The sequence below is a fragment of the Mustela erminea genome, chromosome X (assembly GCF_009829155.1).
Source record: "Mustela erminea isolate mMusErm1 chromosome X, mMusErm1.Pri, whole genome shotgun sequence".
Classification (NCBI taxonomy): Eukaryota; Metazoa; Chordata; class Mammalia; order Carnivora; family Mustelidae; genus Mustela; species Mustela erminea.
The window spans coordinates 82,965,265-83,207,846 of record NC_045635.1 but is presented as its reverse complement, the minus strand read 5'-3'; the positions used below and the strand labels follow the sequence as shown (position 1 = coordinate 83,207,846).

Genomic DNA, 242,582 nt, shown 5'->3' with positions numbered 1-242,582 from the left:
GCAAATGAGGAACATTTCAGCAATCAGTCATTTAATGTAAGAACTAATAAAATTTGTTGTCTGTATCTAAAGCTCTATCTTTTTTTTAAAGATTTTAGTCATTTGTGAGAGGCAGAGGGAGAAGAAAAGTAGGACTTGATCCCAGGACCCGGGGATCACAACCTAAGCCAAAGGCAGACACTTAACAGACTGAGCCACTCAGGTGCCTCTGAAGCAATATCTTTAAAAAAAATCACTCAGTGCTGTGAATTGTGTAATAAGGCTGGTGATTCACAGACCTGTACCCTTGAAGCAAATAATACATTATATGTTAATTTAAAAAAAGAAAGAAAAAACTAAAGGCAAAGCCTGCCTATACAATGTAATTATGGTACTTTCTTTTATACATAAATACATAGAAGGAACAATTAGGATATAGCAAGCCAAGATTCAGATGTACTGATCAGGAACTCTAGAGGAACAAAAGGGCCAACAGAATTTTGAGATGTATCTGCAATATATTGATACTAGCTCTGCTTTGCTGAGGATATGCATACTATTTGCCACATATTATTTTACATGGGTCATCTTTTTAAAAATTACAACTCTATGAGATGGGAACTATTATTACCATACCCACTTATTGATAGAGAGCTGAGGCTCAAGAGAAATTAACTTAATTCAAGGTTACAAAGCTAATAAATTAAAGGGATGGTATTTGAATCCATGCAGTTTGACCCCAGAACTAAATGGTCTGAACTATGATGCTAAACTAACTCCTAAACTTCCTACCTAACGATAGGAAGTAAGGCTTTTTTAAAAGGTAGGGCCAGAGTGACTGGAACATTTCATTCTAAAGATAGCATGGTATAGTGGAGAGAAAATAGGTTTGAGAGTTAGGTAGAACTGGGTTCAAATCCTGAATCTACCTGCCAACATTTGTGTGACCTTAGGGAAGTCACTTAACCTCTGATCTTCAGTGTCTTCATAAAATTGAAATGGTATTGCCCACCTACCAGGGTTGAAAGATGAGATCACAATGTAAAGCACTTGGCACACTCCAGATGTTTAAACGGTAGCTCTTTATTACTATTTTTCAGAACTGAGCATCTTTGATAACCCTGGCAAAGTCATTATCTGGGAGAACAAGAGAAAAGAAGTCAATGAAGTTGACTAATTGAAGTGGCAGAGCTAATGGAGTGTATGATATTAAGAATTTTGAGTTTTATCTCACACTGAGAAACTATTGGAGGATTTTAAACAGTGGAGTAATATGATATTTGTGCTTTTTTAATGACAGCAGTACTATATGCATGTTTTAAAACTTAAAACAGTATAGAATTGTTTGAAATGAATGAAAGTTCTCCCCTTACTGTCATGTATGTATTTAGATCACTTTAGCAGCTAGACGGTAGCTGGATTAAGGCAGAATAGTAGTAAGAGTATTTCACTCATTCAGGCAAGAGACTGGAGGATTGGATTTAAATAGTGCAAGTGGGGACATATTAAGAATATGGGGGAGCTGTGAGAGAAATCTGGAGTAACATGGAGTAAAACAGATAGGAAAGGAGGCAGGGTATAGAATAATGTGCCAATGAGAGGTACCTTGAGGTTCAAAGGGCAGCAAAGTTGAGTAGGGAGAGAGGATGGTAGTTAACTAATCACGTTGAACAGGCTGCAGAAGGGAAGGCAGACAAATGGCCATCCCCATTCTATAGTTCCAGTGTCTGGGTAACCCCTGAAAGTGTTTCTTGACATCTTCCAATTTAAGGAACATAAGCATACCCCTAATGTTGGAAATACTTAAATACAATGTTCTATAAACTTTTTAAAAAATATTTTATTTATTTGAGAGAGAGAGAGCATGAGCTGGGGCGAGGGGAGGGGCAAAGGGAGAGGGAGAAGCAGATTCCCCACTGAGCAGGGAGCCTGACGTCGGGGCTCTATCCCAGGACCCTGAGATCATGGCCTGTGCGGACCTGAGCTAATGGCAGTTGCTTAACCTACTGAGCTACATGGGCTCCTCTAGTGTTCTATAAACTTTTAACAGGGAAGCCGAGAAACAAGCCATGAAAAAGTAAGATAAAATCCCACTTGGGTTTTAACACTGTACTTTGGTAAAGAAGGGAGACAGGAGTAGAATGACAAAAAGGAAAAAGAAGGAAACAAGAGTCAGGGACTCAGCAATACTTGTTGAGCTGTACTTGAGACCTATAGTCACTTCCTTAAAGGCTTAAGCCATTTTCTATATGATATAACTCACTTGGGTACTAAACCAGTGTTGTTCAAATTAAAAATCTAATGTCATGATATTACTAGTTGTACCTTGTCATGAAAAAGGAAACATTATCAACACTGTCTAGTTCTTTTAATTTTCTTTTTTTCCTTTTTGTCTAGTTCTTTTTATTTATCATTGTGAGGCAGGTTACACCACCAGGTCGAAAGAACTGATCCCCATTTTTCAAGCACTTTCTTCTTTTTTCTTCTCTCAGGCAGGTCCCAGAGATGCTTTCTTTTCCTCTTAAAGCTGCCAATACTTCAGGAGTCTTCTTCCTATCAGATTAAATATTATTCCCAATTCAGCCCATTCTTCCTATTCAAGACAAACACATAGGCCCTCAACATGTCAAGGGTTTTGTTTTAATCACTCTGGGGAGATAGACATGGGGACAAAATACGGAATAAATATGGGGAAATTGCAGAGGTTATGGAATTTTAGAAACTTCTAATGGTCAGCTGATTCACATTCCCTTCCTTACTGATATAGTGATTATTAAGATCCCCTTTGTCTTTATTCTTGAGTGAGTTTTCATCAAGCTTCCCCACTTCACACAAAACTCAGAAGCCATAAAATAAAAGGTTTTTAATTTTGTCTACATAACAAAAATTCTGAACAGCAAAAACTTCTATAAGCAAAGTTAAAAGAGAAACAAACAGGAAGCAAATATTTGAAACTTTTCTACAAAGGACTAATTTCCTTATTATATAAAGGGTCCCTATAAATCAATAATAAAAGACCATTCAATAGAAAAATGGACAAAGGGTATAAAGAGACAATTCAAAGAAATGGAAATACATGTGGCTCTTGAACATGTGAAAAGATGTTTATATTTAAGAGAAATTTAAAAACATACACTGAGAAGCAGAGTAGCACAGCGGAAGCGTGCTGGGCCCATAAAAACCTACACTGAGATATCATCTCTTACCTGTTAGACTGGAAAAACAAAAGCCTGATAACATGTGGCCAGAGTAAGCAAAACAGTTGTCCTTACATTACTGGTGGAGGTGTAAATTGGTACCATCTCCATGGACAACAGTTAAATAGTATCTACCAAATTATATATGTACAGATCTATTCCAGAAATCTGACTTCTAGGAATTCATCCCATAGATATATTCACATGTTCACAATGACAAAGTTACTCACTGCGGCATTATAACAGGAGACTGGAAACAACCCAATTGCCTCTCATTGAGATACTGATTAAATAATGTTCCTACAATGAGATACTTAACTATGCAGCTATAAAAATGGATGAAGAATGCCTTGACATACCAATATGACTTGAGCTCCAATACATAGTTAAATTAAAAGAGCAAGATACAAGACACAATGTGCTACCATTTGTGTAAAAGGAGATTAAAATATATGTACACATTTGCTTGAATAAGCATAAATTATCTCTTGAAGGATATTGTTAAACAATATCCTTGTTGTTTGCCTCCTAGGAGAGGGGCTAGGTAGTTAGAAGGTAAGGATGGGAGGAGACTTTACATTTTTTCTGTATGCCTTTTGAATTTTGAATCATGTGAATGTATTACCTATTCAAAAAATAAATATTATTTTAAAAATAAAATTTCTCCCACTTCAGAACTCTGAGCTCTGTACTAAAATGTGGGGAGGTATGGTGGAAACCACTTCCAGGAATAAAAGCTCTGTATTTCCACTGCAATATTTTAAGATGCCCACTAGTCACAAATGGATTATTTATATACCTAAGGATCTCAAGCAAGTGTGGGATAAGGGTGGGATGAATAAGGCACTCACTGTGTGCACAGAATTTAAGGGGATACAAAAAGAAAACCTCCCTAAACTAGACAATTCAGTATTTGTCATTTAAAATTAATGCAAAAATCCATGATGAACAGAAATCAAAATTTTCAATAAGGACAGGATCAACAAAAGTCCCATACTGAGCCATACTGGAGCCTGAGGCAAAAGGAAAAATGTGGGCCCCATATACATGTTTTTATGTATTCCCGAATGGTTAATTTTTTCCAGAACATTAAAGCAGTTGAAAAATTGAAACGTAGATACATTAAAGCTTACAGCATTAAGGTTCAATATTCTATTTACACCAATACCAGAATTTATTAAGGTTTACTTTCCTGGCCGAAATGGAAGAAAACTCATCAATAATATTTTTGTTAAAACCAATAATATTTTCATTAAGTGTTTTCTTAGGCCTAATAAGAATACGTAGAGTTTGGGGGAAGTGCTAGTAATCTGGTGCAATTGAAATGCAAGGTATATACTGGAGACTCTCGAGATAAGAATCGTGAGGTAGACATAGACTATTTAGTTATGCTATGCTAAGGAGTTTGCATTTTATTTTGAGAGTGATGGGGAGCATCTAAAATATTTTAAGCATATGTTTCAGGAAGAGGACAATCACAACAGTGCCAAGGACAGAAGGACAAGACTAGAGGAGGAGACCGGATAGCTTTTTAAGGTAGAAAGGCAATTCTGAGGTAGATAGGCTGGGTTTTGATGACTAAGAGGGGAGAAATGAGGATGACCAACCATTCAAGTTTCACCCATTCACAACTTATTCTGTATCCATATTATATTATACATTCATTCTTGAAATATGTGAAAGGAGGTAAATTATTCTCTTTTTCCTAAAAGGCACGCCAAACAGCTTTTACCTTTGTAACAGAGCTCACCAAAAAACTGGAGAGTCATTCATCTGATCAATTTTCTCATACTAAAAATGACCTATCGGGGGCGCCTGGGTGGCTCAGTGGATTAAGCCGCTGCCTTCAGCTCAGGTCATGATCTCAGGGTCCTGGGATCAAGTCCCGCATCAGGCTCTCTGCTCGGCAGGGAGCCAGCTTCCCTCTCTCTCTCTCTCTCTCTGCCTGCCTGTCTACTTGTGATCTCTCTCTGTCAAATAAATAAATAAAATCTTTAAAAAAAATGACCCATCCATAATATATGCATATGTGCATATGTGAGATGTATCCTCCCCACCTTCACTATGGTCCTCGGCAAGAAACTGGCAAGAAATCTGGTATTCTGCCAAATATACCAAGATTTAGGTAAAAAGAATAATAAAAGAGGCAGTAGACCTCAGGTAACTGATAGGTTGACAGTTTTGTTTCCTTTTTAGGCAAGCAAAAATAATTTAAAGTGGAGTAGGGCAGGAAAAAAATCCGTTTACATTCTTCCGTGAAAGGGGGATGGCCTCCTCAGTGAAAGATCAACTTCTAAGACAGTGCTGCTTGCCATCCTAAGATTATTTTCCTTCAAAAATAATCTTTCATGTCCATTTCTAGTAATGTGGTGAAAGTAACCTGAAAGTCTGTCCATACTGTAAAACATGGAGGAATACAGAATAGAATATAGTGTCCTTTCAGAAATATAGCTGGGTGTGCAAGTAAGTAAAGGAAGTCACTAGAGGTCCAAACACAAAGTGGAAAACCTCAAACCAGAGCATTTAGCAGGATTTAGCTGTTTTAATGATGCGATGCAGGTGGCTTAGATTTTGAAGACTAGGCAGAGGCAGGAAACAGCCTTGAGCCTAAAAGTAAGACAGGGATTGGAACTAAGACTCCTGTAGAAAGTTGAAACTTTCAGGGACTACCCCTATGATAAGAGCGAACTAGATTAAATTCCACTCACCAGTATAGGGCAGAAAGCCTCATACCTGGGAAGGCAGTAAAAAGGTCACCCTGTAAGAATTGGTAATCTCAAGCCTGCTTTCACATGGGTTTGGGATTTAAAACATCCTGCAAGGTCCAAGAATACCCCCACGTCAAAAAATTAGTAGAAAGTGTTTCCTAGCTGTTGATACCCCTTGAAATACCTGGCAGAAGCAACCTAAAACAGCTCTAATCAGACGAATCTTCCACAAGATCCCCACAGGTAAAACCACACTGAACATGATTTATAATAAAAATATTACAGAACACATGAAGCAATACCCCGCCAGCAGCCAATGCCTGAAGACACAATAGCAGAATTGGACTCCAAATTTTCAGGTAACTCTTCAGTATTAGAATCATTGAACACTAGAACTCTGTGTAAAATGATTACAGACATAATTGAAAACATGAGAAAAGGACACTTAAAAAAAAAAGACCAAATAATTTTTTTCATCAGTAGAAAGGATCTCATTTCAATCTATCAGCTGTTAAAACAACATTTGTTGATTTCTGCTTTTTTCACTATCCTTTTCTCCCCAGCAGAAGAAGATGAACATAAGCTGAGAGAACCAAAGTGGTGTGTCTGAGTTCCTTCTTCTGGGGTTCCCCAACCGGCTAGCACCACGAACAGTGTTCTTTGTCCTGTTGCTGGGCATGTACCTGACCGTATGCTGGGGAACCTGCATCATCCTGCTCATCAGGCTAGATTCTGGCCTCCACACCCCTATGTACTTCCTCAGCCTCTTGGCTTCACTGAACAAAACAAAACAAAAAACAGAAAACAAGCAAATAAACACAAAACAGAAAACAAAACACAAAACACACCAAAGACCAAATTAAAAAAAAAAAAATAATTCTAGAACTGTGGGGCATCTGGGTGGCTCAGTCGGTTAAGTGTCTGCCTTTGGCTCAGGTCACGATCCTGAAGACCCAAGATTGAGTCCAAGCGGGGAGCCTGCATCTCTCTCTGCCCCTCACCCCACTCGCTCTCTCTCAAATAAATAAATAAAATATTAAAAAAAAAACCCAAACCTATGTTCTTGATCATTAGGCTACATTCTTCTTTGATATATTTGAATGGCTTCAGAGTATGTACAGATCATAAAGCTCACCACCATATTCCCCAAATGTTGCACATTTAGACCTTTTCCACTTACTTCCTATCACAGATAACCCAGTAAAGAACATATTTGACCATAAAACACTGTGTGCAAGTTAGATAGACCCTTTAAGGTAGTTACTTTGAAGGGGACTTACTAAGTCAAAACGTATGAACATTTTAAAGCTCTTATATGCTGGTAAGCTCCTTTCCAGAAAGGTCAAAATCATTTACATACCTTTGGTACTGTATGAGAGAAAGGTTGAACATTTCTTCTCACATACTTACCACTTATCTATATGCTTTTGCTCATGTTTCTTTAAAGATGTTCATCTTTCTAATTTGTTTGCATGTTATATATGTTATATATGTTATATGTGTATACATGTTACATATAATATTTTGACATATATTAACCTTCACATATAGTTTTATACATATTGGTCAGTGTCTTCACACACACACACGTATATGTATATTCTTTTTTTTGTAATTCTCATGTACTTTTATATTGAAGTACAGTTGATACACAATGTTACATTCGTTTCAGGTGTACAACAAAGTGATTCCACAAGTCTAGGTAAGTCTACATACTGTGCTATGCTCCCCACAAGTGTAGCTACCATCTGTTACCTTTCAACACTATTAAAATATGATTGGCTGTATTTCCTGTGCTGTATCTTTTATCCCCATGACTTATTTATTCCATAACTGGGAGCCTGTACTTCCCATTCCCCTTCACCCATTTTGCCTATGCTCCCCACCCCTGTGCCACTAGCAACCACCAGTTTGTATTTATATCATATATATAGTTTAACCATCTTTTTATTTTAGAATAGCTTTAGAGTTCAAGAAGTTGTGAATGGGACACCTAGCTAGCTTGCTTAATTGGTGGAGCATGTGACTCTTGATCTCTGGGTAATGAGTTTGAGCCCCATGCTGGGTATAGAGATTACTTAAAATAAAATCTTTCAAAAAAAGAAAAATGGTGACGATTGTACCAATAAGTTTTATATGCCCCACACTCAGTTTCTGCTGTCAACAGCTTACATTAGTGTGGTACATTTGTCACAATGAATGAACCAATATTGATACATTATTATTAACTGAAGTCCATATTTTATTCACATTTCCCTATTTTTCACCTATTGTCTTTTTTGGTTCCAAATCTCATCCACGATACCACAATACATTTAGTTGTCATGTATCCTTTGATTCCTTTGGCTGTGGCTGTTTTAGTCTATCATATATTTTTGCAAATTTTTTTACCTTCTATTTATAATCTGCTTTTCTCACTTATGTGTGCTGTTTTCTGATGTGTACAAGAATTAAATTCTATACATAGAATATATATATTAAATTCAAGTATTTTCAACATTTCTTATATATTCAACATTTTCTTCTGTGATATCTTCTGCTGTCTTTATACTTAGAAAGTTCTTCCTTATACCCAAATGAGGGAAATGTTTACCTACATAATTTCTTACTGTTTCACATTTTCACTTTTTATTTTTATATCTAACTCACCAATCCATCTGGAGTTTATTTTGGTATATGTTATGAAGCAGGAGCCTAATTCATTTTTTCCAAATAGCTGCCATTTCTCTGAAACCCTCTCTTACAAAATTCTTCTTTTCTTAAGATTTTATTTATTTGAGAGAGACCTCGGGATCATGACCTGAGCTGAAGACAGACGCTTAACCAACTGAGCCACCTAGGCACCCCCAAACCCTTCCTTTTCCCACTGATTTGTGATTCCCTCTTATTTATTAAGGTTTGATTTTAGGATTTTCTTTTCCACTGTTAGGATGACCAACCATTCTAGTGTGTTCAGAAGTGTCTCAGTTTTAGCACTGAGAGTTTTGTGTCCTGGGCAACCCATCACTTCCAGGCCAACTGGGGTGTTTGGTTGCCCTATCAACTGCCTATTCTTGTGCCATTGCCATACTATCTTATTGTTACTTTAGAATACATCTCAATGTCTAGTTGAGCAAGTACCTATCACTGTTCTCTCCAAAAACTGGCTGTTTCCTCTCCTAGATGAAATTCAGAATATTTTACCCAATTCCAAAATAAAAATCCTATTGGGCTTGCATTACAATTGTAAATATTTTTGAGACCATATTTTTTGCAATATTGAGACTTCCCCTCACGCAACATGGCATACTTCTTTCAAGTCTTCTCTTGTGTTTCTCATTAAAGATTCAAAGTTCTTTCCGTATAGGCCCTTACATATATTTTATTCCTAAGTAATCTAAAATTTTACACTGCTGGGTGCCTGGGTGGCTCAGTTGGCTAAGGGTCTGCCTTCAGATCAGGTTATGATCCAGAAGTCCTGAAATTGAGCTCCAGATCGAGCCCTGCATCGGGCTCCCTGCTCAACAGGGAGTCTGCTTCTCCTTCTACCCTTCACCCTGCTCGTGCTCTCTCTCTTAATAAATAAATAAAACCTTTAAATGAAGAAAAATGTTCAAAATTTTACACTGTTATAGGACATGGCATCTTTTTCCCGTATTTTGTAAATAATTAAAAATATTTTCACATATATCCACACAATTTTACCTAAGTGAATAAATGTGAATATATGGGTACCATATTTATTAACTACAACATTTTTTCTTTTCTTTTTCTTTTTTAAATCATGTTCAGTTAGCTAACATATACAGTCTTTTTTTTTCTTTTCTTCTCTCTCTTCCCTCCTTCCTTCCTTCCTTCCTTCCTTTCTTTCTTCATTTTTAGCTTGGCTACCCCAACTCTTCTCCATTTCTACCCCTGTCATACATATTAACAACTTAATATTTATCTTTCTATTTCCCCCATACTTAGATAAGGATAGACAGATACATAGATAGACAGACAGACAGATATGCTTTTGATCATAGATTATTTTAAAAAATGGGATCATATTATATGCATCTTCAACATTTTTTATATTGCCAGATTGCTTACCATGACTATGATACTAAATATTTTTTATCATCAATGTGTAAGAATACCTGTATGGAAAAAAATATTCTTCCTCCTGTGCTTCTCTATTACTCTCACAGTACTACCATGCAATACTTCTGACACCAGATGGGTGTCATACAATTCAGTTTGGTTCTAACACTACCTAGAGTTGGCATCAGATCCCACAAGTTAAGGGCTCATTCCCACAAGACTGCCCCACTTCAGATACCAGTTCAAAGTCCCAGGTTGTCACCTGTACTCCTTTAAAAAAATTAACATATAATGCTATATGTTTTAGGGGTACAGGTCTCCAATTCATCAGTCTCATATAATACCCAGTGCTCACTACAACACATACCCTCCCCAATGTCCATCACCTTGTTACCCCATCCTCAACACCCCCTCCCCTCCAGCAACCCTCAGTTTGTTTCCTGAGATTAAGAGTTTCTTACGGTTTATCTCTCTCTCTGGTTTCATCTTGTTTCATTTTATCCTCTCTTCCCCTGTGATCCTCTGCCATATCTCTCAAATTCCACATATCAGTGAGATCATAAGATTGTTGTCCTTCTCTGACTGATTTTGTTTAACACAATACCCTCTAGTTCCATCCATGTCATTGCAAATGGCAAGATTTCATTTTTTGATGGCCACATAATATCCCTGTGTGTGTGTGTGTGTATCACATCTTCTTTTTTTTAGTGGCCATATTTTTTTTTAACATATAATGTATTATTTGCCCCAGGGGTACAGGTCTGTGAATCGTCAGGCTTACACACTTCACAGCACTCACCATAGCAATACTCTCCCCAATGTCCATAATCCAACCACACTCTCTCATACCCCCTTCCCCCCAGCAACCTTCAGTTTGTTTTGACATCTTCTTTATCCATTCATCTGTCGATGGACCTGGGCTCTTTCCGTAGTTTGGTTATTGTGAACAATGCTGCTATAAACATTGGGGTGCATGTCACCTGTACTTCTAACTGACCAGCTATAAGTTAGGGTTCCCATGACCCCTTCTTTGGTTTGGTAATTGTGAACATTGCTGCTATAAACATTGGGGTGCATGTCACCTGTACTTCTAACTGACCAGCTATAAGTTAGGGTTCCCATGACCCCTTCTTTGGTTTGGTAATTTGTTAGAATGGCTTATGAAATTCAGGGAAACACTTAATTAGGTTTAATGGTTTATTATAAAAGATATAATAAATGCAGTGACTGAGCAGCTAGATGAAGAGAAATAGGGCAAAGTTCAGAAGGGTCCTGAACACAGGAGCTTTCGGCCCTATTGAGTTGGGATGTGCCACCCCCCAAATATGTAAATGTGTTCACAAACCCAGAAGCTGTCTAAGCCCTATATGATTGGGATTTTTATGGAGGCTTTATTACATAGGATGATGGATTATTAATTCTGTTTCCATCTCCTTTCCCCTTCCTGGAGGATTGGGGGCTGAGACAAAAGTTCCAAGCTTATAATCATGGCCTGGTTTTTCTGATGGCTAGTTTCCTGAATGACTCCTGAAGTCATTAAAGAGTCCATGAAGCGTTGCCTTGTTAGACTAAACGACAGCCTTATTACCCAGGAAATTCCTAGGGATTTAGGAGCTCTGTATCAGGAACTAAGGTTAAAAACCAAATATTTGGGGGGAATGGTACTGATGCTCTTATCACTTAGGCAACTGCAAGGGTTTTAGGAGCTTTGTGCCAGGAATTGGGGGCAGAGGTCAACATATGTTTTCTTTTATTTCACAATACCCTTTCCCCACATAGCCAGTCTTAAACCACCCAAATTTCCGTCATAAGAGATTTTCTGGGTAAAATATGGTACATTGGAACAACAGAAGTCCATACAGCTGTAAAAATAAATAAGAAAGCTTTCTATATGCTGCTCTAGTGTGATCTCCAGTATATACCGTTAAGTGAAAGAACAGAGTGCAGAGCAGTATTACAGTATGCTAACTTTTATGAAATAAAGGGGAAAATAAAAACATATAACTATTTGTTTTCAAAAACAAACAATGAAAGTATAAACTAAGAGTTAATAAAAATTGTTACCTCTAAGAAGGAACAGGCTGTTGGCAGTAAGGGATGAAGGCTAGACTTCTCTGAATGTGTCTTTCATAGTTTTGACTCTGAAATCATGTAAATTTTTTCATGATTATAACAAAAATGTAACCAAAGTTCCCTAAAAGTTGAAAACAGGACAAAACAAAAATGCAAAAAATAACTCTAAATATGTATTAGTTGCTGGCAGAACTACCCAGAGAATTATTTCAGTTTTCTTTAAAGCACAGTAATATGACTAACGTGATGGGCTATAGTCCAAAGACAAAAAGAATCACACAGAAATATTGAATTAATCCAATAATCATATTGTTAGCAACAATACTGGAATTGTTATTTTAAAACTATTAGATATTTAGAATAACAAAGTAAATAATTATGTTAATATCACTAGCAACCGAGATTTCAGCACAAGAGAAAAGAGATACAATTATAAAATCAAAGAAGTTGAATACAAATTCTATAATCTTAATTTTGAACTGGAAATATCAGAATGAACTAATTTATTTTTCTTCTTTAAAAATACTTTTAATGCTTACATAGTTGAATAGTTCTATCTCTTCTTTTATATAGTGTATCGATATACAATCATTATTAGAAAGATACCCTCTGCTCCTGCCCTGTACCCCCAATCTGCCAGACTCTGCATGTGTACCATTTTACTTCTATATTAAGTATTGAGACATCTGGAATTTATTTTTTGAAATTGTGTAAGAATCCATTCTTATTTTCTTTGAAATGGATAGCCAATTGTTCCAGTTTCAATTATTAAATAATCTATCCTTTTCCCATTGAACTATTGACTTGGTCATACATTAACTTTTTATATATCTTGGAGTCTCATTCTGGATTTGTTATTCTGCGGCACTGATTAGTCTAATCTTGTATTACTATTAGACTGATTGGATCACACTGGCTTAATAGCATTTCCTAACACCTACGAAGGAAAACCCTCACTAAGTGTTCTTATTTTTTACTTTTCTTGGCTACGCATTACATCCAATTCCCTTGACAAAAAAATCTTGCTGGGATTCTAATCAGAATTACATTACATTTATATATTAATTCTGGAAGAATCAACATTTTTATGACATTAAGTCTCCCCATTTGAGAACACTGAATGTGCCTTTTCATGGGTTCATGAGATTGTTTCATATTTATAAAATATTTGTAATGAGATTTTACAGTTTTCTTCAAATAAGTCCTGTGTGTTTATGTTTAATTGTATTCCAAAATATTCTATAAGTTCTTTAAAAATTTTTTTACCATCTTTATTGAGGCATACTTGACAAGTGAAATTTGTATATATTTAAAGTGTACAAGATTATGTTTTTATATGTATACATTGTGAAACTATTATCACAGTCAAGCTAATTGATATATATGTCACTTCACATAGTTTAGTTTTGTGTGTGTCTGTGTATCTGTGTGGTGAGAACACTTAAGATTAAATCCCTTAGTAAATTTTGGACAGAACAAACCACAAATAAAGGAAGAGAAGAGACTGAAATGAGGGAGCAGAAGACATAACTAACTTTTCTAATTAGTCTAATCTTGTATTACTTATAGAATATTTTGGAAGAAAGGATAAGAGAAATCCCCAGAAACAATGACAAAACAAGTAATAAAATGGAACTCAATATCATATCTACTGATAATTACTCTATGTAGAAATGGACTAAATGCCCCAATGAAAGGACACAGGGTGTCAGAATGGATGAAAAAAGACACATCTGTGTGCTGCCTACAAGAGACTCATTTTAGACCTAAAGACACCTGCAGATTGAAAGTGAGGGGTGGAGAGATATTTATCATACAAATGGCTATCAAAAGAAAGCCAGAGTAGCAATACTTGTATCAGACAAACTAGACTTTAAAAAAAAGACTGTAACAAGAGACAAAGAAGGATAATACATCATAATAAAGGGGACAATCCAACAAGAAGATATAGCAATTGTAAATATTTATACACTCAACATGGGAGCAACCAAATACATAAAACAATAACAAACATAAATGATCTAATTCATCTCCTACAATAATAGGGGAATTTAACACCCCCACTTACATCAATAGAGAGATCACCTAAACAGAAAATCAACAAGGAAACAATGGCTTTGAATGATACACTGGACCAGATGGAGGTAACAAATATATTCAGAATATTCCATCCTAAAATATCAGAATACACATTCTTTTTAAATGCATATGGTACATTCTCCAGAATACATCTCATATTAGGTCACAAATCAGACCTCAACAAATACAAAAGAAGTGAAACCATACCATGCTCCTTTTCTGACTACAGTGCAATGAAACTGGAAGTCAAACACAAGAAAGCATTTTGAAAGACCATCAATATATGGAGGTTAAACAACATGCTACTAAACAATGAATGGGTCAACCAGGAAATCAAAGAAGAAATTTAAAAATACATGGAAACAAAGGAAAATGAAAACACAACTCAAAACCTTTGCAGCAAAAGTGGTCCTAAGAGGGAAGTATATAGCAATACAGGCTTACCTTAAGAAGCAAGAAAAATCTCAAATAGCCTATCCTTACTCCTAAAGGAGTTAGAAAAAGAATAATAAGAAAAACCTAATGTCAGCAGAAGGAAGAAAATAATGATTAGAGCAGAAATGATATAGAAACTAAGAAATAATAGAACAAAACAATGAAACCAGAAGCTGGCTATTTGGAAAAATTAATAAAATTGATAAACCTCTAGCCAGACTTATCAAGAAGAGGGAAAAGACCCAAATAAATAAAATCACAAATGAGAGAAGAGAAATAACAATCAACACCATGGAAATACAAACAATTATAAGAGAATATTATGAAAAACTAGATACCAACAAATTGGACAACATGGAAGAAATGGATAGATTCCTGGAAACATATAAATCACCAGAACTGAAACAGGAAGAAATATAAAACTTGAACAGACTGATAACCAGCAAAGAAACTGAATCAGTAATAATAATTTAAAAAAACCCTCCCAACAAACAAAAGTCCATGGTCAAATGGCTTTGTAGGTGAATTCTACCCATTTAAAGAAACATTAATATCTATTCTCAAACTATTCCAAACAACAGAAAAGGAAGGAAAACTTCCAAATTCATTCTATGAGGCCAGCATTACCCTGATACCAAAACCAGATAAAGACTCCACTAAAATAGAGTGGAGGATATAGGCCAATATCCTTGATGAATATGGATGCAAAAATTTTCAATAAAATACTAATAAACCAAGGGTCTCCTGGGTGGCTCAGTCTGTTAAACATCTGCCTTCAGCTTGGGTCATGAGCTCAGGGTCCTGAGATTAAGCCCCATGTGGAGCTCCCTACTCGGCAGGGAGCCTCCTTCTCTCCCTCTCATTCCCTCTTCCTCTCCCTGCTGCTCGGCTGCTTGTGTGCTTGCTCTCTCTCTCTGTCAAATAAATACACACAAAATCTTTTTTTAAAAATACTAACAAACCAAATCCAACAATACATTTAAAAAATCATTCACCACAATCAAAAGGGAATTATTCCTAGTTTACAAGGGTAGTTCAGTATTCACGAATCAATCAACGTGATACATCACATCAATAAAACAAAGGGTAAGAAATATATGATTATCTCAATATAAGCCAAAAAACCATTTGACAAAGTACAACATCCAAAAAAAAAACCACCCTCAACAAAGTAGTTTTAGAGGAAACATATGTCAATATAATAAAGACCATATATGAAAAGCCCACAGCTAATATCCTCCATGGGGGAAAACTGAGAGCTTTTCCTTTACAGTCAGAAACAAGACAGGGATATCCACCCTCACCACTTTTACTCCGGTACTGGAGTACACTTTTACATGGTACTGGAAGTCCTTGCCACAGCAATCAGACAACACAAAGAAATAAAATGCATCCAAATCAGGATGGAAGAAGTAAAACTTTCACTATTTGCAGATGACATGATATTATATACAGAAAACCCTAAAGACTCCACCAAAAAACTACTAGAATTGATAAATGAATTCAGTAGTTGCAAGATACAAAAGCAATGTACAGAAATATGTTGCATTTCTATACACCAACAATGAAGCAGCAGAAAGAGAAATTAAGGAATCAGTCCCATTTATACTTGCACCAAAAATGGTAAAATGTGTAGGAATAAACCTAACCAAAGAAGTGAAAACCTTTTAAAAGTATAAAACACTAATGAAAGAAACTGAAGATGACACAAAGAAATGAAAAGACATTTCATGCTTATGGATTGGAAGAAAAAATATTGCTAAAATGTCTCTACTACCCAGGGAGGAGCAAGATGGTGGAGGAATAGGAAACCTAAATTTCATCTGGTCCCAGGAATTCAGCTAGATAGCTATCAGACCATTCTGAACACTGACAAACTCAACAGGAGATGGAAGAGAAGAGCAGCAATTCTAAGAACAGAAAAGTGACCACTTTCTGGAAGGTAGTACGTGAGGAGAACTGAATCTGAGGCGATATATATGGGAAGATAGACGGGGGGTGGGAGCTCCTGGCAAGTGGTAGAGCAGCGCAGCACAAAATCAGAACTTTTAGAAGTCTGCTCCACTGAGGGACGTCACTCAAGAGGCTAAGCTGCGGGTGGAGCCTGCACTGGTACAGTGTGGTCTCATGAACTGCAGGGTCACAAAAAGACCAGGGGTGTCTTGAATGTGGCAGAGCTCCCAGATATTGGAGCAGGGAAGCCGGCTGCAGAGACAGAGCTGAGGAGTGGACTCTCAGCTCGGAATTACCTTAAACAGTGATCCGAGGCTCTGTCGGGCCACTGCTCTTCAAGCAGGGACCCAACAAGTGGCAAAGCAGGGACCCCACAAGTGGCAGATCGGGGGCACCCCCCTTCCTCCACTGGGAAGAGTGGCATGGAAGCGCACTGCAGGAATCTGCTGGGTTTGGAGACTCCAAACAGGGCCATGCACCAGAGATAGAAACACTCAGTCACAGGCTGGGTGAGCTCGGAGTGCAGCCGGAGACCAGGGAGATGGGAAGGACTGACTGCTTTTCTTTGAGGGCGCACTGAGGAGTGGGGTCCTGAGCTCTCAGCTCCTCTGGGCCAGAGATTGGGAGGCTGCCATCTTCATTCACATCTTCCAAAGCTGTACAGAAAGCGTTCAGGGAACAAAAGCTCCTGAGAACAAACCCAAGCAGATTGTTTACCCTGGCCCCTGGCAAGGGCAGTACAATTCCCCCTCAGGCAAAGACATTTGAGAATCACTGCAAAAGACCCCTCCCTCAGAAGTTCAGCAAGAACATCCAACCAAACCAAGTCCATTGATCAATGAGAACAGTGGAACTCCAGAGCTAGGGGAACGCAATACAGTTTTCATGGCTCTTTTCCCATGATACTTTAGTTTTTCAAAGTTAAATTTTTAAAATTTTCATTATTTTTTCTTTTTCTATTTTTCTTTTTTTAGAAAATTTTTCCTCTTTCCTGTTTTAACCTATTTTTTAAAAAAAGATTTTATTTATTTATTTGACAGACAGAGAGCACAAGTAGGCAGAGAGGCACACAGAGAGAGAAGAAGGGAAGCAGGCTCCCTGCTGAGCAGAGAGTCTGATGCAGGGCTTGATCCCAGGACCCTGGGATCATGACCTGAGCCAAAGGCAGAGGCTTTAACCCACGGAGCCACCCAGGCACCCCTATTTTAACCTATTATAACTATTTTATCTTTTCAATACATTTTTTATAATCCTTTTTAGGGGCATCTGGGTGGCTCAGTTTGTTGAACATCTGCCTTCGCCTCAGATCATGATCCTTGGGTCCTGGGATCGAGTCCTGAATCTGGCTCTCTGCTCAGCAGGGCACCTGTTTCTCCCTCTACCTCTGCCTGCTGTTCTACCTACTTGTGTTCTCTCTCTTTGGCAAATAAATGAAATCTTTAAAAAAAATAAAAATCCTTTTTAATTTTCATTTTTATACTCACATTCTATCCTTTCATTATATTTAACCTTATTTTTTTGTATACATATAAGTTTTTCTTCCTTTAAAATTTTGGGATAGAGTTTCTTCTAATAGACCAAAATATACTCTAAATCTAGCACATGGCTTTGTTCAAGTCTCCAGCCTGATCACATTCTCTCCTTATTTTTTCTTTTTTCAACTAGCTTATTATCAATTCCTTTTTTAAATTTTTTAAAAATTTCTTTTCAGCATAACAGTATTCATTGTTATTGCACCATTATCAATTCCTTTTAAAAAATCTTTTTAAATTTTCATCTTTATAGTCATATTCCATCCTTTCACATCATGTTCACCCATGTATGTATGTATGTATACACACACACACATGCACACACACATGTTTTTCTTTCTTTAGAATTTTGGGAGGCAGTTTCTTTTAGAAGACCAAAATATAACCAAAATCAAGTGTGTGCCTCTGTTCTATTTACCAGCCCGATCATTTTTCTCTCTTTTTTTCTTTCTTCTCCTCCCAGTTACAGGTTTCTTCTGATTTGATTAGTGTATATTTTTCTGGGGTCAGTGTTACTCTTTTAGCATTTTGTTCTCTCATTCATTTATTCTTCTCTGGACAAAATGACAAGGTGGAAAAACTCACCACAAAAAAAGATAAAGAGGCAGTACCAACTGCTGGGGACCTAATCAATATGCACATTAGTAAGATGTCAGAACTAGAGTTCAGAATGACAATTATAAAGATGCTAGTTGGGCTTGAAAGAAGCATGAAAGATAATAGAGAATTCCTTTCTGCAGAAATAAATGAACTAAAATACAACCAAGTTGAAAAAAAAAAGCTATTAATGAGGTGTACTAAAAAATGGAGGTTCTTAGGCTGGGATAAATGGGGCAGAAGAGAGAATTATTGATATAGAAGACCAAATCATGGAGAATAAAGAAACTAAAAAAAGAGAGATAAACAAGTACTGGATCATGAGGAAAGAATTTGAGAGATAAGTGATACCATAAGATGAAACAATATTAGAATAACTGAGATCCCAGAAGAAGAAGGGGGGGGCAGAAGGTATATTGGAGAAAATTATAGTGGAGAACTTCCTTAATTTGGGGAAGGAAACAAGCATCAAAATCTAAGATGCAGAGACCTCCCCTCAAAGTAAATAAAAATAGGTCAACACCCCATAATCTGATACTAAAACTTGAGAGTCTTAGAGACAAAGAGAAAATCCTGAAAGCAACTCGGAACAAGAGGTCTGTAACCTACAATGGTAGCAATATTAGATTGGTAGCAGACCTATCCACAGAGACCTGGCAGGCCAGAAAGGACTGCCAAGATATATTCAGAGCACTAAATGAGAAAAATATGCAGCCAAGAATACTATATCTAGCTAGGCTGTCATTGAAAATAGAAGGAGAAATAAAAAGCTTCCAGGACAAACAAATACTAAAAGAATTTGCAAACACCAAAACAGCCCCACAGGAAATATTGAAAGGGGTCCTCGAAATAAAGAGAGAGCCTAAAAGTAGTACACCAGAAAGAAACAGAGACAATATATGGTAACAGTCCCCTTACAGGCAATACAATGGCACTAAATTCATATCTTTCAATAACTGCCTTCAATGTAAATGGGCTAAATGCCCCAATCAAAAGACACAGAATATCAGAATGGATTAAAAAAAAAAAGATCTATCGATATACTGTCTGCAAGAAACTCACTTTAGACCCAAAGATGCCTCCAGATTTAAAGTGAGTGGGTAGAAATCAATTTATCATGCTAATGGATATCAAAAGAAAGCTGGGGTGGCAATCCTTATATCAGACAAATTAGATTTTAAGACAAAGACTATAATAAGAGATGAGGATGGACACTATATCATACTTAAAGGGTCTGTCCAACAAGAAGATCTAATAATTTTTAATATTTATGCCCTTAACATGGGAGCAGCCAACTATATAAACCAATTAATAACAAAATCAAAGAAACACATTGATGATAATACAATAATAGTAGGGGACCATAAAACCCCCCTCACTGAAATGGACAGATCATCTAAGAAAATGATCAACAAGAAAATAAAGGTTTTAAATGACAAAATGGACCAGACGGACATCACAGATATATTCAGAACATTCCATTCCAAAGCAACAGAATTCATATTCTTCTCTGGTGTACATGGAACATTCTCCATAATAACCACATACTGGGTGATAAATCAGGTCTCAGCTGGTACCAAAGGATTGAGATCATTTCTGTATATTTTCAGACCACAACACTTTGAAACTAGAACTCAAAGAGGAAAGTTGGAAAGAACTCAAATACATGGAGGGTAAAGACCAGCTTACTTGAGAATGAATGGGTCAACCAGGAAATTAAAGAATTTTTAAAAATTCGTGGAAACAAATGAAAATGAAAACACAACTATTCAAAATCTTTGGGATGCAAAAAAGGTGGTCCTGAGTGGAAAGTATATAGCAATGTAAGTCTTTCTCCAGAAACAAGAAAGGTCTCCAATACCCAACCTAACCCTATACCCAAAGGAGCTGGAGAAAGAAGAGCAAATAAAGCCTAAACCCAAATAAAGCCTAAGCCAGAAGAGAAATAATAAAGATCAGAGCAGAAACCAATGAAATGGAAACCAAAAAGATCAATAGAACAGATCAATGAAACTAGGACATGGTTCTTTGAAAGATTAAGTAAGTTTGTTAAACCCTTGGCAAGACTTATCAAAAAGGAAAGAGAAAGGACCCAAATAAAATAATAAATAAAAGAGGAGAGATCACAACCAACACCAAAGAAATACAATTATAAGAACATATTATGAGCAACTATACACCAGAAAATTTGACAATCTGGAAGACATGGATGCATTCCTAGAGACATATAAACTACCAAAACTGAACCAGGAAGAAATAGAAAACCTCAACAGACCCATAACCAGTAAGGAGATTGAAGCAGTCATCAAAAATCTCCCAATAAATAAGAGCCCAGGGCCAGACGGCTTCCCAGGGGAATTCCACCAAGGATTTTAAAAAGAATTAATTCCTGTTCTCCTGAAACTGCTCCAAAAAATAGAAATGGAAGGAAAACTTCGAAATTCATTTTATGAGGGCCAGCATTATCTTAATCTCAAAACCAGACAAAGACAAAGGAGAATGATCTCAAAACCAGACAAAGACAAAGGAGAATTATAGACCAATATCCCTGATGAACACGGATGCAAAAATTTTCACCATAATATTAGCCAATAGGATAAACAGTACATTAAAAAGGATTATTCACCACGACTAAGTGGGATTTATTCTTAGGCTGTAAGTTTGGTTCAACATCCACAAATCAGTCAATGAGATACAATACATTAATAAAAGAAAGAACAAGAACCATATGATACTCTCAATAGATGCTTAAAAAGTATTTGACAAAGTACAGTATCCTTTCTTGACCAAAACTCTTCACAGTGTAGGGATAGAGGGTAAATACCTCAATATCATAAAAGGCAGCTGTGAAAAACTCACAGCAAATATCATTCTCAATGGGGAAAAACTGACAGCTTTTCCCCTAAGGTCAAGAACATGGCAGGGCTGTCCACTATCACCACTGCTAGTCAACATAGTACTAGAAGTCCTAGCCTCAGGAATCAGACAATAAAAAGAAATAAAAGGCACTTGAATGGGCAATGAAGAAGTCAAACTCTCACTCTTTGCAGATGATATGATACCTTTTTTTTAAAGATTTTATTCATTTGAGAGAGATTACAAGTAGGCAGAGAGGCAGGCAGAGAGAGAGAGGAGGAAGTAGGCTCCCTGCCAAGCAGAGAGCCCGATGCGGGGTCTCGATCCCAGGACCCTGGGATCATGACCTGAGCCGAAGGCAGAGGCTTTAACCCACTGAGCCACCCAGGCGCCCCTGATATGATATTTTTAATGGAAAACCTAAAAGACTCCACTCCCAAACTGCTAGATTCATACAGGAATTCAGTAAAGCGTCAGGATATAAAACCAATGCACAGAATTCAGTTGTATTTTTATACACCAACAGCAAAACAGAAGAAAGAGAAATTAAGAAGTCGATCCCATTTACAATTGCACCTAATACCATAAGACACCTAGGAATAAATCTAACCAAAGAGGAAAAGAATCTGTACTCAGAAAACTATAGAATACTCATGAAAGAAGTTGAGAAGACACAAAGAAATGGAAAACCTTTCCATGCTCATGGATTGGAAGAACAAATATTTTTTTAAAGATTTTTTAAAATTTCATTTATTTGACAGAGAGAGAGACAATGAGAGAGGGAACACAGCAGCAGGAGAGGGAGATGGAGAAGCAGACTCCCCACAGAGCAAGGAATCCAATACGGGGCTTAATCCCAGGACTCTGGGATCACCACCTGAGCCGAAGGCAGACGCTTAACAACTGAGCCATCCAGGCTCCCCTGGAAGAACAAATATTGTGAAAAGGTCTATGCTACCTACCACTTTTTTCCAAAGAAATGGAACAAATAATCCTAAAATTTATATGGAAGCAGAAAAGACCTTGAATAGCCAGAGGAATGTTGAAAAAGAAAACCAAAGTTAGCAGCATCACAATTCCAGACTTTGAACTCTATTACAAAGCTGTAATCATCAAGACAGTATGATATTGGCACCAAAACAGACATAGATCAGTGGAACAGAATAGAGTGCCCAGAAATGGACCCTCAACTCTATGGTCAACTAATCTTTGACAAGACAGGATAGAATGTCCAATGGAAAAAAGACAGTCTCCTCAACAAACGGTTTTGGGAAAATTGGACAGCCACATGCAGAAGAATGAAACTGGACCATTCCCTTACACCACATGCAAAAATAAACCAAAATGGATGAACGACCTCAATGTGAGACAGGAATCCCTCAAAATCCTTGAGGAGAACAAAGGCAGCAAAGTCTTCAACCTCAGAAGCAGCAAGTTCTTCCTAGAAACATTGCCAAAAGCAATGGATGCAAGGGCAAAAATGAACTATTGAGACTTCATCTAGATAAAAAGTTTTTGCACAACAAAGGAAACAGTCAACAAAACCAAAAGACAACCGAAAGAATGGGAGATATTTGCAAATGATATATCAGATAAAGGATTATTATCCAAAATCTACAACGAACTTATCAAACTCAACACCCAAAGAACAAATAATCCAATCATGAAATGGACAGAAGACATGAACAGACATTTCTACAAAGAAGACATCCAAATGGCCAACAGACACATGCAAAAGTGCTCAACATCACTTGGTATCAGGGAAATACAAATCAAAATCACAGTGAAATACCACCTCACACCAGTCAGAGTGGCTAAAATTAACAAGTCAGAAAAGACAGGTGTTGGCGAGGCTGTGGAGAAAGGGGAACCCTCCTACACAATTGGTGGGAATGCAAGCTGGTGCAGCCACTCTGAAAAACTGTATGGAGTTTCCTCAAAAAGTTGAAAATAGAGCTACCCTACAACCCAGCAATCGCACTGCTGGGTATTTACCCTAAAGATACAAATGTAGTGATTTGAAGGGGCACGTGCACCAGAATCTTTATACCAGCAATGTCCACAATAGCCAAACTGTGGAAAGAGCCTAGATGTCCCTCAAAAATGAATGGATAAAGAAGATGTGATATAGGGACGCCAGGGCAGCTCAGCTGGTTAAGCAACTACCTTCCAACTCAGGTCATGATTCCAGGGTCCTGAGATCAAGCCCGGCATCAGGTTCCCTGCTCAATGGGGAACCTGCTTCTCCTTCTGCCTCTGCTGCTCCTACTTCTTCTGCTCTCTCACTTGCACTCTCTCTCTATCTCAAATAAATAAATAAGATATTTTTTAAAGGAGATATGGTGTGTGGGGCGCCTGGGTGTCTCAGTGGTTAAAGCCTCTGCTTTCGGCTCAGGTCATGGTCCAAGGGATCCCTGGGATCCAGCCCCGCATCGGGCTCTCTGCTCAGCAGGAGGCCTGCTTCTCTTCCTCTCTCTCTGCCTGACTCTCTGCCTACTTGTGATCTCTGTCTGTCAAATAAATAAATAAATAAAATCTTAAAAAAAAAAAAAGGAGATATGGTGTGTACACACACACCACACACACACACACCCCACACACACACACACACACACACACACACACAGGAATACTATGCAGCCATCAAAAATTATATCTTGCCATTTGCAAAGACATGGATGGAACTAGAGGATATTATGCTAAGTGAATTAAGTCAATCAGAGAAAGACAATTATCATATGATCTCACTGATATGAGGAATTTGAGAAACAAGGCAGAGGATCACAGGGGAAGGGAGGGAAAAATGAAACAAGATGAAACCAGAGAGGGAGACAAACCATAAGAGCCTTAATCTTGGGAAACAAACTGAGGGTTGCTGCAGGGGAGGGAGGTGAGAGGGGTGTGGTGGCTGGGGGATGGACATTAGGGAGGGTATGTGCTATGGTGAGTGCTGTGAATTGTGTAAGACTGATGAATCAGACCCGTACCCCTGAAACAAATAATACATTATATGTTATTTAAAAAAGAAAAAAAATGTCTATATTACCCAAAGCAATCTACACATTTAATACAATCCCTATCAAAATACCAACAGCATTTTTCATAGAGCTAGAACGAATAATCCTAAAGTTTGTATGGAACCACAAAAGACTCCAAATGGCCAAAGTAACCTTGAAAAAGTAAAGCAAAACTAGAGGCATCAAAATTCTGGACTTAAGTTATATTACAAAACTTTAGTGATCAAAACAGTATGGTCCTGGGGCGCCTGGGTGGCTCAGTGGATTAAGCCGCTGCCTTCGGCTCAGGTCATGATCTCAGTGTCCTGGGATCGAGCCCCGCATCGGGCTCTTTGCTCAGCGGGAGCCTGCTTCTCTCTCTCTCTCTGCCTGACTCTCCGCCTACTTGTGATTTCTCTCTCTGTCAAATAAATAAATAAAATCTTTAAAAAAAAAAACAGTATGGTCCTGGAACAAAAACAGATACATAGATTAGTGGAACAGAATAGAAAACCCAGAAAATAACCCACAACTAAAAGGTCAATTAGACTTTTACAAAGCAGGAAAGACTATCCAATGGGAAAAAGACAGTATCTTTCACAAATGGTGTTGGGAGAACTAGACAGCAACATGCAAAAGAATGAACCTGGGCCACTTTCCTACATCATACAAAAAAAAAAAAAAATAAAGTCAAAATGTATTAAAAAGGGTCTCCTGGGTGGCTCAGTTGGTTAAGCCGCTGCCTTCAGCTCAGGTCATGATCTCAGGGTCCTGTGATCAAGTCCCGCATCGGGCTCTCTTCTTGGCAGGGTGTCTGCTTCCCCCTCTCTCTCTGTCTGCCTCTCTGCCTACTTGTGATCTCTGTCTGTCAAATAAATAAATAAAATCTTTTTAAAAAATGGATTAAAGACCTAAATGTGAGACCTAAACCATAAAAATCCTAGAGGAGATCATAGGCAGTAATGTCTTTGAATTTGGCTGTAGCAAGTTCTTTCTGGATATGCCTCCTGAAGAAAGAGAAACAAAAGCAAGAATAAACTATTGGGATTCTGTCACAATAACAAGCCTCTGCACCGCAAATGAAGCAATCAACAAAACTAAATGGCAACCTGTGGAATGGGAGAATACATTTGCAAATGACATACCTGATGAAGTGTTAGTATCCAAAATCTATATGAGCTTATAAAAGTCAAATAATCAACACCCTAACAAACAATTAATCTGATTAAAAATGGGCAGAAAACATGAATTGACAATTTCCCAAAGAAGACAAACAGACATGAAAAGATGCTCAACATCATATATAATAAGGAAAATACAAATCAAAACTATCTCCTTATACTTATCCGAATGTCAAAAATCAACAACACAAGAAACAGGTGTTGGTGAGGATGTGGGGAAAGGGGAACCCTCTTGCACTGTTGGTGGGAATGCAAAGTGGTGCAGCCACTCTGGAAAAGAGTGTGGAGCTTCCACAAAAAGTTAAAAATGGAGCTATCCTATGATCCAGAAATTGCACTACTGGGTTTCACCTAAGGAATACAAAAATTCTAATTCAAAGGTATACGCGTGCCCCAGGATGTTTATAGCAGCCTTATCTACAATAGCCAAACTACAGAAACAGCCCAAGTACCCACTGACTGATGAATGAATAAGGAAGATGTGTTACACACACATACTCTCACGCACACAGAAACAAACACACACTGGAATATTACTTGCCCATCAAAAAGAATAAAATCTTGCCATTTGCAATGACATCGATGGAGCTGAGAGCATTATGCTAAGTGAAATAAGTCAGCCAGAGAAAGACAAATACCATGTGATTTCACTCATATGTGGAATTTAAGAAACAAAACAAATGAGCAAAGGGGAAAAAGTGAGGCATATCAAGAAACAGACTCCTTTTTTTAAAAAAAAAGATTTTATTTGTTTTTTTGACAGAGAGAGATCATAAATAGGCAGAGAGGCAGGCAGAGAGACAAGGGGATGCAGGCTCCCTGCTGAGCAATTTTGTTGAATCAAATACTGTACAAAATAAGGAAGGCAGAAAATGGGGCCTAGAAATACAGCATTCTTATTTTTGTAACAACTTCTTTTTTTAAAGACTTTATTCATTTATTTGACAGCAATCACAAGTAGGCAGAGAGAGAGAGGGAAGCAGGCTCCCCGCTGAGTAGAGAGCCCAATGTGGGGCTCGATCCCAGGACCCTGAGATCATGACCTGAGCCAAAGGTAGAGGCTTAACCCACTGAGCCACCCAGGTGCCCCAAGAAACAGACTCTTAACTGTAGAAAATAAACTCATGGCTATCAGAGGGAAGGTGGGGGGAGAATGGGTGAACTAGGTGATGGGGATCAAGAAATGCACTTGTTGTGATGAACACGAGGTGATGTATGGAATTGTTGAATCTCTATATTGCACACCTGAAACTAAAATTATACTATATAGTAACTAACTGGAATTTGCATAAAAACTTAAATAAATCTCTTAGTCAATTTCAAGAACACAATACAGTATTACTAACTATAGTCACCACGCTAGACATGAGATCTCCAGAACATATTCATCCTACATTAATAAACCTCTGAACTCTTTTACCAGCATCTCTGCATTTATCCCACATCCTCTCCCCAGACCCTGGGAGCCACAATTCTACTCTCTGTTTTTATGAGCTTGACTTTTTAGATTCCACATATAGGTAAAATCATGCAGTATATGTATTCATTTGTTTGGCTTAGGGGTTCTTTGTTTCTGTTATAGTAACTGTGATATTTTCTCATTTCCATTTCTAGGTATGTATAGCTATGGTATAGAAAATTGCTTATTGTTGTGTATTGATCTTGAATCCAAATTATTTTATTAATTATAGAGTTTTTGTTACTGACGTCTTGGGTTTGCTATGTATATAAGTATACATTAGCCCAAAAAAAAGATCATTTAATCTCATCTTTCACTGTATATACACAGATTTTCTTATCTTATTTCATTCTCTAGAACAGCACTGTCTAGAGTATTTTCTGTGAGGATGGAAATATTCTAAAGCTGTGCTGTCTAATACAGTAGCATCCAGACATATTAACTACGGAGCACTTTAAATGTGCCTACTGAGACTGAAGAACTACATTGAAAATTTTAAGTTTAATTAATTTAAATGTAGATAACCACATGTGACTATTAGCTCTCATATTGAACAGTAAAAGCATAAAATATCTAAAATAATGTTGAATAATAACAATAGTAGGAATATCTATATAGTTCCTGATTTTTTTAAAAAAGATTTATTTATTTTAGAGAAAGAGAGAAAACAAGTCAGGGGAGAGACAAAGGGAAAGAATCTCAAGCAGACTCCCCACTGAGTGCAGAGCCCCATGTGAGGCTTAGTCTCATGACCCATGAAATCGTGACTTCAGACAAGACCAAGAGTCAGACGCTTAACTGACTGAGCCACCAAGGTGCCCCTGTATAGTTCCTGCTTTTAAACAAAATGCTTTGTCTTTTGCTACTTAGGATACTCTTCGTTGTTGGTTTTTGGTTTAAAAAAAAAAAGACTCTTTTTAAAAAATAAATATTTTATTTATTTATGTGACTGGGAGAAAGAGAGCATACAAGCAGGGGGAGCAGCAGACCACCCACCAATCAGGGAGTCCTATGTGGGACTCAATTCTGGAACCTTAGGATCATGACCTGAGTGGAAGGCAGGTGCTTAAATGATTGCGCCACCCAAGCTCCCAGTAAAAAAGACTCTTATTATTTATGTTTTTTCTATTCCTCTTTTACTTTTATTAGGAATTCTTGCAGAATTTTATCAAATTCCTTTTCACTATGAATGTGATCATAAGGTTTTCTCATTTAATTTGGTGGTATTATGGATTATGGTGATAGATTTTCTTATATCTAACCACCCATATTACCAGAATAAATCACATTTGGTCATAGTTTAACCTGAAAAAATTTTGAAGTGATTTTTAACTAGAAATTATGTTTTATTTTCTTCAGTCAGTATCTGGATCTTTCAGCTTTTCCACCATCTGTGACAAGTAGAATTCTGCTCCCCCTGGGCATAGATCACTATTACTATAGAGCCCAGAACACTTTGGATGCAGACCATCCCTTCATGCATAGTCAATTATTCATTCAAAAAGTAGGAAGATAAAATTGAACTAGAGTGAAACAGATAAAAAGTAAATAAACCAGATAAAGGCTAGGCAATTCTTGGAAAAAATTCTTGGTAGAAATGACCAAAGCCACTATAATTTCCTTATACCATATAGATTTTTTTCTAGTATTTTGATAGGAATAAAAATGACTGATAGGAATAAAAATGGTCCTAGGAACAAAGTATGAAACATCAAAGGGCATGTAAGACAGATAAATTAACTTAAGAAATGTTACTGTAGAATTAACAATTTCAGCAATGTTATAGTTGGAGGGCTTTATATAAGGGCAAATATATGTTGAAATATATAGTATTTTCCAAACACTCTAAAATTTAAAATTTCTCCTAAATAAAGAGATAAGGATAATAAAAGACCATCTTTGGCAGAAGTAAAATACTATCAGAACTAATTTGGGAGTATAAAAATTAAAAATAAGAATGAGAAAGGTGGAGTAAAAATTATGATGATGCTAACAGAAGTCCCAGGTAAAGCACTTTAATTCTGCTTACATGACTAATATACTCAGTGTGCACCAGGACAAAGGCACAGGCTACAAAATTGGTAGCTTTTCCAATTCCCATTGCAAGGGAGACAAAGTTCATGACTAAGTGAGGGAATATGACTATAAACAAAACTTGGCTTATCTGTACTAATTTTTACATACACTATACTTCTTCAAGTGAAGTCCAGCCCATGTAAAGAATCAAAAGCTCTTATACATACACTTGTGCTATATAAACTCTTAACATCTACAAAATTCCAGTTTAGTGCTTTGTTTTTTCCCCAATTAAATAAATCCCACAGTGGCTATAAAATAAGATAGTTCTTACTGATGCTCTCGTAGTTATCATTATTCCAGTGAGCCGAGATTGATAGTTTTTTTTAGGTTGATAATTTCTAACATGTTATGACCCACCAATCAAAGTATCTGCAAATATGTGCAAGTGGCTAGTAAATGAGGAGAAAATACATCATGTATTCCGGAGGAATGAGTAGTAGATAAGCATTTAATTTTGACTTCACTATGATTAAGAAAGCTCTGCTTCTGCCAGAAGAGAAGACCAAAAAGGCAGGATTTTATTGAAAGGTTCACAGTCTCAATTTCTAGAGTCTGACATCAACATTATCCTTATCTCTTTCTATTATTTGTTCCCAGAATGCTCCCTCATTTGGAGACCTTTTCTGGGGAAGTTGTTTACCCATAGTGTAGGCCTTAAACAGTGAGACTCAACTATGTCAAGTCAGTGAGAGCTGAAGTTAAATTTGCTTTTGACTTAGATACAGAAACCCAACTTACATGGATCTGAGTGTAGGACAGAGATAGAAATAGACTCTTGAGATAATTTTTTTATTATAGAAAAGTAAGTTATGTTTATGTGACTATTTCTGTGTATATGAGTATACAGGTAATTATGGAAGGAAATGAGAATTTACTGAAAATACCTGAGAAAAAGAGAAATCCTGAATAACTGTTAGCTTATTCTAAACCTGACTGTGATCTCTGAAAAAAATTCTTTTTTTAAATATGAACATTGGATTAAATAATTCCAAAAGGTTATAAACTGAAGAATACCTACTGAATATTAGTTCAACCCACCAGAGCCATTCCTTCAGGTATGTATGACCACCATGACCTAAAGAAAGGCTGAAAAATTCTTAACTATCAATTCTAGAACACTGTAATATAATAAAGTAATACTGCAACTGTTTTTATTTTTCCTCAGGTGAAAAGACAATTGAAAAATGTAACCGTTCTTCATGAGAATTAGTAAGGAGCTTTGATGTTTTCCTATCACATTCACGAAACTTCTTTTATTCCATTTATGAAACAAGATATTTACCTCTTTTTGAAAAGCTTGATTTTCTTCTGATTATAAAATTAACGTGCATGTTAACCACAAAGAAACAGGAAAATACAGACAAGTAAAAGGAAGAAAATGTGCTAATGGAAAGAAAGCAAGAGGGAGAGAAGAAAAGCTAAATAACATTTTTATTTTTATTTTTGATTATTTTTTAAAAGTTCATTTATTTTTAAGTAATCTCTACACCCAGCCTGGGACTTGAACTCACAACCCCAAGATCAAGAGTTGCATGATCTTCTGACTGAGCCAGCCAGGTGCCCCGAAATAATATTTTTTTTTAAATGTAGAGATTGCTCTAATAGAAGTGCAGCTGGTCATTTTAATAAGTCCTATCTTCTTTCAGACAGAGCTTCCTACAATGAAAATGCTGGGGCTGAAAACCAACACTAAGCCAGTATAGAAGTCAGAGTGGCCAGACATTGCTTCCTTTCAGTAATTATTCTTTGGTGGTATAAAATACTGGGATGGGCAATTTGTCCAGATACAAAAAATTCCTGTGTTTGAGTGACATCAGCAAAAATGACAGAGTAGGAAACGCCAAAATCCTTCTGTTCACAAACGCAGGAAACAAACTGGCAAACACTCTCAAAATTAGCTTTATAAGAACTCTGGAAGATAATAACAAATTTACAGCAACTATGCTTGTTGAGTGACATCACCAAAAATTGCAAACTAGGGAATTCCAGGGTTCCATCTCTCCACAAAACAACTAATTAGATGATAAAAACTGTCACCTTTTGCAGAACTCTGGAATCCGGTGAAAACCTTAAAAAAAGCAGAGAAAGCTTACTTGAAAAGAAGTGGTTATGTTAAAATAAAAGAGTGCAGTGGTGTTTCTGATCACCTGCCTAGCAACTTCCCACTCCCCAGGTCCCCAGCAGCCAAGAAGATGACATCCTGCATGTACTTCTGGCAGAAGTTGATACCACCAGAGGGAGCAATATAGGCTTTATTCCCAAAGGTTGTGACTGGGTGTTTCTTTCTTTCTTTTTTTTTTTTTCCCAAAGATTTTATTTATTTATTTGACAGACAGAGATCACAAGTAGGCAGAGAGGCAGGCAGAGAGAGAGGAGGAAGCAGGCTCCCCACTGAGCTGAGAGCCCGATGTGGGGCTCGATCCCAGAACCCTGGGATCATGACCTGAGCCAAAGGCAGATGCTTTAACCCACTGAGCCACCCAGGCGCCCCATGACTGGGTGTTTCAACCAGACTAGTGGCTCCCTCAATGGCTGGTGTAAGGGTTTGCCTTTATTTCACCTGACTTAGAACATTCCCAGGGCTTCCTGGGTAGCTTTTGCTAAAAGCGCTTAAAGGCAGAAGTATTGTCTGGAGCAGCCTGGGAAAGGGATAATAATCAAGACAACTGGGGCACCTGGGCGGCTCAGTCACTAAGGGTATGACTTCGGCCCAGGTCATGATCCCAGGGTCCTGGAATCAAGTGCCATATCAGGCTCCCTGCTCGGCGGGAAGCCTTGCTTCTCCCTCTCCTACTACTCCCTGCTTGTATTCCCTCTCTCGCTGTGTATCTCTCTGTCAAAGAAATGAATAAAATCTTTTAAAAAAATAATCAGGACAGGGGTGCCTGGGTGGCTCAGCAGGTTAGGTCTTTGCCTTCGGCTCAGGTCATGATCCCAGGGTCCTGGGATCTAGCCCCACATCGGGCTCTGCTCAGCGGGGAGCCTGCCTCCTCCTCTCTCTCTGCCTGCCTCTCTGCCTACTTGTGATCTCTCTGTCAAATAAATGGATATAATCTTTAAAAAAAATAATCAGGACTACCAATAGATAGGCTGAAAAGCCTGAGATAGAAAAGGCTATGAAAGGAAGTATGTGGGAGAATAAAGAGTTTTTAACATCTCTCGTGTTGGGAAATTGAGAAGCCACATGCATGCCCAGAGCTGCACACATGCTCAGAAAAGGCCTGAGAAGTCCTAAGCTTTCACTTCTGGCTGATCTTCAGGATTTGTGTGAGAAGAACTGAAGACTAACATAGAATTGTAAATGAATTTGGCTAAGCATTGAGAGTCCCCCAACATACAGCCAGTCTGCAAAATTTGGGAGAGTATTTTTTCCTTTCTCTTTTTCCTCTTCTGTTTTTCTTTTCTTGACTCCAGACATTTAAGGAAATTCTATCAAAACACTGATAAAACACATGATAAAAACTGTCACCTTTTGCAGAACTCTGGAATCCGGTGAAAACCTTAAAAAAAGCAGAGAAATTGAATACAAGCTAATTGAATTGTAAGCTAATTGAATACAAGCTTCATTGGCCATATTCTAGAACAGAGAATTTACAAAAATAAATTAGACTATTAAACAAACAAACAACAACCACCTACACCAAGAAGCAAAAAAAGACCTTAGGGAGTGGGGAGAATAATATTTCAAGGGCTGCCATATAATAATATTTAGAACATCCAGTTTTCAACAAAACTTGCAAGGCATGCGAAGAAAACAGAAAGTATGACCCATTCACAGGTAAAAACAAATTAATAGAAACTTCCTGAAGAATCTCCCTGAAGAAATATTGGATTTACTAGACAAAGACTTTAGATCAATGGTCTTAAATATGTCTAAAGAGCTAAAGGAAGCCAAGAGCAAAGAATTATAGGAAACTAGTAGAACAATGTCAAATGGAATTGAGATTATCAATAAAGAGATAGAAATTATAAAAAGAACCCAAAAAATTCTGGAGTTGAAAAGTACAATAAGTGAAATGAAAAATTTCCTAGAAAATACAAACCAAAACCAAAATGAGAGACCACCTCACACCTCTTAGAATGGCTAAAATTAACAAGTCAGGAAGTGACAGATGTTGGCAAAGGTATGGAGAAAGGGAAACCCTCTTACACTGTTGGTGGAAATGAAAGCTGGTACAGCCACTCTGGAAAACAGTACAGAGGTTCCTAAAAAAGTTGAAAGTAGAGCTACCCTATGACCCAGCAATTGCACTACTGGGCATTTACCCCAAAGATTCAAATGTAGTGATCCAAAGGGCCACCTTCACCCCAGTGCTTGTAGCTACAATGTCCAAATAGCCAAACTATAGGAAGAGCCTAGATGTCCACTGACAGATGAATAGATAAAGAAGATGTGGTATATATATATATATATATATATATATATATATATATATATTAATTAACATATATAATTTGCCTCAGGGGTACAGGTCTGTGAATCATCAGTCTTACAAAATTCACAGCACTCACCATAGTACATCGCTTCCCCAATATCCATAACCCAGCCACCCTATCCCTCCCCCCCACCCCCCAGCAACCCTCAGTTTCACACAATGGAATATTGTGCAGCCATCACAAAGATGAAATCTTGCCATTTACAAGGGCATGGATAGAACTGGAAAGTATTATGCTAAGTGAAATAAATCAGAGAAAGACAATTATCATATACTCTCACTCATATGTGGAATTAAAGAAACAAAACAGAGGATCACAAGAGAAGAGAGGAAAAAATAAAATAAGACAAAATCAGGGAGACAAAGGGACCATAAGGGACTCTTAATCATAAGAAACAAACTGAGGGGGAGCCTGGGTGGCTCAGTGGGTTAAAGCCTCTGCCTTCAGCTCAGGTCATGATCCCAGGGTCTTGGGATCAAGCCCCGCATCGGGCTCTCTGCTTGGCATGGAGCCTGCCTCCCCCGTTCTCTGTGCCTGCCTTCTGCCTACTTGTGATTTCTGTCTGTCAAATAAATAAATAAAATCTTAAAAAAAAAAAGAAACAAATTGAGGGTTGCTGGAGGAGAAGGGGGTGGGGAGATGGGGTACCTGGGTGATGGGCATTAAGGAGGGCATGTGATGTAATGTGCACTGGGTATTATATAAGACTGATGAATCACTGACCTCTACCTCTGAAACCAATAATACATTATATGTTAATTAATTAAATTTAAATTAAAAAATAAAACTTTAAATTTAAAAAAATTAATAAAAAAGAAAAAAGAAAGTTTGAGCAAGATTTAGGAAAGAAGAAAGAGTCGGTGAAATTGGAGATAGATCAATCCAGATTATCCACGCTCAGGAGAAGGAAGAAAAAGAATGAAGAAAAATTAATAGGGCCTAAGAAACTGGTGTGACACTATCAAACATATCATCATATACATAATGAAATTTCTAGAGGGAGAGAGGAGAGAAAGGGGGGGAATAAAGAATATTTGAAGAAATTATAGCTGATAACTTCCCAGATTTGATGAAGTACATGAATCTACAGGCCAAGAAGCAATGGGTCACATATTCAAAGTGCTGGAAAAGAATTCTGTATCTATCAAACTACACTTCAGAAATTAAGTGGAAATTAAGACATTCCTAGATAAATAAAAAACCGACTTGTTACTAGTAGACCTGCCCTACAAGAAATGCTACAGAGTCCTTCAGGATGAAATGAAGGAACATTAGACAGTAACTCAAAGCCATATGATCAAATAATGAACAAAGCAAAGGTAGGTACAGAAGGAAATGCAAAAGCCAGTATTATCATATTTTGGTTTGTAACTCCTCTTTTCATCTTGAACAGTGTTTAAAAGACACATAATAATTGTAACTTTATGTTTTTGAGCACACTATATATAAAAGTATAATTTGTGACATTAAGAACATAAAGGGTAGGACAGAGCAATAAATAGAAATAGAATTCTTTATGCAATTGAAGTCAAGTCAGTATCAATTAAAATTAGATTTTTATAACGTTAGGATGTTATATGTATTCCCCAAGGTAAGCACTAAGAAAATATCTATAGAATATAGGGGTGCCTGGATGGCTCAGTGGGTTAAAGCCTCTACCTTTGGCTCGGGTCATGATTCCAGGGTCCTGGGATCGAGTCCCGCAGAGTCCTGCATCGGGCTCTCTGCTCAGCAGGGAGCCGGCTTCCCTTCCTCTCTCTGCCTGCCTCTGTGCCTACTTGTGATCTCTGCCTGTCAAATAAATAAATAAATAAAAATCTTTTAAAAATTCTTTAAAAAAAAGAAAAGAAAATATCTATAGAATATATGCACAAAAGGAAATGAGAATGGAACCAAAAAGAGTTACTACAAAAAATGAAGTAAACACAAAAGAAAATCAGGGACAAAAAAACCTTTAAGCTATGTAGAAAACAAGTAGCAAAATGTCAGAAGTCCTTCCTTATTAGAAGTTACTTTAAATGCAAATGGATTAAATTATTCAGTCAAAAAGGCAGAAAGATTGGAAGAATAAATAACTATTGGACCAAAGCAGAAATCACAAGGAAAATTAGAAAATAACTTGAGACAAATGAAAATGAAAACACAACATAATAAAACTTAAGGGATGTAGCAGAAGCAGTGCTAAGAGGTAAAGTTTCAGCTAAAAACACTTACATTAAGAAACATTTTAGGGGCGCCTGAATGGCTCAATGGGTTAAAGCCTCTGCCTTCAGCTCAGGCCATGATCCCAGGGTCCTGGGATCAAGCCCCGCATTGGGCTCTCTGCTCAGCGGGAAGCCTGTTTCCTCCTCTCTCTCTGCCTGCCTCTTTGCCTACTTGTGATTTCTCTGTCAAATAAATAAATAAAATCTTAAAAAAAAAAAAAGACCTTAAGTCCCCTTTAAAAAAAAAAAAGAAAGAAACATTTTAGGGGCTCTGGCATGGCTCAGTGGGTTAAAGCCTCTGCCTTTGGCTCAGGTCATGATCCTGGGGTCCTGGGATCTAGCCCTGCATTGGGCTTTCTTCTCAGCAGGGAGCCTGCTTCCCGCACCACGCCTCCCGCCTCTCTGCCTACTTGTGATCTCTGTCTGTCAAATAATAAATAAAAATCTTAAAAAAAAGAAACACTTTTAAAGATTTTATTTATTTATTTGACAGAGAGAGAGATCACAAGCAGGCAGAGAGGCAGGCAGAGAGAGAGAGAGGAGGGGAAGCAGACTCCCTGCTGAGCATAGAGCCCAATGCAGGGCTTGATCCCAGGACCCTGGGATCATGACCTGAGCTGAAGGCAGAGGCTTAACCCACTGAGCCACCCAGGCACCCCCAAAAAAGAAACATTTTAAATCAACAACCTTACTTTACACTTTAAGGAATAAGAAAAAGAAGAACAAACTGAACCTAAAGCTAAGAGAAGGAAGGAAATAATAAAGATTAGAACAGAGATAAATAAAATAGAGAATAGAAATAGAGAAAATCAATGAAACCAAAGGTAGATTCTTTGAAAATAACAACAAAATTGAAAAATCTTTAGGTAGACTAAGACAAAAAAAGAGAAGACTTAAATTAATAACATCAGAAAGAAGCTGGGGACATTACTGTCGATTTTACAGAAATAAAAATGATTATAAGAGAATGCTATTGACAATTGTATATCAGCAAGTAGGACAGCCTAGATGAAATGGAAAATTTTCCTAGAAACACACAGCTGCTGAAACTGAATTATAAAGAAATAGAAAATTTCAACAGAATTATTACCAATAAGGAGATTAAGTCAGTATCAAAAACCTCCCAACAAGAAAAACTCAGAATCAGACGGCCTCACTGATTATTTCTACCAAACATTAAACATATTAATTCCTACATTTCTCAACCTATTCCAAAATATATGAGGAGAAAATACTTTCCAACTCATTGTATGAGTAAGTGAAAGAATCCAGATACAAAAGGACAAATATTATATGATTCTACTTATATGAAGTATCTAGAATAGGCAAACTCATAAAAACAGAAAGTGGAGCAGAAGTTACCAGGGGCTGCAGGGTGCAGACAATGGGGGAATAACTGTACATCTAATTGTGTAGGGGAAATCTTTGTGAACATCCACACAGTCAAGGGACCTGGGATTAAATTACATATTGGCTCCACCATTTACTGCATGTGTGACATGGGTCAAGTTAATTAACCTTTCCAAATCTCAGTTTACTTATCTGGGGAAAAAAAACCCTCAGAATCATAGTCACACCAAACTTACAGAGCAATTGTGAAGGTTAAATGAAATAATACATACAAAGTGCTTAGTAAAGAGTTTAGCATCTAATGAGTGCTCAGTGAATGTTAGCTATTATTAACCTTAGAATGGTTTGGACATGTAAATCAGTACATTTCTGTTGAAGGAATACATGCAACTGCATATTTGCTACAATGATGAAACTGATCAAAGTCATAGTTGGGGGAAAAGATGGGGTCCAGGAGAACTGATTAGAAAGACAGCAACATGACAGAACAGAGCCTGGAAATATATTCTATATGTATTCGACAATATGATAATACGTGTATGACAGATTTTTATCTGTACATCATGCTACTTCTTGGATCAGCTCTCTTCCAGCAAGAGAAACCACAATTTTCATGCTCTTTTCCTTCTTGCACATTTCATCCCCTTCTTCCTTAAGGAAAATTTACATATATGTATGCATGTATCTTAAGGGTAATTTTTGCTTCCTTCCACGAAACTCTTATCATATTTTAAGAATCTAATAAATATTTAAAATCAAGTCTGGCATGTGAAATTTTCAACTAACATTTGTTGGATGATTGAATTTATACGTGAGGAGTTACTATGTTCCCTTCCTCTATCTAAAGGGATGTTCCCCATAACAATACTGTCAGAGTATTTTTATTTATCTATTATTTATATCTGACTCTCTTTTAATATTTTTAAAGTGATCTCTATACCCATGTGCAGCCTGAACTCAGGACTCCCAGGGTTCTGGGATCGAGCCCCACATCAGGCTCTCTGCTCGACGGAGAGCCTGCTTCCTCCTCTCTCTCTCTGCCTATCTCCTCTGCTTACTTGTAATCTGTCTGTCAAATAAATAAATAAAAATCTTAAAAAAAAAAAGAGTCACACACTCTACTGACAGAGCCAGCCAGGCACCTCTCTGATTCTCTCTCTCTTTTAAAAACATTTTATTTATTTATTTGACAGAGAAAGAGAGTACAACCAGGGGGAGCTTGTGGCAGAGCAAAAGGCAGAGGGAGAGGGAGAAGCACGCTCCCCATGGAGAGGGGAGCCCTACATGGGACTATCTATCCCAGGCCCCCGGAATCATGGCCTCAGCCCAAGGCAGCCACTTAACTGACTGAGTCACCCAGGTGCCCCTCTGATTCTTTTTAAAAAAGTTTTGAGGGGTGCCTGGCTGGCTCAGTCAGTCTACCTCTGCCAAGGTAGACTCTTGATATCAGGATCTTGAGTTTGAACCCCAAACTCAAGTGTAGAGATTGCTTTAAAAAAATAATAATACGGGGTGCCTGGGTGGCTCAGTGGGTTAAGCCTCTGCCTTCAGCTCAGGTCATAGTCTCAGGGTCCTGGGATAGAGTCCTGCATTGGGCTCTCTGCTGGGCAGGGAGCCTGCTTCCTCCTCTCTCTCTCTCTCTCTCTGTCTGTCTGTCTGCCTCTCTGCCTACTTGTGATCTCTCTCTGTCAAATAAATAAAATCCTTTTTAAAAAAATAATAAAAGTTTTTAGCAGCTTTCAGTGTTACTGCACAAGGTAAAAATAATTAGGGGATTCATAGAGAATATGGTTATTTAAGATAACAGAAAGATCGGCATATGCCAATAAAGTTCATAGTTGTTGGAGGTTAAGTTTGTAAAATTGGTTCTGAGTTTTCTAGCAGCTATCACAAGGAAAGTTAATGACATAATTCACATTAGCTATATGGTTCAAAACAGTTACTCGGCTATTTTAGTTACCAAAAAAGGAATTTTTCCTTTGAATTATTATTTTTTTAGATTTTATTTATTTACTTGAAGGGGGGAGGGGTGACAGAGAGTGCGCACAAGCAGGGAAAGCAGCAGGCAAATGGAGAAGCTGACTCCATACTGGGCAGGAGCCCTAGGTGGCGCTGGATTACAGGACGCCAGGATCATGACCTGAGGTAACTGTCTACCCTGTTGAACCACCCAGGCGTCCCCTTCCTTTGACCTATTAAAGAACTATTTTGTGATATAAATGCCTTCAAGAATATACTACACTACATGAAAAATGAGTTTCATAGGTCTATTTTGTATTTCAACCCTCGATATAAAGATCAATATATGGAGGGATTCCAAAAGGGACCAAAACAATTTTGTCTAGGTCTGAAACTCTGATAATTTGCCTTCACTGAGTGAAAATCTTACCCAGAAGAAATGACTGTACAATAATCAGTCCTCCGAAAATGTTTATCCGGTTAAGTTTAGATATGTATTAGGAAGTAGAGATTTCATCACTATCATCTTTAACAGGCATCAGCAATGTCTCTTTATATTATCCCTATGTCTTTAAGGAGGATACCTTTGACATCATGTTATGAAAGTTCTGGAACCTTCAAGGTCACATGACTAAAAAGGAAGCCATTTTACAACCTCAAGGAGTAGACCATGGAGCACCCTGAGGGACAGCCTCCAGATCTGTTAGAAAATGATTCAACACCAACAGTTTCAACATCGGAAGCAACCGGCTCAAAAGATCCCCAAATTTCTGTCGACAACGAGGATGAAACCGTTGGCTACCCGGGCGCCGAAAATGACAGCTACCAAGTCACCCAAACTGCTGCCGACCATGTCACCAAAGCTGATGCCGATAGCGGCACCCAGGCTGGCGCCACAGCGCCTCAGGAAAACTTACCAGAAGGCAAAGGTAAGTGGCCTAATTTTTTTTTTTTCCCCTCACAGGTTAAGGTTATTTTGGGGGAGAAAACTGCTAGAAGTTTATTTGAACGGAGACTCCCTTTAGGATAAATAAGCTGTGTTGCTTGTATCCCAGTCTGAAAGAGGTACAAAGGTGACTCTCTTGAGGAGAAGAGAACAGCTAATTATGTTAGAGTAGTTTGGGCGCGGATTCTAGTTATTTAACGGTTTTGCACGGCGACGTTTATTTGTCACCAGGCGAGGTCGTCTCACCGAGGAACAAACTGGTCCAACCTAAGGGCTTTGAGGAGCAACCGAATGAACCGCCCCCTTTACAAATATCACAGTGTACTGCTAAGACTGCCCCGGCCGCCCCGAAGGTCGCCCCCTCGTAAAATGAATTTGTTTGGAAGCTTTGCTCAGCAAGGTCCCCGCCACGCTCAGCGCCTTTCAAGCCTCCTTGCCCAGGCACGCGCGTGAACTGGAGGCCACCCGCGGGTTCAGTCGGCCCTGGCCAGGAGGCGTGGCTAGGCTGGGAAGGGCGGTGCGCGCGTCTCCTACCTGTCGCCACGCGGCCGGTCCGCAGCCCGCCTCCATGCCCGCTGCCCGTGAGCCCACTAATGCCCTCGCCGGAACCCGCCCCCAACCCCACCCAGAGAATAGAGGCTGGCTCCCCCCGCGCTGCCTTTCCCGTCCTGGCGCGAGTCGGCGGAGCACCGGGTGAGTCGCGGCCGTCAGAGGGTTCCCGCGCAAGGTCAGCGCCTAGCTCCCACGCGCCGCCCTTCCCTCCCCAACCCGCCTGGACCGCGAAGCGCGAAGGCTGGGGACCCTGGGCCCCGCGGGAGGTTTTCCAGGGAACTTGGATCAGAACCTAGGATCTGGACTCTTCCTTGGAAGCGGAGTGCCCCTGAGATAAGGATGGAGTGGTCATTGGTTTCAAACTGCTGCCAGAGGCTGTGAACTTGAGAAAATACCCATTGAGGCTTGTGCTGATTTGTGCTGCCTGGAGCATGCTGTTAGGCACACTCCAGTTAGCTGTAATTCTAATTCCAATTCTGATTGCGCTGTAACGAGATGGAGCTGGGAGTGAATGGTGGAGAGCGCTGCTGTTAGTTTAATTACTTATCAGAGTGCTAGTCTGAAAAAAAAAATGGATGCCTTTTCTTAAATACGATACACCCGGTTCCTTGCGTAAATGAAGGTAAAAGGTAACAAATTTTACAACTAATTAAAAGTCATTTCAGCTAGGGTTGTCCACCTTCTCTGAAATAGTTTTGGCTTTTTTGTTTTTTGTTTTTTTTTTTAAGATTTGTGTATTCGACAGAGAGAGACACAGTGAGAGAGGGAACACAAGCAGGGGGACTAGGAGAGGATGAAACAGGCTTTTAGCGGAGCTGGGAGCCCAGCATGGGGCTCGATCCTAGGATTCTGGGATCATGGCCCAAGCTAAAGGCAGGCGCCTAACGACTGAGCCACCCAGGCGCCCCTGAAATGGTTTTGATTCTTACATTCTTTATTTCTTAAGAGAGGATTTGCTGAAAGGCATTGAAATGAACAAAATGCCCTAGTCTTAGTTCTGAGAAATGCAAAAGTTACTTTTGATCTGATAAAATCTTGCTTAGCAGCTAGTTCTTCAAATAATCTGTATTTCTTTTTTTTTATTTTTTTAAATTTTTATTTATTTATTTGACAGAGAGAGATCACAAGTAGGCAGAGAGGCAGGCAGAGAGAGAGGAGGAAGCAGGCTCCCCACTGAGCAGAGAGCTCGATGCGGGGCTCGATCCCAGGACTCTGGGATCATGACATGAGCCTAAGGCAGAGGCTTAACCCACTGAGCCACTCAGGCGCCCCCAAATAATCTGTATTTCTGCCCCCAACCTGGTATTTGCTACTTTTCATTCTGTTAGGCAGTGTGCCCAGCTCCAAGAATTTTATTTAATTTATTTTAATTAATTTTTTCCATATGTTCACATTCAGTTTCTGTATCTGTGTGTATACACACACACACACATACATATATATGTATGTGTGTGTGTGTGTGTGTGTATATATATATATATATATATATATATATATATCTTTATATAAGTAGGAAAAGAAGAATTGACTATGGCAAATAATCTCTCTCTCATTTTGGGTGTCTCCTTTTCCACTGCTGACATCTCTTGCTTTCTATGCCTTTCTGGTAGTTTCTGAAGTCAGTTTCTGAAGGACTGGTTAATGATTTCACCATAATATGGTCTTAGGCTCACTTGCATGTGTTTTAAAAAATGGTTCCAATGCTTTTAAGTGAGATTCAAATGGTTTACAGAGTATTAGGAGCTGCACTTAACTGGAGATTTTACTCTTAAGGTGTAAGATTTTATAACTTGGTGTATAGGTTAATGTCCTTAGAGCATAGGAAGACCTTGTCAGGTTTCACATATGTATATTGCTTTCTTTCCACCTTTTGAGAAAAATTTCCTTAGAAGTCCTTAGAGCCCTAAAACCCAGCATGAAAGCCACTTACAGCTATATCCCAAATAGATGGAAAGTTAAATTAAAAATAAAGATGAATGGTGATGAGATTATTTACTTTACAGGAGGTTTTTTGTTTTTTTGTTGTTGTTGTTTTTTTGTTGTTTTTTAAATAAAGGGTTCCATTTTAGGATTCCTTTAAATTACTTTTAGGGGTATTTCAAGTAAGTGGTGGTTGTGAGGATTAAATGAAATAATAGACCTAATACAGTGAAGTACCTGGCATATAGAATGTACATAGTAAATGTTACTAATGAATTGGTTAATTGGGTTTTCTGATCTTTCATATTAGCCTCAAGAAAGTGTCTATTCCATGGACTTAAGTGTACTCATATAGATGGCCTAGCCATAAGTACTGGACTCCTAACTTTTTTCCAAGATAGCTCAGAGCTGTTGATGCTGACTTTAGAGTTGTAAAAGCTATCTGTTCTCCCATGGGCTTAATTTCTACCAATCCGTTAAAGTGAATGAAATGTTAAAAATTATGCCATTCATCATAGAACATTTCCGCCCATGGTTTTGGTTGATTTTGGCCTTTGGTTGGCCCTCTTCCCTGTGGAGACATGTAATTTGCTTCAGTAGCCCCCACTGAGTTGATGAATTGTGGTCTTTTACCTAACAGTCTAAGGATATCATTAAGAAGACAAAATCATGTTTCATAACAACTGTTACTTCATTTCTTATCATGTAATTTGGGCTTTCCTTGGAAAGTCTGCATATATTGAGGGGGAGATGAGGTGCCTTTTAGAAATAATCAAGTTATGTCAAGTAAGATACTTCAGAGCTGTGCACACATCATTCCAGTGAGGGTTATGGGCAAGATCTTGTATAATGTAACCAGTGCTACCAGAAGTGGTCAGCAGAGCGAGCAAGACGAGTTTTTGGTCACTTTCTGTCGATTTTGTTTTTGCTTTCATGAACTCAAAAACAAAGAGATGAGTAAAAGCCAGGATGAACCTCCTCACGAACTTGAGAACCAGTTTATATTGCGTCTGCCTCTGGTAAGAAACCCTTTTATCTCAGACCAAATATCCTCAGTGCATATGTATTAGCTCTGCTTGGGTTCTGTGGCATTTCTATTTAAGGTATGCTATAAAAACTAAGAACATTTGTCTCCCAGGAATCACGTTCTATTCAACAGTCCTATCTAGTGTGTACTCTTTTAGCAGAATTTCTTTCATCCTGTACATGCTGCCTATCACGTGGGCTGATTTCCTGGCAAACGGCTGTGACAGTGAGGGATTCAGTCACTTACCAGAGGTGCTAACAGCCTGTTCACTGGACAGCAGAGATAAGACTTTTTAAATCCTTTCTGTCACCTCCAAAGGGGCAGTGAGGGGGACCATCACTATTTCCTCAAATTCATCAGCATGCCAGGCTGTTGAAGCTCATCTTAACATTGTGTTACGGTCTCTTCTACCTTTAATATCTGCATTCAAGTAGTAGTTAGTCTAAGCAAGCTATATTAAAGACGGGTTTCAGAAAGGTATTTTCCCAGTTAGGTCTACCTAATACACACAGTAAACTGAAGCTTAAGCCTTTCCTTAGCAACTACAGCTGCAGGGCGGGAATGTAGAGCTAGAAGAACTGTAGCTGCTAAGAAACAACACTGAGACTAGAGTCAGCCTCATCCTAACTTTCCTTACACAGTGCACGGTATGCCATGGTGCATGGCATTGTTCTTAACATTTGGGAGGTTTAAGGTTTTATTTAAGGGAGCACTGTCTGTGACACATCTCCATTAGTTGCCAAGCAGACTATTCATCCTTCTGATTTTTCAACCTCCCTTCTTTTTAGGAACATGCATCTGCTGTCAGGAAGATACTACATTCTAGAAGTGTTGCCATGAAGAATAAACTCAAAATTGACTTATCTTGTAAGTAGTTAATATCCATTTGCCATACATTGAACAGTAATTTATTCGGAGATTGCTATGTGCCAGGCACTATACTAGATACTAAGGATATGACAAAGAGCAGAATATGGTCTCTGCCTTGATAGACTCTAAGAAGTCTTAAGAAGACTTAAGTCACTTTCATAGCTTCTTATTGAGGAAAGGAAGTAGAAATTATGTAATTTGAGGTAATCATTATAGTGTATATAAGGAAAAACATGGGGGTCAACTATGAGATTTGTATACTGCTGTTTGTCTCCTACATACAGGCTTTGTGATTTCTGACTGTCCAAGGGAATGACAAATGAATACTGTTCTTTGTTTATAAAAATCACATATCTTTCTCTGTGTTAAATATTTACTAGGTGTTTTAAATACAGAGAAGTATTTAAAAGTATTTAAAAGTATTATAAAAGTAAAAAAAAGTAAAGTAAAAGAGTTTTTTAAAAGTAAAAAATTATAGACTATTTAAATGGTCTATAATACCATCACTCAGGTAGTCCTTATTAACATTTTTAAACAGGTAATACAAGTTCATGGTTAGAAAATTCATATAAAACAGAAGAGTTCAAAAAATAAAGTGAACCTCTCCCTTGCAATACCCCAATGATAATGCCAAAGATCACTAATAATAATTGTTTCTCCTTGTAGTTCCTTACAGACAAAATTTTTATGCACAAAACAAACATTTAAATCATCTGTATCTTTAAAGTTACTTTATTTATTTTTTAAAGATTTAATTTATTTGACAGACCGAGACAGAGAGAGAGGGAACACAGGCAGGGTGAGTCCAAGAGGGAGAAGTAGGGTCTTCTGCTGGACAGGGAGCCTGATGCAGAGCTTGATCCCAGGATCCTGGGATCATGACCTGAGCCAAAGGCAAATGCTTAATGACTGAGCCACCCAGGCACCCCTAAAGTTAAAGAAATAAAGACACAAAAAGAATCTATCCTACATCATTCTGCATTTTTCTTTTTCACTTACTATTAGAAGATTTCACTTGAATCTTCTTGTGTTAAAGGACATTCATATTTGAGACATCTGTGCAGGAATCAGGGTTGTCAACATTTGAATATATGTATTCCTACTATATATGGATATTGTGTAGGATAATATCTTTGTGAAGGTAAGTAGAGATTATAACTTCAGATTTACTAGGACCATTCTGGGATCAACCCTTCCTTCACTTGACCCTTTGAAAATACCCATGTGTGATGACATAACCAAGTGCTTCTAATAGTGTCAAAATGAATGGGTTTGAATGGAGTTTGCCTTTCAGGAGGAGACTGAGAACGCTTACCACTTCATCCGCATTTAGTTCACAGGGATTAGGAAAAAAAAAAACTTACCTATTTTTGATCAAGTAGCATAAACATCTACCCTGCCTTCTTTGCTCTGGGAAGTTACTAATTACATATGCAATTCTAGCATGATGATAGTAGGTTTTGCTGAAAGACTAGTCTGTCCCAGGTAAGTCTTCATTACTGAAACTCTAGGAAGCTTAAGAATGCATTGGGAAGATGTCAACTTTAATTTTTCCTACCTCTCTTCAGCTGATGGACGTCATGCAGTTGTTGATGTAGAAGATGTCTCACTAGCTGCAAAGGTGGTTGATTTGCCATGTGTTATTGGAAGTCTGAAAACTCTTGATAAAAAAACTTTTTATAAAACAGCAGATATTTCTCAGGTATGGATGAGTTTTCCTCATCTACTAGCTCTTACATCCTTCAAGGAATCCCTTTCTCCCTACTTTTCTCTTTCTTTCAGTTCTTCTTCCCACTTGGTGAATGGCTGCTTATCGTTTCTAATTCCAGCTCAATTGCACAGAAATACAATGTCATGGTGTTTGGTGTTTGATCCATAATTTTTGACTACTTAATTTTATCCAGATAGCTTTTAGCTAATAAAGGTTTATGTTTGCCATTTATAATGATTTTCATCTGAAAAAAAAAACGAGGGTCTGGGATCTTCTGAACTTTCTGCTAAAGCAAGATGCTGTGAAATCTGTAGATTTATGTTTGTTCTTTTTCATTATCTTAACTGTTGATTTCTTGTTTGTCTTCTAAATCAAACTGCTAAAATATATTTGTTTGGAACACATTTCCTCTGCAGTGGTAAGCCTTTGAGCTAAAACAAACAAATAAAAACAAAAACAAAACCCAGAATCTATATACAAAGCTGTGGAGACAGAGAGAATGAATATGGATGTATATTAATGCTTGGTTTTCTGGAATTGCCAAGTAACATTCTCCTTATTTCTATGCGCCCGGATTTCTGGTAGTAAAGATGATCACAATTAATAACTAACACAAGATTTGGGGCCATAGTCAACTTCTTTATCTTTGTTAAATGTAGATGCTTGTGTGCACTGCTGATGGTGATCTCCAGTCTTCTCCAGAAGAACCAGTTACCTCTACTGATCTTAAAGTAATCAGGAAAAATGAAAAAGAGAGACAGAAAAAATATGTCTGGAAGCATGGCAGTAAGTCACTATCCCCTTGCTCATTCTGGATGACTACATTTATCTGCTGAATCCTAATTACTTGTGAGCCAGGGACCTGTTACCACACTTAGGTGTTTGGTTTGTGAGGCATCTAGACACTCTTAAAGGAACAGGTCATGTCATGAGCCAGTAGCTTATAGCATGACCTTTCTCTTTATCAAATTCAGATAGATGTGTGACTACAGTCCTATATACATTTCACCATGTTGAATTTATTTTAGTTACTCCACCACTTAAGAATGTCAGAAAGAAAAGGTTCCGCAAAACAACAAAAAAGGTTAGTTGCATGCTACTTCTGTGTCTACTGGGTGCATTGGAAGAGGATTATGAGTGGGGAGGAAAGGGACACAGTCAGTTGGGGATTAATTTGTTCATTCCTTTATAGGTTCAATAAAGTTTTACTGTGAGATAAATGCCAGGCACTGTGTGGTACCAACTGTGATTCTATAGTGCACAAAAACCAGACCCGATCGTTTAGGGATCTGGATGTGCCATGAATTTGAAACTCCTGCTAATGCTTTCAGTTTTCAGTTGCAGGATCTAGTTTTAAAAGAACTGAGAATTGATACCTGTTGTTATATTCCTAACCTTACCTCAGACTTGGAGAACCTTGGACAAGCTACAGGATTATTGTGGCTTGGCTTTTTCTTTTTTCTTTTTTAAGATTTTATATTTATTTGACAGAGATCACAAGTAGGCAGAGAGGCAGGCAGGGGCGGGGGAAGCAGGCTCCCCACTGAGCAGAGAGCCCGATGTGGGGCTCAATCCCAGAACCCTGGGATCATGACCCGAGCCGAAGGCAGAGGCTTTAACCCACTTGAGCCACCCAGGTGCCCCAGCTTTTTCTTTTTTCAATTAACTTTAAATTTTGAAATAATTGTAGGTTCACATGCAGGTGAAAGAAATAAAAGAGAGATACCCTGTGCTCTTTATCCAGTTTTCATCATTGTAACTCTTTGCAAAACTACAGTACATTATCACAAACAGGAAATTGATATTATATGATTCACCAATCTTATTCAGATTTCTCCAGTTTTACCTGTACGTGTGTGTGTGTGTGTTTAGTTCTGTGCAGTTTTATCCCATGTATATGATCAAATATCCGCCTACAAGTCAAAATACTATGCAGTTCCATTACCACAAGGATCCCTCATCTTGCCCCTTTAAAAAAAATTTAAAGATTTATTTACTTATTTTAGAGAGAATGAATGAATGGGAGAAGAGGCAGAGGGAGAGAATCTTCAAGCAGACTCCCCACTGACTGTGGAGCCAGATGCAGGGCTTGATCTCATGACCCTGAGATCACAACCTGAGCTGAAACCAAGAGTCACACTCTCAACCAACTGAGCCACCTAGGTGCCCCACCGCCCTTTTATAGTCACACTCATCTCCCTCCTGCCCTACTCCCTCAGTCTCTAACCCCTGGCAATCACGGTTATGTTTTCCATCTCTTTAATGTAGTCATTTTCAGAATGTCATATAGATGGACTCATACAATGAGTAACATTTAATACCAGCTTTCCCCCACACTAAACATTACTCCATTAAGATCCATGCAAGTCGTTGCATGTATCAATAGTTCGTTCCTGTCATTGCTGAGTAGTATTCCATCATATGGTTGTACCACAGCTTGTTAAACTATTCACTCATTGTCAGACATCTGCGTTGTTTTCAGTTTTTTACTATTCTAAATAAAGCCGCAAGCAGGTTTTCGTGTGAACCTAAGTATTGGTATCCTTGCAATAAATGCCCAAGAGTGCAGTCGCTGGGTCCTGTGGTACTTAAATGTTTTGTATTGTTTTGTTTTCAGAAGGGGGAGGGGCAGAGGGAGAGGGAGAATCTTTTTTTTTTTTTCAAGAGTTATTGATTAGAGAGAGAGAACACATGCGGGTGGAGAGAAGAGGAGCAGAGGGAGAGGGAGAGACTCAAGCATGCTCCTCACTGAGCGTGGAGCCTGAAGCTGGACTCAGTCCCCCAACCCATGAGATCACAACCTGAGCCGAAACCAAGAGTCAGATGCTTAACCGACTGAGCTACCCAGATGCCCCTTGAATGTTTAGTTTTCTAAGAAACTACCATATGGTTTCCAAAGTGGCTTTAACATTGTAATTCCCACCAGCAGTATACTTGTGATCCAGTTACTCTACAGTCTAACCAGAATTAGATGTTTGTCACTATTTTTTATTTTAGCCATTCTGATAGATGTGTAGTGATCTCATTGTGCTATGAATTTGCATTTCTCTGATGGCTAATGGTGTCAGACACCTTCACATATGTTTTTTTGCCACCCATATATTTCACTTCATTGAAATGATTGTTCATGTCTTTTACCCATTTTCTAAATGGATTTTTTATTATTGAGTTTTAAAAGTTCTTTTAATATTCCAAATACTAGCATTTTGTCAGATATGTAGAAATTTGAAAATATGTTCTCCTATTCTGTAGTTTGTCTCTTCATCTTACCCACAGGGTCTTTCAAAGAGCAAAAGTTTTTTGTTTGGTTGAGTCCAAAGTATTAATTTTTCCTTTTAAGGATTGTCCCTTTGTGTCAAGTTTAAGTACTCTTTGCCTAGCCCAGATCCTGAAGATGTTCTCCTATTTTCTCTTTTCTAAAGTTTTACATTTTACATTTAAGCCTGCAATCCATTTTTGACCTAATTTTTGAAGACTTTTTAATAATTTATTTGAGAGAGGTAGCAAGTGAGAGAGTTTGAGAAAATGAGTAGGGGGAGGGACAGAGAGAGAGAGAAGCAGACTCCCCACTGAGCAGGAGCCCTAGATCATGACCTGAGCTGAAGGCAGGTGCTTACCCGGCTGAGCCACCCAGACACCCCTAGTTCAATGTTCATTTTTTTTTCCTTGCATCTTGCATGTTCAGTTGCTCCTGCACCATTTGTTAAAAAGTCTATCCTTCTTCCACTGTATTGCTTTTATAACATGTCAGAATCCCTTGAGCATATTTGTATGTGTCTGTTTCTGGGTTCCCTATTCTGTTCCATTGATCTGTATGTTGATCCTTCTACTGATATCACAGTGTAGCTATGTAAGTCTTGAGGTCAAGAAGATTGTTCTTTTTTTTCATTGTCAAGATTGTTTTAGCCATTCCAGAGCCTTTACCTTTCCACATAAATTTTAGAGTATGTTTGAAGTTTAGAAAACGTTTTCTGGGTCCACAGAAAATTTTGTTGGAATTTTTGTAGGAATTGCATTAACCCTATATATAGATCAATTTGGGGAGAATTGACAACTTTATTGAGTTGAATATCTTAGTCTATGAACACAGTTGCCTTGGCTTTTCTACTATCAGTCAACAGCATTTTTTGAGTGCCTACTAAATGAATGTAAAACTAAGTTAATTATTTTAGAATTCTTTAAGCTTTAGTGAAGTACAACAATCGTAATATAACTTCGTTGTTTATTGTGTTTTATTTCGTAGCTCACCGATTTCAAACAAATTGAAGAAATCAGCTTTCCTGAGGTAGAACAATCATAATATAACTTTATTGTTTACCCTTAGTGTGTTTTATTTCATTGCTTATTACTTTCAAGCAAATCAAAGAAATCATAAAGGTTACTTTTAAGCCAGACTTCTCATCTCTAACTTCTACTGCCATGCACAGAGACTGAATTTGATTCACTTAAAAATGGATTCATGTGTGATAACTCCTAGAGGAAAAGATAAAATTTGACTAGTGACTGTGTATTCTAATCTGTTTTTTTGTTCTGGTACTTACTTTAAAACCCATTTCTTGGAAGCCAGGGCTCACTTTTACCAGCAGTTGTTTGCAATTGCTTCTTCCCTTTCAAAGTTCTAATTTCTATTTGTGGCATGATGAATTGGTTGCTGTGGAGATAATTGTCTAAAATTGGATTTAAGGGAGAACATGTAGCTAAGACCCAGTTTTTATAGGAAGATCTTTAATAATAAAGATGTGGAGAAGTGAACTCTGGGAATTTGGATCTCTAGACCAAATCACTTCTAAATAACAAATAAGGAATTGTAGTTCTTTGCTAATATGTGTCAGAGAAAATAGTTAATAAATGAGACCTAAGGGTTGTGCTTCTGAGAGAGGTCTTTAACACAGAGTTGCAGCTTGAAAAAGTTAAATGTCTCAAGTAATTTTTTGGGGGGGTGGATAAGCTTACTATACAAAAACCTAGATGCTAGTCAAAGATTCCTTTGTAAATAGCATGATTTAATGTTGAAATTTGATTGCATGCATATTAAAGAAGCCTAATTATTTGAATTCATTTGTATGTAGGAAAAGAGCATTCCTGCAAAACACAGGGTGTTAAACGACCTTACTGGTATCCCCCCATCCCCCACTTTGGTTCAGTACATTGAATCTCCTGATGTGGAAAAGGAAGTGAAAAGACTCTTGTGTTCAGATGCTGAAGCTGTCAGTGCTCGTATCCTTTTATACTAAATCTTTTTTTCTGTGTAGTCTCTTCCACCCCATATGCACTTGCTTACAAGCCCTTATTTCTGGTATTTGTGTGCACATTTTCATGTGTAGAACTTAAGGTTTTGGAAATGTTACTTCCTAGCTAGGAACAGTAAATTCACGTGATAGAAATGTATTTACTTGTGTAACTCAGTATAAGGTACTTCTTCATACTAGGAATACAGATACAAATGGCCTGAAGTTGGACTAAATTAAGTAGCATTTTCAGCCAGAGAGCCTCTTCCCTTTCAATTGTGCCTACTTCTTTCTTTCTGCTTGTTCCCTAACTGATCCAACTTTCAGGATGGGAAGTCATTGCTGAAGGTGAAACCAAGGAAATAGAGAGTCAGGGCTCTATCCAAGGCTTTGCACTATCCCCAGGAATGAGTGACTATAAGCAGGATCATATCTCATCAGGTATGTTTATAAAGGCAAAACAAGAACTTCGGAGAGGACAGTTGTTGACTGTGTGAAAGGACAGTTTCCAGAGACTAACAGGCCAATCACAGAAAAAGGAGGCCTTTTCCTTTCTTCCTCTTATTGGTCCCTCAGCACTTTAGGGGTTTTAGATTGGTGTTCTTTTTTTTTTAAGATTTTATTTATTTATTTGACAGAGATCACAAGTAGGCAGAGAGGCAGGTAGAGAGAGAGGGGGAAGCAGGCTCCCTGCTGAGCAGAGAACCCAATGTGGGTTCCATCCCAGGACCCTGGGATCATGACCTGAGCCGAAGGCAGAGGCTTTAACCCACTGAGCCACCCAGGCACCCTTAGATCGGTGTTCTAATCTCCCATCCATCCCTGGTATTCTAAATGCCTTGATCATTGAATACATGAAAGAATGTTAGTGTTTTGCATTTCCCATCATTGTTCTAGGAAGGGAATGATCTTCCTTTGATAAAATTATTAAAGTCTTTGGTTGTCTGGTGAATTTGAGGGGAGGGAGTATAATTACAGTTAGACTGGGAGTCATTTGAAGATTCATACACTTTCATCTTCCTCTTCCTTAAAACCAGTAGGATATGGTATGCTTCGGGAGGTGTTCAGTGATTCTAGCAGTGATGATGATGATGATGATGATGACGACGATGATGATGAGGAGGACGACGACGAGGATGACGACAATAAGGAGGATGAGGAAGAGGATGAGGAGGATGAGGATGAAGAGGATGACTATGATGATGAGTACAAAATTGAGGAAGAGGATGAAGATTATTATGAAGAGGATCTGGAAAGGGAGCTACAGGCCAAGTTCTTTGCATCTGGCCAGTATGAGGCAAAGGAAGGAGCCAGTTCAATAGGTAAGCTATAGAAGAAAAACCAAAGGGGTGGGACAGAGTGGGCAGCAGTGCTGAAGATGGACTATAAATACATGTTAGATGCAAGGCTGGGTTTGAGAAGTTATTGCTGAGATATGTAGTGGAGTTTTCGTTGATTTTGATCTCGGTCCACTAGTTTAGGCTATGTTTAGTTAAAATTTCTGTCTATCTCTGTTAGTTATGGATATTCAGAAGCAGATTCATTACATGGAGAAAAAGCTCCAAGAGATTCGATACAAAGCACAAAGACAGAGGAATCTCATAATGAAAGTGGAAAACCTGGCGCTCAAGGTAAATTCCTGTTGGCTGGGATAAAGATATCTTGATATCTTACTTTCGAAAACCCATTGTGTTTCTATTCATGTTGTCTCTATGCAGCATTCTTATTCATTTGCATACCTAAACAACCTCCTCAAAACCCCTAAGAGAATATAACCGTATTCCTTTTACCTGAGTAGTTTTGATCATCTCGCATAAGCAGTTTTGGGAGGAGACCAGGAAACTTAAGATAGTAATTACCAATACTGAACAGCTGTCATGTGAAAGGCATAACTATTTTCCATGTATCATCTCATTTCATCCTCACATTCCTGAAACACAGGCACTGTCACTAGTCCTATTTTATAGATAAGGAATTGAAAATCCAAAGAGGTTAAGTAACTTGCCAGGGACCACAATAAGTATAAGACATAGATTGAATCCCATTGTTTGTACCAAAATGTATTCATTGCAGTGAAAGAAAATTAACTAAATTCATATTTAAATGTTACGATGCATGCCTGAACAAGAATAAATATCTTGCTTTATTTTTGTTAATACACATTTCAACCAAAGGAAAATGTATGTTTAGGCCTTGTTTGCATCTTTTTTATACTGAGGAAAATTCTGAAGCATCTGGAAAATTCCTTGCCAGATTTCATTTTCTGGAGAGCTGTAGTCATCAAAATGGAGCGGTGTGACATAGAACTATACCTATTTAGAGTGTTGTCCTTTAGAATAACCAAGTGAGATGATACATGTGGACATGCTTTGGAAGATACAGCTGTATGGTATTATTATGATGTTGTATGAAGTACTAGCTAGGAATAGTAATATTCTGTCCTAGTGCAGGGAACTCAATGAGTCAGCATCAAATTCCAAGCCAGCTTTTTAAATAGTTCACCATAGTAAAAAGATTTGTGCTAAAACTAGAAAAAGTTAACATGAAGGCATTCTAACCATTTATTTTATGGCAAGAAAAAAAAAGTACTGTGGGTAGGGTTATAAAAGCAAATCAGATGGCTTTGTAGTTAGGGGGTACAGTTTTTTTTTTACTCTAAATCCTTTAAAGAGAGTATTCTTATGTTATAACTGACAGTTTTCTTATCAAATTATTTGCCAAACTCTTTGTGTCACTTGGTTCTCTTTTCCCTTGAGACTCAGCATTCATCATTTATGCAATTTGTTTTCCAGAATCATTTACAGTCTGTGCTGGAGCAGCTTACATTACAGGAAATGCAAAAAAATGAGCAGGTGGGTGTGTTTTCCAATCAACGAGGAAACATTTGCTACAAAGACTCCCCCACCCTACCCCCAGTGTCATTCTGGCTGTTCCTGTCACAGGAGTAGTAATGGCCAAATCTTCTAAATGAGAGGTAGCAGGCTGGAGCAAGGTTTTTGTGAAAATTCACTCATTCAATAGATATCAAATGCCTGTTAAGTGAAAAGCATAAGATGTACAAACAGTGTTGAATAAGACACTTCTTGTCCTCGTGGAGATGACTGTCTAACATGGAAGACTGGTAGTGAAAAAATTAGCATACAAATCTAAAAGTACAAATTGTGAAGAAATGCTGTGAAGGAGAAAAAAAAATCCATGGTGATATTTGAATAAAAAGAGTAGTGCTTTAAACAGAATTAAATTAAAATGATTGGCCTTTCTGAGGAAGCAATATTTCCTCTTTGACTTATAGGATAAGTCCAGGTGAAGAGGGACTGGAGAGCCTCTTGGGTGGGTCCCACATGGGAATATGCCAGGTCCCACATTGGTTAAGAACTTGGCCTCTTGGGCGCCTGGGTGGCTCAGTGGGTTAAGCCGCTGCCTTCAGCTCAGGTCATGATCTCAGGGTCCTGGGATCGAGTCCCGCATCGAGCTCTCTGCTCAGCGGGGAGCCTGCTTCCTCCTCTCTCTCTCTGCCTGCCTCTCTGCCTACTTGTGATCTCTCTCTGTCAAATAAATAAATAAAATCTTAAAAAAAAAAAAGAACTTGGCCTCTTGGAGGACTTCTGGAGTATTTAAACCAAGGAAGAGAGTGACTTAACATAAGGTTGCAGAAGTAGGCAGAGGCCATAGCGTATGGTCCCTTGCAGGCCACAGGAAGGAGGATGGGTTTTCATATTAAGTGCAGTGGGAAACCCATGACGAGTTTTGAGCGGCATGGTCACATTTACACTTGATCCTAGCCAAAAGGCCGAGAAGCAATAGGAGGGTCACATTTAATTCAAATTTTTTAAAAGATCACTCTGATTATTATTGGGAGAATGGATTATAGGGGGGCAGGAGTTGAAGCAGGGAGGCCACTTTAGGAGGTTGTTTGGCGGTTTCATTAGAGGTAATGACAACTTTCATCACCCCAGAAAGAAACCTATACTCATTAGCAGTCACTCCCCATTTCTTCTGGATTCTTCCCACCTGCCAAACCTAGGCAACCATGGAAGTACTTTGTGCTTATTTTATCTAAAAGGAAATAATATGTGGTCTTTTGTATCTGCTTCTTTCACTTAGCATAAGGCTTTCAAATTTAATCCATGCTGTGGCATGTATCAGTAGTTTATTCCATTTTGTGGGTGGATAATATTCCAATATTCCATGGTGTGTGTGTGTGTGTGTGTGTGTGTGTGTGTGTGTGTGTGTGTGTCCATACCATACATGCCATGTTTTGTTTATCCATTCATCCATCGATGGACATTTGGGTGGTTTCCCCTTTTTAGCTATCATGAATAATGTTGTCACAAACATTCATATATGAGAGAATGTATTTTAAAAATAGAGTTGATGGGAGTTGGGTCAATTAGTGGGTGTTGAAGGAAGTGTTAAGGGTGCATGCCAGACTTCTAACTTGAACAACTGTATTTAAAACCACAAGAGAGGGGCACCTGGATGGCTCAGTCGTTAAGCATCTGCCTTTGGCTCAGGTCATGATCCCAGGGTCCTGGGATTGAGCCCTGCATCAGGCTCCCTGTTCAGCGGGAAGCCTGCTTCTCTCTCTCCCACTCCCCCTGCTTGTGTTTCCTCTCTCGCTGTATCTCTCTCTGTCAAATAATAAATAAAATCTTTTAAATAAATAAATAAAGCCACAAGAGAGTCATCAGAGTGAAAAGAAAAGAGAGTAATGTGGGAGTGAGGGTCAAGTAGCTGTACAGGAAATGTATGTTGACTTAAGCCCTAAAAAATTGAGGATAACAGTTATAAAGGAACTGGAGGTCATATGTTGATGCGCTTAACATGGCGCTGTTAAGGTAGAGACAGCATCCCTCATCCCCGTTCCCCATACCAGCAAGGCGAGGGGAATTCTTCCGTATATTTCCTTCCCCTCAGCAGATCACTTAACCAAACACTGCTTATAAACAAACAACCATGTGAAAAATTAGTGCCAAGTTGCTTTAGCACTCACCAAACATCTTTGTTTTCATCCATGTAAATAGTATTGGAGAAGTGCTCTTTTCAACACAGAAATGTAGCCATAAACTTGATTCACTCATAGTCCTTTATGTTAGCTCGTTTTGTCAGTGTAGATGGGTGCCTGCCTTAATCTAGGCTCTGCAGGGAGCTACAAAATGCTTACAACCCAGTCTCTGCCTCCAGCTGGGGAGAGATCCATGAAAGGGACAGGAATTTAAAGGAATGAGGGCTCACTTTTGTCCATAGAGATTAGGGAGACTCCATGGAGAAATGATGTTTGGCTGGAGCCTTCAAAGGTGGTAGGGTTTTAATAAGGATATAGGGAAAGGAGGGTGTTCTGTATAGAAAGCACAATGGCTCAGAGTGCTCTGGACAGGCTAGAGTTGAGACTTTCGGTGTAGGATGTAATAAGCCATCAAAGTTTTCTACCTGGGGAGTAACTCAGGAAGACTTCTCTGCCAGCAGCAAGTAGATGACATTAGAGTGGAGAAAGATTAGAGGAAGCTCCAAGTGATAGAAGGAATCGGAGCTTAACAATTGATTGGATTTATAGGGCAAGAAGGAGAACACAGAGGAGTCCAAAGCCTGAGTACAGGGAAAATGGTATGTCTCTAAGAGAAGACACCAGGAAGGGAATTATGAGGGGCGGAGGGTGGAGAAGTTGATGAGCTAAACTGGAAGCGCGGTGTGTTGGAAGCACTTTTGAAAATGGGAGAGTAGAGGCTGGCTCATGCAGAGAAATGATCACTGACGTTGTGGGGATAGATGAGTTAGACAGGGCGACTGTTTAGCAAGAAGTCTGAACCTGGGGTGGCGAGAGAAAGAGCCTACAAAGGGGAAAGAACGGAAACAGTCAGTGGTTGTAATCATGTCATCATCTGAGCTGAAAGAGCCTCTAAACTACCATAGGAAGCAATTCTAGCCATTTGGTAGATGATGTGCAGCATAGAATCATTTTGTAATGTTCCATTCCTTTCATTTCACAGAATGAAAATCTACACTGGTATGGAGTGACCTAAACTGAGTAATACTCAGAAACTATCTTTGTCCCAAAGATAGTACACCTTTCTTAATGTTACTGGTCACTTTGCCATTTCAAGGGGAAAAAAAAATTAATCCTATGCCACAAACTGCTCAGGACTTCTGAATTAGAAAGAATCAGAACAGGTAGAACATCATCAGGCTCCCTATTGGTCAGATACCTGGCTCAGTTTCTAAGTGTCTCATAACATGGTAAGAAGCAGCAGCTAAGACTTAGTTTAAGAGCCAGCATGTTCAGTGGGACAAAAAGCTATCCCAGCTGCTTTATTTTTGGACTCTTCGAATAAAGCTACAGTGATACCTCTGTACACTCTTTCCAGAAGCACGAAGTCTTAACAGCAAGCATATTTCATTTTTACACATATTCAACTTTAAAGCTTCCTTTTATAAGTTTGGCACCAAAAAAAAAAGAAAGAAAGAAACCCAGCATGCAGCATTGTACATGCATTTTCGACCATGCACCATTCTTTGGGACATTGCAAGACTAAGATAACCTTATGAACATTAAGTTACAGTAGTTCTTTGGGGTTCCTACAAGTAAATTCTAGATCAAGTAATGGAACTTAAGATTTCAGGTGAATTTTTCATGTTTTTTCACCTCTCCTTTCAGCTCATTTCCCTACAGGAACAACTGAAATATTTTTTGAAGTGAGAGAGCCTTCAGCCTGGCACATGAACCTTGGATTCACTCTCTAGACTGCTGAAGACTGAATGAATTGTATGTGTTTCTGTCCCTTTCATTGCCTTATGTTGAGTCATTTGTATTTGTTTATCTGAAAACCTTTGTCTGCTAGTCAAATTTGAAGTTTAGGGTTGTGGAGAAAGGGACAGAATATAAAAAAGTAGTAGACCTAAAAACCCAACTCAATATGGAACTTGACTTCTCTTTATCAATTTGAGAATTGCTTCTATTGCTTTTGTTCTGTTGATGCCATCAAATGATTTAGCCATGCTTGCCAAAGACAGATAGTCTAGCCTGAAGGCCATCCAGCTGGTTTGCATATGTTTCCAGTTCCCTTCCTCTGTTAATTTTAAATATTTCCTAAAACATAGAATGAATCATTTCTACCAAAGGCTAGGACCTGCCACAGTGAATTAAGTGTCTACCTCACAGCAGTTAATGCTAGGTTGTATACTGTCTCTGTTAAGGTAATAGATGCTGCTTTCCTGCTCAGGGATGATTTCTTGCTGCTGCTATCTTTGTTCTGTTGCATTTTTAGAATTGTGTCTGGTTATTATTTTCCAGCTAAGAGAATAGTTAGAGCAGAGATGAAATTCTGGGCTATTATCCTTTTTCTGAGCCTCTTCATCCTGCAGAAGAGGTTAGGAAAATTCAGATGCCTGTGAAGCCTCTGAAGAGTCCCTTAAAAACCCTGGGTGGGTTGTTTTTGGATTTTTTGTCTGCTGTATTGTTAAAGTGTTCTGGTCTGTGTTCTTTAAGCAATAAATGAATTTCTCATTTTAAATGGATTGCTGTCACTTCATTAAACTGCTCCCATGATGAGTGCTGTCCTACCCAAAAGGAAACCAGAGAGACCGGCAATAAAACTCTACCATTAGGAAATGACAGAAGATGGTGTCCAACTGGGGCATCCTTCGAAATAGCCCCTGGGATAACCCCTAATGAACTAAGCAAGTCATCTCCTATTGACCACATAGCCCTGGGATTTTAAGAAAGCGTATAGAGAAGTGATAAAAAATGGAAGCTCCCATATTTGCATCAAATTTCCATTACATTGTACTGATAAACATGCAAGGTTGGAATCCTGGCTCTGCCTGCCATTCACCTTGGGCAGGTCCCTATACCTCTTAGAGCCTCTGTTATTTCCTCATCTGGAAATCAAGGATGATAATGCTTATGACCAAGAGGCATCTGAGGGTTTTCTGGAGGTAGTCCAGCTAGACCCAGGTCTGGTCCCAGTTGATGGATTCAGTGCTGCTCTAGGAAATGTACTCCCAAGTTTTCTGTGCCATTTTTAGTGCTCCCATTCCAAGTTGAAGTTAATAAGACGGGGCAGTGAAGAGCAGGTCCATATGTATGGGCAGGCCCCATAGAAGAGGATGGAAGATGGAAGGAATGCTGAGGGAAAATGCAGGGAAGAAGCGGAACTAAGGGGCCACACATCTTAAGGGCAAATGAAATGAAGTTAAGATTATAGAGAAGTTAGAGGACAGCTTAAAAACCAAGATGATATAAAAATGATTTTTTTTTTCCCCAGGGGCACCTGGGTGGCTCAGCTGGTTGGGCATCTGACTCTTGGTTTCAGCTCAGGTCATGGTCTTGGGGTCATGGGCTTGAGCCCTGCATCAGGTTCTGTGCTGGGTGTGGAGCCTACTTGGGATTCTCCCTCTCCCCATTTTCCCTGTGCTCTCGCAGTCTCTATCAAAAAAAAAAAATTTTTTTTTTCAGAAACCCAGGCTTTAAAAGATGAGGAGGAGAGTGGGGGAAAGGAATTGAGAATCAGAGGCAGAAGGTGTTGGGGAAGAAGCAAAGTTTGAACAGACAGGCCTTTCCAGCTGAAGGAAGGTAGGGGACTGGAGCAGAAACAGAAAGCATCCTGGGCACATGGCTGGAGAGACTGAGGCTAGTGCGGGCGGCATATATGCCACAGGTGGCATCTAGAGGTGAGAGAGGTAGGAGAGCCCTAGTTTAGCCTCTGTCCAATCCTACAGCCCAAGAGCCGCCATGACTGTGCTGCCAAGAGGCAGGAAGGAAGGGAAGACAATAGCCAAGGGGCAAGGAGGGCAAATCCATTCACCGGCAGTGAACTTCCATTCCCTCGATTGCCCCATCTCACTGTAACCCCGGATAACTACTTCACCACTGCCCTCCAGTTACCCAAGGCTTACTGCTGCCCTGACTCCCCACCTCACCCCAACACACACACATGCGCATGCGCGCGCACACACACGCTACCTCGTGAAGTTTTCTTTTGCTACAGTCCCGTGATTCTGAATTTTGCATGTTACAGACCTGCGCTGGCCAGTATGGTATCCACCAGCCACAAGTGGACTTTGAGCCCTTGACATTTAGCTAGCTCGCACTGAGACGTGCAGTGAGGGTAAAGTACCCAGAGGGTACCTGCTCTGGGCTGGGGCCCTGCCAACCTTGCACTAGTAACACAGGCCACATAGGCAAGGCTCCACTGCAGGCTGCCCCAGGCCTTGGCAGAATGCCCCGCAGTCCTTCCAGGACACGGGAAGATAGGCCCTCTCATGAGAAGTCACTTCAAGACCATTTCTTACTCCCCTCCCTATCTTGAGGGAAGCTTCTGGGAGGTTCTCCTCTGCCTCCCTCATTTGGATGAGGCACAGAACTTTCGGCCTGCCACACCACCCGCAAAGGGTACAGGGTAAAGGCCATAAAACTGCTTAGCTGCAGTGTGGAATAGGCCACTCAGCAGTAGGATGTCCCACCATTCACGCTACATGTCCTCGGGCCCCTTTTGTTTAGGTGTCATCCTGTGGGATGAGGGAGGCAGGGAAGTGATACCATTGCTGATCTTGCTTTTGCTGTCTCTATAAGTACTAAACTGTCTGGAGCTATGTGGGTTTCTTGTTTTGTTCCCTATCTTGAACCGATGGGGGCCCTTTTGTTTTTTATTTTGTTTTATTCTTCCAGCTGAATCTCTTCAGCCTGCTTGACAATTTCTAAGACTTAGTGAAACAAAAAAAGGAATACAAAGTATCTCAGTAATTGTTTTATACTGATATCCCATTGAAATGATGTTTCGGAAATACTGGGTTAAATGCTAAAATTAGTTTCACCTCTTTATTTTTTAAATTTAGCTGCTAGAAAATTTGAGTCAATGGCTCTCATTATATTTTGATTGGACAGAGCTGTTATAGATTGGTGAGAAAAAATTGGTGGTGGGGAAGAGGGACTCACAGGGTTTTATTTTGCCAGAAAATAGCTTTAAAAAAAAACTATTTTCATAGTTTTATTGCCATAGTTACAAGGACATTTTAACACTCCAAAAAATATATATACCCATAATAAAAGACCTTTAAATTGAATAAATATAACTCTGTGGAAACTCACTGCATTGTCCTGATTTTTCTCATATTACTTCAGGCTGGGGAAAAATCCCTCAGATTGATGAGAATGGTATTTAAGTACCATTCTAGGAGGGGATAACTGGCTAATTTGTGTGGGACCTTGAGAGGCAACCAATCCAGGTAACAATAGTGGATGGGGCTAGTGCAGGTGGGTTTCTTTCATTTCTTTTCTTTTGCTCTCTTTTCTTTTCTTTTTTCCGTTTATTCCTCCCTCCCTTCCTTTCTCTTTCTCTTTCTCCTTCTTCTTTTTTGGTTCAGCAGGTGTTGAACTCATCTGGTAGCCTATGTTTTGTAGTATCCCTGTGGCTTCTTGGCCCACCCTCCCTTCCCACACCCAAATAAGGGAAGGATGTGGAATACCAGAGTCAGAGTATAACCAGAAGAACCAAAGTAAACAAATACAAATTTATTCTTTTCAAAGCAGAATTCCAGGGAGAAAGGAAAAGCACCACGGTGAGTGGCAATCAAAATTAACCAGTTTGTTCCCAGCTCCGCCCCTTTGTCCCAAACTTTTCTAGACTCGTGTGCCACCCCTGCCACCTCCCCCTCCCCTGGATCCTTTCCCCGCTTCCATTCCCAAGACCAGTTCTTGCAGCCAGCAAGCAGCAGGGCAGGGCTCCTCTCTGGCCTCAATACTGCCCTGGGGACAGCAAGGACATTCAGCAGCCCCCCCCCCCCAAATGCAGCAGCTGTGGGAGGAGATGGAGGCTGGGAGCTGAGCCCTGTCCTTGAACCTGTCCCTCTCCCACAGCCAGTAGTGTTAAAAGAGTAAGGATCTTAAGTATTCCTTTGTTCCCAGGGCCAGATTTTTGCAGAGAGGCCTAGAGATAGAGCTGCCCTGCTGAGCAGCTAAGTCTCCACAACCCTAGGGCAGGACCCCCAGTGTCTCCCCCAGGATGGTTTATCTTAAGGCAGCTTACTTTCCTGACTAGCTGTCACCCATGTCAAGGGAACTTTAATGGGATTCTTGGCTCGAAATGGTGTCAGAGGACACAAGTCAGCCATTGAGAATGCATGTTCAAGGAATGTTCTGGCATGAAGCTGGATGTGGAGCCCAGGTCCCAAACACACCCCTCAGGCAGCACAGGTATTCCTGAAAATGAATCTGGGGGGGGGGGGGAATCTCCCAGCACGGGTCTCTGCCTGACCTCAGGGTGTCTCATTACCATGGCCTGCCAGCCCAGTTCCTGGAGCCCAAGAAACTCAAAACAGGTTTCTCTACAGGGATGTATTTCCAAAGTTTGGGCCTTGAAGGAAATGCGCACTTGAGAACCTTGATCTCAGCCTTGCCATCCTGGAGGAAAGGGCATGTGTCTTGCCTGGTAGGGCCCTCCTCAGAGAACCATACAACAGACAGCTTGATGTTCTGCCAGTCAGCCTTTTCTGACAAGTTCCCAGTCAACATGACCCTACTCTGCTCTCGGAGCAGAGCCCCCTCAGAATGGCATTTTGGCCTCTGTCAGATTCTGTCGAGAGTCAATCATCTCTCAAACCTAACTGTTCCCTGATACTACTTGGCAACCACCCCAAACACTCACATTCCTTCATACTGATGCTGATCTCACAAGTCAGAGGTTTTCTTTAGGCTGCCTCCCTGGAAACTCCCTCTACTCCTGCTCCTGCACAAGGCCCTAAATTAATGCAACATCACAAAAAATACCTCCAGGAGACAAACTACATGACAGATGCCTCACAACATGCAACACACCTCAGTAAATCTCACCCTCATTTGGATTCATGGCGCCCAAGGATCCCTTTACCTCACCATGGGCAAATGGCCCACACAATGCTGCAGAGACTGTCACTGGACCCTTGAGTGACATACTCACCTCTGGTACACACAGGACCACACACAAAGTGTCAGCGGCCCCATTAGTGAGAATTCAACTCTTACTCTGCTGCTTCAGTTCACCTACAGCACAAATCCTACATAGCAAGATCTACATCTTCCCTACCATGCCTAGCCCACTGCAGTTGCCACAGGCCCTCAGCAGCCCAAGATCTCTTGGCTGAGTGGGGGTTATGGAAAAGGTTTTCTAGAACTTCCCTGGTAAAAGATTGTTTTGTAACATCTGCCCTCCTAAGGCTTAGGCAGGATATGCCTCAAAGACCCTGAGCTCTCTGGCCTATAGCAAATTTCTTCTATCCCTTTCTTGCCCACAAACTAGGCCCCTACAAATATAACCTCCTTCCACCCCCATCCTCCCTCACCCCTGCCTTGGACAGATGCCCATGCTCTGTGTCTGATGCCTGCCGACTACCTGTTCACCATACATACAGATACTCAGTCCTCCCATCCAGAGTCTTCATGAGCACTAAGGCAGACGTCTGATTAGGTCTGATACCTCAGACCTATGGCTTAGTGCTCCCTGGCCATTCTAGAAATGAAGCAATCCTAGGCTTCTGGACCCAAGCTGATGCCCCCCTTCCCCTGCAGCAGATAAATCTAACTTCCTAATAGTTCTAACCACTGGCCCACTACTTGATTATAACAGAGCACTCCAACTGTCTCACACCCTCCTGACCTTGGTGGCAGCCACTGCTTTCTTTAAGACCCTGAGCCAGACTTAAGAACTAGAAGGGGCTGGAGGGTGTTCTCTGGGTTGTAGCCTCGCAAAGGCCAACAAGAGCCCATCTGTTCCTTCTTGTCTGCATGGGATGAGTAGATGCTCTAGGCAACTGAACCATTGTTTAGGGGAAACCCAGGAATAGTCATCCAAGGCCCAGGTCTCAAGGGAACAAGATTTGGAAGGAGTGAAGAGAACAGAGTGACTCTTCCTGTTAGATTCCACTGTGGCCACAGGCTTCTGTGGCTTTGGTCTTGAGGACAGCTCACCCCAAACATGACTGGAGAGACATCCTAGGGGAGCAGCCAGGATGCATCTCTCCGTCCAGCCAGAGGCTGGGGCTAACAAAGAGCAAGGCAGAACATTAATCCTTTAAGAGCTTTAGAATTTAATGTGAGTGAGGCCAGGGGGTACTGCTGTACAGTAGATCTGCAGGATAGATACGTATGTATATAAACCTAGGCAAATTAAGTAAATCGCAGGGCTCTAGGTTATAAAGCTCCTTTTGCAGAAAGCTGCCTAAGTGGGCTCCGACTCTGTGCAAATTTCCCAAGCCCACTCCCCCCCCTACCCCCATCCCCTGCTATCTACTCTGAATGAGTTTCTGGATAAAGGGATTATGGTATCTGTAGCCCAAGAAGAGTTAGTTTACTTGGAGGATCGGGTTCAGCTTCCAGAGTTAGAAAGACCAGTTTTATGCAAAGGAAGGCCTTGCTATTGTTTGGGTGGAAAGTGGTCAGCTTCCTGATTTGTGGCCAGCGGCTCCTAGGAAGGGACCCCTGTTTCAGGTCGCCACTTGCATCTGCCTTATGATTGGCCAGGGACAATCAGCCACCTCCGCTGATTCTACCTGAAAAAAGAAGGGGCCCAGCCTGCAAGGGTGTGGGGCAGTCACACTCCTCCAGGCTAGTAGTGGCTTCCCCTTCCTCACCCAAGGAGAGCAAGACCCCCTTGCCCAGCAAGCTGCTGCCCCTACTCCAGGGCTCTAAGGACAGACCCAGAAGAGCTAAGGGTGGCTTCAGCTAGATTCCCAGAGCTACTCAGCTGGTGTCTCAGGATGCTGAGGCCTTCAGGAAGGAGGAGGATTGGGGAAAACACTAAGCTCATAAGTATGTCTTTAATGTTCCCAAAGGTACAGTAAGTAAGAATCTGAATGAACTCTTCCCCCACCCACAACCCTTGAGGAACGTCTGTCAGCGCCTGAGGCAGAAAGAACTGAAGATATTCGGAGGGGAAACAACATCTAGGTAGCATCAGGATGGCCAGAAAGATGCCATCAGAGTAAAGTTATATGTCACATGCTGCCCGAACATTTTCAGGGGCATTTTTTGGGGGGAAGGTGTCTTGGGGGATACCCTTCTGCCTCCCTGAGTTGGGAAGAGAGGAGGGCTAACCCCTGGAGATTCATAATGCTGGAACCCTGGGGTCGTGAGGCTTCCTTATGTCCATAATGCTATGGAGAAGGGAAAGGGGCTAATGGGCACTGCTTAGCTCTGCAAGACAGCTTCTCTGCTCCCCATCTGAATGACCTTCAAGTGCCACTTGCATGGATGCAACAGAAACATATGTAAGGGATTGGTCTCAAACTTGAGGATTAAAGGGCACATTTCTAGAGTTGGAGGAACCATGCCTCTCCCTCCCCCAGCCCTGAAGCATCCTCCTCACATACGAGCAGATCCCTGCTCCTACCCAGAGCTCAGATAACTCTGGCTGAGGAATGTGGGCCAGAAGGGTTGGGTGAAGGCTGAAGGAAGACTTGGACCAGAACTGGAGAGGGCTATGGATTATAGGATGGGGATCTGGCTCCCTCAAGAGGCCAACAGGGTGTTGGCAGTCACATCAGAACTTCGCACGCTGGGGAAGGCATGGCGGAGCTTCTCCATGATGTCCTCCAAGCACAGGCTGACATCTTGGCTCTTTGACCCCACATCATCTAAGTTGGAAAAGAGAGATTTGTGGAGAGAACTAGAGAGTTCCTGCTGAGGGCAAGGGGCTGAGGTGGGAGGCTGCGCACTGATGGACAACGCTACAGCATTTGAGTCTTCTCAGCACAACGCCTAGCACATAGGAGGTGCTCAGTATACATGCATGTAATAAGCAAACAAATGCAGTGGTCAGTAAGCCCATGATCCGTGATGCTAAGCTCAGAGCCATGAGGAGAAACCAGTCCCAGCCCTGGCAGGACCTTGGGCAGATCTGGGGCAGGATGAAGCCATGGAGGAAGGGGATGGGCGGGGCCCAGGGAACTTACCTGCAGCCTCAGTATCTGGAGTGGTCTGTCCTTTCTCCTGGGGGTGACTGCTTTCTGACTGCTGCGGAGAGGAAGCTAGGGACGAACCTGCAGAGCCATTGCCATCTGATTCGGTGGGTGGCTAGCAAGAGGGAATGCATGACTTGAGTGGCTTTGCTTTTCTGACCTTACTTTAACAGACTCCTGAACTTAGAAGTGGTTTTAAAGACCTCATGCCCATTCCTTTGCCCTGGGACTTGAAGAAGTTTCTGGTAGTGTCCCAAACAGTGGCTTCCCCTTTGAAGAAACTTTTTGGAATATTCAGTTACCAGTTACCTTCTTCCTTCAACAACATAGGTCAAAGGCTCCCAGTTCTTAAAAGGATGACGCTATACCTAAAGGTCTCTTGCTGTCATCTCAGCTATAAGGAAACTAGTTAGAACTTGGCTCTCGCTGAAAATAGAGAGTTGCATACCTGATCCTCAGTTCATGATATAATATATGTTAAGACCTCCAGGAATTCATCTAGAGGCCATCCCTTGGAAGGTCCAGGGGAGAGGCATGGGGTGGTATTACTTGGCACATATAGTGATAATACAGTTGGCCCTTGAAAAATGTAGGGGTTAGGGGTACTGACCTCCACCTCTGTGCAGTCAAAAATCCACATATAATTTTGACTCCCCCAAAACTTTACTAATAGCCTACTGTTGACCAGAAGCCTTACTGATAACATAAACACTAAACAAACATACAGTTTGTATGCATTATATGCTAGATTCTTACAATAAAGTCAGCTAGAGAAAAAAAAATGTTATTAAGAAAATCATAAGAGGGTGTCCGGGTGCTCAAATGGTTGAGTGTCTGACTCTTGGTTTCGGTTCAGGTCATGATCTCGGGGTTGTAAGATCGGGCCCCAAGTCGGGCTCCCTCTTAAGACTCTCTCTCCCTCTCTGTCTGCCCCTCTCCCTCTCTTTCCCTCTATTAAAAAAAAGAAAAATAAAAAGAAAATCATAAGGAAGGGAAAATGCATTTATAGTACTCTACAGTAAAAAATCCACATATAGGGGCACCTGGGTGGCTCAGTCAGTGAAGCATCTGCCTTTGGCTCAGGTCACGATCCTTAGGTCCTGGGATCCAGCCCCACATCCCCACATTGGGCTCCTGCTCAGTGGGGAGCCTGCTTCTCCCTCTGTCCCTGCCCCTCCCCCCTCACACACGGGCACGCATGTGTGTGTGTATGTACATGCTCGCTCTCTCTCTCTCTCAAATAAATAAAATCTTTAAAAAATCTGCATATAACTGGACCCACACAGTCCAAACCTGTGTTGTTCAAGGGTCATCTGTAATAGGTAACATTTACAAAGCATTCACTACAATCCTAGCATCATGCTAAATTCTTTAAATACATTATCTCATTTTCATTTGCAATTCCACGAAGTTGGGAAGTTATCCCCGTTTTACAGATGAGGGAACTGGGGGTAAGTGAGGCCAAGTAAATTTCCTAACAACTGGCAGTCACAGATTGGCTGAGCCACATTCATACCCAGGGCTCTAGAGCTACACTAGGTCACATATATGAGCTCTCCAAGAGGAAAGCAACAAATAGGAACAAAGAGCCCCCTTCCTGGCCAACATCTTTCTCTCACCCAGCACGTCCAAACCTTCTCCTCTCCAGCAAACATCACAGCAGCGAAATCAAGGTTTTGGATGATTATTTGGGCTTTGTTCCCTTGATACCAGATTCCAGCGGGTTGTGGGGAATTGAGCGCTCAGACCTCTTCCTTCCTCCGCCTTCCCTAATCATTGGCAATCAGTCAGTCAGTCGTCAGCCCAGTTCTCTTCAGAAAGTCATCCAATAGCCACCGCCAAGGAGGAACCAACTGTTCCTCTGCTTGTGGCACCACCCCCAGTTCCTCATGTCTCTGGAATTGGTGGGGGGATGGGCATCTCTAGTCCTTACTCCCCACCCAACCCAGGCTCACCTGCAGGAGCAGTTCCCTTAAGCGCTGCAGCTGGGACTCCAGTTGCTTATTGTGATCCTCTAGGATCTGCATGCGTGTCTCCAGGCGGCTCTTGTGCTGCCGGAGGATCCGGGCCTCAGCCAGCAGCTCCTCATTGCGGGGGTCCTGTGCTACCTCTGCAGAGCCCTCAGCCAGGGTGGGGGCCTCAGCAGCCTCCTCGTGCTGCCACTTCAAGCGCTTTAGCTCTCCCTGGAGAATCCTGCCAAGGAGAGAGGAGCCATGACCTTGGGCCCTGACAAAGTACTGACTGTCCAGCTCCAAGATGTCCCTTTATACTGAGCGCTGAGCAGCCCCTTTGCTGACCCAGCCCCACCCCCACCCCTGCTGTGTTCAGTTGTGCATGGCCACATCCATTCTTCTCCAGCATGCACGTCATTTCCTTTGCCATCCTTAGGCCTCAGAGCAGAGAGAACTGACATTTCATCTAACAAATATCTCAGGGCTTTGATGTGCTGCTTCGGGGATTAATTCCGACCTTCAAATTGTGTAGAAACACAGTGTGCAAATAAGTGAGGCATTAGGGCCACTGACTCACCTACTCCATTTTTAGATTTTTAGATTCCAGTGGAAGCCAAACAAGAGATCACCCATCTTGCCTCTTCTGTCCACTTACCCTCCTCTTTGACCCCCTTTTGAACACCCCTGTTGAGTCATCAAGAAACAGATTCCGAAGAGAAGGTCTACTTTGCGGAACATTGTGTTTGATTTGCAACAGAATCGCTCTCTCCCCAGTGCTTCCCTGGGTCGACCCACTGCTGATCCAACGCAGTGTTTCTCAAACTATCTGTAGGTGGGGGTTCGTTCAATCACTGTGGACCAATAAGAGGTCCAAATGTCTATGGCTATGACTAGTACACAGCTCATGTCATTCATAACTTGCCACACAAGTTCAACAGCACTCTAACAGATCTATACCTGATTCCATGAAAAGTCCATTAACTGGGTGCCTGGAAGACATGGCAATGTCGAGTTGCTATACAAGTTTCTAGAAGCTGACATTCTACGTCTGTATTTATCTTGTCTTGAACCGGTAGCAAACACTAGGCAGAGCAGCCCTGTTCTAAGGACTTGCCACTCCAGATAGTCTGGGGGCCAGCAGCATGGGCATCGCTTGGGAGCTGGCTAAAAATGGAGAACTTGGGCCCCATGCCAGACCTGTGAATCAAAATCTGCATTTTACCCAGCTTCCTAAGTGACTTGTATGCATGTTAATGTTTGAGACGCACTGGTCTGAGCAATACTTTGGGTTCTAGCAAATGCCCCCAAAGTGGCTTGGACCCTTTGACACAGGGCCCTACTAACACCTGTACTTTGTGGAGATTAATGTCATCCTTGTAATCTTCACCTTCCCCCTTGCAGTCCTCAAATACTTCATGCAATGTCACCCTTCTCTTGTTTTATTACTTTCAGTGAGTGATAAGTACCTCTTTCCATTTCAAACACTGAAAGTTCCTCGAGGGCACAGACATGCATTCACTCTTCTGTATTCTCTGTGTTTGCACTCTCTACTTGCATCTACTGGGTACTTGAAAATATTTGGGTTGGGTTGAAAGGATTCAAATAATGATTAGAATAGCTAGCATTTATTGAACCTTTACAATAAGCCAGGTACTGGCTAGCCCATTTATATGCCTGAGTTCTTTTGAAATTCACAAATTATGCTAGGAGGTAGGATCCTAGGGACCCTATTACCATCATTCTTATTCTGTAGGTGAGGAAATGGAGGATCACCAAATGGAAGTCGCTTGTTCAAGGCCACACAGGTGGGATGTGGAAGTGTCCAGACTCGAAATTAAACTGTTTGACTCTCCAACCCACACAGAACTGTGCCATCACCACACCCACCGGTTCTCATCCTCCAAGTGCGCCAGGATTTTCTCTAGCTCCCCCTTGCTTTCTGTGGCCATGCTGCCTGGGGCCTGCTGTCCAAGGCCAGGCTCCCGGTCTGTAATGGGGCTGGAGTGCCGTAGCAGGTACTGGTCCTCATCTCTGTGTGGGTGTGGGGAGAGAAACGGAAGTGGCTAGGCAGTGAACCAAAAAAACATCTCAGGGCATGAGTTCTCAGCTCCCAGCTCAGGCTCCAGGAGACAAAGGCTGGAAGATTCACTTCTAAGTCACAGAGAGAGGGAAAGTCTATATATTCAGGTTTAAGAGGGATGAAAGTGTTTAAAGGTGGCAGAGGTCATGGTTGAGGATAGAGGAGGGAGTGTTTTCAGGATACTGGGGATTCTGGGTTCTACCTAAGCAATGGGCCAGTCACCTCCCAGTCTGTGCTGTTCCCTGACCACTTCTTCCTTAGCTTCCTCACCCCCAAGGGTACTCACTGCCTAAGTTCCCATCAGGGCCAGCTTGAGCCATTGGGCAGTAGCTCCTAAGCCCTCTAAGCTTGCTAGAGACCTCTCTAGGGATAAGGGTCCCTTCTCTAAGCTATAGCAGCAGGGAATTTCTCTGGTCACACTTCGGTCCAGTCCACAGTGTCTCCCTGGGGTGTGGCACTGGACAGGGCTTTGAGCAGAAGATAATGGCTCATTTCTGCGACTTTAGATGAGGGCACATTCTTCTGCCTTCAGAGTTAGGCAGGGAAGGACAGGCTCTTGCAAGAGGAAGGGACCTGGGCAGATGGCAGCTCAGTGGATAGAGGGCTTCTATTACTAAACACTGTGCCCAGAAAGCAGCCTTCCTTCCTTGGGGCCTCAAGGACCCTAACAACCACATGTCCCTCCCCTTGAGGATACATCCTTCCCAAACAGTAGAAGAGGGATCCCAAGGAGAACTATTCCTGGCAAATAAGCAGCTGTGAATACTTACATGCTGTCATCTGGGGACAGGCTGTCATTAAAGAAGGAACAATTCTGACTTTCCATCTCAGCAAGCCTGAGAAGAAGGGCAGGAACAGAAAGGAATGCAGGATGTGGGGCCTGCTTTCATCTCAAGGACTCAAATCCCACAGCAGGATTATCAGCTTCAGGGGCTGCCCAACCACCTCTGAGTGTGGGGTCTCGCTGGCTGCCACATATCCCACCGTGCACACCCCCCTGGTCTTGACTCCATTCTCTTTGCCCTCACTGAAGACCCCCTCCCCCTTAGACTCTTTAAAATCTCCCTCCCCCAAACCTGGCAGTACCTGCTGGCAAAATGCTCAATGCGGGAGTGTGTGTCAGCATGTGGCAACATCGGGGAAGAAGCCAGCCTAGAAGAAAGCCGTGGACTCAGAGGACCAAGGAATGGGCAGCGGAGCTGTCTGTTTCCTTGTCACCACCCTCTCTAAGCACCACCCCCAACACTGAACTAGGCAGATGGGTAAGAGTTGATGGGAACTGGACATAGAGACTGGATTCTAATCTATTTCTAGGGCCAGCTCCCTAGTCAGGTCCAAGTTGACTTTCTCTGTTGCTAGTCGGGTTTGCCTCGAACACCCCTCTAGCCCATCTAGGGGGCTTGGCCCCTACACAGGGCAACCCATCCCAGCTCGGTAGGGCCCCCAGCCGCCCACCACCCCCCCCAGCCCCTGGTACTCACGTCTCACTGTAATCAGCCTCCAGTACCGACTGCACAGGCAAATAACCTCGCTGAGGGTGTTTGCTGAAATAATGCTTTGAGCGGAATTTGTTCTTTAAGGTTGTGGCAAAGTCCCTCATGTTCTCGCTGGATGTGGTCTAGGGGGATATAGGGCAGAGGGACTCATCCCAATGGCTTTGGGATGCTGGGGAAGTGGGGAGGCCCCCTAGAGCAGGGAACATGACGGGTCATCTACTCTTACTCAGGCCTACTACCCCCCACTCCCAGAGAAAGGCCGAAAAGGATATACTGCCAAACTGTGAACACTGGTTGCCTCTGAGAAGTTAGACTGGAGAGGTGGGGGTGAGACTTTTGTTTTTGACTTTATACACCTCTACAGAATTTGAATCTTTTACAGTAAGTATAAACTTGTTAATTTCTAAAATATCTTGATATAATTCCTGGGGGTGTAGAAGATGAGGAGGAGAAAGAGGATTATCAGTCTGCCATCTAAAGCTAGGTTTCTCTGTATGTTTATTTTGAAATGATAATAAAATAAAAATAAAGGAAAAGCCCCCTGCTCCCACTGGGTCACACACGTTCCTGTGATAACACACTCTGGAAAAGAGATGACGATGTGGAGAGATGGATTATGGAAAACCATGTTGAAAGATTGGGACTTTGAGAGCATCTGTAGGGCAGAAAGGGATAAAAGAGTTTGGGGAGTAGAGCCCACTCAGGGAGCTAACTTTGGAGCTATGGGTCCGGAACATAGCAGAGAAGAAATTCTGTGTGTGGAGTCTGAAATGCTGACCAACCTGGGCTCAGGTGGCTATGAAGGGTGCAGTTTCCAATGAAAACCAAGTGGAATTTGGGGACCCGGGTAAAGAATATATTCTTTTTTTTCTCTTTTTTTAAACCTCCAAGAGACTAAGTAATTGATTTGAGCACAAACTTTGGAATTGATGAGCAGGGATGGAAGAAACAACAAAGTAGCAGGTAAAGACCAGGTAATGGGAATAATGCAGGAAGCTAGCTAGGCAGGGGAGCAATGGAAGGAAGGCCAGTTGCCTGGAACTGCCTTGCTCTCTCTATTTTTTCCCGAGACTTTGCTCAGCACAAAAATAGTAAATGCTATTTAAATTGCCATGAGTGTCCTGGGACGCTATAGCCAGGAATTCCCCAAACTGGTGAATCACCAGGACTGTTGGGAGAATGTTCCCCAAAGGAGAGCAGAATATATTTAGCCCATGCTCCGCCAAGTGGATCAAGGACCTAGAACCTGATTGCTGCCTCCCCCTCCTGCTCCTCTAAGAGACTCCGTACCGGGGTGTAATACTCCATGATGGGGTAGTGAAGCTTGTTGCCTTTGCTGGCCCTTCCTGTCAAGAAGCATGTCTGGCAGATGTCCACGTTAAATTGTTTCAGACTCCGGTACCTTGGGGAGACGAGAGGTGGTTATGACAGAGAATTCAACGTACCCTAGTGACCTCCCCATTTCTCTAACTTCCAGATATATGCACACACTTTAGAAGTAGGCAAGGCATGGAGTCATAATGGGCTCAACCTCCCACACATAACAGTGGCTGCGTCCTCTCTAGATGACTAGCTGTATTCTAAAGACCATAAGCCTCCATGAAATCTACATGCTCAGAGTCCCAGGAAGTGTGGGAAACAGCATTGCTTCACCATCTTTTTTCAAAAAGGAGGCAGTGGGCAGGGGTAAAGAGCTCACGATATCAAATAGCTTTTTTTTTTTTTTTAAAGATTTTATTTATTTATTTGACAGAGAGAGATCACAAGTAGGCAGAGAGACAGGTAGAGAGAGAGAGAGAGAGGAGGAAGCAGGCTCCCTGCCGAGCAGAGATCCCGATGCGGGACTCGATCCCAGGACCCTGAGATCATGACCTGAGCCGAAGGCAGCGGCTTAACCCACTGAGCCACCCAGGCGCCCAGCTTTTTTCTTTTTTTTAAAAAAGATTATATTTATTTATTTGAGAAAGAGAGAGAGAGCCAGCACAAGCAGGGGGAGGGGCAGACGGAGAGGGAGAAGTAGGCTTTCCACTGAGGAGGGACCCTGATGTGGGGCTCGATTCCGGGACCCCGAGATCATGACCTGAGCCAAAAGCAGATTCTTAACCAACTGAGCCACCCAGGCACCCCTCAAATAGCTTTCTGAAAGAAGAAGTCTCTGAAGGGTCCCGTCTCACAGGTATCATCACCTACGTTGAAAAAGTTACACTTCCAGGACGAAGGATCTTATTCTACCAGCCCTGGGAAAGTTGGCTAAGTTATTTCCAAAACTTGTTTATAATAACAACTCGGGGTGCCTGGGTGGCTCAGTCAGTTAAGTGTCTGACTTTTGATTCTGGCTCAGGTCAGGATCTCGGGGTTGTGAGATTGAGCCCCATGTCAGGCTGACTCTGGGCGTACAGCCTGCTTAAGGATTCTCTTTCTCCCCCTCCCTCTGCCTGTCCCCCACCACTGCTCATGTTCTCTCTCTGTCTAAAAAAATAATAATAATTAATAAATATAATAATAATCCTACTATTACTGAATATTGACTAGTCCTTCAGATCCAGGTCCAAGGCCTGGCTGAACTGCCCAGACCAAGTAGTACAGAAAGGTGAAACGCCTAGACTTAAAGAAGTCAGAGGATCCAAAATCTAGTCCCGGATCTACACTCACCAACAGTGTGAACTTGGGCAAGTAACACACCACCTGGATGACTCATTTGCTTATAAAAAGCAGCTTGTAAAGAGAATGAATGCTTTCATGCTTTCAAAAGTTGAAAACTTGAGCATTTTATGATGAAAGCCAAATTCAGGGTAGTGGGAGGAGGAGGGGATTATAACTAGGGAAACTTTAAATGTATTGTGATCACACTTTCTTTCTTCAGCTTGTTGGTGGGTGCATACCCCAGTGTAACAAATACCCCAGAGGTCACAAATACTCAGAACTCATCACATCCTGATTATTTTTCTCCTGATTATTTTTCTATTATCTACACTCTTGAGGTTCAGTCTAACACTAGCATATCTGCTATGTGGAAATGCTGTCAATAGTATACAACCAGGGGCATCTGGGTGACTCAGTCAGTTAAACATTTGCCTTCAGCTCACATCATGATCCCAGGGTGCTGGGATTGAGCCCCACGTCAGGCTCATTGCTCAGCAGGGAGTCTGCTTCTCCCTCTCCCTCTCCCACTCCCTCTCCTTGTACTCGCACTCTCTCTCTCTCTCTCTCTGACAAATAAATAAATAAATAAATAAAGTCTTTTAAAAAAAACTAATATACAACTATGCATCTCTTCTCAACCTCTTGTGGACATCAGCCACAGTGGGAGGATTTATGCCATGGAAATTAGCAAATACTACAAATCAGTTTTGGGTTTCTGTTTGTTTATCTTGCTTTCTGGGGAGTCCGCTGTGAACCATTTGCCAGCATACCATTTGATATAGAGGTGTTCTTCTTATATGTCAGGATGCCAGGGCTTCCAGGTTCTACTTAACATTCCCTGGGACACAACGAACAAATGACTTCCCTCTCAGTGCTGTTTCCCCATCCCACCCCCTTTCACTTTTCTGTACATCTTTTTGTAGGTCTGGAATACTTCATAAGACAGATGAAAACAAAAGAAGTATTTCACCATTTACGATTTTTTAAGATGTCAAACGTTCCGCAGTGGAAAGGATTACAACAATATAGAATGGTGTGTCATGGATGAGCTGTAATTATATAATTATGGAATATGTTGTTTCGTAATCTATGATTCTATATGTAACATGGCCTCTTTATTATTATCAGTCCACAGGTGTTGCTTTCCCTACCTGAAGCCCTTGATGGGGCACTGCCTACAGATAGAGCATTTGGTCTGATGCTTCACTTGCTCAGCAATGGTGACCCGATGCAGAACAGCCAGCCACACCATGGATTGGGGCTCCAAGTTGACCCACTCTAGGAACTGTGAAGCTTCAATGACTGGCTTCCCAGTGCTCTAGGGAAACAAGAAACCCAATGGCAATGACTGAGGCCCTTGTCCCCACAATGGCAGCTCACAGAGGGGCAGGAGAACCAGCAAGACCTGGGTTAGCCCATGGCCTTTTCTACAGAGGTATCCACTTTCTGCCTTGTCCTAGTTGAGCTAGCAACCCCCTCCCCCATAAGCAGGACTCTGACCTTAAAAGCCCAGAGAACCCTCTGCTTTGTTGTTCCATCTGAACAAACTCCTTTACATTTGAGTAGTTCATCTCATATCAGAAGCCTCGCTCTTAGTTCTCCCTCCCTACTTTCCACCCTCCCTCTCATCAACCCTCCCCAGTTCCATACTCACAAAACGGAAGCAACTACGGACACTGGGCTCCACATTGCTGCCCCCAAAGGCTGCCACTTCCCCCAGCTGACGGGGCACCTGAATGGCCTCATGGAGCAGGACACCGAGGTGGCGCTGGTCACACTGGCTGCCTGAGTTGGCTACTTGGCTGAAGAGGTCTGTTGGCCGTACCATAAGTCATGGCCAACCCCGAAGCACGAATGCCAGAGAATGGTGTAAGGAGAAGGAGCAGAAAAGAAAGACAGGGAAAGAGCACATTGACTTAGCTAATGACTTTCAAAACTGGAATAGTTAAAGGTCCCTCCCTGGTATGTGCTTTGGTGAGTGCTGTGAAGTGTGTAAACCTGGCGATTCACAGACCTGTACCCCTGGGGATAAAAATATATGTTTATAAAAAATAAAAAATTAAAAAAATATATTAATAAAAAAAAAGAAAAAAAAAGGTCCCTCCCTAACCTCCTAGAAGACCATGAGTTCTAAAATGAGCATTCTCTGAGTTCAGAGAGAAAAGGAGAGACATGCAGAGAGAGAGAGAGAGAGAGAATCATAAACAGAGGGAGAGATGTAGACAGAGAGCAGGATGCATTTGAGACCCATGCCAGACACAGATATGACACTGCTGGGAAAATAGATTCTCAAGAAGCAAGATGTGGGGCTTAAGGGTGCCTGAACATGAGTCCTCTCCTGTTCGTGTAGCTCATGGAGTCTGACACTGCAGGAAGCACTCAATTCTCCACAGGAAAAGACTATGGTATTTATATTTGAATATGGGCTATATCTGCCCTGTGAGAACTACTCCCGCCCGATCCCAACCTTAGAAAAGCTCCTTCAAAGGTTCTTGTCTGTCTCATACATGATCTATGGCTTAGAAAATACTCTGAAGTAGAAGGCAGATAGCCTGAGTTTTAGTTCTGGATCCATGATGACTAGCTTGGAGGACCTTTGGTAAGTTAGAAACCTCTCTCTGCTGCTGTTCCCTTGCTTGTAAATCCAGAAGAAATAATCACTGTCCAGTCTTTCTCAGAGGAATGTTGGGAGAAATCAATAATGTCATTGCTACAAACTTGCTTTGCTTTGTCTCCTTCCCCACAAAGCTTTCCCAGACCCGTCATCTCTCTTCTGTGATCTGATACAGCACATACCCTTTGCCATTCAGATTATTCTAATTAGCACTTTCAAAAATGCTTTCTGTGGACTTCCATCGCCTCCTCTGGACTGTCAACAACTTGAGGCAAGGATCATGTCTAATAGAACCTTGTGCTTACCGCACTTAGCACAGAAAAGCACAAAATGCTGTAGTGAAGACGGGGGATGGAGGGGAAGAGGAAAAGTACTAGAAACCAAAGAGGTTACAAACTGCAGACATATATACTATTTACCTCCAATAATAATCCTGATGGGGATTAGTGTGCCCACCCATGAAATCACAGGGGAAGTCTCCAGTAGAATGTGTGACATGGCTTGACCTTCAGACTGGGAGAGGGCTAAGCCTGATAGGCCACAGGGGAAGGGCACCAGAAAGTCAGGCTCTTGGATACCCCAGTATGCCCACTCAGAACTTGGTCAACTAATTACATTGGATCAGATGAAGCCAACCCCCTTGGAGTGACACTGGAAGTAACAGCAGGCCTTAGACCCATCTTAGCCATCAGCTGTCGTGCATTTTTTGCAATAGCCTGGACCACCATTATAATGTAGCCTGAGTCATGTTCTGCTGAGTCCTAAGACCTACCTTCTGCTTATTTCCGCCCTTCCTCCAGCCACTACACCTCTCCCTCTGACCCATTCCACTCCAGACTGTGGAGGTGTACTCACACTGTAACTTTTCCTTCACTTCCGTGCCACACAGGCATGCAATGCCAGTCTTGAAAGACAATGCCCGCATCTTCCCACTGCGACCACTAGGTTAAAGAGAAGAGACTGAGAACACGAATACACAGAACAAGTTAATGTCTTGACATTAATTTCCCTCACAGAGCTGATCCCAGTAGGGCTCTGTGCCAACCATGTCCCACACTGAGCTAAGTCCAAGTCCACTGTGGGAACAACCCCTTCTCACCATGCCCACCTCCAATGGTCCCATTGGATTCCATCTTGGAGGCTTCCAGGGATAGCAGCCCTTACCTATCAAAAACATTGAGGAGCCAGTTGAGACTCATATCCACACAGAGTGGCACGTTGACCAGGATGCCTCTTTCCTCCTCTAGCCGTTCATATAAGGCTGTGAGGCAGTGAATGACCTCTACCACGTCCATGACATGCTCACTGGCCTGCAGATCATGCTCATTGAAAATCTCCAGGGCTGTGGTTAAAGTTACCAGGTCCACTGGGGAGGAAAATTAACAGGGAAAGATTAGCCAAGAGCAGAACTCCCAAGTCTAATCAAGAAGTTAACACACCAGCATCACCAAATTTGACTCGATCTCCAGACCCACCATTTGTAAGTAGATCCAAGATTGCCCTTCACTGAGACCCTTATCCAAAAAAGGGGGATGGCAGCAAAAGGCCCCCTAAATTAACCCAAAATGTGTATATACCCCTATGTTCTTTGACATCAGTTTCAAATAGAATTCATGGGTTTTTTTCCCATGATCCTTTAGTCTTTCAAAGTTAAATTTTTTTAATTTTATATTTTTCTTATTCTATTTTTAAAATTTTTCCTCTTTCCTATTTTCATGTTTTTAACTATTTTATCTTATCAATACATTTTTAAAATCTTTTAAAATTTTCATTGTTATAGTTATATTTTGTCCCTTCATTGTATTTAACCTTATTTTTTGTATACATATAGGTTTTTTTTCCTTTAAAATTTTGGGATACAATTTCTTATAATCAAAATATATCCTAAATCTAGCACATGGCTTTGTTCTAGTCTCCAGCCTGACATCAGTTTCAAGAAGATGGTAGGATGTGAGGAAATTCACCTCCTTTGCTAAATTAATTCCTAAGGGGTCAAATCCCATTTTAAGTTTCTCTGCCTTCACACACATTTCACTAGCAAATAGGTTTGTCTGTGAACCTTGTTCTGAGGATCGAGATACCAGTTATGAAGGCTCAGGTATGCGCGGGTAAATGTGACAGACCTCAGGAAGACTTTCTCATTACCCCCAAACCTGGAATCAGCCTAGCCAGACATGCCTGGGCTAGGAATATTGAACGGATTGTGTCCCTAAAAAAGGCCAGAGAGCACATTTTATTTACAGCCACGTTTCCCCATAATGACTGGCACTTGCTTCAATAGCTCCGCCATGTTCAGTAACTGCAAGAGGGCAAGATGGCTCCAAAGCTTGGGCTGGGATACTTTCTGTCACAAAACAGTTGCTTGACTCTCCATGTTGGGCACAGAACGGACAAGAAGGATGATTATCATGGATTACTTTGGAAACAAGTCTGGGGTCTGGGGACAATGGAAGGTGCCTGGAAAAAGCAGGTACCCACAGCCAGCATCTCCCAGCCTTTGGAGAATTCCCACCAAGTCAGTCAACACCCTGAGGCTGAGGCAGGATAAAACTGGAAAACAGCCAAACAGATGAGGAAGAGTGGGGGTGGGTGAAGGGCATGGAGATGTGCAATGGGAAACTTACAACGCAGTGCTTTCTGGACTCTGCGTAGCTTCATGGCAGTGCGGTAAGCTGAGAATTTAATGTTGTTCAGATCGGCTGCAAAGAATGGAAAGAGCCACACTCAGATCAAGGAAATGCAAATTAAAACCACAACAAGATACCATATCACACCCACCAGCTTGGCACAAAATAGAAGTCTGATAATAGCAGGTGTCAAAAAAGACGTGGATAAATGAGTAAGGCTGGTGGAAGCGTAAACTGAAACAATCACCTCAGAAAACAACTTGGCATTACATAGTAAAATTGAACATTCACGTAGCCTACAGCCCAGCTTGCTGTGTATCCTAGAGCAGTGATTTTCAAACATTTATTGACCAAGATGCATGGTAATACATGCATTCATTGGACATCATGGTCCAATATTACACCCATGTGTGCATGTATAAATAACTGAATCAAACATTTCAGGAAACAATATCTTGCTCGAGTTGATAGAGTAAAAACATAACAAATTATTAGTAAATATGACTCTTGCTAAGGATCTGTTAGGCTTTCATATTTCCTTGTCTATTTACAATGCACTGAAATGACGTTAGACCTATAGACTGAAAAACATGCACAGAATGCGTGTACAAGAGCTCCTTAGCAGCACTATTCTTAATGAGCTGCAAATGATAAACAACTCCAAAGTCTATCAACAGTAGACTGGATGAAGAAACTGTGGTGTATATATATAATGGAACACTCTACAGCAGGGAGAATGAATGAACCGTATTCACATGCATCAACACGGATAATATCTGCAACCTAATGGTGACTCTCTCTTAATAGCCAACACTAAGGTGCACGAAAGTCACACTAAGCATAGTCTGGACAGCGTCTTTCAAAGCAGATCTGATTCACATCTCTAAGCAATATTCCCTAATGTGATAGTAAAATGGTCCAGGAGGAATGTAGAGCCTCCAGTTGAAGGGGGCTACAGAGGGGAAAGGAAGGAAGGCTGCTGGAGAAATGAGAAGGCACTCACTTCCACCCCTGCCTGCTTGCTGAATGGAATTCCCTTCTGTTCTTATAGGGAAATGGCAGCTGTGTAGATCTCCACCCTACACAGGAACCCCAAATTCTTACCCAGGGTTTGGTATAACTCCGTCATCTTGGGATGGTCCCAGCAAGTGGTCTGAGCCTGGTGGCTACAAACAGAGGCATCAATAATACCAAGGTCCAAGCCACCCCCCATAACCGCCCCCCCAACGTGTGTGTGTCACTTGGTGATAGGTTAAATGCAAGGAGCTGCCAGATCCCAGGGGGACCCATGATGATCCCAAAGCACAAGCATTCACCTTTAGCCAGGTAGAATCTTGAGCTCTTGAGATGAGTAGGAGGAAAAACCAGACAGGATGGAGGAATCCCAACAGATAAGGAGGGATAGGGAGAAAAAAAGACAGGCAAGGGAGGGGTTGTGGGCAGGTGAATGGCCCACTTCTAATTCAGATGGTCACTCACTTGATGTAGTAGGGAACTTTATTGGGTGAAATTGCTCTTTCCCAGGGAACCTGCACAGAGGCTGGTAGAAGAGAAGAGAAAGAGAGAAGGAAGTTGGCTGCTTATGCTCTTTAGATCCCCAGGGAGTCCCCTGCACTCTCCTCCTGAGTAGGTGGTAAAGCCCAAAAGGGGAGGCCTGACTCGCGCGGCCAGCTCTTAACAGCCCCTGAAGGTGCAGCAAAATCTGATGGACGCACTGTCTCCCTGATGTTAGGCCAAGGGAAGAAGAAATTGTCACTGATACCCTCATGTTTCAGAGAGGCAGCAAGGGCCTGAATAGGAATACCAGGCCTCAGCCACCCTGACGATCTCTTCCCTGAGAAGCCTGCCATTTCTACCCATTCTGTGCTGCTGTGGATACGAAGTGGACCCTCAAAACCCTTTCCCCATGAGGTCAAGCTTCTTGGTACTGCGGTGCAATGCGGAATGCTACTGCCCATTTCCCTCTGGCGAAGAATTCTAGAAAAGGATGCCTTTCTCTGCTCCATGGCTGTATCTTCCAGATGGAAGGAGGGTTTCGTGACCTGGCCAACCTCCGCACTACAGTTTCCCTTTGTATAAGAGCCCTCTGGAGGTAGAGCTGCATGCCAATGATTATAAGAGCAAGAGTTCTAACCACCATTCACATTTATCGAGTTCCCACTACGAGCCAGAGACTGTGCTAAGTGCTTTGCGCGCATAGCTGATTTTCATATCCGTATATTCTCACCATCTCCACTGCTGCCATCTGACCTGGGTCACCATAATCCCTCACCTGGATGATTACCATATGCTTCCTAACAGGTCATCCTACTCCCTCTCTTGCCCCCCAACACCCTGACTCTGTCGGATCATGTCATCTTTCTGCCCAAACCCCTCCAAAGTCTCCCAATGCCATTTCAAGTATAATTCCAAGGTCTGACCATGCCCTACAAGGGTACTCTGTGCCCTGGTCTCCTGATACCCTTCTGATCTCCTAGTTCCTCCTCTCTGTATTACTTCTACCTCAGCCTCCCTCCTGTTCCTCAGGCATGTCCCTGCCTTAAGGTCCTAGAAGTTGCTATTCCCTCTGCCTGGTGTGCTCTTCCCTCCCTCAGATATCCACGGGGCTCATGCCCTTGTGTCCCAGAGGTTTCTACTCAATTGTGCTGCTCTCAGTGAGATCTTTCTGGACCATCCTATTTGAATTTGCAATGCTTCCCTCATCAAGTACAGCACCGCCTTTTCATGCTTTCTCTGCTTTACTTTCTTCCACAGCACTTTTCACCAGCACTTGTCACCAAGTACGTGCAATATATATATATTACATTTCAGCTTTCCTTACTAGTGGATAAGCTCTACAAGTCTAAAGACTTGTGTCTGTTTCATTCACTGAGGTAGCACCAATGCCTGAAACACTATGAGGGCCCACATTAGGTCCTCAATAAATGTTGAAAAAATGAAGGTATTTAACTTCCATAACCCTATGAGTTAGGTAATATTTTGTCCTCTTTTTACATATCGGGAAAAATGATGGTCAGAAAGGTTAAGCTGTGTTTTTTTTCAAGCTTGCCCAGCTATTAAGTCAAGGAGCAGTGACTCAGACTTGGCCTCTGACCTAAGAGCCTGTCTTTTCAACGGCTCTACTAGGCTGCTTTATCCTTACAGCTTCTTGGATGCCAGGATATCCTGAGCTCCTACCAGGCCCTGAAGGGATGAGAGTAGACTCTCTTGGAAGGTAGCTGAGGTTCTGCTAAGTGAAGTCTAGTTTGTCTCACGTACAGGAGAGGAAGTGCTGTGACCCAGGCCCAAAGTCCCGGTGGGCATCCTGGAGCTGCTTAAGCCTCTCACCAATTGACACCTATGGAAAGAGGCAGAGAGTCAGTGAGTTCATTCCAGAGATTTAGCGCAGGATTTCCAGGCACTACTGGAAATCTTTGTGAAGTCCTTTACAGGCTATCTCCTCCCATGGTCACCATCTTCTGGCCCTTCCACATCTCTCCCAAGGGTCAGAGAAGAGCATCCTTAATTCCAGGCCATAGTCACTCCTCATCTGCCCTTGTCCACCTGAATGCCTGCATTTAGACAGGCCCCTCTCAGATCTTCATTTCAATTACTCCCTGCAGCTTAGAGGCTGAGAAGTCTGTTCCCTGGCCCGAAACACTCTACTATTCTTTTCCCACGTAGGTCCCACTTTAATGCTCTTTCACTTTCTTTTGGCCTGAAGAATATTTCCCCCAACCTAGTTATATCTAAGCTCTTCCCCTATGGCTCACTCCAGGCTTCTCTTCTACCTGTAGTTGTTTCCAGCGGACATTGATCTGCTCCAGGGCTCGGGAATTCTCCATTGACAAGTGTACATCAGAAATGGCAAGTTGGTGGGCCAGATCATTCACCAATTTCACTCCATCTTTCATGGGAGAGAATTCTTCTTTGAACAGCTATAGAACCAGAACCCAAGTCCCACAGCAATCAGAGAGTGGGAAAGAGGAACCATTAGTCATTCACCACAAGTCCTCCCTCTTCACCCACAAACTTTTGTTTCAACAGCACGACCCAGGTGCTTGTATTAGGCCATTTGGACTCAGGTGTGGGCAGCCACTGTCCTTATCCTCTTCCTTTCCAACTCTCAGAAAACGGCAGGGAAAGAGAAGACAGTGGAAGGACAGAGGAGAGACTCCAGCTAAACCAGCCCCCACATCCAGCACATAAACTGGGGAAGACTCGGTTGCTGTCTGGTCCACCTTTCTGTAGGTGAAATGAAGCTTCAGTAGCAGGGACTGGGAGGAGTGTCAGGTCTCAGGGTGGACCATAGTCAGGCTACAGGCCTGCATACCTTAAGAGCCTGAATGTGCTCAGGTAGTGAATCAATGAAGAGATCCCCAATGGGCTCCCATGTGGCTCGGACTCCCTCAGCCTGTGTCAGAGTATTGCTTAATTCCTCCATTGCTCCTTGGATCTCCAACAGCTGCTCCAGAGTGCGCTCAATGTGGCGGTGCTGGTCTACACAGCGGGCTGTCAGCTTCTCCCATAGTTCACTGGCTACTGTTGCCTGCTTCCACACAAAGCGGCTAAGGTTCTGAATCCGTTGTCTGGGAGAGGTATCTGTAAGAGCAAGCAGGAAGCCGGGTCAGCCCAACCTGGCAGGGGCAGCCCAGGGAAAGACAGAGACAAAGAGAGACCTTTGTAAAATGTGTGTGTTTATGCGTGTGTGTGTGCGTGTGTGTGTGCGCGCGTGTGTGTATACTGCGTGATTTATCACATGTGTTGATTCATGGATCCCCTACCACAGTCAAGAGACCATGTTGTTAATTTCCCCCTACTATGAGGATTTCCTCATATTCTCAGAAAATGGGCAAGGTAGACTATGAGTAAAATATTTTAAGAGGTGCAGCGAGGCAAATCATCCAGAGTTCTATTCACATGACTCTAGAATGTTATTTTGCGTTAGTGTCTGCTGCCTACTTCCATCCAAACCAGGGAGGCATTTTATGCCCAGGAGAGGTTAGCATAACTCGCCCAGCTTTTCCATCTAGGCATCTAAATTGGAGGCTTCTTCTTCCTCCCTCAGATTTCCCCTCAGGAGGAGATTTAGACCCCCAAAACTCCAGGCTTGTCCTATCTGAGGCCCCCTGGTCAGTAAATTGACTACTAGCCTCCTATTGAGGGGCTGGAAGTAAACAGAGCTAGTCAAAGCTTTAACAAAGGACTCAGTTAAAAAAGGGCTCTTCCAGGCCATTCATAGCCAATATTGAGAAGCTGAGGACTCTTCTGGGAAAAGAAGGCCTGCTGGGCTACCACTCATACCCAATCACCATGAATCCCCCACTGCTACCTTAATTAAACCTAGACCTAGAGTGGCCTACTTTACCCAGGAACGGGACCAGAAGGCACAATAAATTTTTTTCCTGAAGTGTCATCACCTTTTTAGATTTTAGAAAGATTTTTTTATTGTTAGCACATCACCTCATGTCTATGTTGGAATGAAGCAGTACGTTTTTAAAAGACATACTACTACTACTTTCTTTCACTGAGTCAGCTCAATGTGTTTGAGTCCTTTGTGTTTTTTTCCTTTTTATGTCTCATTAGAAGGCCATACATGATGCTCCACAGAGCCACATACAGCTTTGGGCCACACACTGGTCTCTCCTACTCCAGCTTCTGTTCTCTTTGCTTTTTCCTGCAATGTGAATCTTGCTCCTTCCCAACTTTGGACACCTAAGAGAAAATTATCCTCCTAGATAACAGCTGAGAAAATGAGTTTGGGGAAGGCAGGAGGGTGTTTAGCAGTTCATTGCTAAGAAGGCAAAAGAGGGGAAGACCACCCACCTTTGCTCTCAGAACGAGGATCCTCTAATTCCTCAAATGGGTGCTGGGACAGGAAGGCCTGAGCTGACTCCAGCACAGAGTAGATATAGGGGCCCCGAGACTTGACATCTTCCATAAAGGCCTATGAAGTTTAGCAACATGGTCAACAGGGAAGTAAAATTTTTCCATTGCTTTAAATTCCATTCTGTAATTGATGACCTTTCTTCTCTTCAGTGCAACTTGATCCTTTAGCATTATGTATCTTCGGGCTACCCAGACAGAAAGAGGTGCAGTTCTCCGTATAGGCAGAAGAATGACTCTGACACTGGGAGGTCTCTTTAGAATGACATGGGTCTCTATATGCCGCAAGGTAGAGAGAAATGTGGAGATTTGGGGTTGGGAATCTTGGTTCTCTGGAAGACCCAGAAAGTTCTCGATGAGGGGTTTAGAGAAATCAAAACCAGATAGGTAGGATTTATATTATAATTTTAATTCATTTTTTTTGTTGAAATATAGAGAAGAGTATACAAGTCAAAAGTGGACAGCTTGAGGAATTTCCATAAAGTGATTCCATATCTGTAATCAGTACTGAACTCCGTCAAGAACAGAACTCCGTCAGCATCCTAGAAGGCACATTTGGTGGCCCCTTCTGGTCACTATCTCATTCTTCCCCTTTAGGTAACCATTGTCCTGACTTGTAATACTACTGATTAGTTTTGCTCATTTTGAACTTTATGTAACTGGTATTACACAGTACGTACTCTTTTTGTATCTGGCTTTTTCTCACTAAACATACTGCTTTTAAGAGTCATCCATGCTGTGGCATGGGGTTAAAGTTTATTTTCTTGCTGTACTGTATTCCATTCTGCATCCACCTTTCAAATTGAGATAAACTGACATATATGATTATATAAATTTAAGGTATACAACATATTGATTTGATACACTTATATTGCAATGTGATTGCCATTGTCACCTTAGCTACACCTCTGCTCTATCACATAAGTACTTCTTCTAGTGCATCCTGTATTCATTTTTAAGAAATAACTGTTGGGGTGCCTGTGTGGCTCAGTGGATTAAGCCCCTGCCTTCAGTTCAGGTCATGATCTCAGGGTCCTGGGATTGAGGCCCGTATTGGGCTCTCCCCCTCTGCTTCCCCCTTTCTCTCTGCCTACTTGTGATCTCTCTCTGTCAAATAAGTAAACAAAATCTTCAAAAAAAGAAACAGGAAAAACTATTGCTAGTTTCTGATTACAATAGGTAATATATGTCACCAAAATCTTCGAAATTTCAGAAAAGTATGAAGAAGAAAATTAGAAAGAACTCTAATTTCATCACCTAGCATTAACCATTGTGAACTTTTATATATAGTTCCTTCTTATGTTTTTGTATGTGTGTATACATGCGCACGCATCTATACAAATTTTTGTACAATTGAGATCCACCTTTATATAGCTTCGTATCCTATGGTTTTTTTTTTCACTTAACATTATATTATGTTCATTTACCCATGTGCCCAATTTCTGATGAAAGGGCTGGGGAGAAAAGGTTTGACTTACTCTGATGAAGTCCAAAACAATAAACTGGATCCAGCCTCTTGTTACTTCAGGTGTCTAAGCACAGGCTAGGGGCCCATCTGTCAGAATCCTGCAAAAAATATCCCTTCCCAGCTGAAAGGCTACACACCACAGCCTCCATAACTCAAACCTACCGCATGTGTCTCCTTCTCCTGTTGCACCAGGGCCACATCCCCTTGCAAGGGCAGCTGAGCTGACAATTCCTCATCTTTTTGGCTGAGCCAGTCGATAATCTCTTGGAGAGGGAGCTGAAGCTTTCCACTGTGGTCCGAGAAGGCCTCAAGGCGAGCACTGCACACAAGGCATAAGACCAGTGATTTTTAATCTTTTTTTTTTTTAAGTGGCAAAACACTTTTCCCCAAATGTTTATGTGGAACTTTAATACATAAAACAGATTAAAGAGGAACTGCTCTGGTTGAAGTGGGAGGAGGCCCAGAGTCCTCCCTTCTCCTCACCCACAGAAGTTCCCAAGGAGGGGCGCCTGGGTGGCTCAGTGGGTTAAGCCTCTGCCTTTGGCTCAGGTCATGATCCTGGGGTCCTGGGATCGAGCCCTGCATCGGGCTCTCTGCTCAGCAGGGAGCCTGCTTCCCTTCCTCTCTCTCTGCCTGTCTCTCTACCTACTTGTGATCTCTCTCTGTCAAATGAATGAATAAAAATCTTAAAAAAAAAAAAGAAGTTCCCAAGGCACCTTCACATGGAGTACAGTACTAAAAACCAGTGGGGAGGTCCATGGGTGGGGAACATCAGTGCGGACATCAGTTAATTCAGTTGTGTGCCCAGCATCAGGCTGGGGAGGAAACTGAGCAAAAGCATTAGTGGGGACAGCTGTCTGGTTGCTGTCTTGCCCTGGAGGAACTCAAATCATGCCAAATTACTCATCAACAGAGGCTTCTCTGACCCTAACCTCTGAGTAGAAAAGGATATAGTAAATAGAAAGGTTTAGTCAGGCAACTGAACGTGGGCACTTGCATGTATGAGGACGCACACAAATATATGTAACCCAAGGGTTCTAAAAGATGACAGCACCATAGGCTAGAGAGTTAACATATGGAAGGAGAAAAATGCACACACTATACTCATCTCAGTATGCCCCCTCCCCAAATGAAACTTGAGTTGAGGACCAAGTGGTAGGAGGCTAGAGGCCAGCCTAGGTACGGCCATCAAGCTCATTCCCCTTATCTGACAATAATAACTATTCATTGCCTCCTTACCACTTGGGCTAAGCCCTTACCTAAATGATTGCTTCCACTAATTATCAGAGAAGCAGCCTTGCAAAGTAAGTAACCTCCTGTTGCCCAGGAAGGTTAAGTAATTTGCCCAAGGTCACACAGTTAAATCGTAAGTAGAGCTATGATTTGAACTCAGATTCATTTACCCCAGAGAACTGCATTCTTTCAGCTTTTCTGTGCTGCCTCATTCCAGCCAAAGCCTAACAACAGGCCAGAGTTTGGGTTTTGATAATAGGGAGTAGAGAGGAAATGTGTGGGGGTAAGTTATGTAGAGGGGTAAAGAAAAGAGGAACAACCAATATAGGAATGGATTTCATGCTCTTACTGATTTTCCTGATTTGCCCTGGTCTGGGGAGGAATAGATGGGCTGATAACCAATGGATGGGAGTAGAAGGTATAAAAGGATTGGGAAGAGAGCAGATAAGATCTACCAAGATGTACAGCAAACACAAGATGAAGAGGGAGTAATCATATCATTCATTGATACATCAGTGCTTTTAAGTCCAGAAAGCATTTTTGTATCTTATAAGAATCCTCACAACAGGGGTACCTGGGATTAAAGCCTTTGCCTTCAGCTCAGGTCATGATCCCAGGATTCTGGGATTGAGCCATGCATCGGGCTCTCTGCCTAGCAGGGAGCCTGCTTCCCCCTCTCTCTCTGCTTGCCTCTCTGCCTACTGGTGATCTCTGTCTGTCTTTAAAAAAAAAAAAAAAGAAAGAATCCTTACAACAACACTGTGAGGTAGTTAGGACAGTTCCTTCACTCATTTATTTTTCTTAAAAAATAAAAAATAAAACAAAAGTGAAATCCCCATAACCCAAACCATGTATCCAAGGTGACATAGCTACTTAAAACTGAGACTCGAATCCAAGTCTCCTGACTTCTGACCCAGGGTCCTTTCCAAAGACCAAGAAGGAAAGGGAGAAGTGGGTGATGAGGCTGATGAGAGGGGGACACACAGGCTGAGAGGAGAATGGTAAGCTGCAGCAGCAGCAAAAGTAGCCCAACACTGTCCCAGCCAACTGCCTTAGCCTCCTCTTTCTAGGGGCCAGGCCTTACCGGAGGTTGTGAGACTTCTTTTTTATTTCATTCCAACACAGATTCATGGCTGGTGGTTCTAGAGGTCCAGCGGCACCAACAGACCCGTTGAAGAGCTTTGGGCTTAGGCAGGAAACCCCAGCACCATCCTGAGGAGGTGCAGGGGTGGTAGCAGCAGCTCTAACCTGGACAGAAACACAGACATTCTGTGATCCCCGGAGTGTGCCACACCCTGGTCTGCACCAAGACAAGGATGGGACAAATGTGAATAAGGGGAGAGAATGGCTTGTCCCAGGGTGTGTTTGGGGGAGCCGGAGGCAGGGTGAGATAAAGGAAGCCTCTGTGGCTCTGCTCATTGCAAGGTCCTCTCTTGGCACAGGTTAGTCACTTTGAATTGCTGACTACTATCATTATTACTCTTATTACTGTAAATTCTGCCAAGACTACTTACTACCTGGATGGGATTCTGGAAGTACTTGCTTTAGACAAGAGCTGCTCAGAATTGCCCAATCACTGGCAACCACAGCATTCAGGGTAAGCCATAGGCTCATGCTTCAGTGTCCCACAGTTTAGCCAACCTTCCAGAAAAGAAAGCTGAGGGGCTGCCTCAGAAATTCAGGGAGACAGAATAGATCAGCCAGAGAGAGCCATTTATAATAGATGTCCTATTTTGCAAATGAATCTAGGTTTTGGTGTCCCCTCTCCCTCTTCCCCCACCTGCATTTTCCACTGGTCAGGAAGCCTAGAAATCGTCCTAAAGAGAACTGTTCATCTACAATGGGTTGAGAAAGAGCTAAAGCCACATTTTTTATTCTGATCTCCAAAGGACCCTGACCAGAGTCAGCAGGTAAGGGGACCAGCTGTGGAGCCTGCCGAAGGCTCGCCCTTGAGCCCTCAAGCTCAGAGCCCATCACTTGCTCGCCCTGAAGGGTCTTAAAAAGTTTGGGGGAATGAGGTTGTGTCAAATGGCCCTTAAGAAGTTAGCTACCTGGGGTGGCTCGTTGGTCTACTGGGATGATTCTCGCTTTGGGCGCTAAAGAAGTTAGCTACCTCTAGCACAGTGCCAGGACTGCCCAGCCAGGGGCAGAGGTGGGTAGAGGGAAAGAGAGTATAGAGGAGGAAATCTCAGTCTGTGCCACTCAATCCCAGCCTAGGGAAACCCACCTCCCTGCCAGCCTATCTACCTGCTTGCCCTCTGTAGAAAGAACATGGTTCCGGTGAGGCCTGAGATTTTCTAGTCTCCCTTTCCCCCCAAATGGTAGTGCCTTCCCACACAAGACTCTCCAGGCAATCTAGGAAAACAATCACCCCATTAAAACCCCAGCTCACAGCCACATGCTGAAAGGGAAGAGAGGGAGCAATGCAGCTCAAGGGCAAAGTTCTGAATTTAGTCCCCCTGTGTCCCCATGAGCTGACCCTACCTGTGCTGCCTGAAGACTTGGTTGCAGGACTCGGCAGTTCCATGATTATCCCTCAGCTTGCAGAATCAGTCCCTTGTGAGCCGCAGGCAGAGTCTGACAGGCTCTAAGCAGGCTTCCTCAGGGGAGGCCTGCAGAGCTGAGCCAGGTCAGGAGGCGGGAGCTATCACCCTGTTTGTTTACTGACCCCCCAGGAATCTGGAGGGGGCGGCTATGTCAGGGCTCAGCGGGTGAATCAGAGCTTTGTCCCTGGGGAATTCCAGCTCACTCCCGCATGGGCCCGCCACACCGGGGCCAGGAGGGCCCTCCCAGGCTGGCAAGGACAGCGGGAGTGGGACTGGGCATTCCATGGTGCTGAGGAGGGGCGTACATAGGGGAGTTTCTCCTGATCTGTTTTCCCTTTCCACAGCAGACATGAAGGGACTCACTGCCTACAGCCCCTGCCTCCCACCTCTCCACTCCCCAGAGAGAGGAAAGGATCAGACCACTTTGGTGACAAACCTCTGGTAGTACTTCCTCAAAGCCTAGCAGGAGGATGGGCTTGTCTTTAAGGAAGTATGCCCAGAGGCAGTGAGGAATGGGTGTGGCACACCTGGGGACAGAGCCCTGGGAAGTCAGGATCAGGAATTTGGACAGCAGAAGATTCATCCAAGCCCACTGTGGAAACAAGGGGGTGCTCTGCCCTGCCTTTTGGAGGTAGAGGGGAATGGAGGGATAATCATTTTCCACCTCCCCAGAATCTCACTGCACTTTAAGGCTAGGGGGAAATAGATGGGTCTTGGGGCATCCCCTTGGACCTCTGCTGGGGAGGGAGAGGGAAAAATGGAACCCAGAAGCTCTATGCAGGGATCCAGGGCGAGGGAGGCCCCTGTGCCCTGCTTGTGCTGCCCTGGGCCACTGGCCTCAGGGGCAGGGCCCCTCTAGAAGTGGCCCCTCTTCTCTTTCTCCAGCAGACTTGCCTGGGGGAAAGGTTAACATTCCCGAGCTAGGCCCCCACCACTCAGCACTGAGGGAAAACACTTCGCTTTTACCAAAAAGGGTTCTGTTCCCATCCTCATTTATCTCCCACAGAGTCTTCTGGGCTTTCCACAGTTCCACATTGTTTCCATGCTGAGGCCCACCTACAGGAATAGTTGGAGCAGCTGCCTGACCCTTCCTGAGGGTCCAGGGTGGAGCCATTCTGGGTGGAACTGGGATGGCAGGGGATGGCAGGCCAAGAGTAGGGAGGGGCTCTAGCTCTGGGTCACAGCTCTGCTGATGCTAGGATAACTGGGCTCAAGTCAGTCTCACAGAGTCCCCTAGATGGGGAATGCCCCCAGAGCTCAAAATGGCTCCTCGTGACCCAGCTAAAACCAAGTGTTCCTGTTTCTGAGAGAAGTGCCCATGATGAGCGGGGCTTCACCCATGTTAGGCTTCCATTCCCTTCAGATTTCTTCATTTCCCAAATCCCCATTTGCCCCCCCTCACTATACCTCATCACCTTGTTCTCCCCTCCTTGTTCCCCCTTATATTCACAAGTCCCTCTAGTAGAGCCAGGCACACAAAAGGCAAATAAGAAATGACATTTTTCGTTCCCTACCACTGGCCTTCTACTTCTGGCTTTTGTGGCCAAGATGTTTGCTTCTCACTGCAATCCCCAAAGGGCTCTCTCCTAATCTCTTAAAACTTTAAGACAAAGTCAGAGCCATTGGGAAGGAAGAGAAGAAACTGGACAGTGGTAGAGGAGAGGGGTTGGTCTCAGCTTTCTCAATTACAAAATGAAGCCCTCAGGTCCCTCTGCCGAGGTGGTGAATCTTGGAGTGGAGGGCATGATGTGCAGGGCAAGCATTTTGGAAGGGCCCAGGCTTCTCAATCCCTTGACCCTATGTCAGTCCCGCTCTGGGGAAGGGGTAGGTACACTGGGAGATGCGAAGTTGACACTGGCTTGAGAATATGTTAGAGGTGGCAATTTCTCTCTGGTTAAATGTGGGGGGGACGGCTCAAGAAGACCTCGCTGTTATGTCTTTCCAAAATTTTCCTTCATGGTTCTCTGCAAAATGGACTCCCCAGAATCCACATTCTCCATCCCTAAGGCCATTCTCCTTCCCTTCTTCCTCCCTGTATACTCTGCTGCTGTCTGCACCCTCAATAGTGACTCAGCATTACAGTCCATCTGTGAGATACTAGGAGACATAGTATTTTTCACACCCTCATGGCCTCTCAACCCCAAAGCACAGTAGGACAAGCCAAAATATGTTTATGCTTCCCCCTTGTACAGTTAACTTCCCATGGACTTTCCACATGGTCAGGAAGGGGGGCTATCTTCTTGGGATTACTGCCTCTCATACATCCTCTGCCCACCCACCAACATACATAGGCGGGAACACACAGCACCACCCTTTCACTCCTAGGCAGAAGAGAGGAAAGGAGAAACAGGTATGAAGGTCAAGAGACTGTTAGCGGGGCTGAGCCAGGAGCTGTAAGACTAAAGACTTGAGAGCAAGAGCCAACTGAAGAATAGAGAATATTTTGTAGGTGCAGAATGTAAAGTATGCCATAAAGAATCTAAGGTAAAGAAAGGTCCTTCCTTGTCCTAGGTCATACCCTGAAGGGTCACTCTTCTGGAACCTCCCTTGGGAGGTTAACATGGAACTAGTCTCCCTCAGTCATGGGGGCCCAGCCCAGCCCAACACATTTCCTTGCCCTGTGCCCCTATAAAAGGCTTCATGTGTGACAAGGGATGAGCCAGAAGGAAGTCCCTTGCCCTCCCCAGGGTTTTGGGTATATAGAGAGTGCCCTAGAGCCTTGGGAAGCATGGACACCCACAAGAACACACACAAATCCTATGTCCACCCTTTCTCCTCAGGACTTTGTTTTGCTGTCATCCTCTTACCTGAGGCTGGGGGCAGGTGCTTCGGAGGCTGCTGTTGTGATGGAACTGGTCAGCTGCTCGCCATTCATGACATCGTGGGAGGGTATAAGGGCATCCCTGCATGACCATAGGTTGCATCAGAACCAAGGCTCATGGGGGGTGAGAATGGGCAGTGCACCAACTGTTGACCATAAGCACCTGGAAAAGCAACAAGGAGAGACTCAGAGTTGAGACCTAGAAAAGGCCTACAAACTCAACACATACCCACTGGTGCCTTGACCAGTTATGTAAATCAGTATTCAAAGCTTACTGGTCTACCTAGTAGTTTTTCCCAAGCTGCCATGTACCATAAGAGACTTTAATTATTGACCAAAGAAGTATGTGTTTATTATCTATTGTGCTTTGTGCACAATAGATGATTTTCTGTCTGAGATCTCACAGCCTCGAGAAGAGGGTGGGGGAGATTGGCATGAGGGGAGGCAGTCATATAAGCCCGTAACTATAATAAAATGCTTATGTAACAAGTGCTATAATCGAGATTTGACCAGAAGGCTTGGGGAGCACAGACAGGGGAACGACTAACTCTGAGAATGTGCGAAGATTTCAGAGAGAAGACATTTGAGCCAAGTCTCAAAGGACAAGTAGATGTTTGCCTATGCAGAGAAGGGGAAAAAGGGAGAAGGGTGTTCCATCAGAGGAACCCACCTATGCAAAAATGGATGTCACCAAAAAAAGCATAGCATGTTCAGAGCACAGTAAGTTCCACTTGGCTAGAGTTTAGGAGGCACAGAGATGAAAAAGACATGGTGCCTGCCCCTGAGGAGTTCACATATAGAAAGAATAGACATGGGAAAAATCAAGCCATAAACTGCTACTCGCATTAATAATAGAAGTATTTATGGGATGGAGTGAAGGGATAGATGAGGTTAGTTCTATCTGGTCATGTCAAGAAAAGTCTCCCTAGATGAAATAGACTTAAGGTGAGCCATGAAAGAGAAATCAAGACTGTCATTAGGCGGGAGAGATAAGACAAAGTAATAATAATAGTAGTAATAATAATAATAATAATAATTCCAAACAGCACAAAATGAAATGTATGGTGTGGGTAGCCGCAGGTGAGGCTGGTCATGGCCAGATTGGGTCATGCCTTGAATGATAAGTGGAAAATTCTGGGCTTTATCTTGTAGGCAATAGGGAGGCACTGAAGATTTTAAGCAGGGGAGTGACTCGAGCAGATTTGCATTTTAGAAAGAACCCTCTGCCTGCTTTGTGGAGTAATTCTCCTTAGGGAAGAACCCATTGAGAAGACCTTCTAATTGGCAAGCACTGCAACAGTGAGGAGGGAGCAGAGAGCAGGGATTATGAGATACTTACCAAAGAGGTAAAGTACATTGAGCTAGCTCGGTGATCAATTGAATGTGAAGGGTGAAGGAGATGGAGGAGTGAAAAGTTTCTAATTTGGGACCTGGGTTGATAATGTTGCCAACAGCAAGAGAGGGAAGACAGGAGAAGGAGCAAATTTGGTGTGGTTGGGGGTGAGGGCAGTGTTCCATAATAAACCATGCTTGGGCAGTGTTCCATGATAAGCTATGCTTGAGACACATTCAGCTTTAGATGAGCTGAGAAAAGGAAGACATGAGTGAAAAAGTTAGATGTGCAAATCAGTTGACAGTTTAGCGAATGTGCACAAGTGGGATGAGAATGGGTAACAAAGACAATGTTTGCAAATGCTCAAAGTGATAGCTTTAAATGTTGGGCAGGCAAACCCTGATCCAAAGAGTAGGGAGTGAGCATCTTTGATTCCTGATGTTGATGATTAAAGAGCCACCATTTTTAGTCTCTATTTCGGTGGTTCCCAACATTTTAGGTATAAGGGCCTCTTAAGATTAAAAAAATAAAAGAATTTCACTTCACCCACTCATACCTACAATAGTAGCTGTACTTTTAGTACTTACAGAGTGAGAAAAAATATTAATACATTTAAAGATCTATGGACTTCTTGCATTGAGAGTCCTTCCCCCCTCCTCAGGGGTCCTTGGTCTGAGACTGCGGACTGTTACAGATCATAAAGATGAAAGAGTTTATGGTCTAAAGGACAGTTTATGAGTCTCAAAAGATTACACAGCTACATAGCTCCTCATGCCCAAAGAGAGTCTCCAAAAAATGGTTGAAAAGATGGCTCCCCTTTTATCTGACACCAACATAAAATAATTACTAATTTGGATAAAAAATGAAGTTTTACTCTAGATGTGTTATAAGCATGAAGGCTACAAAAGGTTTGCCTTCAGAACTTTTTATGTTAACATGTTTATTTTTGCTGACTACACAAGTAATGCATGTTCTTTATAGGAAAACTTGAAAATCCAAAAAAAATCACAAGGATGAAAATTAAAATAACCTATAATACTACTACCCAGAAATAGCTACTACTAATAAGTGTGAAGACTTGCAGTAGTTTTTCTATGAAAAAAACTATATCTATACATCTCCAGTTGTCATCCTATGATACAGATCACATTGTGCTTTTTTCATTGGCCATTTATATCATGGCCATTTTAGAACGTCACTAACTATTCCTCTAAAACATGATTTCTAATGGCTGCAAAGGTGACAGAGCACTATGCTTGAGGTCATTGGCTTTGGTATTATACAGACATAGATTCAGACCCACACTACTCACCCTGTGGCCTGGGATGAGTTAACCTCTCTGAGCTTCAGTGTCCTCATCAGCAAAAGGGAGATGACAATGATATTGCCTTCATAGAATTATTAAAATTAATAATGTATCTAAATAACTTGGCACAGTGTCTGGCAATAGTACACTGCTAAGTAAGTGTTAGCTGTAAACATTGTTGTATACTATTCAGGTGAATGGATATACCATATTTTTAACAAGTAGATGTAAGTCACACCGCCATGAACTGCCTTATGCATATCTGTGATTCTTTTCTTATGATAATTTCCTAGAAGGGAGAATTCCCGGACCAAAGGGTATGAACCAATTTCAGGCTCATAATGCATATTTCTAAATTGCCTTAGAAGAAATAGATCACTTTATACTAACACCAGCAATGTATGAGAGTGCCAGTTTCCCAGCACACTTGCCAATAGTGAGTATTCTTATTTTAAAAATATCTTTGCCAGGGCGCTTGGGTGGCTCAGTACATTAAGCCGCTGCCTTTGGATCGAGTCATGATCCCAGAGTCCTGGGATCGAGTCCCGCGTCGGGCTTTCTGCTCAGCGGGGAGCCTGCTTCCCCCTCTCTCTCTGCCTGCCTCTCTGCCTACTTGTAATCTCTCTCTGTCAAATAAATAAAATCTTTTAGAAAAATAAAATATCTTTCCTATTTTTATAAGAGAAGATGGCATCTTGAAAAGTTCTCTGTATTTCCTTAATTGCTAATGATGCTTAACCTTTGCCCAACATTTTTGGTAACCAGTTGTGTTTCTTCTTTCACGAACTATCTCTTTGTCTCTTCTGAGGTTCACCTCTCTACAAACTAACTTCCTTCCTTCTAATTCCTCTACTAACCTGATGTCTGGTTGATGCTTCACAAAACAAAAATAAAACAAACACAGACAGAGAATTCAGACCTTCTGATCCCAGTGAAGGAAGAGAAGGCCTAAACTCTTTCTGGTCCTACTTTGACTATTCTCTGCTGTTTTCAGACTTTGCCACTGACTGTGACATCAAGTCATTCCACCTCTCTAGACCTTGGTTTGTAACCCTGTAAAACATTAACGTGTAAGACTTGTCAAACATCAAAATACTAGCATTCCCTGTGTTTGTAGAGCACGTTTTATAGCTGGCTGTGCTGTCATTCTCGATCCTCAGTGCTACCTGGTCAGGTTGGCCCAGCCAGAATTATGATCTTATTTGAGAGATGAAGATGCTGAGACACAAGTGAGCCTGGGTCTCCTGACTCCTGGTCCGTGCTCTTTGTTCTACAAAAATATTCTTCCATCTGCCTCTCAGTTTACCTCCATGACATCCCACATTTCCACCTGTATATACTGATTCTCTTCCTGTTCCTCCTTTTAATTTGCAGAGGCTGGGAGGAATTGGAGATGAATCTTAGTCCCCAGATGGCCAAGTGTAGGAAATAAGACATGTTTTTTAAAAGTATAACTTAAGGTGAAAAAAATTATTCAGACCTTATGTGGGACACAGAAACTGTGCCATGAGAGGTCACAGATGAGGGAGCATGTGCCTTAAATTGGAGGGATTTAGGATGTATTTATGGACGAGATCCTTTTGAGATGAGGTGAGAGAGAAGATGTGTACACGTGGAGTAGTGTGAAAGATGCTTTGGGGGTAGAGCTAAATCTTCTGTGCTCTCCCCTAAGGATCCTGCTAGATACCAACCTGTGACTTTTTGCTACTAGGAACACTCTTCCTGGTTTTCAAAGCCACAGACAGGCCCTTCCAGAAAGACTCAGCAGGGGAAACGTTACTTCTCTTGGGCAGAGAGAAAAGTTTTAAAAACATTTGGGAAATACCAGGATTCTAACATGAAAGCAAAATTGTGGCTATTAGAGGACAAGGTTTAGGTCTGATATTTATTTCAATCTCACATATTTTTTTAAGATGGTGCCAACTACACAGCAGGCACTCGGTGAACATTTCGTGACTTGATTTATGGATTTAAACTCCAATTAGGTCAGTGTACAGGTCCTCAACTTTGTAGGTAAAAATGCCAGAAGGGATGAAGAAAAACACTTTGGATACGCATATTTATCTGCATTTGTGTGAAGTGATGTATACAGAATGTTAGCATTTGAAGCAAGTCTTGAAACACCAAATGAAACTGCAAACAACCTAAATTTTCATTAGTAGGGGACTAGTTAAATAAATACTGATATATCCATACAATGGATCTCTATACAGCGGTTAAAAACACAAGTAATAGGGTGCCTGGGTGGCTCAGTGGGTTAAGCCTCTGCCTTTGACTCAGGTCATGATCTCAGGGTCCTCATATTGAGCCCCACATCAGGCTCTCTGCTCAGCGGGGAGCTTGCTTTCCCCCCTGCCCCTGCCTGCCTCTCTGCCTCCTTGTGATCTCTGTCTGTCCAATAAATAAATAAATAAATAAATAAATAAATAAATTTAAAAAAAAACCCACAAGTAATAACACTTTATGTGACAATATGGAATAACCTCTCAGGGCATAAATTTAAGTAAAAGAAAAGAAGAAAAAATAAGGTAGTTAGTTCACATTTGTATAAAACCAAAAGGAAAGTATGTGGTATCGATGGAAAAAATTTACATGTGATAAAATAAAAGCATACAAAAGAATCTGTTAATATTGATTGCCTTTGGATAAGGGAGCCAATTGGCTACCAGACAGAGGTGGGAGAAATCCCTCCATTCTTTCGGGATTTTCTCTCTTTTTATGTTTTTTAAAGGTTTTTTAAAAATTATTTGACAGAGAGACAGCACAAGCAGGCAGAGCAGCAGGCAGAGGAAGAGGGAGAAGCAGGCTCTCCGCCGAACAGGGAGCCTGACATGGGGCTCCATCCCAGGACCCCGAGATCATGACCTGAGCTGAAGGCAGCCACTTAACTGACTGAGCCACCCAGGCACCCATGGATTTTCTCTCTTTTTAAACCTGAGAAATATAATATACTTACAAAGAGTGCATAAGGCAGATGTGTAAAATATACTGAAATATCATAAAGCAAATTCCCATATAGTCACTGCTTGGGTTGAAAAACAGAATAATTACCCACACCCACAAAAGCCCTGGGCCACCTACAATAGATGTAGTTTGTACTGAACATCCTTTTGTACCCTGTCAATATATTAGCTACTTAACAGCCACTTCCTCCCTCCCTTCCCACTCCTCACCAACATGCTGTGGACATCTTCAACTGTTTTCTGTAAAGGTTAGTGTAGTGGCTTTTCCACAGCCAGATAAATAAGAACAGTTAAAACTCATTGTACTCCATGTTTTATATCATTAACTAATCAGTCTATAGAATCAACTCATTTAATCTTTGCGACAACCCCATGAAGTGGTTGCTATTGTCTTCATTGGGCAGAGGAACAGAGGCAGTAAGTAAATGGTTCAAAGTGATACTGTGAATTATGGGATGAGGATCTGGGATTTGTATCTGAGGCAAAAGTGTCCCAGAGCACAAGTTCTTCACTGTGAACCCTATTCTGCCTTTGGAACTTCTAGAACCCAAGCCCTAAGGCACTGTAATCATGCACCTCTAGCAAGCAGAGATTTTTTTTTTTTTTTTTGGTTATGGACCACCAGGTGGAAGCCCAAGCACTTAACTAGGCTGTTTCCCACCCAGGCAAAGACACAAGCAATTAAGAGGATGCAGTGAGTCTGGGATTTGGGGGATCACCCAGCTGGTAAACCCTACACAGCTTTTCAGTGACTTTCCTAGGACATCCGAGAAGTAAAATTCTGGTCAACTCTCCTAGTCTGACCTCTGAGCTCCTCCTGTGCCTTAGAACTCAGTAGATATTTTTTTAAATGAACAAATAAAGTCTTTCCGCCTAGGAACTAGAGACGTCTAGGCATCTATCCTACAGAAATACTTGCAGAAATGGGTGAGGGTATCTGCTGCAGTATTGTTTGCAATCACAAAACTCTGCAGTCGATTCAAGTGGTCATTACCAGGGGACTGGTTAAGTGGGCTATTGTCAGAGAGGTGGCACAGTGTGACAGGCAAGGGTGTGGGCTCTGAGCCAGGACACCCAGATTTGCATCCTGCCTCCACTACTCTTCAGCACAGATTTAGACAAGCCCCCTGACCTTACAGTGCATCAGTCCCTGCATCTGTAAACCAGGGATAAGAAAAAGACCTACCTCATAGCCTGGTTGCAAGGCGTTCATTCATACTTTCTGACATCTAGTAAGTACTCACATCTTACCTATTACTACAGCCACTCATGAAATGAAATATTATGTAGCTGTTAAAAAGAGGTAGATCCGGCACCTGGTAGGTTAAGCGTCTGCCTTCGGCTCAGGTCATGATCCCGGGGTCCTGGGATTGAGCCCCACGTCGGGCTCCCTGCTCAGGGGGGAGTCTGCTTCTCCCTCTCCCTCTGCCTCTCCTGCTTGTGCTCTCTCTCTCTCTCAAATGAATAAATAAAATCTTTTAAAAAGAGAGAGAGAGATCTATATATACTGATGTGAACAGATATTGAAGATACATATTTTAGATAAAAGAAAAGTTCAGAATCATATGTCTGAGAGAGCACCAATTATGCAAAAAGCTTTTGAAAAACATCTACATGAGCATGTGCATAGCAAGAAAACCTGCAAGGAGACACAAAACTGCTCAGCAACAGTATTTCTGGAGAGTTGTGTGACGGGGACTCTCCCTTAGACTTTATATATCTTGCGTATGTATATATACATACAAACATATATATACATAGATACATACACATACATTTATATGTATTCTATACCAAGTGTTTATTATTCTTGGGAGGAAAATAAATAGTGAAGACTTTTAAATCACGAGAGGTTTGGCAAAGAACACAGCAGTGGGAAGAAGACCCCCTTCCCATGTGCTATAGATTCCTCTCTCCAACCCGAGGTAACAATGAATGATGGCGTCCTCTCTCACAGCATTGCCTTTCTACCTGACAGCATGGCACCAAGACAGAAGACACACATCTCACTGGTACTGAACCTTGTTATGTGTTCCTAAAATAATTCTTGCAATGTAGCAAAAAACTGAGGTTCTGCTTCAAATGCTCTCACTTAATGAATAAATCATGGAGACTTGGAGTGTCAAACTGGAAGGAGCCTTAGAGATTATCTAGTCCAACCCCCTCATTTATTTTTTTTAAGATTTTATTTCTTTATTTGACAAAGAGATAAAGCCAGAGAACACAAGCAGGGGGAGAATGGCAAATGGAGAGTGAGAAGCAGGCTCCTCGCTGGGTGGGGAACTGGATGCGGGGCTCGATCCCACTGATGAGGGGGCTTGATCTCAGGCGCCTGGGATCATGACCTCAGCTGAAGGCAGATGCTTGGCTGGCTGAGGCACCCAAGCGCCCCCAAACCCCTCATTTACAAACAGAAAGAATGAAATGTGTTCCTGAGAACACATAGTTGTCAAGGAATTTCAAGATGAAGTGTATTCTCCAGTGAAAAGAATCAGAGATCCATCCCCATGGGGAGCATTTTCTTCTAAGCCCAATTAATGCAATACATCTGAAACCTTTAAACACTGCTGGTGGGAGTATAAGTTAGTCAACCAATTTGAAGAGCAATTTGACAGTATCTCTTGAAGGTGAATATTTTCATACACTGTGATGGGACAATTCCTTTCTAGATATATACCCAATAGCAACAGTCACATAAGAATATCTACAAAAGAATGATAAGGATAGCTTGAGCTGTGAGCCAAAAACTGGAAACAGCCTAAATGTCCATAAACAGCAGAATGGATGAATAAATTATGGCATATTCATTAAGTGGAATGTTATACAGTAGTGAAAAAAGTAAGTGACCTAGAGTCACATGTCCCAACACGGATGATTCACAAAGGTAACACTGCAAATATAACACAAATGTAACCATGCAAAGAAATGGTATCTGCTGTTTAAAGACACATATGTATGTAGCAAAAGTATATATAAGTGCATGAGAATCATAAGTACCAAATGCAGGACACAGTGGTTACTTCAGAGGGAGGTGGTGTGGGGAGGAGGAAGTTTTAACCATAGAAGGACAGACAGAGGGTTTCAATTCTACTGGTGATGTTTTCTTCTTAGGCTGGGTGGTGGGCATTCTGATTCTTGTTACGTTATTCTCTGTATCTTTTTGGCAGAGACAAAATTTTCACAGCACATTGGTTGAAAGAATGCAACAAATCCCATGCTGAAGAGAATCCACACTTTTCAGATGTTACAAAATACTAAAAGAAATGTGTAAGATACCCATGTTGCCCTCCAAATGACAAGATTATCCCTTCAACCTGTTCCATTTTCCTGGGACTAATTTCACAGGAGGGAACCTGCTGTAGAAGCTGCCCTAGAGACTGAGAATCAGGAGATGAGGGTTCCACACTCTCAGATACTCATTAGCTTTGCCTAGGAGACCAATTTGATGCATCTATTAGTTTCTCTCTCATTGAAAAAGGCAGAATTGGACTAGATTATCTTATTAAGTTTTTTCCACGTGACAAATTCTCCCAGCTTCTTTCTTTGTTTGTCTGGCTTTGTCTTTTTGAGCAGCAATTCCCAAAACTGTGTCTGCAAGATTCTGAAGGGCTTTCCATGTAGAAGAGCGTTCCTTGGTCAAATCCGTTTGCGAGCTGCTGCGTTAAACAAAATTAAACGGATTTATTTATGGCAGTCCGGCTCAGAGCCTTTTTGTTATGCTTATATACACTGTGACTCTCTTAGGAGGAGAATTCGGTCTTGAAGCGTTTTCCAAAAAAAAATTATTGGACCACAGAACGCACCCCCACACCACCACCACCACCACTCCTTATTTTAAAACAGAATCTATTAACATTCTCTCAGAACAGCGTTCTGTGAGACATCAGTGTGGTTAGTGCTGTCCTAGAAGGGATTTGTCTCACTTGCTATTTCAGTTGCGGATGTGTGTTTAGAATCCCTTATAAGGGAGGAATGTCGTCGCATGGTATAGCTCGCATAGAGTGGGTTTCTCCTGATTGTCCCTGGCAAGTTTGGAAGGATATCTGCTTGGGCTTCGTGAGGGAGAGCCCCTCCTATCTGGCACTGGGGCAGATAGAACCTCAGAAACTTCTGGGGAATCTATACTTAGAAGTGCTGCATCCCAGATACACTCTCTAATTCTGGCTCTTGGGCTTTTGCTAAGTTTGCTGCTTCGAGCCATACTTCCTCCTCTGGGTGGTTTTGGAACTGAAGGGTGCTCTGGCGCAGAGCTCCAGAGAGACTTGGCAAGAGAGCAGAATGACTGGGGAAACAACTTTCCATGTATCTTCTTCCCCCCAGCAAGAGTTTGTAGGAAGCCAGACTGCAAGGAAGAGGTGAACCCACCCAGGAAAAGAGGGGCTCTGTCTTCTTTGGGGGACAGAATACTTATCACTTTGACTCACAGCACCTCCTTTTTAGGAAGGGTTTCCTTAGAAGGCTCCCAAGTTCTCTGGAACCATCTCCCCATCCAAATCCCGGAGGGAGGGAAAAAAATCTCCTGAGGTTGGTGGTTCCCACAGGGCCTTTTAAAAGGTGATTTACTGGGGCGCCTGGGTGGCTCAGCCTTTAAGCGGCTGCCTTCGGCTCAGGTCATGATCCCAGGGTCCTGGGATAGAGGCCCACATCGGGCTCCCTGCTCAGCAGGAAGCCTGCTTCTTTCTCTCCCACTCCCCCTACTTGTGTTCCCTCTCTCTCTGTGTCTCTGTCAAATAAATAAATAAAGTCTTTAAAAATAAATAAATAAAAGGTGATTTACCTGAGGGCCTTTAATCTAGAAACAAGGATTCCTTTTGGAAAAGTCAGGAACTCAGGTGAACTAGACCTAGAGCTTTCTAAAGACTTTCAGTTCTCTTGAATGATCAAAAAAAGAACGTAAGAGAAAAGTATGTTCTCTTCCATTCGGCATGCACTATGCTCTAGATGGAAACAGGCAGCGGCTACTTCATCCCAGTCCAGCCTGGCCATCTGCTTGAACCCAAAACCCAGGAGGCCTGGCCCTGTCCGCTTACCACAGGCAGGAGAAACCTTAGCTACCCACACAGTCTCAGGCACACTTACCAGGCTGGGGTGTTGGGCCTGGTGCCAGGAAAGGTAAGGAGCCCAGAAGGAACAGGGTGTTTGACTTCAGGAGAGGTGAGCCCCACTGCAAGCACGCCAAGCTATGGTCTCAAGAGTGGAGAGGTACCTCCTGATTGTGGTGGCGGTGGGGGGGGGGGGCGGAGGGGGGGTACTAAGGAAAGAAGCAAAGGGGAAAATGCCACAGAGAAGATGAATTGTACCAGGAAGTAAGGGCGGAGATTAGGATGTGCCTTCAACACCCAGCTCCCAAGGCAGAGCCCAGTTTACTCCAGGGAGGCATTCCTGTGTCCTGTCTGCCGACTAGACATTCATTTGCTCAGGAAACCTGCTCCGAGGGCCCAGGGTTCCTCCCTCCTCCCTTTTCAGCCTGGGCTTTCCACATCCCTTCCCTTCCCTCCCACCAGGAAATCCACCCTTGGACAAAAAGCATGTCATTGAGAACAAACACAAATGAACAAACAAGCCAGCAAACATGGAAAGAAATGATAGCCCTCTCCTCTCTAGGAAGCAAACTGTGGACCTTCTTCTTATTCATTAGTTGCTCAAATTGGTTTGAGTTTCTGTTGTTCCTGGGCACCTTTTCTCCCCCCACCCCCTCCCAATCCAAGCAGTAGCTACTTCATTGTGGGCATTTTTTTAAATGCAAGTTTTCCCCCAAAGGCACATGCAGGCAGCAGGCAAGGAGACACACACACACACACACACACACACACACACACACACACACAAACACACAGTATCACAGTATCTCTGGAGCTTGCCTTCCCTCAGTCATTTCCCCCCTCAGCCTGCCGAAAAAGGGCGAGGCTGGGGAATCGTTTCTCCGTGGCCTACCTTCTGATTCCGGCAGGTCTGAGGAGCAGGCTGCAACTGGGAGCTGGGAGGCTGGCGCCGGGCTGCCTCTGTGAATCAGCAAAGAAGTCCCTGAGACAGGGATGCCGACAGCTGCTGTAGGCACACTCTCCCTTCGTCTCTCCCACCTTCCTGCCCTCTTCTCTTTCTGTCTCCTCCTCCCCTCTCCGAGCCGCTGTGTGTTGCTATGCAATCACATTGGGACTCACAGCATCGCTCCGACCTCGGGCAAAGATACCCTTGACTGGGCAAAGGCAAAAAGAGCAAGGACAGTTTTGTAAAACTACCAGAGCCTTCCCGGCTCTCTTCAGAGATTTCAATTCATTAGAAGCAGAGGAGGAAAGCGGAAGAGGCTGAGAGGCAGAGGGGGAGACAGGGAGAGGGGGAGAGGCTTCCACTGGGGAGGAGGAGACAAAAGAGGCCCGGAGATCAATACAAGCGGCTGAGTGAGGAGCCTGGGCCCCAACTTCCACAAATCTAGCCCAGAGCCAGAGCCAACTTTGGAGCCAGCCGCTGGCAGGGTCCCTCAGTAACCAGTCCAGGATTCGGTTTCTGTGTTGGAGGTTGAAACACTGTGCTCTAGAATTGTCACTGGTACCCAAGGTACAGTCTTGGGCCAGGGTGGACCTCCAGTCACCCCCAAAGTTCTCTGCTCACCCCTATTAGAGCTACGTAGAGAAAAACACCTCCACAATGAGGGGAAAAAAGGGGACCTTGAATGACTGGAGAAAATCTATTTCCTCCATGCCTCTCTTCAGCAACTATCACAGTCATTCCCCCTCCTTCTGTCCATACCAGCCCCTTACTCCTCAATCACCCCTGTTGAAGAGAAGAGGGTGTAAAGCCCAAATGCCCTGAAAGAAGCTGGAAAATCCACTAAAGGGACAGAGGATATGATAGCCCTTTACAGAGTGCCTGGCACCTAGTAGGTTACTTAGTATTTGTTAAATGAGTAAATTGGATGGATGGATGGATTGAATAGCAGTCAAAAAGTCACCATCACCAGGGGTGCCTGGGTGGCTCAGTTGTTAAGTGTCTGTTGGGCTCAGGTCATGATCCTGGGGTCCTGGGGTGGAGCCCTATGTTAGGCTCCCTGCTCCACGAGGGGCCTGCTTCTCCCCTTCCCCCTGCTTGTGTGCTCATTCACACACAAGCTTGCTCTCTCTCCCTCTCTCTCTCTCTCAAATAAATAAATAAACTTTAAAAAAAAAAAAAAAGCCACGATCCCCATCCTCCTACACAAACATACTCATATGTAGAGCTCTAGCAGCTCCAGGCCAGGGCAAAGGATAAGAGAAACATTCTTCTTTCCTCCTTCCAATTCTGAGAACAGGGTACGTGAAAGAGAGAGAGACTGGTTTGGTGGTGGGGGTGGGGCGGTGTTGCTTAACTTCAGTGATTTGCATCTAAAAGTTCTATAAGCTCTGATGGTACTGGAATGTAGATCAGAGCACACATTCATACCCTGGCGCAAAGGACCTGTGTCTAGTGTTTACAAAGTGTCTACGGGGACTGAGAATTATTATTATTGTTATTGAAAATCCTCAGTAGGAAATAATTAGTGTATAAGCTATGTGTGTGTTTTCTTTTGAGATGAAATTTTTTAAAAACTTCAGCTGCTGGTTTCAGTACAAGTTTAACGAATCTCTATAAAACAAGCAAACAAAATGGGAACCCACTGCCCCCCTTAATCCCCCCCCCACATAGGATTTCATTGCTGTGTGAGTGGTCCCTCGTGCTTGGCCAAAGCAGTAGCAGCCAGGCCCCCATGCAGGTGCAGAAAGGGCCTTTCATTTCTGAAGGAACTTTTGGAAAGACATCCGGCTTCTCAATATACACACCCTCAACGGAGCATTTCTTAGCTACCCAACCTAGCCCGGGACTGGCCCTGAGTCCCAGCCACAGTCTCAGCCATGGCAGCTTGCTGGGCTTCTCAACACCATCCAGACCTAGGGTCCCAGGAGTCCTTTACAAGTGACTTGGCATGCCCTGGAAAGGAGAGGTGGCTTGAAGAAAGCCCAGAGGGAACACTCTGAGAAATTATTTGGGCTTGCACAGATGCAGAATGACTACAACAGACATACACCAAATCCATGGGGACCTGACTCACTACTCAGCCAGGCACTAGCTCACCAGTAGGCCAAACAAAACCAGAGTCTGGGTCTAGAAGGAAGAAGGAAAGTGAGCTCCTGGTGCTTGCTCCCACTTTGACTGCAAGCGGCCTTATCCAGATCACAAGGGGCCCTTGGAATAACCCTTTTCTTTTTCAACCTCAAGAGAAATCATTCAGGCTGCAGACACAAAAGGACAGTACCTGCCCCTGTAAAAATAAGCCTGCAGAGTTTGTTTTAAGGGGTATAAGAAAAGGCTTCCCCAAATCTCTTTCCCACTGACCTCATCAGGATGGAAAACCCTCCCCTCCTTATTTCTCTGTTTATGGCACCAATGGCTCCTGTGAAAATGGGAATGTTACCTATGAGACAAAAATCATTAGGCCATTATCAGCTAGCTATTAGATTATACTAGTAATGATAATAATGGTTAACGTTATTGAGCATATACTATAAGCTAGGCACTGTTTGAAGTGCTTTGCACACATTATTTCCTCATTTTATCCTCACAACACACTTAAAATAGCTTTTCTTATGTCCCCCCAACTTTACAGATAAAGCACTGTGACACAGTAAGGTTAAAGGACTTGTCCAAGGTTACACGCCTAATGTGTTATGGAGGTTAAGACTTATCCTAGATCTCTCTGAACAATGTCCACCTGATGAACCACTGATTCCATTCATCTAGGAGCAGCCAGGCATAGGCAGGTCACTGAGACAAATGTGACTAGGGCACAAGAGTTCTCCAGAAAGTTTTTCCATCCTTTGTGCCTTTCTCAAGCTATTTCCTCTACTTAAACTTTCTCCCTTCCTTTGGTTACAGACATAGGGACCATAGAAGCCAGAGTTCTCGCTCTCTGAAGAATTCCAAGTGAAGAGGACCCACTAAAGAAACTGGTTAAGGAGCACCTAGGTGGATCCATTGGTTGAGTGTCTGCCTGTTGGTTTTGGCTCAGGTTTGATCTCAGAGTCCTGGAATTGAGCCCCGCGTCAAGCTCCACGCTTGGCGTGGAATCTGCTTTTCCCTCTCTCTCTCTGTTCTTCCCCCTGCTCGCACTCTCTCTCTCTCTCTCTCATTCTCTCTCTCATAAATAAATAAAATCTTATTGAAAAAATAAAGAGGGGCGCCTGTGTGGCTCAGTCAGTTAAGCATCTGCCTTCAGCTCAGGTCATGATCTTGGGATCCTGGGAGCAAGCCCCATATCAGGCTTTCTGCTCAGGGGAGTCTGCTTCTCCCTCTCCCTCTGCCACTCCCCCTGCTTGTGCTTTCTCACTCTTTCTCTCTTTCTCCCTGACAAATAAATAAAAAAATTTTTAAAGAAATAGTTAAGACCATGCATGGAGTATTAAAAGGAAAAGACAAATGACCTTGAGATGGGATGGAGTTCTCTGGTTTGCCATGGTTCCCACATAGCCTACAGTACTTCTCTACTTCCCTGTATTTGGTCAGCTTGCTTAGTTTCTGTGGGCTTTTCACTATGTGCCATCTCACAGGCTACCGAAGGTACATACTTTACCGTTGTTGATCTCCTAAAGCATTTGGAGAAGAGTTGTGTGTTTCATTTCCTTGAGGGTGATAGGAGAGACAGAGTTTCTAGTTGTGTGGCAGAAGAGGTTAAGATCTTTCCTTACCAACTAGAAAGATAAGTCCACTCTGACATTTAAGCCCCAAGGAGGCTCTTTCTCACCCAGGGGACATCTGAACAAATCAGAGCAAGCACATAGGCTAGTTTAACTATTTTCCTCAGGAGGGCAGAGAAAAAAATCAAAGTGGTTTGGGCCATAAGCAGGACTCTGCTAGGTGGACAAGGATAGGTCGGGCATTTCTCGGTAGGTTGAGAGAAACCGTGTGCCAAGGCACAAAGCTCAAAGAACTTGGCTTGCTAAGGGACTACAAGTACTAGTTAAGTATTGCTAAGTTAAGATAGGGATATAGGTTTATAAATGGGAGGTGGCAGGAGATGAAGCTACGGAAGCACACGAGAAGTTGCTAGAATACCATGCTAAGGATCACACAAGATAATTTTCAAAAGCAAGCAGCACAACCAAATTTATGTTTTAGAAATATTATTCTAGGGGCACTTGAGTGGCTCGGTTAAGCATCGGCCTTTGGCTCAGGTCATGATCCTAGGGTCCTGGGATAGAGACCTCTCTCACTGTCTCCTTCTCTCTGTGTCAAAAAATAAATAAAATCTTTTTTTAACAGATTTTATTTATTTTTCTGAAAGAGAGAGAAACAGCAAGAGAGGGAACACAATTAGGGGGAGTGGGAGAGGGAGAAGCAGGCTTCCTGCCAAGCAGGGAGCCCGATGTAGGGCTCGATTCCAGGACCATGGGATCATAACCTGAGCTGAAGGCAGACGCTTAACGACTGAGCCATCCAAGCACCTCAAAAATAAATAAAATCTTTAAAAAATATTATTCTGGGGCATCTGGGTGGCTCAGGGGGTTAAAGCCTCTGCCTTTGGCTCGGGTCATGATCTAAGGGTCCTGGGATCGAGCCCCACGTCGGGCTCTCTGCTTAGCAGGGAGCCTGCTTCCCTCCTCTGTCTCTCTCTGCCTGCTTCTCTGTCTACTTGTGATCTCTGTCAAATAAATAAATAAAATCTTAAAAAAATAAAAAATAAAATAAATATTATTCTGATGGCATTCATTTCAATAGGATGGTAAGTGCAATGAAGGATGAATTGGAGGACACAGTTGCAGGTATTCATCTGCTGGGGGCCTGAAGCAGAGCAGCTGGCGGGAGGATGAAATAGTACCCTCTCAGGGCACAGTGGCTGAGTTGGTTAAGCATCTGCCCTCAGCTCAGGTCATGATTCCAGGGGCCTGGGATGGAGTCCCACAGCGAGTTTCCCTCCTCAGCAGACAACCTGCTTCTCCCTCTCTCTCTCTCTCCCTCTGCCTCTCTACATGCTTGTGCTTTTGCACGCTCTCTCTGTCAAATAAATAAAATCTTAAAAAAAAAAGAACCAGTACCCTCTTCCAGTGGATCTTCGTCATATGATCCTCTTCTTTTATCATCTCTTCCTAGCCTTACTACTTGCTAATAGTCGTAAGAGAAATAAACTGTGAATAGCTTTTCCGTCCTTTGGTGGGGGATTGAATGGGGAAAAAATAGTCTAGGTTATCCCTACTGTCATTCCACAACCTTATTCATTGGCTCCCTGACCACATTCACCAAAACTACTTCAAATTGTTTCTCCCCAACCCAAGCCCACCTACTTCAGCAAATAATCTCCATTCTTCCTTTACTGAGAAGGTAGGAGCTACTCCTACAAATTCTTTTCTACCTCAGAACCTCAGAATTTCTTCCAGTTTTCTTCCCCCTCTATCATCCCCAGACAAAACAAACCCCCATTTCCCCCCTCCTTAAAGTCAATAACCTCTGCTCATGATCTCACAGCATCCACTTCCTATCTCCTCTGGGACTTTTTCCATAAATTTTTTTTCTCTTGTTTTCATCTTCAGTCTTTTCCTTGCCCCTGACACTTTCCCTGCTGTCTAAAAACATGTGAGGAGTAGGAATTTTACTGACTTCTATGAGCTGAGAAGTGAGAAGAATGCTTCCCTACTAGAGAAAGGACCCCTCACACCTACCCCCTACCACCACACACGCAACCATGTCAAGACTGGTTTTTTTTTTTAAGATTTTATTTATTTATTTGACAGAGAGAGAGATCACAAGTAGGCAGAGAGGCAGGCAGAGAGGGGGGAGGGGGAAGCAGGCTCCCCGCTGAGCAGAGAGCCTGATGCAGGACTCGATCCCAGGACCCTGAGATCATGAACTGAGCCGAAGGCAGGTTTTAACCCACTGAGCCACCCAGGTGCCCTGTCAAGACTATTTTTACAAACAAGATGGAGAGGATTTAGAGGGAAGTAAAATCATCAGGGCAAAGAATTCCCAGGTCAGGCTGGGAAGTAAAAAGCAGCATTAAGAAAATGCAGAAGGGGGGCACCTGGGTGGCTGAGCAATTAACCATCTGCCTTCAGCTCAGGTCATGATCCCAGGGTCCTGGGATCAAGGCTCGGGGCGCCCTGCTCAGCAGGGAGTTACTTCTCCCTCTGCCTCTCCCCCTGCTGTGTTCCCTCTCTTGTTGTCTCTCTCTCTGTGTCAAATAAATAAATAAAATCTTTTAAAAAGGAAGAAAATGCAGAAGATAAGAATAATATCCTCTGGGAATCCTGGATGGTTCAGTCCATTGAGCATCCGACTCTTGATTTGGGCTCAGGTCATCTTCTCAGGATCATGAGACTGAGTTCCCTGTCGGGCTCTGCACGGGCATGGTTCTTAAGCCTGCTTAGGAATCTCTCTCCCTGAACAGTGTGGAGATTCCTTAAGAAATTAAAAATAGAGCTTCCCTATGACCCTGCAATTGCACTCCTGGGTATTTACCCCAAAGATACAGATGTTGTGAAAAGAAGGGCCATCTCTACCCCAATGTTTATAGCAGCAATGGCCACGGTCGCCAAACTGTGGAAAGAACCAAGATGCCCTTCAATGGACGACTGGATAAGGAAGATGTGGTCCATATACACTATGGAGTATTATGCCTCCATCAGAAAGGATGAATACCCAACTTTTGTAGCAACATGGACGGACTGGAAGAGATTATGCTGAGTGAAGTAAGGAGGACATAGGGAGATGGAAAGAAGAAGGGAGTTGAGAGAAATTGGAAGGGGAGGTGAACCATGAGTGACTATGGACTCTGAAAAACTACTTGAGGGTTTTGAAGGGGCGGGGGGGGGGTGGGGGGTTGGGGGAGTCAGGTGGTGGGTATTATGGAGGGCATGTAATGCATAGAGCAGTGGGTGTGGTGCAAAAACAATGAATTCTATTACGCTGAAAAGAAATTAAAAAAAAAAAAGAATCTCTCTCCCTGACTCCTTCTGCCCCTCCCTCCCCCAAAATAAAGAAGAAGAATAAACCTCTGTCAGTTATTCATTGAGTGGTTTTTACCACTTTATCTAGCAAAAATTGCTTCTAACGAATGGGGGATTTCATGCAACAAAACCAAAAGGGTTAAGTAGAGGGACAGATGAAGGTGAAATTCCTCAGAAGTTGGGATGTGAGAATGAGTCAGACAGTAAGAGGAGGGGTTTCATCAAGTGTGTATGACATAGACAAGGAAGCAGGAAATGAGGAGGTAAGTTGGAGGAACCATTAGGAGTGTCAGGGCACATGGCTGAAAAGGGATTTTGTCATTGGGGTTGACAAGGACTAAAGCAAAGGCATGACCAGACAGAGAACTGAAGTCTCAGTGTTGTCCTAGTCAATGTTCTGAGCATCCTCTGCAGCTTCTGTTGAACGTCTCAAAATGCAGAACTCATCTTACACACTTGGTTACCTTCCATCCTCTTTTACTGTTCTTAAAGCTTTTGCTTAAATCAGAGCCAGCAGCTGGGATGTTATATAACCAAATATTATGTTCTGTTTGTTTTCAAATATATTCTATTTAGGCCAAAACCATTTCAGTTACAGTTAAAGTGGAAAGAACACTGAATCAGGGGTCAGAAGACAAAGGTTCTAATCCCAATTTTGCTACTGTATTGCTATTAACCTTTTTGAGTCATGGGCTTTTTTTTTTTTTTTTTTTAACTCTTCCAGATAGAGGATAGTATCTTCCCTGTTCGCAGGTTAGGTTAGGTTGTGAATCAAACCACGATAATGAACAGGAACATATATTGAATATATTGAAATTGTGAAGTGTTGTTCAAATATAAAAGATTGTTATTTCTATTGCTTCAAGGTCCTAGTGATTTTCCAATCTGCAGAAGACACGAAGACCCAAGAATCTGATATTACACTGTATGTTAACCAACTAGAATTAAATAAAAACTAAAAAGAAGAAGAAGAAGAAGTAGAAGAAGAAGAAGAAGAAGAAGAAGAAGAAGAAGAAGAAGAAGAAGAAGAAGAAGAAGAAGAAGAAGAAAACATCAAGACCCAGAGTAGATTATAGCAAAGGAAGCAGTGCCAGGGATGTAATTAGCTCCTGTTTCCATGATAGATCAGATATTATGGTGCTTTAAGAGGGCATACCAACAAGGCAGTCAGAGTCTTATTAATCATCCCTCATGTTATCAATCTTCCCATCCACCTGGCCAGAATGCTAGACACATGTGCATGTACGAGCAACATTTACATATGAGACTCCAGATATACAGTGCAAAATGAACTACTGGTTTTCTAGGCTAAACAGAACAGCTACTGATTTCTACTTTGATTATGTTGAAGTTGCTGAGGCAAGATAGGCATCTCTTGCTTGGAACCTGCATTGAGAGTGGAAGGGAACGAACATTTTTTGAACTCATACTCTGGGCCAAACACAGTGTAAGACACTTGCCATGTGTTACCTCCTGTGATTCTCCCAACCTCTTGGTGTGGTAGGGATTCGTGTTCCCAACTCTTCGAACAAGGAAACTACAGCTCAGCAATGTTAAGTAACTTGTTCAAGTGTATTAAACTGATAAGAAACACAAGCTGGGATTCTATACCAACCCCAGCCAACTCCCAACACTGATGCTCTTCCAACTTCTCTCCTTCCAGACGGGGCCTCAATATTAAAAGTAGGGCACATCCAGGGCACCTGGGTGGCTCAGTGGGTTAAAGTCTCTGCCTTCGGCTCAGGTCATGATCCCAGGGTCCTGGGATCAAACCCCACATCAGGCCCTCTGCTCAGTGAGGAGCCTGCTTCCTCCTCTCTCTGCCTGCCTCTCTGCCTACTTGTGATCTCTGTCTGTCAAATAAATAAATAAAAATCTTAAAAAAAAGTAGGGCACATCCTAGAAATCACTTCTCAGTGCATTTAGAAGCTTATAGCGGCATAACATCTGGCCAGTACCTTGGTCACCAACAGGTAGAGACCCCTTTTGGGGATACTCTGAAATACTTTTAAATTTAATTTGCTTTGGAATCTAAAGTAAGCCTGGACCTGGGCCTAAAAGACAAGACCATCAATCTTTGACATCTGCTAGTGTGCTCCCTACAGCACACAGAAGAAAGGCAAGATACTTGCCTGGCAGAGGCAAAATTAAAAGTTCCAGGTGAGAAACTGTCAGTGATAAAAGGATGCCTCACACAGTGTTGTTCAGCCAATAACCAGTCAAACTCTAGCCTCCCCTCAGCTTTAGTCTTAAATTCAATCTTACAGAAGTGGGTAGAGTCCGTAGGTACCAACCTGGTATGATTTAAGGAGGACTGAAATGCTATTACTAATCAAAATGACTTCCCACACTGGCCCTGCCTCAAGGCCTATGGTTCCCTCTTAATCACTTCTTTCAGGTTAAGGCATCTCTCCAAATATAACTGATCTCTTCAGTCACTATACATTATCCTCATTAGTGTATCACTTTCATTCTAATCACCAGACAGGTAGGAGACACAGGGCAAACGGCTTTGAAGGGGAAGGCAGAGGGGAAGATTCTGTGTGACAGTTGACAGGCAGCTAGAGTCTATCAAGGCCAAATCAAGATATTTAGAAACCCAAAGCACCAAAGAGATTATGTTATAAACCTCACACACCCATATATAACTCAAAATAAAAATAATACCGACCTGTAAAAGAAGTGTAAGGTAGCTCAACAAAAATCTGATCTTTCCCATAATTATTACTGTAATTCTTTTTTATTGACATATGATTCACTCTTGAAGAGTATGCAATTTAGGGATGCCTGGGTGGCTCAGTCGTTAAGCCTCTGCCTTTGGCTCAGGTCATGATCTCAGGATTCTGGGATCAAGCCCCCGCTTTGGGCTCCTTGCTCAGTGGGGAGCCTGCCTCTCCCTCTCCCTCTGTGGGCTCTCTCTCTCTCTCTCAAGTAAATAAATGTGGGAGGAAAAACCAGTATACAATTTAATGACTCCTAGTATATTTGGAGTTGTGCAGCCATCACCACAAGCAAGTTGAGAACAATTTCATCACTACCTACCCCTGCCAAAACCCTGTATCAGTCACTCCCAGCTCCCTCTCAGCCCGAGACAACCACTAATCTACTTCCTGTCTGTGTAGGTTTTCCTGTTCTGTACATTTCTATAAATGGAATCATACAATATGTGGTTTTTCGTGTCTGGTTTCTTTGACTTGGCCTAACATTACCAAGGTTCTCACATGTTATAGCACGTATCAGTACTTCATTCCAATTTATGGCTGAATGCTATTCTACTACATGGATAGACCACATTTTACTTAATCCATTCCTCATTTGGTAGACATTTGGGTTGTTTCCACTTTGGGGTTATTAGTTTATTAGCTTATTAGTTTATTAGGGCTATTAGGTTATTAGTCATTAGGGGATTGAGCCCTGCATTGAGCCCCCCCACCTCACATCGCGCCCCACATTGGGCTCCCTGCTCAACAGGAAGCCTGCTTCTCCTTCTCTCACTCCCCTTGCTTGTGTCCTCTCTTGTGCTCTGAATATTTGTGTACAAGTTTTTGTACACACATATGTTCTCAGTTTTTCCAAGTATAGGAATTGCTAGGTTATATGGAATTGCTGGCTTATATGGCAAAATCTATGTTTAATTTTATTTATTATTTGAGAAAGAAGGGGAGAACACCAGTGAGGGGAGAGGCGGAAGGAGATGGAGAAGCAGACTCCACACTGACTCTGGGATGGACCCCAGGACCCTGGAATCATGACCCGAGCCGAAGGCAGACGCTTAACCGACTGAGCCACCTAGGCGCCCCCAAATAACCAATTCTTTTAAAAAAATCTTTAATGCCTCTATTTAGCTGGTTTCCTAAGCATATGCTTGATCTGCCCATTATGAGGCCATCCGGGACTAAGAATAGCTTGAATTGATTTGGATCCAGGGGTGGGGGGAAACATAAGGGGGGGCCTGTCCTGTAAAGCGTTTCCAACACCAAACCAAGATACAAAGATGACTAAGCCATGCTCCTTCTCTAATAGGGGAGACAGACATCTTCTCAAACAAAGTAGAATGAGAGATGTGTTCTAAGGCAATGGGAGTACAGAGGGGTGTTGGGGCGAGCCCAATGTAGTCCTCCCCAAAGTACACTGTTGAGCAGCCCCAAATGTCACCCAAGCAGCCCAGCTCTCCAGCCCTCCACAGTCCTAGCATGAGGTCAGAGTCTTCTTGGAAACAGCTTTTAGAGCAGGGAACAAGGCTCTTAGAGATATACTGCACTGGGCCCGAGAGGTCTATTTGTTACTTTCTCATTTCCATGACTATTCATACTTACTACCCACTGGCTGACTCTTTCAGACTTGGCCTCATTACTTTTAGTCTTCTGTCAATTTGTAGGACTGCACTGAAGAATGGCTGTAAAGTGCATTATGAATAATAATCTCCCACTACCACCTTCTTACCAATAACACGCAAATCCTACCCCAGCAGTCCCTCGCTGCCCCCTCGTCAATCTGCTATTTCACCTGAATTGTTTCCATTACACACCTCTTTGCAGTACACCCCCCCAACTTCAGGAGATAATGCTCACAAGCAGTTACGCCTTCAGAGGGCTTCTGCAGTCTTACAAGTACTTTGATTCGGGGTTTTGCTTTGGAAATAGAAAGCAAGCCCAAGAGACTGCTCCTATTCCATAATGGTATTGCGGAGGCACAGAGAGGTGAAATGGCCCAATACTGGTTTTTAAATCATGTGATCATACTTGAGGTTCTGGGTGTTCTCCCTGTCTTACCATCACCTCTACTCATTAGAAAGCTGCAGCTATTAAGGTTGTGAGTTTGGGGTACCTACTCCCCAAGTCTTAAGCCTTCCTCCTGAGAGTGGCTAAGGGTAACCATGCTGCCTGAGCAGAGCTAACTCATATTCAACAGCCCAGAGAAGGTAATTTCACTTTTGAACTGCTCTCTACTTTTCTGAAGTAGGACTCAATTGTACTTGAAAAATGTCAAGCACAACGTAATTGCTCTTAGCCATCTGTCTAAACCCTGCTTGTAGCAATGGGCCAGGGAACTGTAAAATCACATGATTCTGCCCGAGGGAGGCCTTGAGGAAGCCCTTTGGAAAAGAGAGACCTCCAGTCATTTATTTAATTATTCAAATATTTATTGAGCACTTACTAATTTTAATACTTCACCTTAGTCATAGTATTGGGGTCCCCAGCACGGTTGTTGGAGGTCAGCTGCCAGGGTTCAGATCTTGACTCCAAGGCCTGCTTATAGACTTTAGTGTCCCTCTTGTTAAAATGAAAATAATGAAATTACTCATGACCTAGGGTAGATACGAAGATGAGATGAGAGCTCTGTGTGCAGTGCCTCACACACGGGCTGGTGCACTGAAAATATTCAATAAATGTTAGCTAGTGTTGCTTAGCTAGTACAGAACCACAGCAAACCTGTCAAGGATCAACAGATGTGAATGAAATTTTATAGGTCTTCAGCCAGTTTCATGGGCCCATTGCTGGAACTGCTCTGGGGAAGATGCCTGTACTGAGAAGAGTGATGGGAAAGGGGCCATGATTGGAAGAGGGACACCGGAAATGACACTTGGATGCCAGAGAGCTGTTCTTATACCTACTGAAGTTTCTGAAGAATGTCAGCACCAGAGAGGAAATGAGTGCATGTCAATAACATTCTGTTCTAAGGTAAAGGATTCCCTCTAATGCAGCCAGGCCCCTACCAGTCCTCTTTTCCATCACATGATGAAGAGCGCAATGCAGACATAGGGCAGGTGATTTTTAGGATATCTCCAGACCCTGACAAGTCATTCCAACTTTCTTCCCATAGCATTTTCCCCTAGGCGAGTCCTGCAAGTTGGGGTACCCTACATGTCCCTAAGAAAAGGCAAAACTGTGGCCAAGAGAAAATCTAATGGATGAGCCAGCAGAAGAGAGGATGGATTTCAGACCACTTTGCGCAGGTAGAGGGTCTTTGGCTGGGGCAAGGCTCAAAAGGAACTAGGGAGGGTGGGGAGAGCAGAGGTGAGAATAGTGTTTTGACCAGGCTAATGGCTGTCAGGCAGGAATCTTTAATCTCATTCCTGGTTTCATGTGTACCAAGCATCTACTCTGTGCACAGTAGTGCGAAGATTTGTTAAGAGACACCAAGGTACTGAGGCGCCTGGGTGGCTCAGTTGTTAAATGTCTGCCTTTGGCTCAGGTCATAGATTGAGCCCCGCATCAAGACCCCCCCCCAGTGAGTCCCACATTGAGCCCCCCACCTTGCATCGAGCCCCCTCACCTCGCATGGAGCCCCACATCGGGCTCCCTGCTCAGCTGGAAGCCTGCTTCTCCCACTCCCACCCCCCTGCTTGTGTCCTCTCTCCCGCTGTCTCTCTCTCTGTCAAATGAATAAATAAAATCTTATAAGAAAGAAAGAGAGACACCAAGGTAGCAGTGAATGAGCTTCCTGCTTCCAAAGTACGATTAAACTGAAGTGGGAAAAATATTCTGCATTTTCTGCCTGTACCTTAATTGAAGACCAAGGAGTACAATGATAACAGCTGCACCAACTGCTTTTATTTTACATAGAGCACTTAGAGTGAGGGCCTCTTGAGCCCAATTCAGAGAGTGACATAAAACCATGCATGGGCACTTCTGCTTCTTGTAGGATTGTAGCTAGAACTGTATAAAATTCTCTGCTTCCATAGTCTTTAAACACCAACAAGCCCAGTGAAATATCTCTGGTCCCCCCAGGGCAGGACTGGAGGGCCCAAGGACATACACACAGTGGGTTAAACATCACTGGGCAATCCTGTGCCAGCTCTGCTGTTTTCTCTTAAGTCCTTTTGCCATTTGGAGGCCCTGTTTTTGTTTTCCACCCCTGACAGGCTGAGCCTCAGAAACAGTGGGCTGGGGAACAACCATTTGTGAACAATCTAATTGTGAGGGAACGAGGGCAATAGCAGACCGAGCATAATGAACCCTAAGCACCAACAAGCTACCAACCCACACACTGATACGCTCCCCAGATTCCTGTGTCCAAGTTCCTCATACCTCCTACTTCGGGTAAGAAGGCCAACAGTGAGGGCAGAGACCAGGCAAGGCCAAGTCCTTTTCTATCATTATTTTTCTCTTCTACAAGACATTCTCAGAAAGTTCTTTGCTAGTCTGGGGTGGGTTAGGTGTCATTTTGCTGAAAGCAAAGGAACCATTTCTTCCAGCTATGTGAATCTCTGGTCACCTTTCCTGACTCCCACAAGAGGTGAGCCAGGTTTGGAACCTATGCTGTCTCATCTTTTCTTCTATTCAAACTCACCAAGGTCAAAATATCCCAAATATTTCTGCTTACTGAGGGGCACCTGGGTGGCTCACTTGGTTGAGCATCTGCCTGCGGTTCAGTTCACGATCCCAGGGTCCTGGGATGGAGCCCCATATCTGGCTCCTTGCTCAGCGGGGAAACTGCTTCTCCCTCTGCCCCTCCCCCTGCTCATGCTCTCATGCTCTCTATCTTCCTTTCAAATAAATATTTATTTACTTTTATTTTTAAAAGATTTTATTTATTTATTTGTCAGAGACAGAGAGGGAACAAGCCAGGGGGACACTCTCTGGATCGAGGTAGGGAGGGGCAGATTATGTAAAGAGCATTGAATGCCACATTAAAGAGGAGGTGGACTCAATCCTCTGGGCGATGGGGGGTTCCAAGCAGATGACACAACATCCAATCCGCATTTACAAAATGAGCTGAGATGACAGTATGGAGGTTTGAAAGGCAAAGGTAAGTTCATATAGGAGCCTCTAGCAAAGGGTTAGATATGAAATAAGAGCCATATGTAGGACAGTAGTAGTGGGAACTGAAAGGTGGTAGATTTGAGCAACACTAAGAAGCAGGGATATACTGGTAAACACCAGAAAAGAAAAGAGAAAAAAAGCCCTGATTTATAGTGTTTGTTGATTTCCACAGTATAAATTCTTCCCCCACAGTGGATCTCAAACTACCAAGTGGACATCACCGGATGTGGAATTGAGAAGAGCTCCATCAGCTCTTTCGAGCCAGTGTGCTCCCATGAAGTGACCGATTAGTTGTGGGGGAAATGAGAGAAAAACCAAAGATGATGGATGTGTCCAATTTGGATGACTCCTTAGATGTTAAATGAATGGAAAGAGGGAAATGAGGAGGAAAAACAGAGTTTGTATGTCAGGGATGGGGGAGGGCTAAGAGGTAAGAGGCATACCAGAAGGGAATTAATAATGCTGAGTTGGAAGGCCAGCCCTGAAATTCAATTTTCAGTGAGGCTCTGCCTTGTAATAATAACCTACATTGATGGAATACTAACACTATACTAAGAATATTATGTCTTTTGATGTTCTTTCCCCTTCATAAGAACCCTATGGGTCTAGCAGAATAGCAGGCACATAATAGTTGCTCAACAAATAGCTCTTAAATGACTGAGTGGACTAGGCACTCTTGTTTTCTTGAGCTTATAAGACAGATGAAAGAAATATTGGTTAAGTTACTTGTACAAGAGCACACGGCCAGACTCAAACTTAAGCCTGTGTGATTCCACAACCACTTTGCTACACTATATGCTTGCTGTGGAGACAAACCACAGCAGGGACTTTTTTTTTTCTCGCTCTAACATCACGATGTCTATACCTATGCTATGGACTAAATGATTGTATCTTTCCAAAGTTTGTCTGTGGAAGCCCTATTCCCCAGTATGACTGTATTTCAAGATAGGGCCTTTGTGAAGGTTAAGGTTAGAAGAGGTCAGATGGGTAGGTCCCTGATCCAAGGGATTAGTGTTCCTGTAAGAAGAAAAGAAAGACCCGAGTACTCTCTTGCTTACTTGCACCCTCTTTCTTTTTCCTCTCTCCTCACTCCACTTTCCTCTGCTCTCCCCTCTCGTCTCTCTCCAACCAACCACTCCATGGGCATTCACTGAGGGAAGGCTTCTGAGGACAGAGCAAGAATGTGGCTGCGAATCAGGAAGAGAATTCTCACAGATGCTGAATCAGCCAGCACCTTGATTTTGGACTTTCCAGCCTTCAAAACCATGAGAAAATAAACGTCTGTGGTTTAAGCCACCAAGTCTACAATATTTTGTTATGATAGCCTGAACTGACCAATACATAAGTATAGGACTGTAAATATTTGTTGAATGAATGAGGACTGATCTTAACATTTATATTGGAAACACTCTTCTTCAGAGATAAGACCCAGTAGGGACACGAGGAAAAAATGGGAGTTAAAGAAGTCTCCACATGAGAAATCTTTGGTGGTGGATTTTTCTCGGAGAAAAGCTTTTCTCTATAGGGCTAGTAAGGGGTTTCTTGTGGGGGTTGACAGTGTTATCACTAGCCAAGCCTCAAAAATATCTTCTCCCGAGTATCTTCCTACTCTGTTTCCTCCATTCTTGATTTACTTATGACATTGGGAATGCAATAGGAGAATTAGAAATGTATTTATTAAGTTAACAAATATACATTGAGTATCTTCTGTACTATACAATATGTCCACTACAGTATGCATTTTTTACTACAAGACTTGGAGGTAGTTCATATTATCTTAAAAGTGAAATCACAGGGGCGCCTGGGTGGCTCAGTGGGTTAAAGCCTCTGCCTTCGGCTCGGGTCATGATCCCAGACTCCCAGGATCAAGCCCCACATCAGGCTCTCGGCTCAAGGAAGCAGGCTCTCCCCCTCTCTCTCTCTGCCTGCCTCTCCACCTACTTGTGATCTCTGTATGTCAAATAAATAAAATCTTTTTTAAAAAGTGAAATCACAAATATAAACTCCTCTCTGACATTTAAAAAAGATAAATATAAATATAAATATAAATATAAGTATATATATATATATATTTTTTTTTTCTCCCTTTCTTTACCCTCACTAACCAGCAGGGTGCGTCCTCTGCTCAATAATCTTTTCTCTACCGCTTGGCTGCTGCTTATTTCCACTTGGGGGCACTGTGCTAACCGTTCTTTACGCATTCTCTTATTTCCTTCTCACAACTACCACAGGCATCTAGCCCAGTACCTAGCTCATAGTAAGTATTCAATAAATACTTTTTGGAAGGATGACCGTGTAATAATAATAGGAAGCAACACTTACTTGTTCTTCTATGGGTCAGCATCCATTCTAAATACCTACATGCATGGACTTAATTTCCATGGCAACACAATGAGTTAGTGACTACTCTTTTCTACCTTTTTTTCCAAAATATTTTATTTATGTATTTATTTATTTGACACAGAAAGAGAGATCACAAGTAGGCAGAGAGGCAGGCAGAGAGAGAGAGAGAGAGAGGGAAGCAGACTCCTCACTGAGCAGAGAGCCCAGTGTGGGGCTCGATCCCAGTACCCTGAGATCATGACCTGGGCTCAAGGCAGAGGCCCAAACCACTGCCACCAGGTGCCCCTCTTTTCCACCTTTTAAATGAGCCTCCTGATGATAACTTTTTGGGTGTTCCACAGGCATCTCAAGTCCAACATGCTTAAAATTGAGTACCTCTTCCCCATAGCTCCTTTCCATATAGCCACCTCCCCCTACCACACATACACATCCTTCTCCCCTGAATAGACAACTGTCTGCCTAACATCCTACTGGTCCTTATTCTACAAAAAGCAGGTATCATTCTTTGGAGGAAACTGGCCCTCTACCATTTCACTGGTTCTTGTGAAAATATGAATACAGCACCTCCCCCTTTCCACCACAGTGGTGGGGTGTGTGATCCAAACAAGGCTGGAGTCTCTTAAGAAAACTGAATCTCAAGTGCATATGGAGATGAAAGTTGGTTAGGGTTTGGTTATCTAATGTCAGCACCTTAAAGAGACAACCAGAATTTCTTGCTCTCAGAGAAACCCATAGTTGATCTTTTCCTGTCCTTTCTAAGGTCTGACCCAGCACTTCCTTCAGTTGTGACCTATCCTTCCAATAAATTCCATTTTTTGTAGTTTAATCAGTCAGAATTTTTTCACTTTAAATTTAATTTTTTTTTCTGTTTGTAGCCAAAGCACTCTGATTAAACCAAACTCAGTGAACAGTACCATTTTAATTACCCAGTAGTTTAGGTTAGAAACCTGAGAATACTAGGCTGATAACACATTACTATCTTGTCAGTCACAAAGTCTGCTATTGATTCTACTAATTATATCTTTCTAATCTGTCTCTATTCTTATTGCTACTCCCTTAGTTCAGGCCCTTGTCTTGCCTTGATTGCAGCAAAGGTCTTGTTGGTCTTCTTGCTTCAGGTTTAGTCTCCTCCAATATATTCATGCTATAGTGGATGCTTTCTGAAAACCCAAATCTAATCATGTTACTCCACTATTTAATACCTCTTTGTGGTTCTCGTACCATTGAAGATGAATTTGAATTCCTTAGCTTAGTGCAAAGGGCAACTTATGACTAAGACCCTGCCCATAATTCTCCCTCTTGAACAAAAGAAAACTACTACTCTTGTGGTAACATTTGCCCACCCACCACCACATAGTGCAAAGCAGTTGGCAGGAGATATTTTCAAAATATTTCCAGCAAAATCCTTAACTCCTGGAGGGCAGTTTTATTCATCTTTGTAATCACAGTGCCTACTCATAGTTAGACACATGATACTTAATTGTCTTCACTCTTTCCCATGCTGGATATTCTCCAATAATTCCTCAGTGGCATTATTTCATTCTATTTCTCTGTTACTTTGACACTTCTTTACAAGCCAAAATGTATACATTATTAACTTTTCTTCCCTTGGTTTTCCCCCAATGAGCCCGTCTCCCTATATTCATGTCCTATGTGACTTATCCCATAGCCTTCTCTTCCTCTTGGAGCTTGACTGGTCTTGTGACTTTTTTTGACCAACAGATAGATGTAAGTGTGTAAATGCCGAGGCAAGGTCATAAGAAGCTTTATATCTGTTACCTGAGCAACTTGGACCCCTCCATCTCAGAACCCAGCCACTATGCTAAGCTCAGGACACAAAGAAAAGGCACATGTAGCCACTCCAGTTGACAGCCCAAGCTAAGCCCCTGACCCAAAGCTAGCTAGCATTATCAACCAGTGATGTGAATGAGCCATCTTGACTATCCAAGCCCAATCACATCCTTCGATGAATCTAACTCTAGCCAAGAATTGCCCAGCCAAGCCTAGTCAACTCACAAATGTGTGGGAGATAAAAATAGTTTTGATTTTGGGGTGGGTTTGTTACACAACAGAAGATAACTAGGACACTTTCCTCACTCTATCTTGTATCCCAAAAAAGTTCTCATAGGGGGGCGCCTGGGTGGCTCAGTGGGTTAAGCCTCTGCCTTCGGCTCAGGTCAGATCTCAGGGTCCTGGAATTAAGCCCCACATCAGGTTCTCTGCTCAAAAGGGAGCCTGCTTCCCACCCCCCCCACCCTCTGCCTGCCTCTCTGCCTATTTGTGATCTCTCTCTCTCTCTCTCTGTGTCAAATAAATAAATAAAATATTTTTTTTTAAAGTTCTCATAGGTAAACTAGCTCATGCTATTAATACTGAATCTTCTTTTCTGGTTATACTATCATCCAGTCTAACAAGTTTTTCCTCCTAGGACAAGCATTCAGAGAAACTAACCTAGATGACTCAAACAGTTCTGAGTTTCTCTAAAAGAGGAAATATATTCATTGAGATTTTATAAAATTAGAAATAGTACTGATTACAGAAGTTCAGTAATTGCAGGCTTGTGATGAAGCATTCTGACATTCATCCTAATTAATAGTCAAGTACTTTTTTCTTTCATCTCTAAATGTCTACCCTAGAACTCTTCTGTTGGTAGCTATAGAATCCACAGACATCTTTATTCCTACTTAACAAAAGTAAACCATTGACATCTGATTCCACTTCCCTTCCAATGCTTCTCTCCTTTTTTTCCCCCTTAGTGGCTAGTCACTGAATTGTCAAATGTATCTTGGTGCTATTTTCTGACAATATATACCAATGTCAACCATTAACTCATTCTATGAGGCCAGTATTACCACAATATTAAAACCAGACAAAAATATCATAAGAAAATTACAAACCAATAGCACTCATGAATATAGATGTTGTAAATCCTCAATAAAATACTATCAAGTTGAATCCAGCCACATAAATAGGTATTGTATTCCATGAACAGACAAGATTTGCCCCTAGGAATGTAATGCTGACTAAACATACAAATATAACCAATGTAATTCATGGTATTAATAGAATAAAGAACAAAAACCAAACTATATGATCATCTCAAAATAGAAGCAGAAAAACCACTTGACAAAATTCAACACCCTTTTATGTAATAAAAGAACTCAGCAAAATAGAGCTACCTTATGACCCAGCAATTGCACTACCGGATATTTACCCCAAAGATACAAATGTAGTGATCTGAAGGGGCACATGCACCCCAATGTTTATAGCAGCAATGTCCACAATAGCCAAACCATGGAAAGAGCCTAGATGTCCATCAAGAGATGAATGGATAAGGAAGATGTGAGATATATAGATAGATAGATAGATAGATAGATAGATATAAATATATATGAATATTATGCAGGCATCAAAAAATCTTTCCATTTGCAACGATGTGGATGGAACTAGAGGGTATTATGCTAAGCAAAATAAGTCAATCAGAGAAAGACAATTATCCTATGATCTCACTGATATGAGGAATTTGAGAAACAAGACAGAGGATCATAGGGGAAGGGAGGGGAAAATGAAAAAAGGTGAAACCAGAGAGGGAAACAAACCAGAAGAGACTCTTAATCTCAGGAAACAAACTGAGGGTTGCTGGAGTGGAGGGGGGTGGGAAGGATGCAGTGGCTGGGTGACGGACATTGGGGAGGTATGTGCTATGGGGAGTACTGTGAATTGTATAAGATTGCTGAATCACAGACCTGTACCTCCGAAAAAATTATACATTATATGTTAATTAAAAAAAAAGAGTTACCTGGGGCAGGTAATTATAAATTATTTTTATAAATTATAAAAATAAAATGCCAGAAATTCCAATTAAGTAGGTTTGGGATATGACCCCAGAGTCTGTACTTTAACCACAATCCCAGGGAGCTCTGATGTAGTATGCTGAAGTCTTTCATTGTTCTTTGTAAAGCTTTTCCTGGATGACTCGAGTTTGCTCATATTTCAGGAACAATAAACTGTCCCACAAATTTAAAAAATGTGTCCATTGTGGGGTACCTGGGTGGCACAGTGAGTTAAGTGTCTAACTCCTTGGTTTTGGATCAGGTCATAATCTCAGGGTCCTGGGATCAATCCCCACATCCAGCTATGTGCTGAGCATGGAGTCTACTTGAGTTTCTCTACCTTTCTCTCTCCCTTCCCCTCTGCCCCTCTCCATCCCCCTCTCCCCCATCTCCCACTCCTGCTCTCTCTCTCTCTCTCACTCAAATAAATAAATAAAATCTTTAAAAACTGTGTGCATTGAAGGGCACTATCAAGAAAGTATCAAGGCAGGGTGCCTGGGTGGCTCAATCATTGGGTGTCTGCCTTTGGCTCAGGTCATGGTCCCAGGAATTGAGCTCCTCATTAAGCCCCACATCTGGCTCCCTTCTCAGCAGGGAATCTGCTACTCCCTCTCCCACTCCCTCTTCCATCTGCTACTCCCCCTGTTTGGATTCCCTCTCTCACTGCCTCTCTCTCTCTGTCAAGTAAATAAATAAAAATATTTGAAAAAATAGAGTGTAAAGGCAACCAACTATTTTCAAATCATATATTTGATAAGCATCTTGTATTCAGAATATTTAAAGAAGACTTACAACTCTACAACAAAAAGACTAACAACACAATTTTTAAAAATGGGCAAAGGACTCAAATGGGCATTTCTCCGAAAGACATGTAATGGCCAACAAAACACAAAAAGATGCTCAATGTCATTAATCATTAGGTAAATGAAAATCAAAGCCATAATGAGATAACACCTCACACCCACTAGCATGGTTATAATTTTTTTTTAATGAAAAATAACAAGTGTTAGTGAGGAAGTAGAAAAATTGAAACCCTCACACATTGCTGATGGGAACGTAAAATGGTGTAGATACTTTGGGAAACAGTTTGGCAGTTCCTCAATAAGTTAAATGTAGAATTACATGTAATTCTAGACCCGTCATTCTCTTCCTAGGTATATACCCCAAAATAACTGAAACACAGGTGTTCAAATAAAAATTTGAAGGTTCACAGACACATTATTTGCAATAGCCAAAGATGAAAACAACCTGAATGTCCTTCAAATGATAAATGGATAATAAAATGTGGTATATCCATACAATGGAATATTGTTCAGCCATAAAAAGGAATGAAGTACTAATACATGTTGCATAATGTTGAGTGAAAGAAACCAGACACAAACAGCCACATATTGTATGATTCCATTTATATGAAATATCCAGCATAGGCAAATACATAGAAAGAGACAGACTGGTGGTTGCCTGGAGCTGCAAGGAGAAGGGAGAATGAGGAGCAGTCATTTAATGGGTACATTTTGAGGAGAGTGATGAAAAGGTTCTGAAACTAGATATTGGTGATGGTTAACATTGTAAGTGTATATAATGCTACTGAATTGTATACTTCAAAATGATTACAAATATAAATATTGTGTGTATTTTACCAGGATAAGAAAAAGTAGTAAAATGTAAAACAAAGATTATCATACCAAAACTAGTCTTAAAAAGTGTTTAAAGAAACATAATAGTATAAAAGTGTAAAATATAAAATGTTTAAGAAGTCAAAGTTAAAACTACTGGTGATACAGTAAGAAAATGTTACAAAAAACATTTAATGCTCATTAAAGTCAAGGAAAAATCTAAGAACTAGGTTAAAAAGAGCTAATGTAATTATTAGCCAATATGTCTACTCTCATGTAAATGGTTGTTAGGGGTGGAGTTTTTCAAGTATAGATCCCAGCAATATTTAATTATTGACTGACCCTTTAGAACCTAAGTCATAGTCCAAGGATCCTCAAATTCTTGCCTTCAGCTCAATTCACTTCCAAATATAAGAGAAATGGCTCATTGAAGTTGGGAAAAGCAGAAAACCATAACTACCCTCTAATTCCCCATTCAGCTCAATATACTCATTTTCCCTATTGTAGCTTTCTCGGCACTTGTAGAGGCTAAGTTGCAAAGGTCATACTCTTACTTCCTTGTAGTGTGATAAATGTCCAGCAGGGAGAGATGGTAAATTATCCTAGATTCAGCAACAATAACAAGGAATCTTAAACATGACTAAGATTTTTTACACAGAGCATATGAGAAACTGAGTTAAGTTTTTGAAGTAAGCCTAATTTTTTTATCATTCTCACCTGAAATTAAATAAATTAATGTATATATTTTTAAGAATGATCCACCTGAAAACATGAGAGCTTCCCAGTTCTGTTTAAAAGATCATTCACTATCCTCATTCAGGATAGAGGAAATTAACTAAACTGTTTTTTAGAAATCTAGCTGTGTACCATTTGTTTAAATATAGACATTATAGCTATATTATATATTTTGTTCTTTTTTTAAGATTTTTATTTATTTAATTTGACAGACAGAGATCACAAGTAGGCAGAGAGAGAGGAAGAGAAGCAGGCTTCCTGCTGAGCAGAGAGCCCGATGCGGAGCTCGATCCCAGGACCCTGGGATCATGACCTGAGCTGAAGGCAGAGGCTTTAACCCACGGAGCCACCCAGGTGCCCCATATATTTTATTCTTGATAGAAAAATATGCCAGTGCCTCTATAATTCATCAAAAGCTTTTTAAAAAAAGATTATTTATTTACTTGAGAGAGAAAATGAGTGGGAGTGAGAGGAATTGGGAGAAGCAGACTCCACGCTGAGCAGGGAGCCCAATGTGGGGCTCGATCCCAGGACCCTGAGATCATTACCTGAGCTGAAGGAAGCCACTCAACTGACTGAGCCACCCAGGTGCCCTGATCAAAAGCTTTTTAAAGACAAATAATGCTACAATGATTTTTACCCACATATGATCTCATAAACTACTTCTACTTATTTATCTGTGGTTTTTTTTTTTTAAGATTTTATTTACTTGACAGAGAGAGACAAAGAACATAACCAGGGAAAGGGGCAGAGAGAGAAGCAGGTTCCCCATGGAGCAGGGAGCCTGAAGTGGGACTCGATCCCAGGACCCTGAGATCATGGCCTGAGCTGAAGGCAGATGCTTAACGACTGAACCACCCAGAAACCCAACCTATCTGTATTTTAGAAAATTATTTCAGCATTATCTGTTTTCATTGCTAACCCTTTTAAAATGTCTCAAATATGTAAATCTGATATTTATCCCTCAAGATTTTTAAAAATACTTGATAATTGCATAATTCTCACATATAATTCTGCTTGTATATTCTTAATTTCTTAGACTGGAAGAGGACAAGGTATCAGATAGAAGAAAAGCAAATAATTTTATGACTATAATTTTTCTAAATTTGTTATTATACAGTTAGGGTAATCATTATGCAAACATGGTATGTTAAAGATTACTCATCTCATCATTTTCCAAAACAGATTTGAAAATCCTTACACATATTTTCAAAACAACTTTGGTGGTATAACTTAGTAAGATAAAATTCATCCATTTAAAATTACATAAAATTAAGTGGTTTTTACTGTATTCACAGAGTTAAGAACACACTTCCATCATCTTAAAAAGAAACGTCATAAACCATTAGCAGCCACTCCCTGTCTTAGTCAATTGAGACTGCTAGAAAAAAATAAAAGACTGGGTTGCATATAAACAACAACACAGAAATTTATTTCTCACAGTTCTGGAAGCTGGGAATTCCAAAATCAAGCTGCTGGCAGATTCAGTGACTGGTAAGTGTCCACTTCCTGCTGTTCATAGACAGCCATCTTCTTGTTATAACCTTAGTGGATGAAAATAGCGAGGGAGTCCTCTGGGGCCTCTTTTTAAAAGGACACTTATCCCACTCATAAGGGCACCACCCTCATGACCTAATCACCTTCTAAAAGCCCCACCTCCAAATATAATCACATTGGAGATTAGGTTTCAGCATACGAACTTGGGAGGTGGGGGGACACATATGTTCAGTGTATAGTATTCCACATTATCTGCTTCCCTTTCCCCATCAGCCCTATGGACAACCATTTTATTTTCTGTCTTTACAGATTTGCCTATGATTGGCATTTCCATATACATAGAACCATACAATATGTGCTCTTTTGTTTCACTTCACATAAGTTTTTGAGGTTTTTCCATACTATAGTATGTATCACTTCTTCAATTCCTCCCCCCTTTTTTTGGCCAAATACTATTCCATTATATGGAAATAGTGTATTTTATTTATTCACTCATCAGTTGGACATTTGGATTGATTCCTGTTGGCTATTATAAATAATGCTATTTGATAGCATTATGCATATGAACATTTGTGCACAAATTTTTGTGAGGACATGTTTTCATTTCCTTTGGGTATATACTCGGAAGTGTAATTAGTCATAGAGTATCTCCATTTAAAGTTTTGAGGAACTGTTAAGTTGTATTTCAAAGTGGCTACGCCATTTATAGCCCAGTCAGCAATGTATGAGTTTCAATTTCTGCACATCCACACTTGTTTTTATTATAGCCATCCTAATGGTTGTAAAGTGGTATCTCATTGTGGCTTTGATTTGGATTTACCTAATGACTAATGATGTTGAGCATATTTTTTTAATTATCCATTTCCAGATTTTCTGGGGAGAAATATCTGTCTGGAACTTTTGCCCAGCTTTTAATTGGGTTATCTTTTTATTACTGAGTTGTAAGAGTTCCATATATACTCTAGATACAAGACACTTCTCAGATATATGATTCACAAATATTTCCTTCCATTCTGTGCATTTTCTTTTCTTTTTTTAAATAAAGATTTTATTTATTTATTTGACAGAGAGAGAGATCACAAGTAAGCAGAGAGGCAGGCAGAGGGGGAGGGGGAAGCAGGCTCCCTGCTGAGCAGACAGCCCGATGTGGGGCTCGATCCTAGGACCCTGAGATCACCATCCGATGCGGTAAAGGCAGAAGCTTAACCCACTGAGCCACCCAGGTGCCCCCATTCTGTGCATTTTCTGTTTACTTTCTTGGTGGTCTCATTTAAAGCACAAAGTTTCTTTTTTTTTTTTTTTTAAAGATTTTATTTATTTATTTGACAGAGAGACATCACAAGTAGGCAGAGAGGCAGGCAGAGAGAGAGAGAGGAGGAAGCAGGCTCCCTGCTGAGCAAAGAGCCCGATGCAGGACTCGATCCCAGGACCCTGAGATCATGACCTGAGCCGAAGGCAGCGGCTTAACCCACTGAGCCACCCAGGCGCCCTAAAGCACAAAGTTTCTGATTTTGATGAAGTTCATGAATTTTTATTGTTTGTGCTTTTGTTTTTATCATAGCTACAAAATCACTAACCAAGGTCATGAAGACGTACAGTTTTTGTCTGTTTTACACTTTTTTAAAGATTTTATTTATTTATTTAATTTATTTGACAGAAAGAGAGATCACAAGTAGGCACAGAGTCAGGCAGAGGGGGAGGGGGAAGCAGGCCCCCATACACTTCTTTTTAAAATTTATTTTTGCATGCATGCACACGAGAGAGAGAGAGAGAGAGAGAGAGAGCGAGCAAGTGAGCACACAAGCAGGTGGAGGGGCAGAAGCAGACTACCCACTGAGCAGGAAGCCTGATGCAGAACTTGATCTCAGAACCTGATGCAGAACTTGAGATCATGACCTATGCCAAAGGCAGATGCATTTTTTTTTAAAGATTTTATTTATTTATTTGTCAGAGAGAGCGAGAGCGAGAGTGAGCACAGGCAGACAGAGTGGCAGGCAGAGTCAGAGGGAGAAGCAGGCTCCCCAAGGAGCAAGAAGCCCGATGTGGGACTCGATCCCAGGACACGGGGATCATGACCCGAGCCGAAGGCAGCTGCTCAACCAACTGAGCCACCTAGGTGTCCCCAAAGGCAGATGCTTAACCGACTGAGCCATCCAGACACCCTAGTTTTACATATTAAATTTTAGTTTTTGATCCATTTGAATTAACTTCTGTCCGTGATGTGATATAGGGGTCCAACCGGATTCTTTCACATGGGGATATCCAGTTGTCTGGTACCACTTTCTGAAAAGACTATTCTTTTCCCATTAACTGTCTTGGTATTCTTGTTGGAAATCAAACTGACCTTACATGAATGGGTTTACTTCTGGACTCTGAATTCTCTTCCATCAATCTACGTGTATTCTTATGCTAGTACAAGAGTCTTGATTAGTGTAGCCTTGTAGCAAAGTCTGAAATAGAGAAATATAAGGCCTCCAACTTTGTTCTTTTTCAGTATTGTTTTGTTCATGGCCAATTTCCATTTGATTTTCAGAACCAGCTTGTGAATTTCTGCAAAAATGCCAGCTAGGGTTTTGATAGGGCTCTACACTGAAACTGTAGATCAGTTTGGGGAGTATTGTTATCTTTTTTTTAAGATTTTATTTATTTATCTGACAGACAGAGGTCACAAGTAGACAGAGAGGCAGGCAGAGAGAGGAGGAAGCAGGCTCCCCGTGGAGCGGAGAGCTGAATGTGGGGCTCAATCCCAGGACCCTGAAATCATGACCTGAGCCAAAGGCAGAGGCTTAACCCACTGAGCCACCCAGGTGCCCCGGAGTATTGTTATTTTAAATATTCAGTCTACTGATCTATGAACATGGGATGTCTTTGCATTTATTAGATGTATTTTTAAACAGGGTTCTTTTTTTTTTTTAGGATTTTGAGAGAGAGAGAGAGAGAGAGAGAGAGAGTACATAAGCAGCAGGGAGGGGCAAAGGGAGGGAGAATAGGACACACTGCTAAGCAGGGAGCCCAATGTGGGACCCCATCCCAGGACCCTGGTATCATGACCTGAGCCAAAGGTAGACACTTAACCAAATGAGCCACCAAGGCACCCCTAAACAGTTTTGATTACATTGATGTTAAACCAACCTTGCATGACTGAGATAGATCCCAGTTGGTCATGGAGTATAATCCTTTTCATGTGGCTGGATCTAATTTGCTGTATTCCCTTGAGTTTATTGAATGCATAGATTGTTTTCATCAAACTTGACACATTATCAGCATTATTTATTCTAATATTTTTTCTGTCCCTTTGTTTCCTTGTCTGGTATACCCATCATGAGTGTGTTTGTGTGCTTGATGGTGTACCACTTTCTCTAAGGTTTTGTTCATTTTTCTTCACTCTTTTCGAGTCCAGAATTTTCATTTGGGGTGTGTGTGTATGCATTCTATCCTTTATTGATAGTTTCTTTTTCATATCCTTATCATCACATAGTCTTTTTAATTATTTAAACATGGTTAAAGTTCTTCAGATGTATTTATAATAGCTGCTTTGAAGTTCTTGTCCACCAAGTTCAGCATATGATGCCCTCAAAGGAAATTTCTTTCTTTCCTGTGTATGGGTCACATGTTCCTGTTTCTTTGCCTCTTATAACTGAACAGTTCAGATACTATATTGTAGCAACTCTGGATACTGACTGTCCCTGCTCTGGGTTTTATTGCTGTTGTTTAGTAACTTGGCTATACTAATTCTGTGAAGTCTGCTTCTCCACAGTATGCAGCCTTTACTTTTCCTGTTTGGATTTTTTCTTGCTTTTAACTTTAAGCCTGGCATCCTAAGGATCATCCGTGGGTCATTACAGTTTAGCTATCAGTCACTGATTGATCCGAGTTGTACTGAAGCCCCTGAGCCAGGAAGGTTTTCATTTTTTGCTGTATGATCTGTGTGGCTTGGAGACTGCTTTCACATTACAGGGAGTTTACAAGTTTATTGCACATTTAGCCAAGGGCTAATAGCAAAGCAGTTTCTTCTCCAGTTGCTCCTAAGAGTGTGGCCTTAGGTAAGAGCAGATTATTCTACACCATCTGGTGTCCTTTGCTGTCTCTTTCTGATCTGCCTCTATTGGTATCATACTATGCTTCTGGCCCCCAGTAGCTGTTAGCTGATTTTTATTTTGAACGATTCCTTTAAGGCATGAATTGCTCCACTATCCAAAAAAAGGTCAGGCTCCTCAGGCCAGGGCCAGCATGTTGCCAGTCTTTGAGGTTTTCTCTGACCCCACCCTCACAGAAGCTCTGAATTAAAGAATAGTATCTGGGACTGACAGGAGCTGCCAATTGGCTTCCAAGCCTCCTAGAATACCTCTCCTGAAACAGAGTTGGGTGAGGGAATGGGAGTTGCCTCTACTTCAGATCTTATAGCTTACCACTATTACTACTGAATTCTGTAGATTTTGAATAAATGGTCCTCAATTTGTTATAAATTCTTTTATTATTCTTCAGAAACTTTGAATAATTAGTCTTTCTAATTTTGACCAATAAGATACTGCTCTGGGGAGTTCCACGGAACTCTTCACATTGCCATCCACAAAACCTCCCCATTTTAATTTTCAACTGAATGCAGAAACTGGTGATCACATTTGCAAATTTAACCTACCTACAAAACTGATTGTAAATAGAAAAAAATCATTTCTAATTTTTTAAAGCTTAAAGCACTATCTAATTTTAAAAATTGTATACTATCTTCTCTCATTACCTCAAGTAACAGAAAATTGTCTACAAATAGATACAAGGAGAAAGTAAAACATAAAAATTGCAGTCTTGTTCAATTTCATGTGATATTAAGTGTTGTTGTATTCAGGGCTGGAATACTCATAAATAAATAGGATGTCAAATTTTTGAATAAATGCTTATTCATACGTTCAACACTTTTTCCAGAAAGGCTCAGGCAACTCTGTTCAATCAGAAGGTAAAAGTATAGAAAAATGTGTATTACTTCAGGAAGCTACTATCTTCTGGGGCAGTCTTCAATTACATTCTATTATTCTTTGAATTGATATACTTCAAAGGTAGGAAAAACTTTTATATCTTTTTTCCCCTTTATGGCTTTTCAATGAAATTTCACAGATTTTCTATCATTTTATATACCAAATCTTTGAAATACAGACATTAGAATCTAAATTTTACCAAAAAGGGAATCAAGAGGCAAAGTACTTAAGTGACTTCCAAGGTCACACAATTCATTAATGATAAACCTAGAACTAGAAGCAACGAAAGGACTCCTTAACATCCAGCCTTCAGCTCTGTGCACCAAATAGAGTTAGATAAGCTAATTTTCTGCCTCGAAAATTGAAAAAAACTTGCTTTCCTGGTATATACTTAAAAGTGAACTTTAATTCACAGGTACTTATTATGCTCCTTGGGAAGACATCCTTTTCTGAGTATTATAAAAATAAAGCATTGATGATTCAGGTCTACAGTATATTCTGTTAAATATTGTTGGCCATTGTCTTAGATCAGGCAGCTATAATAAAATACCACAGACTGAGTGGCTCAAAAAGCAAATTTACTTCTCACAATTCTGGAGGCTGGAAGTCCAAAGATCAGGGTACCAACATGGACAGGTTCTGGTGAGAGTCCTCTTTCTAGTTTGTACTTGGTTACCCTTTTGCCGTATTCTCACATGGTGGGAGAGAAAGATCAGTATCTCCCTTGTCTCATGACCTAATTACCTCCCAAAGGCCCTACCTCCAAATACTATCACATTAGGGGTCAGGGCTTCAAAGTCTGAATTTGGGAAAAATAAACATTCAGTCCATAGTAGCCATCTTTATCAAAAATAGAATGTTTTTACATGACAAAAATATAGTCTTTCTACATTAAAAAATAAATGAAATAAAGTTATATCAATTGAAAAGAAATTTTAAAAATACCAATTTTATTTTTTAAAGATTTATTTATGTGAGCGAGAGGTGCAAGTGGGGAGAGGGGTGCAGGGGGGAGAAAGAACACAGAGCGGAGCAAGGGAGGAGGGGAAAAGCAGACTCCGCACTAAGCAGGGTGCTCGAGGCAGGGCTCAATCTCACAACCCTGAGATCATGACCTGAGCCAAAATCAAGAGTCAGATGCTCAACTGACTGAGACACCCAGGTGCCCCGATATAATACCAACTTTAGAGAATAATTTTTCTTATTTCTAGTAAACCATTGTGTGATATAAAATGTATCTGATGTAAAGAGAGAATGTCTGCAAACAGAAATTTTATGTGAAACACCATACCATAGACTTGTCTACTTTTCTTTCTACATTGTCCTTAAGACCAAGAGGAAGAAGTTATTATAAAAAGAAAAATAAAATATTAGAAATCTTTTTTTAAAGATTTTATTTATTTGAGAGAGAGGGAGAATACAGACGGAGAGTGAGAAGCAGACTCCCCATTGAGCTGAGAGCCCAACTGGGGCTAGATCCCAGGACCCTGACTGAGATCACAACCCAAGCCAAAGGGAGCTGCTTAATAGACTGAGTCACCCAGGTGCCCCAAAATGTTAAAAATCTAACAGCAAATTAGTATTGAACATTATTAAGTCAATATTTATAACATCAACAATTTTATAGAAATACTAGGTAAAGAAAGAATTCTTTCTGTATAATTGGGATAATAAATCAAATTTTCTTTTTCTTTTCTAGGCAACATTTGCTCTAAAGCAAAATAGCTTTTCTTATTTAAATCTTTTTTTCCTTTGCCATGAACAGCCTTCAAAAAAGAGTTTTTAAATAACTAGATTTGGCTTATTTGCACATCTAATCTTAAGTGGGTCAAAAAACTGGATCAAGAGAAGAATATGAACAGAAAAGAACCCAGGAATGATTACTGAACAAAAAGACAAGCATAAGGGAAAAATATTTTCTTCCTGGAACAAAAACTCAGGTTTAGAAATTTCTTCCACGACTGGAAGATTGTTGGGGATTAAATTTCATGAAAAATAATCAAATCCTTCTCACAAGTAAAAGTTCCACTTGATCTTAATGACCAAAATATTGTGCTCTGAATAACAATATGGAAAATTATTTGGACTGCAAACTTAAAAACGAAAGAGAACTCTCTGAGAAAGGTTATCTATCAGGGACACTATCACATTTACTTCAAAGCAGCTAAAAGTTTTTTACCTGGATATATAGGCAACATTCCACACCAAAAAAATACTCCCTCTCTCGTTCAAAACACTTTTTTCACTTGGCTTCCAGCACAACCAGTCTTCTTACTTTTCTTCTAGCCACTGGTGGGTCTTTCTCAGTCTTTAGGTGGTTCCTCCTTTTTTCTTCTACTTCCTAATGTTGGCTTATACAACAGGACTCAGTTCTTTGCTGTCTTTTTTTTTTTTCTTTGCTGTCTTTATCTTCTTTTTTCTAGCTGCACTAAGTGATCTCATAAGATGTCATGGCTATTCACTAATGATGCCCAAATTAATTTTGCCAATCCCAATATGTACCCTGAACTCTAGGCCTGGATATTGCCTGTCTATTCAGCAGCTCCAACCTAATATGGCCAAAACAGAGCTTCTGAATCCACAACCCTCCAAATCTGTTCCTCCTCCAGTATGCCAGGATGTCAGAAACCTAGGAGTTATCCTTTACTCTTCTCTTTCCCTCTCTTCATATCCAAGCTAACACAGATCCTATCTTCTCTACGTTTAAAGTAGAACCTAAATCCACTCTCCAACTACCTCCCCATCATCTACCACACTAGTCAAAGACTCTTGCCTAGAACTCTAATAACTTAACTGGTCTCTCTGTTTTAACCCTTAATCTTCTTCAGTATAACCTTCAAACTACAGCTCCATACAGGTAAATCAAATTATATCACTCTGCTCTCAATCCTTCTAACAGCTCCCTATTATCTATCCATAACACATCATGAACTACTCTCTGGTTTCTCTCCTATTTCATTCTTACCACTCTTCTCTTTTAATTACTATATTGTAACCTTACTGGCCTCTCTGCTGGTACTCAAACATGCCAACTAAGTTATCATTTTTAAGCCTTTTACAACTTGCCTTTACCTCTGCCCAGAATGCTCTTTCCCCAAATTTTCACATGGCTCATACACTTATTTCATTAGGCTTCTGCATAGGTCACCTCCTCAAACAGGCCTTAAAGTAGCAACCCTCTCAATATTCTGCCCCTACTCCTTGCTTCTTCCTTATAGCACCTCATATTATATTTTTGCTTATATTTTTATTGTCTGCCTTTTCCAAAGGGATGTAGTAAATCTACAAAAGCAGTACTTTGTATTGGTCACAGCTATACAACCAGCACACAAAAGAATATCTGCCACACAGTAAGCTAGATAAATATGTATTGAACCAAAAAATGAATGGGATTCCAGTCTGAACACTACCTAATAATACAGAGTTTTGTTTTGCTTTAAAGGAAAAACAAGAACCATAAGAATGTGCCCTTAAAAACAAGAGTAAAATCAGCTTACTTTCTCTCAAGTGATATGAATTTTACTAGAAGAGAGAAGTTACTCAGTAGTAGAGAGGCTGAATTTTCAGCAAAATATTCTAGCTACTGTAAAAAACTTTTTAAAGCTTCAGAATTATCCCCGAAAACAAAGTCTGTTTACTTGGGCCTGACCACTTAAAAATGGGCATATAACATATACATACACACACAAAATAGTATAGTTTTCTGAAATCAAACTGGACTAAATAGGAACACTTCCTTCTCTTATCAAATTGCTACTAGTGAAGGCCCAGGAAGCTACCAACATATTAGAGTTAGAAATGTTATATCCTGTTAACTTGATGCTGACACTGTTGTTCACAGTAAGGAAAATGGCAATATCCCCAGAGGTTTCAGAGGCAGGGCATTTTGCATGAGTATGTCTGTGGGTTAACTGCCACTATATATTACCTGCTCTCTTCCATCAATACAACTTACAGTCCACAAGAATGTGAAAAATCCTGTCACATAACAGATATATCTACGTATAATTTGGTGGAAGGCAGAGCCTGATGATGAAGTCATTTTTTACTAGTGGGCTAAAGAATCTAGATCCTGAAAAATAAAATTAGCCACACTGAGGCTCTCCTTGGGGCATGCATAGAAGGCCAGTCCAAGTACTCCCTGAGGATGGCAATCTGTTGATGCAAAGATAATGGAAACTCAAGTTGAACCACTTGGCCTCTCTAGCAACAAGGAAAAGAGTTTAGTCCGGTATGGTCAGTTCGTTTCAGTCAAAATTCGCTTAATGTTGATGCTGCAGTTTAAGCTCTCTGATCAGGGGACAGAAGAATGATGAATACTACTTCTTATGAAAAGTTTCAAGCCTTGTAACCCCTCTGAAAATAAATAGTCCAAATACCAGTTCCATTTCTTTCCCTGCAGGCACAAAAAAGGGAAAATTACTCATCAAATATTTACTATGCATATTCTCTACCTCTTCTTCTTTCCCTAGGAAAAGTTCCCAAAGTCCTGAATGCACATACCAAGAGTTAGCTGAGAGGGGCCAAGTTCCTAACTGGAACTCAGGCACTAAAGTGACATCCAAACCAGAAAGTACCCAAACTTTAAGGTTTAAACATTCCTTTTATTATGCTGGCAAAAAATGTTAGCTGTTCAACTGAACAAGTATTATGAAATGGGTCATCATCCCCATGCTCTAGAAATTCAACATCTAAAATGGATAACACGGGAGCAGAAATTATTATATTACTGCCTTCATTAAATATGTACACAGCAGAGTTTCTGTAATAATGAGACAGCTGTGTTAGATTTTGTTAAATCACCCTCATTACAGTCACACTTTGAATACATGCAACTATACTATAAAATGAGACAATGCATAGATCCAAGAGCAAGAGTCAAACTGTGAATAGTTTTATCTTAGAGAAGACTGTAGAGGGTATGTGCCAACAAATTCACATAAAGTCACTGGAAATATTTCAGGAGGCAAACATTTCACTCTGACTTTGTGGAGGTAATAGGCTTAAGACTGGGGGAAAGGAAAAGTATAAATTTTTTGATGAAATGAACCTATAGTAAATCCCTGAACGTGATGAAAATAAATTTATTTACCCGAATAGCGCTCACGCTTACTGTCCTTTCTTCTGGCCATTCCTTAAAAAACAAAAAAAAAAGTGGGGAGATAGGAGATGAAAATGTTTGGTTACCAAAGATTACCAGAAAATTAAGATGGTTCTTCACTGTCTGATTCATTTGCTACATTTTATTCCTACTATCACTCCAGCATTCTTTTTGAGTAAACATTCACAATAACCTTCCACATTTCTCCCTACTAGCATAAACAGAAGGAAAATAAGATTACAGTGAGTAAAGTGAGTACCATTTTGCTAATTTATGGCCTCAAAATCTACTCAGTCACTAGAATGAAGATAAAAGACGTTAGAGAAGGCATATTCTGAGGTAAAGGATACCTGAACTGAGTTTTGAAGTGTGAGGAGGACGTCTGGTGAGTCAGTCTGTGTACCAGTAGATTCTATAAAAACTGATACGAAAACTCAGACCTAGTTGATCCCATTTATTTCCCATCTTTAATTATCACCCACTGTATTTCAATGGAAAGTCATCAATTCTAAAACAAACACTTTTAATATATTCCTAAGAATAAACTAGGCCTATTATGTATAACATAATGTGTTCTTAACACTTAGAATTTTTTATTTTACTACGATTGAGTTTTAGATGTAGACAGATTTTGATCATACATTTTTATAAACATGAAATGGTAAATATAAACAAAATTAAGTAGTGAAAGTATTTCTAAAATTTTACATTTGGAGTCCTACTTTTCTGAATTACTTTTCCACTCAAGAGCTGTAGATAACTATGTTTTTTCACACAATATCATCTTTACTGCCAGAGTGTTGGCAATGCAACGTTTCTTAAAAGATACTAGTGTGGGGGTCCCAATTACATAAACCTAACCTACTTTTGGTTCCTGCTTCAAGGAAAGTCCATAACATGTATGATATACTGCTTCCTTCCCCTCTTCCTCTAAGACATTTGGTTTTTGGGGCTTGAAAGAGTGTGCCAATATTTTCTCCAAGTTTTTTCCCCAACCTGGTGACAACCATCCTGCAAGGTCTGATTCTGGCAATCTCCCTGGGTACACTGAAAAACAGCAAATGACAACTATATTTCATTGCTCCCTGGCTGACATCACAAGATGCATCCTGATCTCTAAGAAGTTAGAAAGTGAAAAGAACATGTGGTTTTACTGATTAAATATATTTCATGCTTACAAATTCCATATTTATTTCTCTAGCTCCAACTTCTCACCTGAACTCCAAGCCCAGCTTCAAACTGCCTATTCTTAGACTTCCTGGATGTCTATAAGGAATCTCAAACTTAAGGTCAAAAGAGAACTTGAGTCTCAACTTGCCCTCCCACCAAATCAAAATAACCTCTTCTGTTCTTTCATTAGTATTCCTCTTATTAATACATGGAAACACCATCTACATAGTTGCTCAGTTAATAAAACTCAGAAATCCTTTTCTTCATTCCTACTTTTTTACTGGTTTCAGAGGTAGAATTTATTGATTTACCAGTCGCATATAACACCCAGTGCTCATTACATCAAGGGCCTTCCTTAATGCCTGTCTCCCAGTTTCCTCAAGTTCAGCGTCTTTTATGGTTTGCCTCCTACTTCTAAAGAAGCCATTCATTAAGTCCTGTCTGTTCTACCTCTGTAATATATCTCAAGTCAGTCCACTTTCATCCATTCCACTACCACCACATTTTTTAAAATTTATTTTTTATTTTTAGCATAACAGTATTCATTATTTTTGCACCACACCCAGTGCTCCATGCAATCCGTGCCCTCTCTAATACCCACCACCTGGTACCCCGACCTCCCACCCCCCTGCCACTTCAAACCCCTCAGATTGTTTTTCAGAGTCCATAGTCTCTCGTGGTTCACCTCCCCTTCCAATTTACCCCAACTCCCTTCTCCTCTCTAACTCCCCATGTCCTCCATGCGATTTGTTATGCTCCACAAATAAGTGAAACCATAGGATAATTGACTCTCTCTGCTTGACTTATTTCACTCAGCATAATCTCTTCCAGTCCCGTCTATGTTGCTACAAAAGTTGGGTATTCGTCCTTTCTGATGGAGGCATAATACTCCATGGTGTATATGGACCACATCTTCCTTATCCATTCGTCTGTTGAAGGGCATCTTGGTTCTTCCCACAGTTTGGCGACCATGGCCATTACTACCACACATTTATACAAATCTCTACCAGTATCTCTGTCCAGACTCTACCAACATCCTAACTGGTGCCCCTGCAGGCACTTGGGTCTCTTTTAACTCTATTCTCCACAAAAAAAGCCAAAGTAATCTCTATTAAACATAAACTCAGACCATATTATGACTTTGCTTTAAAAATTTTCAATTGTTTCCCATGGCACTCCCAACAGATCTATAAGAGAGATAGTCCCTGAATCTCTGCCATCTTATTTCATTCCATTCTCACTCTTGTTCCTTAAGCTATAAGCCATATTGGCCTTCCTTTTTTTATCTTGAACTCCTTGAGCCACTGTACCATTTCCACCACCTAGAATGCTCTTATTCCAGCCATTCTTCAGCTGACTTATTCTCATCTTTTAGAAGAAATCTTAGACCAAATGCTACCTCCTCAAAACCTTTCTTGAACACCCATCCTGGCAACTCCTCAGTCACTCCTTCTCTTACCCCACCCTGTTTATATCCTTCATAGCGTTTCTCAAAATTCAAAATTATCATGTTTACTTATTTCATTACTGGTTTACTATTTATTCTTATTTGAATATAAACTCCATTTGGGCAGAGATGGTATCTGTCTTCTTAGGTATTATATTACTAGTTTGAAAAGCATAGTGAATACAGAATAAATAAATATTTGTTGAATGAATAAAGAAACAGCTACTGATTCAAAGGTAATTATGATAATAAAATCTAGAACTTCAGAATTTCCTGAAATGTAGGCTCTACAAATGTTCAAATATTTTGACTCATTAACTGAGTGGAGCTCTTTGATACTAAGAATGGATTGGCCAAATTAAATTTACTAAATTATCTCTAAAAAGATGACTAGTTTGAAGTATTTACAATGTTAAAATTCCATAAAGTAAAAATGATTACCTAACTTTTGTAGCAACATGGACGGGACTGGAAGAGATTATGCTGAGTGAAATCAGTCAAGCAGAGAGAATCAATTATCCTATGGTTTCACTTATTTGTGGAGCATAACAAATCACATGGAGGACATGGGGAGTTAGAGAGGAAAAGGGAGTTGCGGGAAATTGGAAGGGGAGGTGAACCATGAGAGACTATGGACTCTAAAAAACAATCTGAGGGGTTGGAATTGGCGGGTGGGTGGGAGGTTGGGGTACCAGGTGGTGGGTATTAGAGAGGGCATGGATTGCATGGAGCACTGGGTGTGGTGAAAAAATAATGAATACTGTTATGCCAAAAATAAATTAAAAATAAATAATTTTTTTTAAAAAAGTAAAAATGTCAGCATTAAATCATATTGCCATGATATCAGAGGTTATTTTTACCATCTTGAAGGTAAGATACTTAGCAGTTAGTTGGTGACAAGGGCTCAAAAAGCACTCTTCTAAAACACAGCTTGACATTTAAAACCTAGCATTTTCAGAACCTCACAGAAACATCATCAGTTACAAAAATGGCAGTTTCACATTTTGCCAAATGTGCTCTAGGCTACTAGAATTTAAAACTTCCAGTCAGAACTAACCTTCCTTAAACATTTTAAAAACTGTTTTCTGATTTAAAAGAATATATCAATCAATTCCTGATCCCCCAAAATGAGCTTGCTTACCTATGTTCAAGTTGGTATTTACTACTTTAGAGACCGAGTCTTCCAACACACACACACACACACACACACACACACACACATACACACACACAGAGTCTATAAGAAAAATTATTTCATTTAAGAAAATCAATCCCAGGGGCGCCTGGGTGGCTCAGTGGGTTAGGGCCTCTGCCTTCGGCTCAGGTCATGACCCGGAGTCCTGGGATCGAGCCCCACATTGGGCTCTCTGCTCGGCAGAGAGCCTGCTTCCTCCTCTCTCTCTGCCTGCCTCTCTGCCTACTTGTGATCTCTGTCAAATAAATAAATAAACAAAATCTTAAAAAAAAAAGAAAGAAAGAAAAGAAAATCAATCCCACTCTATATGTAATTCATTACAGGCTTTACCAATTAAGAACTGGATGCAACCACATTGACAGGGTATGGAGAAACCAACAAATCAATCATTGTTAGCAGTAATGTAAATTTGAATAACTTCTACTTAAAGCTAAAATTTTATTTTTTTAAAGATTTTTTTTTTATTTGAGAGAGAGGAGAAAGAGCATGAGCAGGGGGAGGGGTCCAGGGAGAGGGAGAAGCACACTCCCACTGAGCAGGGAGCCCAACATGGGTCTCAATCCCAGGACCCCGAGATCATAACCCAAGCTGAAGGGAGACACTTAACCGAATGAGCCACCCAGGTGCCTATAAAAGCTAATATCTAAGGACACCCAACCAAATAAAAAAAGATACATACTTTGAAAACAATTCCACTCAGAGCAATTTTATCCACACTTATATATGTATGAAATGAAGTATATGGTTGAAGAACATTCATTAGAGCACAATTTCATAAAAGAACTAGAAACAGCTTAAATGCTCAACTTACATGTTTAACTTTAACATAGATTCATAAGAGAGAATACTATGGAGACATCAAAAAGAATGAGGCAGCCCTTTACATACAAAAATGAAACAAAAGTCTAGACATTAAGTCAAAAATTCAAGAGGCAGAAAAGTAAATATGGTATATGGTGTTGTAAAAGATCATTTACACAGAAATATGCAGTATGTCTCTAGAAGGATATTCAAAAAACTGAATGTGGTTGCTTTTATGATGAAAAGTGTCCACATAGAGTTCCACTTCCAGGATGAGATCATGAGTTCTGTGGACCCACTCCCCGAAAATGAGAAAACTTGGCAAAGATTATTTTTAAAAACCCAGCATTTAAAGTCTCTGAAGGATGATCTCAATTCAACAACTTAACCTACTGCTTCAAGAAACTAGAAACGGGGATGCCTGGGTGGCTCAGTGGGTTGAGCCTCTGTCTTCAGCTCAGGTCATGATCCCAGGGTCCTGGGATCCAGCCCCGCATTGGGCTCTCTGCTCGGGCAGGGAGCCTACTTCCCTTCCCCTCTCTCTGCCTGCCTCTCTGCCTACTTGTGATCTGTGTCTGTCAAATAAATAAATGAAATCTTAAAAAAAAAAAAGAAACTAGAAAAAGGAAAGCAAAGTAAACCCAAAGTAAGAATCAAGTACAGATGACCCTTGAATTGCGTGCAGTTAGGGGTGCCGACCCTGGTGCCGTCAAAAATCTGTGTCTAACTTTGGCTCCTTACAAATTTAACTACTGACAGCCTGTTGGCCAGAAGCCTGGCCAATAACATAAATAATTGATAAGCACATACTTTATATGCATTATATACTGTATTCTTACAAGAGAGTAAGCTAGAGAAAAGAAAACATTACAACCTGACACCAGTTAGAATGGCTATGACAAGGCAGGACACAACAAATGTTGGAGTGGTTGTGGAGAAAGGGGAACCCTCTTACACTGTTGATAGGAATGCAAGCTGGTGCAGCCACTCTGGAAAACAGTATGGATGTTCCTCAGGACATTAAAAATAGAGCTACTCTACAACCCAGCAATTGCACTACTGGGTATTTACCCCAATGATACAGATGTAGTGAAAAGAAGGAGCATGTGATGTGATGAGCACTGGGTGTTATACGCAACTGATGAATTATTGAACACTACATCTGAAACTAATGATGTACTATATATTGGCTAACTGAATTTAAATTTAAAAATTGTTATTAGGGGCGCCTGGGTGGCTCAGTGGGTTAAAGCCTCTGCCTTTAGCTCAGGTCATGATCCCAAGGTCCTGGGATCAAGCCTTGCATCAGGCTCTCTGCTCAGCAAGGAGCCTACTTCCTCCTCTCTCTCTGCCTGCCTCTCTGCCTACTTGTGATCTCTGCCTGTCAAATAAAAAATAAATACAATATTTAAAAATAAAAAAATAAAGGTGTTATTATAAAAATCATAAGGAAAATACATTTACAGTACTATGCTGTATTTACTGAAAAAAATCTGCATGAAGTAGATTCATGCAGATCAAACCTCTGTTGTACAAGAGTCAATCATAATAAAGATTAGAGCGAGACATAAATGAAATAAAGAATAAAAAACAGGGGCGTCTTGGTGGTTCATTTGGTTAAGCATCAGCCGTCAGCTTAAGTCCTGATCCTGGGGTCCTAGGATCAAGTCCCACATCAGGCTTCCTGCTCAGCAGGGGATCTGCTTCTCCTGCTCCCTCTGCTCCTCCCCCCATTCATGTTCTCTCTCTTTCTCTCTCTCAAATAAAAAAAAAATCTTTTTTAAAAAAGGAATATCGGGGTGCTTGGATGGCCCAGTCGTTAAGTGACTGCCCTTGGCTCAGGTCATGATCCCAGGGTCCTAGGATCGAGCCCCACATTGGGCTCCCTGATCTGACGGAAGCCTGCTCCTACCTCTCCCACTCCCCCGTTCATGTTCCCTCTCTCCCTGTGTCTCCCTCTGTCAAATAAATAAATAAAATCTTAAAAAATATATCAAAACAAAGAGTCTCACACTTCCTGACTTCAAAACTTACCATAAAGTTACAGTAATTAAAACAGTGCAGTACTGGCATGAAGACAGACCTATAGATCGGTGGAACAGAATAGAGAGCTGAGAAATAAACTCTCGTGTAGTATATGGTCAAAAGAACTTTGACAAAGGTGTCAAGACCAAGACCACTTAGGAAAGAACAGTCTCTCCAACAAATAGTGCTGAGGAAACGGGATATCCACAAACAGAAGAATGAAGTTGACCACTTATTTTAAACCACAGACAAGAATTAACTCAAAATTAATTAAAAACTTAACTATAAAATCCCTACAAGAAAACATAGGAGAAAAGTTTTATGACATTGGACTATGCAATGATTTCTTGGATATGACACCAAAAGCAAAGGAAACAAAAATAAAAACAAAACAAAACAAAACAAAAAGATAACAAAACTTAAACTTAAAAACTTCTACACATCAATGGATACAATTAACAGAATGAAAAGGCATCCTATGGAATGAGAGAGAATATTTGTAAATTACTTATCTGATAAGGGGTAAATATCAAGACTTTTTATATAAAGAACTCCTACAACTCAACAACAAAATAACAACCTGATTTGAAAAACTGGGCAAAGGACTTGACTAGACATCCCTCCAAAACTATACATATGACCAATAAGCACATGAAAAGATGCTCTATATCATAAATCATTAGGGAAATGAGAATCAGAACAACAATGAGATAACCACTTCACATCTATAGGATGGCTATTTAAAAAACAAACAAACAAAAACAGAAAATAAGGAGTGCTGGTGAGGCCATGGAGAAACTGGAACCCTTGTGCCCTGCTGGTATGAATATAAACTCAACATGGAAACACTTATGGAAGACACTACAGTGTTTCTTCAAAAAGGTATAAAGAGAATTACCATGTGATCCAGCAATTCCACTCCTAGGTATATACCCAAAAGAAATGAAAGCAAGGACTCGAACAGATAATTCTATACCCATATTCATAGCAGCATTATTTTCAAGAGCCAAAAATAAGAAGTACTCCAAGTGTCCATCCAAAGATAAAACAGACATGGGTTGACCTAGAGGGTATTATGCTAAATGAAATAAATCAGACTGAGAAAAATACCACATGATTTCTCTCATGTGGTATCTTAAAAACCAAACAAATGAATAAACAAACAAAAAGCACAATTAGACCTATAAATACAGAGAACTGATGGCTTCCAGAGGGAAGGGGGTAAGGCAGATAAGTAAAATGAGTGGTGGGGAGTAGGATATACAGGCTAGCACTTAAGAAATGAATGAATCACGGAAATAAAAGTTATAGTATAAGGAATATAATCAATGGTATTAGAATAGTGTATGGTGGTGACACATTAGCTACACTTGTGATGAGCAAAGCATAAAGTATATAGAAGATGAATCACTATGTTGTACAACTGAAACTAATGTAACATTGTATGACAACTATACTAAAATGAAAAAAATTAAATACAGAGGGATTGAGATTTTAAAAAAGGATGAACATGGGGCACCTGGGTGGCTCAGTCAGTTAAGCAGCTGCCTTCGACTCAGGCCATGATCCCAGGGTCCTGGGATCAAGCCCCACATCAGGATCTCTGCTCGGCAGAGAGCTTGCTTCTCCCTTTCCCTCTGCCTGTCTCTCTGCCAGCGTGTGCACTCTCTCTCTCTCTCTCTCTGTCAAATAAATAAATAAAATCTTTTTTTTAAAAATGGATAAACAGATAAATAGAATGTGGTAAACACCTACCATGGAATATTATTCAGCCTTTAAAAAGGAAGGATATTTCTACACATGCTATATTAGGGATGAACCCTGAAGACATGCTAAGTGAAGTAAGCTATTTACAAGAGGACAAATACTGTATGATTCCACTTATATGAAGTACCTAGAGTAGACTCAAACTCAGACTAAAAATAGGATATATTTTTATATTTATTTATTATTTATATTTATATATTTATATTTTATATGTATATATATACATATATATGTGTGTATATATATATAAATATATAAAATGGGATACTATGCAGCCATCAAAAGAAATGAAATCTTGCCATTTGTGATGATGTGGACGGAACTAGAGGGCATTAGGCTTAGCGAAATAAGTCAATCGGAGAAAGACAACTATCATATGATTTCCCTGATATGAGGAAGTGGAGATGCAACGTGGTGGGTTTGGGGGGTAGGAAATGAATAAATGAAACAAGATGGGATCGGGAGGGAGACAAACCATAAGAGACTCTTAATATCACAAAACAAACTGAGGGTTGCCGGGGATAGGGGAGTAGGGAGAGGGTGGTGAGGTTATGGACAATGGGGAGGGTATGTGCTATGGTGAGTGCTGTGAAGTGTGTAAACCTGGCGATTCACAGACCTGTACCCCTGGAGATAATAATACATTATATGTTAATAAAAAAAATTTTTTTAAATCTTCCCACTAATAAAAGCCCATGACCAGATGGCTTCACTGGTAAAAATCTATCATATATTTAAAGAAGAATTAATGCCAATCCTTCACAAATTTTCCGAAGGGTATGAGAAAGAATGCTTCCCAACTTTTCCTATGAGGCCAGAATTAACCTGAAACCAAAACCAGACAAAGATATCCAAGGAAGAATCAATATCCCTTATCATCCACAAGCTACTGAGAAACCCAATCTGGCAACATCTAAAAGGGACTGTTCTCCATGACCAAGTGGGATTTATCCCAGGAATGCATGCTTGGATAAATATCTAAATATTTAGCAGATTAATATTATCAGGAGAAGAAAGGGCAGGAACCACATGATCACATCTATAGATACAGAAAACAGCATTACACAAAATCCAACAGTTTCATGATAAAAATACTCAATGAACTAAAAATAGAAAGGCAGTTCCTCAAGCTGATAAGGGGCATCCACAGGAATTCTAATATCACACTGCAGAAAAATGAAATTATTTCCCCAATAATCAAGAAAAAAAAAACTTGTCCATTCTTGCCACTTTTCTTCAACATTAATTGTACCTGAAGTTCCAGGGAATGAAATTAGTTAAAAAATTAGTAAATGGGGCGCGCCTGGGTGGCTCAGTGGGTTAAAGCCTCTGCCTTCAGCTCGGGTCATGATCCCAGAATCCTGGGATCGAGCCCCATATCGGGCTCTCTGCTCAGCAGGGAGCCTGCTTCCTCCTCCTTCTCTCTCTCTTTCTCTCTCTGCCTGCCTCTCTGCCTACTTGTGATCTCTATCTGTCAAATAAATAAATAAAATCTTTAAAAAAAATTAGTAAAAAGAAAATCCAGATTTTAAAGGAGGAAATAAAATCATCTGTTTGCAGAAAACATAATCTTGTGTATAGAAAATACTAAAGGATCCAATGAAAAGCTGTACAAGCTAAAAAATGAATTTAACAGAATAAAAATGAGTTCAACATGGTTTCAGGATATAAGATCAATATATACAAAACTGTATTTCTATATAGCATTAAAGAGTAAAATGAACATGAAATTAAGAAAGCAATTCTAAAACAATGTCTTTGAGTGACGCATTGGACCAGATTGCCATACACAGAATATTCTAGCCAAAAACAACAGAATACACATTATTTTCTAGTGCACATGGAACATTCTGCAGGACAGATCACATATTAGGCCACAAAACAAGCCTCAATAAATTTACAAAGACGGAAATCATATCATGCTCCTTTTCCAACCACAGTGGTATGACACTAGAAAAAAAAATCACAAGAAAAAAAACTGGAGAACACAAACACAGGGAGACCAAACAGCATAATATTAAACAACCAACAGGTCAACGAAGCAATCAAAGAAGAAATAAAAAATACATGGAGACAAATGAAAATGAAAACACAATAGTCCAAAATCTTTGTGACACAGTGAAAGTACTGCTAAGAGGGACATGTATAGCCATGCAGGCCCACCTCAAGAACAAGAAAAAGCTCAAAAAAACAATCTAACCTTACTCCTAAAAAAACTAGAAAAGAAGAACAAATAAATCCCAAGGTAAGTAGAGGAAAGGAAATAATAGAGATGAAAGCAGAAATAAATGACAGAGACTAAAAAAAGGAAAAAAGAAAGGGGAAAAAAGCAATGAAACTAAGAGTTGGCTCTTTGAAAAGATAAACAAAATTGATAAACCCTCACCAGACTCATTAAGAAAAAGAGAAAGAACCCAAACAAATAAAATCAGAAATGAGAGAAAGTAATAACTAACATCACAGAAATACAAAGTATTATAAGAGAATAACTATGAAAACTTAGATACCAACAAAGTGGACAACCTAGAATAAATGGATAAATACCTAGAAACATAAAATTTTCCAAAAGTGAAGGAATAGAAAATCTCAACAGACTAATTACAAGTAACAAAACTGAATTGGTAATAAAACAACTACCAAAAAATAAAAGTCCAGGACCAGATGGTTTCACAGATGAATTCTATCAAACTTGTTTTTTTTTTCTTTTAAAGAATGAGCAGGAGGAGGAGCAGAAGGAGAGGGAGAAGCAGACTTCCCGCTGAGCAGGGAGCCAGACATGGGGCTCTATCCCAGGACTCTGAGATCATGACCTGAGCCAAAGTCAGAGGCTTAACAGACTCAGCCACCCAGGCGCCCCTCAAACTTGTTTTTTTAAAGATTTATTTATGGGCCACCTGTGCGGCTCAGTCAGTTAACCGTCTGCCTTCGGCTCAGGTCATGATCCTAGAGTCCTGGGATCAAGTCCTGTATTGGGCTCCTTGCTCACTGGGGAACCTTCTTCTCCCTCTCCCTCTGCCTGCTGCTCCTCCTACTTGTGCTCTCTCTCTCTCTCTCTCACTATCTCTCTTTCCCTGTCAAATAAGTAAAATCTTTTAAACAATAAAAAAAAATATTTATTTACTTGAGAGACTGAGAGACTGCAAGGGGTAGGGGCAGAGAGAGAGAATTCTAAGCAGACCCCGTGCTGACCATAGAGCCTGTCACAGGGCTAATCTCATGATCATGAGATCATGAACTGAGCCAAAAGTGAGAGTTGGACGCTTAACTGACTGAGCTACCCAGGCACCCTGATTTCTACCAAACTTTTGAAGGAAACTCAATACCTATTCTCCTCAAACTATTCCAAAATCTGTAAGAGCAAGCCCAATACATTCTACAAGGCCAGCATTACCCTTATACCAAAACCACACAAAGATGCCACAAAAGAAGAAAACGTCAGACCAATATCCCTAATGTACACAGATGGAAAAAATCCTCCACAGAATACGAGCAAACTGCATACAACAAGAGATTAAAACGATCATTCTCTATTTCCAGATGACATGATACTATATACAGAAAACCTTAAAGACTTTTCACCAAAAAACTAGGACTGATAAATTAATTCAGTAAGGTCATAGGATACAAAATTAATATAGAGAAACCAATTGCATTTCTATACACCAATAATGAAGTACCAGAAAGAGAAATTAAGAAAGCAACATCATTGATAACTGTACCAAAAAGAATAAAATATCTAGGAATAAATTTAACCAAAGTGTAGAAAGACCTATACTCTGAAAACTATAAAACACTAATAAAAGAAATTGAAGATAACACAAAGAAATGGAAAACCATTCCATGTTCATGGACTGGAAGAACAAATATTGTTAAATGTCTATACTACCAGGAAGGAGCCCTAATTCATCAGCAGATGAATGGATAAAGATCTGTGGTGTATATATATACAATGGAATATTACTCAGCAGTCAGAAAAAATGAAATCTTGCCACTTACAATGGCATGGGTGGAATTAGAGGGTATTATGTTAAGTAAAATAAGTCAGCGAAAGACAAATACCATATGATTTCATTCATATGTGAAATTTAAGAAATGAAACATGAACATGGGGAAGGGAAGGAAAAATAAAATAGGTGAAAAAAGGGAGGAAAACCATAAGAGACGCTTAACTCTAGGAACAACTAGAAGGTTGCTGGAGAAGAGGTAGGTGAGGGGAAGGGATAATTGGGTGATGGGCATTAAGGAGGACACTTGACGTAATGAGCACTGGATGTTATATGTAACTGATAAATCACTAAGTTCTACCTCTGAAACTAATTTTTTAAATTAATTAATTAGAAAATATTTATACTATCTAAAGGAATCTACAGATTTAATGAAATCCCCATCAAAATGCCAACAGCATTTTTTTTTCAAGTGGCAACATTTATCAGACTTTGTTTGGTTTATTGATTTCTGATATATATATATATATATATATATATATATATATATATATATGATAATAGGCTACTATTTGCAAAGTTTTCAACTGAAAAACAGTAACTTTTTTAAAAATAAAAATTTCAGATTGTTTTTCTAATATTAACCATTTGTTAAGATTCTACTACTATGCACTGAATATTCCCCATAATCATCCAGTTAATATATCACTTTAACACAGTTACTGTTATTTACAATGTGCAAGGCATTTTTTTTAGGTTTTGTGGTATACACACAGAATATACAAAGCATATGTGATAAAGTCTGAAAACACATGGCTCAGTACAATCATAGAGGTAGATGAGATGCTTATAAGAGGAGGTAAGGTTCAATTCTGAGTGGAAAGAAAAAGTTTTGGAAGCTCCTGAAATTTGAGTTTTGAAGGATGGGATTAGAGGCATAAAGACAAGAAGGGAGTAGTCAACAAAGGCACAGAAGCAAGAAAGTATGAGAAATGATGTGGAGTATGTGCTTAGTCATTAATTCATTCAATACACATTCAGTGTCAGGCACTATTCAAGGGGAGAGAAAGGGTTCCTGCCCTCACACTCAAGTGCTTTCGCAAATAATGACTAAAACATGTACTTAAGGGAGTAAGAATAAGGTGGAAATCAAAATGAAGTATAAGAAAAGACTGTTAAGGAGTATGATGCTAAATGAGCAGGCACTTCAACTTTCTGGCATTTAGTAAAATGTAAAATGGAAGAGTACTAGTTCTGATAGGATTGAGTTTCATATTTCTGCATTTGTTCTCAAGGTAATGAAAAGCCATTGAGGTTTCTGAACCAAGGAATGGCATGATCTTCTTACTGCCTTCAGAAGAGTAAAACTAAACAAGGAAGAAGCAGAGAGAAAAACTATTTTGGAAGTCTGGATACAAAAGCATGAGGGTCACAAGTAGAAGAGCTAAGAGGCATTGACATGAAATAAGATGATAAGGGAGTAGGAAAAAGTAAAATTAATCAGCATCTGCTCTGGGGAATTAAAAAAGTAAAGAAATAGGATGATGAAATTTATATCAAGTTTACCCCTCTGCCCTGAGGATAAATTTTTTAAAAAAAAGGTTTTATTGATTTATTTTGTGTGTGTGTGTATGTGTGTGTTTTATTTTAATTAATTTATTTTTTAATAACATATAATGTATTATTAGCCCCAGGGGTACAGGTCTGTGAATCACCAGGTTTACACACTTCACAGCACTCACCATAGCACATACCCTCCCCAATGTCCATAACCCAACCACCCTCTCCCTAGCCCCCTCCCCTCAGCAACCCTCAGTTTGTTTTGTGAGATTAAGAGTCACTTATAGTTTGTCTCCCTCCCAATTCTATCTTGTTTCATTGATTCTTCTTCTACCCACTTAAGCCCCCATGTGGTATATATACACAATGGAATACTATGCAGCCATCAAAAGAAACGAAATCTTGCCATTTGCGACAACATGGATGGAACTAGAGCGTATCATGCTTAGCGAAATAAGTCAAGCAGAGAAATACAACTATCATATGATCTCCCTGATATGAGGAAGTGGTGAGGAAACATGGGGGCTTAATAAAGCTGTTTTAAAAAGACAAATTTTTTAAAAGTGTCCCTATCTTTTAAAAGTATATAATGAAGCATTTACAGCAAGATTGTATAACATTTGGTTTTTGCTTCAAAATAATTGTGTGGGGTGAGGGTAAAACTGGGTGGGAGTACAGACTGAACTGGGCAATGGGTAGGTGGGGGTCTATTATACTATTCTCTCTACTTGTGTATGTTTGAAATTTACAACACAAAAGACATTTGTAAAAAAAAAAAAAAAGTAAAAGACCTAACTCTATGGTAAGGAAAGCCAAAATCTATGGTAAGGCAAGCCAATATCTAGAAGATGAGAACCCAGATGGCTAAACCTAATTCTCAAAGTCACTCTTGGCGTTTGCCAATTTGCCAATCCAGCGGCATCAGCTGCAAAACTGAGCTGCACTTCCTCGGCTTCAAAGGGCTAAGGTACCTAAAGTCAAAGCACAGGGTTTGCCAAAATTGTGAACTCTTATAAACCAACCCCTACTTTACACCGCAAACCCAAAAGGCTATACCCTCAAGGTAAGAGTTCACGGGAAGTAAATTAGCCTTCTCTCAGTCTAATCACCTATGATCCAAGGAACCTTAGGCAGAGAACTTGGATTAGGGTAGTCCCAGACAAACAGAACTCCTGGGTATCTGCAGGAAGCAAATTAAAGTTCTCTCTGCAGGAAGATCTCACTCTTAATCTTCTGATCCTTTCTACAAATAATATTCCAGGTATCCAGCACATGGCCAAAGATAACCAGACACACAACATGAGGAAGCAGCAGCAGAAAAAGAAGTTAACACATGAAAACTTCTGGTACTAGAATTATCAAACACAGATTATAAAACAATGCTTACTAAGTTTATTTATTTTTTTAAGATTTTATTTATTTATTTGACACAGAAAAAGAGAGAGAGCACAATCGGGGGAGCTGCAGGCAGAGGGAGAGGGAGAAGCAGGATCCCCACAGAGCAGGGAGCCCGATGCAGGGCTCAATCCCAGGACCCTGGGATCATGACCCGAGCTGAAGATGCTTAACTGACTGAGCCACCCAGGTGCTCCAAACAACGCTTACTAAGTTTAAAGAAAGGAAACAGTTGATGGGAAAAACAAGAAGCAATAAAAATGGCTACCTAAAGATAAAGAAGAGAAAAGAAGGAGAAAGGATGGAAGAGAGATTTCTATAGTTCAGAATTTAGAATCAGGTAAATGCTTTACATATTCTAGGAATGAAATTAAATTTTAAAAAGCAACCTCTAAGACATGAAAAGAAACTGAAACCAGGGGCACCTGGGTGGCTTAGTGGGTTAAGCCTCTGCCTTTGGCTCATGTCATGATCTCAGGGTCCTGGAAAGGAGCCCTGCATCGGGCTCTCTGCTCAGCACAAAGCCTGGTCCCCCCCCCCCCCCCCCGCCTGCCTCTCTGCCCACTTGTGATCTTTGTCAAATAAATAAATAAAATCTTCAAAAAAAAACCAAGAAACTGAAACCAGTATATCTAAATATATATAAAATATAGTACATGCACTATGCAGTATAAGTAGGATTTAGTCCAGAGGCAAAAAGAACTAAAATTATTTCAAATTTCATCCACTAGTCCCATTATTAATAGTAAATACTATTAATTTGAAACAAGTTTTCATATATGATAAATCAGACAAGTTATGAAGGTGAAAAAAGAGTATCAGAAAATCACTAAACTACAGCTTTGAAATCCCTTTATGTATTTAAAAATGTAATTTTTATTCCAATACTGAAATCAATCAATATATTTTTGAAGGCCTGTATAATATTTTTTTCACTATCTGGTCCCTGACTACATTTCAAGACCTCATCTCCTATCATGCTAAAGGCTAGCCCAGTGGTTTTTCAACCCTTGTTGTATATCAGAATAATTATTTTAAAAAGGAGATTCTGGATGTCACCCTAGAGTTATTAAATCAGAATCAGACTCTCAGGGTGGAAGCAATCAAGGAGGTATACTTTGAAAAAGCACCCTGGATGCTTCTGCTCAGCTAGGGTAAAACCCCTGCTCAAGCCCTATGGTTACTACTTCAGTTCCTCAAACATGACAAGCTCTAAATAGAGGCCAGCAAACCATAGCCCATGGCTCACATCCAACCCAATACCTGTTTCTGTAAATAAACTTTCATTAGCACTCAACTCTGTCCATTTGTTTATCCACTGTCTATGGCTACTTTCACACTACACTGGCAAGGCTGAGTAGTCCTGACAGAGACAACATGGTTACAAAACCAAAAATATTTACCGCCTAGCCATGTAACAGAAAAAATCTACTGTCTCCTGCTCTATCTTTGCACTTTTCTTCAAATACTTCTCCTGTCTTAACAAGATCGTGCTCATCATTCAAAGCTCTGATTAGCATCATTTCTCTAAAGCCTGAACTGGGTGAGCATCCCTATATGTTTTATCATCATCCTCTGTACTGTCCCTTTACTACTCATCAGTATTTATTCTATGATGTCTATTTAATGACTACCTCCCCAACTAGACTGTAAGCTCTGTGAGGACAACACCCAGATGTGTCTTACTCACCACAGTGCCTGGTTCATTGCATGTACATATTAAGCAATTATTCAATGAATATCTCCCCCATTCTGTACATTTCTTTTTCATTTTGTTTGATTCCTCAATGTTCCGATCTGTTAAGGGAATTCTGAATCTAGATTCTATCAGTGTATTTGTAATCTCATCCTGTTTTGTCATCCACATGTTTGATAAGCACACCATCTGAATTCCTCAAGTCACTGATAAAGGAATGAAGTAACAAAGATCTAACACTACAGTAAGGAATGAAAATGACTGGGCTGATGATAAAGTCCTGAGAAGACCACACTCCCTCCCTTCCAGAATATTGATATCCATTAGGTCAGCAGTCTTTGGTAAAGATTCCAACTCTAATTATAATATTATCTAGCCTACATTTTCTGTCTTGTCTAGAAGGATTTTTGAGACCTTCTACTTCTCCACAGCCTTATCTTACCTGGTACCATCTCTACCCATGTAGAACTGAATTATTAATCACTCCCCCAGTTTTCTCACGACTGTACCTTTCCTCATTTCACCTCTCTGTATTATAGTAACATTTACAAGTTTGACTCTGCCACAAGCCCAAGCTCTTGAGAGGGCAGAAACTTAAATTAACTTTAAATCTCCAGAACCTAGCACAATACCCAAAATCAAGCTAACACTTAAAAAGGAATGCCTGAACATGTCTTACAATTCAGACACACTAAATTTATGGCACTTCATATTTCTGCTATTGTAGTATTCCTATATAAAATCTAACAATCTTTCAAATATCCTTACCTGTAGCAGAAAGGAAACAGCATAACTCAGTAGAGCAGGGTGATGAACTACATTTAAACTGTTTTTATACTCTGCTACTCCAGCTTTTTCTAAGACTTCAGGGTCAATATATAATCCTTTCTGGAAAGGTTTGGATGTCCACAGGCAACCAACCATGGCTGTCAAATAGTGATTAAATTCTTGATAGGTCTTGCTGCTGAAATTGAACTCTGATTTTGTCTATTGGGAAAGAAAAAGAATATTCTCATTACCACCTAGCATCCCTTTCCTTCTTATTCCCAGATCATAATTTTTAAACACTGGTGATTTAATACAGAGCTTTAATCATCCATACCTTTTGTACCAACTCATTTTTCTTGGCAGCTGTCAAATTGTTACGATACCTAAAAGGGAGAACAGAATGAAATTCTGAACTTTAAATGTTTTTGAAATGTAAACATAAACAAAAGTGTACATTTTAAATGTAAATATATGCAGATGTACACATACACAAATACCCAGCTGTCTAGTTAAGGATTTTATTCTTCTGTGCTACACTCTTCTCAAAGAATAAAAATTAATAGAGACTCAAACATTGAGTTATATATTTAAGATATGCACTTGACTGCATGTAAATTATGCCTGAATAAAAAATAAAAAACAATGAAGAAAATGCTTTTAATGTTTCATTATAAAAAAATTAATAGAGACTCAATACCAGAAACTGATGGGGCACCTGGGTAGCTGAGTAGATTAAGCAACTGACTTCAGCTCAGGTCATGATCTCAGGGTCCTGGAATGGAGCACTGTCTAGGGCTCCCCACTTGAGGGGAAGTCAGCTTCTCCCTCTTCCTCTGTCCCTCCCCTCCCCCCATTCATGCTTTTTATGTCTCTCTTTCTCAAATAAATAAAATCTTTTTTTAAAAAAGAGCAGTCACTGATTTAAAACATGTTTTCTTAATGTTAAAAAAAAGGTACAGTATAAAGGATAAAGGAGAAACATAATTTTTTTTCTTGCCTAGGAACTATTACTTAATTAGTTTACAAAATTCTAACCTTGGCATATTCCTACAAGTTTTGCCAAAAGGGTCTACAACACTTGTGGACTAAAAAGTGTAATTTAAGCCTATAAATGAAAGAACTAGAGGGGATTAGAAATAATACTTAGTTTCATATAATTGGCAATAAAATAGTTTCCCCAACCTCCCAAAAAATGTTTGTTTTATCAGAGAAACTACATAGACCCAAATCGGTTGTCAGTAAATGACTAATTTTTCTTTAAGACACAGCAATGAGAATGAAAAATGCTGAGTGCACCACTACCATTGCACAAAAAATTCTTTAACTATGAATATTTAATTTTTAAAAATAAGTGTTAGCTGATATACAATGTTACATTAGTTTCAAGTGTACAACACAGTGATTTGACAAGTCTATACATTATGCTATGCTCACCACTCACTGTAGCTATCATCTGTTACCATACAATGTTATTATAATATCACTGACTATATTCCCTTTGCTGTGCCTTTTATTCCCATTAACTATCAATTTTTAAAATCCATATCCCCCACAGTGACACCTCAAAAACACAGTTAAAAGAGACCCTTTTGGAAGGTCATTACCAAAAGAAAGACATGTTTCCTATTTCCATAGATTCTGGCAGAAAATGGAAATAGTTTTATTGTATTTAATATTTTATTACATCTTATATAAAGTTTATTATAGTGTATTTATAAATTATAATTTATTGTACAATTGAAAAACAAAGACAGAAGTATGATGTGTTCATTTAAAAACACAAGAAATGCTTTGTACCTGTGCATGATATAACATAGCTGATTCAGGATACTGGAATCTAGGCTGAGGAGAGCAGAATAGAAGATCCCCGGAGGAAACAACACCACTAATGGAAGGTTGTAATTTATATATATGTCACACACCTTTTGGAAAGAATGATAACATCAGGATATAGATTATTCCCCAGAACTCCTGAACCAAGTTCACCCAAAGTAGCAATAGAGAATAAGCAATAATAGAACACTAGATTTGGGCCTCACTGATTCATAATATAATTCATAATAGAATATAATTCATAAAGTAGGGAGCCATAAGCCTGCTTAAAAATATACTTCACTAAACATCGCACTTGCCGTAGAGGATTATTTCTACAAGGTCATTACTAAAATATCCCATTCTTTTCTGGGAAGAGATCTTTGAATTGGGAAGAAAGAGGAAGGGAGAGCTTCTTTCACCTTAAGTCCCATTAATACTGATTTGTCATATTAGTTAGCTGTCAAGCTAGAAAACAAAGGAGCATACTTCTACATAAATATCTAACACAAAACAATCAGTACAGGGAGGAAGCCAGGAAAACTGGATTAGTGGGTACTTCTAGGATAATAGTTCTCTTTACATCAAATACTATAAAAAATTGAAGAAGACCAGAATTATAGGTACTATGAGAAATAAGGCAGTTGAAAGGTGGAAGTGGAGAGCTGAAGAAACAACAGGGTATTTTTGTGTTTTTGCCAGGGGTCTGGGATGTACAATGAATTAGCAAAAAGTGATGCTAGAGACAGACTTCTGTCTAGGGTCTGCATTCTTCCGGGGAATGTCTATTAAAGCAGTACCTGAACTCTTCACGAAAAGCACTTGTTTCTCCACTTAATGAAAGTCAGTTATTCAGGTGAGAATATGATCATTAATTTCAAAATAAGTAGCTTATTTTAACTATGCTAATAAGGTCAAAACCCAACTATAAGTCATATATAAAATTTAAATAATAGAGCAGTAAAGCAGACCACCGTCACAAAAATCTAAATAGAAAAAAATGGGATGTGTACTACCTTCTCATAGAAATCCAAAATAAAGTGCAGTAAGAAAGTACTGTTGTTTTCCAAGCGCATCGCAGTAATAGACAGCTGCCCCACGTAGTGAATCAGTTCAGACACAGAGTTCATGGATCCACCTAAAGTTGTCTCTCTGAAATAAGAAATCATGACATTCAGATCCATATTAGCAAATGTTTTCACAATTTCCAAGCTAGAGGTAAATAACACATAGCAAAAAATTGTTAAGGATTTCAGAAAACAATCAGTGCTCCAATGTATAATTGACTTTTTAAAAACCACAGTGATCAACCATAAAACTACAGAGCCCTCCAGGGGATCATTAAGATCTACTCACAGAACATCTTCAGCAACCATTCTACTAAATACCAGAGAAATAAAGTATTATGCTCCACAAAGACTTTTGATAATATTCCCTATGTCCAGGAACCACAGCATTTAGCAAATTAGTTTCTAAGTATACAAATCAAGACCCAGCTTTAGCTGAATTCCTGAGCTGAAATGCTATTAAAAATATTTTCACTTTAACTGGAATTCAATTCAATCCAAAAACTGAATTAGAAAAATTTTTGGCATCTTTCTATCTTCCACTAAAAACCAAATGTAGATACGTCATATTCTTCCCAAACCAATGAACTGTGTGTCTTTAAATTATACCTGGGTATAACTGGTTCAATTTATCCATCTACTCACCCCTGTCCTTCAATCCACTGTTGAGTGGATTAGGAAAAGATCTAGAAATGTGATTTCACAGCTTTATCCTCTGATCTAGGTAGCCAACAATGGTTATGCACAAGAAATAAAGAACATCATATAGTCTTAGAGCCAGAGAAATGATGACTCTACCACTACCCACCACTGTAATGGCTCAGTGCCAGAGTGAGCAGGAAAGATTAGGAGACCATTCACATAGGTGGGCATCCATATACTCAGATGGCCATTTGAAAACTATATTTTAACTATGATTTTTGGTAGCACCTGGCAAATGTTTCTAAAATAACTTGAACAATGATGACCGCTCAGAACAGCTTCCTTTGAAGTCTTTCTCCACAGGACACCAGAGGCATTTTGGATGAACAATTCCCTATTCAGGATTGCCTCCTACTCTCACCACCCACAGTAGTACATTTACCATCCTTGGCTCCCACTTACTAAATACTGGTATCACACTCTTCCCATTCACTGTACCAACCAAAAATGCCCAATGAAGGACCACTTCTGAGAATGGTTTCCTACCCTACATAATACAACTAAAATTCACTCCCTTTGACAGTCATGTGGCATATGGTCATGAGAGGGACATGGCATTACATCAATATGTCCAAAATAAAAGTTACTGAGAACCTAAGAACTGTATTACAGATAGCAGCTCTTTCTGCCCACTGGTCCTGTCCCTGCGCTTTAATAAAACCACCATTTTACACCCAAAAAAACCCCCTGTATTATATAATTCCAAATGGTATTGTGACATTAAAGTTATCTACATTTATGCCCATTTGTTTAAGAATTTTAGAAAACAAAGCTCCTTTTATGTTTTATAAATACTTTTTTCAAATTTATTTATTTGAGAGAGAAAATGAGAGAGAGAGAAAGCATGAGCAGGGTGAGGGTCAGAGGAAGAAGCAGACTCCCTGTTGAGCGGGGAGACCAATGCAGGACTTGATCCTGGGACTACTAGATCATAACCCAAGCCAAAGGCAGACGCTCAACTGACTGAACCACCCAAGTGCCTAACAAAGCTCCTTTTAAAATGCCCTGCCATGATGTAATGAGCACCGGGTATTATATAGGGCTGATAAATCTCTGAACTCTACCTCTGAAACTAATTAACACACTATATGTTAATTGAATTTAAATAAAAATAAATAAATAAATGCCCTCCCAAAATTTATGGCACTAATTTTAAAAGGCTACTAGGAATTTTGGAAATAAAGGAATTGTAAAGTTCCTATATCAGGGTGCCTTAAGACTCACAATATAAATTTCCCAAGGATTATAAACTCAAACATACTCTTCTTAATAGAACTGAGATGTTTGAAGAGGCTAAACATTTAAATTAATTTATGATCATGGTTCTCAAACTTTAGCTAGCACCAAAATCATGAGAGCATTTGTTAAAACATAGATTACTAAGTCCTACCTCCAAAGTTTATTTCAGTAGGTCTAGGTTAAGGCCTGAGATTTTGTATCTCTAACAAGTTCCCAGTGATGCTGATGCTACTGGTCCAGGGACCAGACTTTGAGAAGCACAGCCTTACAAGATGCTCTTAACACTCATAACGCTCCATTTCCTTCTAAAAGTAAAAGATGTACAAGGTATACAGACACACTGCAAAAATGAGTATGAAGAACTAAAAACAATTTCCAGGCAACTCCCAAGAAGCTTCTATTCACCATGCTCATCTCAAAGTAAAAGATCACTATGGGGGTAAGAACATAGAGAAAAGTAGGGGCTAATCTTGGGGCGCCTGGGTGGCTCAGTGGGTTAAAGCCTCTGCCTTCGGCTCAGGTCATGATCCCAGGGTCTTGGGATCGAGTCCCACATCAGGCTCTCTGCTCAGCAGGGAACCTGCTTCCTCCTCTCTCTCTGCCTGCCTTTCTGCCTACTTGTGATCTCTCTTTGTCAAATAAATAAATAAATAAAAATCTTAAAAAAAAAAAAAAAAGAAAAGTAGGAGCTAATCTAGCCAAGCTAACCACTAACTACATGCAACTGAAGCTGAGGGATCCTTATACTTTGTATAAGGAAGATTATGTAAGATTATGTATAAATAAGATTAAGATTATGACTGATAACATAGGGAATTTGAATGTTGATTAGATATTTAAAGATATTAAGAACTATTTATTTTTTATACATCAGAGAAAGACAAATACCATATTATGTCACTTATATGTGGAAAAACAAATGAATAAAGAAACAAAAAAACGAACAGACTCATAAATACAGAGAACTAATGGCTGCCAGAAGAGATGGAGGTGGTGGGGGCAGGGGGAGACAAAACAGGTGAAGGAGATTAAGAGATATAATAACTTCTAGTTATAAAATAAGTCACAGGGTTGAAAAGAACAGCATTGGGAATATAGTCAATAATATAGCAATAACTTTGGTGACAGATGGCAACTACACTTATCATGGTTAGTACTGTGTAGTATATAGAATTGTCAAATCACCATGTTGCACACTAATATAATATTGCATGTCAACTGTATTTCAATTAAAAATATTTTTAGGTGGGTGCCTGGGTGGTTCAGTGGGTTAAGCCTCTGCCTTCGGCTCAGGTCATGATCTCAGGGTCCTGGGATTGAGTCCCGCATCGGGCTCTCTGCTCAGCAGGAAGCCTGCATCTCCCTCTCTCTCTGCCTGCCTCTCTGCTTAATAAATAAATAAATAAAATCTTTAAAAAAATGTTTTTAGGGCACCTGGGTGGCTCCGTTGGTTAAGTGTCTGACTTCAATTCGGATCGTGATCCTAGGGTCCTGGGATCAAGCCCCATATTGGGCTCCCTGCTTGGCGGGGAGTCTGCTTCTCCCTCTTCCTCTGCTTCTCCCCCTGCTTGTACTTTTACTCATTCTCTCTCACTCAAATAAATAAATAAATAAAATCTTTAAAAAAATTAGAACTTTTTTGGGCGCCTGGGTGGCTCAGTGGGTTGAGCCGCTGCCTTCGGCTCAGGTCATGATCCCAGGGTCCTGGGATCGAGTCCCGCATCGGGTTCTCTGCTCAGCAGGGAGCCTGCTTCCTCCTCTCTATCTGCCTACTTGTGATCTCTCTCTGTCAAATAAATAAATAAAATCTTTAGAAAAAAAAATTAGAACTTTTTTAAAATGATGATAAAATAAAGCTACTAATTCTTTAGGTGTTATACTGGTTATCATTTTTCAACAGCTGAAATGATGTCTGGGTTTTGCTTTTTGCTTAAGAAAATCTAGAACAGGGTGCCTGGATGGCTTAGTAAGTTAAGCAGCTGCCTTCAGCTCAGGTCATGATCCCAGAGTCCTGGGATCAAGTCCCATATCAGGCTCCCAGCTCCATGGGGAGTCTGCTTCTCCCTCTGACCTTCTCCCCTCTCATGCTCTCTCTCACTCTCTCTCTCTCTCAAATAAATAAAATCTTAAAAAAAAGATTTAAGAAAATCTAGAATGAATCTCGAAACACTACGTCAAAAACTAATGACGTATGGTGACTAACAGAACACAATAAAAAAAAATATGCTGCAAAAAGAAAGAAAGAAAGAAAAAAATCTGGAACAGAGGAGGAAGAAAGTGAGGAGTGTTTGAAATTTTTAAAAAATTAGGGGTGCCTGGGTGGCTCAGTCAGATAAGCATCTGATTTCAGCTCAGGTCATAATCTCAGGGTCCTGGGATCAGGACCCATGTCAGGCTCCCTGCTCAGTGAAGAGTCTGATTGGCCCTCCCCCAGCTTGTGTGTGTGTGCATTCTCTCGCTCTCTCTCAAATAAATAAATATATAAAACCTTTAAAAAAATTAATCATGACCTGGTAACTGTTAAGTTGGATGATGCACATATAGGGGTAACACTGTATCATTTTCTATACTTCTTTTAAAAAGATTTTATTTGGGGGCACCTGGGTGGCTCAGTTGTTTAAGTGTCTGCCTTCCACTCAGGTCACGATCCCAGGGTCCTGGAATCAAGTCCCACATTGGGCTCCCTGCTAGGTGGGAAGTCTGCTTTTCCCTCTCACCACCCACATCCCCCCGCTTACTCTCTCTCGCTCTCACAAAAATAAATAAAATCCTTTAAAAAATAAAATAAAAGATGTATTTATTTTAGAAAGGGGGTAGGGGCAGAGAGGGAGGAGGAGCAGAGAGGGAGGAGGAGCAGAGAGGGAGGAGGAGCAGAGAGGGAGAGAGGCAGAGGGAGGGGCAGAGAAGGAAAGAATCCCACTATTTCCTACACTTTTGATTATGTTTGCAGTTTTCTACAATAGAGGATTTTTAAAAATAAATGTTAAAGAATAATGTGGTTGCTAATATAGGGGAAACCAAGGATTTTAGTAGAAAGAGTCAAAACACACCTTTAATATTAATCAACGTAATGGAAATCTGGGGCTCTTTATTCCAAAGTGAAAATACTATACATAATCAAGCAATTAACTGATTAATGTATATAATCAAAAGACATCAAAGAAACAACAACAACAAAAACCCATAACTGTACTGCAAAATTACAGATTTTCCTAGCCATTATCAGACTGGTTTTACGTATAAGTAAGAACATGTTTTCTAAAGTGAGCTAAACTGAATGGAAGTCAAATATGTAAGTTCTAATGTCACCTCTCCAATATTTTGCTACAATAACTCTTGCAAGTCACTTAAGAGGCTTAAGGGTTGTTTACTGATTTACAGAACTGAACTTGTGGAATTACCCTTCCTCACAGGATTGTAGGAAAAAGAGCGAAAAGTTACAAAAAAGTTTTTTTTAGAAAACTATGATTAAGCATTTACAATAAGGTCTTATGACACACTATTAAACTCTACATGCAAACATTTTTGTACAGATAGTTTCTTGTGGAGTGTTGTAAGACTCACAGAGGACTGTTCATCACAGGTTTCATGTGGATATCTGCAGAAAGCCACAACAGCCAATTCTGCAGTAGTTCTTTCAGACACTGGAGAACACTACACTGAGAAGGCAAAAGAAAACAAAAAAAATCATTCATAAAATCATTCAGACACACTTTAGTGTTGAGAACTAACAAATTAAACCAGAGGCTTAAAGATGGAAGGGACCATGGGGATGATTGCATCCAGCTATTGCATCTTGCATCAGAGCCCAATAGCTACTACTCCAGCCTGATCAGTCTCCAAGAGATAGATGAATACGAGTACAAGTTTACTGCTGTTTTCGCTACAAGACTGCCCCCAGCTTATCAGCCCAGGAACAGACTCTTGTTTCTCTAAATTACATTCATTTATAATATACATCACATCTTCAAATACAGTATCACCCACTACTTACTATCTCCCCTCAGAGATCCTTTGAAGTTGCTATGGAAATAAGCTGCCTATCCTTTTCACCCTGTGTCACAACTATAATTTACTCCCTTTTTGATAGTCAAAAAATTTATCTTACCTTCTGTAACTGGAAAACAAACAATTCTAGTCTTTCCTTTCTCAGGCTTTGCCTTGATTTCTCAGGGCCTCATTTACATAGAAACACAGTCTTAACAGAGATGTGCTCAGAGCATTCATGAGGATAAATCTATAAATTTGAAAGCTCTCCACATCATCCCAAAACCTAATACAGGAAACCTTTATTACATATCCTTAACAAATACTGGCCTAGATGCTATCTGAGTATTTCCAGTGATAGGATGCTCACTTCACAGAACAGTTCAATTAATACTTTTTAAAGAAGCTGACACCTTGAATTCAATCCACCAATTATTTGAAAGGACACACAAAATCTTAGTCATTTTCCTCCAGGCAAAATATCCCTGCTTCCTTTACTATACCAAACTAGAAATCATAAAAGTCATCTTGTGTCCTTCATGCTTTTCTTCGTCTCCAAATCCTATCATTTTTCTTTCTTTTCAAAATGTCCAATTTTTCCATCTCCAATCCCACCGTAACTACCCTTGCCCTGGCCTTCACATCTCTGAGATTACTTTGTCCTCCTAGTCAGTCTTCTTTACTCTAGTCTCGTCTTCCAAACCCCAATTCTCTCTCCATGGCTGCCAGACCCTTGTTATTTAAGTCTACCCATTATATCCATCTGCCCTCAAAGAACTGTGTAAGGCAAAGGAATACCAGCATGTAACAAGGTCATGAAAAATATTCAAACTCTTTCCTTTCATCTAGTAACTTCATTCCTGGAAATGTATGCCAAAAGAATGAAGAAATCTGTATTATGAAGATGATCAACATAGTTATCTACTCCTACAAAGAAACAAATTAGAAATAATTATAGAAAAAAATTCACTGTGGTATAACATCTATGGACCATGAATAGATTTGACTATATTTGACAAATCTTGTATCCTGGTTTTCAAATTTACTTTTTTTTCAGTATTTCATTTATTTATATGCCAGAGAGAGAAGGAAAGCACAAGCAGGAGGAGCGGCAGGCAGAGAGAGAGGCAAACACGCTGCTGAGCAAGGAGCCCAATATGGGACTCAATCCTAGGACCCCAAGATCATGACCTGAGCCAAAGGCAGACGATTAACTGACCAAGATACCCAAGCATCCCAGTTTTTAAATTTATGTACACTCTTTTTGTAATTATACAGGAGACATAAATCAATGTGGACAGAAATGAGAATATGCCACAATGAAAATAGCATTGTTACAGTAGATTTGTAGAATTTTCTCATTCATAATTCTTCAGTGAGAAAAGTTGTTTGCTGATAGACACAACCAGCTAAGCACAAACAAAAGCACTGAAAATGTTTTAATAGACTTTTAAAAATATTATTTATTTGTTATATTAAGCTAAATAATCAAGTTATACAACAGCTAAAATAATAGTAAGTCGTTAAAAATCCTCATAAACTATACTCTGGTTCCTCTTCAGATCATATAAATCTTTTACCTTTTAAAATCCTCATAAACTGGGCCAACTGGGTGGCTCATTCAGTTGAGCATCTGACTCTTCATTTCAGCTCAGGTCACGATCTCAGTCAGGGTGCGATAGAGCCCCACATCAGGCTCTGCGCACAGCGTGGAGTCTGCTAAGACTCTCTCCCCCTCTTCCTCTGCTCCTCCCACCATATGATTTTAAAACAATAATAATAATAATAAAAGCCTCATAAACTAACTGAGTCTCTAGCTAATTCTACTACCTTGTCACACTGCTGTTATCCTTAGCCACCTACCAAAATGAAAGCCCCTTTCATCACTTATCCTTTCTTATACTCTGTACTTCTCTGTGCTTCTTTCACCCTTTCATCCTTCTTTCCCTCTTCTCATCCTTCCCAATTCTTTCTGGGCTACAAGGATGGTTCAACATTCGCAAATCAATCAATGTGATAGAACAAATTAATAAGAGAAGAGAGAAGAACCACATGGTCCTCTCAATTGATGCAGAAAAAGTATTGGACAAAATCCAGCATCCATTCCTGATTAAAACGCTTCAAATTATAGGGATAGAGGGAACATTCCTGAACTTCATAAAATCTATCTATGAAAGACCCACAGCAAATATCATCCTCAATGGGAAAAAGCTTGCAGCCTTGCCATTGAGATCAGGAACACGACAAGGATACCCACTCTCACCACTCTTGTTCAACATAGTATTAGAAATCCTAGCAATCAGACAACTAAGAGAAATAAAAGGTATCCAAACTGGCAATGAAGAAGTCAAACTCTTTCTCTTCGCAGATGACATGATTCTTTATATGGAAAACCCAAAAGACTCCACCTCCAAACTACTAGAACTCATACAGCAATTCAGCAACGTGGCAGGATACAAAGTCAATGTACAGAAATCAGTGGCTTTCTTATACACTAACAATGAAAATACAGAAAGGGAAATTAGAGAATCGATTCCATTTACTATAGCACCAAGAATCATAAAATACCTGGGAATAAACCTAACCAAAGAGGTAAAGGAACTGTACTCGAGGAACTACAGAACACTCATGAAAGAAATTGAAGAAGACACAAAAAGATGGAAGACCATTCCATGCTCTTGGATCGGAAGAATAAACATTGTTAAAATGTCTATACTGCCTAGAGAAATCTATACTTTTAATGCCATTCCAATAAAAATACCACTGGTATTTTTCAAAGAGCTGGAGCAAATAATCCAAAAATTTGTATGGAATCAGAAGAGACCCCGAATCGCTAAGGAAATGTTGAAAAACAAAAATAAAGCTGGGGGCATCACGTTACTTGATTTCAAGCTTTACTACAAAGCTGTGATCACCAAGACAGCATGGTACTGGCATCAGAACAGACACATAGACCAGTGGAACAGAGTAGAGAGCCCAGATATGGACCCTCAACTCTATGGGCAAATAATCTTCGACAAAACAGGAAAAAATATACAGTGGAAAAAAGACAGTCTCTTCAATAAATGGTGCTGGGAAAACTGGACAGCTACATGTAGAAGAATGAAACTCGACCATTCTCTTACACCATACACAAAGATAAACTCAAAATGGATAAAAGACCTCAATGTGAAACAGGAATCCATCAGAATCCTACAGGAGAACATAGGCAGTAACCTCTTCGATAACAGCCACAGAAACTTCTTTTAAGATGTCTCCAAAGGCAAAGGAAACAAAAGTGAAAATGAACTTTTGGGAATTCATCAAGATCAAAAGCTTCTGCACAGCAAAGGAAACAGTCAAGAACACAAAGAGGCAATCCACGGAATGGGAGAAGATATTTGCAAATGACAGTACAGACAAAAGGTTGATATCCAGGATCTATAAAGAACTCCTCAAACTCAACACACACAAAACAGACAATCATATTAAAAAAATGGGCAGAAGATATGAACAGACACTTCTCCAATGAAGACATACAAATGGCTATCAGACACATGAAAAAATGTTCATCGTCAATTACATTTTCCAGAACTTCTTTTTTTTTTTCATTTTCCAGAACTTCTATTCCATGGTAATCTAAACCTATACCTTCAATATTCTTCAAAGTATGCTTTCTGTCTTATTATAGTCATATCCTGGCTCTCCCTCAACACCCAAGGACACTGTTTTCTCTGAATACATTTTCTTATTCCACTTCAACATCTGGAGGTAAGCACTGCCCTTGCTTCCCACTGCTAACATGAGAATATAAGCCTCTTCCTTGAGAAGGTAAATATAAAATCAGAATGACTCTCCCTTTAAGAAAAAAGAAATCTGGTTCTGCCCCCCACCTTCCATTAAAACTGCTCACAAAGGTAGCACAAAACTTCTGTATTATCGATTTCAAAAGAAACTTTCTTTGGTCCTCATTTTTCTGGATCTTCCTGGGATATATGGCAACATTATTCCTTCACTACTTCTTGATATCCTATATTCCCTTTTTTTCCTTGGCACTACTGTTCTTCTGGTTCTTTTCATACCTCTTGAGAAGGTTCTTTCACAGACTCATCTTTTTAGCTAAGAATACTGAGTATTCCCGAGTTCTGTCCTTGGCCCACCAACTATTTAATTGCCTCTATCCCTTTTTCTCCTCAGACTCCTGTTCTCAAATATATGTATATGTGTATAAATGTATACATAGTTATTAGGTTATACCATATGAAATTGCCATTGATCAAATATCTTTGACCTATAAAAATGGCAATTTCGGGGGCACCTGGGTGGCTCAGTCAGTTAAGCCACTGCCTTTGGCTCAGGTCATGATCCTGGGCTCCTGGGATCAAGCCCCACATGGGGCTCCTTGCTGAGCAGGAAGTCTGCTTCTCTCCTGCCTGCCACTCCCCCTACTTGTGCTTGCCCTCTCCCTCCCTCAACCCCCTGTCAAATAAATAAATACAAATCTTTCAAAAAATGGCAATTTCGTATGGTCTGACCTAATATTTATAGATAAACAGCTCTCTGGTGGAGTAAGAGAAAAGAAAAAAATAACCCAATTGTAAGATAGGAAGAAAATCACAAAAGGCTGCAAAATGAAGTCCCTAAAAATGCATTAGCTTGGAGAAGTGGTATGTACTGTCACATGAATGATGCTATTGGTCAGGTTGTAAGTACAAGTAATATAAATAAACCTTAAATCCAAGTTATTTTAACAGGTAATTAGTAAAGTGCCATTTGAACATGACAAGCACTAACCAGGACAAAACATCTTTCTATAAATGTGGCCAACAGTAAGTGATTTAAGGTGAAAACAATGTTACAAAAGAAACATGGCTTTTATTGTCATTCTTCTGGAATAGGAATAACCATTCTATACAAAATGGTTCTCAAACTAACTTGGGTAAAACTCTTGGAAGCCACAGTGGTCTTTTTGGGGAATACCCAAAATGGCAACACATTTTAATTTTATCATATAAGGTTGGAACAATGTTATTAGCAGAAAATGAGTATGTAATAAATATACAATATGAATGTCACAGGCGTTTTGTTTTCTTTGGCCATTACTGTATTCCCAGTGTCAAGAAGGGCATCTAGTACATGGTAGGTTCTCAATAAATATCTGTAAAATAAGTCTATCTATAAAAATATCAACCACAACAATCAAAGTAAGGTCAAGCACTTCCCACTTTTTTTTTTTATTAACACAAATTTGCCACCTGTCCATTCACTTTGTCATCTGCTACAAGTGAAAATAGTCCAGGAAAATTATATGCAACAAAACCTTTAAAACAGAAAATTCTGTGCATTTACTTTGATCTGAGTAATGCAGTACCTCAAGTCCAGGTCCAAGGGAATCCTGCTGAAAAACCACCACTTCAGTATGGGTTTGGAATCATGTACCACTGGCCATAAAACAGTACTTCCTATTCAATTTAAACAAGACAGTTTTTTTTTACCTTGAAATAAATGGTTGATGTAAAGAAGAGCTGTGCTAGATGGTCAAAAAGAAGTGGTTTCATCTCTAGGAATTAAAAAAAAAAAAGATTATTCAAGATTCCTTTAATTAATATTACACTGAGTTAAAAGACCCCAAATTTTCATGGTACATACCAGAGAAGCTACTAAAAGGAATCCAGGTCACAAGTTGAAGGAACTGTGATCGACAACAGAAGCCATCCCAGAGAGGAAGGCTCTTGTACAGGAATGTTTCACAGGAATAAAACCCCTCCTATAACAAAAGTCAATAGTAAAAACTCATATGAAACTCCTCAAGGGGCACCTGGATGGCTCAGTCGTTAAGTGTCTGCCTTACGCTTGGGTCATGATCCCAGGGTCCTGAGATCGAGCTCTGCATCGGGCTCCCTGCTCAGCGGGAAGGCTGTTCTCCCTCCCCCACTCCCCCTGCTTGCGTTCCCTCTCTGGCTCTCTCTCTGTGTCAAATAAATAAATAAAATCTTTAAAAAAAAAAAAAGAAAAGAAACTCCTCGGTCCATAACTACTCTCTAAACAACCGGTTTAGGGGTGCCTGGGTGCCTCAGTGGCTTAAGCCTCTGCCTTTGACTCAGGTCATAGTCTCAGGGTCCTGGGATTGAGCCCTGCATCTGGCTCTCTGTTCAGCAGGGAGCCTGCTTCCCCCTCTCTCTGCCTACTTGTGATCTCTCTCTCCGTCAAATAAATATATAAAAAGTCTTTTAAAAATTAAAACAAACTGTTTATTCTGTGCTATAGTTGTTTTACTCTTAGACTAAATTTTTTGTCATCAATATAATAAAAGCCTTGGGTTAGGTCCAGAGTTTCTCACAAAAAGGACCAGATGGTTAACATTTGAATACGTTACCATCTTCATCAACATACTTCTCAAATACCATAAAATAGCAATTGGAAAGAAGGTAAAAAGTCAAGCTATAGAACATTTTTTTTCAAAGATTTTATTTATTTATTTGACAGAGAGAGATCACAAGTAGGCAGAGAGGCAGGCAGAGAGAGAGGAAGGGAAGCAGACCCCCTGCTGAGCAGAGAGCCGATGTGGGACTCGATCCCAGGACGCTGAGATCATGACCTGAGCCGAAGGCAGCGGCTTAACCCACTGAGCCACCCAGGCGCCCCGCTATAGAACATTTTTAAAGATAAATAAAATGGTACTACTCTGGAGTATATGCAGTCATGTATACAATGTCTGGACGCCTGGGTTGCTCAGTCGGTTAAGCGTCCAGCTCTTGATTTTGGCTCAGGTCATGATCTCAGGGTTGTGGAATCAAGCTCCCGTGTCAGGCTCTGTACTCTATGCGGAGTCTGCTTGTCCCTTTTGCTCTGCTCCTCCCCTCTGCTCACTCACTCTAAGAAATAAATAAAATCCTTTTAAAAACGTATGCAATGTTATAATAGGGTTATAATTTCTTTAGAGGTCATAGACCAAATCCAAACTCTGGGCAGCTCCATCTGAAGGAACACTTGAATGTGTAGACTGCTTATATTTTCAAAGATTTAGGGCTTTCCTTTTTTCTTCCCTGTGTTGCCCTGAGCCTTAAAGAATGGCATGCACCAGGACTCCATCCTAGACTTTCTTTTCATGACATGAATTCTCTAGATAATCTCATCTACAACATAGCTAAAACCACCACCTGTATCATGAGGAGTCCTAAAGCTATATATCTAGCTCAAATCTCATTCCTCAGCTCTAGACTCATTATCTATCTTTTGGATACGACCTTTCAGATATCCCACGGGCATCTTTTAAGTCAAATTTCTGAGCCACCTGGGTGGCTCATTCAGTTAAGCATCTGACTTCGGCTCACCTCAATGACCCCAAGGTCCTAGGATCGAGCCTGTATTGGGCTCCCTACTCAGCAGTGAGTCTGCTTGTCCCCTACCCCTCCCTCTGCTCATGTTCTCTCTCTCAAATAAATAAAATCTGCAAAAACATAAGTCAAAATTCTTTCCTTCCAAGACTGTTCCTTCTATATCCTCTTTCTTACCAAATGCCAAGCAGGAAACCTAAAAGTCAACCTAAAAGTATCCCTTTATCATCATTACCATAATATACATTCAACTTCCAATTCAATGGTTTCACATCAAATCCTTAAGATTTAGTCATTTATTATGCACCTCTTTTGTACCAGGTACCAAGCTTAACACTTATACAAGAAGAAAAGTTAGACAAGGTTCCCACTGGCTGGGAGCTCATAATATGTGGAAAGACAGATACTGAAAGTGCCATAATACAGGTAAGCACAGTGAACTAAGGAAGCACATAATATAAACATCTAAACCAGACTAGGGCAATGAGTATAGGCTTCTTGATGGTGCTGATAAATGAGCTGCAGCTTAAAGTACAACTAGGGTTACTTACGTACACCAAATAATTAATTGGCTAAAACATTAAAAATATTGTTGATTATGAGAACACAATTATTAACCCTATGAGGTCTATGTTACCAGCTAATTCAATTAGTTGAATGCATTCAATTACATCTTCAGTTTGTTCTCTTATAGACCTCATTTGCATAAATTAACAAATTATTTCCTCAAACCCAACAGTATAGAGATAAATGTCAATTCAACTCAACTCTATTTATAACAAGCTTTGAACTGAGCAAATACTGTTTACAAATTATGCCACACACCAACAAAGGGTATTCAGTGGATATCTAAATAAATTTTAGTAAGAGGTGGTGGAGTATATATGAAGAAAGTGGAATCTTACTTGTAAGAAGCACTGTGCCCTGATGATAGTGTCTAAGAAGTTGGTAAATTGTTTTCCATGTTCATAATTATTCATCTTGTACCAAATGCACTCTGGAACAGAAATATTAAACATAAGTATCTGGGTGAATAACAATAAAAACTATACAAATAATTACCACTATTCTAAATTGACGTGACAAATACAAACAAGTAATTAGTCTTATACACCCTAACCAACTTGCACTACAGACTGTAACAGGTAGGTGGAAGTCATAGTGAGATGTTTCTCAAGAACTTAATGATATAGGAAAAGCTTACAGTGAAAAAATAAACTAGTAAAACTGATATATAATAAATGTGATTAGCGGGGTGCCTGCGTGGCTCAGTTGGTTGAGTGACGGCCTTCAGCTCAGGTCATGATCCTGGAGTCCCAGGATCAACTCCCACATTGGGCTCCCAGCTCATGGGGAGTCTGTTTCTCCCTCTGACCTTCTCCTCACTCATGCTCTCTCTCACTATCTCTCTCTCAAATAAATAAATAAAAGATTAAAAAAAAATAAATGTGATTAGCTTAAGTCATACAGTAGTCCAAAAGACTATACAGATATGAGTTTTAGTAAGTGGTAATCTAATTATATCATATCCAATCTAAAGAAAAACTGAGCAGGAAAAGGAGAATTAGCCTGGAACGAACTAAAACCAACTTTAAATACTTCAAGACGGGGCACCTGAATGGCTCAGTGGGTTAAGCCTCTGCCTTCAGCTCAGGTCATGATCTCAGGGTCCTGAGATCAAACCCCACATCGGGCTCTCTGCTTGGTAGGGAGCCTGCTTCCCCCTCTCTCTCTGCCTGCTGCTGTGCCTACTTGTGGTCTCTCTCTCTCTATGTCAAATGAATATATAAAATATTTTTTAAAAATTAAAAATAAATAAGTAAATAAATACTTCAAGAGTCAGGAGTTGCTTACCCAAGAAAGAAACAATCTAGTCAACAGAAATATGATCTCTAGAGAAACTGTCCCCCTTAGAGGAATACAATGATCAGGCTTTATTTACTACAGCCTGGATGAAAAACTCCCTTATTGCTCTTTCCTTCAATTCTGTAATTAAGAAATCTTCTAATGACTAATTTGGCTCTCATCTATACTGATGGCAGAGAGGAGATACTATTGTTGGCAGACATGAACATTTTGGTCACCAAAAAGAATTACTTCTATTATAAAATAGTAAGTTGATATTCTGACTTATATATTGGTCTTCTCTGAGTGTGTTTAGCACTAGTCCGATGATTCTGGGGCCTGAACAGTAAGTTTCTAGACATATATAGATGAAGAGGCTTTGGACTGTGATGGTCATTAAAATGGAGACATGCAGTGAGTTTAGGTAGCCATCCAGCAATGTTTCCTTAACAACATACCTCCTTTCTTATTGCCTCCTAAAATTACAAGGAAAGCATACCAGCTCTAAATATATGATTATCAGAGAAATAGTTACAGCATATAAAGCCTCCTCCTATTTAGAATTTCTTACCCTTATAAAAGATATGAATTATTTTGTTCCTTCCTCATTCACCTAATGCTTTTAAGTAACAATTTTTACCTTCTTGTAATGTTTGACTCAACCAGTGATAAAGCCTCAGTAAGATAGACTCATCTTTGACACAGTTAAGATAGTGAAGTAACAGAGAGTTGTTCAACACTGCACCCATCTGAGAAGGCAGCTGCAAAGAGAGATCAGTCAACTGTAAGTATATGAAAAGTAGGTTATAGCAACGAGGAAATCATCAGAAAGCAAATATATAACAAAAATAAAGGGTATGAAAATCAAATGAAAAATGCAGATAAGCACATGGTCCAGTCACATACCTCTAAGCAGTGGATGTTCTGTAAGAGTTGAGGGAAGCTTTTAAGCTGTTCTAGTGGAAACGATTCATTGCTACTAAGATAATCAGAAAGAGTCATCTCTGTTTTCCCACATTCTTTAATGCAGCTACTAGAATTTAGCACTGGTATAACTGAGTAGGAATTCCATTTCTAAAGAAGAAAGACAATAAAACAATCTATCAATAGACTAAACAGACTACAAACTAAATGTAAAAGCAATTGTTGAGTTTGTTCAATTAATGAGGTCTGAATGTGGTTTGCATAGAATCCTGGGCAGTTGAAATGTATTTAAATATCTATAATCTCTTCAAACATCTGAATGTTTATTGTTTGGATTTAAGAAAAAAAATTGCACAAATCATCTGCACTATTAAATACTTACTCTTTTTAGAGGACGGACTTGACCTGGACCTAACATCAATTTTAGAGGTTCAGGAGGGGGTCCCTGATTCCTTTGCCTCACAGCAAATAGAGCTTCCTTCCACAAATTCTCTGAATTCTTAAAATAGATCTATAAAAAATTGGATTAAAGTACATGAGTAGGTACCCATAACTCAAAGCAATATAAAATCCCAAACTCTTCATTAACTGAAAGCATATTAATTATGAAACATTTTGCAGCCATGCAAATCCATTTAGGTTTTTTTCTGATCAAGAATCTATTAAATACATCAAATAGAATCAAAACAAAGTGCCAATCCCTAAAAAAAACTTTCCAGAAACAGTGCTGCAATACTAGATCTTTTTTTTTTTTAAAGATTTTATTTATTTATTTGTCAGAGAGATAGAAAGAACACAAGCAGGGGAATGGCAAGCAGAGGGAGAAGCAGGCTCCCTCCCTGCCAAGCAGGAAGCCCGACATGGGACTCGATCCCAGGACTCTGGGATTATGACCTGAGCCAAAGGCAGATGCTTAACCGAATGAGACACCCAGGCATCCCTGCAATACTAGATCTTAAAACAGTATGCTGTAAACATTTCAGTTCAAATCTGCAAATTGACTTAATCAAAAATAACACATTTCAATCTCAATATGACTTATCACTCCTTATCCCTTACCTTCTTCCTTGCAGGCAAAGATACAGAAATCAGCGTAGGAGCAAAGAACTTATACAACGACAACAAAGCCTGGAGGTGAGGCTGCATTCCCTGAAATGAAATAGGAAAATTGAAAATTTTCAATTTTCAACCCTATGGCATAAGGAAAAAAAGTAATGATAAAGTAAACATATTAAGTGTATATTCAGACCCTAATTTTACTATGTGACATGGTATAGGAAGATGATATAGAAAATCAAAGAATAGGGGTGCCTGGGTGACTCAGTCATTAAGTATCTGCCTTTGGCTCAGGTCATGATCTCAGGGTCCTGGAATTGAGACCTGCATCAGGCTCCCTACTCAGTGGGAAGCCTGCTTCTCTCCCTCTCCCACTCCCCCTGCTTATGTTCCCTCTCTCACAGTGTCTCTCTCTGTTGAATAAATAAATAAAATCTTTTTTAAAAAAAGAAATCAAAGAGTAAATAACCAGACATTTAAATCAATGGTCATAAAACTACCCTCACCAGCCTGTGGACTTCTCTTTTATGACCTTTTCTCCTACTTTACTTCTTATATCTTCTCTCTTCTTCTCTGTCCATGCCTTAGGTCTACCACTTATACTGCTAGCATGGCTTACGTTCACTGGTAGCATACTCAGGACTCAAAGTTGATTCATTCTTGATTTAGACAGAAAGGTGGGAAGACAAAAAGGAAGCCAAGAAAACAGGGCAAAAGAAATATTCAAATCTTATTATCATAGTTCCTGGAAAATTAACTAGGAAATCCAACAACTGCAGTGGTCAAGGACCTTGATAGAACTAAAACAAGTCTTAATATAAACAGTAATATTATAATGACAGAAGTCATTACTGCTGGATACCTGTGTTAGATATATCTGGCTATCCAGAGAAAGCATACCACTAAAATGAATTCCAAGAAAATAACCAAACTGCTTTTATTATATTACAATTTTGTTGAATCAAATACTGTTCAAAACAAGGAAGGCAGAAATGGGGCTTAGAAATACAGTATTCTTATTTTTATAACAGCTTCTTTTTAAAGATTTTATTCATTTATTTGACAGAGATCACAAGTAGGCAGACAGGCAGGCAGCGAGAGAGAGGGAAGCAGTCTCCCTGCTGAGCAGACAGCCCGATGTGGGGCTCGATCCCAGGACCCTGGGATCATGACCTGAGCCGAAAGCAGAGGCTTTAACTCACTGAGCCACCCAGGCGCCCCATAACAGCTTCTTGAAATTAAATTTGTTATAACAAAACCAAAATAATCCAGTTTATCTATGCTGAAATACCTTCTAATTTCTATACTCACTGTCAATTAGTATCAGTGTTTGTTTTGACTTGGAACGTTTTTTGATAGAGCAAATATTTAGTAGAGGAAAGACCTTTAGCATTTATTGTCTAGTTAAATGAACGTATCTTAGTTGTTAAAAAGTTAACATTCTCTGCTTTTTTAAAAAGAATTCCAGTTAAACATGGCATATTGAACATATGGATTTAACTCTGGGTCCTCCCAAAGCCCCACTGAAAACTAAGGGAATGAAAAAGGCATAAAGCACACAGAAGAAGACACAACAGCAAGTGAAAAGATCCCTAAATGATTTTAGAGCCTAGAATGAAAAGAAAATGGACAAAGAGTAGTGAATTTAGCAAAACAGAGAAAACAAAACCTAAAGTAGCAACAGAAAAAGGCTCAAAAGCAGCAGATTCAGGTTTGAGAACTCTCAAAAAGGCTCAGGAATTTGAGGGACCAGATACCTCTGAAAAGTGGAAGTAGCAGAAGTACAAGAGAAGCAGAAAACAGGACTGGTTGAAAACCTAAGTAAGAAGTACAGCCCCAAATTCCTTCCTCACCCCCTTTCACTGCTTACATCCCATGGGGCTAGTAGTCAAGTTTATAACCTATGATGGTAAATTTTATATGTCAACCTGGCTGGGTCCCAGAGTGCCCAGATATTTAGTCAAACATTATTTGGGGTGCTCCTGTGAGAGTGTTTTACATGAGATTAACACTTAAATTGATGGACTTTGAGTAGACTGCCCTTCATAATGTGGGTGGCCCTCATTCAATCAGTTGAAAGCCCTTATAGAACAAAAACACCAGCCTCCCCCAAGCAAGAAAGAATTCTCCAGCAGCCTACTTAAAAGAATCTGTAACACCAGCTCTTTCTGGTTCTACAGCAGACTGCCTTTGGACTCAAACTGAAATATCAGCTCTCCAGGGTCTCCATCCTGTTGGCCCCCCAACAGACTATGGACTTCTTAGCTTCATGATCATACAAGTCAATTCCTTATAATAAATACCCTTCTATATATCTATACATGTATCCTATTGGTTCTGTTTCTCCAGAGAAGCCTAATACAACCCCTAGGCAGGAAATAAGAGAATTCTTCTCCAGGGAAAGTGACACAGCCATCTATGGGGCTCCCTAGTGAAACATCAAGATCCTACAATGAACAAGTCCTGCTCACATGCAAAACCTTCCAATCACCATTTTAGTTCTTTACTATTAAATATGGAAAAACAAGGTTTGCCAGGCATTTGAGAAGGCCTCTACTATGAAAGACCAAACTAACTAAAGAAAGGAATTCTGAGGAAGCAGAGACAAAGCTGGAAATAGGGGGGAAAAATCATAGCCCAAGTCACTTAGGCTCATGCTAGGCAGAGAGGAGAATCCTAGAAACCATTCTTACCAACCCTCAGGGAAGAGCTAACTCCCCACCTCTATTCCAAAGATTGGTCTCAACAGAGCCTGGTGTATGTATGATAACAACATGCCTGCTCCACTTCCCACCATTCATGTTTGCCTCCAGAAAGACAATTTCTGTATTTTGTTTCATTCACGGATCAGGAATTATAGGGTATGAATGGGTATAGAGGGGATACATGCCATTGCAGGTGTCAGAAATTCACATATTCAATTTATTTGTTCTAACATGCAGATTATGCCACTAGACATGTTGGGTTACATGTAAGCACACCATTCCTTCTTGGTTTGATATTGTTGGACTTAACCAAATTCACCAAAATTCAGCTAATTAAAACAATTATAAATGCATCTTTATAGGGGTGCCTGGGTGGCTCAGTTGGTTAAGCGTCTGCCTTTGGCTCAGGTCATGATCACAGGGGCCTGGGATGCAGCCCCATGTCGGGTTCCCTGCTCAGCAGGCAGGCTGCTTTTCTGCTGTCTCTGACCCTCCCCCTTGTCCATGCTCTTGCTCTCTTTCTCAAATGAATTAAAAATCTTTTAAAAATGCATCTCTAGGGCGCCTAGGTGGCTCAGTGGGTTAAGCCGCTGCCTTCGGCTCAGGTCATGATCTCAGGTTCCTGGGATCGAGTCCCGCATCGGGCTCTATGCTCAGCAGAGAGCCTGCTTCCCTCTCTCTCTCTCTGCCTGCCTCTCCATCTACTTGTGATTTCTCTCTGTCAAATAAATAAATAAATAAATAAATAAAATCTTTAAAAATGCATCTCTATAAATGGCCATTGATAATGGGATAATTTAATAATATACTATATAAAATGTTATTAATGAAGTCATACATTCAATGTCTGGGTTTAAAATTTTTATACAATCATGTACTAAATCATTTTCTAAACTTGAACATATGCTGTTGTTTCAGTTAATACAAATCAGTAAGATCTTATTTATGCTAAGAATTTTCAGTAGTCCTCTGAAATACTTTGCTATTCACATGGAAAAATGTACAACTTCCTCACCATTCATATTACTGTGACATACAATTCAATTTGGACAGAAACATTATCACTGACATCTTCAGAGAGCTTAGAGAAGATATTGCACTGATAGAACCAAAACAGGGAGCTATGAAACAAGAATGATCGCTGAATTGTCCTAACAGCAAAGCATGTTACATGCACTGGAGAAGCATGAATGTGCACATGTGTTTGTGCTTTTCATTAAATTTGAATGCCTTCAGGTAGATCATGCAGGCTCCAACAGTTAGGATAGACACTACAACTTCCTACTGTTTCATACTCAAAGCTTCATAGACTTCTGTTACCTGACAGGTGTAGTGGAAATAACAATGTAAGAAAGCTGTAAGGACAAGAGATAACAGTCAGGGAATATACTGAAGTTTATGTGTCTAGAAAGGAATGGTTTCCTAGATCATATCCACAAAAACTTAAGCAAACAAACAAACCAGCCATGTTACTTAAATAGAGGAAGTTTTTAATTACTCCCTGACACTTGTTTTCTAGCCGTGGCAACACAGTTCCCTAAACAGTTTTGCTGTTTGCCATCTATGTGTCTTTATTTATGCTGTTCCCTCTGCCCTTCTCTTCCTTCTTGGCCTAGTTAAATCATATTAATTCCTTAAAATTTCTCTCAAGCATCACCACTCCTTCTTGAATCCAATCTTACTGATTTTTTATTCCATCGACTAAGCTCCCCAGATAGTAAGTTCCTTGAAGATCATGGCTCATTCAATTTTATATTCCCCAAAGCCCAGTAACACAGAGTACACTGGCCAATTTTAGGGCTTTTTAATACTCACCATTTTGGCCTGAAGATCAAGCAATTTTCTCACCCGAAATGGTTTGACTAGAAAAGGTAAAGAAAAGTACAATACATGGGGTTCAGAATAAAAACAAACTATGTGGCTCATATAGCACCTTCTTACAACACATCAAAAATATAAACAACCCTCTTCAGTTAAACCAGTAAGCAGATGCTCTAAAAGTACTCAAATACAATTCCCACAAAATCTTGACATAGAATTAATGCTACTAGTTAACTTTGTAAAGGCCAATACAAACGCTAATTCTACAGAGTAAATATAATACAACTGGAATGAAAATACTCACCATTCTCTTTTTTGGTAAGTAAATATAACAAATGGCAGACATAAGGGCACTGTTAAAATATGAAAAATTTGAAAAGAGAAATGACAATATATCTTGAACAGAGTGGCAACACGTTTTCCTCAAATGTCAATCTTCTACTGATTAAGTAAAAAGGCTTCAGGATTTTGTTGAACAGTAGTTCTAAAAGCTTCTGTTTTTCATACTACAACATAGTGGTAAAAGCCAATAGTGTTCATTGGTATCTCATTATACCATTTTAAGGTACTTTGGAATATAGAAACACTGCAGACAACTTGAAAAACAGAAAAAGATCCTACAATCTAACAAAAATTCATGTATTCCCCCCTCCAGTAATCCATATTTATTATGACATAAATTTAAAACTTTTATCTTGATTCCCTAATTAAAAGCATTTTCCTGGGACACCTGGGTGGCTCAGTTGGTCAAGTATCTGCCTTTGGCTCAGGTCATTATCCCAGGGTCCTGGGATAGAGCCCTGCATCAGGCTCCCTGCTCAGCAGGGAATCTGCTTCTTCCTCTCCTTCTGCTCTTCCTTCCTGATTGTTCTCTCTCTCTCTCTCTCTGTCACATAAATAAAATCTTTAAAAAAAAAGCATTTTCCTGGGCGTCTGGGTGGCTCAGTGGGTTGAGCCTCTGCCTTCAGCTCAGGTCATGATCTCAGGGTCCTGGGACTGAGCCCCACATGGGGCTCTCTGCTGGGCAGGGAACCTGCTTCCCCCTCTCCCTCTGCCTGCCCCTCTGCTTACTTGTGATCTCTCCCTCTCTCTCTCTCTCTGTCAAATAAAATTTTTTTTAATCTAAAAAAAAAAAACATTTCCCAAGTTGTTTAGTCTTCAAATGATCATTTTCAGTGATGTTAGTATTCCAGGGAGTGGATACACTATAATTTAATTAACCATTTAGCTCTGTTTGGCAAATAACACACATGCAACAAATTTGTTACTTAGGTTACTGAATGATTGGTTCCTTTGTACTGTTTCATTTTGAGGGTCCACTTGTTGAGGTTTTATTCTAGACCATGGGTCAGCAAACTACAGTTCATGTTTTAGTGAGTCAAGTTTTACTGGAACATAGCCATACACATTCATTTATGAATTATCTATAGCTTCTTTCTGACTACAACAGCAGAGCTTAGTAGTTGTGACAGAGTAACAGTTGTGACAGAGTTGTGACAGACTCTATGGCCACAAAGCCTAAAATATTTAATATCTGGCCCTTTACAGGAAAAGTTTACCACTACCTGTTCTAGAAAAAAACATAAGAGAAAATCTTTATGACCAAAGGGTAGCAGTTTTTCTCTTTCAGAAAAGAAAATGATAGCCACAAAATAAAACATAAAAGAAAAACCCTCCATAAATTAGAGATCATTAAATTAAGAACACCTGTTTATCAGACAAGGAAATAATCTACCACAGTGATGAGTAAACAACCTGTGGGTCAAATCCAGCCCAGCACTGGTTATTATAAATAAAGTTTTATTGAACACTGTCTCAGTTGTTTATGTATTTTCTATAGCTGCTTTCACACTACACCAGTGGAGTAAGTAGTTGTGAGAGATAGTATGGCCCTTATATCTGAATATTTACTTCCTGGCACTTTAAGAAAAAAATTGCCAACACTTGCCTTAGATGTTAGGAAATCAAAAAAGTAAATTATGTATTGGAACTAGAGAAGACAATGAAAGCAAAGACTTTCTTTATACAAACTTTTATCACGAATCTAAACTTTAAAGTCCAAAGTACAGCATCCTATATTGCCTATCCTCTACTTAGAAATGTTTTCAGATTCTGGACATACTTGTAAGAAGCATGAATTTAGATACAGGATTTTTTTTTAAAAGAGAAGAACATATACTATGACCAAGTTTGATATATTCTACACAAAATACAGTTAACTATCAGTAAAAAAAAAACTCACAACCTTACATCCCTAGAATATAAACCATTAGCAACACAATTTGTCATGTTGGATATAAAACGAGTGTCACACAATCACTTGCTCTAGGCTCCAGCATTATAGTAAATCTGATGTTCTCTTTTAATCACATCATACACATCTAAGACTTTACAACTGCCTTGCTGACAAATAGTAACCACTGCTTCTGAGTCACTAAAGAGTCAGGCTCCCAAAAAATTACATGAAAATGACTTTATGAAGTAACACTTCTGGCACGTCTGGCATGTTATTAGAAGTAACACTTCTAAAAGTTAGGTTTCCTACTTTTTTTTTTTTTTTAGGTTTCCTACTTCTTGATCAGGGTGATATTTATACAAATGCATTCAGTTTAGGATAATTAATTGAGCTGATCACTTATGATACAAGCTACTTTCTTTACATATATCATACTTCAATAAATATTTCCGGGTTCTGGGATTGAGCCACTTATCAGGCTCTAGGCTCAGTGGGGAGTCTGCTTCTCCTTCTTCCTCTTCCTCTGCCTCTCTCTCTCAAATGAATAAATAAAATCTTAAAAATAAATAAATAATCTTAAAAGGACAACATGAGGTTAAGAGAGATGTCAAAGTTAAGGAGGAGTCAATCACATACTACTCATCATTCATCCATTCCTGTGTATCACAGGGTAAGCAGGAGAGATGAGCATCCTTACGTTCTCTTGCTACTTCAAGGCACTACTCTTTCATTCTCGTATACAGAGACTTCCTTAGTCCACCCAACCTCACTTCCTCCAACCAACCTACACCCTATCTATTCACTACTAGCCTCTCAGTAAATTCCAAAAATTCACACAGGGCTTAGGCATCTGATCCAGTCTTCCACTCCAATCCTAATCCCAATAACATGCCAGAATATTTTAATATCTATATCAACAAATCACCTTGGCCTTAGAACTTACTGACCTTCTCACCTGATTACCATTTATAAAAATAATGTATATTAGACAACCTGAATGACCCTACCTTTCTTGCCAACTCAGCAATGTTTTTTTAAACCATGTAACCAGTTGTTTAAGTACATTTCTGAGCTGGCATGAAAGCAAAGAAACTGCAGTTCCCAAAAACAAAGTTTAAAAGGAAACACTGAATACTGAATAAGCTCTCTCCCTAAAATTTCTACCAAACCTTATAAATATTGAATTTATAGCTTTAATAGCTACAAAAGGAGGTAGGAGCTGGGTAGCTGATGGTAAAGCTTAGGGCCCACCCTGGGAACAGGCACACGTGGGCGGTTTAGTTGGTTAAGTGACTGCCTTCACCTCGGGACATGATCCCAGGGTCCTGGGATCAAGCCATGCATCGGGCTCTCTGTTCGGCAGGGACCCTGCTTCCCTCCACCCCTGCCTGCCTCTCTGCCTACTTGTGATCTCTGTCAAATAAATAAACAAAATCTTAAATATATATATATGTATATATACATATACATATATATATTTTATATATACACATAAAAATAGTTCAGCTGGTAAATTTTAAGTTATGAAACAATATAACAGGGTAAAAAATGAAGCACTGTTATATGCTACATGGACAAACCTTGAAAACATTATGTTACAAAGCCAGTCATAAAAGACTACATATGATTTCATTTAAATGAAATGTCCAGAATACACAAATCTCTGAGACAGAAAATAGATTAAAAATAGGCAAATCTTTAAAGACAGAAAAAAGATTAGGTGTTATTTAGGAACTGCTGAATAGGAAGATAGGGGAATGATAAAGGGTTTGGGGTTTTGGAAGTGATGAAAATGTCCTAAAATTGACTATTCTCATGGTTACACGTATCTGTGAACATACTGAAATCCAGCTGAATTGTATACCTTAAGAGAGTAGATTGTCTTATACATGAATTACATTTCAATAAAGCTGTTCTTAAAAAGTATCCAGAGAGAAAAGAAAAAATGACAAATTACAATTAGACTGAATCAACAATTGTGGAAAGGAGCCAGTGGAATAATATTGTCAATGTCCAAAAAGAATTTAACTGTTACCCTAGAGTTCTACACACAGCAAAACCAACTTTCAAAACAAGGGCATTGTAAAGACATTTTCAGACAAAGACAATTTACTAGCAAAAAATTCTCACTGAAAGAATATTCTAAAGTATATATTTCTATACAGAAAAATGATCTCAGGTTGAAGGTCTAAGATACAAAAATAAATAGTAAGCAAAGATATTGGTAAATATGTAGGCAAATCAAAACAAACACAAACTGTGAAGATAATAACAATGCCTACTTCACCTGTATGTGGAGAAGGATGGAGAAGAACCAGCTAGAACTAAAACAAGATAATAGCATGCAATCTGGGAGGGCTGTGATCAAAGCTAAAGCATTCTAAGGTCCTTGCCTCATTTAAGATGAAGGTAAAAATACTGGCTACCCTTACACCCTAGAAAAACCATATTAGGGCACCTGGGTGGCTCAGTCGGTTAAGCTTTTGCCTTTGGCTTGGGTCATGATCTCAGGGTCCTGGGATCAAGTCCCACATCAAGCGCTCTGCTCAGGAGGGAGCCTGCTTCCCCCTCCCTCTCTCTCTCTGCCTGCCTCTCTGCCTACTTATGATCTCTCTCTCTCTCTCTCTTTGTGTGTCAAATAAATAAATAAAATCTTTTTTTAAAAAAAGAAAAACCATATTATCAATTAAAACTGAGGGGGGAGGAGTCAAGATGGCAGAGAAGTAGCAGGCTGAGACTACATCAGGTCGCAGGAGATCAGCTAGATAGCTTCTCAAACCATTGCAAACACCTACAAATCCAACAGGAGAGCGAAGAGAAGAGGAGCAACAATTCTAGAAACAGTAAATCAACCACTTTCTGAAAGGTAGGACTGGTGGAGAAGTGAATCCAAAGGTAGGGGAAGATAGACCGCAGGGTGGGGCGCTGGCTCCCAGCAAGTGGCGGAACAACAGAGCACAAAATCAAGACTTTCAAAAGTCTGCTCCACTGAAAGACATCGCTCCAGAGGCTAAACTGGGGTGAAGCCCATGCAGGGTCAGCGTGGCCCCAGGTCCCATGGAGTCACAGAAGGATTGGGGGTGTCTGAGTGTCGCAGAGCACCCAGGTATTACAACAGGGAAGCCGGCTACAGAGACAGAGCCGAGGAGTGAGCTCTCAACTTGGGGTTACCCTGAACCGTAATCCATGGCACAGGCCACTGCTCTGTGAGTGGGGACCCCACAAGATCCAGGGAGACACCCCCTGGAAGAGCTCAGGGACCTGCGTGATTTGGCGACTGCAGGCGGAACTGTGTGTCAGAGACAGAGACACTTGGTCACAGCCTGGGTGAGCTTGGAGTGCAGCCGGAGGACAGGGAAATGGGAGTGATTGAGTGCTTTTCTCTGAGGGTGCACTGAGGAGTGGGACCCCAAGCTCTCGGTTCCTGCAGGCCAGACATTGGGAGGCCACCATTTTCATTCCCGACCTCCGGAACTCTACGAAAGCGTTCAGGGAACAAAAGCTCCGGAAAGCGAACCCACGGATTACTTCGCCTGGCCTCTGGTAAGGGCGGTGCAATTCTGCCCAGGCAAAGACACTTGAGAATCATTACAACGGGCCCGTCCTCCAGAAGATAAACAAGAAATCCAGCCAAGACCAAGTTCACTTACCAAGGTGAACAGCAGAATTCCAGAGGAGGAGAAAGCAAAGCATGGAATTCATGGCTTTCTCCCCATGATTCTTTAGTCTTACAGTTAATTTATTTTTTTAATTTTATTTTTTTCTTCTGCTAAATTTTTTTTGACTTTTACCCTTTCCTCTTTTAACGTTCTTTAACCAGCTTACCTTAACAATACCTTTCATTAAAAAAATAATACTCTTTTTTGAACCTTCATTATTATAGTCATATTTTATCCTTCATTGTACCTAACTTTATTTTTTGTATACACCTAAGGTTTTTCTTTCTAAAAAATTTGGGGTACAACTTCTTCTAATAGAATATACCCTAAATCTAGTTCCGGGCTTGTTCTAGTCTCCAGCCCGAGCAAATTTTCTCCACTTTCTTTTTCTTTATACTCCCAACCAACTCACTTTATCAACTCCTTTTTTAGAAATTAAAAAAAAAAATTTTCATCTTTATAGGCATATTCCATCACTTCATTGTGTTTACCCTTTTATATGCTTTTCATTCTTTAAAATTTTGGGAGGTACTTTCTTCTAAGAGACCAAAATACTCCCAAAATTAAGTGGGTGACCCTGTTCTAGTCACCAGTCTAATATATATATATTTTTTCTTTTTTATATTTTTCCTTTGTTTTCCTTCTTTAATTTTTTTTTTCTGAACTTCTTCTTATCCCCCTTTCCCCCCCATGATTTAGGGTCTCTTCTGATATGGTTAAAGCACATTTTCCTGGGTCTTTGCCACCCTTTTAGTATTTTATTTGCTCCTTCATATATTCTTATCTGGACAAAATGACAAGGCAGAAAACCTCACCACAAAAAAAAAGAACAAGAGGCAGTACCGAAGGCTAGGGACCTAATCAATATGGACATGGGTAATATGTCAGATCTAGAGTTCAGAATGACAATTCTCAAGGTTCTAGCCGGGCTCAAAAAAGGCATAGAATATATTAGAGAAACCCCCTCCTGAGAGATAAAGGCCCTTTCTGGAGAAATAAAAGAACTAAAATCTAAACAAGTTGAAATTTAAAAAGCTATTAATGAGGTGCAATAAAAAATGGAGGCTCTTACTGCTAGGATGAATGAGGCAGAAGAAAAGAATTAGTGATAAAAAAGACCAAATGACAGAGAATAAAGAAGCTAAGCAAAAGAGAGACAAACAACTACTGGACCACGAGGGGAGAATTCGAGAGATAGGTGACACCATAAGATGAAACAACGTTACAATGATTGGGATTCCAGAAGAAGAAAAGAGAGAGGGGAGCAGAAGGTATATTGGAGATAATTATGTAGAGAATTTCCCTAATATGGCAAAGGGAGAAAGCATCAAAATCCAGGAGGTGCAGAGAACCCCCCTCAAAATCAATAAGAATAGGTCCACATCCCGTCACCTAATAGTAAAATTTACAAGTCTTAGTGACAAGGAGAAAATCCTGAAAGCAACCCGGGAAAATAAGTATGTAACATACAATGGTAAAAATATTAGGTTGGCAGCGGACTTATCCAGAGACCTGGCAGGCCAGAAAGAACTGGCATGATATATTCAGAGCACTAAATGAGAAAAACATGCAGCCAAGAATACTATATCCAGCTAGGCTATCATTGAAAGTAGAAGGAGAGACAAAAAGCTTCCAGGACAAAGAAAAACCGAAAGAATTTGCAAACACCAAACCAGCTCTACAGGAAATATTGAAAGGGGTCCTCTAAGCAGAGAGAGAGCCTAAAAGTAGTAGATCAGAAAGGAACAGAGACAATATACAGTAACAGTCACCTTACAGGCAATACAATGGCACTAAATTCATATCTCTCAATAGTTACCCTGAATGTAAATGGGCTAAATGCCCCAATCAAAAGACACAGGGTATCAGAATGGATAAAAAAACAAAACCCTACAAAAAACTCATTTTAGACCGGAAGACACCTCCAGATTTAAAGTGAGGGGGTGGAAAACAATTTACCATGCTAATGGACATCAGAAGAAAGCTGGAGTGGCAATCCATAGATCAATTAGATTTTGAGCCAAAGACTATAATAAGAGATGAAGAAGGACATCATATCATACTCAAAGGGTCTGTCCAACAAGAAGATCTAACAATTTTAAATATCTATGGCCCTAACGTGGGGGCAGCCAACTATATAAACCAATTAATAACAAAATCAAAGAAACACATCAACAATAACACAATAATAGTAGGGGACTTTAACACTCCCCTCACTGACATGGACAGATCATCCAAGCAAAAGATCAACAAGGAAATAAAGGCCTTAAATGACACACTGGACCAGATGGACATCACAAATATATTCAGAACTTCCATCCCAAAACAGAATACACATTCTTCTCTAGTGCATATGAAACATTCTCTAGAATAGATCACATCCTGGGTCATAAATCAGGTCTCAACAGGTATCAAAAGATTGGGATACGTTCCTGTATATTTTCAGACCACAATGCTATGAAGCTAGAACTCAATCAGAAGAGGAAATTTGGGATGAACCCAAATACATGGAGACTAAAGACCATCCTTCTAAAGAATGAATGGGTCAACCAGGAAATTAAAGAAGAATTGAAAAAATTCATGGAAACAAATGATAATGAAAACACAACAGTTCAAAATCTGTGGGACACAGCAAAGGAAGTCCTGAGAGGAAAATATATAGCAATACAAGCCTTTCTCAAGAAACAAGAAAGGTCTCAAATACACAACCTAACCCTACACCTAAAGTAGCTGGAGAAAGAACAACAAAGAAAGTCCAAACCGGCAGGAGAAGAGAAATAATAAAGATCAGAGCAGAAATCAATGAAATAGAAACCAAAGAAAACAATAGAACAAATCAACGAAAGTAGGAGCTGGTTCTTTGAAATTCCTGTACATGTTCTAGCAGTTTTGGAGTGGATTAATAAGATTGATAAACCCCTGGCCAGACTTATCAAAAAGAAAAGAGAAAGGACCCAAATAAATAAAATCATGAATGAAAGGGGAGAGATCACAACCAACACCAAAGAAATACAAACAATTATAAGAACATACTAGGACTAAATCTATACCAACAAATTCGACAATCTGGAAGAAATGGATGCATTCCTAGAGACATATAAACTACCAAAACTGAACCAGGAAGAAATGAAAAACCTGAACAGACCCATAACCAGTAAGGAGATTGAAACAGTCATCATAATCTCCAAACAAAAGCCCAGGGCCAGACAGCTTCCTAGGGGAATTCTACCAAATATTTAAAGGAGAATTAATTCCTATTCTCCTGAAACTGTTCCAAAAAATAAAAATGGAAGGAAAACTTCCAAACTCATTTTATGAGGCCAGCATTACCATGATCCCAAAACAAGACAAGAATCCCATCAAAAAAGAGAATTACAGACCAATATCCTGTAGATGCGAAAATTCTCACCAAAATACTAGCCAATAGGATCCAATAGTACATTAAAAGGATTATTCACCACGACCAAGTGGGATTTATTCCAGGGCACAAGGTTGGTTCAACATCCGCAAATAAATCAGTGTGATACAATACATTAATAAAAGAAAGAACAAGAACCGTATGATACTCTCAATAGATGCTGAAAAAAGGTTTGACAAAGTACAGCATCCCTTCCTGATCAAAGCTCTTCAAAGTGTAGGGATAGAGGGCACATACCTCAATATTATCAAAGCCATCTATGAAAAACCCACCGCAAATACCATTCTCAATGGAGGAAAACTGAAAGCTTTTCCACTAAGGTCGGGAACAGGGCAGGGATGTCCATTATCACCACTGCTATTCAACATAGTACTAGAAGTCCTAGCCTCAGCAATCAGACAACAAAAAGAAATTAAGGCATCCAAATCGGCAAAGAAGAAGTCAAACTATCACTCTTGGCAGATGATATGATACTATATGTGGAAAACCCAAAAGACTCCACTCCAAAATTGCTAGAACATGTACAGGAATTCAGTAAAGTGTCAGGATATAAAATCAATGCATGGAAATCAGTTGCATTTCTCTATACCAACAACAAGACAGAAGAAAGAGATATTAAGGAGCCAATCCCATTTACAATTGCACCCAAAACCATAAGATACCTAGGAATAAACCTAACCAAAGAGGCAAAGAATCTATACTCAGAAAAATATAAAGTACTCATGAGAGAAATTGAGAAAGACACAAAGAAATGGAAAAATGTTCCATACTCCTGGATTGGAAGAACAAATATTGTGAAAATGTCTATGCTACCTAAAGCAATCTACACATTTAATGCAATTCCTATCAAAATACCATCCATTTTTTTTCAAAGAAATGGAACAAATAATCCTAAAATTTATATGGAACCAGAAAAGACCTCGAATAGCCAAAGAAATATTGAAAACGAAAGCCAAAGTTGGTGGCAATACAATTCCAGACTTCAAACTCTATTACAAAGCTGTCATCATCAAGACAGTATGGTACTGGCACAAAAAGACACATAGATCAATGGAACAGAATAGAGAGCCCAGAAATAGACCCTCAACTCTATGGTCAACTAATCTTCAACAAAGCAGGAAAGAATGTCCAATGGAAAAAAGACAGCCTCTTCAACAAAAGATGCTGGGAAAATTGGACAGCCACACACAGAAAAATGAAATTGGACCATTTCCTTACACCACACACAAAAACAGACTCAAAATGGATGAAGGACCTCAATGTGTGAAAGGAATCCATCAAAATCCTTGAGGAGAACACAGGCAGCAACCTCTTCGACCTCAGCCCCAACAACTTCTTCCTGGGAACATCGCCAAAGGCAAGGGAAGCATGGGCAAAAATGAACTATTGGGACTTCATCAAGATCAAAAGCTGCTGCACAGCAAAGGAAACAGTCAAGAAAAAAAAAAAGACAAGTGACAGAATGGGAGAAGTTATTTACAAACGACATATCAGATAAAGGGCTAGTATCCAAAATCTATAAAGAGCTTAGCAAACTCAACACCCAAAGAACAAATAATCTAATCAAGAAATGGGCAGAGGACATGAACAGACACTTCTGCAAAGAAGACATCCAGATGGCCAACAGACACATGAAAAAATGCTCCACATCGCTCGGCATCAGGGAAATACAAATCAAAACCACAATGAGATACCACCTCACACCAGTCAGAATGGCTAAAATTAACAAGTCAGGAAATGACAGATGCTGGTGAGGATGTGGAGAAAGGGGAACCCTCCTACACTATTGGTGGGAATGCAAGCTGGTGCAACCACTCTGGAAAACAGCATGGAGGTTCCTCAAAATGTTGAAAATAGAGCTACCCTATGACCCAGCAATTGCACTACTGGGTGTTTACCCTAAAGATACAAACATAGTGATCTGAAGGGGCACATGCACTTGAATGTTTATAGCAGCAATGTCCAAAATAGCCAAAGTATGGAAAGAACCTAGATGTCCATCAACAGATGAATGGATAAAGAAGATATGGAATATATATACAATGGAATACTATGCAGCCATGAAAAGAAATGAAATCTTGCCATTTGCGACGACGTGGATGGAACTAGAGGGTATTAGGCTTAGCGAAATAAGTCAATCGGAGAAAGACAATTATCATATGATCTCCCTGATATGAGGAAGTGGAGATGCAATGTGGCAGGTTTGAGGGGTAGGAAAAGAATAAATGAAACAAGATGGGATCGGTAGGGAGACAAACCATAAGAAACCCTTAATCTCACAAAACAAACTGAAGGTTGCTGGGGGAAAGGGGTCGGGAGAGGGTGGTGCAGTTATGGACACTGGGGAGGGTATGAGCTATGGTGAGTGCTGTGGTGTGTAAACCTGGCGATTCACAGACCTGTACCCTTGGGGCTAATAATACATTATATGTTTATAAAAAAATTTAAAAATTTTTAAAAAAAGAAATTAAAACTGAGAGAAATTCATGTTTAATAACTCATTAAAAAATAATATACCCATGACATGCTAGCATAAATGACATATTCTATGAAAAATAACTATATCTGCTAAAATAAAAATAGTAAGAAGAGTGACATTTTTGTATATTTTTACATTAAATATTTAGCATGTTAAAATATGCACAGTAACACCTAAAAGAACATAAACAGAATGTATAACTTACTTCCAAACTAGAATAGGGGGCATCAATCCAAAAATAAGAGAGAAACAAGGGAAAAGGCAGAAAAAAAGCAGATCATTTAGAAAGCTCAAAATAAGAGATTTGAAAAAAAATTTAAAAAAAGATATTTGAATTTGTTTTTATTATTTCAATAATCACTACATAGGTAAATAAACTAATTTTCCAGGTTAAGGAAAAATCCTCAAACAGGATTTAAAAATAAAATCTAGTTATACGCTATTTAAAGAGGCATCTATGGGATGCCTGGGTGGCTCAGTGGGTTAAGCCTCTGCCTTCTGCTCAGGTCATGATCTTAGGGCCCTGGGATCGAGCCCCACATTGGGGTCTCTGCTCAGCAGGGAGTCTGCTTCCCCTTTATTCTCTGCCTGCCTCTCTGCCTACTTGTGGTCTCTCTCTCTGTTAAATAAATTAATAAAATATCTTAAAAAGACATGAGGACATGAGGACAAAAGAAGATTAAATAAAACCCTAAATGATGGAAATATACCAAGTAGCTTCCAGCCAAAATAAAGCCAGAATAGTAATGTCAATCCTGCACAAAACAGACTAAAACAAAAAGCATTTCTAACAACAGAGTTGCTCCACGATCACAGGTTTGATTCATCAGAAGTGTAAGAAAACTCTAATTATGTACACACCTAATAACAGATTCAAAATATATAGCAAAAATTGATAAAACTTTGAAGAAAAATTGACAAATACTTCACAGTGGGAGATTTTCAACATTTTCATTCAGTAATTGGTAGATGGGTAGCAACAACAACAAATCCATAAGAAAACAGAAATTTTCAGTTCCAGTAATCTTCATTTCCTCACTCTACTTCAATTCTCACCCCATGGTCACTCTGAATCTTGTCATTACATTGAACCATCCCCTCCTGAAATCTTAAATTTCAAAGCTGTAATTTCATATTAGTCCAGCTTTTAATCCCACTCCATACTGTGACAATCACCAAGGCATCCCAAACCTCAGCTGTATGTGTATGTTCCCAGTCTGCAATCTTCTGTCTTCACCTTCTTCCCTTTTCAGTCTCAGCTCCCTGGTCCTTCAACCCAATCACTCTCATGCATCCTTGTCCAACCCTAGAGGGACTGCCTGTCCTTGCATGTTAGTAACATCACATATCCATGTTCTCTAATCGCATCTGGGCCTTCAAAACTTATCTTTAATCATCTCCTATTCCCATCTCCATCAGGAGCTATTTCAAAATTTATACTGTCTCCTCAAAATATATTTTATCATCCTGGGGTGCCTGGGTGGCTCAGTGGGTTAAAGCCTCTGCCTTCGGCTCAGGTCATGATTCCAGGGTCCTGGGATCAAGCCCCACATCGGGCTCTCTGCTCAGCAGGGAGCCTGCTTCCTCCTCTCTCTCTCTCTCTACCTGCCTGTCTGCCTACTTGTTATCTGTATCTGTGAAATAAATAAATAAAATCTTTAAAAAATATATATATTTTATCATCCCCTCCTCGTTGTTAGCAGAAGACTTTGCCTCCTACTTGAGTGAAAAATTGAAAAAAAAAATCACCATGACCACTAGGCAGGAACTCCCTCAATTGTATCCCTTATTGACCCACACATTTATTACCATCAACGCCCACCCTTTTTGCTTGTCAGGAGAGGTATCTCCCTTCCTATAGAGAGCAAATTCCTATAGTTTTTAAGAAAATTTTTTTAAAGATTTTATTTATTTATTTGACAGAGAGAGAAATCACAATTAGGCAGAAAGGCAGTCAGAGAGAGGGGGGAAGCAGGTTCCCTGCCAAGCAGAGAGCTGGATGCGGAGCTCAATCCCAGGACCCTGAGACCATGACCTGAGCCAAAGGCAGAGGCTTAACCCACTGCACCACCCAGGCACTCCTAAATTCCTATAGTTTTAACTCTGATTGCCAGTCTTATTTTGCTACTTCTCTATACTCTCACAGAACCCTGGGTATTCTATCAGGATTTATCACACTGTACTCATCTTCTCCCCTGCTACATTTAATAGATCTTCTAGGTTAGGGATGCCTGGGTGGCTCAGTCAGTTAGGTGTCTGCCTTCAGCTCAGGTCATGATCCCAGGGTCTTGGAATTGAGTCCCACATTGGGCTCCTTGTTCGGCAGGGAGCCTGCTTCTCCCTCTGCCTGCTCCTCCCCCCGCTTGTGCGCGCTCTCTCTCTCTCTCTCTCTCTCTCTGACAAATAAATAAAATCTTTGCGGTGCCTGGGTGGCTCAGTGGGTTAAGCCGCTGCCTTCGGCTCAGGTCATGATCTCAGGGTCCTGGGATCAAGCCCCACATCGGGCTCTCTGCTCAGTGGGGAGCCTGCTTCCCCCACTCTCTCTGCCTGCCTCTGCCTACTTGTGATCTCTCTCTCTCTCTCTGTCAAATAAATAAATAAAATCTTTAAAAAAAATAAATAAAATCTTTAAAAAAATAAAATAAAGGGGTGCCTGGGTGGCTCAGTGGGTTAAGCCTCTGCCTTCGGCTCAGGTCATGATCTCAGGGTCCTGAGATCGAGTCCCGCATCGGGCTCTCTGCTCAGCAGGGAGCCTGCTTCCTCCTCTCTCTCTCTGCCTGCCTCTCTGCCTACTTGTGATCTCTCTCTGTCAAATAAATAAATAAAATCTTAAAAAAATAAATAAATAAAATAAAATAAAATAAAATAGGGATAGAAGTGTATACTTCACAAGGTTGCCAAGAGGTTTAAATGGGTTAAAAACCACATTTTATCAAGTGTGTATTTTGTACTTACAGCACATGTCAGTTTGGCCCAGCCATATTTCCATTGTTCACTAGTCACATGAAATTAATGGCTACCATTCTGGAGAGCATAAGTACAGAAACTAGTAGGTGTTCAATAAATATTTTTTTTTAAAGTAAGCTCTACACCTAACATGGGGCTTGAACCCACGACCCCAAGATCAAGAGTTGCTACTGAGTTCTACTGACTGAGGCAGCCAGGAGAATTCTCCCCAATAAATAATTTTTAAAGAATACTGGTGTCAGAACACAAAGAACTTTCAGAATGCCAGGACCAGAAAAAAAAAAAAAACTTTACAAAGTCTAACACTTTTTTTTTTTACATTTTAACATCTCTGAAAATAATAATCTTATAATTGATGTCATCTGAGAGTTTCAATGACAGTACTGTTTTGTAGTGGTTCAAAAGATAAAGATGCATCTTATAACTGATGGCACCTTAGAGTTGATAAAATAACTGTATATATAAAGCACCTAGTACCTGGCATATAGGCCTCACATAAATTATTTATTATGGCTTACTTGTATTTCCATTCCCAATACTAAATCCACTGTCAGGCATAGTACACAGTTAATAAATATTCATTAAGTGAACTTCTACAGGATACCCTGTGACCTTTGTACATCTAAATCCAAATATATTATATGCCTTCCAAAACTACCTTCTTCTCACGAACTTCTTTTTATGGTCAAAGATACCATCATTCTGGGCCATACTGACTTAAAAACCTCAGATCTTTTTCTCTTGACCCTTCCCTTAATCCAGTTTAGGGATCAGATCCTGTCAATTCTTCCTTTATAACTTCTCCCCCAATTTACCCTGAGAATCTTAAAAATGTTTATTAATCCATTAAAAAATAATAAACCCGGGGCGCCTGGGTGGCTCAGTGGGTTAAGCCGCTGCCTTCGGCTCGGGTCATGATCTCAGGGTCCTGGGATCAAGTCCCGCATCGGGCTCTCTGCTCAGCAGGGAGCCTGCTTCCTTCTCTCTCTCTCTGCCTGCCTCTCCATCTACTTGTGATTTCTCTCTGTCAAATAAATAAATAAAATCGTTAAAAAAAAAATAATAAACCCAATACATGTTAACATGACATATTTGATGAAAAACTATATTTTCAAAAAAAAATGACTAGAATAACATAGTTTTACATTTCTAAAATCTATTTAATGTTTCTGACTTAATAGAATACAGCTGGATTCTCTGCTTTAGCACTAAACCTCCTATGTTGTTTTAATTGAAGTACATGAAGACAATCCAGCCTCACAAAGATATGTGTAGTTGGAAAAGAAAGCAGTATTTTAGTAGCTTTTTCAGAAAACTGTATATTAGTCTTGATAAATGGTAGTCTTTTAAGGGTTAGCCACAATGTAGAATCTGAAACCTTACCAATGGACTCTCTTTGTACTATTCCATTACAGTTCATTGCTATAGAAAATTAAAGTCTACTGAAAAAAAAAGTTAAATAAATACACACATACCTACATAAAATTCATTGATATATCTTTCATTGTGAATTGATCTTTTACCCAGTCATAATTTTACAACATCATACTTGGTCATCTGGAAAATACTGGTTCATTGAGTTACACCAACCTTCCAAATATTGACACATTTCATTATACAATATCTAAAAATCACATTCATTAATACTGTTACCAATTTCATTTGAAAAGTTTAAGTATTGGGAAGTTGTCAAGTTCACAGTGGTAGATACAAATTTTCCAACCTCATAATTTTCACTTGAAAGCTCAAATCTTATCACTGGCACTAAATACTGTGAGCTGTTTTCTTTGAAATGACAGGCTGGCTTTTCATTTTTGAAAAAAAATCTGCCAAATACCCATGTCTGGATAATCATAGTTTATATGTCAGTCATTCTTGCAAGTAAAAATGGTTTCCCATGAAGAAAGCAGCTAGTTTAGCTCACAACTCAATAACACAAGTGCTTTTCCTAAGGACAACTGCAGTTTAGTATACAGAAGGGATTTATTTGTACTCCCCACTTTATCACACAGAATATTAAAGACATGTCTCAAAGGCTGAAATTTAATAAAATTAATGAATTTTTACTGCTTCATTTGGGACACTGAGAGAAACTAGCTTTTTTTTTTTTTAAACTATAGTGAAGAATAAAATGACCATTAATACAGTTTGGCCCCACTGCCCTGATTCTTGCTAAGGCACCAGCAGTTTTATTCACCACTACTTTAGCACTATCAGTGCAAATGTCAACTCAATGAAAATACCAGATAATATCTCGATATTGCTATGAAAATAATTTTAACCTCTCAGAACTCCTGTATCAGAGAGCCGCAAGAGGTCCACAGATCAAATTTGAGAACTGCTAGTCTAGGACTTCATCAAGTTATACCTGGACCATCATGTTAGTCTCCTATTTTTCCCAACACTAGCCTCTCTCCTTATTCATATTGTTTGGCATTACTAAACACAACTTCCTTACAATTCCGCTTTCAACATGTTCTGCCCAAAAATTATGTGATTTCCCCCGCTGGATAGAGGATAAAGTTCAAATCAGCTAGCATCACCTTTGAAGACCTCTACAATCTTTCCTCATCTAACCTTTTCAGCCTTACCTTCCACCACTCCCAGATACAACTATAAGTCAGTCTGATCTATTTAAGGTCTCTGGAAACAAAATTTACACAGCTCACAACTTTGCTTGAAATGTTCCCATTACGTAAAATACTATTTCCTTTTATCAAATCTTAAATCCTATTCTATCTCAAGGCCTAGCTCAATGCCCAAATACTTTATGATACTTTTTTCTAATCATTGGTTTACAGTGCTTCCTTCCTGGAAATATCACCACAATTACTCTCCTCACGTTATCATATACTGTCTTTGATAATTTAACTTCTGAGTTGTTTATTTAACTTTACATGCTTTCCTTAATCTACCAACTGGATTAAAAACCCTAGAATACAGACACTCTGCTAAACTTCTTTTTTTTTTTAAAGTAGGCTCCACACTGGGTGTGGGCACATGGGGCATGAACTCACAACCCTGAGATCAAGACCTGAGCTGAGATCAAGAGTCAGACACTTAACCAACTGTGCTACCCAGGTGCCCCAGCACTTTGAGTCTTCTACAGCACCTAGTACAATGTAACAAGCAGAGTGAAAACATCAGTTTTTAAAAATGAAATCAATAAATGAATTCCCTTTCCAAAGGCAAGAGGAATTTGGTTAGATGAATGATTCACATGGTCTATGAACTACTGATGGTTCTTGAAAGTCTTCCAGGTGGACAATAGATTAATTTCTTAGAGTTATTAATGTTTTCAATGAAAATAATTATGCTATTTAATAAAAATCAGCCCATTGGCATCTCATCAAAAGCAATCCTCTCTTTCTCATTAATTCTGATGAGGTTTTTCCAGTGTTAATCAAGAAAATGTAGAATAAGTGACCCATAGGACCTGTTGAAGTGGTTTTTAGAGAAAAGATGGCAATCATTGCTCTAAATTAGCAGAGACTCCAATGTGGAGTCAATTCTATCCATAACATTTTTATTTCCTTAAAAGAAGATATAAATAAATATGATAAAAACATTACATTTGTTAATATGAGAGGTGCAAGAGTGTTTGTTATGTTATGCTTTCTCCTTTTCTATATGTTTGGTGTATTTTAAAATAAGGAAAAATGCATTGTGTGGCTCTTTGAAGTATACATGGTATGTCAACATATAAGAACATGCCATTTGACTGATAATATGGTGTTGTCCAGTTTTTACTTACCAGTGCATCATCTTGCAATGAAGCAAAAAAGAAGCCATAGAGCAAGTTAATTTGATCCTTGTGATCAATGAAGTCAAACATTGCAACCAGCCAACGATAAAAAAGTACCTATTGAGAGACAAAATGCTTATCTTTAGAGAAATAAAACTGGCACAGGAGAGAGCTTAATTCCCCACTCAGGGCTGTAAGATTCTAGCACAAAGTAGGATAATAGATTTTATTTCTCAGTAAAAATTTATGCTTGAGCAAAGTCCCTGCATCAAGCTATATTGTTCCAAAACTACAGCCTTTGCACAAAAGGCCACTGCCATTACTCCATAAGTGGCTTTTCCTTGCCAGCCCTTAAGTGGTTCTGAAGGGCTTATCATCAAACTGTTTAAAAAGATTACCTTGGTGCTACCAGAACACTTGCCCACACAAAGCCAGGAGACCGCCTTAACCACAGAATCTTCTGATATTAGAGTTGTTGGAATCATACACTTCAATATCCGAGTGTTTACAGCACTCCCTAGAAAGCAAACTCCAAATTAAACTACATTTTAGAAACTTGATTGTTCCTTTACTATTATTCACTTAGTCCTAAAATCTCACTTTATACTAAAGGCAATAAAAAAGTAGTATTAGGTATCTCTTATCATCTTTACAAAATAGTTTCAAACAAAAATGTATCTTTAAGTTCTAATATAACAATAAAGCAAATTCTTAGGCTCTGTATTTCTATTTAAAAAGGAAGGATGCCTACAAGGTTTCTTTTTGGCATGATGAATATATTTGGGAATTAGAGAGTGGTGATGGATGCACAACTCTGTGAATAAGCTAAAAAAATATCCTGAATTGCATGCTTTAAAAGAGTGAATTCAGGGGTGCCTGGGTGGCTCAGTGGGTTAAGCCTCTGCCTTCAGCTCAGGTCATAGTCTCAGGGTCCTGGGATCGAGCCCCACATAGGGCTCTCTGCTCAGGAGGGAGCCTGCTTCCCCCCCTCTCTCTCTGCCTGCCTCTCTGCCTACTTGTGATCTCTCTCTCTGTCAAATAAATAAAATCTTTTTTAAAAAACAAAGAGTGAATTCTATGATATGTGAATTATACTTCAAAAAAATCTTAAGAAAATTTCAAGGTTTTTTTTAAAAGATATATTTATTTATTTCAGAGAGAGAGCATGTGTGTGCCAGAGCAGGGGAAGGGCAGAGGGAGAGGGAGAGAAATCCTCAAATTGACTCCCTACTGAGGGCAGAGGCTGACAGGGGGCTCAATCCCAAGACCCTGAGATAATGACCTAAGCCAAAACCAAGTCAGATGCTTAGCCAACTGAGCCACCCAGGAATCCCAAGATTATTTCTTATTTCGTTATTATTTTTTAATGGCACCATAGATTCTGACTTATTTAAAACTATTGACAGACATCCTGCATGAGCTGGTGCATTTAAGAATAAATAAACTAAAGAAATATATTTGTATTCTCCATCCCTCCCAAAAAGTGGGGAGGATAGCAGAATGGAATAGCTATTCTTGGAATTAGCTAGCAGTAATAATATTGTATACTGTCCAATCTTTCCATCATACTCTCTGGGCTTCCATGGAATTCTCCCATCTGGTAATAGAAGTGATGTTTCTGCTTATTAAGTCTCCAAGAATTAAATGTATATCTCATCAATATTTTTGGTATGTAAGCATTGTTTCATTTACATTATAATGTGGTGATCACAACCACTCACTGAGAAAACATTTTTCTCAACTTCTCATGCAAATATAATTCTCAAAACCATCTTGGATCCATGCATCTTTAACCACTGTTTAACATGCATTACAGTGTGCTGATCACATCCATTCACTATAATAATACTGTTCTCAACTTCTGCAAGTAGCATTCTTAGAAATATATGTGTCTGTAAATACTGTTTTATATGTATTATAGCATGATGATCACATCCACTCACTGAAATAGCACTGATCTTAACTTTGCCTGCAAGTAGCATTCTCAGAAACATCTTATACACATCTTTTTTCCCCCGAGGTAAAGACTTCTCTCTATTTTTATTTTTGAAATAAAAAGTGTGTAGGCAAGCCTGTGTGGCTCAGTAGGTTAAGCGTTTGCCTTTAGCTCAGGTCAGGATCCCACGGTCCTTGGATCAAATTCTGCATCAGCAGGGAGCCTGCTTCTCCCTCTGCTGGCTGCTCCCACTGCTTGTGCGTGCTCGCACTCTCTCTCTCCAACAAATAAAATCTTTAAAAAGAAAAATGAATAAACTTTGCCAAACGTAAAACAAACAAACAAACAAAAAAACCTACCTAAAATCAAGAAGAAAAGAATTCTAGCTACACATCTTGACAAGCTGTGTGATCTTAAACAAGGTTCTTCAGCCATCTGAGCCTTGGCTTTTCTATAAGTAAAATGGGGATAAAGTATCTACCTCCTAGGGTTGTGAAATGGTAAATGTCCATCACTCAGCCTATGACTGACTAAGAGATAGTAATTTCCTAAGGAACTGTAGCTACTGTTATTATCCAGTCAAGGATAAGTAGGATGTTCCAGATTTCCTAGCTCAATGCTATATATTATAGACTCAATAAATGCTATTAAATTTTAAAAATTTTTTAAATAAAATAAAAAATAAAATTTATATTTCAGATGTACGTGATGATATGATATACATATACATAGTGGAAATGATTATTATAGCCACACTAATTTACATATTATCTCCTCACGTTGTTACCATTTTTCATGTGGTGAGGGCACCTGAAATCTACTCTCTTACCAAATTTCCAGTATTCAATACAGTATTATTAACTATAATCATCATGCTGTACATTAGAGAAATTTAGAGAAATTTGTTCATGCTACATACATTCTCAATTTCTACCCCATTATTCTGCAGAGAAGGAAGAAAGCAGTAATGGCAGGTAATGAATCATAAGAATAAAAATTTCTATATTCCACCATGGTTTCTTGTTTTCATTTTCTTTTTTCCCCCCACTCCCATCCCCTAACCCTTCTAAAGCTTAAAACAGTCTGACCACTAACAATTCACACATGTACCAAATTCAAGTGGTGAATTCAATACAGACTAAATACTTACTTCCCAGTAACTTTTTAACTTCTAAAGTGTCTGAAGTCCTTTTGTACTTAATATGACATTTCAAACACACCTGCCCCTGAATATGAATTTAAACTTAGCAAAAGATCTACAGGTAAAGATACAGTGGTGATGGAAGATATCACAGAAATAACTAAAAGGAGATAAACAATTAAGGGGGCCCTATCTGACATCACCAATTCCAGCTTAAGGGAAAAATGAAAAGTAAGAATAAAAAGCCAGAGATTATGTTTAAAATTGTCATATATAAGTTTCCAAGGCTGAGGCATGCATTTGCCACAAGACCTGGCAAACATCCTGAAAACCTTTTAACCATTCATTTCTGAGATATCAAAAAAGAGAAATTCCAATATAGAAAACACTTGTATATCCCATACATGTTTTAAGAGAAGGGAGAAAATTCTCAATAGACACATCAGTTAAACATGGGTTCCTGGGAGGATAACAGAACCAAACAATCTGAAACCACTTTTAAGAGCCAATTCAAATTTCACTTTGTAGGAAAACACAGAGAACTAATCTAGTAAAAGTAGAGAGCTAAAATACCTGAGAGTCATATTTTGAATTCGGCTAGTAATGTGTTACTGCTTTAACACACCCCTGCAAAACATGATGTTAGGGTATACACAATGGAACCCCATATGCAAGACCCAGGAAAGAGTATATAAATCATCCAGTTTTGATAGATGTCTTAATATTTCAAAAAAATAACCAGTAGAAAACCCGGTAGCAGTATGATGTGGTATAAACACTAGAAGGGGAGTTAGGAGATCTGAGCTCCTCAGTTCTAGCTGACATTAAACAAGTCTCTTTAACAACTCTGGGTCTCTGTTTCCTCGCCTTTAAAATGAGAATAGATGTTCAAGGCCTAAAATACCTTCTGAGTGTGAAAAAATTAAAATAAGAATACTGGCCAGGTGTTCTTTCTTTCTAAGAACGTCTCCCTCTCCATTAAGTCCTCCCCAAGACACTTAGAACAGGAAAGGAAGCATTTCCACAAAAGAAAAAGCATCTTTACTGTTAAGGTCAAACACAATGGAATGGAGACAGTTTCAAAAGGGACTTGCCATAGTAAGTGATCCTGAAAGCAATGAAAGAGACTAAGTGATCTCTTAAGCGGTCTTATCTATGCTTCTTAAGAGAAATACTAAAAATGACTCCCATGTATTTGGTGACAAGAGTCTATACATTCTATTTGTAAAGACATGTAATAACCATTCTCAGTATATGCACACAGAAACTTCTGGTTCATAAGATAACTTAAACACAAAAAAGGCCCACTTTATGACCTTACCAGATTGGTTTTATGAAGAAAATAATACAAATAAAGTACTGCAACTAATTCCAATAATCTATTTCAAAGTCTGGAAGGCAAAATTAATAGCAAACTGATGACAAATGTATCCCTTTATCATACCAAATTTGCCAATGAGTGCCACATTTAATAGAACATCAATTTCTTCTGGAGCTAATCCATTCTTCCACGCCACATTTTCCACAGTTTTCAAGTGCTTTTCCAAGATTTTATCTTTACTCTGTGAAGTTTTAGTGGAATCTGGAAAAAGGAACAATATTAAATAGTGGGACCTTTAAAATTTTTTCAGTCCTCAACTCCAACAGTTACAACTTAGGATACTTAAAAGAAATCTTTTTTTTAAATAGGCTCTACACCCACCATGGAACCCAACATGGGACTTGAACTCACAACCCTGAGATCAAGACCTGTGCTAAGATCGAGAGCCAGACACTTAACCAACTGAGTCATCCAGGTGCTCCTAAACAAATAGATCTATGTTAAAAATGCCTTCCCCAAAACCTTTCAAAGCCTTTAAAATTCTAGAATATTTAACAGAAATATTGGAACAGCACCTTCATTAAGGAAAACTGAACCATGTCCTGGCATGTCTGCTCTAAACTAACTAAAAGTACTGAACTTAGACTATAAGCAGATTCAATACTAGGACTGTAGTTCCCAAACTTCCCTGCAAATTGGAATCACCCAGGGAGCCTTTTAAAAATCTTGATGCTCAGACTGCATTCCATGCCAATAAAATCAGAATGTCTTACAATGGATGCCAGGCATCAGTGTTTTTTAAAGATTCCGAGATAAGGGGTTCCTGGGAACTCAGTGGGTTAAGCCTCTGCCTTCCGCTCAGGTCATGATCCCAGGGTCCTGGAATGGAGCTCTGCATCGGGCTCTCTGCTCAGCAGGGAGCCTGCTTCCCCCCACGTCTCTCTCTCCCTCTCTCTCTCTCTGCCTGCCTCTCTGCCTATTTGTGATCTCTGTCTGTCAAATAAATAAATAAAATCTTTAAAAAAAAAAGATTCCGAGATAATCCCAATGTGCAACAGCTTGGAAACTACCTTGCCAAGAATTTTCTCTGTTGTTGTATCCCCAGTACCCAGAATACTGATATTCGGAAGCACTTAATAAATGCCTATTAAATACAGAAAAGCATGAATTGAGCAAAAATATGCTTTCCTTTAAAAATCCTTAAGAAAAAGTCTAGGACATTTTTACAGCAATAGAACTTTCATAAGGAAAATTATCTGTCTTACCCTTCTCAAAGTATCTCACTGCTATTTGCAGAGCATCTTCTCCTTGATCATCAGCATGTCCATAATCCTCTGGACTGTCTTGTTCATCATTCAAGCTGTGCTTTGAGTCATCCAGGTCTTTTTCTTCCCCCGCCAGATTAGTCTGATAACTATCACTAACTTGTGAAGTCCTCTTTTGAGCCTGAGGGTCCTTAACTCTCTTTTGAGATGACATTATTGCACATGCTCTATACAGAAACAAGTGTCAAGTTACCATTAAACAAAACCATCCCTTTTAACTCCACAAAGACAGGAAGCATATCTGCTTTGTATTCCCAACATTTAGTACACAATACCTAGGATACAAACAATACAGACTCACACAAACACAAAAACCCTAACAAACATCCAGGCAACAAGAAGGCTAACTTTCACAGAAGTCCTTGACCTAAACAGGAATAGGGAGAAACAACTCTCCAGGGTAATATTCACCAGTTGAACAGGACTTCTTGTGGAAAAAAATCAAGCACAAGCAACATAGCAAGTTCTCTTAAAATGGCTCTACCACAAAATCAAGTCCAAAACTAATCCATCTCATACATTCAATCTTACTTTTTCCATTCACTCCTATTTTTCTCCACCCCCACCCCGATTTTGTTTTTAATCTTTTACACTCTCCACTTCATGAGTGCTGTTAAAACAGCTTAGTTCAAAAGTGAAACTGGTGACCAAACTAAGGACTCTCACAACAGAATCATTCCCCATTAATTAAGTCATTTGTCCAGTAAATAATTATTGAACATCATCAAAAGCAAAGCACTGTTTTAGTTACTAGGGATAAAAAAAAAAACAGTCGAGGTCTCTGATCTCCTGAAACTTATGGGAGTAGGGTGGGAGGAGTGTGAGAGAGGGGAGTGACACCATCTGATTTAAGACTTTGTAGCTGCAGTTTAGAGAACAGAATGTTGGGAGTCAAGGAGTGAAAACAGATGAATTTTTATTTTTTTAAAAAGATTTTACTTACTTATTTGACAGAGTGAGAGAGTGCAAGAGAGGGAATACAAGCAGGGGGAGTGGGAAAGGAAGAAGCAGGCTCCCAGCTGAGCAGGGAGCCCCATGCAGGGCTCAATCCCAGGACCCTGGGATCATGACCTGAGCCAAAGGCAGATGGTAACCCACTGAGCCACCCAGGCGCCCCGAAGTCTTTTTAAAAAATTTGTATGGGGGCGTCTGGGTGACTCAGTCGATTAAGCAAGCGGCTGCCTGTATTCCGTCTCTTGCTGTCTCTCTCTGTCATATAAATAAATAAAATCTTTTAAAAAAATAATTAGTTAGGGGCGCCTGGGTGGCTCAGTGGGTTAAGCCGCTGCCTTCGGCTCAGGTCATGATCTCAGAGTCCTGGGATCGAGTCCCACGTCGGGCTCCCTGCTCAGCAGAGAGCCTGCTTCCCTCTCTCTCTCTCTGCCTGCCTCTCCATCTACTTGTGATTTCTCTCTGTCAAATAAATAAATAAAATCTTTAAAAAAAAAATAATTAGTTAAAATTTAAAAGCCTTCACCATTCCAGAAAAAATATGACTGTAGTCTGAACTAGGCCTAAGATAGCGGTGGACAACGTAAAAAATGACTGATAAGCTTTGGAGATATACTGGGCAAGGCCGTGATAAAAGAACAGGATGTACGGAAAAGGAAAGAGAGGAACCCAGAAAGACTTACGTTTTGGCTTCAAATGGAAAAAAACTAAGGAAATCGTTGGAATGACAGTTCGTCAATCACACCTCCCTAGAACATGAGGCCAGAGCTGGAGAGCGATATGTGTATCTAACCCAATGGGAGGTTCCGAGTTCCAAGTAGTTTCCCGGGGTCCGAAAAAGGAACGGTAGAGCAGCTTCTCACCCCATCCAGCTGAACTGTCCCATCGCCTCCCAGAAACCCAGCCCCTCACAGACCGCCACTGCAGAGAGCGAGAGCAAACTCGGCCAGGACGACCGACCCACTGGACAGTTATCTGAGCTGCGGAAAAAGCCCGATCCCTGCCACATCTTGCAGAAGAGTTGCTCAGAAATCAGGAGAGTCCCTCTGCTCTGAGAGTCCCCACTTCGCGCGGTCTTTAAAAGTAAAAGTACCTCACCTAATACACTCCTCAGTCGCAAAGCCTCAGGAATCCGAACGCCGCCTCTCGGATTCAAAAGACCGGGCCCCGCCCCGCGCATGCGCTTCTTCAGAGACTCAGGCTGCCCTAGGCAGAGCGGCGTGCTATGCTGAAGCCTGATTGGTTGGGTTACAACTCAACGGCGCGAGGAGGCGCGCGCGCGCCGACGCTGACGCAGATCCAATCCCGAGAATCTCTTGCCCCGCCCGCCCCGGGTAGGGGGACGCACGGTTTGTGGACCGTTGCTGCTGGAGCTAGCTGATTGGCTGGCGTTCCCACGATCCTAATAATGTTCGCATTCGTCATTTTGCGTAATTTGAGGCAATTAGTGTCCTTATTCCTGAATTTAACAAGAGTAATTACAGTGATAATTTTGCTCAGATTGACCCTCAAGTATCAGAACTTTATAGGAAAATATGAAACTGCAAACTTCGCAATAAGGGCTGCTTATCTCTTGCTGAACAAGAGATTTAGGTTATTGAGTCTATGACTTCTGAAGCCATCGCTTTTCCCAGGCAAAGTTCCGGGGTGGGAGGAAAGGACGGCTGGATATGCCCTCTTTTCACCGAGGGCGGGCATACATATCTTACAGGATTTGCCAAAAACCTGCGTCTTAAAGTAGATGTGGCACCTTTCACGTAACCTACCAGGCAACACATACAGATTTCTAACTTTGAGGACTCAATGAGTCTTTAAAAAACTGGCTGAAAGAACAACAAGGGTTTAGTTTGAGACCTGAGCCTAGTCCCTACTTTAATCTCTTACTAGGTAGGAATTAAAGAGGAAAGGTAAATTAAATGGCTCTCACTGGTTTTTTGAGGCCAAAACATACCCATGAACTGAGCAAAACTGTAGAAGGAAACTGCAATCAGGGAGAAATGAAGAATCAAAGATTAAGTTGTTATATTTGGGAAAGACTACACCAGAAATTACTATTTGCCACATCTTATATGATTTCCAGAGTACTTCAATGAACTCTTGTTTAATCAAGCAAAAGAACTGAATGTTTGAGATTTTATCTAGTACATAAAATGCTCTTATCTAGGAAAACTGAAAATTTCTCAAGAGTCATTTTCCATACTCTTAATGATTTCATAGACTCAACTGTGTATTAGAAGGGATTTTAAGCCTTCAATCCCCTTGTCTTTTGTAGATGATGAAACTGGGGCTCTGAGTGGTGAAATAACTTGCTTAACATGACAAGTATGTGGCACTGGAACATGTGCCAGTTTGTGGATACACATATTGAGAGAGCACTGGTTCGCCTTTGTTTCCTAGACCTGCAATTTTCTCTGAACTCATTCTTCCACCTTCCCTTGGCGTCACCTAGTGAAGCAGAACTCCCTAAACCTGAAAATTGTATTGATCTAATGCTCTGGATTTCTGTCTTTATATGCTGACATTACCGAAGTGTGGGGGAACTTAAATGAGACTGGAAAGTTGGTAACCTCGTTAGTATACTATGTGATATACAATTCCTTCTCTTTCACTTCCCCATCCAGAATCAAAAATAAAATGGCATGAATTCCTTCATACAAACTTTTCTTCCCAGATTTCATTACCTGTCCAGACAGTTTCCTCCAAATTTCAAAAATGTTTATTTTGAAAGAATGAGAGAAATAAGACAGAGGTATCAATTAACAAGAACAATGGCACTGAAGAAAATACAATAATATGTACTCCCCCCACACACAATGCCCCACCCCTCTCCCCATCCCTGGCACAATAGTAAAACCATCAAAGCACATCAAACAAGGAGAAACAGCAGTACTGAATGAAGAAAGCAAAGTTTCATACTGCTCAATCCAACCAACCCATATCAAATATCCTTCCCCCATCTAGACTCCAGCCACTGTAATGATAAAGAGGTATAGAGGAGACAACCACAGGAGTAACTGCGTTCTCGGTTTACACTAGCAATGTTCAGTGAAGATTCAATAGGAGTAATGCATCTGTTTGGCAGGGAAACATTGGATACAGCTCCTCTGTCAAGTTTCAGATGATTTAAGAGAGTAACTAGAGTTTGAGATTCACAAATTTCTAATGGAACTAATCCCTGCTCCCTCAACTGTAATGGAGCAGCTGCCGAATCCTGGTTAGTTGCTGAGAATAGTAGGAAGTGAGGCAACTTTTGGCTTAAGAAAATCCAAAAAAGATGTCTGGTAAAGGTTTACGGCTTCAATTTCAAACTGTGAGCAAAGGCGCTTAGTACGTTGAGTTGGGGCAAAGGCAAGGTGAAACTTACAATTTTACCACTTGAATTAGATTATGTATTGACTGCATATATCTCTTATTTTAATTAAACTCAATATGGAGTATTTAAAATTTCAACAACTGTTACAGTGGAGGCTAACCAGTATAACTCAGTGTCTCGAATTGAAGCAACTGTCTCCTAAAGTGGTAAATTAAAGTTTTCAGCTCAATTTCCCTCATCCCACAGGAATACATCACTTGATTAATACCAGAAGTAAGTAGGATTCTCTTTAGAAGAGGTTTATTTTATTCTGCCCTCACTAGAATCAGTTTGTAAAGGGAAGGATACCTGTGCAGGATTAGTTCAAGATCAGAGACTTATCCTCACACCTGCGTGCACAAGTGTGCACGCGTGTATGCGCGCGTGCACACACACACACACACACAGAGTAAATACATTTTCCCACACATAATCTTATAGTCACATGCTTGCTGGAGTCCATCTCACAAATACACTTCAACAGTTAGCCATATACATGTACATGCAGCAAGATGTGAGTTGCCCCAAAGTGATTAAAGGTGGTGCACATATGTCTATGTGGGGAGGTCATTTTAGGGTATAGGTGTACACAAGCCAATAAGACCATTAACTTGCAGATTATATTTTTCCCTTTCCCTCAAGATAAATAAATGAAAAAACACACACACACACACACTGACATCTTCCTGGGTGTCATGGAGGCAACTGCCTGGAAGGTCCACTTTTTGCACTTCTGCTTTCCTATGACAACTTCATTTTGCCCTGAGGGGCCTTCTCATATAAGGAGGGCTGCTCCTCTGCATTCCCAGCATTCCCCGCTTGCCCCGGCAGTGGCAAGGGCTTCTTCTCAGAAGACCGGTCTTCAGGCTTGCGGGCAATCAGCAGGCGGCAGGTGAGCAGGATTCCAAACACCAGAGCATGGGCGTAGCGTTTGAGAGGATCACCGACTAGCTGATGGAAGAAGAGCACAGCCAACACCAGCAAGAGTAGGAAGAAGTTGGCCACATCTTTGGGACGCCCAGGCACAAGGGTCATGACAATGCCACAGGCCACCTCAAGAGCACCAATGCTTTTGCGGAGGAGAATGGAATTGATCCCCATTTTCTTCAGCAGAGGGAGGGCTCGGACATAGCTCTTGTAAGCACGTTTCTAGAGTGAAATACCACAAGGAATGCCACATTAACGTTGATTTTAACATTAGAATGAAGAACATACAAGAAAGGGCTTCCTTCTGTCCCCACCTGATTCCCCGTCCCCCTTTTTTTTTACTGTAACTCCTAAATAAAAGCCTTGTAATGAAGATAAGAAAAGAGCAAGCGATTTTCTGAGATCCCTATGATTTAAACCTTGGTAACAACAGAGCACCTGGGTGGCTCAGTTAGTTGAGTTTCCAACACTTGATTTCAGCTCAGGTCATGATCTCAGGGCCATGGGACTAGGCTCTGCCCTCAGCATAGAGTCTGCATGTCCCTTTCCCTCTGCGCCTCCCCCCACTCGCACTCTCTCTATCTAAAATAAATTTTTTTAATAGATAAATAAATAAATAAATAAAACTTAGTAACAACACCAAAGAGAATTTGGCTTTATAGTTAAAAATTATTTTCTGATTATAAATCATAAACAACACTAAAAGCATTTATAAGAAAATTTATTGGGCCCATAAAATCTGTTACAGATTAGCCACATTCACATTTTCTAGTGCCTGCCTCGTTCAAACCCAGATGCATACGAACAACAACAAAAATGAAACAAGGCAAGGCACAGTATGATAAAGCCTCACTAATTTGGACTTCCCAAATTTGGAATCTGTGATAATTCAAAAAAAAAAAAGCTGAGCAGGAGTTTACACTTGCAGAATCTGCAAAAATTAAAAAGTGAGTACTAAGTAAATAGAAAAATTAAAATGTGTGCAAATTTTAGCCCCTTATCTATCTTTAAAATACAGTAAGATAAAAACTAGTCTCATGGTCAGTGAGATAAAAGTCCCAGGCCTTTACAAGATGCTACTTTGTTAGCCTGGTGCAAGTTCATTAATTTTAATCTAACAAATATATATTGAACACCTACTATGGATTATGCAATGGAGATAAAAAGGTAAATAAGCCAGGGTCAAGAAGCTCTTGGTCTGGTGAGGAGAAATGGATACACAAATCGCCAGTATAAAGCAATATGGTTAAGGACACATAATAGACATCTGTACAAGGTCTAACTGTAGCCTAAAGGGAGACATCATACAACAGAGGAGGGAGTCACAGGATATATTACAAAGTAATAAGGTTATATTGACCTTAGGGTAATAGATAATCATATTTTTCACTGTATTCAGATGGGCCTGATCCTCATTTTGTAGTAAATCGATGAGATTTTATCAAGTGTCTTATTAGGTTGGCCCACTGCTTTGTTTTCAGTAAGTATCCATTAACCCATTCAATATTTATTAAGTGCTTCCTTGCACTAGGCACTGTCTAGGTACTTTGGATACAGATATCAATCATTCAAAGGCTCTTCTTTCCTGAAGCTTGAGTTTATATGAAGAGAAGTTATGGGTGCCAAACAAAATTATGCAGTAGAAACAGTGGAGGCATACCAGAGTGGTCAAGTCTCCCTAGATGGAAATAGAGAAAAGCTACAGTGGAATATTAAAGGAAGAGCAGGTGTTGGCAAATCAATAAGCAAAAGGCATTGCAGGCAGAAGAAACTGGATGAGCAAAGGCCCTGAAGCACAAAACAGACTTGTGTGTTTCAAACACCGCCCCAGTTCAGCATAGGTTGGGAGAGGGAGGGGTGAGAGTGAGACATGAAACAGGGGAGATAGATATGAATCATGGATCATGAGAACTATATACATCCTCTTATATATGTCTATATATGTGTCACCAGGAGATCTTGGAGAAATATATATGTTGTGCTGTGGAGGTGGGTTTTATCCTATAAGCCAGGGGGAGCACCATAATTTGCTTTTGAGGAAGGTCCTTCTGGAAATAGTGTGGAGGGTGCATTGAGAGAAGTATGCCTGGAAGCAAAGAGACCAAATAAAAGACTTAGATTAATGATAGGAGGGATAGAGGGAAGGGGACAGAGTCAAGAATATTTTTAATGCAAAATCATAGAATTTATTACTATACTGGATGTGGACACTGGGGGAAAGGGATAAGTCAAGAAAGATTCTCTGGTCTCTGGCTTGGGTATGTGGGTAGAAGGGTGTTACCATTCGCCAGGTTTGGGTATGCATCTGGAAGATCATATTGGGAGTGGGGCAAGGGGTAGGAAGGAGTAAGGGATTCAATTTGGGTTTTTTAGTTGAAGTATTTCTAAGACATCTAAGTGGAGATGTCTGGTAGGCAGCTCAGTAATAGAGGTCTAGAATAATGATACAGAATGGATAGTCATCAGTATCCATCCTGATGTATATATACATCAGTATGTATATATACAGTCTATATACAGCAGAAGGTATATATATATAGTATAAATACAGCAGTATACATATATGTATATATACATATACAGTATATGTGTATATATATGTATGTGTACTTATTTATATACAGCAGAATGTATATATACAGGGGGAAAAATTGTGTGACTGACATTTAAGAAATGGAAACAGGAAGATGGTCCACAAAGCAGACAGAAGAGAGTGTGGTCAGAAAAGTAGAGGGAAAAACCAAGAAAGACAGGGTCATGGGGGCCAAGGTTTTCAAGAAGAGAATAGTCAGAAGTTCCAGATGCAAGGCAAGTATCATAAGAATCAGGCAGAAAGCCAACTTGACCTCTTAGAAGCATCTGGCACTTAGAATAGTGTTCACACACTCTAGATTTGGAACAAACGTCGTCATCTCTCTCACTTCTGGATCAGTGAATGCAACTTATTTCATGGATTAATTATCATAAGTGGCACAAGATAATCCTCTATGAGGACTGTTAAAAGACCAATGGTTTAGTGGGGGAAAAAAAAACATAATTTTTATTCAGACAGACTTGGCTTTAAATCTCATCTCTGTCACTTTCTAGTGGGGTGTCCATAGGCAAATTATTTGACCTCTCTGAGCCTCATTTTCCTGAGCAGGGTTAAGAATAAAGTGAAATGAGCCAGGCTATTTGCCTTGAATGTAAAATTTAAGAGGGCACCAAAAGGTTTTCTTGAGTAAGGTAAATGATGATATCATTAATGAGCAAAATATCAAAGCTTCAGATAAAGGCAGGATCCAGCTCTGCATTTATACAACCCTGCGTCATTTATCTCTTCCCAGTCCTGGCCTTGTCAGATCCTGTTTTTAAAATTTCACCTCACCCTAGTCCCTATCCTATTCCTGAGCATGTAAAGAAACACAGAGGGTTAGTCATTCTTCCTCCCTCTTCCCATTTTAGGTTAAATCATGGAGTCCCAGAGAAATTAGGAGAGATGTTGATGATGTTAGAGATGTTAGGCAGAGTAAAACCCTGGGTTGAACTGCGGGAGACCCACATGGAGCAGAGCAGAGGTGGTGAGAAGTGTACCCATTTCCTCTCACTATTAAACTAGATGCCACCTGCCTACTCTCTCCCTCTCTGCACTCTAGTGAGAGTAGCAGGGCAACATCAGGGAAAGAGGTCTAGACACAAGAGTCTTCTTCAACACTTTTAAATGAGGACCATTTCTAATTAACAACACAAAGCTTCCCAAGAGGCAGTTCCTAAATCGTAAATGTAAGCTTCTGACATGATGAACGCAGGAGGCAAAATGAGTTTCTTACAGTCAGTTCAGAGCCAAGACTTCCAGTTGCTGGCTGAGTGGCTTCTGGAAACGCTCCTTTTTTGGCTAAGGCTAACCACCCATCATTCAAGAATAGATTCTTAACTATACTATAGTGGAATTCATAGCCTGGGGCCAAATTCCAGGTCTTTAAATCAAGTTCCCGTGACTTCAGTGATCTTTTTTTTTTTTTCTTTACATTTGGTGTAACTCCATATTACTTTTTCAGTTGTTTATCTAACTTCTTAAACTACCACTGTGGATCTTTAATGCAACTGTTGCCTCTTTTTCTTTCCCTTTTTTTCTCCAGAGGAAACTGCGGAGAAAATGGATAAGCCATTTCATCAAATCTTTAGTGCAAAGCTGAGTAGGTACAGATAGCATCTATTCTCCAGGACTCCAGACAGGGAATGTTTAATTTGTTAGAAATGGTACTAAGCTTGTATGGAGTCTTGACATTATAGGAAGGCCTTTATTCTTTCTCCTGTGGAGTAGGATGGAGACATCAAAAGAATCCTACTATTGCCAGCCCCATCAGTGTTTGGTCTGTGCCACATCAGTTCTAACAATAGAAGGGTCACATGTCTTGAATCTATAGTAACTAGAGCTCTAAAGACTTTAATTGTCCTGATGGTAAGAATAAAGAGAGTTGACTGAGTCACTCTCCCAAAAGGCTCTCACAATTCACTTTGTTAGGTCTGTTTCCCTTCCATTGCAATGACCCAGACCCTGTAACCTTAGTTTTCTTATAGGGCAAGGAAGCAGGGAAGAAGAGTGTTTAGTCAAATGTTTCAAATCCCTTTCATAGAAAGCAATTGTCCAACAATATCCTTGGGCTGAGATTCTTTTATTTATGTATTTATTTATTTGTCAGAGTGATAGAGCACAGGCAGGCAGGGTGGCAGGCAGATGCAGAGGGAGAAGCAGGCTCCCTATGGAGCAGGGAGCCGGAAGTGGGACTCGATCCCAGGATGCTGGGATCATGACCTGAGCCAAAGGCAGCCGCTTAACCGACTGAGCCATCCAGGCGCCCCTCCTTGGGCTGAGATTCTTAAGATAAGCTTAATTTCAATTTTAGTTTTGCCCCTAAATTGCTTAGAGAAAATCACTATGCATTTTACTATCTGGGTTTCCCCTTTTGTAAATTAAATGAACATTTTGGAGATTTAGTTAAAAAAATCATAACATCATGGTATCAGACAAGGGCCACACACAGACACACACACACATTTCATTATCAGTGAACCATACAATGAGAAGTCCGTGCATTTGCAAGCAAACCATGGTGATTATTTTAATGATAATAGCGGTGAATCAAACAGGTCCATTCTTATGGTATGAGAAGATACGATTCAGACATGAGTCAAAAGCATATGGAGCCTTTCTTTAGTCATACCCTTTCTCTTTTTGTCATTTACTCTTCAGAACACCATAGGGTCCATGATCTCATATTAATGACATTTATTTGAAGAGCTCAAAACTATCTAATTGCATTTATCTTCAATTGCAGTTAATTACTGATCCAAGTCAGCTAACAGGACAAATGGGAACAGAGACCAAGTGGTTTGATCCACTTCAGTACACCTATGCAAGTTAGGTAAAGAAAAAAAAATGGCTAATCCACTATAAATTCCATTTATATAATGTTCAAAAACAGTAAAACTAACTTATGTTGTTAGAAGTCAGGAAGATAATAACCCTTGGGGAGGTAGTAACTGGAAGGAGCCATGGGGGGGGCGGGTTTCAGGAGAGCTGGTGTGTTCTTGATAATGGGTGCTGGTTACACAGGAGTATTCTGAAAATTCCTTGAGCTGTACATTTACGTTAGATGCACATTTCAGAATGTATGTTACACTTCACTAAAATTTACAGAGGAAAAAAAGCTATGAAAGCCAAAGAGGGCACTGACAAAAATACATTTTGGCTAAAATTTTCAGCTTCGTTGATATCTTAGACCATAAAGGTTCATAAATGCTGCAAAGTTTACTGACTCGAATATGATTTCCCTGCATCTTTGTAGGGGAAAAAGCCAAATGTGAGTTACTGATTATTTCTTCAATGCAATAAAAAGCCATCACCCGTGTTTAATTGCCAAATATCCATGTGAATTATAAACACATTTTTAGCAAGTCCACTTTCTGCTGTCATATAGTACCAACCTACAGAGGAAGCTGGCGAATCTCGTCCTACATCACCAAAGTGGATCCTTCCCAGATTGCATTTTAGGGCAGAAGACTTCAACTATTAGTCAAAGGTCACTTTGAAACAAGCATAGCTCTTGGCCATTGAGAAGCTACACGTTCCCTGGCATCACCTCCAGTGGAGTTTAGCCTGAGATGGTTGACTGTATGAATTAAGCAACGTCAATTTCCATCTCAGGGTCAGTTTCCTCTCCGATGGAATAAATTTACTGTACCACCTCAGAGAGCAGTCTAAGCATCAGTGAATTACTATGTTATTACCTAGCTGGAAAGCAATTAATGGCACTGGAAGCATAAAAGATTACCTGAGGACATTAAATAAACTACCCAAATATCTGGAGTGTTTCCCCAGGGATATACAAACCCTAGGGCATTTAACTCGAGATAAGCCAATCAACCAAATAACAAACCTTCACTTTGAGGGGATTAGAGGAAGCAGAGCCTTGCCCTGTTCTTTTTAGCGCCAAAATCCCCTGGCTTCATTGTGATGGGATTTTGGTGTTTTCTTGCCATTCTGCGTGTAGCCCCTTTTGATTACAGAATGGAACCACTGCCTCAAAGAGCTGAATACCAAATTTAGAGCAAGTCAACCATTTGTGTGTTCCCCATCACTGCCCAGGAAACTGCTTAGCAGCATTTGTATGTGCTGTCTCCCAATTTCAAGTGAATTAATGAAGGCATTTAGTCAAGGGAGTGATCAGTCATGTTGAGTTCATGTGGGCTTTAGAGTACTCTATAATGACATTTGCTAAATCTGGAGGAGGTATGGGGCGACACACACCAAATGGGCAATTCAGAGAGACATCTGGAAGTTCTGCATGGAATCCACTGTGCATTAACAGGCAGCAAGTGTGGAGCTTTCAAAATTAGCTAATTGCGTAAAGGTCTGTTCACCAGGGCACATGAAAATAGCATCTTGCTCTTGTAAGTGCCTGATTTCAATCCCTTAAACTGACCATTCAGATTAGTCAGGAAGCCCCTGCATAATGCAGAATCAATTATTACCATCACTTCACCCGGAACATTTCTTGAACACTGGCTATATGTAAATTACCACTGTACCAGATGCTTCCATATATAATCTCAACTAATATTTACAACAACCTTCTAAGGGAAAAATTATTATCCTCATCTCACAGATAAGGAAACTGAGACACTAGGAATGTCAGGACTCAAGCACTAACCTATATGACTGAAAGTCTGTGCTCTTTCCATTAACCATTCCTGGTTTCTGCAGTATACAGGAAAGAAGTTAATAGTCATTGGTCCGTAGGGTTTTCAGCCATGATTCCTCACAGAGGGGACAACAACCTAAGCATAACACTAATGGTTTTAGAACAAGAAAAATTTAGAAAAAGAGAAAAAGAAAAAAACCCAAAAATCTAAAATTTGAAATTGGTTTCAAAGTAAAGGTTTGAATTGGTGTAGTTGAACGGTTATAAAAAAGAAGCAAGAATGTAGCAGATATGTTCAAGAATCAGTTGCAAGTTCTGACAATTCAAAAAGGCAGTTGTAATCATTAATGACCCCTCTACTGAGAAGATTCAGTCATGGACTTGGTTTCTAATCTCTGCTCCCACAACAGCGTACCCTATGATATTGGATCAGTTTGATCCATCAGTAAAATAAGAATAATAAGATGAATTTATTTCACTGATATGTTTTAAAGCACAAATAATCTTTAAACAACAACACTTTGAGGTCTTGTAAGAAGAGCTGCTGCAGGCAATGAATGACTGTCAATGCAGAGGAATCACTCCTAAATGGAAAACAGAAAATCCCAGATAATCAGCCTAGATGATCTAGAGTTGGGGTCCTAAGGGGCCATACCGCCTTCTGAGAGCAAGAAATGGCTCCTGAACTACATAATCAAGATCCAACCAGACAACTCTGAAGGGTGGTGACCAGCCAAGACAATGCTCCAATGACTCATTCATTCACTCATTCATTCAACAAATATAAATCGAGTCCCTTCTTCGTACTAGAACTGAATTTTTCCCATTTCCTTTGGACTTAAGAATAAAGCCAGCCCAGAACTGGTGCAGTGGCCCCTATGCTGGACAGCCCTCCCCAGCCTGGAGCCAATGTTCAGTGCAGGAGGGGACCCTGGAAAAAGCAATCTGAAAATCCTCCTCAAGCTTCATACTACTGTGAAGTCTACCTCCCAGCTAGATATAGTTCCTCCATTCTTTCCAGATACCCCTGAACACATAAGCACAGAATTGTGCCTGTACACACACACACGCACACACACACTCACTCACTCACAATGGTTCTATACTGCTGTATTAGCGTATACTTATATATAAATATGTTCCTTTGTATGATACGAAATCTTGACATTGGTTTCTTCTGCCTTTCAGGAGACTGCAAAACACAGCTCCACTCCCTAGGAAGAAACCTACTGTAAACCCATTTGTGGCTGATCCTCCTCGTGAGCTCCTGCCAAGCTGGTAAGAAGCTTCCCGGTGACTCCATTTTAACTGGATTTCCTGCAGATCCTAACAGTGTACTTAGGGTACAGGCTGGGGGGACCTCTAACTCAGCTGAGGAGGGTCTGGGGGCCGGGGAGTATACTGAAGAAGGCTACTATGTCCAAAGGAAAAGGAAAAGTCAAAAATACCTAAGGCTCACACACAAACATATTAATACATGTATATCTGAAAAGTAAAGTAAAGCAATAGCATTTCATTTACTTGTAATCTAAGCTAAACTACTACACTGAAACCAAAATATAGTGGCGTTTCACCTCCACCTGGTCCCTCTGCATTTGGTGGCATCTGCTACCCCACCTCCCCTCCCCTCCCCAGTAGGCTGCCTTGGATTCTCATTTTGACCTGATTTCAATTCCATCTGGCCAAACATGCTGGGAGGAGGGGAAGGGAGAAGGAGAAATACATTAGTATTTGCCACTGGGGATAGACCTTTGCCACTGGCGCTGGAGTCCCAGCCACCCTCCCCCACCCCCAGGGTGATCCTTTGGTGAGAGAGACACGGAAAGCACCAGCTCAAACCCTGAGTCAGAAACCAGAGCTGTCTGCAAACATTTTCTGAGCATCTACAATTCACCAGTCTCCATCTATTTGCAGCTCACATTGAGGGGCTCTAAAAGGCTCCGCAGTGGGCTCCAGGAGAGCGCTATTTATTCCTTTCAACGTGTGGGGCTATTCCTCCTTGACTCAGCCCTAATGGAGAGACCCTCTTCCCTCTTTTCTCTCTCCCTTCATGTTCCTCCCCTAAGCTCCTTTCCTTCTTGACCTTGAGAGCCCAGTAATGGGTTTGGCAGTCAGGCAAAGGCAGTGAGAAGCAGGTTCTCTTCAGCCGGGGCGGGGAAATGAAGAGGCAAAGTGACAGGGGGAGAGACGCGAGACCGAAAGTGCTGGAAACATACCCTGCCATCTCCTCACACTCTACAGCATAGGAACAAGTCCTCTTCACGCCGAACTGGGGAGAGCAGCCCAGCCCCCAGGTTGCAGAGGAAATGTTTTGGCCAGTCACCTTCCGTGATTCCAACTCTGCAGAGGGGAAAAACTGCAGAGGACCTGACCCCGGGCATCCACAAGAGGCAAGGTGGGGATTATGGACTATTTTGCAGGAGAGCAGAGGCAGACTTTGCAGATTTTGCAGATTAGCCCACAAACAAAACAAAACAAAACATCAAGGTCTCCCTTGAGAGAAGAGAAAGAAGCAGGCACTCAATGACCTTTATTTGGGCCAAGACTGCTTTGTCTCAAGGATAGAGACACACACACCCAGGCAGCTAGGGATCAGCTCTCAGCCAGGGATGAGGAGTGCCTTTCCCGCCCCTAAGAAAGGCTTGTTTTAGTAGCCTGTTCTCCCCCAGCTCTTTCCGTCCTTCCCCTTTGTTCTTCCCTAAGATAAATAAACTCTCCAGCCTTCTAAACTCTTAGCTCCAAGGGAAGGAATCAGACTTGCAGACTGCTTGCCCGGACTTTGGGTGTGCTAGAAGGTGGGAAGGATTCCTGCCAATGACAGGTGTTACGCAGGTCTCAGCCTTCTGGTTTACTTGGAGGTGGGGGTGTACTCGCCGGGCAACCCCTCCCCCAACTGGCATCCAGTGGCTCCAAAACAGTTGCTCCCAGCATAGCCTACAAATGAAATCGCTCTTGTCCAGCTGCACCTTCGAAGCTGCAAAGTTATTGGGGAGAAGGTAAGGTCTGGGGTGGGGGGTAGAGGTTAAGGGGACGGGACCATGGACTGGGAAGGAAAGAAGGGGAGAGGGACTCGCAGTCCCTGGGGGGTGCGTCCCTCGTCACCCTTTTGCTTCACTTACCATCTCAGTGTAGGCATCCTTGCTGAGCCTGGGGGTCAACTTGATAGTTCCCATGAAAACAAAGAAGAGTCCCAGGGCCACTGAGAGGGCCACAACAGTTACGGTTCTGGGGGATGCCATGGGGTCACCAAGGCAGGTCCCAACTAATCCTTCTGCTTTGCGCACCCCGTCTGTCTAAGGCGCAGGCAGTTAGCACAGAGAGAGCTAGAGGGACGCTGCGGAGGCAGCAGGCAGCTAGAATGACAAAGGGAGAGGAGGGAGCTCGAGAGAAAAATTGAGAGATCGAGATTCAACCTCTCTCACTACAACAATTTCTGGGTCCTAATGCCCTACTCTTACTCCTGGCCAAAAGCACAGTCTGGAAGTTAAAGAAGATCTAAACTGAGGTGGGAATTTCACGTCTTAAAATGGGGGGAAACTAGGTTATGCTTCGAGTTCAGTCCCTGGGCTGCCTCTGGAATGAGGAATCAGGGAAGACCTCCTTCCCACCACTTCCCACCAGGCGCACTTTTCATCTCTAAGTTATTTACTCCCTTTTTGCCACCTCCCTCCTTTTCTCCCCTTTTCCTTTCCCTCAGTCAAAACAGGAGTCCTCAGTTTGCTTGTTTCTGCAGTGGGTAACACTCGAGGATAAAACCGCAAAGTTGTCAGGCTCCATTGCAACTGAAGAAAACTTTATCTTTCTCTTCCTGGAAAACCGTTAATGGCTCCCGTTGCCCAGCGATTAACTCCAGAGTTTTAAATTTGGCATTTTGACCTCTGCCTCTCTTTGGAAGTTTATCTTCCAATAGCTCCCATGCCACCCTTTCTCTCCTGTCTCCTCTGGGCCCCAGACAACCTGAGCTTTCCCACCTCCCCTACGTTCCCTTTCTCTAAGCCATCATTCTTCTCTAACATTTAATCTTGTCTTCAATGTTATCTCTTCCTTCAAGACTTTCCTGATCCATTCCCAGCTGGATATGGTTTCTCCCTCCTCTGATTTCCTGAAATAATAACCAATATCTGTTTACTAAGTTTACTAAGTGCCAGACAACCACCCTTTACCTGTATTAACTCATTCAGTCTTTACAGCAACACGGTGAGCTAGGTATGAGCTCCCACTTTATGGATGGACCTCTGAGGCACAGGAAAATAACTTGCTCAAGAGCATATGCTAACTAGAAAGTGGAGAGCCAGAATTCAAACCTAAGCAGTCTTAACCTGGGTTAAGAGCCCAGGTTCTTGGGCACCTGGGTGACTCAATCACTGGGCGTCTGCCTTTGGCTCTGGTTGTGATCCCAGGGTTCTGGGATGGAGCCCTGCCTTGGGCTCCCTGCTGGGCAGGAAGCCTGCTTCTCCCTCTCCCTTTGCCTCTCCCCCTGCTTATGCTCTCTCTCTCTCTCTGTCAGATAAATAAATAAAATCTTTAAAAAAAAAAGAGGGGCGCCTGGGTGGCTTAGTTGTTAAACATCTGATTTCAGCTCAGGTCATGGTTCTAGGGTCCTGGGATCAAGCCCCATATCAGGCTCCCTGCTCAGCAGGAAGCCTGCTTCTCTCTCTCCCACTCCCCCTGCTTGTGTTCCCCCTCTGTCTCTCTCTCCTTGTCAAATAAATAAAATCTTTAAAAAAATAAAATAAAATAAAGAGCCCAGGTTCTTAACCATTGCTCTATTGTCTCCCCATATACTTCATACTCTGCATTGTAAGTATGGCACTGACCTGATTCTGCTTTGCACTATAATTACACACACACACATACACACACACCTTTTTGATGAGGCAGTGTTCATTAAGTGAGATAATAGTCTGGAGTCAGGTCCAGAAGGTCCAGGGTTTAAATGCCAGCTCTGCCACTAACTCTGTAAACTTGTCACTTAAGTTCTCTGAGCCTCCATTTCCACATTTATAAAATGTCTATGAAAATTCCACCTCAAAAATTTGTGGTAAGAATTTGATATAAGTAAGTCGCCTAGCACAGTGTCTAACATAAAATGATGTAGTTCCCTTCTGTGTCTTTTGCCTTCCTAATCTGTTCCACAGTTTAGCTTATAAGCATTTCAAAGGTAGGAACAAATTTTCTATATCCCATAATACCTAAAACAATGTATTTTGTGCACCAGATCCTGATAAATTTTCCTTGGAGGGGGAACTGAAGAAATTTAAATACACATATTATCCCTGGGAGTGGTAACACTTGAAGGTTTAGCAATCATTTACATCTTATTGTGAAAGATTTTCAGCCTTTGTGGTTATGATTCGACCTATAAATTACTGAGTTCTACAATGCACATACAAGTGAATTAGGCACTATAGGAATTATATACATTTTGCTTTCAAATTACATGATAACGGGAATAATAATATTCCTCATAAAATGAACAAAATACTGAATAATAATACTACTAATAAATATAAGGGGGAAATAATTCCTGACCCCAACATGCTGAAATGAACATTGTTATTCTGATTGGTCAATATTCTAATTGACCTTTTTCTTAAATATTTCTCTATGTACAAAATATATACAAATTAGTTTTTCAAAATTTGATCTTACTATAGAGTCCGTTTTATACTCTGCTTTTCTTTTTTCACTTGTTAGCATTTTTCCATATCATTAAACCGTCTTCATAAACATTATATTTCTGGGCGCCTGGGTAGCTCAGTCAGTTAAGTGTCTGCCTTCAGCTCAGGTCATGATCTCAGGGTCCTGGGATGGAGTATCAAATCCAATTGGGCTCCCACCTTGCTCAGTGGGGAGTCAGCTTCTCACTCTGCCCCACCCCCCATTTGTGTACACAGGCGTGCACACACTCTCTCTCTCTCTCTCAAAAATAAATAAAATCTTTTAAAATATCTTTCTGAAATGATTGTATAATACTTCAACATCATTGGAATGTACTATATATATTTCATGTGACTATTCTCCTATTGGTAGGTATTGTTTTCATGGTTTTTGTTTCTGCAAATGAAGTTTCAATGCATACCCTTATATATCAATCTTTGTCTAAATTCTTGAATTTTTCCTTAGGATAAATTTCTAGAAGTTGGATGGGTCAAAATTATGATCTTTTTATATGTGCATATTCTTTTTTATATGTATATATTTAGTGTATGGCTAACATTAACCTATCACCTAAAGGATGCCAGACATTATGCTAAGTGACTTGCATATATTGTGAGATTAGTACTATTAATTCCCTCCATTTTATGAATGAGAAAATGAAGCAAGGAGTGAAGCAGCTCCCCAGATCCAGAGCAGGGCCACCACCTATTGGGGTATTCAACTTAAACCTCTGCTGTTCCTCCATTTACTGTTGCTGCTCCTTTAAATCATTTAAAGATACGAATGTTTAAAAGACTCTTGATACATATTACCAATGGGCTTTCCAAAAGCGAAATTTACCTTCCCATAAGCAGTTTAGAAGTATGTACACATCACCACATCTGATCTGCATTAAGGACTTCAGTGTTTTTCATCCTCACCAATTTCATTCATAAAAATTTGTCTTTTGTGGATTATTAGCATTATAACATTTTTTCATATATTCATTGGTCAAATGTATACCTTCTGTTTATGTCCTTTTCCATTTTTATTCCATTTCCATTTTTATTTTGAGCATTGGTTTTTTTTTAAAAGATTTTATTTATTTATTTGACAGATACAGAGCACAAGTAGGCAGAGAGGCAGGCAGAGAGGAAGGGAAGCAGGCTCCCCACTGAGCAGAGAGTCTGATGAGGGCTCAATCCCAGAACCCTGGGATCATGACCTGAGCCAAAGGCAGAGGCTTTAACCCACTGAGCCACCCAGGTGCCCTGCGTTGGTGTTTTTTAATCAATTCATAAGAGCTCTTTATATCATACTGACATGGATTATCTTTTAAATATCTTTCCCAGGAGCCCTGTGTGGTTCAGTCGTTAAGCATCTGACTTTGGCTGGGGTCATGATCCCAGTGTCCTGGGATGGAGTCCCACATTGATGAGGAGAAGCAGGGATGAGTCTGCTTCTCCCTCTCCCACTCCCTCTGCTTGTGTTTCCTCTCTTACTGTCTCTCTCTCTCTCTGTCAAATAGATAAATAAAATCTTTAAAAAAATTTTTTAAGAATAAATAAATACCAGGGTGCATGGGTGGCTCAGTGGGTTAAAGCCTCTGCCTTAGGCTCAGGTCATGATCCCAGGGCCCTGGAATCGAGCCCCAGTAGGGCTCTCTGTTCAGCAGGAAGCCTGCCTCTCCCTCTCTCTCTGCCAGCCTCTCTGCCTACTTGTGATCTCTGTCTGTCAAATAAATAAATAAAATCTTTTAAAAAAAGAATAAATAAATATTTTTCCCAGTTTATGTTTGCCAATAAATTTAATGGAGTCAAGTCTAGCAATACTTTTATGGCTTTTCCATTGTTTTTTTGTTTAGAAAATTCTTCCCCATCTCAAAATTTAACATTTGCTTCCACTTTTTAATGCTGTTTTATGCTTTCTTTCTTTTTTTTCCACATTTCATATGTTGATGAATTCTGTTCTTGTTGGTTTGTGATGCTTCCTTTATTGTATATTGGGTTCTTACCTTTTTACTTGGTCTGTCTGAAGGCTTCTAGTCCATTGATTTGTTTGTTGATTCTTGTGACAATATAATAATGTGTTTTTTTGTTTTGTTTTTAAAGATTTTATTTATTTACCAACTGAGCCACCCAGGTGCCAATAATAATGTTTTAAGTGTTATAACTTATGTATACATTTTAATATCTTGTAAGCCAAGTATCTCATTATTGTTCTTTTTTTGAAAATTTCTTTGCTATTCTCTCTATTTATTCTTTTAGGTGAACTTAGAATCACTTTATCGCTGTAAAATAACTTTGAATCTTGACTGGATTGACTTAAACATATAATTAATTTTTAAAAGCTGTCATCTTACAAAATTTAGCTTTCCCATCCAGAAATATGGCATCAATTTCCATTTATTCAAATCCTAGTTGCTCAGAGATATACAAATATCCTTGTTTTCTTTGTGTAGAGCATATGCCTTTTTTAAAAAAGTTATTTCTGGGGGCACCTGGCTGGCTCAGTCAGTTGGGCGTCTGCTTTTGGCTTGGTCATGATCTCAGGGTCCTGGGATCAATCAGGGTCCTGGAATTGAGCCCCACATTAGACTCTGCTCAGCAGGAAGCCTGGTTCTCCCTGTCCCTCCTGCTCCCCTGCTTGTACTCTCTCTCTGTCAAATAAATAAATAAAATGTTTTAAAAAGCTATTTCTCGGGATTCTATACTATTTTTTGTCATCATCACAAATGGATTTTTTTCCTCCATTATATCTTCTGACCGGTTGTTGCTGTCTTACAGGAAAACTATTGACTGCCATTCATTCCACCACTTTGCAGAACTCTTTCCTGAACTCTCTTTCCTGAGTTAAATCTGAGTGTTTCAACTGATTCCCTTGGGTACTCTCTGGAGCGACAAACGCATCAGCTACAAATAATGGTGGTTTTTGTTTCCTTTCCAATAGTTATACCTCATTCCTTTTTCACATCTTACTGTGTTAGCTACAGGCTAGCTTCTAAGATTTGCCTGGCCTGGGCCAAGAGTACAAATGGAGGCCCACTTACCACATCTCAAGGAGCCATGACTTGGAAAGTAAAGAAGCCAGAAAGCCAATGCTTGTTACTACTGGGAAACAATCATTGTTATGGAAGAATCTATTGCTATTGAGAGAGGAAGGGCTTGACAAGTTGATTTATCTTTTCTCTTACTAAGCACTTCTGTTGCTCAAATTCTCCCTGCACACTAAAGCAGTGTCTGATATAAGCAGCAGCATAACACAAACCTTCACGGCATTTGGATGCATTGGCCCTTTGTTTCTAGTACACAAGGCAAGCAATATGAAGTACTGCCCTTGCATTTGAACGATGTTAATTATGAGAGCAGAGGGTTAGGGTTATGTGTTCTGCCACACTGAGCACTGGATCCTGAGTGACACAGATGCCCATGTCTTTAAATACATTTATTTTTATGTGTATGTAATATGAGGGACCCTCCAAATTATGGGTGCCAGAGCAGAAGCCCCTCTTGCCCCGGTCTGAGAATAGTACTGGTTACTCAAAACATTTTTTTAAAAATTGTATGTATTATTTGTCAGAGAGAGGGCACAAGCAGAGGGAACAGCAGGCAGAGAGAGAGGGAGAAACAGTCTTCCTCCTGCGCAGAGAGTCAGATGCAGGGCTAGATCCAAGGACCCTGGGATCAGGACCTGAGCTGAAGGCAGACGCTTAATGACTGAGCCACCCAGGTGCCCACTTAGAACATTTCTAAGCACTTTAAAATGGCAGCAGCCTAGCTTTGTCTTCAATCCTAGTAAGAATGCTTTTAGTAATAGTTATCATTCACTGAGGGGTTACCATGTGTCAAATGCCATTATAAGTGCTTTACATACATTATCTCATTCATTCCCTATAGCAACGCCCCAAAATAGGAACTATCATTACTGGGCTTTGTTTGGCTAAGTAACTTGCTCAAAGTCACATGTCTGTATGTTACTGAGCTGGGTATGTTACTGTGTGAAACCCGGGTATGTCTGAAAAAGTCCATTTTATTAATGGCTACATCATGCTAACTCCTATTTTATCATTTATCATAATGTAAGCTGTTGGTTTAAGATGATTCTTTATCTTTATTTGGCTCTGGAGGCAAAATAGAATACCGGATTTTTTTTTTAAGATTTTATTTATTTATTTGACAGAGAGAGAGAGAGAGAAATCACAAGTAGGCAGAGAGGCAGGCAGAGAGAGAGAGGAGAATCAGGCTCCCCACTGAACAGAGAGTCCAATGCGGGGCTCAATCCCAGGACCCTGAGATCATGACCTGAGCCGAAGGCAGAGGCTTAACCCACTGAGCCACAGGTGCCCCAGAATACTGGATTTTTTAAACTTGAACTTGAAACTGAACTGAGATCCAGTGCCTGGTTCCTAGAGAGAGTTGGCCCTCCTTGTTGTCTCTTAGGGAATGAGATATTCTATTCTCTTTTAAAATATTTATTTATTTATTTTTAGAGAGAGAGGGAGAGAGAATCTTCCGCAGACTCCCCACTGAGCATGGAGCCCCATGTGGGGCGCAGTCCTAAGAATCCTGAGATCATGACTTGAGTTGAAACCAAGAGTCAGATGCTCAACCGACCAAGCCACCAGGCACCAAAAGAAATTTTATTCTTGATCTATACCATTCCTTACATCCTATCATTTGCGTATTTGTAGGTTTTTGCTCCACCTGCGGAGGACTCTCGGTAGTGACTATACCAAGGGTCATGAACTCACATGCCTACAGCGGGTGAAGAGTTCATGTTAATATGTAAATCTCATGAGACATTAGACAACAGATACTAAGTTTTTTTGTATAGTGATCCCCGAATGCTCTGAAAATTTTGTCTAGTGAGTTCTGTTATTGGGCCAATGTTTATAGATGGGAAAATTGAGACTCAAGGAGGTTAGGCCATTTGCTCAAGGTCATATTCTCATGAGTGGCAGAGCTAGAAATAGAGTATGCCTAACAGCAGAGCCTATTTTTTGGACCATTATTAGTTTTTAAACTTGGCTGGCCTTAGAATTACCTGGAAGTTTCTTTTTTAAGGCATCTGCAGAGATTCTAATTTAATTGGTCTGGGGCAGGGTCCCCAGCCCTGGTATTTTTAAAAAGCTTTCCAGCTGATTCTTATGTGGGACCACACTAATGAACCCTGGACTCTGTTGCCTTAAAACTCAGCGACCTCAGTGGTGTCTCAGGGAAACACAAGGCACATGGTGGGAAAAGAGCAAAAACTGAAAAGAGAAACAAGGTTATGGTAGGATGAGTGCCTCTGTCTACTGTAGGCAACATATGGTCTTTATAAGGCAGGTGTGAACAACGAACTCTGAGGACAGCTTGCACGGTAATGGCTCTTTCCTCAGCTTCACAAGTAGTGCTAATCGAGACCCTCTACAGCACTGGACTGAATGTGTCAGTTATATCAAAATCCCAACTGACAGGTAGCTATAGTCAGCAAATGCAGCTCTTCGATTTTAACTCTTTGAGTTACTTCCAAAAGACAACCAGCTGTCAGAACCAAGTTAAAAAAACTGAGCCTAATCCAGGATGTGTCCATTTCCAGCAATCCTATGTTCTGTGAGCACAGCCCCCGCCCTGAGTTCACCTCCGTGGTGGAATCTCTTGTCTGGTCTTCCTGGAGAGGCTGATCCCTGAATAGAACCTGCAGTTCAGAACATCCCCAGGGTCCTTGAGCACTGAGCCACGTGGAGCAAGCAAGATTTCTGCCTGTCCTTATAGCTAGAGGCTTTCCTGTCCTTGATGGAAGGCCATAGAGGGCAGAGTACAGGTCCTCTGCTCTAGCAACAACAGCATCACTAGGAAACTTGTTAGAAATGCAAAATTTTCTGGGGTGCCTGGGTGGCTCAATGGGTTAAAGCCTCTGCCTTGGGTTTGGGTCATGGTCCCAGGGTCCTGGGATCGATGGATCCCCACATCTGGCTCTCTGCTCAGCGGGGAGCCTGCTTCCTCCTCTCTCTCTCTCTCTCTCTCTGCCTACTTGTGATAGCTGTCAAATAAATAAAATAAAATCTTTTTAAAAATGCAAAGTTTCTGGCCCTACCCTATACCCACTGAATCAGAAGCTCTGGAAAGGGGCCCCAGCAATCTGTTCTATCAATTCTTCCAGGGAATTTGGAGGAACACTAAAATTTGAGAACCACCAATGAAATTCTAAAAGATTAAAAGTGGAGACACAGGCAGCAGACAACTGAATTCAAGTTCTGGTTGCACCATTTACTGTGTGACCTTGGGCAAGTTGTTTCTTCCTCACTAAATGTCAGTTACCTCATCTGTAAAATACAGCTACAATTTTCTTTTCTGTAAAATAGGTACCTACATAGGATAATGCACATAGAACACCAAGCACAGAGTGAGGCACAGAATAAGGATTCAATACATGTTGAATACTTATTATTATTATTATTATTATTAGGGCTGTTCTGGAAAATCACTTTTATTTCCAACATACTGGATTCCTTTGGAAAAGATCTTAATAAAAGATCAGAAGCCAAGCAAAGTTTCTTAAACAACTCAGTGGGGACGGGACAGAAAGTATTTCAGGTACTTTTCGTCGCAGAATCATGAAACATAAAAGCATAGGGGAGTGTCTTAAGAATAAACTAGTCCTACCATTCCATTCAACTTGATAATGGCTTTTGAAAGAAATATAGGCATATAGCATCAGAAAAAGAAAGTAGAGATGAGTGTCATTATTATTGAAGATTTGCTGGAGATGGTGATTTGGAGAGCATGGAAACTCTAACCCCTAGTTTGTTGTAGAATTTGTGTCCTTGGGTTGCGTCCGAGGCATGAAGCCGAGTCTCATATACTTGTGATGTTCCAATGTGGATCAGGACATGGGAGAGGTGTCCCCATGTTATTTCTCTATATCTAGCTTTGAGGGAAGAGATGCCAGTGTTGGAATGCTACTAATATTGAATTGCAAATTCCAACATTATAAAAAGCAAAGGGTTGGGACCTTATTAAGTGAGAAAATGAACATCAGCACCAGCCATACAAATGCGAGGTAGTAAGTATCTTTGTTACCTTAGAAACCAGAAGATAAAGGTAGCTAGGTAGTTTTGGTGACAGTTTCCAGGGTAATTCCTCCCACATACAACATGAGAGCTTTCCTATTACGTTAACTCTTTCTCTACAAGCCCACGGGACCCTCACTCAATGTTCCACTATCACCTCTCTCTCTCTCTCTCTCTCTCTCAAAAAACTCCCTTTCTGACTTCCCTATTTTTGTAAGTGCCAATGCCATTCTCCTAAGTACTCTCTTCAAAAACCCTTGATGTTTATCAGAGAACTGAAGGGCCCCAAAAGTAATATGTATTTCCAAACCTAAGAGATACAGTTTAGAAAAAATTAGAAACATAAATTGGGAAATGATAGACTTTTCAATTGAAAAAAAAATTTTTTTAAAAAGCTCACAGTGAATGAAACTAACCATCTGTGACTCTTCCCTGAAGCAACTTCTTGTAAATATAATTTGTAGATATACTGCAGATGAGATTAAGATGCTTCCCAATATCTCACCTGGGAGCAACCAACCCAGAATGTAATTCATGTAAGATGAGCTGTTACCTTGGCAACTGTGACATGAGGATAGGAGGCAGGTAATATTGTAATGACAGAAAATTCTGGTAAGTAGTTAGATGTGATGGAAAAAAGAACAGTGGATAGTCAGCGTTTATCCAACACTGTTCAAGTAACAGGAACACCAGTCTGGAAAGCATGTTACAATTAACCCGAAGACCTCTCTCAAAACCATTCATCTCTGTCTGTTTAAATTGCAAGTGACCTTCTGATTGCTAGTTTGGTTTCTCCAGTACATATAGTTGATAGTTATAACCCTAGATAGGAGATATGAATATTTCAGTCACTAGAAACTGGCTTGTAAGCCAGTATCCTACAAATCTGCTTCGTGTATGTTAGTCCTTCAGAGTCTAAATCACTTTCACAGGAACTGATAAAATCTGGTTCTCAGTTTCACAGTCTGGACTATGGGGGATTTACCAAGATGCATCCATTTGCTTTTTTCTCTGATATTTTACTCTTTTTCCTTATTATCAATGTAACGCCTGTCTATTGTAAAACAAAATTTGAAAAGTACAGAAATGAAAAGGAAACTGACAAATGATTCATTCCTAGGCAACAATTATAAATAGTTGGTGTATTGCCTTCCAATGCATTTTTTGCTTTATACATATAGAATCGTACTGAACGGGTAATTCTTTATCCTGTTTTTTTCATTTAAGGTTGCCTTCTACACATATTTTGATGTCATTACAAACTTTTCAAAGACACAATTTTAAGTTAAATTCTTCCTGAAGTGTAACATACATACAGAAAAGTGCACATATCAAGAGTATAGACTGATCATTTTTTGCAAAGTGAATACACCTCTATAACCAGCACCCAGATGAAGAAATAGAATATTATCAGCACCTCAGAATACCCCTCATTCCCCCTGCCAGCTACTCTCCACACCCTAGAGGTAATGCCATTCTGACTTCTAACACCATACCATGGGTGTCATTTTTAGTATCTCTGAAATTGTCTATGGATAGACCATATTTTAGGTAATCATTCCCTGTTTTCTAATGTTGGACCTTAAAGATGCTTTTTTGTTTATTTTATTTTATTTTACTTATTTGAGAGAGAGACAGAGATAGAGAGAGAGAGCACAAGTGGAGAGGAGAGGAAGCAGGCTACCTGCCCAGCAGGGACCCTGACCCAGGGCTCCATCCCAGGATCCTAGGATCATGATCTGAGTAGAAGTCAGATGCTTAACCACTTAACTGACGGAGCCACCCAGATGCCCTGATGTTTTTTAAATTTTTAACTGTGAGACCCTTTAGGCATATCTTTGTTCACATCTCTATCTCCTTAGAATAAACTCCAGAGATGAAATTTCGGGGGCAAATAGTGTGATAATTTAAAAGATTCTTGATTCTGGGGTGCCTGAGTGGCTCAGTGGGTTAAGCCTCTGCCTTGGGCTTGGGCCCTGGTCTCAGGGTCCTGGGATGGAGCCCTGCATCGGGTGCTCTGCTTCCCAGGGAGCCTGCGAAGGAAGCCTTTGCAGGAAGGCCCCCTCCCCCTCCCCCCGCCTCTCTGCCTACTTGTGATCTTTCTCTCTGTGCCAAATAAATAAATAAATAAATAAATCTTTAAAAAAAGATTCTTTTTTTCAATTAATTAATTTATTTTCAGCATAACAGTATTCATTATTTTTTCTTTCTTTTTTTTTTTAAAGATTTTATTTATTTATTTGACAGAGAGAGATCACAAGTAGGCAGAGAGGCAGGCAGAGAGAGAGAGAGAGAGAGAGGAGGAAGCAGGCTCCCTGCGGAGCAGAGACCCGAGGCGGGGCTTGATCCCAGGACCCTGAGATCATGACCTGAGCTGAAGGCGGCGAAGGCAGCAGCTTAACCCACTGAGCCACCCAGGCGCCCATTCATTATTTTTTCACCACACCCAGTGCTCCATGCAATCTGTGCCCTCTCTAATACCCACCACCTGGTACCCCAACCTCCCACCCCCCCCAACTTCAAACTCTTCAGATTGTTTTTCAATTTTAGTATATGTGCTGCCAAAGCGAGCACCCTTCAGATTGTTTTTCAGAGTCCATAGTCTCTCATGATTCACCTCCCCTTCCAATTTACCCCAACTCCCTTCTCCTCTCTAACTCTCCATGTCCTCCATGTTTTTTGTTATGCTCCACAAATAAGTGAAACCATATGATAATTGACTCTCTCTGCTTGACCTATTTCACTCAGCATAATCTCTTCCAGTCCCGTCCATATTGCTACAAAAGTTGGGTATTCATCCTTTCTGATGGAGGCATAATACTCCATAGTGTATATGGACCACATCTTCCTTATCCATTTGTCCTTTGAAGGGCATCTTGGTTCTTTCCACAGTTTGGCGACCGTGGCCATTGCTGCTATAAACATTGGGGTACAGATGGCCCTTCTTTTCATGACATCTATATCTTTGGGGTAAATACCCAGGAGTGCAATTGCTGGGTCATAGGGAAGTTCTATTTTTTATTTCTTGAGGATTCTCCACACTGTTCTCCAAAGAGGCTGCACCAACTTGCATTCCCACCAAAAGTGGAAGAGGGTTCCCCTTTCTCCACATCCTCTCCAACACATGTTGTTTCCTGTCTTGTTAATTTTGGCCATTCTAACTGGTGTATATCTCAATGTGGTTTTAATTTGAATCTCCCTGATGGCTAGTGATGATGAACATTTTTTCATGTGTCTGATAGCCATTTGTAGGTCTTGATTGGAGAAGTGTCTGTTCATATCTTCTGCTCATTTTTTGATATGATTGCCTGTATTGTGTGTGTTGAATTTGAGGAGTTCATTATAGATCCTGGATATCAACCTTTTGTCTGTACTGTCGTTTGCAAATATCTTCTCCCATTCTGTGGGTTGCCTCTTTGTTTTTTTGACTGTTTCCTTTGCTGTGCAGAAGCTTTTGATTTTGATGAAGTCCCAGAAGTTTATTTTTGCTTTTGTTTCCTTTGCCTTTGGAGACATATCTTGAAAGAAGTTGCTGTGGCTGATATCAAAGAGATTACTGCCTATGTTCTCCTGTAGGATTCTGATGGATTCCTGTCTCACGTTGAGGTCTTTTATCCATTTTGAGTTTATCTTTGTGTACGGTGTAAGAGAATGGTCGAATTTCATTCTTCTACATATAGCTGTCCAGTTTTCCCAGCACCATTTATTGAAGAGACTGTCTTTAAAAAAAGATTCTTGTTTCTAATTGCTTTCCAGGAATTTTATATCAATTTATAATCCAACCAGCAGTGCGCAAGAGCATCTGCCTCACTGTCCATGGTCTACATCGAGGAATAACAGATCTTTTCAAATCTTTGCTCATCTATATACTTTGCATGTTTTGTCATTACTAGTGAGGTAGAACAATTATGTTTCTCTTCCTGTGAATGAATTATCTCCTCAAACCTTTGCCAAGGTCTCTGTTAGGGTCACTATGTTTTTCTTATCCATTTATATAAGCTCTTTATACAATAAAGATAATGATCCTTTGCCATACTTGTATATCTTTTTCTGTCTGTTGTATATATTTTTTAATTTGTTCATTATATCTTTGTCATATAGAAATTCTTAGGGTTTATGTAGTAAACTCTACCTACTTGGTGTTTTTTTTTTCCCTACTGGTTTTCAGTTTAGAAAGTCCTCCTATGTCCAAGTTTCAGATGCATAATTATCTATATTCTATTTTAGGGCTTTCATAATTTGAGTTTTTTGAACTTTCGACTAATCATCTAGTATTTCAGTTGATGCGTGAAGGTAAGTCTCAAAATTTGATGAACATCACTATCAGTGCTTGTTAAAAACTCAAATATGGGGTGCCTTGGGTGTCTCAGTCCGTTAAGAGTCTGCCTTGGGCTTGAGACATGATCCTGGGGTTCTGGGACACACACATGGGGCTCCTTGCTCAGCAGGGAGCCTGCTTCTCCGTCTGTGTGCCTCTCCACCTGCTTGTGCTCGCTTTCTCTCTCCGACAAATAAATAAATAAATAAAATCTTAAAAACCCCAAATATTTCTGAGTTCTATCCCCCTGAGATTTTGATTCTGTAGTTACAGGGTGGGGCTCATGAACGAGGACTTGTTACAGTCACCCCAGCTAATTACATTGTAGATGAGCCCTTGTCCACATTTTGTGAAATTCTTTTTTTTAAGATTTTATTTATGTATTTGAGAAAGAGAGAGAGAGAGAGAGAGAGAGAAAGTGAGCGCGCATGAGCATGGTGGAGGATCAGAGGGAGAGGGAGAAGCAGACTCCCCACTGAGCAGGGATTTCCTCCCCCTCCCCCCATTAGGATTCCAACCTGGGACTCAGATCAGAGCGGTAGGCAGATGTATAGCGGACTGAGCCACCCAGGTGCCCCACACATTTTGAGAAATTCTTACAGAACGCAGTGTAGGAGCGCCTGGGTGGCTCAGTCGTTAAGCGTTTGCCTTCCGCTATAACCTGAGTCCTGGGATGGAGTCCTATGGGAGGGGGTTGTCCCTGCTCCGCGGGGAGTCTGCTCTCTCTCTCCCACTCCCCCTGCTTGAATTCCCTCTCTCGATGTCTCTCTCTCTGTGTGTCAAATAAATAAATGCAATCTTAAAAAAAAATAGAACGCAGTGTAACCTGCCTTGGTACAGAGAGAGACTTAAATGCCTCCCATCTGGATGACTGCAGCAGTCTCCCTCAGCTTCCAAGCCAATACACCTTAAAATCTATCCTACACACAGCATCTAGAGTTCTGTCCAGAAACATCTCCTGAAAAACTCTTCATTAGCTGCCTATTGTTAAAAAAACTGAATCAAACCTCTCATCCAGCACTCCAGGATTATCCTTCCTGACCTAGTGACCTCATCGGCCTTCTAGAACGCTAACGACTTCAGCACAACCCTCGCATCTAGCCTGACCTGCCTCCTCCTGGGCCTTGAACACAAATTGCTCATTCTTGTTTTCCTGCTGCAGCTCCTACCTCTTCTCGGGTTATTCAAATCTTAAGCATTAAACTTAATCCTCACATTCTTTTCCTTCCCTCACTACCGGGAAGATCCCCTGCTTTGCTAGAATTACCAAAGCCCATTGTTGTGTATTCTTCCCTTTTGAGTCTTCCCATCGGGTCACGTAATTTAGAGGGCGTGGCCTGTGCATCTATTCCTCTCAGCCTCTAAGGCGGTCACACCTGAAGAAATGTGGTTAATGGAAGTGATTTTAATACATGTTATTTCTGAAAGCTTATGCGGTAGCCTCTGAAATCTCCTCTAGATCAAAACAAGAATGACAAATTTTCAGAAACTTCACGTTGTTGTGATTTGGTTTGCTGATAATCCAGATAAGCAAAGGTTATCTCGGCTTCAACTCTTATTTAATTAAACAATATTGCTTGTCACCTATGACATGTCCATTTATTGACTTTTCCAGTTGAAGAGTCTAACCTTTTCTTTAATATGGGATATTTCTTTTCCCTCTTACAAATGTGATGATTTTTCTTTTATAGAAGAACATGCTTTATTAGATTAAATAAATATAAAAAGGTTAATGGCTAAATAATTACATTATAGCTTCCTTAATTTCTTTTCTCTCTTTATCCCTCAGGGTTCTCTGCCTTCTCAAATGACAGACTTGCTTTAAAGTTCACTTGGATGCTCAGAACAGGTGGGGGATGCCCCCTTTCAAATAGACAAGGGAAGGATTCATTTCAATGCATCAAATATTCACGGAGCTTCTATTAGGGCACCTGGCTCAGTACTAGGCACAATAATGAATGCCAAGATCAGAAATGATAATGGAGCAGAAGGATGTGGGAAGGAGAAGAAAAGGAAAGAAGAGGTGGAGAAAGGAATAAAGCTGTCTATCTGCATAAAAGGGGTCTAAGAGGAGAGAAAGGGAGAAGAGAACCAAAGGTGCATTCTCCAGCCTGGTCTCACTTGATAGCAATGTGCAAGCCTAGAAATATGAAGCAATGGTTTGAGTTAAAGTAGTACTTAAGAACTGTTAGAGTGTTTAGGAAAGGCCATAAATCGGGGGTACCTGGGTGACTCAGTCATTAGGCATCTGCCTTGGGCTTAGGTCACAGTCCTAGATAAGCCCCACATTGAGCTCCCTGCTCCACGGGAAGCCTGGTCTCCCTCCCTCACTCCCCCTGCTTGTGTTCCCTCTCTTGCTGTGCCTCTCTCTGTGAAAAAAATAAAAAAGAATCTTAAAAAAAAAAAAAAGGAAAGGCCGTAAATTGAGTCAAGCCTTTACCTGCTCAAGCCTTTGGAATGGGGAGTAAAAGATCTCTGTCTCTCTTTTTTTTAAAGGGTATATATGTATGAGTGTGCAAGTGTGTATACTTATACAATATATAAAATTATTTTTGGCTGGTAATAGCTAACACTTAATGAGTGTGTGCTTACTCCGTTCTAAGTACTTTATTAACCTATTTACTCTATCACAACCCTGTGAGATAGGTGCAATTACTATGGACATTTTTTCAGATGGGGAAACTGAGGCATTGAGCAATTAAGTTGCCAAGTTCACACACCTTCTATCTGGCAGGTCAGACTTTGAACTTTGGTCTGGCTGACTTAATGTTTGCTGTTATTTGAGGCACTTGGCCATGTGTAACCTACTGCTGCACTCACTAGGGCTAATGCATTGCCTTGCACATAACAGGCATATTATGCTTTGAATAAATAACTGAAATTTTAGCTATAAAGTGCTTTCCACTAAAGTCTAATTACTATTAAAAATAAAAATTAAGTGTCATTAAATGTGGACTTACTTTGCTGTAAATTTTAATTTTATTAAAAACATTTTTTTTTTTTTTACAGCACACGCATGTGTGTATATTTCAACATTCTCTTACTCATTTGGCTGGGCTCCCGATCCCTCTAAAAATTAGAGGAATCACTGAATGTAGTCCAGGAGCTGGTAAATGAATTATTGGTATCTGATGTATTTTTGGAGTAGTGCTGTGTTGGTGGGGTCCAGAGCCGATGGCCAAGAGACAATTCTTGAGACATCTTTGATGCATAAAGGTTGTTTTACTAAAGCATGGGACTGGACCCGCCAGCAGAAATAGCTGCTGTTGGGGGGGGGGGTGGTTGTGAGGAGGACAGATTATATACTTTGGAGTTGGGGGAAGTAAAGATAAGGGAAATTCTAAAAGGATTTTCATATGCTAACAAAGATTGACAGGGTCCTGGAGACCTCGGTAGTGTCAAACTAAGGTTGTTTTCACCTCTAGCAAGGCATTTACTTTAAGACAGTTGGGAGCTTCCTGGAGAAAGGTTATACTCCTCCTGCCTCAAGTATTTGTCATTGGGCTTCGGGTTATAAGGATATTTAATTTTATCTGCATTTCCTTCTGCCTTTGTTCTCCACATCAGTAGCTAGTCTCCTTCTGTCTTTTGAAGTTGAAAAGCAATTCTTGCCCTGAGGATTTAGTAGCCCCGCGTGGGATCCACTTAAGAAACCAGGTTTACCTTGTCATAAGAATGTAACACTTTGCTGAAGCAATGTAAAATATAGAGGGAGAACGAATGCTGGAAAGTCCCTAGGGCCCCAAGGAAGGCCAACTCAAAAAAAAGTTGCGATTTGAAGAAATCGCCCTACCCTTCATCTCCCAATCTTCCAACCAATCCATCATGGATCTGAGCCCATAATTTTGTTTGAGTTAAATCGCGAGCACCCTGAGATAGGCACCACTATTCACACTGTAGTTCAAATTTCTTTGTGATTTTTTTTTTTTTTAGGCTTATCCAGATCCACCAATGGGACGGGGAGAAGAGCAGGCGGTGGGCGGGGTCGCTGGGAGGGGAGGAGAGGGCACCTTGGGGAGAAACCTTGGTGCGGGGGGGTTGGGGGGTGAGGGGGCAACAGGGCCTTGGGTGATTTTGAAAAGGTCTCTAGAGAAGGGCCACGTTAAAGTAGGGAGGAGGGCTCCCCGAAACTAGCTGCCCTGGCAGGGCAGGCTGACCCGCGCCTGGGAGGAGCCCCGCGTCCTGTTGCGCCTGCCCGGGTCTGGCTGCGTGTGCGTCGGGAGTCGAGCCGCGGTGCCGCACCGCCGCACCAGGAAGTGACTCTCCCCCGCGGCAGCTATCCAGGCCGCCCGCTGGCTTTTTCGTGTGCCGCCTCAGGTTTGTTAAGAGGACTTATTGGTTGCAAAGGTATGGGGGAGGGGGTACGTGAAGAGCTCGGAAAGCCCGATGGAACCCTTACGGTAGAGAAAACTGTTTAGTGAACCCAGTTGCCCGCGGGGCGGAGAATTGAGGCCGGAGGAGGTGGGAACGGACGGGACAGAACGCTAGCTGTCCAAGGTTGCGGCCAGCCTGGCGTCCGCCTGTGCTGTGACCTCAGCCCTCTCTTGGCCCAAATTCAGTGATAGCCTTTCCTGCAGACATGGTGGGTAGAATTTCCCCGAAGAAGAGGGGGATGGAGGGGCTGGTGAAGGGGTCTGGTGGGGGAAGGACCTGATTGAACGTGCAATGCAGTGAGGACTCTGCAATAAACCCCTATGTCCGTCTCATTTTGCCGAGAACCTTGTCGGGGGCCAGGCCAGCTGAAGGAAGGATGAACAGAGAATGTAAGCAGGACCCTGGTCTGTGTGTAAACATTTTGGTCCAAGAAGCTCCTTGGCCTCACACGCATCAGGACCTACCACATAGTCTCGGATTGGAACCTCTCTGAGCATTTCAGGCAGGTTAGCTATTCCAACCCTGGAGACTTAGTCTACATTCCTATCTGGCAGCTCTGGACCCAGAGTCCCTTTCCGATCAATTCCTATAGGAGAAACTGAGTAGATGTCACACACTTTTTTTTTTTAACCCTAGCATTTTTTTTTTTTTTTTCTGGTTTTCCCAAGAAGTTTATTCGGGCAGAACTGGAGACACACAGAGGCTTTGCACCTAAAAGAGGGTGTTGGGCCTCTTGGTGGGCATTTTTTTTTTTGATAGGAAAATCTCTGAAATGAAACCAGTCTTTTCTGTGGGATAATGCCCCCTCTGACATCAAGAAACAAAGAAACATAATTCACTTTGACTGGTATTATTATGCTGCCTTGAAAAATATATTTCACTACAGAAATTACTAAATATGGTAAAAAGGTCTTTACCGGGAGCCGTGACTTGTTGGCAATAGTAGGGTCCTATTTTAGACCATATCTGATAATTTGGAGGAAGAAACATAGATGCACAAGACCCCTCTGCTGGGATATAGGGCAAGTGGAGCACAGTCATGGTGGCATTCACCAGTGAGGACCCCACACACTCAAAACAAGTCTGAATGTTGTGGGGTACAGATAGCTGTCTTCAGTCCTCAGCTCCCCTGTCCCTCCTCTGCCAACCCCTAAATGGGCCTGCAGCACACCCTCCCCCTTCAATCTGCCTCTACTCTGCCCAGTCCTTCTTTTTTGTCTCCTACCTCTTCACTCATTTCCTCTCTCCAGTTTTTGTTTTTCTTCAAATCAAATACATACTTTTGTCTCACTTTAGAAAAATGTTTGTCACAGATCACACACTTGATGGTATTAATAGGTGGTCCAGGGCAGGCCTTAAGTCCACCACACTCCAGCAGGCACTAAAGCAGAATGTTATGAAAGTTGTTTTGTTTGTGTTTTGTTTTATAAGTTTCCTGCATATTTTACTTATCCTAGCAGCACTCAACATGCTTTATTACATCTCACCAGTTTTGTAGGTCAGACACATGGAGGCATAAAGAAGTCAAGTGATGTGCTTTGAATCAGAGCCTAAGGAGAGATAATGACACATATCAAATTCCTGCTGTTAGGCGCTGTCCTGAGCACTTTGTATATATGAGCTCGTTTAATTCTTTTTTAAAATTTATTTTAATTTATTACTATTTTTAATTCTTTTTAAAAAAGATTTATTTGACAGAGAGAGACACAGCGAGAGAGAGAACACAAGCAGGGGGAGTGGAAGAGGGAGAAGCAGGCTTTCCTCTGAGGAGGGAGCCCAGTGAGGGGAGCTGGATCCCAGGACCCTGAGGTCATGACCTGAGCCGAAGGCAGATGCATAACGGACTGAGCCAGCAGGTGTCCGAGCTCGTTTAATTTTAGCACAACCCTGAAAGGTAAGTGGTACTCGTCCTATTTTTTTTGTTTCTTTTAAAGATTTTATTTATTTATTTGACAGACAAAAGATCACAAGTAGGCAGAGAGGCAGGCAGAGAGAGAGAGGGAGAAACAGGCGTCCCGCTTAGCAGAGAGCCCGAGGCGGGGCTTGATCCCAGGACCCTGAAATCGTGACCTGAGCTGAAGGCAGAGGCTTTAACCCACTGAGCCACCCAGGAACCCTGGTTCTCATCCTATTTTGATAGATGATGGCACTGACATTCATAATGCTTAAGTAACTTGCTGGAAAGTCACATAGCTAGTGAGCAACAGAGCTGAGATTAGAATACGGCTCCAAAGCCCATTTTC

The 242,582-nt window shown here is 40.6% G+C and overlaps 4 protein-coding genes across 13 annotated transcripts; 1 reads left to right on the top strand and 3 right to left on the bottom strand.

Moving 5' to 3' along the window:
* Nucleotides 1–39,806: 39,806 nt before the first annotated feature.
* Nucleotides 39,807–58,849, top strand: TAF7L (TATA-box binding protein associated factor 7 like). 4 transcript variants are annotated; one of them, XM_032331131.1, is made up of 13 exons: nt 39,807–40,065; nt 43,506–43,573; nt 44,370–44,448; nt 46,020–46,153; nt 46,822–46,948; nt 47,191–47,246; nt 50,406–50,447; nt 51,232–51,379; nt 51,718–51,831; nt 52,431–52,712; nt 52,909–53,021; nt 54,183–54,242; nt 58,043–58,849. In XM_032331131.1, exons 1-13 carry the CDS (start codon nt 39,807–39,809, stop codon nt 58,082–58,084), a joined length of 1,524 nt encoding a protein of 507 aa, XP_032187022.1. In that variant the 3' UTR covers nt 58,085–58,849. The 4 variants fall into 4 exon arrangements, with proteins under 4 accessions (XP_032187022.1, XP_032187021.1, XP_032187023.1 ...); XM_032331130.1 differs by having other exon boundaries at nt 52,428–52,712; XM_032331132.1 differs by lacking the exon at nt 58,043–58,849 and adding an exon at nt 57,378–57,519 and having other exon boundaries at nt 52,428–52,712.
* Nucleotides 58,850–61,910: 3,061 nt separating this feature from the next.
* DRP2 (dystrophin related protein 2) lies at nt 61,911–93,794 on the bottom strand. Of its 4 annotated transcripts, none has more exons than XM_032330904.1 (23): nt 93,647–93,794; nt 89,378–89,541; nt 87,223–87,379; nt 85,533–85,653; nt 84,040–84,308; nt 83,498–83,644; nt 82,986–83,064; nt 81,207–81,267; nt 80,832–80,893; nt 79,725–79,799; nt 78,265–78,466; nt 77,956–78,041; nt 77,520–77,630; nt 76,141–76,298; nt 75,638–75,804; nt 73,134–73,245; nt 71,829–71,965; nt 71,434–71,499; nt 71,118–71,183; nt 70,155–70,298; nt 68,271–68,508; nt 66,310–66,430; nt 61,911–65,991 (listed from the first exon to the last, which is right to left on the bottom strand). In XM_032330904.1, exons 1-23 carry the CDS (start codon nt 93,761–93,763, stop codon nt 65,867–65,869), a joined length of 2,985 nt encoding a protein of 994 aa, XP_032186795.1. In that variant the 5' UTR covers nt 93,764–93,794; the 3' UTR covers nt 61,911–65,866. The 4 variants fall into 4 exon arrangements, with proteins under 4 accessions (XP_032186795.1, XP_032186797.1, XP_032186796.1 ...); XM_032330906.1 differs by lacking the exon at nt 93,647–93,794 and adding an exon at nt 90,778–90,879; XM_032330905.1 differs by lacking the exon at nt 77,520–77,630.
* CENPI (centromere protein I) lies at nt 93,755–208,660 on the bottom strand. Of its 4 annotated transcripts, XM_032330908.1 has the most exons (21): nt 208,589–208,660; nt 206,480–206,706; nt 205,338–205,475; nt 201,215–201,333; nt 200,826–200,933; nt 182,617–182,665; nt 182,307–182,353; nt 177,790–177,879; nt 177,113–177,241; nt 176,713–176,880; nt 176,447–176,567; nt 174,867–174,958; nt 172,274–172,391; nt 172,120–172,184; nt 166,223–166,317; nt 160,667–160,802; nt 159,636–159,760; nt 158,173–158,221; nt 157,839–158,057; nt 140,062–140,103; nt 136,463–139,365 (listed from the first exon to the last, which is right to left on the bottom strand). In XM_032330908.1, exons 2-21 carry the CDS (start codon nt 206,691–206,693, stop codon nt 139,264–139,266), a joined length of 2,226 nt encoding a protein of 741 aa, XP_032186799.1. In that variant the 5' UTR covers nt 206,694–206,706; nt 208,589–208,660; the 3' UTR covers nt 136,463–139,263. The 4 variants fall into 4 exon arrangements, with proteins under 4 accessions (XP_032186800.1, XP_032186801.1, XP_032186799.1 ...); XM_032330909.1 differs by lacking the exons at nt 136,463–139,365; nt 140,062–140,103 and adding an exon at nt 93,755–93,823; XM_032330910.1 differs by lacking the exons at nt 136,463–139,365; nt 140,062–140,103 and adding an exon at nt 122,133–122,332.
* A 1,523-nt stretch (nt 208,661–210,183) lies between these two features.
* Nucleotides 210,184–222,361, bottom strand: TMEM35A (transmembrane protein 35A). The gene is made up of 2 exons (XM_032331446.1): nt 222,073–222,361; nt 210,184–211,991 (listed from the first exon to the last, which is right to left on the bottom strand). The coding sequence occupies exons 1-2, from the start codon at nt 222,190–222,192 to the stop codon at nt 211,584–211,586; spliced, it is 528 nt and encodes a 175-aa protein (XP_032187337.1). The 5' UTR covers nt 222,193–222,361; the 3' UTR covers nt 210,184–211,583.
* Nucleotides 222,362–242,582: the final 20,221 nt, after the last annotated feature.

What these genes read in the sequence shown, in the direction of transcription:
- CENPI (XM_032330908.1), bottom strand. Translation starts at nt 206,693, where the DNA reads ATGTCATCTCAAAAGAGAGTTAAGGACCCTCAGGCTCAAAAGAGGACT. An exon ending in AGTGAGATACTTTGAGAAGG is followed by an intron (nt 205,476 to 206,479) that starts GTAAGACAGATA and finishes TCCTTTTTCCAG; the next exon opens with ATTCCACTAAAACTTCACAG. An exon ending in GAGTCAAACATTACAAGAAG is followed by an intron (nt 174,959 to 176,446) that starts GTAAAAATTGTT and finishes TTTCTGTTCCAG; the next exon opens with AGTGCATTTGGTACAAGATG.
- TMEM35A (XM_032331446.1), bottom strand. Translation starts at nt 222,192, where the DNA reads ATGGCATCCCCCAGAACCGTAACTGTTGTGGCCCTCTCAGTGGCCCTG. An exon ending in AGGATGCCTACACTGAGATG is followed by an intron (nt 211,992 to 222,072) that starts GTAAGTGAAGCA and finishes ATTTCACTCTAG; the next exon opens with AAACGTGCTTACAAGAGCTA.
- TAF7L (XM_032331130.1), top strand. Translation starts at nt 39,807, where the DNA reads ATGGAGCACCCTGAGGGACAGCCTCCAGATCTGTTAGAAAATGATTCA. An exon ending in TCCGCAAAACAACAAAAAAG is followed by an intron (nt 47,247 to 50,405) that starts GTTAGTTGCATG and finishes TTTATTTCGTAG; the next exon opens with CTCACCGATTTCAAACAAAT. An exon ending in TGCTGAAGCTGTCAGTGCTC is followed by an intron (nt 51,380 to 51,717) that starts GTATCCTTTTAT and finishes TCCAACTTTCAG; the next exon opens with GATGGGAAGTCATTGCTGAA.
- DRP2 (XM_032330904.1), bottom strand. Translation starts at nt 93,763, where the DNA reads ATGCAACCTATGGTCATGCAGGGATGCCCTTATACCCTCCCACGATGT. An exon ending in AGTCCAGAAAGCACTGCGTT is followed by an intron (nt 78,467 to 79,724) that starts GTAAGTTTCCCA and finishes TTTCCTCCCCAG; the next exon opens with TGGACCTGGTAACTTTAACC. An exon ending in GAGGCTGATTACAGTGAGAC is followed by an intron (nt 71,500 to 71,828) that starts GTGAGTACCAGG and finishes GCTTTCTTCTAG; the next exon opens with GCTGGCTTCTTCCCCGATGT.